Consider the following 288,358-nt stretch of genomic DNA (forward strand, 5'->3'; position numbering starts at 1 on the left):
TGTTCTTCTGGCTATGGCCTCGCCCCGTCCCACCACTGCTGACCTTACCTTCAGCCGCCTAGACTCCATGCTCTGGAATTCCCTCCCTAAGCCCCTCTGCCTCTCCACCTTTCTCTCCTCCTTGAAACCCACCTCTGACCAAGCTTTTGGTCATCTCTCCTAATATCTCTTTTTTTGGCTTGCATCCATTTTTATTTCCTTCCACCTCTGCGAAGCGGCGTGGGACATTTTTCTACATTAAAGGAGCTATGTTAATGTAAGTTGTTGTTGAGTTTTCATTTGCATTACTATTCCTTTAAGTTAGAGGTAACCATATACATTTTACATCAAATTAAGGTAGTTGGGGGATCTGATCAATTTCAAAAGTATAGCGTAAACACTATTTTCAAATTGGGTTCAAATTAAAATGTAATTGTTGCACACCTTAAAATGACAAATATATAAAAATGCAATAGTTGTTATACAGTAATTTAATATTAATACTTAAATCTGAAGAACGTAGATGTATTAGAATATAACACACAAGATTTGAATCTAACACTTCAGCCAAATTACAGCACATTAACGGCGTTTAATTGAACGTCAGCAGCATTCCCCGTTTTCTTTACAATTGTAAACAATTTTACAACACCAAGTTATAGTCCAGCAATTTTATTTTAAATTCACAAGCTTTCGGAGGCTTCCTCCTTCCTCAGGTAAATGTTCAGGAGCTTGGTGTTGTGTAAAATTGTTTACAACTCTGCAACTTGACAGTCAACAAAACCGTGTGATTGACGTACGCAATGACCAACGAAATTTCAGCTCTGCGCGTCGCGTGGCCGTTTAACCAATCAGTGGAAGGACGGGGCGGGACATCCCCTCGGGGTGTCGAGGTGGGTTTGAAGTTCAGTTAGTTTGTGGCGAGTGACGGGAAAGCGGAGTTGGTGAATCGCTAGCAATACGAACACCTCAGGTCCCACCCCCCCCCCCCCACTCCCTCCTCAGCTGCTGCAGTGGCGCATTGGAACTGTTCAGGCAAAATTTTAATAGCAGCACCGACAAAGTTTTCCTGCGGACCGAGGGAGCAGCGAGTCTGCGGCCGGAGCCTGGATTCTGTGCGATGGATTTATGGAAACAGAAGGCCGCGTCGGTGATGGCTTATTTATAAGAAAGTTTTTTTTGGGGTAGGGGGCATAAAAAGTTAGGAGTTTGTGAGTAATCATCGGCTGGAAGAGCAAGGTCTTATCCCAGGGAAGGGAAAGTAATATACAAATAACAAGGCAACGGAAAACCATCCCATCGAAAAATAACAAGTAACCATAGAAACCTTCCACTACCCTAGCAACCGTCAGCGGGACAGCTCCATCAGCGGCCGGCTCTGCTGGTTTTCATTGTGGGATACAGACTGCCAGGATGACGATGGCCAGCAACATAGCCGCTAAAATGAACCTCAGCTCTTTGAAGAGGAAGCAGATGAAAACTTTCAGTGTTCGCATTCTTACCATAGATGCTGAGATGGAGTTTAGCTGCGAGGTACTGTACTTTGCACTCACTTGTTGCAGGTTTTTATTGTCAGTTTCTGTTTTGACAGCTCCCCTCCTCCCAAAGTTAGCACGCTCTTTTGACAACCACGTTGTGAGGTTTTCTTTAGAGAAACATAAAAATAGAAAACTGAGTTTTGTAATCAAAACGTTACAAACAGAATTTTAGCTGGCTTAGACTGCATTACAGGATCCCAGCAGTATGAACAGAGAAGGAAGTTGGAGCAGTTTATATTCATTTGAACCCCAAGAATTTGTTGGAACTAAAAGGATAATAATACTCTGGGGAAAATACAATCAACTTTCCCCATAAAAATACATAAGAACGAAAATAAAAATACTTTCCCGTAAATATGTTTGGTGTTTTTTTTATCCTATCCAAGAGAAATTCCAACTTTTCAGAGCAATTCATTTAGCAGAACCCTATATCTTCTAGTGCAACACTTTTTAATTGTATTGAAACACCGGGATCAACACCATTGCTCAACACAAGAGACAGCCAAAGATGCACTATCGCGTCTTTTTCGAGTGGGAGAACCAACATAACAAGTGTCCAATATATTGGCGCAAAAAGTTGGGACTGTTGGTCCATTTTAAGTGCTTTGAAGTCAGTATTTTTTTAAAATCAGGCAATCTTATGTCTTCTATTTTTGCAATTACAGTTTTTCCTCCCGTAACATTGTAATACACATGAGAGAGTAAAATGTCGGAAAAATTGGTGCATTTTTCACAGTAGATAAGTTTATCAACTGTTCAGTATATGTCATAGCATTTTTGCAGTGATTTGTCACTATAATTTGACAGATCTTAGTTGGCTTGGCCATATAGAGGAAGCTATGAATACTTGCATACAACTGTAATGGCAAGAGAATTACAGCATTTGGAGTATTGTGGAAAATGTGACCGCTGATAAGAATTTGCATTATATAATGACAGTAACAAAATGTTCAACCAATTTCTAAAACAGCCAAGAAATGGTAATTAAAAGATTGATACTCTACATTTTATCTTTTATTTAAGGGGTACTTATTTAAAATAATTAAATCTTGAGGGGAAAAGAGACTTTTTTGGAGTGGGAAGAGAATTTGTCTAACATGAGAATTTAAAGTAGAACGCCATTCTGTGGACGGTGTTGTGGTGAATTTCCATTGCATTGTGCTAGAGAACAGTAGTTGAAGCCTTGAAAAACGTATTGGTTGATGGTCTTCAGTTTAAATTTATCAACTGAATTATGCTTTTTAGCCACCCATCTTGCAATGATGTAAACCATGAGAATAAACAAGCTGTGCTTAAACTATTTGGCCCACAAGAAAGCACAGAGCTAATTGTGTCTACTGTAAATGATAAATAAAACTAGTTTGTCAAGGCTTGAGTCTTAAAAAGGGTAGGCTTACCACAAATATGAGGTCTGAAGCATTTATTTACTTGGCAAAATCATTGGGTTCAAATAGCTTAGTAATCCTGTTTGGTGATCAAATTTATTTGTCAGTCATTTGTTTTGTTGGTGTATGTGTGTCTGAATTGACAAAGAGTAGAAAGCAAATTGTTCTGAAACTTGTATGCGGACTATAATAGTCTGCTTCATTGCTGCTGATACAAATCTTATTTCAACAGGAAAACAAAACATATACTTTAATACTTGGTGTGGAGGGTTAGAATATTATTTTTCTGTTGTACAAAAGACTTATTATTTTGAGCCAAAAATTCTAGTATTATTGCCAACTACATTGTCATCAAATATTTTATTTATTATTAAAACAATAATTTAAACCAGCAAATCTCCCATGGTGTTTTTTTTATTCGTTCATGGGATGTGGGCGTCGTTGGCAGGGCCAGCATTTATTGCCCATCCCTAATTGCCCTTGAGAAGGTGGTGGTGAGCCATCTTCTTGAACAACTGAGTGGCTTGCTAGGCCATTTCAGAGGGCGATTAAGAATCAACCACATTGCTGTGAGTCTGGAGTCACGTATAGGCCAGACCGGGTAAGGACGGCAGGTTTCTTTCCCTAAAGGACATTAGCTTATTAGTCAGGGGATATGCTGTTTTATTATAATAGGGCTGTTATGCCATGTAGGGGATAACATCAGGGCTACTGTTAACATGTGTCTGAATAAGTCAAATTCCATTTGTGGTAAATTATATTCTGAGAATTTTACTGGTGTTTTGGGGATCAAATTCCAATTATTCCATGAAAACTATAAATGAGTGGCCTTTATACGTATTTATTACCTATGTATTTAATTTTTATCCCTTACCAGTGTTAAAGCTGAGATAACACAACAAGATGTACCAGTTGGAGTTAGATATCTGGACCCCGAATTTCCACTTTGGGCGCAACTGGCAATAGGGCACAAATTGGCAGGGTTTTATTGCGAGTTGCCGCTAAAATGCATTAACATAATCACAAACGTAAAATCTTCCATGATTCAGCACAATCTGGCGGCTTAACAGAGCGTAATCATTTTTTTGCAATAAAATGTATGCATTGATGTATTTAAGAGTGGTAACCTGATGCATTTGATTAATATAGCTGAAAATGGGTTTATCACAGAAAATAAGTATTTTTAATAAGAGTGGCTAGTCCTCCACCCGTGAGCAACCTGATTTTAAATCACTGAAAATGACTTTTTAAAAAAAACTATAATGAAGCATTTACTACTTTCATTGGTGTACACTAGTCAGTTTTTTAGTAAATTAAATATATTTTGATATTTAAAAAGGTTTAAAACTTGCCTACTAGTACCTGTGCGTCTAAGAAAACTACCTTCATTTTAAGACCTCCCTCGAGTGGCTGCAGGCGTGTGCAATCAGCGGAAACTCACCATCCTCATTGTTTTGATTGGGGGGCGTGACCAGTTTTGTGGGCAGGGCCGGCGAATGTGCGATTTTTTTTGAGCCAGTGGAAAACATTGCGGAAACTCGAATTAGGCTGGATATAATTTACAACCAATGTTGATCCAAATTCCTCAATATTTTGCGCAGATTCGGCTGGATTTCACTGAAAATCTGCAATCTACTGGAAACCCAGGGCCCTGCTATTTAGTAGTACTGGGAAAGGGGAATGGGTTTAGCTGCAGTGAGCGATACTGCACTTTGGTAGAACTTGGAATAGTCCTTGACTTTGATAGGTCTCAGGGATGTTAAAGAGCATCTGTAACACTGGGTGAAGGCCCTGGGCTTTGGAAAAACTGCGGTGGTCTGCTGGGGCTTTGCAGCATTGGAGAGAAGGGGATCCTTTGGTTTGGCATCACCGTGGAGGAAAAACATGGGATTTGGCAGAATTCTGGAGGGGTAACTTGAGGTTTGACAGAACTAAGGGATGAAATATGGGGTTTGGCGCACTGGTATTTGCGAGCAGAGAAGGGGAGGGCATGGGCTTGACAGCACTGGGTCTGGCAGCAGTGGTTTAAAGAGATCTCTGCAAACGTTGCAATTTCTGTCTTTCTGTCCTTTCTTTCTGTCTTATTGCTGTCTTGAACAGACATCAGTTTGTGTTATCCCTTATAATGCATACGGTTGGAGTCTATGTTGCTGCTTTTTATCAGATTTGTTTGGTTGACGATAGGTGGACAGTAGTAGATATTAGTTTCCTGCAATTGAATAGTGTGTTTTGGACTGAGCTGATTTTATACAATGCGATTTGAACTGTAGTGAATTTGGGGTTTGCTTCAATGCAAGGAAATGCATATCCTCTATGTATATTTTTCATACAAGGCTGAGGGGAAAAAAAGAGTGCTCTGATCTTCAAAAAGGTAACAATCTGGATGACCTTTTCAAAAAAAAATTCTTACTGAGACATACATTATACTTAACCAAAGTGCTGTCAGTCTCAGTGCACCCAAAATTATTCAGACCCCTGACAACCCCCCCCACTAAGTAGCTGGAATGCCTTCCTAATGGGCTTAACCCGTATTCTGCATAATAATGGAAGAGGAGCAGCAGAGGAAAGAGGTGCCATGACAGAAGACAGCAGCTCACTTAAAATTACACCTATTGGCGGTGCTGCATTTACACTTGTTTTAAGCCCGTTTTTATGCTCTGGTATAGGCAAATGAGCTCTGCAGGAAATTTGGGCGTAAGTTCCCGTTGGCAAGATCATGCAGAAATCGGCGCAAATTTTAGTGTAATTGAGATCCAGGAAATTCGGAGCTATAAAGTTTAATTCAATGTTTCTGTTAATTAGCATGTATCTCATGCTGCAGCTACTAACAGATTTGAAGTTCTGATTTAGGATTTGCCTGTTAATGCAGTAGCAATGCTAAGAACAGCCTTTTCAAAACAAGGTAAACCAGCAAGTAAGAATTTCTTTTCTTTTCAGATCAGCCATGATCTTATTGAATGGCGGAGCAGGCTCGAGGGGCCGATTGGCCTACTCCTGCTCCAATTTCTTATGTTCTTATGTTCTTATGTTCTAATTCAAAGCACTAATAGAAGAGTTCCTTGGGGTTTGTTGGCTGGGTTGCTAGGGCTTGAGGGTCACATTTGTTCTGTGAACCTCATTTTGAACATCCTTGATATAATGGCAAATAAATTCCATGTGAAACGCTGGAAGTATATTCAATTGTGAATCCGTTGACCGCTTTAAACTCTTTTGTACTTGATTGTATAAATAATTACACCATTTTTATGGCACGAATGAATTTTCCCACATCTGTAGATTATTATTTGTGTCATTCTTCATTTTATGATGTTGTGATTGGGATATGTTGGCAAGATGCTGAATTAGCGTGGTCCAAAAACTTGAAAGCAAGCTTGCATTTGGATGAAATTGCCATATCCTGCTTGAAGACTGTAAAGGAAGTGTACAAAATCTGCTAATGCAGTTAATGCAAAAGTAGTTCTCCCTCAAAATCTGCTTTTTTAATGTTTTATCATTCTACTGATACTGGAACAATGGTATCAAGCAATTTCAATGTATCCCTGAAAAGGTGAATACTGGAAAGTATTTCATAAGTCATGCAATAATTTCAAGAAAAAAAAATGTTTGTATTTTTTAAATGAACTGATTTTATATGTGCTCTAGTAGTGTAGCAATAACTGGTGATGACATCTGTGCCGGCTGGCATAGGCTTAAGCCCCAGGGCTGCCTGTTTCTTAAGGTGCAGTTATACGGCCACTTTTATGATGATGCAACATGGTTTTGGTTATGGGTTAATGGAAAGTTGTCAGCGTGACTCTCGAATTGGATCCTGATGTGACTCTAGTATGTGTTAAAGCTGACCAGTGTGAAACCCTATTGAGAAGACTCCCACACACTCCAATGTGACGTGAAGCTGGGTTTAAAAGCTGCTCAGGGGACTGTTGGACCTTCCAGATACTTTATAAACTTACTGCATTGTCTTTTCTAATGTTTTGAGAAAGTGCACACTTTCATCAGTGCTCTCAAACATTAAATATTTATTACCTGTGAGGCAGATTATGCTTACCAGAATGTGTATTTGCTAGCATGAGCAGGCAAAGTGCAACTCACAGCCTGTTTAATAACTGTAAGGAATCTTACAACACCAGGTTATAGTCCAACAATTTTATTTTAAAATCACAAGCTTTCGGAGATTATCTCCTTCGTCAGGTGAGTGAGTGAAAGGTTCTCAAATCGCATATCTTATATTAGGCTGGGACACCATCACACCAATCAAAGGTGTCGTTGGTGTTCAGACAGGTTAGCCACGGAAAATAGTAGGTCCCAGTATGCTGAATACACATTGTGTCAAATTACACAGACAGAGAGAAAGAGATCCGAAAGGCAGAGAGAGAGAGAGAATATTAAAAACAGATAACTTTTATTTCCCCTTGCTGGTGGGGTTATGTGTAGCGTGACATGAACCCAAGATCCCGGTTGAGGCCGTCCTCATGGGTGCGGAACTTGGCTATCAATTTCTGCTCGACGATTTTGCGTTGTCGTGTGTCTCGAAGGCCGCCTTGGAGAACGCTTACCCGAAGATCGGTGGCTGAATGTCCTTGACTGCTAAAGTGTTCCCCGACTGGGAGGGAACCCTCCTGTCTGGCGATTGTTGCGCGGTGTCCGTTCATCCGTTGTCGCAGTGTCTGCATGGCCTCGCCAATGTACCATGCTCCGGGGCATACTTTCCTGCAACGTATGAGGTAGACAACGTTGGCCGAGTCACAGGAGTATGAACCATGTACCTGGTGGGTGGTGTCCTCTCGTGTGATGGTGGTATCTGTGTCGATGATCTGGCATGTCTTGCAGAGGTTGCCGTGGCAGGGTTGTGTGGTGTCGTGGACGCTGTTCTCCTGAAAGCTGGGTAATTTCCTGCGAACGATTGTCTGTTTGAGGTTGGGTGGCTGTTTGAAGGCGAGTAGTGGGGGTGTGGGGGTGGCCTTAGCGAGGTGTTCGTCGTCATCGATGACATGACATTAATAACAGTAGGTCTTGTCAGCTGCTTATTTTTCTCAGACCACTGGTGCAATATAACCTCAGCCTCGTATCTGCTTTGCATAACTGGTTCTTGGACAAACTGCTGGGTGATGCACCTCACGGGAGCAACTTGAAGGGAAAAACTGACCCTTATTTTTCTTTTCTATGAGCTTCGGTTGCCTGATTGCAAGCAGGTTTTGAAAGATGATTTTCTGGGTTTGCCTTTTTGGCCAAAGGAGGCTATGTGGAGGAGAGAGGCTTGCCAGGAGAAACTTGTCTAAAAAAAGATGATTTTAATCTTAGAAATCATTTTATATTTCATATTTTAATTGGCCTGTTCAGACCAGCAGAAAGAACTACTACAGCATTAATTGCAATATTGTGCCTGTTTTTGTTTTTCAGATCTTTGATAAAAAGATAATGTACAAAATATTGACATGTTAAAGCTTGACTAATGTTTACCACATTTGCAACACCTTGCAGACAATAGGATTGATAAGCTGTGAGGAATTACATGATTGATAGCCTTTTAGCATTCATTGTGTGTGGGTAATTTTTTTTTGAAAGATCAAATGTTCGCCTTAAGAAGCATAATGCTGAAGGCTTTTTGAGCAATAGCATAATTATCAGAATATTTAGTAAATTATAGTCCTGGTATTCCATATAAATTATGCACAGTTCTGCTCTGCCAATATATTGAATTTGAGGTTAAATTCACATTCTCAAGCAAATAACATATTGAAAATAGACATTGCAATTTGTTTGTAGTTATACTGTATATACAATTGTGATGCTAGCAGCGGCCCAATCTTCAATCACTCTTCTCCAGTGAGCTCATTGCGCTTCGCCAGCTTGATGGAAATGAGACCTGACGCCCAATATCGAGGGCGCCTCGGCCTCACCATTCATGCAGAGGGATTGTTCCAGGGGAGTTGGAATGTGCTGGAGGAATTTGTATATATTGGTGAAGGTGGGAATAAAGCACAAGACTGAGTAATCTGAGAGAGCTTTTACAAAGCAATAAACTCATCCGCCCAAAGTATCTCTTATACACTTGTGAAAATGGTAACAGTTGTGGATGACTGGGCATAAAGTTAGCGTTGCGCATCAGTTGCCTGTTATAGAAACCGCCTGATTATCATTTCCATTCTTATCAGTGGAAATTAAAATTGGGCAATTTCTATAACTGTCGACCGATCCGCAAGACTAATTTTACACATTGGCATCAATTGAAAATCTAAGCCAGTGTGTGCAATTATGAACTTGATACTGGAAATAAGGTTTGTAACATGATAAAGACATGAAAATGGATAAATCTTACAAGAAAATTATTAAGCATATCTATATAATAGTATTTTCCATGTTTGAAATGCTGCTAGCCATGTATTTTGTTGGACGCGCGGTTCTCTGCAAAGCTTGTAGCTTGATCTCATTCAGTTTCCCAGAGCTGTCGCTGTCTGTTTAAGAGTCTCAACAACATAGTAGACTACAATTCCCAACACACATCTGTGTCTAAAATAGTTTTCAAAATAGCCATTCACAGAAAGTTGCTGTTTATAAGCCCATTCTGCCCATTGATAGAAAATTACAGAGGACTAAAAGCCCCTAGGGAAACCATTTTTAGGCATAGTGGAAGTATCCAGAATTTGTTCTTTTACATAAAACATCAAAAAAAGCAATGTGTGTACTCGTCAACTTTTTCTGAGGTAACTTTGCTGAGAGGAAACAATGTAAGTTGCTATACTCAAGGAATTGTTGATTTGGCGAATACGGCATGTTACTGATGGGTCAGAGGAAACTGAAAATTGGCACTGTTGAGCTCCACCAGTGCTCACAGACCATACTGCCACAACATTCCTACACTTTAATACCCCTTTCCGCAGTCTTTCCAAACTCAGTGACCTTCTCCTTAAAACTCGCATATCCTGATACCACCCTCCCCACGCTCTCAGATCACACTACTTACATGCCCATGAGCCATCTCGATCCCTGCCACGCCCCAGAACCACAGTTACAACAGTCCCACACCGCATCCAGTACTCTCACAACTTAAGATCTCTCCCATTACTTTAAGACCACAATACTCCTTTCCATCCCCATTCCTCTAAAACCCCAGGAACCCCTCCCACTCTACCACATCCTGGCATCCCCTTCCCACTACTTGCGAATCTGACGACTCCCCCACCCAATCCTTACATACCCCCAAATTACCATCTCCATTTTTTGCCACATCCTGAACACCTCCACCTCCACCTCCCCCCACCCAGTATTTCCAAACATGACACTTTCCTCCCCGATAGATATATAATGTTTTAACTTTCCTCCATGCCTTCCCCTCATCATTCTCTCCTTTATAACTGCTGTAGCTCTCCTTCCTGCATGTCATCCTACCAGTCTTTCTCACTGACCACACTAAACTCTCTACAATCCCTAACTTCTGCTTCACCCCCTAATCTGTCACCCTGGTCATCTCTCAAGCCAAACTCCTGCTTTACCATCCACTTGGCAACATCAAACTCTCTGAAGTTTCGTTCTTTCCTCCTCCTTCAACTGCTAGTTTATACCTCCCCACCCTTCCCCACCCCCCCCAGCCAATGTAGCATCCAACTTCACATTTGTCTAATAAACTCCAACACCACCCCATCTCCTTTGAAAGCAAGCCTTCAAGCACTATGCCTCAACTTCCTGCCTTATGACACATCGCTGTCACGCACTAACCAACATAAACACCATTTTCTGCAGACAAACTGACATTCACACAAATATAAAATTCTGTATTTGTATGAACTCATCAATGTTTATTTAGCAGCAGCAGCCTAATAATTGAACTTTGTATGAACACAGTATTTACTTAACAGCAGTTAGACTTTGTTGCATTAAGAGATACAGATTTAGCTTGGGAGTCGTTAATATATTGTGCATTACATGGCATATCGCTAGGGGGATAGAATATAAAAACAGGGAGGTATTGCTGTAGTTATATAGGGTATTGGTGAGACCGCACCTGGAATACTGCATACAGTTTTGGTCTCCATACTTAAGAAAAGACATACTTGCTCTCGAGGCAGTACAAAGAAGGTTCACTCGGTTAATCCCGGGGATGAGGGGGTGGACATATGAGGAGAGGTTGAGTAGATTGGGACTCTACTCATTGGAGTTCAGAAGAATGAGAGGCGATCTTATTGAAACATATAAGATTGTGAAGGGGCTTGATCGGGTGGATGCGGTGAGGATGTTCCCAAGGTTGGGTGAAACTAGAACTAGGGGGCATAATCTTAGAATAAGGGGCTGCTCCTTCAAAACTGAGATGAGGGGAAACTTCTTCACTCAGAGGGTGGTAGGTCTGTGGAATTTGCTGCCCCAGGAAGCTGTGGAAGCTACATCATTGAATAAATTCAAAGCAGAAATAGACAGTTTCCTAGAAGTGAAGGGAATTAGTGGTTACGGGGAGCGGGCAGGAAATTGGACATGAATTTAGATTTGAGGTTAGGATCAGATCAGCCATGATCTTATTAAATGGCGGAGCAGGCTCGAAGGGCCGATTGGCCTGCTCCTGCTCCTATTTCTTATGTTTTTATATGCTCTTGCCTTTATAGAACAGTGCAAGAAAGAAAAAACGTATATATTTATATTGTGCCATATCACATCCAAAACACATCACGTTCAGTGAAGTACTTTCTGAAGTGCAATGATGTTATATGGTTAAACACTGCAGTCAACTTTTTGGAAAGTTATAAAGCCCAAACTGGCACATGCAGAAACCGACCAATTAAATCATTGAAATAATTTTGTGAAGTTGATTTGGGTTGCCAATTTGAATTTTAACCTAACTGAAAGTATAAGTAATGTTAAAACATACAAACATGTATTTTTTTTAAATTCATTCTTGGGATGTGGGCGTCGCTGGCAAGGCCAGCATTTATTGCCCATCCCTAATTGCCCTTGAGAAGGTGGTGGTGAGCCACGTTCTTGAACCGCTGCAGTCCGTGTGGTGAAGGTACTCCCACAGTGCTGTCAAGTAGGGAGTTCCAGGATTTTGACCCAATGATGATGAAGGAACAGCGATATATTTCCAAGTCGGGATGACGTGTGACTTGGAGGGGAACGGGCGGGTGGTGGTGTTCCCATGCGCCTGCTGCCCTTGTCCTTCTAGGTGGTAGAGGTTGCGGGTTTGGGAAGTGCTGTTGAAGAAGCTTTGGTGAGTTGCTGCAGTACATCTTCTAGATGGTACACACTGCAGCCACGGTGCCCAGGTGGTAGAGGGAGTGAATGTTCAAGATGATGGATGGGGTGCCAATCAAGCGGGCTGCTTTGTCCTGGATGGTGTTGAGCTTCTTGAGTGTTGGAGCTGCATTCATCCAGGCAAGTGGAGACTATTCCATCGCACTCCTGACTTGTGCCTTTGTAGATGGTGGAAAGGCTTTGGGGAGTCAGGAGGTGAGTCACTCGCTGCAGAATACCCAGCCTTTGACCTGCTCTTGTAGCCACAGTAAATATGTGGCTGGTCCAGTTAAGTTTCTGGTCAGTTTCTGACCCCCGGGATATTGATGATGGGGGTTTCGGTGATGATAGTACCGTTGAATGTCAAGGGGAGGTGGTTAGATACTCTCTTGTTGGAGATGGTCATTGTCTGACACGAATGTTACTTCCACTTATCAGCCCAAGCCTGGATGTTGTCCAGGTCTTTAAGCAGTCCGTGCCCGCATGCAGCATTATATGAGGGGTTGCGAATGGAACTGAACACAGTGTAATCATCAGCAAACATTCCCACTTCTGACCTTATGATGGAGAGAAGGTCATTGATGAAGCAGCTGAAGATGGTTGGGCCTAGGACACTGCCCTAAGGAACTCCTGCAGCGATATCCTAGGGCTGAGATGATTGTCCTCCAACAACCACTCCCATCTTCCTTTGTGCTAGGTATGACTCCAGCCAATGAAGAATCTTCCCCCTGATTCCCATTGACTTCAATTTTACCAGGACTCCTTAAGTAACACTTATAACACTGAAAAAGTTAAACAGTTCAGAATAACATGCTTACTCTCACTCAGAGACAGAAAGAAAACAAAAAAACCCCTGCATTTATATGATGCTGTATCACGTTTCTCAGGATGTCCCAAATGCTTCACATCCAATACTTCACATTCACTGAATTACTTTTGAAGTGCACTCATCTTTGTTATGGGAAAAAATATGGCAGTCAATTTGCACACAGCAATGTTCCACAAAATGCAAACGCGTTGACTGATTAGTTAATCAGTTTTTGGTGGTCTTTTAAGGGAGGAATATTGACTAGGACACCAGAAGAACTCCCTGATCTTCGAATAGTCCATGGGATTTTTATGTCCATTTTAACCAGTACATCAGGTGGACAGGACCTTTGTCTGACAACGCAGCACTTGCTCAGTACTGCACTGAAGTGTCAGACTAGATCATAAATTGAAGTACTAGCTTGGGGTTTGGTTCCATAACCTGCTGACCCGGATGAGCGTGAAACCAACAGAGCTAAGTTGACAAGTGTAATATCTGACTTGTGAGCAGTGGTTAGTATTAATGAGTAAAATTATCATAAACTTCAGATGTATAATTCACACTCCTTACTTTATGGATGGCATTTTAATACAAGACAGTGGGGGTGAAATTGGGCCATGTAGATGCGCACGCACACTTCTGACGTTAAGTTCGCCATCATGGTAAAGGGGGTTGGGTGCGTACACCTAATGACCACCGGCAGCATGTAGAGTAGGAAGATTCGAATCAGTGTGCAATGCTGATTTGAAGCAGCCGGTGAAATTTTGGAACTCCACGCTCCAGCCTTTACCTTGCACAGCTGAACAGGACTTAAACGGCATGAAGGATCCCCCCACCAGCGCTGTTTAAAGGGATTATGAAGTACTTACAAGTTAGTTGCTGGATTATTTATTCTGGCTGCTGGTGCAATTTTATGTGTTTTTGGACGTTTTCTATACTTGGATAAAGTTTTAATATTCTATATAGATTGGTTTGGCTGGCCTTGCAGTACTGTTAGTGGCATTTAAAATATACTGCTGAAAAAAGCTGCTTTCAGACATGGGTGGTCTGGTAGGGCTTCCTCTGGGAATTGAACATGCCTGGGAGAATGAAGAGGCCACGCAGAGCAGGACAAGCTGCTAGAAAAGGGAGGAAGAGGAGGAGGAAGAGGGCACTCAGCAGGAGGCCATATCAAAGGAGGGTTTTCAGGGACCAATTCTCTTACCTCAACTTCAGCGACGACCAGTGCATCAGACGTCTGCAGTTCACTAAAGAGGTCGTGACTGAAATTTGTCAACTGCTGAAGCCACAACTGCAGCCTCAGAGCATGGCAAGGACAGCATTGCCTGTGGCTGTCAAGGTAACTGTGGTGCTTAATTTTTACAGCTCTGGCTCCTTTCAGGATGCTGCTGGAGATATAAGCAACATCTAGCAGTTTGCAGTGCACTACTGTATAAGAGAGGTCACTAAGGCTCTGTACGCACTTAGAAACAGATTCATCTCATTCCCTCTTGCCAGAGACAAGCAGCAGGAGTGAGCACGAGGGTTTGCTCGCGTTGCAGGTCTCCCCGTGGTGCAGGGTGCCATTGTCTGCACGCATATTGCCATACGTGCTCCACACTTGAACTTGGCCGTATTGAACTGAAAGGGATTCCGCTCCTTCAATTTGCAGCTGGTGTGCGACCACACACAGCACATCATGCAGGTGAATGCCCGCTACCCTGGCTGCAGTCATGATTCCTTCATCCTGCGGCAGTCCTCTGTTCCACCTATATTTAAACCAGCACGGCAAGTCAAAGGCTGGCCACCGGGCGACAAGGGTTATCCCTTTATAAAATACTCGTGACTCCGGTCAGGTACTCACGCATATGTGCAAGACAGGCCTACAACGAGAGCCATACTGACACACGGAACATCAGAGAGCACACCATAGATGTCCACAAGCAACGCTTTTGCTGGCTTGGACTGTTCTGAAGGAGCCCTGCAGTACTCAGCTGAACGGGTATCAAGATTTGTTGTTATATACTGCATGCTGCACAACCTCGCCATTATGAGGGAAACGGCCCTTGCCACTGCTTATCAGGCGAGAACCTGAGGAAGAGGAAGCGACCGAGGAGGAGGAGGCACTAGGAAGTGGAGGAAGAGGCAGGGAGGCAACAAGGTAGACAAGCTCTGTCTGCCGGGGTTCTGCACGATCAGGTTATTAATGAGCGATTCCAGTAACTTCAATGACACCTCCCCATTCACCAACAGTCCCACACTCCTTACCTTTCCTCTCCCGCATGACCATCAAATAGTCCTCCTTATAATTACACATTGCTTCCTCCCTCAGCTCATCGCAGAAATAAAAACCATCACCAAATGCAAATTCAAATCCACATTTATAAATTAACACATGAAATTATGCAAACAACATGAGGCTATTCACCTTGTGCATTCCCTTAGCGCCTGTCGATCGTGTGCCTTTTCCTTTCCTAGTGCTCCTATGAGGTGCATCCCCAGTGGCTGGAGCATGGGAGGTGGAAGGCTGCTGACCTTCAATTGGAGAGAGTGCAGATGGCCCTGGAGGACAACTTTGACCAGCTTTGGGCTGAGAGGGTCCGGCTTCATGTTGCACCAGTTCAGCCTCAGCTGCAGCAGTCTGGCCTGGCTGGCTGACAGGCAACTGCAAGGGCACTGACGGAGCGGCAGGGATGGGAGCAGAAAAGGACAGCAGGGTTCATCTTCCATGGCGCCACTGCTACTCTCCCGGGGCAGCCCCTCAGCACTCCTGGTGATTTGTTGGAGAACAGATTGCTGGACTGCTGTGATGCCCCGAAAGCCCCTTTTAACAATGGTACCCACAGCCACGATGGCAGCAGTCTGAGTTCCAGTATAGCAGTCAGACCTTTGATGGCAAATGTTTATGCTTCAATGAAACTGTGGCATCGATCATCAGACGCTGCATCATGTGTGCTGATGGAGGTGACCACCCGTTCCATGTGGGAAAGGATGGGCTCTTTGCTCTGCGCAAAGCCCTGTGTCAAGTTGGAGCTGGACTCCTCCATGCTCCTTGGCATTGTGCACAGGCTTTCTGGCTATGTGTACGTCCATCAATCTTCTTCTGTAGCCTCGACTATCAAAGTCATCATCTGTCTCCTCTGCAGCAGAACTAGTGCACGACCTCGCCCTCCAGCGAGCTTGCACCTGCGGTATCTGTTCCTCCCGACCTGGCTTGTGCACACTTGTGTCCGGTGTCTCACCTCATGCAGATCCTTCCTCTACCCTTGCCTCTAAAGTACACGTAGCGTCAGTCTCTGAGCTGGTGGCTGCGAGTGTAAGATCGATTGTCGCTGTGTTTTTTTTTATTCGTTCACGGGATGTGGGCGTCGCTGGCAAGGCCGGCATTTATTGCCCATCCCTAATTGCCCTCGAGAAGGTGGTGGTGAGCCGCCTTCTTGAACCGCTGCAGTCCGTGTGGTGACGGTTCTCCCACAGTGCTGTTAGGAAGGGAGTTCCAGGATTTTGACCCAGCGACAATGAAGGAACGGCGATATATTTCCAAGTCGGGATGGTGTGTGACTTGGAGGGGAACGTGCAGGTGGTGTTGTTCCCATGCGCCTGCTGCCCTTGTCCTTCTAGGTGGTAGAGGTCGCGGGTTTGGGAGGTGCTGTCGAAGAAGCCTTGGCGAGTTGCTGCAGTGCATCCTGTGGATGGTGCACACTGCAGCCACAGTGCGCCGGTGGTGAAGGGAGTGAATGTTTAGGGTGGTGGATGGGGTGCCAATCAAGCGGGCTGCTTTATCTTGGATGGTGTCGAGCTTCTTGAGTGTTGTTGGAGCTGCACTCATCCAGGCAAGTGGAGAGTATTCCATCACACTCCTGACTTGTGCCTTGTAGATGGTGGAAAGGCTTTGGGGAGTCAGGAGGTGAGTCACTCACCGCAGAATACCCAGCCTCTGACCTGCTCTCGTAGCCACAGTATTTATATGGCTGGTCCAGTTAAGTTTCTGGTCAATGGTGACCCCCAGGATGTTGATGGTGGGGGATTCGGCAATGGTAATGCCGTTGAATGTCAAGGGGAGGTGGTTAGACTCTCTCTTGTTGGAGATGGTCATTGCCTGGCACTTATCTGGCGCGAATGTTACTTGCCACTTATCAGCCCAAGCCTGGATGTTGTCCAGGTCTTGCTGCATGCGGGCTCGGACTGCTTCATTATCTGAGGGGTTGCGAATGGAACTGAACACTGTGCAGTCATCAGCGAACATCCCCATTTCTGACCTTATGATGGAGGGAAGGTCATTGATGAAGCAGCTGAAGATGGTTGGGCCTAGGACACTGCCCTGAGGAACTCCTGCAGCAATGCCCTGGGGCTGAGATGCTTGGCCTCCAACAACCACTACCATCTTCCTTTGTGCTAGGTATGACTCCAGCCACTGGAGAGTTTTCCCCCTGATTCCCATTGACTTCAATTTTACTCGGGCTCCTTGGTGCCACACTCGGTCAAATGCTGCCTTGATGTCAAGGGCAGTCACTCTCACCTCACCTCTGGAATTCAGCTCTTTTGTCCATGTTTGGACCAAGGCTGTAATGAGGTCTGGAGCCGAGTGGTCCTGGCAGAACCCAAACTGAGCATCGGTGAGCAGGTTATTGGTGAGTAAGTGCCGCTTGATAGCACTGTCGACGACACCTTCCATCACTTTGCTGATGATTGAGAGTAGACTGATGGGGCGGTAATTGGCCGGATTGGATTTGTCCTGCTTTTTGTGGACAGGACATACCTGGGCAATTTTCCACATTGTCGGGTGGATGCCAGTGTTGTAGCTGTACTGGAACAGCTTGGCTAGAGGCGCAGCTAGTTCTGGAGCACAAGTCTTCAGCACTACAGCTGGGATGTTGTCGGGGCCCATAGCCTTTGCTGTATCCAGTGCACTCAGCCGTTTCTTGATATCACGTGGAGTGAATCGAATTGGCCGAAGACTGGCTTCCGTGATGGTGGGGATATCGGGAGGAGGCTGAGATGGATTATCCACTCGGCACTTCTGGCTGCAAACGCTTCAGCCTTGTCTTTTGCACTCACGTGCTGGACTCCGCCATCGTTGAGAATGGGAATGTTTGCAGAGCCTCCTCCTCCCGTTAGTTGTTTAATTGTCCACCACCATTCACGACTGGATGTGGCAGGACTGCAGAGCTTTGATCTGATCCGTTGGTTGTGGAATCGCTTAGCTCTGTCTATAGCATGTTGCTTCCGCTGTTTAGCATGCATGTAGTCCTGAGTTGTAGCTTCACCAGGTTGGCACCTCATTTTTAGGTACGCCTGGTGCTGCTCCTGGCATGCTCTTCTACACTCCTCATTGAACCAGGGTTGATCCCCTGGCTTGTTGGTAATGGTAGAGTGAGGAATATGCCGGGCCATGAGGTTACAGATTGTGCTGGAATACAATTCTGCTGCTGCTGATGGCCCACAGCGTCTCATGGATGCCCAGTTTTGAGCTGCTAGATCTGTTCTGAATCTATCCCATTTAGCACGGTGGTAGTGCCACACAACACGTTGGATGGTGTCCTCAGTGCGAAGACGGGATTTCATCTCCACGAGGACTGTGCGGTGGTCACTCCTACCAATACTGTCATGGATAGATGCATTTGCGACAGGTAGATTGGTGAGGACGAGGTCAAGTAAGTTTTTCCCTCGTGTTGGTTCGCTCACCACCTGCCGCAGGCCCAGTCTAGCAGCTATGTCCTTCAGGACTTGGCCAGCTCGGTCAGTAGTGGTGCTACCGAGCCACTCTTGGTGATGGACATTGAAGTCTCCCACCCAGAGTACATTTTGTGCCTTTGCTACCCTCAGTGCTTCCTCCAAGTGGTGTTCAACATGGAGGAGGACTGATTCATCAGCTGAGGGAGGACAGTAGGTGGTAATCAGCAGGAGGTTTCTGTGCCCATGTTTGACCTGATGCCATGAGATTTCATGGGGTCCAGAGTCAATGTTGAGGACTCCCAGGGCCACTCCCTCCTGACTGTATATCACTGTACCAGCACCTCTGGTGGGTCTGTCCTGCCGGTGGGACAGGACATACCCAGGGATGGTGATGGAAGAGTCTGGGACGTTGGCTGAAAGATATGATTCTGTGAGTATGGCTATGTCAGGCTGTTGCTTGACTAGTCTGTGGGACAGCTCTCCCAATTTTGGCACAAGTCCCCAGATGTTAGTAAGGAGGACCTTGCAGAGTCGACTGGGCTTGGTGTTTTGCCGTTGTCGTGTCCGGTGCCTAGTGGTCCGATGCCGGGTGGTCCGTCCGGTTTTATTCTTATTATGACTTTTCGTAGCGAGATTTTACAACTGAGTGGCTTGCTTGGCCATTTCAGAGGGCAATTAAGAATCAACCACATTGCTGTGGGTCTGGAGTCACATGTAGGCCAGACCGGGTAAGGGCGGCAGGCTTCCTTCCCTAAAGGACATTAGTGAACCAGATGGGTTTTTACGACAATCCGGTAGTTTCATGGCCATCATTACTGATACTAGTATTTTAATTCCAGATTTTTATTTAATTAATTGAATTTAATTAATTAATTGAATTTAAATTCGCCAGCTGCCGTGGAGGGATTTGAACTCATGACTCTGGATTTTAGTCCAGGCCTCTGGATTACTAGCCCAGTAACATAACCAGAATGCTACCGTACCCGGTACGTGTCTTCATCATCACTGTCTTCTATCTCTGTCTCCTGTGGACAGGTTCCAGTTCTTTGGTATCTGAAATGACAAAGAGACACGTTTTGAGTTGTGGTGGGTGGAGAGGAGAAAGTAAGAAGTCCGTGCTTACACCATCTGCAGCATGTGAGTCAGAAAAGATTGTGGGATGAGGGAGAAGTGGGAAGCGAGAAGGAGGACTAGGTATGCAGAGACCCTCATCATTGATCCCTCCAGTGCTGCTCGTGGCCATGGCCTCAGCGATGGCCCTTCCAATGGTGGCCAGCACTGTCTCTTTCATGAGAGTTAGGATGTGTATGTGTGCTTGTCCTCCTCCATTTCTTTCCTGCTGCCTACTCATGTGCCACCATCTCCTGCAAGAAAGAGAAATGTGTCAGTGAGTGTCCTGCAAGATGTTTGGGTGATGTGGCTCTCATGGTTGAATAGCTGCCAGTGCGTTTGACCTGTGAGTTATGGGTGTGTGGCTTGCCACGTGTGAGGGTGAGACGAAGCATCAGATTTAAAGGGTTGAGTACTGACTGACTGAAAGAGATTGTTGGTATGTTGGTGATGGGGGGGCGGTGTAGTGCATTGAGTGGTGGGTGAGGCAGTTGCTAGGATATGCCACTTGACAGTTGAACTCACTCACCTTGACCACTCATGTCATATCATTGAACTTCTCCCTGCACTACATCGATGTCCTTGGCGCTACGATCTTGGCATTGACCTCATCCGCTACTTCCTCCCACTGCCTCTTGAGCATATGTCTGGAGAGCCTCTTGTCCCCCTGCGGATATAGGATGCCCCTCCTTCCCTCCACCTCTTGCACCAAGATCTCTATTATATCATCAGAGAACTTTGGTGCACGCTCTCTCACAGGCGCAGCCATTCTTCAAAGTATTACAGCCCAGGAATCACTTCTCACACAACTCCCACCACTTCCTGCAGCCACAGTGTACCTCCCCTTTAAGAGGAGCAGGTTGCCTTTAAGTAGCACTAGCTATTTGCGATATTGGGGCCCCCTGCCTGTGCACGAATGTTACGTGCTGCCTGCATCCCAACGAACGGGTGCGGGTTAATCGCGGATTGCGATCCCAGCGCCCGTTTTTGGGGCTTATCCAATTTAACCCCCTATATATCAGTAAGGGTATGATAATGTAGTGGTCATGTTACTGGACTAGTAAGGGCTAGACTAATAATCCAGAGAATGTGGGCATGATTTTAGCTTGGAGCCGGGAACCCAGCACGTCCGTAGATATTTGTGTGGAGGACCTGGAAGCCAAATGAGTGCGTTGCAATCTGCAATTTCAACTCAGTTGAAGGTAAGTATTTGTCCTTCCAGGTTTCCTATGTGCCAGGCAGCCAGATTGACAGGCTGGCTGCTTGTCGGGAGGGAGAGATCGCAGGCATGGAGGAAATCGGAGGTGTGAGGGTGGCGGGAGGACATGGACGACATCGGGTGGGCCTTGGAGAAGGTTGGGGGGTCCACCATCTGGGTTGGTGGGAGGGGAGTGGCGGTAGATCGTGGGGGTCTGATCACGCCAGGTGAGCTTGTTGGGCCTGGATGAAGCACTCCTGCTCCTCCTGGCCCACAAGCAGTGCAATAAAGGCACACACCTCATGGATCCAGCCCTTCCCACCTCCTTTCACCTGACGTGAATCCGAAGCGATGAGAAACCCGAGCAGGTAAGGTTAAATTTGTTCGACAATTCTAATAGACCAAAAATTAAGTGCCTCAACTATTGCAGTGAGGTACATTGCCCCATAAGTATCGGCCCGCCGGCTTTAAGTGGGGATGGGACTTCTAGGTTTCTGTTGCGCGCATGCACGCATCCTAATGCGCATGGGTTAAACCCGGAACTGGCGCGTTGGAGCAGAGATGCAGTCCCGCTCCTAAAGTCAACTATTTTTACTGCCCACCCGTCCCCAACCCACCCGTTTTAGGGGGTTAAAATTACCCCTCATGTGTTCAAAACCATGGTTATTTGAGAAGTTGAAATCACTTTTTTAAAAATAAATTGAAATGAAAAAGCTGATATCAGTAAAAGTGACCATGAAGCTGTTGGATTGTTGCAAAAACTCGACTGGTTCAATAATGTGAAGGAAACCTGCCGTCCTTACCCAGCCTGGTCTATATGTGAATCCAGTCCCACACCCAATGTGATTGACCCTTAACAGCCCTCTGGTGGCCTAACCAGCCACTCAGCTGTATCTAACCAGGGCAATTAGAAATGGTCAATAAATGCTAGCCTTGCCAGTGATGCCCACATCCCGAGGATGAATACAAATTTGTTAGAAATGTGCCGAAAAATATGGCTTTACAATACATCAAGAGAAAAGTGGATAGTCTTTGGTATGAAGTAAAGAGCAACTGTGACTACCATATTAACCAGTAAATCAGCAGGGTTATAGACTCATTTTTTTATGCTTGGTTTCAAAATAGTTGCCATGTGTTTTTCAGTATTATAAATGGTCTTGTGAGTAATCGGCACTTATAACGCACCACTAATGTCACTAATTTTGCCTGCCAAGTAGCTGGATGTATGCTGCATCCAGGTGGATTAAGAGAACTAGGCTCCGAATGCTTGAACTTACTCCCTTTTCATTTAGAGCACATATTGACTCAAGGCACGTGTGCTTAGTGCACCTTGTGTAAGTGCAAAGAAAATAACACATTAAAATTGCAAGAAGCAACAATTTTCCTGCGAACTAGGATTACTATGCATAGAAACAGAAATTTACCTCTCGTTCTCCCCCAGTAGCTCAGTGAGTAGCTGAGCTCTATAGACCAGGATGTCCCATCTTCAATTCCAGACATATGCTATTAGCTAGTCAAAATGGCAGTAGAGTTCTATAAGTGGTCTAGCATCTCTAGGTTAAGGAAAGGAAAATCAGCCAGCACGGGTGAAAAAAAAACTTCCTAATTAATTTACAGGGTAAATGCATGAAAATTAGAAGTTAAGTACAGAGATCCTGCTGGTGATATGGGGCTACTGTGACTAACAATTGTCACTGAATTGGCATAAATGGTCTGAAATTGATTTAAATTTTAATATCTACAAAACATGCTTTGAAGTTTGAAAGTTCATTAGAACTTTTAAATTTTTTTATTGGATATTCTAAATTTTGTGCTTCATTTAATGTATGTGTCTAATAATTTAAATTGGTTTTTGTGCCAGAGGGTGTGAAATTAAGGTAGCAACAATATAGGGCAGGGCTTGCCTGTCAAAATGTTTGTCAGTACTTTATTTCTGTGGATCCCAGACAGTAGTAGTAATAGAATGGACTATTGGTTGATGCAGTTGACTGATTTGCCTTCAAAATCAGTGGCAGACCAGTGAACCAATTCTTAATTCTTTGCCTTTAGCAATATTCATTCCATTTGAATGGCTTTTCTTTTTTAAAAATCTTTGGAGGATCGAAAAATGATTTTAATTCTTCTTTTCAGGACATTAAAAGCATATTTACCAAGTAATTGATATTGAAATTAGATTTAGACACAACTAAGAATGTTCATATTTAATAAAAAAAAACACTCTTTGTCTTGTTGGTACTATGGTACGATTGAATGCTTGCAATTTGTTTTGTGCTGTATAGCTACAATATTGTGCTGTATTTATGCAGCATAGGAATCAGTTACAAGACTTTAGTACAATCACAGAGCTTAGATGACATCAAAACCCATCCTTCTATGTTTCTGCTTTATCCTTTTCAGTGTTTCCTCATTATTGAACGCTTGTCTCTTTCTCCCTATGTCAGATGCCTTTTCTGTTCTACGGTCTTATTTCCATAGTGCTATTTAAAATGTCCATCTTCCAGTTTAATTGGACTGGGTTTCTAGATCCCTACCAGATAAATGATGACTCCCAGAGACTTTTCAAGATTATACCCAGGTATATGAGAATCAGTGCTCTAAATTACTATAGTATAAATTACTATAGTATAAATCTATATGATCACTTACAATTATCTCTCCCTCCCCCGTTATGGTACTCTCTTAGGTCTGAGTTCAGCAGCTATTCACTTCTCAAATTCTTATGAGATTGCCCTTTCCTGTAGTTGAGTAAATTCACATGTTTAAAATTGCGCTGGGCCAATTTACAAATTATAAAGTCCATTACTAATGAGATAGCTATGTACCAGTGCATTCCAATATCTTTTTTTCTTGGAAGGAATTAGTTTTTTATGAATTTTCAACTAGGCAAAAACTTGTTTGTTCAAACAGCAGTTTCTGTCTTAAATCTTCATCTGTTCCATTATAAGAAATTTGGAGGGGATGGAGTTAGTGTCTACAAATCATCAGCAATAACCACAAGGTGGCAGTCATTGAAAGGAATTAAAAAGTAGACGTCCTAGGGTAAAGTTTTAAGAACTACCGTATAAAATACTACATAACAATTGTGACGCGTGGTCCCTATACTGCGTTTTGTCCAAATCCTGCTATTTCATGACAATTCCTCACTGAGGCAGCAGCATGAATCCTGCATTATCATGAGATACACTACATTATGGCTGTTCTGTCATTCATGAAAAATATATTAACAATATATTTGGTAAGCTGTTAATTTCCATGTAATTATTTTTTACATCTCAAAAATGATTCCCCTATTTTATGCTCGTGACTCATCATTCATTTAATGCGTAGGCAAAAGCAAGGCTCTGTTTTCTGGGAGCTTGTCAATCAGGTCCCCACATTCATACTTTTTTCTTTCTCTCTTGACCTCAGCCATTAATACTTTTTACACAGTTCTGAAGGTATCATGTTGGATGCAACTGACCCATTGCTTCCACAGAAATTCAATGCCCTGAAATTGTCTGGTAGCAATATTCAAATCTTGGATAGGTTTGAGCTTTATAGGAAGTGAAGAGTTGGTAGGGGAAATAGTATTTCGCACAGTAGAGGGAAATATGCTTCAGCACTGGAGAAGATGTGGAAATTCAAGTTGAAATCAGAGCAGTTAGCAAGGCCAGGAATGTCAATATATGAAGTCCTCAAAGATCTTTAAGGGTATATTGAACCCTGAAAAATTGTACCACGACTCTGAGAATGGTAACGAAGGGGCATAGGATGAAGCTCAATAGAGGAACGGTGAGCGGACAGATCGGATATAACTACTTCACACAGAGGGTGAATGTATGGAATGAACTGCCGAGGGAGGTTACTGAGGCTGATAACATCAGTCATTTTAAGAAGGAATTCGACAGACCTATATTGAGGAATATAGGTAATGAACTGTGTATTCTGTTCTTGAATTCCGGGGCTGGTCAGATGGATCAAAGTAGTCTTCCTGACTCTGTACATTCGTATGGGGTTGATTTTGATTGTGTGGTGCACATCGGGCAGGTGATGGGTGGAGCATTCGGAACACCCACCTGATAGCACCAGTGAGAGCCCAGAACCACTTTGATGGTTGGGCCTTATTTGAATGTCATAGGTGAGCTGCTCTTGCATTTACAGCATTGATTGGCAGCTCACTGGTTTTGAGGGTGGGATATCCGGCGGGCCTGATGCCTATTTAAAGTGGGCTTGCACCTCTTAAAGCAGAGGGGTCTTTTAATTTCTCACATTACTGCCACAAATTTCAAGCTTTGGGTGAGAGATGTCTCCTGCTAGGGCACCATGATTTAGTGATATGAATAAGGAACAGCAGGAGTGAGGATAGAATCCTTGCAGAACCTATGAGTTAATGGAAAACTAATCAAGTACAACACACAAGAGTGTAATTTGAGGGGAAACTAGATAACCATGAATGTAGCTTTGTTGCAAGGCCATTGAATCATAGAATCATAGAAAGGTCTATGCAGGAGAAATGCAGCTAGTCCCACTTCCATGTCCTATCCCCGTAGCCCTGCAATTTTTTTCCTTTCAAGTACTTATCCAGTTTCCTTTTGAAGGCCATGATTGAATCTGCCTCCACCACCCCCCTCAGGCAATGCTTTCCGGATCCTAACCACTCGCTGTGCAAAAAAGTTTTTTGTCATGTCACCTTTGGTTCTTTTGTCAATCACCTCAAATCTGTGTCCTCTGGTTCTTGACCCTTCCACCAATGGGAATAGTTTCTCTCTCTCTACTCTGTCTAGACCCTTCATGATTTTGAATACCTCTATCAAATCTCCTTGCAACTGTCTCTGTTCCAAGGAGAACAACCCCAGCTTCTCCAGTCTATCCACGTAACTTAAGCCCCTCATCCCTGGAATCATTCTAATAAATCTCTTCTGCACCCTCTCTAAGGTTTTCACATCTTTCCTAAAGTGCTTTGCCCAGAACTGGACACAATACTCCAGTTGTGGCGGAACCAGTGTTTTATAAAGGTTCATCGTGACTTCCATACTTTTCTACTCTATGCATCTATTTATAAAACCCAGGATCCCGTATGCTTTTCTAAGCGCTTTCTCAACCTGCCCTGCCACCTTCAACAATTTGTGCATGTATACCCCCAGATCACTCTGTTCCTGTACCCCTTTTAGAGTTGTGCCCTCTAGTTTATATTGCCTCTCCTCGTTCTTCCTATGGAAATGTATCACTTCGCATTTATCTGCGTTAAATTTCATCTTCCCCCAGCCTGTCTATATCCTCTTGAAGGCTATCACTATCCTCCTCACTGTTTACTACCCTTCCAAGTTTTGAGTCATCTGCAAATTTTGAAATTGTGCCCTGTACACCCAAGTCCAAGTCATTAATATATATCAAGAAAAGCAGTGGTCCCAGCACCGACCCCTGGGGAATACCACTGTACACCTCCCTCCAGTCTGAAAAACAACTGTTCACCACCACTCTCTGTTTCCTGTCACTTAGCCAATTCTGTATCCATGTTGCTACTGCCCCCTTTATTCCATGGGCCGCATTCTTGATGATAAGCCTACCGTGCGGCACTTTATCAAACGCCTTTTGAAAGTCCATATACACCACATCAACTGCCCTCATTTACCCTCTCTGTTACCTCATCAAAAAACTCTGTCAGGTTAGTTAAACACGATTTGCCTTTAGCAAATCCATGTTGGCTTTCCCTAATCAATCCACACTCGTCCAAGTGACTGTTACTTGGATGAATGTGGATTGTGATAACTTATTTATAAATGCCCTATACTTGATCCTGGTTAAAGCTTTGAACGTGTCCAAGGCAATAGTTGATAATTACCAAAAATGTTCAAGAGCAGAGTTCCAGAGGTACGCATCGTAGACAAAAGGTGGAATGGCCAGGCTGAAAGCCTTACTGGTAATCATGGATATGCCAGGATTTTCAACGTGAGGGATAATTTAAGCGTTAACAGCAACTTCCATAATTGTAGAAAGTACTGATGTAAAGACAACAGAATGCTAATTCAAAGGGAATATGGGATCACCCTTCTAGGGATAGAGAGAACGTAAGCAAATTTTTCAAGGAGAAAGAAAGGTCCCATATCCCTTAATACCCGTGGTTAACAAAAATCTATCAATCTCAGATTTAAAATGAACAATTGTGCTAGCATCAACTGCCGTTTGCAGGAGAGAGTTCCAAACTTCTACCACCCTTTGCATGTAGAAGTGTTTCCCAGCTTCACTCCTGAGAGTCCTGGCTCTAATTTTTAGGCTATGTCCCCTCGTCCTGGACTCCCCAAACAGTGGAAATAGTTTCTCTCTATCTACCCTTTCAGTTCCCTTTAATATCTTGACAACTTCAATCAAATCACCCCTTAATCTTCTAAATTCCAGGGAATACAACCCTAGTTTGTATAATCTCTCCTCATAATTTAACCCTTGATGTCCAGGTATCATTCTAGTAAATCTACGCTACACTCCCACCAACCCGAATACATTCTTCCTAAGGTATGGTGTCCAGAACTGACGACAGTACTCCAGGTGTGGTCGAACCACGGCTTTGTATAGCTGAAGCATAACTTCTACCCACTTGTATTCTAATCCTCTAGATATAAAGGCCAGCATTGCATTAGTCTTTTTGATTATTTTCTGTACCTGCCTATGACATTTTAATGATCCAAGTATATGGAACACTAAATCTCTTTGGACCTTCACTGTTTCGAACTTTTCACCATTTAGAAAGTACTCTGATCTATCCATTTTAGGTCTAAAGTGGATGACCTCACACTTGCCTATATTGAAATCCATTTGCCACAGTTTTTCCCATTCACTTAATCTATTAATCTCTCTCTCTAATTTTATGCTTCCATCTATAATGCTTACAATGCTGCCTATCTTTGTGTCATCGGCAAACTTGGATATGTGGCTCTCTATCCCATCATCTAAGACATTAATAAATACAGTGAATAGTTGAGGCTCCAAACTCAGATCCCTGTGGGACACCACTAGTCACATCCTGCCAATTTGAGTACCTGCCCATTATCCCTACTCTCTGTCTCCTGCCGCTCAGCCAATTTCCTAACCAGATCAATAATTTGCCCTCAATTCCATGAGCTTCAACTTTAGCTAACAGTCTCTTACGAGGCACTTTATCGAATGCCTTCTGGAAGTCCATATAAACAACATCCACAGACATTCCCCTGTCCACTACTTTAGTCACCTCTTCAAAAAATGCAATCAGGTTCATCAAGCATGACCTACCCTATACAAATCCATGCTGGCTCTCTCTGATCAGCTGAAAATTTTCCAAGGTGTTCAGTCACTCTATCCTTAATTATAGATATTATTACTTTCCCGACAACAGACAACGGCTAACTGGTCTATAATTCCCTGGTTTCCCCCTCTCACTTTTCTTAAATAGCAGAGTGACATGTGCAATTTTCCAATCTAAAGGAACGGTTCCAGAATCGAGAGAACTTTGGAAGATTATAGTTAGAATTTCTGCAATGTTCTCGCCCATTTACTTTAAAACCCTGTGATGGAAACCATCTGGTCCTTTGGTTGAACAAAATGGAGCAATGATCTGAGGTTCGTTACCAGGATTGTCACGATTAAAGTTGGAGGAGAAAAATAAACCTAAATGATCAGCTTTATGTTTCGAGGAGCTCTAACTGTACAATCAGTATGGAAAAGAGGATCCACAGAAATTACAGGAGAATATTTTGACGAGACCAGAAGTAGTAGCAGCTGAAAGAGCAGGAAAATAGCAGTTGACTCTTCAGTAAAGTTGTGTTTAGCAGCTCTGGTAGTAGACTTCTAAAAATTCTGAACAAAGATAAAGTTGGCTGGGATGCTTATGGATCCTTGTGAAAGAGATAGTGCAAGAAAGGATGCAAACTGTCAATGAAATAAATATCTTTATAATAGCCTTCATTATTAAACTGCAACCCAGATATTATGACTACTGCTCCTAGTCCTTTGCAGGTGTAGTAGTGATCATTTCCTTTTAAGAAATGTGGAGGTAACACATTATCATCCCACCTTCATCTTGAACTATTTAGTCTTTTCACCGTGACCCAGTATAATCTACTCCTGTAAAAGCTTTCCAGTGTGGAGGCAGTTTTTTTGCTGGGTACTAATAAAACACTTTATTAAAAAAAATCAACATAGCATATGAACAGATGTTTCCTGTACTGCCTGTACATTTCAAAGACCAGCCTGAGGGCAAAGATCTGCTCCATGTTACTTCTGCATCTCAAAACTTAGCTTGTAATTCCAAGGGAATTTCTTCAGTTGTCTTCTGACCTATTTCAGGATGATGGTCATCACTGATTCTGCAGTAAATTGTGTTATTTGTTGTCACTTGCTTAATTCTCTGTGTTGCTCATCAATTCCAGTCTTAAGCTTTGCAGATTGCTCCTGGCACCTCTTTTTTTGAAAGTCTGTAATATACAAGAAAATATCAGACAGAAAGGATTAAGTTTTAGGCAAGCAACAGATTACAAAATGCAAAAACATAAAAATGCTTGAATTACACAGCAGGTCATTATCACCTGTAAAGATGAAAAAACAAGTTTGTGTTTTGGGTGCAACCTTTTGTCAGAACCCAACTTCTGTGCATTTCTAACATTTTCTGTTTATTTCAGATATCCAGCATTTGCAGTTTTTGTTTCTTTCTACAGATAATGGAATACAGATGTGAGTGTGTGTGCTAGGATGTGGCCAAGAGGAATTGTGAAGCTTGAGGCAGAATTCAACAGAGACAGGAAGTATATTGCATAGCTTGGAATAGAGCAGATTGAGCTGGGGGCAGAATGGTGCAATGGAGCCAGAGCAGTCTTAAAGCAAGGGGAGGAAGCACCAATTTTGGGGCGAGCAGGAAACAAAGTTCGCAGTGTCAAGATAGAGCTTGGAGAGGAAATACAGATTTAATCAGAATTGAATGATGAAATAAGGAAAAGAGAATCTGAATTTGCATTACACAGAATCCGGATTTACAGTCAGCTATTTGACAGCTTGCTCCCAGACCCTTGCCCTGAACCTTAAGGTGGTTGCTGTGAATCTAAGGTGCACTAACTTAGTATTGTTTTCATTTTATTGAGGAAAATATATTACTGAAAAGAAAGAATTGGGGGTGTACAGAGTGAGTAATTGGGTTGTAATTTAATTTTGGAATTTGGTTGATTGTAAGATGATCACTATAATGTCAACAAAATATCTCAAATTACAAAGTTATTATTCACACCAAACCATTCTTAATTTGATTATTAACCCACTTGTACCTGTAAGAATACATGTAACTAGTATAAGACCCTGTATTTTTAATTTTCATTTTACTTTCCACATAAAAACATTTACTGCAATCTGCAGTATCTTTTGAATTCCCATTACTGCTTTCATCCACACACCACCAGCAACTTAAAAAAACATACTAAGATTTTATTGCATTTTGAAATGACAGCATCTGTTGCATAATTCTCATGTATTCTAGTCATGATATTACTGTCTTATATGAACACAACATGAACAATCTTATTGCTTCAATATTGTAAGGATCACTATCAAAAACTACTGGTACAGTAAATTGACTTGAAATGCTTGTTGAAAAATTGCTACTTATGGTTTAGCAGGGACAATGTTACACACATCACCTACCATTTGAATTGATGACCAAATCCGAAATGCAAAAGTCATTATAGTCACTCTTGACAAATATTCTAGTGAAAGGTTCCACTTTGCTTTTGAAGTAAATATTATGTTGAATGTAAAATAGTTAAAATGTTAATGTATAATATAGGAAAGCACATGCTAAGTTTCATTGCCCTTGAAATTATGCTGTAGATAATCACATATGAATGCATTCACCTGAACTTCCTCTTGCCTGATAACACATTTATTTTAATTGGGTTAATCCTGTCACAAATATCGCAAGAGAAAAAAATTCAGAAAAACATATTAAGTATTCAAATTTGATTGCCCCATGGTATATTTCAAAATGAATCTCTTTTCTATGGTAAACAAATGTTTTATTGCCAAGGGACAAGTTATAATTTTCACAACAATATCCAAGTACTATGGAGTTGAGGGGTTCATGTTTCAGATGCACTTTTTCATGTAAATGACTTTTTTTGTCAGTAGTTTGCTTTTTGTGGGCAGAAAGAGTGAGTAAAAGAGTACTGCTATATTTTTAAAAATGCAAATTATGATCACCTGTTCAGTGTCAAATCTCAACACAAGTGCAATTAAAAATCTAGTGCCGGATATTCCTGGGACTTGTCTGACAAGCCAAGGGGCATATCGCTGTACTCTGTCCAGATAGAATTATACAGCACAGAAGGAGATAATTTGGCCTATTGTGCCTGTGTCGGCTCTTTGAAAGGCAGGTCTCACTCCCCTGCGCTTTCCCCATAGCCTTCCAAAATTTTCCTTTTCAAGTATATATCCAATTCCCTTTTGAAAGTTACTATTGTATCTGCTTCCACTACTCTTTCAGGCAGTGCATTCCAGATCACAACAACGCGTTGCATAAAAAAAAATTGTCCTCATCTTCCCCCTGGTTCTTTTGCCAATTATCTTAAATCTGTGTCTCCTAGTTACTGACCACCCTGCCAGTGGAAATAGTTTCCCCTTATGTATCAAAACCCCACATAATTTTGAACACCGATATTAAATCTCCCGTTAACCTTCTCTGCTCTAAGGAGAACAATCCCAGCTTCTCTAGTCTCTCCATACAACTGAACTCCCTCATCCCTGGTACCATTCTAGTAAATAATCTCTGCACCATCTCCATGGCTTTGACATCCTTCCTAAACTGTGGTGCCAAGAATTTACATAATACTCCAACTGAAGCGTAACCAGTGATTTATAAACGTTTACCGTGACTTCCTTGGTTTGGACTCTATGGGGTCAATTTCAGGATGGCTGAGCGGGTGTGTTCGTGGCGGGGGTTCCTAAAATTGGGGAATCCCGGAGCGGGTCCAGAGCCTGGCTCCAAACCGCCCACTTCCGGGTTCCTCAATGACTCGCTTAAAGCCGGAGGGATCCCACTTCAAGCAATTATTTAGATAGTTCTGGTCGTTTGCAGACCTGATTAACATGATATTTTAGGAGGGGTGGGATTTTCATCTCAACAGAGCGTGTTTCCCATGCTGGGGGAATCACTCCCAGTTGAAACAGACATGTTGCAGCCACCAGCCAGTGGGAGCTGCAAAGGTCCATTTGACAGGTGCGGGGGAGACCCTCACTCATTGCAGGAGGCCACTCTGTCACTTTGGACAAAGTTTGGTCTGCACCACCCTCCTCCTAACACTAAAATTCACCAACTTGCAACCTCAACCTCGGTGTGCAGACACATTTACCTGCCTTGCGGACCCCCTCAAATGTACATCTTCCGGACGGGGCCGCCATAGCTGCAGTCATGACCTCATCGGAGGACGAACAGCGTCACCAGCCTTGTCGGCCACGCCGTCCATCTCAGACACGTGGAGCTCCACAACCCATTGCTGTGACACTTCTACCTGCACAGCAGGAGGGTGGGCAACCGCAGAGGGAGAGGCGTTGCAGAAGGCACTAGTCTCATCACAGGTCTACAGACTGAGGCTCAGCTTCCTGGACTTCTCTGAGGAGCAGTGCACATGGAGGCTCAGAGTCATTCGACATGTAGTCGTGGACATCTGCAGCCTCCTTGATGCCGAGCTGCTCCCGGCTGGCCTGAGCACCATCTTCTTACCTGTCGCTGTCAAAGTCACCACGGCCCTCAACTTCTTCTCCTCCAGATACTTCCAGGGTGCCACCGGGGATATCGTTGTCATCTCTCAGTTGTCTGCACAAAACAGCTCTGCAAGTACACCTGCACCCACTCTGCAGTGACCCAATGGGTGGCATCAGGTGTGGGTCTTCATGGTGATCCTCAGGAAAGGGAATTATTGCACAAACCAGACAAGATTTGCAAAGACGTGGCAGTAGTGGTGATGATAACATTTAATGTGAGTGGCAAAAGAAACAAATCTAAATGAAAAACATGACATTTCGTCATACATCCTTGTGCATCCCCTTTGTGCTCACAAAACCTTAGTCTTATGTTTACTGGAACCCCTACATGGTGCTACCCCTGTGGCTTCAGCAGAGGTAGTGGCAGGTTGCTCTTGTCCATGCCCTGACTGATGAGATGCTTTTCACAGATGCCCTCTGGGTTTCAGTACCCCATGAGGGCCCCTCCAAAGACTGCTCCACCTGCACCTGTGCAGGGGCAGACTCGACCACTGGAGAGGAGGCAGCATTGCGGGTACTGGTTGAGAGGGGGGCAACGGGTGAGATGGGGAGCGCTTTGAGTGGCATCCCCACTTCCATGTCCCTTTCGCCATCATCCCTCTCCTGGGCCAGGCCCACATCACTCTTTCTACCCTGCTAGACGACAGTTTGGAGGACTTGTGTGAAGCCTTGGAAGGCCAGTTGTAACGTATCTGTCAGCCTGTTTAAGGCGGCAGAATGTTGCTCACCCTGAATCCGAATGGCCGTTGTCAGGGCCTGAATGGACTCATTGTTGAGCCGTGCTTGAAGCTCGATGGAGACTTGCCTTCCCTCCATCGCAGACACTCCCACACTTACCCGCGTCACTATCTCAGAGATGCCTTCACGTCCCTGTGACAGTATTTCACTCATGCAGGAGTTGGACTCCTCCATCCTCTGCGTGATTGTGGAGAGTGCGCGTGGCAACTGTTCCAGTACATTGGCAATGTGCTGCTGGCCCTCGATGACTCTCCTTTTCATGGCTGGCCCTCAGGGTTCAGCATCTGGGTCCAGCCTGGAGAAGAGTGCTCCCACTGACGCGGACTCTCCACGGCTTCCCCTGCCATCAGGGTCTGCTTGTGCTCGTGTGCGTGGTGACTCGCCATGTGCAACCCCAACTAACTAAGGACAGGGAGCCACCGAGGTGTGTGTATCTGCGCTGGTGGATGGCTGGTTAGATGTGACTATGCCCCCTCAGAGACCGGCAGGTCCTCTGAGGAATCGCCCTCTGCAGTCACGGCGGTCGCAGATGGCTCTGCAAGAGAACAGAAAGCAATATTAAGCACGTGGACAGATGTTGAGGTGCTGCGGATGCCAAGTGATGTTAAGATCATTCGCTATCATGAGTGCTGAGTGTTAGATTTCTGTCACCAGCCGCTTGTGCGCTCCCAGTGTCGGTGTCCGCCACGGACAGGCACTCCAGCGTACGGCTTAATTCCAGTGCCTGCTGCTTTGCGTCGGTGAGGACCACCTGGTGTGGCGGGCCCCCTCCGGTCCTTGCCCTCTCCCGGGCATTCTGGCATCTCTTCTCCTATCAAGGCAAAACACAGAGAGGCATGATTGAGTGATGGTTGCATAGTGACCCGCTGCATGCATTGGTGTGGGTGAGGGTGACCGTGAGGGAGATGCATGGGAGGGTGCGTTTGAGACATACCCATGAGATTATATGAGGATTGGGTTGCATGGTAGTGTTCGAATGGGAACTGGGGCGGTGAGTAAGTGTAGGCAAGGTGAGGATGATGGTTGAGTGGATGTGAGGAATGATGCGAGAACGTTGTGGTGGCAGTGCAGAAGGAGTTGTGTGGTGGTGGAGGTGATGTGGAAGACGGAGTGTGGGACAATGCGTAAGGATACTCACTTTGGCTGACCTGGTTAGGTCATTAAAGCGCTTCCTGCACTGGACCCAGGTTCGGGAGATGTTACTGCTGCTGGTGACCTCCTCTGCCACCTCGAGCCAGGCCTTCTTGGTGGCAGAGGCAGACCACTTCCTCCCGTCTGCTGGGAAAAATGTTTCCCTCCTCCTCCTGACCCCATCGAGCAGCACCTGGAGTGAGGAGTCAGAGAACGTTGGAGCAGCCTTGCCTCTGGGCTGCTCCATGCTGCCAATTTGGTTCTTTGTTGCTGGAGAAGCATTGGAGGACTGCCCCTTTAAACAGGGCTCCTCCTGCTGACAGCATGTGATGTGGGTGCGCAGTGCGCCCGCTGCGGAGGTCCGCAATGGGAAACCTGGAAGCACGCGTAAGTACCTTCAATTAGGCTGCGATCGCATGCCATACCCACCGATTTCACTGGGCGCGTTACCCACCTCCCTCCTAAAATTGGGCCCTATGCCTCTACTTATAAAGCCAAGGATCACGTATGCTTTTTTAACAGACTTTTCAACTTGTCTTGTCGTCTTCAAAGATTCGTGTATGTGAACCCCCAGGTCTCTCTGTTCCTGCACCCTCTTTAAAATTGTACCATTCAGTTTATTTTGCCTCTCCTCATTCTTCCTTCAAAAATGCATCACTTCACACTTCTCTGCATTAAATTTCATGTGCCATGTGTCTGCCCATTTCACCAGTCTGTCTATGTCCTCCTCAAGCCTGCTCCCTCACTGTTCACTACATTTCCAAGTTTTGTGACATCTGCAAATTTTGAAATAATTCCACCTATACCTAAGTCCAGGTCATGAATATATATCAAAAAGAGCAGTGGTCCTAATACCGACCCCTGATGGACACCACTGTGCACTTCCATCCAGTCTGAAAAACAACCGTTCCCCACTGCGCCCTGCTTTCTGTCTCTTAGCCAATTTTGTATCCATGTTGCCACTGCCCCTATAATCTATTATGTGACACTTTATCAAACACCTTTTGAAAGTCAATTTATCGAAGAACTCAATCCAGTTTGTCAGACACAATTTGCCAGATAGTTTGTGTAGAGTATAATTTGTGCATTTACTGCTTCTTTGTTCACAAAGCAGTTAAAAGGTCCATCTGGAAATTTTGAACAGGTTGATTCAATGGATCAGTATGCTGATGTGTTTTTTTTGTTAGGTAATTTTCTTGCCAATCTAAAGAAAGAAAGAACTTGCCTTTCATGACCTCAAAACGTCCCAAAGCGCTTCAGAGTCAATGAATTACTTTTTGAAATGTAGTCACCGTTGTTATGTAGGCAAATGCAGCAGTCAGTTTGCACACAGCAAGGTTCCACAAATAGCAAGGACATGAATGACAGGTTAATTTTAGTGGTGTTGGTTGAGTGATAAATGTTAGCCAGGACGCAGGGAGAATTCCCTTGCTATATTTCAAATAGTTCTTTGAGATCTTTTATATCCATCAAAAAAGGCAGTCTAAGCCTCATTTTTAACGTCTTAGCCAAAAGTTGGCACCATCTATGCCATGGGATAATGTAACACTCTCTCGGTACTACACTGAAGTGTCAGCCTAGATATATGCTCCAGTCCTGGGAATGAGTTTGAACTCACCACTTTCTGAATCAGAGATGACTGTCCTACCACTGCAATCAGTCAATTGGCTAATTACTGGTGCATTATTTCCTGCTCTCCCAGCCAACTAAAGTATGTCCTGGACAGATCTTCAGAAAAGAAAATGATTTTCATATTTCAGTTCTTCTTGCTTGCATTGTCATGCACTGAGCACACAAAATTGATTGACTGAGCTTTGATGATATCCTGAAGGGTTCTAAAATATTTATTTGCAGCATCTATCGGGCATGTAAGATGGCTTCAGAACATTACATATTGACTGCCAGTTTCCAGTAATCAAGTTGTGTGTGACAGTGATATAAAGATTCATATTTACAAATGACCATAGTTCTCTTATCATAGTGTTATAGTATCATGGTAAGTACAGCACAGGAGGAGGTCATTTGGCCTATCGTGCCTGTGCCGGCTCTTTGAAAGAGCTATCCAATTAGTCCCATTCCCCTGCTCTTTCCCCATAGCCCTGTAAATTTTTTCCCTTCAAGTATTTATCCAATTCCCTTTTGAAAGTTACTATTGAATGTACTTCCACCACCCTTTCAGGCGGTGCATTCCAGATCATTCCAACTTGTTGCGTAAAAAAATGTTTCCTCATGTCGCCTCTGGCTCTTTTGCTGATCACCTTAAATCTGTGTCCTCGGGTTACCGACCCTTCTGCCACTGGAAACAGTTTCCCCTTATTTACTCTGTCAAAACCGTTCATGATTTTGAACATCTGTATTAAATCTCCCCTTAACCTTCTCTGTTCTAAGGAGAATAACCCCAGCTTCTTCACATAACTGAAGTCCCTCATCCCTGGCACCATTCTAGTGAATCTCACTAAGGCCTTGGCATCCTTCCTAAAGTGTGGAGCCCAGAATTGAACACAATACTCCATAAACAACATCGTGGCTTTTCTAATTTCTACGCCGTTTACTTCCTATATATTGTCTTATGTTCACAAACAATTTGTAATTTGTATCCACATGCTGCTGCAGTAAGGAATGCATGTTCTAAATTATTCATTAAGTCTCTGAACCATCCCTGAATGGTCCTAATTGGCCTCACATCTTTCACAATGAAAGTAATGTATTTTGGGATTATCTCCTCTTGTCTTTTTCAGTGCACAATCTGAGTGAATAATACAACATCTTGTTCTGTTTTGTTTTAGCTGACTGTTCAGACTGACCTGGATAGATGTTTGCATTTATGATGACTACACGCAGATGTAATGTTGCAATACTTCAGAAGCACGTTATAATTTGTACATTGAATTCTCGATTTGGCCTCAACAATATTAGTATCTTTTTATTTAGTAGACACTTAACATTTTTCCAAATACTGCTGCTTAGGAATGTGCAAGAACATTTGCTGAAACTGCTATATGGGTCAACTATTTTTAAAAAAAAATCAATACTAAGCTATTTTCCCCTGTCTGTCCCATATTTGGATATAGAATAAAACAATCTCAATGTGTGATAGAAAAGCATACAATTGATTCTGTAAGAAACTTTGAGGAGTGGGGAGAATAGGAAAAATAATGTAGCATTTTGTTACAAGCAAGCTTAAATAATTCAACTTACTACTATAAAGAAGCACTTTATTTTTTTTATTATTTCGATTTTTAACTTTTAAACTACAGCTGTTTAAAAGAATGAACAATGTCAGGCACAATTTGATAGGTTTTTATTCTACTGATAAGATTAATCTGAGGGGACATCTTCACTTAGCAATAAAATAGACATCAAAATGTTTCTATTCTGTGTTTTGTATTTAAAAGTGCAGGTGTTGAGAATACCTTTAGAACTGAGAGGTTTTTTTGGCACACACAGTTCTCATCTTGCATGATCATATTTCCAATAAACAACAATGTTAAATCAAGGGTTTTTTCTGTTACAGGCTAGAGATTTACCAATATCCACCCTTACAGTGAGCTGTAAAATTATTTTTAAAATCATGGTTCTTAATGCAGAGTGTGCCAAATAATAAGTCATGTGAATGAATGGATTAGAAAACAAAAAGAGACAAAAGACACCTCTCTTCTTCATGCCTCCCCCCACCTCACTTCTGTTCTTTAAACATTTATTATTCTTTGTTTGTACTTGCATTGTTGTACAGTTTTTAAACTGTGAAAGTGACAATACTGGTATAACACTATGACTATCAATTTATATAACCCAGAGTACCATTTTCAAAATGACAGCTTACGACCTAATATTTCTCATTATGGTTTTCTGATTGTAGTACAAATTCTACTGACATTTAGAAGTAGTGTTGATGACTTTTGAATTGAAAAAGTAATTTAAGTTATGATTTTTCTATATGTCATTTATACTTTGGATGCTGGGACTTGGAGTTGACTTAAATGAGTCGGGTCTAAACACAGCTTAAATAGGTTTGGGTAAGAGTTTAAGTAGGTCAGGTGAGTATATAAACAGGATGTTTGTCTTGATTTTCTGCACCTTCCAACTAACACTCGCTATGACTTAAGTACATATATTTAAAATGTTCTAATTTGATACTTGTCTAACCTTTTGTTACTATGTCACAAATACACACAAGTGAAAACTTAAAGAAAAGGTAAATTTTTGTGGGATAAATTGTGGGCGGCAATTAACTACATTCAGCAGTTAAGTTCTCCGTTTCAGTTATGGAAATTCTGTAAAGTCCAAGCCCAAACAACATACTCCCAGTTGCTCAAAAGCAGTACAGATTTATGTGGGAATGAAAATTTTGCAGGTTTACAAATGCAGCAAAACTTTATTTGTTTGTTGTAGCCAAGGGTGTCTACATGGTTAATAGCATCCACAGGTGAACACATTTTGAAGATTATTAGTACTTTTTTTCCAAACAATTCAGAAAGTTATTAAGGGCAAAAATATCTATAGCTATATATTCAGAATATTTATTGTAGTGTTACAAAACTACTGAATAGAGATGTCTGTGAGCAGAGATCTTTATGAAACATTCCACTTCAATGACGACGGCACCCAGCTCTACCTCGCCACCACCTCTCTTGACCCCTCCACTGTCTCTGATTTGTCACACTGCTTGTCCGAGAATCGAGAACTGGTTGAGCAAAAATTTCCTCCAACTAAATATTGGGAAAATCGAAACCATTGTCGGTCCCCGCCACAAATTCCGTTCCCTAGCCACGGACTCCATCCCTCTCCCTGGCCACTGTCCGAGGCTGCACCAGACCGTTCGCAACCTTGGTGTCCTATTTGACCCTGAGACGAGCTTCTGACCACATATTCGCTCTCTCACCAAGATTGCCTACTTCCACCTCTGTAACTTCGCCCATCTCCACCCCTGCCTCAGCTCATCTACTGCTGAAACCTTCATCCATGTCTTTGTTACCTCTAGATTCGACTATTCCAGTGCTCTCCTGGCTGGCCTCCCATCTTCCACCCTCCATAAACTTCAGCTCATCCAAAACTCTGCTGCCTGTATCCTAACTCGCATCAAGTTCCGTTCACCCATCACCCTAATGCTCGCTGACCTACGTTGGCTCCCGGTCCAGGAACGCCTCAGTTTTAAAGTTCTCATCCTTGTTTTCAAATCCCTCCGTGGCCTCGCCCCTCTCTAACTCTGTAACTTCCTCCAGCCCTACAACCCTCCTAGATCTCTGCGCTCTTCCAATTCTTGCATTTTGCGCATCCCTAATTTTAATCGCTCCACCATTGGCAGCCGTGCCTTCAGCTGCTTAGGCCCTATGCTCTGGAATCCCTCCATAAACCTCCACCTCTCTAACTCTCTCTTCACCTTCAAGACGCTCCTTAAAACCTACCTCTTTGAGCTTTTTGGTCACCTAATATCTCCTTATGTGGCTTGGTGTCAAACTTTCTTTAAAAAGCACTCCTGTGAAGCACCTTGGGACGTGTTACTAGTTAATGGTGCTATATAAATGCAAGTTGTTGTTGTTGTTGAGTACGGATCAGAATTTTATACTTTGGAGGTCGTGTGCTGAGAATGGGCCATCTATCTGGAAAGGAGTGTGATATGACCATCAGGGGACATTTTGCACAAAATGTCTGCTTGCATCAATGTTTCCTGTCAAATTATATTTAACATAGCAATGCAGATTGAAGAAACATTGATTTACAAAAATTGTGAGGTAGGGAGCCGGGTTATTTAATATATGGAAATATATTATAAATAATTTGTTGTATGTTTTTCCAAAAGGGAACTATTGATGAGGTTGCATGCTTTACAATCAGTTAAATTATTCAGTTGTTTCTGGGTTTGAATGCTCTATGTACTATTGTTTTTTAATATCAATTCTGAAAAATAAAACTAAATTTACCAAAATCATTGACGAGGAAACAATTTGGAGAATCTGATAGTATTTTAGCAGCTATTATTTTTTCCTGTAGTGTCTTGCTTTTCTGCACAGCACATAAGGTCCTGTTGAATATAAGACTGGAAATTTCTCTAAATGACGTACCTACAAAATACTACTGAAGCTTGCAAATTGTTCTCAAGTTGGTGATTTTTGGCGAACAAGATTTTCATTTTTGAAACATTAACTTTAGAGATTAGATCTGATTAGAATTAGGATTAAGCAGCACATTCAAACTAAGCAACAGCACTTATTGATTAAACTTTGACAGACTTTGCAGGCATTGTATTGGAGTGAGTAATATCTTTGTCAGCCCGCATGTAAGCATCTGATGAGGTATTTGCAGATAATCTGCGGGCATATGGATGTTTTACATCAAACTTTGACAGGTGGGGAGTGGGGTGAGGAAGAGAAAGAGGACAATATTGGCATTTCAAATGCTTCAGTGTGGCATTACATCCTGGTTAATCTGACAATTGTACTAGACTAAAGTCCTAAATTCTCTACTGCTGTGACAGCTCAGAGTTTCCAAATACAGAAAAAATATTTTGTCACTGCATCTGGGAGTTGAGTTGAGACTGCCCAAACTCATTTCACCTTTGACTGCAACAGCCAACAGAGGAAACTTTCATTTCACAAGTCTGTGGTGTTAGATCTCAGTGAAAGGGCAGAAAGCCAAACCTTGTGCACCAAATATAATGTTATATTTTGTTTCATACAGTAAGTAAACTGCTTCGCTTAGATTGCTATCATTCCGATGAAGATGTCCAAAGGTCAAAATTTCTACTTTCTCAAGTTTTCCTATATTTTAAAAATATTTTTATGGAACTCCTCTTGACTCAGAAATGGTAATTTTAATAAATGTGTTTAAAATGTAATGATATTTAATAAGTTATATTGTATTTGTCATCTTTATGATCAAACTTTAAGCCATGTATATTGCTTTGGAAATTCCTGTTTCAGTTAAAGATTTGAGATTATCTTGTGGAATTTTTAAAAATGTGAATTTTCTTCAATGTACTTTAGGTAAAATGGAAGGGTAAGGACCTTTTTGATTTGGTCTGCCGGACAATTGGACTGAGAGAATCCTGGTTTTTTGGCTTGCAGTATGCAGTGAAGGACACAGTTGCATGGCTGAAAATGGATAAAAAGGTACTCTACATAAAGATGGATATTTTAAGCATTGAAGTTACTACTTATTTTTTTTTAAAATGACAATCGTAAAGGTAAAAGAAAGTAATTTTCAAAAACTAATCTCTGGTATCTAATAGGTCTTAGATCATGATGTTTCAAAAGAAGAACCAGTCATTTTCTATTTTCTTGCCAAGTTCTATCCTGAGAATGCAGAAGAAGAGCTGGTACAAGAGATCACCCAACATTTATTTTTTCTACAGGTATTGGATAGATCTTAGTATTTCTTTTACAAGTTTAATACTGCAGTGCATTTTGGACATTTTTCTTCATCCAGCATCTCTGCGTGCTACAAGAGGATGTCCAGGTTGATAGCAAGGAGAATCAGTATAGGTGTAGACCTTTCAAGACGTTTTGATACCATGGGGCTAGAACAGAATCCATCTTGACACTTACTTTTCATCCCTGTGGGTTGCTGCATCAGCCCTTTCCTCCACTGTTAATAGAGCAATTGTTCTTTGCTGTTGTTTCCACTCAGTTTGTTGTGTTTGCGTATTTTTGGATTCTCTTTCTTTCTGCGATCAGGATTTATATTTATAACTTCAAGGATTAAACAACATAAAAACAGAATGTATGTAACAGGATAGTTAATGTCACTTGGTGTTGAAAAGTTCCGTTGATTTCTGCCGGCCTTTAAAGGGTGGCCGTTTTAAAAAAAAATCAAGACTCCCGAAGTCAGGCAAGTCTGCGAAAGGAATAAGGCAGCAAAAAGGCTGCGAGGGCAAAATAACCTCTGCACTGTCAGAAGGAGAGATAACTGAGCAATTCTATTTTCCTACATTAGGTAAAAATTCCCCCCAGGTGAACTAGTGTATATATGCTCTATATTTTTGTAATGGTATGTGAACAGAAGTTGATTTGACTGTACCGTCATGATCAGTATTCTATATATTTTATCTGCCATGGACTAAAGCAGTTTATGAACCCGAGTCATATGATGCCTCTCCTAGTGTTAACTCATTCCCCCTTCATAGTGATTAAAGGAGTACATGTGCTTAGGACATGGGAGATCCAATCCAGATCACAAATGAATTTCATTTTTATACTCTCGAGTCCCTTTACTATGTTTGCAGGTACAGGGCAGTGGTAGTGAACTTCCATAAAAAAGGAGACAACCAGACCACTTAAGGGAGTGACTAACACCACTGAACCCAAGCCGATATCAGAGGCGGATCTGAATTCACAAAAAGGGTCTTGCTTTAAATATTTTCTGGGGCACAGTGGTGCTAGGGACTCCTGTGAGCCGTCTGAACATCTTGGGTATAACAGTGTGCTAGTACTGACCGATATTTATACGTTAGTGTAACCTGTGGTGTAGCATTCCCTTGTGATCGCAACTAGATACTCATGTCCTTCGCACCTGTGCTTCTTCAGCTTCTTCAAAGGCGACCGAGAAAACACTTGGTAAGACAAGGCAAGATTTCAGTCGTTAAGCTTCTTTATTTCATAGTGCATGAACATCCAGAGCAACAGTTATGATCAGCTCTAAGCTTAAGAGTCATTTTGATCATGCTGCTTTGTACCTTCTCCAGCTCAATTGTCTGTGCTGCTTTCTGCAAAGTGGCTAAGTCATCAATTCTGATATTGTTGTATATTATTATGTTACACATATGACTCCTCCAGAAAAGAATTGATGTATCAGCTTGTGGGGAGGTAGCTTTGTGCAGTGCAGAAAGGGAAAGTCTTAACCTAGTGCCATGATGTAATTTATGTCAAAAATTCTTAAAAGTTCTAATTCATATTGATTCTCCCTGTTAACAATGACTCCTATGGTATGTGGAAGATGCTTTCATTTGAAAAATAAGGAAAATTAAAACGGAGAGTAAATTTAAAACAAAAACTCAAGGTATATAACATATTTAAAAGTTGTTTTATATTACCATGTTTATACAGTAGTGTTGAGCATGTAAAAAGTATCTTAAAGCTGTCATTTGTAAAGATTGGATTCGTTTTCTGTGATTGAATGTTGTAAAGGATCCACATGTTGAATAAACTATGGTAGCACTTTTAAGACTCCCCCCTTCCCCCCTTCATTTCCCTCTAGATTTCTGCAGTTAGTGTTCTTTATATTGGTTTATTTATTGTTATCATTCACAGCATCATAGAACCAAATTTAATTTTGAGACTGTTTCTGTTAAGTTTAATTACTGCTAATACTGTAGGGACAAAAGGTGAAATGTGATTTTATTCTTTACTTAATTTGGGAAAATCAATTCTTATCCCTATACAGTTGAAATTTTATATTTAATTTAATAGGCTCTTTGTCCTAATAATAAGCTTCAGGCATAAACTTAGCTTTATAATAAAGAAGTATCATTTATTACATACCGGGAAAATACAGACCTAGAATCAAACAATATCTACAGTCTAAACATGATAGGGAGCTAAGGAAGTGCAAGATAATTAGAATTGCTTCAACAAAAAAGAAACCTTCTGACTTCAAATTGTATACCCTTATTACAGAAAAAGGCCTATACTATGCTAACCCCTTAAAATAAAGTTTTACATATTCTTAAGGTTGGCTCAGGCGTTAAGGTCTGTTGAGGCCTTGTAGATACCTCGACGTCCACTTGTAGTGGAGTAGCATATGTTCTCTTGTGATCAGGACAGCTGCGAAAGAGGGAAACTGAAAGAAGCACCTCAGCTGCGAGCAATCTTTCTCCACATGGTTGATTTTATACCTTTTACAACTTTGGAGCAGTTGCTTGCCAGCTATAGTCTTCTTTGAATAAAGCTCAGGAATTGTTTAACACTCTCTTTGTCCATTGTCTTTGATGTTGCTCAATTGACTGGTGATCAGTCCTTCTTCTGAATCAACCATGAGGCATGGTTCAGCAGTCCTTTTGACTTCAGCAAGCCTATTTTTATTTTCTCCTCTTTATACAAAACTTTCTTTTGTTATATATATTTTTACTAGAATTCTAGAGGGTGTACAATAAGCCAAACTCTAAATAAGTTGCATGCTAAAATTATGACAATATTATTAGTTGATTTGAATTACATTGAAAATCATGACTGGCATGATAATTGGCATATTCTTAAATTTCATGTTGATCGAATCTCTTCTTTGACCCCCCAAAAAATGTACTCAAAGTAAATCTAAAAATGGTTTATCCCAAAAGATGTACTCATGATTGTATTTTTTGATTGAACAGATTCTACTTTGGAATAGGAGACTGTTGGCTCATTATTTTAATCAGCTTTCTGTAACTTGTTCCAGCGTGGAGCCTCCTCAATCATTCGATTGCCTCAGTGCAAAGTTAGAATCTAATTTGTTCATAGACAGCAGATTTTGCCAGTGGCTAAAGTTCTCACACCCAAATTTGCTTTTCACGAGCAAAACTCATTTAAAATGGCCTCAGAAGCAAACTAGAAATTGAATCCTCTGGATTGGATGTTGAGACCTTGCTAGCACATATTTGCTAGTGCTGGTAGAGATTATGGGCTCGATTTTTGGACGTCCGAGCGGGTGGGTTCGTGGCGGGGGGGGCTCCGAAAATTAGGGATTCCCGGGGCGGGTCCGGAGCCCGGCTCCAACCCTCCCACTTCCGGGTTCCCCAGTGACGCGCTTAGATGCGCGCGCAGCCCCCGCATGTGGGACTCCTGCCGGCAATTAAAGCTGGTGGGATCCCACTTAAGGCAAATAATGTGATAGTTCAGGTCGTTAGGAGCCCTGATTTGTAGGATATTTTATGAGGGGTGGGATTTTCATCCAAGCTGAGCGTGTTTCCCATACTGGGGGAAACACTCCCAGTTGAAATGGACGTGTTGCAGCCACCAGCCTGTGGCAGCTGCAAAGGCCCATTTGACAGATTGAGGGGGGCAGACCCTCACTCATTGCAGGAGGCCACTCTGTCACTTTGGACAAAGTTTGGCCTGCACCACCATCCTCCTAACAAAATTCACAAACTTGCAACCTCAACCCCGGTGTGCAGACACGTTTACCGACCTTGCGGACCCCCTCAAACGTATATCTTCCAGATGGGGGCCGCCATAACTGCAGTCATGACCTCCTCGGATGACGAACAGCATCACCAGCCTCGCTGGCCACACTGTCCACCTCAGACACGTGGAGCTCCACAACACAGTGCTGTGACACATCCACCTGCACCGCAGGAGGGAGGGCAACCGCAGAGAGAGGTGCGTCGCAGTAGGCACTACCCTCGCCACAGGGTCTACAGACAGAGGCTCAGCTTCCTGGACCTCTCTGAGCAGCAGTGCACACGGAGGCTCCGAGTCACTCGACATGTAGTCGTACACATCTGCAGCCTCCTTCATGCCGAGCTGCTCCCGGCTGGCCTGAGCACCATCTTCTTACCTGTCGCTGTCAAAGTCACCACTGCCCTCAACAACTTCTCCTCCGCATCCTTCCAGGGTGCCACCAGGGACATCGCCGGCATCTCTCAGTCGAGTGCACAAAAGAGCCCTGCAAATACACCTACACCCACTTTGCGGTGATACAATGGGTGGCATCAGTTGTGGGTCTTCTTGGTGATCCTCAGGAAAGGGCATTATTGCACAAACCAGACGTGGCAGTAGTGGTGCCAATATAATATGTAATGTGAGTTGATCAGAAATCAAATATAAGTAAAAACCATGACAAACCCTCAAAACCCTTGTGCTTCCTACTACACATATGTGATGCATGCCCTGTGGCTGCAGCACAGGTAGTGGCAGGTTGGGTAAGGGTGACCGTGAAAGAGATGCTTCAGAGGGTGAGTATGAGATAGAGTCATGAGATTGTATGAGGATTGGGTTGAGTGATAGTGGTGGGATGAGTACTGGCGAGGTGAGTAAGTGCAGGTAAGATGAGGATGAGCTTTGAGTGGGTGTGAGGAGTGATGTGACAGAGTAGTGTTGGCAGTGCAGAAGGAGATGTGGGGTGGGGGCGGTGATGTGGCGTACTGAGTGTAGGGGAATGAGTAAGTGTATTCACTTTGGCTGACCTACTTAGGTCATTGAAGCACCTCCTGCACTGTATGTAGGTGCGTGGTATGTTGGTGGTGCTGGTGACCTCCTGTGCCACCTCGAGCCAGGCCTTCGTGGTGGCAGAGGCAGTCCACTTCCTCCTGTCCACCGGGTGGAAGATCTCCCTCCTCCTCCTCACCCCATCCAGAAAGTCCTGGAGTGAGGCATCATTAAACCTGGGATCAGCCTTCCCCCTGGGCTGCTCCATGCTGTAATTTTGCCTATTTTCTGCAGCATCAGTCAGTGGAGGACTGCCCCTTTAAATAGGGCTCCTCCAGCTGACAGCATATGATGCGGGTGCGCAGTCCGCCCGCTGTGCAGCTTTCCAGCACGAAACCCGGAAGCCAAGGTAAGTGGCTTCAATTAGGCTGCGATCGCGTGGGGAACCCACCGATTTTACTGGGCGGGTTACCCACGCGCCCAGTCGACCCCCCGTTGGCAACCCGCCTCCCTCCTGATATCGAGCCCTATATCTAGATACAGACAAAAACCTCAGTTATTGTATCTCTAATCTTCTGTATATCTTATTGCTAATGGATAATTCTAGTGAAGTATTTATGATGAGCTCATAAATGAATTGTAAACAATTTTACAACACCAAGTTATAGTCCAACAATTTTTATTTGAAATCTACAAGCTTTCGGAGGCTTCCTCCTTCCTCAGGTAAACCCCAGTCCATCACCGGCATCTCCACCTCATAAATGAAGATGGGTATAACTTTACAATGTGCTGAAGAAATGAACACTCGGTTGGTAGTACAGTCCTTTGTAGAAAACTGTTCAGCGGCATCTACAATCTATAGAGAATCCATTCTATTTTTATCTGCAACTGATATCAGAAAAGAGTTTGCTTTATAAATAACCAGATTAGCAGAAATATTTTTTAAAAATGTACAGCAGAATTGTCCTGTCTCTGGTTGTTAAGCCTAAGTGGGCAGCAAATGTTAGGTAATTGCTTGCATTTATCACTTAAGTATCAGTGCATGATTTAATATTTTTTCTTATGTTAATTTATAGACGGCAGTAATCATACAAATCAAACCGTTTAACAAACAAAAATAAACCACTTACCCTTTGACAACAATGCAGATCTAGTTTCCACTGGTACCTGGTCCAAAATTCTGCTAAAATATAAGCCATGCTTTGTACAATGCATTGTCTCTCAGTTGTGAGTCCAGGAATATGCATATCTTGGGCAAGCCATGACATCCCATAGTTAATCTGGTAGGTATTTCTTTTAGCTACATCTCGGATTTTGGTCATTAGTCCCTTCTGCTCTATAACTAAAATCGTCTGCGAAATTTGTGAACAGTTGTAGTGGCACCAGGGTCAGGCAAATCTTTATTAAATCCTCTTAAGTTGTTTAATGGTTTTATTTCTCAGGCACCTGATAGAGCAGATAAGGAGAAACTATTTCCAGTGGCAGAAGAGAACACAGATTTAAGGTGATCGGCAAAAGAGCCAGAGGTGAAATTAGGAAACACTATTTTACGCAGCGAGTTGTAATGATCTGGAATGCACTGTCTGAAAGGGTGGTGGAAGCAGATTCAATAGTAACTTTCGAAAGGGAATTGGATAAATACTTGAAGGGAAAAAAAATTACAGGGCTATGGGGAAAGAGCGGGGTAATGGGACTAATTGGATAGCTCCTTCAAAAAGTTGGCACAGGCATGATGGGCTGAATGGCCTCCTCCTGTACCATACCTACTATGATACCTGCCAGCTCACCAATTGTTTTCAGGCCTAGACAAAAGGTACAACAAGTTCCTTGTTCTTCCAGAGAAGGGGCAAACGACTGGATATTTGGGGCAGGAGTCTTTATTTGTAGGAATGCTGTATACAGCCCATTATCAGGTTGTAAGATTTGGCTTCTGCCTTATCTTAATTAATAGGCCCAAGACTCTACTGTCAGCAACCAGTATTATTAAGAAATACAAGATTTAGCCCCTGCCTTTTCTTGTATTGATACATACAGTCAAAGTAAATACCGCAAGTGATACGCATCCGTATACTTGCACGTAGACAACTTGTTGGATGAACATCTGATGCCTTTAGATTGATCTCCGGTGCCTTTAGTTCAAGTTGCCTGCAGGCCACTAGAATACACTAACCTTTATGCCTCTTCTATAACGCATCTACTTTGGGCACAGATGTGATGTAGCCATAGCACCATATGCTATTCTCTTGGTTTAATAAATGGTAGAAACCAGTTTTGTCTACTTCTGCAAAACGGTTATTATGCCTCATCTTTATCTCTTATTCAGGTTACTTCATCTTGGTTTTTCAGTACTTTCCCACTATACTTCTGTACCTATGGTAACACCACCTCCCCCATACACTTAACTATCTTAAACTTATTCACTCATCTAAGAGTTTATTGTCCAAAAATTTCTCTCTCTCACTCTCTCTCTCTCCCCCTTCCCCCAGATTCCAACACATGCTCATTGGTTTAATTTTGTGCATAACCTAAGTTTGTTTAAAAGGAAATTAATTGCTTGTAAAAGAGTAACAGTAAAGCTATGGGGAAGTGCAGATAATAGAATGAATTAGGTGGCTCATGGACAAAACCACTGGCACAAACTTGATGGTTGAATGGCCTATTTCTGTGCTGTAACATTCAATTAATCTATGTATGCTAATGAAAGGATGCTTTAGAAGGAAAGAGCAGTGTTCCTACAAGAGATTAATGGCAAAATGCCTGGCTAAAATTTAAAAATTAATGGGTGACTGTAGGAAATTACTTAAATGAGCTCAACAAGATGACAGGCTTATGCTGCTCCATAATAAAAGTCTACAAAGCAAGAGCAAAGATAGGACTGTGCACTAAAAAGAAATTACTTTCATAGCTGTAAGAAAAATAACCATACTTTTCTATCTCATGAGCATGCAGCAGAGTGCATCCACTAAGTCAGAATATAGGTAAGTTATTTTTGTACATCATTATCATGTAATTTACCGTTTAAAATATAAATTATACCTAATGTAAATACGATGTATTTGGCAAAAATCTATTAAGCATCATCTTAAACACATGTTTGTAGCTGCCTGTATATATGTTTACAGGCAAATATATAGATTCGTGATTTATATGGCAGAATCTTTTTTTAAAAAAAATTCAATGACGTCCGAAGCTATATTTTCACAAATCATTTTTCATATCTACATAGATTATTAGTCCACATGTTAAACCGTATCTGGTTCCTCTGAAGAAACGATCACGGTGATATCTGTGAAATAGGATGAAGAAGAAAGGGTGGCATCGTTGGCAACATGAAACGCTATTCAATATCCAAGAAGCGTAAAGCAGCCACAAGAGCATAGCACCTCACTTACAATATACTCCACAGGACATTTTGCAAAAGGACAAGATTCCTTTTTGTTGCACCTGGGAACCATTTACCTACAGGGGTCAGCAGTTATCCTTTGAACACCTTCACCTCATGTTTTAAGACAGCAGGAGATGGGAATTCTGAGGGCACAAAACATTGAACATGCGTTTGATGCTGCCCCGACTGAATAACCAGCTGCATATGGATATTTCATCCTTGCATCATAAAATGCAGAATGGCGGGAAGAATTTAGCCAAGTAGGACAGATTTCTTAATCTGCTGACTACGCTCCTCTGCGACTTTTCACCCTTCATGCTGTCAAGGATCTTGCTGGTCAAACTTCCTTAGAGTTCTCTGACAGCCAGTCCAATTCAGTTGGAACAACCACCAGTGATACTGTGGCTGATGTGCCACTCGTCTCAGATTTTGGCTTCGTGGAGGGTCCTTTTTACTGATGGTTCCTCCTAAAGTTCCGATTCAAACAATGTTATTTTTCTGACAAGATTATCAGTACTGAAGTTAACTCTGTAGGTATTGCTTTGTTATTAATAAGTACATTTAAATAAAGTTTTTCATCACTTTGTGTCTCTGGTTCTTTATTGATTATGGGGAAAAATTGATTACCATTTCAAAATAAAATGTAAAACCTTATCGAGGCAGAATTATGAAGTGGCCCTCTCTTTTGTATGTGTACTTTTTCTGGAGTCTCTTATTAAGTGTGCCGTGCCTTTATTCTCAGTCCTTAATTCCTTAATGCATATGTGCCCAGTGTGGCTTCCTTGTACAAGTATAATTGGAAAGGTACAATTTCATTTATATAATTAAATCTACTTCCTGTCTATTGTTTTAATGCAGACGTTAAACTGTTTATTTTAAATGGGTTAAAGCCTCTGTTAAAATAGTGAACAAAAGGATTGTATTATGAAAGCATTAAGTATTTTTCTGCTAATATTGCCAACAGTAATTTCTAGTAATTGTTTCTAGATCCTAAAACTAGTTTGTGATTCTATCATAGAACAAGTTCAAGGATTACAAAGGTTCTATAAATCACAGCTCTTTTATATGTAACTGAAAAGAGAAGACTGAAGGGTGACCTGATAGAGGCCTTAAAGGTTATGGAAGGGTTTGATAGGGTAGACATAGAGAAGATGTTTCCACTTGTGGGGGAGACCAGAACTCGGAGCCATAAATATAAGATAGTCACTAATAAATCAAATAGGGAATTCAAGAGAAACTTCTTTATCCAGAGAATAGTTAAAATGTGGAACTTGCTACCACAAGGAGTGGGTGAGGCAGCTAGCATAGTAGATGCATTTAGATAAACACATGAGGGAGAAAGGAATAGAAGGATATGCTGATAGGGTTAGATGAAGTAGGGAGGGAGGAGGCTTGTGTGGAGCATAAATACTGGCATGGACCTGTTTGGCTGAATGGCCTGTTTTAGTGCTATACATTCTATGTAATTGAATTATTATGGTAGATTTCTGTCTAAGCTTTTCTTTTATGGAAGGGTAGTATTTAACCTTACTAAGGGCTTTTACTGCCTCTGCATTATATGTACAAAAAGTGGTACAAAATCTTTAGAAGGTGTATTTAGCATATCCATCCTTTAATCATTGGCCTATTTTGTAATTTAGTACAATATATGCTAATATATAATGCACACAATTAACGTATGGTATGGTATGAAATAAAGTCATTTCTTCTATCACACCCCATGTCGTCACTGCCATCTGGACGAACACAGAACCAAATCTAGAACATTCTTTGTCTGTGAGGTACATGGGGTATTTACCCACTCTGCCATTCAGCATGCTAGCAAAACTAGTTTTGATGTAGAAATAATAACTTTGTGATTAATTCCAAATACACTAAAAACATTACCTCAGACAAGATGATGCAATTCTTATCTAACGGACATGCACAGGTTGAGGAAATCTTGCCAACAAAAATAGATTAAAATTAATTGTGGTTTCCTTACTATATAATCATATCCCCAGATCTCTTCAGGTACCCTTCAAAGAACTTAGTATCGTAGATGATTAATACACAGAAAGAGGTCAATAGGCCCATCATATCTGCTAGTTGTTTGCTGGAGCAATCCAAAACTAAGCCCACTGCCTGGCTTTCTGGCTATATCCCAGTATCATCTTCTGCTTCAAATTATTAGGTGCTTTTTGCTTAAAAATACAGTGATCTCTGTCTGAACTACTTCCCAAGACAAAAGATTCATGCTCTAACAAGTCTCTGCTTGAAGGAATTTCTCCTAATCTTTCTTCACTTTTTAGGTGACTGTTTTAAATCGATGACCCCACGTCATTGACTCCCCAACCAGATGAAATAGTCTTTTCCTATTCACCCGATCAAAACCTTTTATAATTGAAATGATCTTTGTTATATCTACTTTTAACCTTCACTGCTGCATTGGAAATAGTCCCAGTATCTCAAGCCTGTCCTCATAACTACAGTTTTCATTCCCAGTATTGTCCTGGGGAATCGATATTGCTTTCTATGGCATAAATGGCCTTTCTATAATGGGAGGCCCAAAATTGAACCCAGTACTCTAAGCCTAATTGTATATTGCCATATAAAAATTTATTATTGCAACTTTGCTTTTGTATTGTATACCCCTGTTAATTAAATCCAAAATGCTATTGGCCTTTGTTATGGCTATATCTACCTGTACTTGCACTGTCAAGGAATTATGTATTTGGATCTCTTGGTCTCTCTGTTCATCCATACCCTATAGGCTCTTTGAGTGTATATTCCCATTCATTGTTTTCCTCCCAAAATGTAATACCTCCCATTTCTCACCATTAAATTCCATCTATCGTGTCTGCCCCATTCTGCTAACCTGTTTATGCCCTCTTAATCTCTTACAGTCTGCTTCATTGTTTGACAACTGCCACTTTTCTGTCCTCAGCAAATAATGACATTATGCTTCCAATGCCAAAACGCAAAGGTGGACTCGGCATTGTCCTCTGGGATAAACCACTCTCAATCCATCTCTGATTCAAGCAGCGCCATTAACCCTATCCCTTTGTTTCCAGTCTGTTAGCTAACTTTCTGTCCATGCTATTACATTTCCTCTTTTACCATATGTCTGAATTTTTGTAACAAGTCTCCTTTAAGACACGTTAGCAAATGCCGTCTGAAAATCCATATATACTACATCTACTGTACAATAGTCACTTCAAAAAGGCTCTATTACATTTATCAAACACAATTTCGCTTTAACAAATCTGTGCTGGCTGCCTTTGCTAATCCCATGTATTTCTAAATTTGATTTCAAATTATAGATTTTAGTAATTTGCCTACAACTAACATTAGATTAACTGGTTGCCCAGTTTATCTTTTTCTTCCTTCTTGAATTTCTCCCTTCAAATTAGATCGCTCAAAGCTTCTTTTCATATGAACATAAGAAATGGGAGCAGGAGTAGGCCATACAGCCCCTCGAGCCTGCTCCGCCATTCAATAAGATCATGGCTGATCTTCCACCTCAACTCCACTTTCCCGCCTTATCCCCCTATCCCTTGATTCCCTTAGTGTCCAAAAATCTATCGATCTCAGTCTTGAATATACTCAACGACTCAGCATCCACAGCCCTCTGGGCTGGACAATTCCAAAGAGTCACAACCCTCCAAGTGAAGAAATTTTTCTTCATCTCGGTCCTAAATGGCCGATCCCTTATCTTGAGTCAATGACCCCTAGTTCTAGACTCTCCAGCCAGGGGAAACAGCCTCTCAGCATCTATCCTGTAAAGCCCTCTAAGAATTTTATACGTTTCAATGAGATCACCTCTCATTCTTCTAAACTCCAGAGAATATAGGTCCGTTCTACTCAGTCTCTCCTCATTGGACAACCCTTTCATCCCAGGAATAAATCTAGTGAACCTTTGTTGCACCTCCTCTAAAGCAAGTATATTCTTTCTTAGGTAAGGAGACCAAAACGGTACACAGTACTCCAGGTGTGGTCTCACCAGAGTCCTATATAATTGCAGCAAGACCACCTTACTCTTACACTCCAACCCCCTTGAAATAAAGGCTAACCTACCATTTGCCTTCCTATTTGCTTGCTGCACCTGCATATTAAATTTCTGTGATTTTTTTTTCATTCGTGGGATGTGGGCGTCGCTGGCTAGGCCAGCATTTATTGCCATTCCCTAATTGCCCTTTAGAGGGTGGGGGTGAACTGCTGCCTTAAACCGCTGCTGTTCGTGTGGTGAAGGTACTCCCACAGTGCTGTTAGGTAGGGAGTTCCAGGATTTTGACCCAACAACGATGAAGGAATGGCAATATATTTCCAAGTCATGACTTGGAGGGGAACGTGCAAGTGGTGGTGTTCCCATATGCCTGCTGCCTTTGTCCTTCTAGGTGGTAGAGGTCGCGGGTTTGGGAGGTGCTGTCAAAGAAGCCTTGGCTAGTTGCTGCAGTGCTTCTTGTAGATGGTACACACTGCAGCCACAGTGCACCGGTAGTGGAGGGAGTGAATGTTTAAGGTGATGGATGGGGTGCCAATCAAGCGGGCTGCACAATTAATGTACAAGGACACCCAAATCCCTCTGAATACCAACATTTCTTAATTTCTCGCATTTTAAAAAATATTCTGCTTTTCTATTCTTCCTACCAAAGTGGATAATTTCATTTTCCCACATTATACTGCATCTGCCACCTTCTTGCCCACTCACTTAACCTGTCTATATCCCTTTGCAGCCTCTTTGCATCCTTCTCACAGCTTACTTTCCCACCTAGCTTTGTATCGTCAGAAAACTTGGATACGCTACACTTGGTTCCCTCATCTAAGTCATTGATATGTATTGTAAACAGCTGAGGCCCAAGCACTGATCCTTGCGACAGCCCACTAGTTACAACCTGCCAACCTGAAAATTATCCTTTTATTCCTACTCTCTGTTTTTTGTCCATTAACCAATCCTCAATCCGTGCAAGTATGTTACCCCCAATCCCATGAGCCCTAATCTTGTGTAACAAACTCTTGTGTGGCACCTTATCGAATGCCTTTTGAAAATCCATATATACTACATCCACTTGTTCTCCTTTATCTACCCTGCTAGTTACACCTTCAAAAAACTCTTAATAGATTTGTCAAACACTATTTCCCTTTCATAAAACCGTGATGACTCTACCTAATCATATTATGATTTTCTAAGTGCCCTGTTCTTAATAATAGATTCTAGCATTTTCCCTACTACTGATGTCAGGCTAACTGGCCTATGATTCCCTGTTTTTTCTCTCCCTCCTTTCTTGAATTGCGGGGTTACATTTGCTACCTTCCAATCCACGAGGACCGCTCTAGGATCTAGGGAATTCTGGAAGATCAAAACCAATGCATCCTTTATCTCTGCAGCTACCTCAGGTCCACGGGATTTGTCGGCTTTTAGTCCCATTAATTTCTCCAGTACTTTTTCTTTACTAATCTTAATTACTTTAAGTTCCTCACTCTCATTAGACTCTTGGTTCCTCGCTATTTCCGGTATGTTTTTTGTGTCTTCTACTCTGAAGACAGATTCAAAATATCTCTGCCATTTCCTTATTCCCCATTATAATTTCTCCTATCTCTGCCTCTAAGGGACCCATGTTGACATTCGCTAATTTCCTCCTTTTTACATACTTGCAGAAGCTCTTACAATCTGTTTTTATATTTCTTGCTAGTTCACTCTCATATTCAATTTTCTCCCCCTTTATCAATTTCTTGGTCATCCTTTGCTGATTTCTAAAACCCTCCCAATCCTCAGACTTACTACTCTTTTTGGCAACATAGTACGCCTCTTCTTTTAATCTAATACTAACCTTAACTTCTCTAGTTAGCCACGGTTGGATCACTTTTCCCGTGGAATTTTTATTCCTCAAGGGAATATACGTTGAGAATTATGAATTATTTCTTTAAATGTTCGCTATTGCTTATCTACCGTCATATGTTTTAATCTAATTTCCCAATCTACCTTGCCCCTCATATTTACATAATTGACCTTCTTTAAATTTAAGACCCTAGTTTTGGACTTTAGTACATCACTCTCAATGTCAATATGAAATTCTATTATATTATGATCACTCTTCCCCAGATGATCCTTCATTATAAGATTACAAACAGATTGAGTAGAATGGGCCTTTACTCTCTGGAATTTATAAGAATGAGAGGTGATCTCATTGAAACATGTAAGATTCTGCAAGGGCTTGACAGGGTAGATGCTGGGAGGTTGTTTCCCCTGGCTGGAGAGTCTAGAACTAAGGGGCATAGTCGCAGGATAAGGGGTCGGTTAGTTAGGACTGAGATGAGGAGGAATTTCTTCACTCTGAGGGTTGTGAATCTTTGAATTGTCTACCCCAGTGGGCTTCGGATGCTCAGTCGTTGAGTATATTCAAGACTGAGATCGCTAGATTTTTGGACTCTATGGGGATCGGACGGGAAAGTGGAGTTGAGGTGGAAGATCAGCCACGATCTTATTGAATGGCGGAGCTGGCTTGAGGGGCCGTATCGCTCCTATTACTTATGTTCTATGTTCTTATCACTAATTACACAGTAATAGATCTAAAATAGCCTGTTCCCTAGTTGGTTCCTCAACATATTGTTCTAGAAAACTGTCCCGGATGCATTCCATGAACTTGTCCTCCAAACTACTTTTGCAAATTTGGTTTGCCCAGTCTATATGAAGATTAAAGTCCCCCATGATTATTGCATTATCCTTGTTACATGCTCCTCTAATTTCCTGATTTATAACTACTGTTAGGGGACCTGTAAACTACTCCCATCGGTGTTTTCTGCCCCTTGTTAATTCTTGGCTCCACCCATTCTGATTCTACATCCTGATTTTCTGAGCTAAGATCCTTTCTCACAACTGTCTTTATCTCATCCTTTATTATCAGTCCTACCGACCTCCCCCTTTTCCAATTTGCCCATTTTTTCTAAAAGTCAAGTACCCTGGAATATTTAGTTCCCAACCTTGGCGACCCTGCAACCACGTCTCAGAAATGGCTACTAGATCAATCCCATTTATCTCTATTTCTGCCATTAATTCATCTATCTTGTTACGAATGCTTTGTGCATTCAAATAGAATCATAGATCTAGCTATTTCATAGCTTATTGATTTAAGATTCAGCACTATTCTTATTGTTCTTTAATACATCTTTTGTGATGTCTAGGTCTCTCAAACAACAGTGGCCAAAATTAGATATAATAGTCTAGCTGTTGTTTTGCCAATGCGTTAGATTGTTTTTTTAAAAATACATTATGGAGCTATTGTTATATGTTATTTGCTTTTGTATTTTCTCCTACCTTTCAATGTTTGTTCCCCCAAATTTTCTACCTCCCCAGATTCTTTTAGTGCTGCTACCTGCTTATACCTTACCCTTCTTACCCTAGTGTCATTCTTAACTCGCTACCTAACATTCTTCAAGACCTCCACCCCATTTGACAATATCTGTTTCTATAAGCTACTCCATCTTCCTCCCCCAATTTCTCACCCTTTGCATGATCCTTTGTAACCAGTGGAACACGTTTTAGGACTGAGAAAAGTCAGTTTACAAATTCTAGGCAAATCAGAAGTGTTATATGTATTATCTGAATAACATGGAGAAACTGCAACAGAGAGGACTTATCACATTTAACCTATTTCATTTATCAGTGCATGTCGGGAAAAAGAACAGTGAATGGAAATGTAATCTAAACAGTAAATTTCTTAATAGAGCGGAGGAACAGAGATATAGGGAACGGATAGATTTTTAAAAGCTGGATAGCTGGTGAAAAAGCCTTTAAAAGAGCAAATTGCATTCTGGGTTTTAAACATGGGTGCATTGAGTATAAGAGCAAGGAGGTGAATCTGTATAGGACATCGGTTAGCTCACATTTGGAGTACTGTCTGCAGTTTTGGGGACCTCGTAGAAAACTTACTGGAGCTGTAGAAAAGGTATATATGCAACATATATGCAAGAACATGATACTGGGAAAAGGGGATTATAGTTATGATGCAAGACTTGAAAAAAACTAGGGCTGCATTTACTGGAATAGTAAATGTTAAGGATGACCTAAAAGAAGAATTTTGAAGGTTTTGAGCGGGTAAATTGTATTAAATTATTTCCATAGGTCATTGATTCCTAAATTTAGGTTTAGCACTAAAAGCATAAAGGGGAAGCTTAGAAGATTTTTTTTCCATGCAAAGGACTATTAGAGTATGGGATATCACCATAAGTGGGCATTGAAGCTGAGTCAATCAAAACATTTAAGAGTGAATTAGATAAAGGCTGGAAGTAAAAATTTAAAGGGCATGGAGAAAGAGCATGGAAAAGGGAAATTAGATTTGACTAGATAGCATGTGGAGCTAGTTGTATACTGGTACGATGGGTTGAATGGCTGCGTTCAGTGCTAAAATTTATGAGATTTAATTTGTACATTATTTATGTATATAATGGAATTTCAGTTTATGAAAAATGCCAGCCAGAGCTCAGTGTATGATGCTAAAAGTCCTCAAGTGATGTTACTGAGTCATTACATGCACTTTAGTATCTGGTATTTAATTTCAATCTCAAAATTACCAGTTACTCCTCTGGCCTGTTTATGAACATCCTGACTTGGATGTCCTCATCTGCAAATTTACTGTTTAGAGCAGTGTGTGGAATTACAGTAAGTCAGCTGCATTTCTGTTGCAGATGATGAGTCTAGACACAAAGATCTTTGCCTCAGAACATGTTAGGACACCTCAGGGTGCCAAGCCACAGCTTAGAGGAATTTATATTTTTTAAAAAATGAAAAGTGGAGGAAACTTTAGGATAGGGTTGCTGTACAGCCTTTTCCTCAAGCATTTCTTTAATTACGGGAGAAATTAAAGAAAATAATTAGAGTCATAGAGTTATACAGCATGGATAGAGGCCCTTCGGCCCATCGTGTCCGCGCCGGCCATCAAGCCCTGTCTACTCTAATCCCATATTCCAGCATTTGGTCCGTAGCCTTGTATGCTATGGCATTTCAAGTGCTCATCCAAATGCTTCTTGAATGTTGTGAGGGTTCCTGCCTCCACAACCCTTTCATACAGGGCCTCGAAAGAGTCCTGTAGTTGCCTGTAATCTGCTTAAGATATGGATAAACAGGGAGATTTCCTTCCCTACCTACTCCTAACTTTGCTTTCAAGCAACTTCCTCCTCTTGTTTGGGAGTGACTTGCACATTATTGCTGTTGTATCATCATGTAATTCATCAGCAAACCACCCAACCTGATTCATTTTGTCACATTCAACCATTTCAGCTGCTGTAGTCAAAGTACTGGCACTATTTTTATTCTGTATCGTATATATATAGTATAAAGTTATATTTGAACTATGTGTAGTAAATATCTGTCAAAGGATTACTTCACAAATATCCATTTCTGCTGTTTTTCGCAGGTCAAGAAGTGGATTTTGGAAGAAGAAATATATTGTCCACCAGAAGCTTCTGTTCTTTTGGCTTCCTATGCTGTTCAAGCTAAGGTAAATAGGGTTTAATTTAATTAAAAATAACAATAGACAACCAAAAGGAATAGCAAATTAGAGGGGCAAAATGTTCAAAATGAGTAACAATGCATTTAGAATGTGTAAGAACATTAGAAATAGGAGCAGGAGTAGGCCATACTGCCTCTAGAGCCTACACCGCCATTCAATAAGATCATGGCTGATCTTCGACCTCAAATCCACTTTCCTGCCTGATCCACATATCCCTTGATTCCCCTAAAGTCCAAAAATCTATCTATCTCAGCCTTGAATATACTCAACGACTGACCATCCACAGCCCCCTGGGGTAGAGAATTCCAAAGATTCACAATCCTCTGAGTGAAGAAATTCCTCCTCATCTCAGTCTTAAATGGCCGGCCCTTATGATGCGACTATGTCCTCTAGTTCTAGCCTCTCCAGCCAGGGGAAACAGCCTCTCAGCATCTGTGCTGTCAAGCCCCCTCAGAATCTTACATGTTTCAGTGAGATCACCTCTCATTCTTCTAAACTCCAGAGAGTATAGGCCCATTCTACTCAACCTCTCCTCATAGGACAACCCTTTCATCCCAGGAATTAATCTAGTGGACCTCCGTTGCACCTCCTCTAAGGCAAGTATATCCTTCCTTAGATGGGGGGACCAAAACTGTACGCTGTACTCCAGATGAGTTCTCACCAAAGCCCTGAACAATTGTAGTAAGACTTCCTTACTCTTGTACTCCAACCCCATTGCAATAGAGGCCAACATGCCATTTGCTTTCCTAATTGCCTGCTGTACCTGTATGCTAACTTTTTGTGTTTCTTGTATCAGGACACCCAAGTCTGTCTGGACACCAACATTGAATAGTTTCTCACCATTTAAAAAATATTCTGTTTTTCTATTCTTCCTACCTAAGTGAATAATATCACATTTCCCCACATTATACTCCATCTGCCACCTTCTTGCCTACTCACTTTACCTATTTATATCCTTTTGCAGACTCTTTGGGGGTGATTTTAGGAGGCAATTGCAGGTGCGTTGGGAGCGGGAGTCTCCGAAAATCGCGGAAATCCCGTTTGGCTTCGGAAGCCAGCTCCAACCCGCCGACTTCTGAGTTCCCCTGAATTTCATGCAGGTTTGCCAGGGGCACCTTCACCACCACCCCCCCACCGCCAACCCGCCACCATTGTAAAATCGAGCCCTTTGTGTCCTCCTCACTGCTTACTTTCCCATCTAGCTTTGTATCATCAGCAAACTTGGATACATTACACTCAGTCCCTTCATCCAAGTCATTAATATAGATTGTAAATAGCTGAGGTCCAAGCACTGATCCTTGCGGTACCCCACTAGTTACAGCCTGCCAACTCGAAAGTGACCCGTTTATCCCTACTCTCTGTTTTCTGTCCCTTAACCAAACCTCTATCCATGCTAATATGTTACCCCCAACCCCATGAGCCCTTAACAAATGCATTTCCCTCAAGCAGTGCCAACTTTAAAAAAAATATTTAATGAATGCTAAATCTTTATAATAAAATGTGTGTGTCGTGAATGTGGTTGTTTTCTATATTGAGCCATCAATCATTTTTCTTGATTAAGTATTTAAATGTGTTTTTCCTCTTGCTAATTTTCTACCGTTGTTATTCACCAATTTTATTACACAAATCTATTCTGCTCAAATTCAATTTTCTCCCCAGTCACTAAGCAAAGTTCCACAGAGTCACATTCCACCAAAAATAATTCAACTCGATTACATTCCGGCAAAGTAAGAATTCTGTAAGATACAGCTGCATTGACAATTTCCCCCATCCATCTCGCCCTGCAATGTCCCAAGCCCCATGCTTTGCTGCTTCTTCCCGCACTCAAACTTGAGTTGCCTGCCAAAGCTCATAAACCTGCCTTCACAGGCCCTACTCAATCCATCCTTGCTCCACATATAAGCCCATTTCTGCCATGCTCCCTCCAGACATTCTCCCATGCTCAACTCCAGGCCTTCCACTATCCCTGCCTCCATGTTGCTGTTTGCTTTAGCCCCGTCTTTGTCGCTTGCTCTATTCCCTCTGTCCTGGCCTCACACGTGCCCTGGGCTGGTGCAACAGTTGGTGCACTTATAGAGTCATAGAGTCATAGAGTCATACAGCACGGATAGAGGCCCTTCGGCCCATCGTGTCCGCGCCGGCCATCAGCCCTGTCTACTCTAATCCCATATTCCAGCATTTGGTCCGTAGCCTTGTATGCTATGGCATTTCAAGTGCTCATCCAAATGCTTCTTGAATGTTGTGAGGGTTCCTGCCTCCACAACCCTTTCAGGCAGTGAGTTCCAGACTCCAACCACCCTCTGGGTGAAAAAGTTCTTTCTCAAATCCCCTCTAAACCTCCCGCCTTTTACCTTGAATCTATGTCCCCTTGTTATAGAACCCTCAACGAAGGGAAAAAGCTCCTTAGTATCCATCCTATCTGTGCCCCTCATAATTTTGTACACCTCAATCATGTCCCCCCTCAGCCTCCTCTGCTCCAAGGAAAACAAACCCAATCTTCCCAGTCTCTCTTCATAGCTGAAGCGCTCCAGCCCTGGTAACATCCTGGTGAATCTCCTCTGCACCCTCTCCAAAGCGATCACATCCTTCCTGTAGTGTGGCGACCAGAACTGCACACAGTACTCCAGCTGTGGCCTAACCAGTGTTTTATACAGCTCCATCATAACCTCCTTGCTCTTATATTCTATGCCTCGGCTAATAAAGGCAAGTATCCCATATGCCTTCTTTACCACCTTATCTACCTGTTCCGCCGCCTTCAGGGATCTGTGAACTTGCACACCAAGATCCCTCTGACCCTCTGTCTTGCCTAGGGTCCTCCCATTCATTGTGTATTCCCTTGCCTTGTTAGTCCCTCCAAAGTGCATCACCTCGCACTTTTCCGGGTTAAATTCCATTTGCCACTGTTCCGCCCATCTGACCAACCCATCTATATCGTCCTGCAGACTGAGGCTATCCTCCTCACTATTTACCACCCTACCAATCTTTGTATCATCAGCGAACTTACTGATCATACCTTTTACATTCATATCCAAGTCATTAATGTAGACCACAAACAGCAAGGGACCCAGCACCGATCCCTGTGGTACCCCACTGGCCACAGGCTTCCAGTCACAAAAACAACCTTCGACCATCACCCTCTGCCTTCTGCCACTAAGCCAGTTTTGTATCCAAAGTGCCAAGGCACCCTGGATTCCATGGGCTCGTACCTTCTTGACCAGTCTCCTGTGGGGGACTTTATCGAAGGCCTTACTGAAATCCATGTATACCACATCCACTGCGTTACCCTCATCCACACGCCTAGTCACCCCCTCAAAAAATTCAATCAAATTAGTCAGACATGATCTTCCCTTGACAAAGCCATGTTGACTATCCCTGATTAATCCTTGCTTCTCCAAGTGGAGACTAATTTTGTCCTTCAGAATTTTTTCCAATAATTTTCCTACCACTGATGTTAGGCTCACTGGCCTGTAGTTCCCCGTTTTTTCCCTACTCCCCTTCTTGAATAATGGTATTACATTAGCGGTTCTCCAGTCCTCTGGCACATCCCCTGTGGCCAGAGAGGTTCTGAATATATGTGTCAGAGCCCCCGCAATCTCCTCCTTTGCCTCACACAGTAGCCTGGGATACATTTCGTCCGGGCCTGGGGATTTATCCATTTTTAGGCCTGCTAAAACCGCCAATACCTCCTCCCGCTCGATGTTAATATGTTCGAGTATATCACAGTCCCCCTGCCGTATTTCTATGTCTACATCGTCCTTCTCCATAGTGAAAACAGATGCAAAAAATTCATTTAGAACCCCTCCTACATCTGCCGGCTCCACACACAGATTGCCATTTTTGTCCCTAATGGGCCCTATTTTTTCCCTAGTCATCCTCTTACCCTTAATATACTTATAAAACATCTTAGGATTTTCCTTTATTTTGCTCGCCAGTGTTATTTCATGGCCCCTCCTTGATCTCCTAATTTCTTTTTTAAGTATCCCCCTGCACTTTTTGTACTCCTCTAAGGCTTCCTCCGTCTTTAGCCTTTTGTATCTGCCAAAAGCCCTCCTTTTTTTCCTAATCCATTCTCGTATATCCCCTGACATCCAAGGTTCCCTGGAGTTCTTGGAACCACCCTTGACCTTTACGGGAACATGTTGCCATTGTATGGTCTCAATCTCCCTTCTGAAAGACTCCCATTGCTCCGATGCGGATTTTCCTACAAGCAGCTGATCCCAGTCCATTTTGGCCAGATCCTGCCTTATCCTATTAAAATCGGCCTTCCCCCAATTTAGAACCTTTATTTCCGGCCCCTCCCTGTCCTTTTCCCTGACCACCTTAAATCTCACCGAATTATGGTCACTGTCACCAAAGTGCTCACCTACTAGCACTTCTTCCACTTGGCCGGCCACATTCCTTAGAATTAGGTCCAGTACCGCCCCCTCTCTTGTAGGACTTTCTACATGCTGGCTCAAAAAGCTCTCCTGGATGCACGTTAAGAATTTTGTACCCTCTAAGCCTTTTACACTCTGAGTATCCCAGTTAATATTGGGGAAGTTGAAATCCCCCACTATTATTACCCTATTATTTGCACAATTTTCTGAGATTTGCCTACATATCTGTTCCTCGATCTCCCCCTGACTGTTTGGGGGCCTATAGCACACTCCCATCAAAGTGCTTGCCCCCTTTTTGTTTTTAAGCTCCACCCATATGGCCTCATTAGAGGAACCTGCTAATATATCATCCCTCCTTATGGCAGTAATTGATTCTTTAATTAATATTGCGACCCCCCCTCCTCTTATACCTCCCCCTCTGTCTCGCCTGAAGATTCTGTACCCCGGAATATTGAGCTGCCAGTCTTGCCCCTCCCTCAACCATGTCTCTGTGACAGCAACAATATCATACTCCCATGTGTTTATCAACACCTTCAGTTCATCCACCTTATTCGCAAGACTCCTTGCATTAAAATAGATGCCATCCAGCCTTGCCCTTACATATTTGCCCTGTCTTCCAAGCTGACTTGTTTTTTTCTCTATATTTGGCTGCACATCACCCCCTATTGTAGCTCCACTCTGTATCCCATCCCCCTGCCAAGTTAGTTTAAACCCCCCCCCAACAGTGCTAGCAAACCTCCCCGCAAGGATATTTGTCCCGCTCTGGTTCAGGTGCAACCCGTCCGACTTGTACAAGTCCCACCTTCCCCAGAAGCAGGCCCAGTGATCCAGGAAACTGAAACCCTCCCTCCTGCACCAACTCTTTAGCCACGCATTCATCTGTTCTATCCTCCTATTTCTATACTCACTAGCCCGTGGCACTGGGAGTAATCCAGAGATTACAACCTTTGAGGTCCTGCTCTTTAATCTGCTACCTAGCTCCCTAAATTCTTGATGCAGGACCTCATCTCCCTTCCTACCTATGTCGTTGGTCCCAATGTGGACCACGACCTCTGCCTGCTCACCCTCCCCCTTGAGAATGCCCTGTAGCCGCTCAGTGACATCCATGACCCTGGCACCAGGGAGGCAACAAACCATCCTGGAGTCACGTTTACGGCCACAGAAACGCCTGTCTGTTCCCCTTACGATAGAATCCCCTACCACTATAGCTCTTCCACTCTTTTTCCTCCCAGCCTGTGCAGCAGAGCTACCCCTGGTGCCAGGAAGTTGGCTGCTGCTGCCTTCCCCTGATAAGTCATCCCCCTCAACAATATCCAAAGCGGTATATTTGTTTGAGAGGGGGACGGCCACAGGGGACCCCTGCACTGCCTGCCTGCTCTTCTTACTCTGCCTGGTGGTCACCCAATTACTTCCTGCCTGTACAACCTTTACCTGCGGTGTGACCATCTCACTAAACGTGCTATCCACGACGTTCTCAGCATCGCGAATGCTCCTTAATGAATCTATCCGCAGCTCCAGTGCCGCAATGCGGTTTGTCAGTAGCTGCAGCTGGATACATTTCCCGCACACATGGTCGTCAGGGACACCGGAAGGGTCCCTGATTTCCCACATAGAGCAGGAAGAGCATAACACGGGGCTGGGCTGTCCTGACATGACTTACCCTTTAACTAATTAATTCAAATTAAATGAATCCCACCAATTTCACTTCAATTAAAAAGGTATACTCAAGGGCCCTTGCTGAACAGCAGTCCCCCTCTACACAACAGAGACCAGAGAATCCACAAACTCTAACCTTAGACAAATTCAGCAGGAAAATACTCACCAGCCAATCACTTACCTCTTCCTTGGTGACGTCCCACTTGGATTACTTTTTGCTTCTTATTTATCTTAGGTCCAGGAGTTAAGTCCCTGTGATGTCGCACAGTAGTGGTCTCTTGTTGCAGGTCTGCTGCTGCTTTTATTCCACAATCTCAGTCTTCTACTCTCAGGTCCACTACCGCTCTGCAGGAAAAGCAAGGCAAAGCAGCACCTCCTTCCCCCACTTCACCAAACTCCCACACTTACCGAACTCTCAGCACACTGTGTTGTCCTCACACCGTGCTGTCCGCACTGACAGGCCCCTGTATTTCTACAGTTGAGACTCAGATGAGTCAGGCCTGCCCCACCTTCAGGTACCAAATTGAATCTAGCTAACCAATTAACTTGCTACAGCAGCTCTCTGCTGAAGCCTGACAGAAACTTAGAAATTTAAACTTTTAAATTGACCTTAAACAGTTGAAGCACAGGGTGAAGACACACCAGGGTAAGGACCTTTGGTCATTAAATTCAGAAAGCTATTCTAAAAGAAAGCATTTACGATATCATTACACTTGTGACCAAAGGAATTCTTGCTTCATTATTGGGATCCTTCATCCAAACATCCTGACTTGTAAGTGCTTAATATTAATACTGGTTGTAAAATGCAGAAAAATATCCCATTCTCCTGCACTGACACCCTTTACTTTGATAAGTGCAAACATTCACCAAAAGTATAATTTAATCGCATGTAAAAGAATGAGGAAAAGTTTTATTAGGCAGTTTTAAATGACCTCAGGCATTCTAATGATTTTTTATTTAGGAATTGATTTTAGAACAGAGTGCCCTGAAATAAATAATCACTTCTCGGAAAGAACAAGTGCGAAGATCTTATTCAAAATATTAACACATTTGTGGCTTATTGTTTGATTCTTCCTATGTTCAAAAATAGGTTTATGGAACTATTTGGCATTAAAAATTACAGAACCGTTTGAATTTCACCCTTTTCAAGGCAGAAGCATGTTAATAAGCATTCAAAAATAACTCAGATGCAATTACATCGAGTTACATCGAGACTGTGGGCACAATTTTAATATGCTGGCGGGAAGAGTCCGGGGTGGTGGGGGGTGATTTGCGGGCGCGAAACCCGGAAGGGAAGTAGGCGGATTGCAATCGATCGCAACCCTAATGAGGTCAATCAAAGCCTCTTCCGGGTTTCACGGCCGGCAGCCAGTCTGATTGATAGGCTGGCTGCTGACAGGAGCTGCACATCCAAGGTGGGGGGAGGGGGAGAAAGAGAGAGAGGGAGAGACCTCATTGGCAGTTAGGATAGAGATGGGGAGGAGCAAAGATTAGAATGGAGACATCAGACATTGGGATCAGAGGGCGGACATCGGGATCAGAGGGCAGACATCGGATATCGGGATCAGAGTGGGGGGGTGGTGGGATGTCGTTTTTAAGGTATGTTTATTTAATTTGTTTGCAGTGGGAAATGTAATTTTATTTAATTTATTTAGTTTATTTTTCACTGATCTGGCATGAATGGGAAGCCGCCCAAGTAACATTAAAATCTTTTTAACTATCCAATACACAAAAAATAAACTATCTTAAGTACCTCAGTGAGATACATTTGCTCCTTTAATTATCAGCCCTCCGGATTTAAGTGGGGGCGGGACTTCCTGGTGACTGCTGTACGCACGCACATAGATTTGCCTAAGTCTCATTCAAAAATGTGTGGGTTCCAGCTGGGATGTCTGCCCGCTCCCAAAAACAGCGATTTTGATTGCCCCCTTACCCCCAACCCACCCATTTTTTCCGTTTTAAAATCTATGCCTTATAGCACAGAAACAGGCCATTCGGCCCAACTGGTCTAAGCTGGCGTTTATGCTTCACTCGTACCTTTTCCCGCCCTACTTCATCTAACCCTTCAGTATACCCTTCTATTCCTTTCTCCCTCATGTACTTATCTAGTGTCCCCTTAAATGCATCTATGCTATTTGCCTGAACTACTCTTTGTGGTAGCGCGTTCCACATTCTTACCATCTTTGGATAAAGAAGTTTCTGTTGAATTCCCTATTGGATTTATTAGCGACTATTTTGCATTTATGACCTCAAATTTTAGACTCCCCCACAAGTGGAAACATTTTCTCTGTGACTACCCTATTAAATTCTTTCATTATCTTAAAGACCTCTATCAGGTCACTTCTCAGCTTTCTCTTTTCTAGAGAAAAGAGCCTCAGCCTTTCCTGTTAAGGATATCCTTTCAGTTCTGGTATCATCCTTGTGAATCATTTTTGCACCCTCTCCAATGCCTCTAAATCCTTTCAATAATATGGAGACCAGAACTGTGCACAGTACTCCAAGTGTGGTCTAATCAAGGTTCTATACAAGTTTAACATAACTTCTCTGCTTTTCAATTCTATCCTTCTAGAAATGAACCCCAGTGCTTGGTTTGCCTTTTTTGTGACCTTATTAACCTGCGTTGTTACTTTTAGTGATTTGTGTATCTGTACCCCTAGATCCCTTTGCTCCTCTATCCCAATTAGACTTATTATCCAAGCAGTATGTGGCCTCCTTATTCTTCCTACCAAATGCACCACCTCATACTTATCGAATCCAAATCGTTAATGTAAATTGTGAACAACAGTAGTCCTAGCACCGATCCCTGTGGAACACCCCTTCCCACCTTTTGCTAGTCTGAGTAGCTACCCTTAACCCCTACTCTCTGTTTTCTGTTTTGTAGCCAACTAGCTATTCATTCTGCTGGCTGTCCTCGGACTCCACATGTTCTGACCTTAGCCATGAGTCTATAATGCGATACCTTATTGAAGGCCTTTTGAAAATCCAGATATATTACATCTACTGCTTTACCCTTTTCTACTCTTTCTTTTACTTCTTCAAAGAATTCAATAAGGTTGGTCAAGCATGACTTTCCCTTCTGAAATCCACACTGACAATTCTTTATTATATTTTCGTTCTCTAGATGTCTTTCTATTACATCTTTGAGTAAAGATTCTATTATCTTTCCTAACATCGATGTTAAGCCAACTGGTCTACAGTTTCCCAGACTTGGTCTATCTGCCTTTTTAAATATAGGAATCACATTAGCTGTCTGCCAGTCCTCTGGCACTATTCCCTTTTCTAATGAATTTTTATATATATGTAATAGTGTCTCTGCTATCTCTTCCCTAACTTCTTTTAATATTCATGGATGCAGTCCATCTGGACCAGGGGTTTTATCCTCTCTCAATTTGATTAGTTTATCACTTATTTCCTTTTCTATCTTAAATGTTTTTATATCTTTTTTGATCGCTTCTTCTAATGTCATACACAACCTGTTAGTCTCCCTGGTAAATACTGAGACAAAGTAACTAGTCAATATTTCTGCCTGCCTATTATACCTGTTTATTTATTGTGTTATCTTGGCAACATTTATTTTAGGAATAACCATCAGCGCTGGCAGCAATTAAGTTCATCTTTGCAAAGGATGAGAATAAATTGCTTTTAATTTTGTCATGCATTAAACCAAATGAATTAAACAGCTGCTGTAGGGAAACAGTATCTACGTGACTAACTTTAACTCTTAAATTGCATTGATACACTAAGTATTCTATTCACTGAGACACAGCGTGGCAACCAATGAAATGCATAAGGAAGGAAATAGAGGGGAGAAATTGCAATGCTTCTTGCACATTTCCGGGGTCCAAAACGGGTGCAATGAAGTTGAATACGGCAGCGTGACATTTCGCACCGAAAGTGCCTGCAGTGCCATATTGGTCTGTCACTCGATAGGCGTTTACGGCGCCCACCTGCAACAAGCACAGGCATCATTTAAATATGATAAGAGTGAATTAAGGCCTTTGTGAGTGCCTGAAACATCACTTCCTTAACCCACCTAGTAAATCATGGCGAGTACAATCGGTAAGCAGCTTTCACAAGCGGTATTTAAAGGGATCCTCACCTCCATCAAGATAAGTCTCTGCTGAGTCATTTTACACTGCTAGGATGCTTTTGGGCCAGGTTTTTGGCTGTTTTGGCAAGTGTTTCTCTGTTTAATACTTTTGGAGAATGGGTTTTGGAGGGCAAGAACTATTTCACAGAATTTGCTTGTTATAAATTACTGAACATGGGAATACTGCTGAACTCACCATCAAGGCTCTCAAATCAGGAAAGGGAACAACAGCAGCAAGGAAGGCAGCAAAGACCGGCACAGGCTGAAAGAAGAGGGTGAAGGAGGCAAGGGCGCATGGTGCATTTCAGCGTGCGGGTATTCAGGAACAGAATATCACAGAGGAGCGGTATGTAATGTGGCTGTGTTTTAACATGGAGACGGTCACTTACTTGTGCCATCTTTTCCAGCAAGAATTGGAGCCCAACACCAGGGCATGTACTACACTGTCTGTGGCAGTGAAGGTCACCATGGCTCTAAATCTTTATGCCTATGGCTTCTTCCAAACTGCTTCTCGTGACATCAGCAACATTAGTCAGTTTGCAGTGCGCACAGCCATCTGGCAGGTCGCTGATGCGAGGTGTCAACACTTCATTACTTTTCCCATGGGAGCTGACAAGCAGGAAGAAAGGATGATCTGGGATCTGCCCACATTGCTGGATTCCCTAAAGATGGCTTTTAGTAACAACTCATCGGAGTTGTTGCTGCAGGAAGTGTTGTCAAGGAAGGTGGGCAGTTTGGTGATGAAACACCCACCTGTAAAATTCCTGGTGCAAACTGCATGGAGTGAGAGAGTGAATTCAATCTCCCAGGTCCACTGTACCTGAGAGCAAATGAAGTGGTAAGGTAAGTGTAGGCACCTTTGTATACATATATATACTCTTACTTCCTACAAGACATAGAACAAATATAAATGTTCATCTGCTGCATCCTCAGCAATGATCTGGAAAGTAGGCACAGACCAGTGATCTCTTTTCATTCAACAGAAGTTGCGTGGCCCATTTGTAGTAGGGGACAATTAACTCATGCACGTAGCATTTTACAGATCATCGGCAAAAGAGCACTGGAGGAAAAACACCATGCAAAATGATGTGAGAAAACCTGGTAGAGAGATGAATATTGTTAGAACATGCTGCTTGACGTGCTGGGGTATTTAACATCTTCATAAATGTATCATGCTTGCAGGCTAAGGCTGCTCAAAACTGTTGGGAAAGAACCAGCACCAAGATGTGGGCCAGCTGTGCTGCCGCAGCTGTCTTAACTTTGAGGAGGTGGCCCTTGACATTTTGGCCATGAATCTACAGGGGGCATTGGTAAAGTCAAGTTTGGAGGCATGGTACTACCGTCAGCAAGTATGCTTTGTTTATTCTGATGCTTCATATGCTGACTCTTAATCCTCATAGCAGGAGCTACAGTTGCAAAGTTGCTAAGTGATGCTCTTAAAAGTCTTATGATCTTACCTGTCCTGAAACCGTTACTCTTTTTATCTTCCTTTAGTTCTTCCCAACTTGAGGCCAGATGAAGTGGTACCACTGACCCGGGCTTTCACAATATGTTGCACCAAGTACTGTATCTGCCCCACGCACCAGTAGTTAGAGAGTTTGAGGAAGAGGTACTGGGTGACTTGCAAATCAGAAGTGAGGAGAAATAAGTGGAGGAGAGGACCAAGAAAGACCTAACCAGACTATGAACCCTAACCCATTGTCAACTGTATGAACTAGGATTGGTATCCTAATGGGCTTGCCTACAAATGGGAATTAAAGCAGCAGCAAAAGGCTTTTGCAACATCCTTTTTAGTCTGCCTTAAGCAACCTGCAGCATCCAGCAGAGAAGATGCAGCAGTGCACGTTTAACATCACCCCAGTCATGCAGGAAAGATTTACTCAAATGCAGAGTATTATGGACGCATGGTATCTTCATGACCATCTTCAGGGGAGCCCCATAGTAGTGAAGAAACAACCTCAGAACAACATTCTGCCACACATGCTGCAATTGATATAATTGAGACTATGGGCCCTCAGTTATGTTGGATTTGACAGATTGGGAAATAGTTTGGAAAAAACTGTGTTGGGGGGATTTGCCCTCTTCGGAGATCCCCTACGACCTGCTCTTGTGCAGGCCACTGGTCAACCAGCTGGGGTGCACACCCCCAGGCAGCTGACAGTATGAGCTGGCTTCCTCTAAAGATGGTCCAGATCCTGTCACTACAGCCAAAGGCCTGGAAGTAGATAGTTACTGGCAGTTTCTGAGTTGTCTCTGCAAGTTGCAAGTACATTACATGACCTAGAAGTTTAATGCCATGACCATTCTAACAGTATGTCGCATTCAACTTCAGGTGCTCCTCCCACTCTGGGAGCATATTAATGCAGACTTTGGTTAAGAAATAGGATAAGCACATCTTATAGGGTCATCAAAGCAAAGCATGGGCCTATGGCTTAGATCAAATTACCAATATAAATAGCATGAAATAAGTACTGATCTTTTTATTTTTTGTTTACTTTTCCCTTCTGTCTCTCTTATTCACCCTCTCTTTTTCGCTGTCTGAAACTGTTTTTACAATGATTTTAGTGTTGTATCTTTCACCTCCTGGATTTTACATTCCAAGCCTGCAGAAACTCTTCACAGATTGCCAAAAATGCTGCCATCTGATTGATGGAGGGGAGAGAGTGATCTTCTCGCTTCTCCCACGGGTCCTAGCTTCACTGGAGGTAACGTTGGGCTCTTCTCCGCTTCCTATTAGAGGAAGTGCACCCAGTAAAGACCGTGGTGAGTTAGTGGGTTAGTATAAATGTGTGGAGCGGCGAGCACTGTTGGTTCACCACTGAGCAATTTCTGGGCCCTTTTATGTTTTTTAAAAAAATTAAAATTCTCAAAAGTGAATAATTTCAAATAGTTTCCTTTCTTTAATTTTTTGCATTTGAATGGAAGTTATTGTTTCATCTGTTTATTAAAGATACCAAGCTGTGTTACAGCACAGTAATGGAAATGACTTCTAAAATGTGATTACACTAGCAGGAATTGCTGTACAGTTCTGAAAATCTATCACCATTGGTTTTATGTAGCAATTTGAAAAATGAACTGCTGTGGCCCTGAGACACAGAAATTAATTTGTATAGCATTTCTTGCTAGATACATTTAAATTGTGTCGCAGTGAGTAGATTTTGTGTTTAAAATTAAAAAGTGATAACATTCATTTCCATCCCTGTGGAAATCTGCTCTGCTGTCCCATTCAGCTTTTGCTTTGGGGCAGCATGTTGCATTGTGTGAAATAAAGTTATTCCATTGATTAATGAGAGGTGCTACTACATAGACTTTGAAGAGAATTTTTTCAAATCTTGTAGGAATTATTCTAAAATTCCTATGAGTAAATGTTCTATTGTCAGGATATTATTGTAAAAATAAATTATTGTGTTTGCTTAGGAAAATTGCAATATATTTTAAGTAACATGTATGTAAAAAGCGGATCAATATTAATCATCGTATTTATAAACAATCTGGTTTAGTTCATCTCTTCCCTCTTCATCCCATTTAATATTTTACTTTATCAAAAATTAGCCTTCCCTTATTGTAAATATAATTTTTTGTCCTCTGTCTACTTTTTCTTCCTCTTCTGCTTTCTCTTAGGGTCCACATAACCTTCTGTGCATTCCTTTTTATGAAAAGTATATGTGCGTATGCAGGGGTGTAAGACAGTAGAAAGCAGTAATGGAGCATTTGTCCATTTGTACACCACTATGTAATGATCCCACCCTAAAATGGACTCACAGAAATTAGTGAACATCTCCTCCCCAGCTTTTTGCTTCTTAATACCTTGTTAAAGGCTTATCATGAGAAACTTGTACAGAATTATACAGGGGGAGGAAAAAAAATCATCAAGGTGGCACAGCTGAACCATTTTTTAAAAGTTGATGCTTATAGAAACACAAATGTTTTCATTTGGATTAAACCTCGAGGATATATAGTTGAAGCAGACTACAGTTCACACACGTTACTCGCCGCAGAGGCAAAACTCAATTGGCATTTCTCCTGTCTTATATCATAAGACCATAAGAGATAGGAGCAGGAGTAGGCCATTCGGCCCCTCGAGCCTGCTCCGCCATTTAATGAGATCATGGCTGATCTGATTTTTATCTCAACTCCACTTTCCCACCCTTTCCCCATATCCTTTGACTCCCTTGCTGATCAAAAATTTGTCTAACTCAGTCTTGAATGTATTCAATGACTCAGTCTCCACAGCTTTTTGGGGTAAAGAATTCCAAAGATTCACGACCCTCTGGGAGAAGAAATTCCTCCTCATTTCCATCTTAAATGGGCGACCCCTTATTCTGAGACTGTGCCCCCTGGTATTAGATTTCCCCATGCGGGGTAACATCCTCTCAGCATCTACCCTATCGAGTCCCCTCAGAATCTTGTATGTTTCAATATGATCTCCTCTCATTCTTCTAAACTCCAGTGAGTATAGACCCAACCTGTTCAATCTTTCCTCATAAGACAACCCTTCCATACCCGGAATCAACCTAGTGAACGTTCTCCGAACTGCCTCCAATGCAAGTATGTCCTCCCTTAAATAAGGGCACCAGAACTGTACGCAGTACTCCAGGTGTGGTCTCACCAGCACCCTGTACAGTTGTAGCATGACTTCCCTGCTTTTATACTCCATCCCATTAGAAATAAAGGCCAATATTCCGTTTGCCTTCCGGATTACCTGCTGCACCTGTATGTTGACTTTTTGTGTTTCATGTACGAGGACACCCAGATCCCTCTGTACTGCAGCATTTTGTAGCATTTCTCCATTCAAATAATATTTTGCTTTTTTATTTTTCCTCCCAAAGTGGATGACTTCACATTTTCCCACATTATATTCCATCTGCCAAATTTTTGCCCATTCACTTAACCTGTCAATATCCCTTTGCAGACACTTTGGGCTTGATTTTCGGACATCCGAGCGGGTGCGTTCGTGGCGGGGGGGGCTCCGAAAAATGGGGATTCCTGGGGCGGCTCCGGAGCCCGGCTCCAACCCGCCTACTTCCGGGTTCCCCAGTGACGCGCTTAGCTGCACGCGCAGCCCCCGCATGCGGGACTCCCACCAGCAATTAAAGCCGGCGGGATCCCACTTAAGGCAATTATTTTGATACTTCAGGTCGTTAGCAGACCTGATTTGTAGGATATTTTATGAGGGGTGGGATTTTCATCTAAACTGTCAGTGTTTCCCGTACTGGGGGAAACACTCCCAGTTGAAATGGACGTGTTGCAGCCACCAGCCCGTGGCAGCTGCAAAGGTCCATTTGACAGGTGGGGGGGGGGGGGGGAGACCGTCACTCATTGCAGGAGGCCACTCTGTCACTTTGGACAAAGTTTGGCCTGCACCACCCTCCTCCTAACACTAAAATTCACCAACCTGCAACCTCAACCCCGCTGTGCAAACACATTTACCTACCTTGCAGACCCTCTCAAATGCACATCTTCCGGATGGGGGCCGCCGTTGCTGCAGTCATGACCTCCTTGGAGGACGAACAGCATCACCAGCCTCGCCAGCCATGCCGTCCACCTCTGACACGTGGAGCTCCAAAACACAGTGCTGTGACGCATTCACCTGCACAGCAGGAGGGAGGGCAACCGCAGAGAGAGATGCGTCGCAGAAGGCACGACCCTCGCCACAGGGTCTACAGACCGAGGCTCAGCTTCCTGGACCCCTCTGAGGAGCAGTGCACACGGAGGCTCAGAGTCACTCAACATGTAGTCGTACACATCTGCAGCCTCCTTCATGCCGAGCTGCTCCCGGCTGGCCCGAGCACCATCTTCTTACCTGTCGCTGTCAAAGTCATCACTGCCCTCAACTTCTTCTCCTCCGGATACTTCCAGGATGCCACTGGGGATATCGTCGGCATCTCTCAGTTGTCTGCACAAAACAGCTCTGCAAATACACCTGCACCCACTCTGCAGTGACCCAACGGGTGGCATCAGGTGTGGGTCTTCATGGTGATCCTCAGGAAAGGGAATAATTGCACAAACCAGACAAGATTTGCAAAGACGTGGCAGTAGTGGTGATGATAACATTTAATGTGAGTGGCAAAAGAAACAAATCTAAATGAAAAACATGACATTTCGTCATACATCCTTGTGCATCCCCTTTGTGCTCACAAAACCGTAGTCTTATGTTTACTGGAACCCCTACATGGTGCTACCCCTGTGGCTTCAGCAGAGGTAGTGGCAGGTTGCTCTTGTCCATGCCCTGACTGATGAGATGCTTTGCACAGATGCCCTCTGGGTTTCGGTGCCCCATGAGGGCCCCTCCAAAGACTGCTCCACCTGCACCTGTGCAGGGGCAGACTCGACCACCTGGAGAGGAGGCAGCATTGCGGGTACTGGTTGAGAGGGGGGCAACGGGTGAGATGGGGAGCGCTTTGAGTGGCATCCCCACTTCCATGTCCCTTTCGCCATCATCCCTCTCCTGGGCCAGGCCCACATCACTCCTTCCACCCTGCTAGACGATTGTTTGGAGGACTTGTGTGAAGCCTTGGAAGGCCAGTTGTAATGTATCTGTCAGCCTGTTTAAGGCGGCAGAATGTTGCTCACCCTGAATCCGAATGGCCGTTGTCAGGGCCTGAATGGACTCATTGTTGAGCCGTGCTTGAAGCTCGATGGAGACTTGCCTTCCCTCCATCGCAGACACTCCCACACTTACCCGCGTCACTATCTCAGAGATGCCTTCACGTCCCTGTGACAGTATTCCACTCATGCAGGAGTTGGACTCCTCCATCCTCTGCGTGAGTGTGGAGAGTGCGCGTGGCAACTGTTCACCACCGCCCTCAACAACTTCTCCTCCGGATCCTTCCAGGGTGCCACCGGGGACATCGCTGCCATCTCTCAGTCGACTGCACAAAAGAGCCCTTCAAATACACCTGCACCCACTCTGCAGTGACACAATGGGTGGCATCAGATGTGGGTCTTCATGGTGATCCTCAGGAAAGAGCATTATTGCACAAGCCAGTCAAGAATGGCTAAGACGTGGCAGTAGTGGTGACAGTATAATATGTAATGATCAGAAATCAAATATAAGTAAAAACCATGACAAACCCTCAAACACCCTTCATGCTCACGACACGTTTGCCTTACGCTTCCTACTACACATAAGTGATGCATGCCCTGTGGGGTGAGGCTGACCGTGAAAGAGATGCATCAGAGGGTGAGTATGAGACAGAGCCATGAGATTGTATGAGGATTGGGTTGAGTGGTATTGGTGAGATGAGTACTGGCGAGGTGAGTAAGTGCAGGTAAGATGAGGATGAGCTTTGAGTGGGTGTGAGGAGTGATGTGATAGTGTAGTGTTGGCAATGCAGAAGGAGATGTGGGTTGGGGGTGGTGATGTGGTAGACGGAGTGTAGGAGAATGGGTAAGTGTACTCACTTTGGCTGACCTACTTAGGTCATTGAAGTGCCTCCTGCACTGTATGCAGGTGCGTGATATGTTGGTGGTGCTGGTGACCTCCTCTGCCATCTCGAGCCAGGCCTTCGTGGTGGCAGAGGCAGGCCACTTCCTCCCGTCTGCCAGGGAGAAGATCTCTGTCCTCCCCCTCCTCCTCACCCCATCCAGTAGGACCTGGAGTGAGGCATCATTAAACCTGGGAGCAGCCTTCCCCCTGGGCTGCTCCATGCTGTAATTTTGGTTCTTTCTGCAGCATCAGTCAGTGGAGGACTGCCCCTTTAAATAGGGCTCCTCCAGCTGACAGCCTATCATGCGGGTGCGCAGTCCGCCCGCTGCGCAGCTTTCCAGCACGAAACCCGGAATCCAAGGTAAGTGCCTTCAATTAGGCTGCGATCGCGTGTGGAGCACCCCGATTTCACTGGGCGCGCTATCATCGCAACTTGCTTTTCCACCTATCTTTGTATCATCAGCAAATTTGGCCACAAGACACTCTGTTCCTTCATCCAAGTCATTGATATATATTGTAAATAGTTGAGGCCCCAGCACTGATTCCTGCGACATCCTACTAGTTACAGATTGCCATTTTGAAAATGATCCTTTTATCCCGACTCTTTGTTTTCTTTAGTTAGCCAATCCTCTGTCCATGCCAGTATATTACCCCCAACACCATGAGCTCTTATCTTGTGCAGTAATCTTTTATGTGGCACCTTATCGAATGCCTTTTGGAAATCCAAATATACTGCATCCGTTGGTTCCACTTTATCCACCCTGCCCGTTACTCCCTCAAAGAACTCTAATAAATTTGTCAGACATGATTTCCCCTTCATAAAACCATATTGTCTCTCCTTGATTGTATTATGAGTCTCCAAATGTCCTGCTACTACTTCCTTAATAATGGATTCTAGCATTTTCCCAATGACAGATGTTAGGCTAATTGGTCTATAGTTACCTGCTTTCTGTGTCACTCCCTTCTTGAATAGGGGTGTTACGTTTGCAGTTTTCCAATCCGCTGGGACCTTTCCAGAATCTAGTGAATTCTGGAAGATTACAACCAATGCATCCACTATCTCTGTAGCCACTTCCTTTAAGACCCTTGGATGCAAGCCATCAGGTCCAGGGGACTTTTTCTCTAGTGATAGTGATTGTTTTTAGTTCCTCCCCCACCGTTGCCCCTTGATTTTCTACTATTATTGGTATGTTATTAGTGTCTTCTACTGTGAAGATAGATACAAAATATCTGTTCAATTCCTCTGCCATTTCCTTGTTTTCCATTATTATTTCCCAAGTCTCATCCTCTAAGGGACCAATGTTTAGCTACCCTCTTCTTTTTTATATACTTGTAGAAGCTTTTACTGTCAGTTTTTATATTTCTTGTTAGTTTACTCTCATAATCAGTAATCTTTGCCATGTTGTATGCTTTTTCTTTTAACCTGATACCATCCTTGACTTCCTTAGTTAGCCATGGTTGGTTCAACCTTTTTTTTGGAGTCTTTCCTCCTCACAGGGATATATTTTTGTTGCGAGTCATAAAATATCTTTTTAAATGTTTGCCACTGCTTCCACCATCATACCATCTAATCTGTTTACCCAGTCCACTTTAGCCAATTCCGCCCTCATTCCTTTATAATTGCCCTTATTTAATTTTAATACAATAGTTTCAGACCCAAGATCCTCGCTCTCAAACTGGATGTGAAATTCTATCATGTTATGATCACTGCTTCCCAAGGGATCCTTTACTTTGAGGTCATTAAATAATCCTGTTTCGTTACCCATTACCAGATCCAAAATGGCCTGTTCCCTGGTTGGTTCCCCGACGTATTGGTTTAAGAAACAGTTCCTAATGCACTCTATGAACTCCTCCTCAGGGCTATTTTTGCCAATTTGATTTGTCCAATCTATGTGAAAGTTAAAATCGCCCATGATTATTGCATCACCTTTTTTACAAGCCCCCCTTATTTCCTGATTTATATTTTGCCCTACTGTGTAGCTACTGTTCGGGGGCCTATATAACGCTCCCATGAGTGATTTCTTTCCCTTGCTATTTCTTACCTCCACCCAAATTGATTCGACATCTTGATCTTCTGAGCCAAGATCATTTCTCACTATTATACGAATTTCATCCTTTATTAACAGAGCTACCCCACCACCTTTACCTTTTTTCCTATGCTTCCGAAATGTTGAATAACCCTGAATATTTAGCTCCCAATCTTGGTCACCTTGCAACCACGTCTCTTTAATGGCCACGAGATCATACCCATTTGTTTCTATTTGTGCCGTCAATTTATCTATCTTATTACGAATGCTGCGTGCATTCAGATAAAGAACCTTTAATTTTGTCTTTTTACCATTCTTTCCTACCCCGGCCCCATTTGCTAGTGTACTCTTATGTTTGTACGCTCTGTCCCTTCCTGACACATTCTGTTTATCATTACCCCCATCACTTTCCTGTACTACTTCCTTGTCTTTTCTCTTTATCAATCTCAACTTCGTCCCTCCTGAGCCCTCCCCCCCTCTATTTAGTTTAAAGCTTTCTCAACCGCCCTAGTTATTCGGTTTGCCAGAACACTGGTCCCAGCATGGTTCAGGTGAAGCCTGTCCCAATGGAACAGCTCCCTCTTTCCCCAGTACTGGTGCCAGTGCCCCATGAATCGAAAGCCACTTCTCGCACACCAATCTTTGAGCCACGCATTCCTCTCTCTGATCTGATTTACCCTGTGCCAGTTTGCTTGTGACTCAGGTAATAATCCGGAGATTATCACCTTTGTGGTTCTACTTTTTAATTTAGTCCCTAGCTGCTCAAACTCAATCAGCGGAACCTCTTTCTTAGTCCTACCTATGTCGTTGGTACCTATGTGGATCACGACAACTGGATCCTCCCCCTCCCACTCCAAGTTTCTCTCCAGCCTAGCACCAGGTAGGCAACACAGCCTTCGGGACTCTCGCTCTTGGCTGCAGAGAACAGTGTTTATCCCTCTAACTATACTGTTGCCTACTACAACCATATTCCTTTTTACTCTCCCCACTTGAATGGCCCCCTGAACCACGGTGCCATGGTCAGTTTGCTCATCCTCCCTGCAGTCCCTGCACTCGTCCAAATCATATCCTCTATTGCAGAAGTGCATTTTTATTGTTGGTTTATTACAAATAGAAAATACAGCAATTTAAGTGCACAAGTTTCTAGTTGCATAACTGCATAGCTCATGTGCTAAAGATTTATATGGGAGAGCAGTGTGCTTCAGATTTTGTTAGCAATGTCCTGCTTGACTGGCCCAATGTGTCCCAATACCCAACATTAAGTGCATCTCTGTTGCAGCACTTTGATGTACCAATGCATTGTATGATAAAGTGGTAGGTTGTAGTTTGTTTCTATAATTCCCCAAATAATGGGTTCCTGATCTCAGTAGGCAGTTGAAGAAGATGCCATTGGAGGTAAAGTGCTTCTCCAGCACTTGCTGAACTACCTTTGGCACTGTGAATCACTTCCTGTCAGCTGGTTTGAGTTCCATTGCAGAGTCTTGAGAGAGTTGTTTACTCAGCCAGATACAGAGGGCATAAAAGGTTCGAATATGGGGATAAAATATATTCTCATTCTTTAGTACAGCTTAGATTTAGTTTCTTGAGCAAGAAAAGGCAGTTTAGCCCATCAAACTTCACCCAGAGTCCATGTATAATTCTATTATCATTGGCAGAGCTAGTGAGAGTTAGAGGGATCATAACCTCTCCCCGCCCCATTACTTTGAGGGTGGCCAAATTTGATTCTAAGTTTTAAATTCCCTACGCATTTCCGTTTTGAGTCTGACGCAAACTGCAACACAGCATTGGAGGAAGTCGTCGTGGCCGTGTTGTGCCAAGTCAGCTAAATCTGGACTTTGACCCCCTGCCCCTATTTCTGAGTTTAACAATCAGGTCATCCTACCTGCTTCTAACTCCTGCAGTATCGCCCTCTGTCCCTGGGAGAAACTATTCCTCAGCTCTCTGTCCACAACCCTTTCAAATGTCCAACTTTGTCACTCCTAGGCCTTCACCCTCTCTCAACACAGCTGCCATACTCAACATGCTTTGCAGCAAACATGCGTCTGTCTTTGATGTCCTCTTCCCCTCCCAGTCCCTCACTGTCTCCCAACCCATCATGTCCTTCGATATAATTTCTATCTCCTTGCCTTTAGCTATGAGCATTCCTGATACAAGACCTGTCTGGTTGTCCATTGCCCGATCTTGCTCGATCACCTAAAGATGTCTCCTCATCCAAATTCTTCCACTATTCCAGGATTATCCTTAAGGGGAAGAACAACCTTACACTCATCTTTTCAATGACAAACTGCCTCCTCTGACTTCACTTTTTCTCCTCCCACACACAACATGTGGAGCTTATTAATTTCTGCATTGCAAAGATTGAGCCATCTGCTCAGGTGCCTCAGCCACATCCTCCTCTGCCCCAGACTCGTTGAAAAACAACCATAAATGGGCTGTAACTACTCTCATTCATCTTACTCTAGATACTTTGTACCAGAAATATCAAAATTAAATGTTATAATGTCTGATTAGCCAGTTGTCATTTTTTCTAGTTCTAAGCTCTGCATTGGTTTGCATTTTTTATTAAACACAAGTCCTCTGTTTTAAAAAGCAAGGTTTTATAAATTAAACAGAAATTTGTTCTTTTCTCAGCATGGAAAAATTCCATATTCAGTATTAAATGTGAAAAACCTAATGCTGAAGAGGTTTAATAGTTTGAACATAGAAATAAATTTAAGAAAGTAGTCATTACAGAACTATTTTCCTTTTTTCCATGACTTCTTGATTCCAACAAGAAGACTATTTTCTGCCTGCTTCCTCTTTGAGCTGAAAGATTGCTTGGCTGGACACAACTTACCAATAGAAAATTGCTGGGCTCTCTATTTTAAATTGACAATTTTTGTTTGGGTACTAAATATGAAGATCCACGTAAGCACTGGATAATAGGGTCTTCAATTTCTTCTGCACAAAACTCCAAACTTGGTTATATATGTATATAGGACAGAGTGAATTTAATAATAATGGGCAACAATTATATAAGTCAGCAACTTTTAACACTGCTTCTTGATGCTCCCTTTTCTCCCCTTCATAGAACCACCAGAGTTTTGTTTTACTTATTATATATTAAAAATGCAGAATAGGCTGTAACAGTCCATCTCAAGATACATTGAAAATTTCTATGTCAGGCTTTGTCGGTGGGAAAACCCATTTTAACCCCAGTTGCTCTGATACAATTGGACTGTGTGGGTTGCTAGGCCACCTCACAGGGCAGTTAGCAGTCAACCACGTTGGTGTGCGACTGGAGTCACATATAGGCCAGACTGGGTAAGGACAGCAGGCTTCCTTCTGTAAAGGATATTAGTGAACCAGTTGTGTTTTTACGACAATCCAACAGCTTCATGGTCACTTTTACTGATTCCAGCTTGTTATTTTCCAGATTTTTAAAAAACTGAATTCAAATGATCAAACTGCCACGATGGGATTTGAACTCATGGGCCCCGACATTAACAGGGTGCGGGGGAGCCCCTAATCGGGCGAAGGACTCAGCAAGGCTGGGGCCGTGAAGGCCCTGACGATCTTAGCGGGAGGAAAAACTAGCGCAGCCAGGGACCCATGGGGACATCCCCGGCACTCGGAAGGGAGCATTAGCTCCGGGCCGCTATCGGGAGGGGGACTGAGGGGGATGCTGGAGATCGGGGCTGTGGGGGAAGGGTGGGGAGAGAGGGTCCAGGCAGGAATCCAGGCTGGGGTAAGCCGAAGGCTTCCTTATGAGGCCTGAGAGAAGCAGTTGTTCCTCCTGGCCCACAAGGAGTGCTAAAAGAACAGATCTTTAGCTCTTGCCTTCAGGAGTCGGCAGCTCCGCCTCGGATCAGCAGCCGACTGCTCGGAACACAAGAGTTGCTGCAACTATACTTCAGTGTTCTGTATGAATAGAAAAGGTTTGCAAACTACTTGTGCCTCTAGAATTTACCTCAAGCGAATGTCATTGCCTGAATTGTCTCTTTTATAGATAAATTCTCATCAACAGTTAATCATGATTTGATGAACTGGAGTTGCTGGTGCATGGCTTGGACTACAGGAAATCTGTGACTTGCCCATTGTTTATTGATGCAATTTCTCTCAAGTCTTTCTTATGTCCTAACACCACCAGAGTTAAGATTGTGAGACCTCTATCTTCAATGAAGTTGCCTCCAGCAATATGTTGTTGAACAAAAAGAAAATTACAGGAGTAAGGTTAATTACAAAAGATGATATCTGAATTATGTATAATTAGCACAGTTTCTTATACTGTCAGTAACAGCACGACAATTATGCATGAGCAATATGTCTTCCCTCTCCTACACTTTGCTTCATTATACAGGTAAAGTAAGAATGCTGATGGGCACTACACCATGTTAGTAGTGATCAGTATAACATAGACAGCGATTTTTATTGACCTTATCATTTCAGGTTGCAGGATCCAATATATGTCAACCAGTACCTAGGTAGAGAAATGACATTTTAGATGGGACTGTTGTTTTGATAAATAGCTCAACAAAAGGCTAAAGCTAGAAATGTTGCCGAGCATTTTTCTACTGAAGCAGCAACATGTAATGTAATATACTTTGGACCGATTTAACCCTTTGATATTCTACAGAACACTTATTGTTCTCTTATTATTGGTTCTGATCACTTTTTATGTCCAAATTAACTTCTTGGGTACCTATTTATTGTTAATGTGATGTTTCCTATTTGTGCCTTTTATTAGTATATGTTATATTTTGATTTACCAGAAACATTACTGTGATTTGTTTTCTCACTTTAGGTTAACTGCACATCTAGGGGCATGAAAAATACTTGAATGGAATCATTTGAAATAATTAATTCTAGTTACTATCTTATGTGCTACTCAGCACCACCCAGCCCAATGCAAATGCCATCGATTAAAGGTTTAGACAAAAGAGTGCATTTTCTGTGATAAGTTGTGATTTGAATTGGAATACAAATATTTTGGTGCATCAAGTAATTATCAGAATTAATAATTTGGAGGGGGGGAAATCCATTCAGATATTGGTTGTGTAGATGTCTCCTGAGCACCAGCTATTTTGTAGGAGTTGCTAATCATTTTTGATATTGGCTTTATTTTTGAAGGATAACGATAGAAACTGTACCCTGGAGAAGAAACGTGTAGGTGCTTGCAAGTGAATCTGCCACAGTCTTAGGGCAGCTAGTCAAATTTAACCCTTGAGAGGTTCGCAGTGCTTCATAGAAGAGAAAATAGCAGTGTCTGGGAGTGGAATAAGGATGTCAGAGAAGAGGCAGTACAGCACTGCTTGTAAGGGAATATGTTGGAAGATGCTATTGCCTGGTGCATTTAAGATCACTTGCACTTTTTTAAAATTCCAGTTATTGCTATATTTAGAAATATCAGTATATTTTGGTTATTTGTAAACTAAAAAGGTTTGTGAGGGAATTGAATATAATTTGTATTTCTTTTCTTAACACTATTTCACCATGTTTCCATTTTAATTAATGACTGAAAATGTTGCACGTAGGACCTGAATGTATATTGAATTTGTGACTCTGGATCTATAGTATTCTCTGGTTTTTTAATACAGTGAATTACAGGAAAATTCACCACTTTGTACAACGATCTATATAACATTAAAAGTCTTATGCATAGTACACACCATTACACACTTCCTGTAACATTTTCATGTATGGAATCACGGAATTTTACAGCACAAAAGAGGCAATTTGGCCCACTGGGCATGTGCTAGCTCACTGAATGAGCTAATTATTTAGTTCTATTCACCAGCCTTTTCCCTATACCCTTTAAAATTTTTGTTTTCCAAATATTTACCCATTTTCCCATTTCCCCAGCAATAGCAAAGGCATGAGGAATGACAGCAATGAAAAGCTAAGGAAACTATTATTAGAAGGATAGAATACTTCAAAGGCAGCTGATTTTTTTATTGTGTAAAACAACATCAACAATGTAAAGCATGAACTGCTTCAAGGTAACTAACAGGAAAAATAATGGCCCAGATTTTACTGCCAAAATAATGGCGTGTTTAATGGCACTCACCATTATTAATGTAAAGAATCTTACAACACCAGGTTATAGTCCAACAATTTTATTTGAAAATCACAAGCTTGTAATTTTCAAATAAAATTGTTGGACTATAACCTGGTGTTGTAAGATTCTTTACATTTGTCAACCCCATTTGTCAACCCCAGTCCATCACCGGCATCTCCACATCATGACCATTATTAATGTGTAAATCTTCCATCAACTTGTGATATCCCATGAATTGCGAATTTCCACAAGTTGCTGGACGATTTGCTCCGCTCTGCCGTTAGCCTCGCGAAAACGACAGCTTGCCCTCAACCTCCCTGTCAGTTTCATCAAATTGTTGCATTTGCACATTAATTGCTAATCAACCTCGCCGCAGAAAGTTAGGGCTGCTACTTGGCAGTGTAAATACCTTTTTAATGAGGAGATTTATGTTCCTGTAATGCCATTCAACCTCTCAGGCCCAGAAAGGGAACAGTTTAAACTGTGGAGTCTCATTCCTGCAGTTAGTAAATTGTTGTCAAAGATTTTTAAAATTAAAAATTAAAAAAAAAATGTTCTTTTTCTTTCTGTCTCTTTTTTCTCTTTCTCTTAATTCAATCTTTCTTTCGATTTCTTTTTCTGTACCTGATTTGACTCTAATTCACCCTATTTCCTTCTCTGTCATTCCTCTGTTTCTTTATCAATCCTTAAATCTCACTGGTTAAGGAGATAGACTGTTGGTCCCATCGTTCACCAAGGTCCCAGATGCCCCATTGCCCTCGTCACGCCGTTATCAGCTCGCACTTCCAGCAACTTATAGGGCAAAAATTGTTCGAGCTGAAGGGTAAGGGAAAAAGACTAACTAATGGGGTACGTCACGAGATGCCCCATTCCAGCAAATTCTGGGCCATTGTATACTATATGTGGACAAAACTTCTAGAATGCAGATTCGGGTTGCGTCACTTCTGAGTCCCCAGAATCCCCTGGAGGAAGCCATCCTGAACATCCTTGCCTTTAAGAGCATCTAGGGAGTAAGGGAAGGTGGTGCCACAGGCTTTCCCCTAGATCAGGGCTAGTACCATCCTGCTGTTGTTATTTCTTGTCCTCCTTTTCATTCACTGACACACAGGCATGCACATGCAATATATTGCAATACAAACTCTGTTGAAGGTGTTTCTTGGGCGTTAGCATTCTAACATTTGGCCTCTTCCTGTCATTGTATCATGAAAGAGCAGCCTGCCAGCGCTATTAGTGGTGCAGAACAAGACAGCATCTCTCAGTACCCTGCATCCTTCTCACCAACATTTCCAAGCACCAACACAACTATACACATCCCAGAGGATGCAGTTAGTGAATTAGAGGAGGTAACACCGCCTCAAGCTCACTAACTGTGCCTTATGTCAAGACAAGGCTATTTTTAAAGCATCCCAAAATACCAAATCAGATGAAAGAAGGGATCCCTGGGAGACCAGCAGGAACCAGAGCCATACTGCCCACACCTGCCATTATGTCACCAACCATATCTGGAGGCCCTGGCACAATAACAGGTAAGGAGGATCAAGTGGTGGTTGCAGAGCAGGGTCAAGATACCCACCTGATTTCCTGGTCCTCACAGGGGTATTTCGTACTGGTAGTACCAATCCCAAGAAGTGGAAAATGTACCCGTAAATAATTAGGCATCTAGGGAGAAATGTCTCATTCTAACTAATACGAAACTGGAAAAAAATTGCAGTATGTAAGGCTTGTATCCCCCCATTGTATTTTAGACTTAAATTTGTTTTTATTACAGTATGGAGATTATGATCCAAAAATACACAAACCTGGGTTCCTAGCACAAGAGGAGTTATTGCCAAAAAGGGTAAGCAAAAAAAGTACATCAGAGGAAGAATCAAGTTTGTTCTTTTAAAACAAGCCTTGTGGATAATGAAATAAAGTATCACTAGTCCATACACATTAGGAACTTAACTGTTCTAACAAACTATAATAGTCTTTAAAAAAAACATGCTGGAATTACCCTTGAGGAGATGAGGCTTCATAGATAACTTTATTACTTTGTTTGGTAAAGATTAATTTAACATAGATGTAGGATTTCAGTATTGAATAAATTACATTGGCTGTAAATGATCTCATAACCTTTTTCAGTTTCTTCAGTTAATCATTGAATTAAAACTGTTGAAGAGTACCTGGGCTAGATATTTCACTTATGATGATCCAATTATTTTCATAAATTTATGTGATGAAAAAATAGACAAAACACTTGATAGTCTTATTTTATGTGAATGAGAGATTTGAACAGTGAAAAGTAGTTATTAGCAATAACAGTAAACAAAAAAAGACTAATATTGTTTTTCTTCAACTTCTGTGTTTAGTTTTTTAATATTTTTAAACAATCTGTATAATAATTTGATCTTGCAGGTTATAAACTTGTACCAGATGACCCCTGCGATGTGGGAGGAGAGAATAACAGCGTGGTATGCAGAGCATAGGGGCCGAGCAAGGTATCAGATTGAGTTTTTATAATAGTCTTGTTGACCCATTAAGTATAAACTCTCCTAGTGGCTACTTGAATACTATTACAGTCCACCTGATTTTGGAACATACATCATTCAGGAATTGCATCCAATTTGTACAGGAGATATGCATTCTTTATACAGGAATCTAATGCCATTTATCTGGCTGCAGTTTCTTTGCATTTAAAATGATAGATAAACAAATTCTGGGTCTTCCATCATGAGCACAACTTGTCCTACTCTCAGCTGCCAGCATCTCCGATATAGCAGGCCTACAGCTTGCCTATTTAACAGTTTACTTGTGTAGGAGCTAACACTGACCTATCCTTTACATAAGGATTATCACTTACAAAGGAATTGCCAGCTTTAGATCAGTCCATTAAGTACTGAAAGTATCCCCACAATATAAGTGTTGCCAATCCATTTAAAAACATAATGAAAGAAGCACTTCTACAACTCACTAGTGAGTTCAATATGGCTATAATGTTTTCATGACATGACTACATTTGTGTACTTAATTATTTGATAATGGGGTCAGATATAATAATTACAAAATTATATCGATCAAGCAGTCTTTTTGTGCGTATACTTAAAATTGAAACATAGGAATTTATTTTTCAAACCTGGTTGTATTGGTGCAAACTCGGATTTATCCCTTTTCAGGTGAATAATTTATGATTCCTTTTCTACTTTTCCACATATACAGAAGCAATGCATAGATTAGATACATAGGGTTCAATATTAGCAGGGCGGTGGGTTCTCAGCGGGGGTTCGACTGGGCGCGTGGGTAACGCACCCGGTGAAATCGGGGTGCTCCACACGCAATTACAGGATAATTGGAGCCACTTACCTGTGCTCCTGGGTTTCCCGCTGGTAAGCTGCGCGGCGGGTGGACTGCGCATGCGCAGCAAGGTCTGCCAGCTGGAGGAGCCCTATTTAAAGGGGCAGTCATCTACTGACCGATGCTGCAGAAAATAGGAAAAATTACAGCATGGAGCAGCCCAGGGGGAAGTCTGCTCCCAGGGTTTAATGATGCCTCACTCCAGGTATCATTGGATGGGGTGAGGAGAAGGGGGAGGACAGAGATCTTCCCCCCGGCGGGCGGGAGGAAGCAGCCTGCCTCTGCCACCAAGAAGGCCTGGCTCGAGGTGGCAGAGGAGGTCACCAGCACCACCAACATATCGCCCACCTGCATACAGTGCAGGAGGCGCTTCAATCACCTAAGTAGGTCAGCCGAAGTGAGTACACTTACTCCTTCCCCTACGCTCTGTCTGCCACATCACTGCCCCCAACCCACATCTCCTTCTGCACTGCCAACACTATTCTATCACATCACCCCTCACACCCAATCAAAGCTCATCCTCATCTTACCTGCACTTACTCACCTTGCCCGTACTCATCCCACCGCTACCACTCAACCCAATCCTCATACAATCTCATGGCTCTATCTCATACTCACCCTCTGATGCATCTCTTTCACGGTCAGCCTCACTCAACCTGCCACTACCTGTGCTGCAGCCACGGGGCATGCATCACATATGTGCAGTAGGCAGCGTAAGGCAAACGTGTCGTGAGCATGAACGGTGTTTGAGGTCATGTGTTTACCTATATTTGATTTCTGATCAACTCACATAACATATTATATTGTCACCGCTACTGCCACGTCTTTGCGAATCTTGTCTGGTTTGTCCAATAATGCCCTTTCCTGAGGATCACAATGAAGACCCACAACTCATGCCACCCATTGTGTCACTGCAGAGTGGATGTAGATGTATTTGCAGGGCCCCTTTGTGCAGATGACTGAGAGACGTCGGTGATGTCCCCGGTGGCACCCTGGAAGGATGTGGAGGAGAAGTTGTTGAGGGCAGTGGTGACTTTGACAGCGACAGGTAAGAAGATAGTGCTCGGGCCAGCCGGGAGCAGCTTGGCATGAAGGAGGCTGCAGATGTCCACGGAAGCTGAGCCTCGGTCTGTAGACCCTGTGGCGAGGGTTGTGCCCTCTGCGAAGCATCTCTCTCTGTGGTTGCCCTCCCTCCTGCTGTGCAGGTGGATGTGTCACAGCACTGTGTTGTGGAGCTCCACGTGTCAGAGGTGGACGGCGTGGCCGGCGAGGCTTGTGATGCTGTTCGCCCTCCAGAAGATGTACCTTTGAGGGGTCCGCAAGGTAGGTAAATGTGTCTGGACACCGGGGTAAGTGTGCAAGTTGATGCATTTGATTGTTAGGAGGAGGGTGGTGGAGACCAAACTTTGCCCAAAGCGATAGAGTGGCCTCCTGCAATGAGTGAGGGTCTCCCCCACCCCCCGCCCCCCCCACCCCACCTGTCAAATGGACCTTTGCAGCGGCCACAGGCTGGTGGCTGCAACACGTCCATTTCAACTGGGAGTGTTTCCCCCAGTACGGGAAACAATCTCAGTTAATTGCAAAATCCAATCCCTCCTAAAATATCAGATCAGGTCTGTAAACAACCTGAGGTACCTGTTCAAGTACTTTAAGTGGCACCCCGCCGGCTTTAATTGCCGGCAGGAGTCCCACATGCGGGGGCTGCGCACGTATGTGAGCGCGTCACTGGGGAACCCGGAAATGGGGAGGGTTGGAGCCGGGCTCCGGACCCGCCCCGGGAATCCCGGATTTTCGCAGCCCCTCCACCACGAACGCACCCGATCGCGGGTGCGAAAATATAGCCCATAGAATTTCTCACTAGTTCATCTTGGCCTTCTGTGAGTAACAAGTATGCAGTAATGTTAGTGACTTGCACTTCACAGAACTTGTATTTTCTTTTTTATTTAATGTTTTCATTAATATACCCATTTTTCTTGTTATTTTTCAACTTTTAATGTTTTCCAAATCTACTTCACTTTCTTTCACTTCTTGAAAGGTCATCAACCTGAAACGTTGGGCTCGATTTTTGGACGTCTGAGCGGTTGCGTTCGTGCGGGGGGCTCCGAAAATTGGGGATTCCCGAGGCGGGTCCGGAGCCCGGCTCCAACACGCCCACTTTCTGGTTCCCCAATGACGCGCTTCGATGCGTGCGCAGCCCCCGCATGCGGGACTCCCACCAGCAATTAAAGCCGGCGGGATCCCACTTAAGGCAATTATTTTGATGCTTCAGGTCGTTAGCAGACCTGATTTGAAGGATATTTTCAGAGGGGTGGGATTTTCGTCTAAACTGGGAGTGTTTCCGGGAAACACTCCCAGTTGAAATGGACATGTTGCAGCCACCAGCCTGTGGCAGCTGCAAAGGTCCATCTGACAGGTTGGGGTGGGGGAGACCCTCACTCATTGCAGGAGTCCACTCTGTCACTTTGGACAAAGTTTGGCCTGCACCACCCTCCTAACACTAAAATTCACCAACTTGCAACATCAACCCCGGTGTGCAAACACATTTACCTACCTTGCAGGCCCTCTCAAATGTACATCTTCCAGATGGGGGCCGCCGTTGCTGCAGTCATGACCTCCTCGGAGGACGAACAGCATCACCAGCCTCGCCGGCCATGCCGTCCACCTCTGACACGTGGCGCTCCAAAACACAGTGCTGTTACGCATTCACCTGCACAGCAGGAGGGAGGGCAGCCGCAGAGGGAGATGCGTCGCAGAAAGCACGACCCTCGCCACAGGGTCTACAGACCGAGGCTCAGCTTCCTGGACCCCTCTGAGGAGCAGTGCACATGGAGGCTCAGAGTCGCTCGACATGTAGTCGTGGACATCTGCAGCCTCCTTGATGCCGAGCTGCTCCCGGCTGGCCCGAGCACCATCTTCTTACCTGTCGCTGTCAAAGTCACCACCGCCCTCAACAACTTCTCCTCCGCATCCTTCCAGGGTGCCACCGGGGACATCGCCGGCGTCTCTCAGTCGTCTGCACAAAAGAGCCCTTCAAATACACCTGCACCCACTCTGCAGTGACACAATGGGTGGCATCAGCTGTGGGTCTTCATGGTGATCCTCAGGAAAGGGCATTATTGCACAAGCCAGTCAAGAATGGCCAAGACGTGGCAGTAGTGATGACAATATAATATTTAATGTGAGTTGATCAGCAATCACATATAAGTAAAAACCATGACAGACCCTCAAACACCCTTTTGCATCCCCTTCATGCTCACGACACGTTTGCCTTACGCTTCCTACTACACATACGTGGTGCATGCCCTATGGCTGCAGCACAGGCAGTGGCAGGTGGGGTGAGGCTGACCGTGAGAGAGATGCGTCAGAGGGTGAGTATGAGATAGAGCCATTAGATTGTGTGAGGATTGGGTTGAGTGGTAGTGGTGGGATGAGTAAGTGCAGGTAAGATGAGGATGAGCTTTGAGTGGGTGTGAGGAGTGATGTGATAGAGTAGTGTTGGCAGTGCAGAAGGAGATGTGGGTTGGGGGCGGTGATGTGGCGTACGGAGTGTAGGGGAATGAGTAAGTGTACTACTTGGGTGATTGAAGTGCCTCCTGCACTGTATGCAGGTGCGTGATATGTTGGTGGCGCTGGTGACCTCCTCTGCCACCTCGAGCCAGGCCTTCGTGGTGGCAGAGGCAGGCCACTTCCTCCTGTCTGTCAGGGAGAAGATCTCTGTCCTTCCCCTCCTCCTCACCCCATCCAGTAGGACCTGGAATGAGGCATCATTAAACCTGGTAGCAGCTTTCCCCCTGGGCTGCTCCATGCTGTAATTTTGGCTCCTTTCTGCAGCATCAGTCAGTGGAGGACTGCCCCTTTAAATAGGGCTCCTCCAGCTGACAGCCTATGATGTGGGTGTGCAGTCCGCCCTCTGCGCAGCTTTCCAGTGCGAAACCCGGAATCCAAGGTAAGTGCCTTCAATTAGGCTACGATCGCGTGTGGAGCACCCCGAATTCACTGGGCGCGTTACCCACGCACCCAGTCGACCCCCCGCTGCCAACCTGCCTCCCTCCTAATATCGAGCCTGTTAACTCTGTTTCTCCCTCCACAGATGTTGCCTGCCCAGCTGAGTGTTTCCAGCATTTTCTGTTCTTATTCCTCTTTCATTCTTTCTTTTAGAGAGCATTTGCTGTTCCGCATGTTTGTGCATGGATGTTAGGTGTAGTTATTGAGGCAAAATCAGCAGAAATTATAATTATAATCTTCTATAGTTCCCTTTAGTTTGTACAAAATAATAAAATAGTAAATCCCTGAAATGCTCTAATATACTTTCATTGGTGCTTCTGATGCACAGTATAAAGCTGTGGTAACCAGTCAGGCAAATACACTTCACAGAGCCATAAATGAGCACCAATCCTAGTAGCATTGTAGTGCCTTGGATTATTAGCAACTAAGACAGTTACTATCATTGAGTGGTTGCTCCATCCTGTTACAAGGATTATTGTGAGATCAATTTAGAAATGTGTATGAAGCTGATTGTGAGCTGGGGGTGAGAGAAGAGATGGGGAAGTGAGGCATGCATCATAAAAAAAACAGTTTTTACGATGATTGCAGACAACGAAAAACAAAGAATCATCCTGACTTGCTTGAGAAGTTTTGAAGCACCCTAGAAATTGTATTGCACATCAGCAATTCAAAGATAAAATTGCCTCATGCTGTGTTTGATTTACAGATGTGCTTGCCTAGTTTTGTGATGCAAGTGTATGATATGTTTTGTCTAGGGATGAAGCAGAAATTGAATACCTGAAGATAGCACAGGATCTTGAAATGTATGGTGTAAGCTATTTTTCTATCAGAGTAAGTCTTTTCCGGTATGTTCCTTATTGTTTCTTGTTTCAAAATTTATGTTGTCATCTCTGCAGCAACCCAAATGTTTTAAAAATGAAAGAAATCTTATGTACATTTATAATTTAATTTCCTGCCCAGTTATGTTATACTTCCTCTTCTTCAACCTCCTCAATCCCCACTACACTCTGCACACTTGCATCCACATCCTCCAGTAGGATCATATAGACTCCTTCATGACTGCCAAGGGTTGCTGGTTACTTAGGTGACAGGAGGTAAAAATCCTGCAAGATGGTCAAAATATCAATTATTTTGCCTCATCCATTCTCCTGCAAGGTAGTAGCTTTGTGGTCCAGTAGATGAAACCCTTCTTCAATGTAATAAAGGCATTTAAGTGTCAAACCCCACTAACGCTTGGGCCTATAACCACAGCAGAATGGCACCAAGGTTCTCCAAATGAAGATAATTTTAGTGCGGCACAGTTCTATTAATATGTAATTGCTACCAGTAGGAAAAGGTTGAATCTAAATATTTATATGCTGTGCAACTAGAGAAATTGATTAAGCTTTACAATTTCTACAAAATGTCTTGCTATTATGTAGAATTTTCTTTATGGAATTTCTATCTAGTAACTCTAAAGAACACATTATTAAGAGTTCGGGGTACTTTTTTCTTGTACTAATGTGTTTTGCAGGTACGTAACTCACCAGTTCATGCACACAGACTTTGACATCTGAAAGACTGTGTTGATTTAACAATCACATTGCAATATAACAAATTAAATATGTGGCAGGCGTTTTTACACTTAGAGGACATATGCTTCCGAAACTGTTTTCTTTCCAGCTTGAAATGTTGATTCATTTCTATTATTATTTGAAACACATCTGACATTACTGCTGAGTATTGTATAATTATTAAATGTGCTCCCTCTGCTGAATAAATGTATGCAGCGGCTAATTTGATCTTAATGCATAAAGCTGGATTTTAGTTCATGAAAATGCAAGCACACATTTTGAATTGTACTGAAGTACTGTCTTTGAAATTAGATGGTAATCACAATTACCCCATTAAGTGGGACTAACTCAGGGGCACATTTTCCATTTAAATTTTAAATTAATATAAGCAGAGTGGAGCTTCTAAATACAAAATGAACATTTTGTATAAAGTAGAAACCATTGTACTAATGTAACAAATGAAGCAGATTATATCTATGTGATTGACTATTGTACTTAAGTTAACATTTAGTTTGACTTTAAAATTAATAATTATAATTTTTACTGAGGGAAATTTAACAATAACTGTTTTTATATAAATTTAACTAAATCTAGTCCCTCTAGCTTGCTATGAACATAATACATTTTCCAGAAATCTTTTTAAGTAAAAGAGGTTATTAAAAAAAAATGTAACTCATGAGTGCAATGTAAGTTACAATTATAGTGAAAATTCACCCGTAAATGAGGACTTAAGTCCTCAAAGATTATAATTAGATATGGCATAGACATATCAAAATAAAATATTGGCGTAGATATATCTTCAGGCGCGAAACGGCATCCTAAACCTCCAAAGCCGGAAGTGTGCCTCCCGCCAGATTGGTAAAGGCCAAAAAGCGCCATGCAGTGCCCTCACCTGAAACAGGCGTTAGTACCTTTACATATGCAAATCAGGGCCTAATGCCTGTTTGAGTCCCCTACTGCAAGATTGGTTTGCCCTGCGGCAGCCGACGCTGACTGCACTCAGGAAAATCAGGTCTATATTCGGCTTTACAGTTGGTCCTTAAGGTCCTCCCCCCGCCATGATTTCCGCTGCTACTGCCCCCTCCGATCACCACTGCTACCTCCCCCCACCCACCGCTACCTCTCAATCTGACCGTCTCCCTTCCCGACCTGAACATAGGAATATAGGAACAGGAGTAGGCCATTTAGCCCCTCGAGCCTGTTCTGCCATTCAATGAGATCATGGCTGATCTATATCCTAACTGCATTTATGCGCCTTGGCTCCATATCCCTTAATACCCTTAGCTAGCAAAAATCTATCGATCTCAGATTTAAAATTATTATTTGAACTAGCATCTACTGCTTTTTATGGGAGAGAGTTCCACACTCCTGAATGGCCTGACTCTGATTTTAAGGTTATGTCCCCTTGTCCTAGACTCCCGCACCAGCGGATAAAGTTTCTCTCTATCTACCCTATCAATTCCTTTCAAAATCCTAAAAACCTCAATGAAATCACCCCTTAGCCTTCTTCAGTCCTGGGAATAAAAGCCTAATTTATGTAATCTCTCATAATCTAACCTTTGGAGCCCTAGTTACATTTTTGTGAATCTGCGCTGCACTCCTTCCAAGGCCAATTTATCCTTTCTAAGTTGTGGTGCCCAGAGCTGCACACAGCACTCCAGATATGGTCTAACCAGGGCTTTGTATAGCTGTGGCAAAACTTCCTCCCCTTTATATTCTAGCCCTCTAGATATAAAGGTTAACATTCCAATAGCCTTTTTGATTATTTTTTGTACCTGACCACTACATTTTAGTGATCTGTGTACATGGACCTCTAAATCTCTTTGGACCTCCACTGTTCCTAGCTTTTCACCTTTTAAAAAATAGTCGGATCTAGCCTTTTTTTGGTCCAAAATGGATGACCTCACACTTACCTGCATTGAAATCCATCAGCCACAGTTTTGCCCACTCACTTAATCTATCGGTGTTTCTTTGTAATTTTATGCTCCCGTATACACTACTTACTTGTGGGACATCCTTTACAAATCCATGTTGGCTGTCTCTAATCAGCTCAAATTTCTCGAAGTGTTCAGTCACTCTGTCCTTAATTATAGATTCCAATAACTTCCCCAGAACAGATGTTAGACTAACAGGTCTATAATTTCCTGGTTTCTCTCACCTTTCTTAAATAATGGAGTTAAATTTGCAATTTTCCAATCTAAAGGGACAGTGCCTGAATGTCCCTCCTTCTCGAACTGGTGCCCTCCCCCCCCCTTTCCTGGTCCCCTTTAATCACTTACCTAAGGGCTGTTGCTGCCGTTGCAGCGGCCCGATCATCCATTCCGCTTTACCAGCTCGATGGCATTGAGGCCCAAGGCCCAATATCGGGTGTGGCTCGGGTCTCACCAAAAATGGGCTCGCCCGAATTTCTAGGCCTTTATATTTAAATGAAATCACTACACTGGTGATCTGTGTATTTACTTTTCCTGTTCCATAATACACAAAACCTTTGCGTCAACTTATGGTTGCAAAGTCTCTTTGGAAGAATCCGCTGAAGAAGCAGTGTTCATTTTAGAGTTGTGAGGATACGGGTTATCTCCATAATGTACAATGTTGGGAATTCCCAATCTGAGGTACCTAGTGCTCTCCTTATTTCCTTTAATGGAGATAAAGCTCTCCATATACCAGTGGCTATTCCATTGTCAGATGTCAAACTGTTGTCTGCCTGCCTTCACAGTCGGTGTATGGTACTGTGCAGGAGGAATCTATGGAGGTGAATAAATATTAACTTGCAAAATAGAGTGAAGAAAGCTACGATTTCTTGACAAATACTTATAGTAATTCAATTGTTAAAGCACTTAACTTCAGGCCAGGCCACAATTTAATTCCCAAGGCTGTGTGTCACTTGCCCTGGTTGGATGATTTTTGTCAGTTCTTGGTTGAACTACTAAAGAAGCACCTTAAAGCAAAATATTCTACCTCAGAAAGAGAGGAAAAGACTGATGTTATTTAGCTCATATCTCGCACTAGCAGAGCAGAGAGCATTATTGACAAAACCATGGAGGAATTCAGCATTCAAACTGTCTTCCCTTGTTTTCCCCCAGTCCTCTCTGGAAGAATGCTATGTAAGGAAAAGCAATCAGGAGAAGAACAAAATGGAAAATAACTTGCAGCTAGTTACCTTCACACCACAACAGAAGGGTCTGTGTGTTCACAGACTATAATAATGTTAACAGCTGTCAATCTGTAATAAGAAACATTTGCTATTTATGCATGCGTGAAGATCCGTTGCCTGCAGCTTGTTGGGTCACATACACTGTTTCCAAATTCTTTAACATCTTAAAAAAAATCCCTACCACCTTAACTTTTCCATTATATTTCTCCTACACAACCTGGATTATAATCTTAATAAGAAAGTCAGCAGATAGATCTAAGAAGTGAGAAAAGGCTATTCAACCTATGAAGCCCATTCTATCCATTACTGCATAATGGACCTCCCTCCTGTCCCACCAACTGTTCTTTCTTTATGGAACATTAAGCTCCTTCCCTTACCTCTCCTGGAAATAAAACAAGTAGCACTGTTAATATCTTTGGAATCTTACAACTGGCTTCTACCAGTGCAGCTCTGCAATGAACACAAGAACATTTTGAGAGCAAGTCTGGGTTTCAGGGACAAGAGGCCTCATATCCACTCTATTTCAAAATGATCCCAGCAACGATCAAAAACTTGTGTAGAGTGTCCCATTCTATTGTTGATGCATCTTTTTGCTTCTGGCACATTAATATGCCTCATTCCCACGATACAATTTTTAATGAAACATTTTTAAATTGGTTTTGGGGGGTAACTCCGACTAATCAAATTGTGTGCAGTATTGATTAATTTGTACTGACTATATATACAAGACATAAATTAATGCAGTCAATTATCTATGGAACAATCTGCAACTCCTTTTATGTAACTTTTACGATAAGGCAAAAACAAATTAGAAATAATTGATTGCATGTAGGATTTAGAATAAGGAAGGAACAGGATGAATAAAATGGAAGGCTTGCCAATCGTGGAGGATCTGATATTCAACAAATGGGTAAATATTCATTCTCTGAGTCAACATACCACCAAGACAAAATGATTAAATTGATGACTCATTTGAGTTAATTAGAGGAGTTGCCTTGAAATGTGAATTATCCTGAATAAAGTGGATAGTAGCTTCTATGTATATTTAGCAATGAATCAGAAATAGTTGCCAATCTTATCTTTAAGGAGCCCTAATCTTAATAACCTTTGATTTGATATTATGGTAATGGACAAAATTTTATTCCAATGTAGTAATAATTCTTAACATAATGGCTTAAAGCTGGTATTTAACGTATACAGATATGTGCCACCTGATGAATAATTAAATTATTCTTTCCCACTACCATTATTATTTCAATGCTATGCCTCAAAGTGGAAACAAATAATAGTGTTGGTAGGCAATAAGAATGGGAGCCTAGTGCCCCCATTATGCCTCTCTCATCATAATCATTGCTTCTGAGTTGAAGTCTGTACAGTAGAGAAATATTTTAAAAATATGGCAGCATGTAACATGGCATTGAAAGGGAACCTCCCAGTCCGCTAGCCTTTCATGAAAATTATGTGTCATGACTATTGAAATTAAAATTTATGTTTGTGTTTCTATGGTGCTGTTTTACTAATTCTAGTTAACAGTCAACAGTTAAACAAAAAGTTCAAACTTACGTAAAACAAAATCTATGTATAATGTGTAAATAGAAAGCACAAGTGTAATAAGGTAACTGTAGACTCAGTTAATATTATATATCATAAATGAAAACTTTTTAAATAAGTGGGAATATTCAAAGTTTTCTTTTATGGTGTAGTAGTATTTAATGAGAGTTGGTATGTATTCAGAAGATGTAACTCTGGAAATAGTGACTAAGATTCAATAATATAATGCCATATGGAAAAGCTCTGAGGAAAAATCTTCACTCTATTTCCTTTATACAGACATAGCTATTCTTAGTATTAGTCAATTGTATTTCCATGCTGTACATGTACAATTGATATCTCTTCCATTTTTAGAATAAGAAGGGAACAGATTTGCTGCTTGGAGTTGATGCCTTCGGCCTCCATATTTATGATCCTGAGAACAAACTGACACCTAAAATATCTTTTCCATGGAATGAAATTCGTAATATTTCCTATAGTGATAAAGAGGCAAGTTGCTGCTTTGGTGAAATTTTTAATATAGACTTGTATATCTTCCATGGCATCGCTCATGGCTAGTCTGTAGAATGCAATTTCTGATTTTTATATGGCCCGCTTTGAGGTTCTAGAATTGCCGTTCCTGCTCTGAGGCAGCGCTTTGGCTCTGACTCAGGTGCTGGCAAATTAGTTCCTGGAGTCTTAACCAAGAAGAAGCCACACTTAAACAGTAAGGAAGAAGAAAACTGACAGATTTACAAAAAAAGGAAATTGATGGACATTCATGACAGCACATGGGTCTGGATATTAACTCGGAGCCGGGAAGAGAGCAGTGGGGGGTGGACTTTCGGACGGGAAACCCAGAGGTAAGGGTTTCCCGCACATCGTGACGATTTTGACGTTAGGACATCTTTAAAATTTTTTCAACAAGCTTTGCACCAGGCAGTCAGCCAGATTGACAGGCTGGCTTACCTGCCTGTTGGGCAGGAAAGCCGCCGAGGAGAGGTCAGAGTCTTCGGGGTTTATATGGGGGGGTGGTGATCGTGGGTGGGGGGGTGTGTGGGGTGTCAGCTGATCGTGGGGTGTTTAAAAGGTAAGCTTGGTGAGCCGCAGGGAAGCACTCCTGTTCCTCCTGGCCCACAAGAAGTGCAATAAAGGCACTTACCTCATGGATCCAGCCCTTCTCACCTCCGTTTCACTGGCAAGATACACATGTACCGGGAAACCCATGTTGGAGCCGTTACATTTGAATCTTAAATCTTAAATTCAATTTAAAAACACCTACTTAACAGCTCATAATGAGGTAAGTTGCTCTCATAAGTACCCGCCCACCTGCACTAATTATGGAGCCGCCTCCGGCGAGTAGGTTACTCACACGCATCCAAACTCATTCGTTAAACCCGGAAGTTGAGGCGGGTTGCGGTTGCGCTGGAAAAATCTATTATTTTAACTTCCCACCTGCCCCCAACCCACCTGTTCTTGGGCAGTCACAGACTGCACCTAGTGCTAAGCCCAAGTATTGTGAAATGGGCTGCAGCAGGTGGACTTACACCACATGGCTTTCGTACATTCCAAAGGCAGATCGAGCCCTGACTATGGCGTTACACTGGCATTTTCGCTCAATGTGGACTGAAAACCACTTCACATTGACACAAAAGTAACAGTGTAAGTGTGCCCTTATATTTCTCTTCCCAATCTACTGCTCACTAAGTTTAACAGGGTAAATTTAACAGGCCTATGCTCCCAGCCTCAATTCTCCAATATACCCTCCCATTGAGTGAGGCCCCACATCAGTAGCATAGCTTTTTAAAATTTACACTTGTACACACAAACACACTAAAGAAGAATTGGAAAATACCATCCAGTCCATCAAGCACACAATAGCCAGAGATGCTGAGCCACCATTAACTTACAACTCGAATTACGCAATCTCATGGGAGAGGAAAAAAAAGTTTCTTAATGGATTTGTTTCCTACTTTGTTGATTTTTGCTTCTGTATTTCTTTTTCCTCCTTATCATTACTGATTACTTGGCTGCTTTTTAATCTTTGATTTTTGTTCTCTGAATTCTGTCTTTCTCACTTCAACTAAATGTTTTCTTCCTCTGCTCTTTTGCTATGTTTTTCTCTTCGGTTCTGCTAGGACTATTGTTTTTTTTTTGCTCTGTGACCTGCTCTTGTTTCCTGCATATTGGAGCTCATCACTGTAAATGCTAAGGGTGTCAGTAAGGGGCAAAACCTAACACTAAGGAGTACTGAATAGTTACATTCTGGGAAAATCAATTGTGTGTGCAGCACAGAAGTAGCATACATCAAGTGCCAATAGTGTGACTGAGGGGCATTAAGTAGTTAGTTATGGCTTGAGAAAATTGCACTGGCATGCTGCAAAAAAAACTTTAAAATATCATAAAAGAAGGGTTAAGTAAAGAATAAGAGCTTTGGATAGGGAGTAAATGCAAAGCTGAGGCAGGTAAGAGAAAGGAAGCACAGGCTAGGGATAGGAGGACTAGTGAGGACTCTTGAAGAAATATGACAGCAGGGGACAGGAGAGGTTAGGGGCAGGTTGCAGAATCAACATTCCCATGCCAGAATTTCCTAAAATGATAGGGGAAGGAGATAATTAAAAGAGGGGAAAAATGGAAAATAGTCTTGGTGTCCAAAACTACCATTACATTTTTTGAGGGACTAGCAGATCTTCTGGCTTTATAGGTAGTCAAGGGTCAAGAATACAGATGTGATATTTAGCTCCTAACCTGGCCTATCTGTTCAAGTACTCAAGGATCCAGGTAATCCTCAGCTGAATAAGAGGTCGGTAAATTGCTTCTAAATTTCAGGCTGCAAGTCAATAATGAGCTTTCCTTTTTTTAAAATATTGTGATGTCTGGAGTATGATGGTCATGCGCTAGAGTTTGATAATATACATGTATTTATGTGATGTGTTTATTGTAATAGGAATTTTTTGACAGTGCAGTTAACCATGTGTTTTTAAGAGTTTTAAGTGTTTATGATTGGCTGAAATGTCCCATTCACTAAACAGCAACCAGACAGAATGTTTCATGTTCTACAGAAAAGTCAGGCATGTTCCCAAGCCTTATTGAAGTGCCAAATATAAAACTGTTAATTATAATTATATTCTAAATCATTTAATCTAATTGTATATAAAAAATATAATAATTCACAAACGTCTCTTTTTGCAACCTTAGTTGAAGTACAAATTATTGTAGAATTTTGTCATTCATTTAAATAAATATGTTCTTTTCCAGTTTGCTATCAAACCCTTGGACAAAAAGACTGATGTTTTTAAGTTTAATTCTTCAAAATTACGAGTCAATAAGCTGGTAAGTAAGATAGGCAGTAACCCAATATCTGTTGGTATTATAATGTACAGTATTAGGTGAGAATTGAAATCTCTGTGGTATATTTCTCTGGGCTACTCTGTGCTTCCATAATTGTGGCAAACTTTATCTAATTTCCCTTCTTGGGGAGGAGTTTGCCTCACATTCAGAATGAACTGCCAATTGTTCCTGGGTTTGGTTTATATTGGAGAGGCTATGGTCAGTTTAAGTAACTCCATTCTGTGGGTATGGAAGACCCTATTCATAGTAATGGAAAATACAATGGCAAGTAATTTTCCTCTTTTGTTCAATTTTGAAAGATGAGTTATTTGGAGTTTAGTATTCTGACAATTGACTACATTTATTGTATTGAGTGATGGGAAGAAGAGGTATCATGTCAACCTATTTTTATATTATACATTATTTATCACTGTGCTGAATGTAAATTTCCATGTTGATGCTGAAAAACCCTTATGGAGCAACAACTAGAGATTTTAGAACAACAAAGATTTGATGGTAATTTTCACAATCGGAGGTAAACATTCAGAGTCTGATTTAAAATAATATTCCTCAAATACTTTAGATTTTGCAGCTTTGTATCGGAAACCATGACTTGTTCATGCGAAGGCGAAGAGTGGACTCTTTGGAGGTCCAACAAATGAAAACCCAGGCAAGAGAAGAGAAGGCTAGGAAACAGGTAGGTGATAAATTAGACTGGTTTAAAGAAAATAACCATGTGTAATATTAAAAGTCTCAGAGAAAAAACTAGAGCTCTGCAGAAGGTGGATATTCAGTTTGGTCTGGCCTGCTTGCAATTTCTGCAACATAACTGTAATCTGATCTGTCTTCTGTGACCTGTCAAGCTTGGTTTGTGTTGCCAGACATCAGCCTGATGTAGGTATAATAATACAATTTATTTACAATGTGTCATGCAACTGGAGTTGAAAATTCTTCTGTAAAGGTATTAGGTGGTGCAATTGTTTTTTTTTAACTAGTGGGATCAGAATTCAAAGCCAGTGCAAACCGATCAGATGAAAGTCTGCTTTTGCTGCTGGCTGTAAAAGTCCAATGTGAAATAAATTTGGGCATTCTTAAACCAGTTGCTAACGAGTATGGACCCCCACACAATGAATTTGGCACAAGTAGACAGAAAGTTAGCAGTCTCACACAGAGCGGCCATAAGCACGTCTAGTGTGTTAATTGGAAAGGGTTGATTGAGTTGAAGCATACTGTTGTAGCAGAGGCGAGGGACTTTTAGCTAACCCATGAGCTGTACCTGACCCAGGTACACTTGATTTTGCCAAAAGTGAATATGCGTCCCGTTCCAACCATTGACATCTTTCATTTAGATAAGAGCAAAAAAGGCCTTTAAAACTTTAGCCTGGAATTTCCTCAAAGCTGCTCCCACTCCACCGTCGTGTGTGTGGCGGAAACCCCATTTACACGCGTAAGTGTAGTTTCTGCTGCATTTCCAGTGAAGTTACAGTGGTGGAGCAGGAGCAGCTCCGAGGAAATTCCAGGCTATTGCTTTAATATGCCAGATCCAAAAAAAATCAAGCAATTTACTTTACTAATTTACTTCCTTTACTAACCTGATGCAAATGTTGGTATTTTGAATCTAAATGTTGCTTAGACTTTGTTAGCGCTGAAAATTTAAAAGCTAGTTACTGCAGCCATACTGCCTATAGTTTTGATCATCAGTATATCTCCATAGGATTGGTATGAAAATAGTTTTAGTTGGATTCTTGAGCTTTAGCTTCTGTTCATATTCGAATGCTAAGATTTAAGCAGAATGCATACATCATACAGTCACACAAAATTATTCTTCAGAATAGAGTGCGAGCTCAAAATAATATCCTCAAAGACTTTGGGGCCGATTTTTGTCTCACTGCCGCTCTCTTTTTTCAGCGGGATTGAGGAGGAAAGCGAGGTAAAAATTGCAAATAATACTTACCACCACTTCCAGCCCACTGTAATATTGGAGGGGGCCTTGAACTAGGTGGCCGGGACTCCTGCCCAGAACAGGCAGGAACCTCATTAATATATTTAAATTGGAGTCCTAGAACAAACTTAGGATGCAATGTAATTTTGGCCTTCAACTGGGTAGATTAACCAGAGCTCCTTAAAGGGATGTTGCTCCAAAAACGTTAAAGGTAAGTTTTTAAAAATGATTTTTGTGGGGCCAGGAGGAGTATGAATGCTCCTCATGTCCCCGCAAAAATTGTCCCGCCTGTTGTCGGTCCATCCGTGCTATCCCCCCCATTCCATGCCAACTCGGCTTCACAGACGAACTGCAGAATTTCTGGTCTGAAAAATGGTCATCTAGTAGTTGAAAATTGGGGTGGGGGGGTGGGGTGGAAGCACCTTGGCTGCCCCGTTGACACCCAAGGCCTGCCTGATGCAATTTTCCAGTGGGTCTATAAATGAGTGAGTAGCATGCCCGCCTGTATCAGGCATAAGGCTGCTTAAATATGCCAAACAGAGTTCTATGCCTTTTTTAGGACCCCTTTTGCAATTTTTAGGTATAAATGAGTGGAGGGAACGCTGCACACACTCCGCCCACTTGTACCAAGTGGTGAGCGGCCTAATCAGCAGTCCCTAAAAGGATTGCTGGTGGCCCCTCAAGAAAAGGTCCAGAACCTTTTTGGGATGAACTTTTGTGGCATCAGGAGGAGCAAGAGTGCTGTTCCTGGCTCCACTGGCAGCCCATTCTCTACCTCCTCTTGGATCGACTCCCTACCCCACTCCCCCACTTCCCCTCCCGGCCGGCTGGCTGGCTGAGTGTGGGATTCGGCTGATTTCGCACCCTCCCACAACTAGACGTGCTGCACTGGGGCACTCCTTTTATGCACACAGATCGTCAGTACAGTGAAATGAGGCCCGAACCTGAAAATGGTTCGTGCCTCCCAATGCCAGCTTAGCCAGGTAGCACGGCAGCTCCGCCGACTTCGCGCCCATTTCGGGCAGAATATTCTCTAGCAGCAGCTGAAAATAAAATGCTACTGGAATCATTAAAAGAGGATAGAATTATATTTATTTAAATCAAGGATAGTGTTTTTATAAGAAGATGACTTAACAAACATCATATTTTGTTTAAAGTGGATTATGCAGTGTATATAATAAATACATTGTACTTGTTGGCCTATGGAGAAGGTTGCAGAATAGGCTTTCCTTTTTTTGAATTAGAGAATAAGAAAGTTTGGAATTAGAAAAAGACCCAATTCCTTCCAACAGATCACTGTGGACTCCTTTTAGCTCTTAGCGGGTGGGGGGTGAGTAACCTAAATGAAACCTTCAGAATCTGGGAAGTTCCTTCTGATTCCTCAAGTCAATCAAGAGAAATGGTAGGATGCTCACCTAACATTACAGTTTACATTATTTAACCCTGACTAGTTGTATTGTGCATATGATATTCTTTCCCGTGGTCCCAAACAGAATTTAAATTGTAATGTTCTGCAGAGCATCTGATCATCTGTGTTTATACTTATCGCTCTAGCCTTCAATGCCATTTTTATCCAAATATGCATCCAACTCCTTTATAAAAAAATGCACCACTACACTTCGTTACACAACTATGTTGGAGTGAAATAGCTTTTACAATCTCTATCATTGTTTGAGATTTTCCAATTTTGTACTCCTGTCCACGAGACTTGCAATCACAGGTTAATCACAGTTTCAGTCACATTATCTATGCTTTTCATTATATTAAAGACCTCGATCATGTTTTCTATCAATTATCTTTTGTCTATTGAGAACAAATTCAGGTCTGTCAGACTATCCCAATAACATTGTTTGAGGACAGAAATCAACCTTATCTGAATCCCCTTCAATGTATCGAAGTTTTTTTGAAGATAGGATGGACAATATTCCAAATGTGGGCTTTCCAACAATTTGCAATTATTTTGATTCATAATAAAATGCCCTCAACAATCTCAGCACTGTAGTCCAGCATTGTTAATAAAACCTTGCACTGACTAGGTACCTTCATTGAATGGTTAAGAAACAACTTGCCTTTACATAGTGCCTCATCACATCTATGAGGTGTCCGAAAGCACTGCACATCTAATCACGTTTTAAGTGCGGTCACTACTGTTATCTAGGCAAACGCATCAACTTTTTGGTCACCGCAAGACCCCAAAAGCGCAATGAGATGAAAAAGACCATTTATGTATTTGGTGGTGTCAGTTGAGGAAGGAATATTGGTCAGAAATAAAGAGAATTCACTGCTCTTCTTCAAATAATCCCATGGGATCATAACAATTGTATCTTTGCTGATGGGCATCCATCCATTTTGTACGCAGGTTTCATGTTTCCCATAATGATGTGCATTACTTACATGTATCAATATTAAATTCCATCTGTCATTAATTTGTCTAAATCCAGCTAAATGTTTTCAGTCACTGTTACACCGCCTACCTGGGCACATAGTTTCGTGTCATCAGTAAACTTGATAGTATTATAGGAAGTGCCCTTTTATGCTCTCATATTGTTTATGAAAATTGTAAGCAGCAAAGGATTCAGAACAGTATCCTGCAGAACACCGCAGTTCACTGCCCACAGACAACATTGCCCTTTTATCAACACCCCCTGCCCTCCAATGCCAAATCAATCTTCAATTCAGTTAGTGAATCTGCCACTAATTCCATCAGCTCTTGGAACACTCTACAAGGACAAGAGGAAGATACCGAGTCGGAGGTGAGAAAGATTAAGAGGGGGACCAAACACATAATCAAATAAATGGAAAGTAAGGGAGAAAGGTAATAAATCAAAGTGTTTTAGGAGGAAACTTCCAGAGCACAGCAGCATAGTAACAGTAAGAATGCCTTTCAGTGGTGGAGTGGAGGAATCGGGATGAGCTGACACCATCAGGATGGGGAGCGTGATGGCTGATTCACCACTACATCTGAGGACGAGGAACATCACCATCCTCGCCAGGAACAGTGTGCACTTCCGCCACTTGAAGCTCCACAAGACGGTGCTGCGCCTCAGGCACCTGCACAAGAGCAGAGAGGGGAACAACAGAGAGACCGATGTTGCAGGAGGCACTACCCTCGTCAGAGGGTCTGCAGACCGAGGCTCAGCTTCCTGGACTTCTCTGAGGAGCAGTGCATACCGAGGCTGAGAGTGAGTCGCCAGGTGGTTGCAGACATCTGCAGCCTCTTTCATGCCAAGCTGCTCCCGGCGGCATCTCATTACCTGTCGCTGTTAAAGTGACAACTGCCCTCAACTTCTTCGCCTCTGGATCATTCCAGGGTGCCGCCGGTGACATCGCCGGGGCCTCTCAGTCGTCTGCCCACAAGTGCATTAGATAGGTCACCGACGGTTTGTTTCGCAGGGCCTCGCAGTACGTCAACTTCCCCATGGACGACCTCAGCCAGACGGACGGAGAGGGCAGTGGGATTCCACGTGTACAGGGTGCAATCGATTGCCCGCATATAGCAATCCGAGAACCTCCCTATGAGCAAGGACTGTTCATCAACGACAAAAAGGGGTATCACTCCATCAACGCTCAGCTCATTTGTGACCACTGCAAAAGATTTCTTCACGTGTGTGCCAGATTCCCTGGCAGCTGCCATGATTCGTTCATTCTGAGGAAATCCAACATCCTGGACCTCCTCCACGCACCAAACAGCTTTAAGAGCTGGCTCCTCGGGGACAAGGGATACCCCTGCACACCTGGCTCATGACATCTCTGAGGAACCCCATCAGTGAGCAACAACGTCGATACAACGACAGCCACATCGCCACCAGGTCTATAATTGAACATGCGATAGGACTGCTGAAGATGCGATTTTGGTGCCTCGATCGTTCTGGGGGAGCGCTTCAATACGCACCAGCGAGAGTGGTCGCATTATAGTAGTGTGTTGTGTCCTGCACACATGGCGCAACAGAGAGGGGTACCAGTTGATGAGGCCCTATGCCTTCATCCAGCATCCACATCTACAATGAACATTGAGGAGGTGTAGCATCAGCAGGAGCAGCAGCAGAAGGAGGAGGAGGAGGACGACGATGAACCTATGGGCAGAGAAGCGGCTCACCTGGCTGCTCGTGAGGCCAGGGAATCACTCGTATGTGAACGGTTCTCATAAGATCACACAGTGAGAATAGTCCAGTCCTTACACCACCTGGAAAGAGCAGCGCCCACAACAGCTTCCCCCCCCCCCACCCCAGAACAAAATAGTCCTGCAACTACACATACACTCACTGTAAAGTCATCCATTGGGTGGCATCAAATGACGCCTTTCATGATGAAGCACATGAAAGAACACTATCACAAAAGGCAGTCAAGAATGGGCAAGACGTGGCAGTAGTGGTGAGAATGATAATATTTAATGTGACTTTAATAAAAACCAAATATAAATGAAAAACATGACAGTCTGTCAGACATCCTTGTGCATACCCTTTATGATCACAAATCCTTAGCCTTTCTCTTCCTACTACTTCTACGTGGTGCATCCCCTATGGCTGCAGTAGAGGTAGTGGCTGATTGCTTATGTTCATGCCCAGACTACTTAGATGCTTTTGGCCAACGCCCCCCGGGTCACGGGCTCCACCTGCACCTGTGCGGGGGCAGACTCGGCCACCTGGAGAGGAGGCAGCATTGTGGGTGCTGGTTGAGGGGGGGTAACGGGTGAGGCGTGGGAGTGCTTTGAGTGGCATCCCCACTTCCATGTCCCCTTTCACCATCATTCCTCTCCTGGACCAGGCCCACATCACTCCTACCATCCTGCTGGAGAACAGTTTGGAGGACATGTATGATGCCTTAGAAGCCCAGTTGTAAAGTTTCTGTCTCTGTTTACGGAGGCAAAATGTTGTTCACCCTGAGTCCGAACGGTCATTGTTAGGGCCTGAATAGACTCATTTGTAAGCCATGCTTGAAGCTCAATGGAGGCTAGCCTTCTCTCCATCGTTCTATCTCTGACATTTCCACAGTTACATGCGACACTATCTCAGATAGTTCCTCACGTCCCTGAGACACTATCTCAGAGATTCCCTCCCATACCTGTGCCACCATTCCTTTACTCAGGAGTTGGACTCCTCCACCCTCTGCGCTATTGTGGAGAGTGTGTGTGGCACCTGTTCCAGTACCTCGCAAATGTGTTGCTGTCCTTTGATCATTTTCCTTTTGAAGGATGGCCCCCGGGGTCCTGCGTCCAGCTGAGCAGAGTCTGAAGAGGAACGCGCCCACCGATGCGGACTTTCCACAGCTGCCCCTGCCATCAGTGTCTGCTCATGTTCACTTGTGTGTGGTGACTCACTAGGTGCCAACCCAACTAACTGACTAATAGAACCCACCGAGGTGTGAGTATCTGCGCTGGTGGATGGCTCACTAAGATGTGATGGTGCGCCCTCAGAGGCCAGGAACTCCTCTGAGGAATCGCCCTCTGCTGTCACTGCGGTCGTTGAAAGGCCTGTAAGAGAACAAAAGGCAATATTAAGCATCATCACAGATGTGTCATGTTGCAATGAACATACTGAGTTGTTCAACGTGCCAAGCATTGTTAATATCAATTCATGTTGTGTGTGATGAATGTTAAAGTTGTGTCACCAGACGTTTGTGGGGTGCCAGTCTCCGACGGACTGGTACTCGAGGCTGCAGCTGATCTCCAGGGCCTCTTCCACCGCCTCTGTGAGGACCACTATTTGTTGTGGCCCCCTCCAGTCCTTGCCCTGGTGTGCATTTTGCGCTCTCTTCTAGAAGGGGAGAAAGTACAGATGTGTGAGTGAGTGATGGTGAAGTGGTCAGCCGATGAATGCATTGCTTTGGATGAGGCTGACCGTGAAAAATTGCATCAGAGGGTGACTATCAGACAGAGACATCACATTGGATCAGATTTGGGGTGAGTGATAGTGGTAGGGTCACAAATGGGGAGGTGAGGAAGTACTCAGGAAGTGAAGGTAGGTTGAGGATGAGCCTTAAGTGGGTGTGAGGAGTGATGTGATAGAGTAGTCTTGGCAGAGCAGAATTAGTTGGGGATGGGGGGGTGGTGATGTGCAACACGGAATGCAGGAGAATCAGTAAATGTACTCTCTATTGCTGACCTAGTTAGGTCATTGAAACGCTTCCTGCACTGGACTCAAGTGCGGGATATGTTGCTCCTGCTCCTGATCTCCTCTGCCACCTCGAGCCAGGCCTTTTTGGTGGCAGAGGCAGGGCACTTCCTCCTGTTGACCGGGTAAAATAGTTCCCTCCTCCTCCTCACCCTGGCCAGTAGCACATCAAGTGAGGCATCGCTGAATCTTGGAGCAGCTTTACCCCTGTGCTGCTCCACTGTGTCTTCTTGCTCCTTGCTCCAGCAAAATCCATTGGAGCAATGGCCCTTTAAATTTAGATGCTGCAGCTGACAGACTGTAATGGGGGTGAACAGTCCGCCCACTGCAAAGCTTTCGGACGGCAAACCCGGAAACAAAATTAATGGCCACCAATTAAATCGTGATTGCGTGGGGAACGGTAAGTTTTTATTATTCGCGTTTGCTGCGTGCCCGTTGACCCCTTTCCCCCCCCCCCCACAACTGCCATCCCGCCGCCTTATTAAAATCGTGCCCCTTGAGTCGGTGGGGAGGGAGATGGGAATTGGGGCCAGGAATCCTGGAAGTCGGGGATCTGAGAGCCGGAGTGGGGAGGGCTGGGCGTGACAGCGATCAGGTAGGTCCTTTAATAGTTGTTAATGGTGGTAAAGGCTGTTACTCATTCATTTTAATTTCTGCCAGAACTAGAATAATTCAGTGACCAGATTGTTGTTTGATATTGTGAAGTTTTTTTGCTGACAATTTTTGTGTATATTCTTTGTGGATGAATTGTGGTTATATTGCTTATATTTTTGCCTGGATCTACATTTTGTGCAAACCATGTTTAGTGATTTAATCAATCCTAAGGGTGGGGGGAGGACAGAGGAGAGCTCAGATGATGCTTCTGAAAATCAATTAATTTTGACAAAGAAATTTTTGGAATCAAATGCTGTTAATGGACAAATTGCAGTTTAAGTTAATTTTGACAGTGAACAGAAGAGATGAAGAGTAAAATATCCCAAATACTTGTTCTCATTGAAAGTACCAATTTTTAAAGATTCAAATGTTTGACTGAAAAATATGCAAACGTTCAATGTATAAAATAATTTAAAATTACTATTTAAATCTTTAGAAATTGTTTGGTCATTGTGCAACAGTTAAATTAGTAGTGTTGGTCTTCACCAAATAGAAATTACATTTGAGAAATTATAGAAGCATTACTTTAAAATAAGATTTCCAATCTAAGTGATTCAGTAAATATAACGCTTAGGCATCATGTATAAGACATGAATCATTTATGCCTATACATATACTGCATTTTATTGCAGTGCTGTCTTGCATGTTCATTTAGTTCTATTGCCCTCTAAATAATAATGATACAAAGAACACGAAAGCATTGTTATGCTAAAGTGGACTGTGTACATCTGCTCATGTTGTAAATTAAATCAATTATTCAAATTGAGATTACAGTCGTATGTACTCTACGTGTTGGTTTGTGCAGAATATAATGTAATACATAATTTTAAAATTTTGCTTATTATTCATATGTACAGCTTCCTCAGTTTTATTACTTAAATATCACTGTGATCGATTCTGTGAGAATGGGATGTTTGGGAGTGATCAGTCATAAGCTGAGTTTAGTGGTGTTTTTTCTGACTTAAGTATGATACTAATTGGACACAGCATGTATATAATAAGAAGGTGTAGACATGCTGATCTTTAGGTGATAACCTCATAGTTCTGCAAACCTACCAGCTATTCTTACAGGTTTATTCTGCCTTTATTTAAATAGTATTCAGCATTTTCTCAACCATTTCTTTAAAAGCTCTTGTTTTGTTAGTTTATGTTCCATTTTCATTTGCTATAAATGTAAGATAGTCAACATTATGAATGTCCTTTTATGTGATTGTAGCTCAACAGAAAATGATGTGATTAAACATACATTTTACTCAAGCCTAAAAATGATTTAAAAAACTAACAGAACATAATTTTTATTTTTTTCCCTTAAGAATAATAGTTATTGCTTTACTTAACTTGCCCATTATGGATCTTGATAGACTGCTTCATTAAACACTGCTCTTCCTTACCATTTGGCAGATGGAACGTCAAAGGCTTGCACGGGAGAAACAGCTCAGGGAGGTTGCAGAAAGAGCAAGGGATGAACTGGAGTGCCGATTATTACAGCTTCAGGATGAGGCACAGCTGGCAAATGAGGCTTTGGTAACCAACATTATTAGTAGAAACAAAGATGTCTTATAAAGTGATGCCAATGTCTATAAGAGCCTTAGATGTTTTGGATTCTGTGTAAGTAGCCAGCAATTAAACTGAAGATTTGTCTGTCATTAGCTGAGATCTGAGGAGACTGCAGATTTACTGGCAGAAAAAGCCCAGATTGCAGAAGAGGAGGCACAATTATTGGCCCAGAAGGCAGCAGAGGCTGAGCAAGAGATGCAAAGATTAAAAGTCGCAGCTTTAAGAACAGAGGAAGAAAAGAGACTGATGGAGCAGAAAGTGCTGGAGGCAGAGGTGTTAGCGCTTAAGATGGCTGAAGAATCTGAGAGACGGTAAACATTTCAGTCATTATATGATAGCAAAGATCTATTCAACAACAGTGCACATGGATGACTGTCAAATTCTGTAACTGCAAGATCAAACCAGAGCAGGGACCAGTACTCCTAACATGTTTACCAATCTAATTGATTTGTTTCACTGGTTGTGATGCTAGAGGCTAAATGGTTATCCCACAAAGGGAAGAAAACTGTCAGTCCTTAGTATCTCACTCTGTCGACATGAGCCTAGTCTTATGAATAATTGGAGATTTTGATAGCTATGAAGAAGGCTGCAGTGTGTTTTTTAACCTTCTAGAAAATTAGACATGCACTTAAGGAGAGTAAACCCAATATAAATATTTTCTGGTAGCCTTGTGGTTGTGTCACCCACTTCATATTTATGTGTTTGTTGGTTTGAGTCCCAGTACCACCTTTCATAGTAGGATGAATTTGGTTAGACATTGAGGTAAATTTTAACTCCCAAAAACAGGTGGGTTGGGGGCAGGTGGGGAGTAAAAATACTCGTTTTTCAGAGCGGGATGGCATCCTGGCTCCACCACGTCTTCTTCTGGGTCTAACCCAGGCAGATTTGTCTGCGTGTGGAGAGCAGACACCAGGAAGTCCTGCCCCCATTTAAAGCTGGCAGGCCGATATTTAAAAGGTCAGTGTACCTCATTGAGATACTTGAGGTACTTAATATTTTGTGTATTGGAATAATAAAATGAATTTAACCTTACCTGTTCGGGTTTCCCATCACTTCCCATTCACGTCAGGTGAAAGCAGAAAGCAGGCAGGAAGGGCCAGATCCAGGAGGTGAGTGCCTTTATTGCACTGCTTGTGGGCCCGGAGGAGCAGGAGTGCTTCCTCCAGGCCCAACAAGCTCACCTGGCCAACAGGACCTCAGCGATTGGCCGACACCGACCCCCCCCCCCCACCCATGATGGTGGGCCCCACCTACGGCTCATCACCTGACCTCCAGCGACCTCCGATCTCTTGATCAGCCCCCGACCTTCTCCCTGCACCCCCCCCCCCCAACCGATCTTCTCGCCGGTTCCCCTCTCCCCCCAATCTTCTCCCAAGCCCCCCGGCCTTGATCTTCTCCCTCCCGCCCCCGATCTTCTCCCCGGCCTATGATTCCTCCCTCCCTCCTTCTGATCCCCGGCTGCAACCTGCTGCAGCAGGCCTTTCTGGCTGACAGCCAGCTAGCTTGTCAATCAGGCTGGCTGCCGGGCGCGAAACCTGGAAGTGAAATTGATGGGCTTCATTAAGGTCGCGATCACCCACTTACCTTCTGGGTTTCATACCTGGAAATGTCCCCCGACCCCCCACCTCCCCCCCAACCACTGGCTCCCTTCCCGGCTCTCAGTTAAAATTTACACCATTGTCTCTCTAGTTTTTTTGCAAAAACATTTTCTTTTCACCAATCATATATTGGATTTGAAATTAGTCGTGAAGAAGTCTGTAGATTAGACTGCTTATGTTACTAGTTAAAGGATCATGTGAACTGTGAGGATATCTTTACACAAGATCTGTAGAGTTATTTTGATGATGCATTTTGAAAATGTGTAAATCAGAGTTTGTATATTCGGTATTTTATTATCATGTAACATTGCTAATGAAGAATTTGTTTTTATATTTATCTTGTCTTCAAATTCACTTTATGATATTTTCTGTTTTTAACTTATGCTAGATATCAGGACGGGTTCCATTTCATGGGACACTGGCACTAGTATTGGGAGAGGAAGGAGCTGTGACGCTGTGACGAGCTCCACCTGAACAGGAATGGGACCAGTGTCCTAGCGGAAAGGATAAATAGGGCTGTGGATAGGACTTTAAACTAGTAAGATGGGGGGAGGGATCTGGTGAAAATAACATAAGCCTGAAGATAAAAGAAATAGGAGATGAGAGTAAAGATCAGACCAAGGTAAAGAATAAGGGTATTATAAACGGTCAGGGAACAGATACAGTCATAGAACATAAGTATAAAGTGACTGTTAAAAATAAAGTGTGCAGAACAATTAATAAAAACAAATGAAACAAATGAAATTGCCTGTACAGCAATATACACAGCATCCAAAACAAAACAGGGGAATTGGAGACAATAATTCGTAGCGAGGAGCCAGATGTAATAGGGTAACAGAAACATGGCTTAGTAAAGAATAGGACTGGCAGTTAAATATTGCAGGATATAACATTTTTAGAAAGGATAGAGAAGGAAGAAGGATGGAGTGGGGTAGCTGTACTTAGAGATAACTTAATGTCAGTAGAAAAAAGGGACATAAGTAGCAGAATCCATATGGATTGAGACAAAGGATAAGAAGAGATCGATCATGTTAATAGGTATATTCTATAGACCACCTAATAGTGGAAGGGAATTGGAGAAAGAACTATGTAGGCAAATCTATGAAATGAGTAAAAGACATAGAATAATAATCATAGGGGATTTCAACTACCCCCAAATAAACTGGCAAAAAGAAGTAGGGAAAGGGGTAAAGGGAATGTGTTCAGGACTCCTTTCTTACCCAGTACGTAAAAAGCCCAACAAGAGAGGAATCACGACTGGATCTAGTAATGGGAAATCAACCAGAGCAGATGAGAGAAGTAAGCGTAGAGGACCATCCAGGCAATAGTGATCAAAACATAATAATGTTTATAATAATGATTGAGAAAGACATGTGTAAGACAAAGACCAAAGTAATGGATTGGAAAAAAGCTAATTTTGAGAGGAGCAGAATGGAACTAGGGAAGATAAACTGGAAAAAAATATTGATAGACATAGAGATAGAAAAGCAGTGGGAAATATTTAAAACGGTGATCAGTGGAGTTCAGGAGAAATATATTCCTCTAAAAAACAAGAACAAACTAGCCAATAATGGATGAATAAAGAGATAAGGGTAAAATTGAAACTAAAAAAAAGGCATATGCTTGACAATAAAGGAGGATGACAAAAGGGAATACGAAGAGGTTCGGAAAGAAGTCAAAAAAACAGTTAGGAAAGCAAAGAGGAAATATGAGATTAAATTATCAAGGAATATAAAAAGAAATAGTACAGAGATATAAATAACAAAAAAAAAATCAGGGTAGTGATAGGGCCACTAAGGGTTGTACAAGATAAACTCACAGGTAATGACAGTGAAATGGCAGAAATGTTGAATAGTTACTTTACCTCAGTATTTACCAGGGAGACTAACAAGGTGGGTATGACATTAGAAGAAGAGATCAAAAAAGATATAAAGACATTTAAGATAGAACGGGGGGAGATAATTGATAAACTAATCAAACTTAGAGAGGATAAAACCCCTGGTCTGGATGGATTGCATCCGCCCATATTAAAAGAAGTTAAGGAAGAGGTAGCAGAGGCACTATTACATATATATAAAAATTCATTAGAAAAGGGAATAGTACCAGAAGACAGGCAGACAGATAATGTTATTCCCATATTTAAAAAGGGAAATATAGTCTAGTTAGCTTAACATCAGAGGAAGGAAAGATAATGGAATCTTTACTCAAAGATTGTAAACAATTTTACAACACCAAGTTATAGTCCAGCGATTTTATTTTAAATTCACAAGCTTTCGGAGGCTTCCTCCTTCGTCAGGTGAACGATGTGAAAAACATCGACGAAGGAGGAAGCCTGACGAAGGAGGAAGCCTCCGAAAGCTTGTGAATTTAAAATAAAATTGCTGGACTATAACTTGGTGTTGTAAAATTGTTTACAATTGTCAACCCCAGTCCATCACCGGCATCTCCACATCATTACTCAAAGATGTAATAGGAAAATATCTAGAAACTGAAAATATAATAAAAAATAGTCAGCATGGATTTCAAATGTTAAAGTCCATGCTTGACCAACCTTATTGAATTCTTTGAAGAAGTAACAGAAAGAGTAGACAATGATAATGCAGTAAATGTAATATATTTAGATTTTCAAAAGGCCTTTGATAAGGTAGCACATAGTAGACTCATGACTAAGGTCAGAGCATATGGAGTCACGGGACAGGTGGCAGAATGGATAACAAGCTAGCTACGAAACAAAAAACAGGGAGTAAGGGTTAAGGGTAGCTACTCAGACTAGCAAAGGTGGGAAGTGGTGTTCCACAGGGATCGGTGCTGGGACCACTGTTGTTCACTATTTACTTTAATGATTTGGACTCGGGAATCGGAAGTACAATTTCAAAATTTGCAGACGACACCAAATTGGGAAGTGTAGTTAATATGAAGGAAGAATGCGGCAAAATACAGGAAGATATTAATAAACTTGTAGAATGGGTATGTAAATGGCAAATGAATTTCAATATAGGTAAGTGTGAGGTGGTGCATTTTGGAAGGAAGAATAAGGAGGCCACCTACTACTTAGATAATAAGAGTCTAAATGGGGTAGAGGAGCAAAAGATCTAGGGATGCAGATACACAAATCACTACAAGTAGCGACACAGGTTAATAAGGTCATTAAAAAAAAGCAAACCAAGCGCTGGGGTTCATTTCTAGAGGGATAGAATTGAAAAGCTGAGAAGTTATGTTAGACTTGTTTAGAACCTTGGTTAGAACGCACGTGGAGTACTGTGCGCAGTTCTGGTCTCCATATTATAAAAAGGATATAGAGGCATTGGAGAAGGTGCAAAAAAGATTCACAAGTATGATACCAGAACTGAGAGAATATACTTATCAGGAAAGGCTTAACAGGCTGGGTCTCTTTTCTCTAGAAAAGAGAAGGCTAAGGGATGACCTGATAGAGGATTTCAAGGTAACAAAAGGGTTTCATAGGGTAGACATAGAGAAAATGTTTCCACTTGTGGGGGTGTCCAAATCTAGGGGTCATAAATATAAGATAGTCACTAATAAATCCAATAGGGAATTCAGGAGAAACCTCTTTACCCAAGAGTGATAAGAATGTGGAACGTGCAACCACAAGGAGTTGTTGAGGCAAATAGCATAGATGCATTAAAGGGGAAGCTAGATAAGCACCTGAGGGAGAAAGGAATAGAAGTATATGCTGATAAGGTTAGATGAAGAGGGACGGGAAGAGGCTCGTGTGGAGCATAAACCCTGGCATTGACAATTTGGGCCAAATGGCCTGTTTCTGTGCTGTAGACTCTATGTAACTCTCTATGGTATACTGTTAAATGTCTAAAATGAAGATACATTATGTAATGTGAAGAATATCTTGTCTCAAGCTTTTTATTTTACTTTTGACACAGTGCTAAAGAGGCTGAGCAATTGAAACAAGATTTGCAGGATGCACGAGAGTCTGAACGAAAAGCCAAGCAAAAACTTATTGAGATCACCAGCAAGTCTTCATACACAGTACTGTCTTTACCATTTAATACGTAGATATGTAACTTTTAACTCCATTTGGGCAATTGTATCAGACATTTTGCATTGCTGTAAAGTGGTTTCAAATTTGCAGTGCCACAAAACAGACAGTGTAACTAAAATCAAACAGTGTCTCTGACCTAGAAGGTTATGGGTTCAAGTCCCACTCCAGAGACTTGAACACAAAATCTCGGCTGACACTTCAGTGCAGTACTGAAGGAGTGCTGCACTGTCAGAGGTGCCGTCTTTCGGATGAGATGTTAAACAAGGCCCCTCTCTGGTGGAAGTTACAGATCCTGTGGCACTATTTCGAAGAAGAGCAGGGGAGTTCTCCCCGCTGTCCTGGCCATATTTATCCCTCAACAAACATCACTGTGGGACCTTGCTGTGTACACATTGGTTGCCATGTTTCCTACACTACAACAGGGACTATATTTCAAAAGTATTTCATTGGCTGTAAAGCACTTTAGGACGTCCTGACGTCGTAATAGGCACAATATAAATGCAAGTCTTTTCTTTTTAGATGTCATTGGAACTTCACACTGGTTGTAGTATAATTACAAATTCTACAAAGCCAACTTGTTAAGCTTTAATTTTAAATATAAAAGCTTCCAGCAGTCCTCTGAACCTTAAAAAATTCACATTATAAAGCTAACATGAAAAATTCAGACTCCAGTGAGCACAGCTCTGCTTTTCCTTGATTTCAGAGCAGTGTGGAGACTTCAGGATAACTCAGTGCTGCAGGCTCACAACATTCTCAGATTAGGTACTACTTTCAAATGGTACTGCAGTATAACAACATCAGAACCCTACCAGTGCTATCTGCTTCGATAAGTTGATTCTTGCCTTATCAAACATACCACCTGTTTCATTAGTTCTGTAAATGTATTACACCATAAAACATTGAGATTTTATAAAGTACTGAACAGAATAAAAATGACTTTACTCATTTTTCACTACATTTTTATTTATAATTCTTTTGCAGCCTTTGAGTTCAAACACAACATCCATGCCAACAGAAATCCCAAGTCTTAACTTTGAGACTGACAGCTTCACGTTTGATTTCAAGGACACTGACATGAAACGGCTTTCTATGGAGATAGAAAAAGAGAAGTGAGTTTTGCTGTTTTCTTGAATGTTGGCCACAAATCCTTTAATTTGAGTTGTATGGAATGCATTAGGTACCAAACATCAGGATTTAAAAAAGAAAATGTTGTTTTAAAAAAGAAAAAGAAGGTAACTTTTTTCTTCATAGTTGGGCAACTGACCAAAATACATCAATACCAATGTGGGCAGTAAATGGAGACTTTTTAATTTTAAATAATCTTTTGGTTTTATCAAAAATTACTATTAACTGAGATTTCAGTTTTGTAAAATCAACTGAATTTATCCCGTTGAGTTAGGCGGATCATGAATTTGACAGTGAAAAAATACGAACAGCATTCTATGCTCTGAGTTGTTTATTTTTTTGTATTTGTTAAAGTCTTTTATTAGTATTTACAAGATTCAGATATGTGATTCAATCACATGGCATTTCACACACAGTATATTCCAGGGACATAAAAATGAAAAAAGCATTGAAATGGTTATGAATATATGGATGATAAAACACATTGGATAGACATTCCAGCTGTTCCCTGACAGTGGAATATGACCATTGAGATGGTTGTGCAATTGGTGATGAGATGATGAAGGTTTCCATAACTGTGTTATGTTGGAATGCGTTCTGAATTATGTGAATTGGGAACTTCTGGGATTTATAGTTCAGTGTCTTTTCCTTGACTCAGTTTGGCTCAGCTATCTAACTGACAGAGGAAAGAGTGCCCGATTGCAACTGTTGGAGGGGCCCCACATTAATTGCATTCTTTAAAGAAGGATCCAGTATATATTTTGTAGAGTTTATCTTCCTGTGGAGGACTTGTCAATTAAGTTTTTATCTGAATTTTAATGCAAAATTTGTGTTTAATATCTACTTCCTAACTGAACTTTCTAATCCCATTTTCATATCAAGAATACTGTACACTTGGATTTTCCCTCTATCATCTGCTCTTTAGGTGATCTGCAATATATTGTATATAATGCAAATATTAAACAAAACTGAAATGATTGTTTCAGTAGAAATAGGAGAGGCAAAATCTGCTCTAACAAATATGCTAGCTGGAATTAATTTGTTTATGAAAAGTTGAATTAATGCTTGATTAAATGACTGTAAATGAAGCTTTGATTACTGCTTGCACTTAAAGTATTTAAACCTAGGGGCCTCAATATCACAATGGATTAGCAAACTGTCCTTTTACTTCTAATACCTGGCTCACAGCACAAAATGAATTTGATAGTCATTGGCAATTTCCCTGAGACTAGCCATAAGGAGAACTGGCATGAGAAATGGACATGACACACTGCTGCAGTAGAAGTGCTTTTGTAAGACTGGGGTTATGGCGAATCATTGGGGCAGAACAGAGGGAGGTTTGCTCTTACGACATTGGATGCCAAAAGTAGAATAGTGTATTTTAACATTTCACCTTGATGAGGACCAAAATATTAAAAAAAGGAACCAAAAGTGTTCAAATCTTGCGATGTCTTCTGGACTATTGCTATCTAAGGTTACTAATTGAAGGTTATTCCAGTGAGTAAGGAAGCACTAGTGAAGATTAATGGTGTCTGGATTCATTCTAGCCAATTACTTCTGAAGTTCTTTGCCTAGATAAAAATCACAAAAGTAGGATGAAATGATACTTGCTTGGTACAATATTTTGATGGCTCACAAGAGAAATTCACATCATACGTACATGTTGGCAGTAATCAATCCTAGTGGGAAATGTTTTCTGCTTGGAAACAAAACAGAAATCCCCTCACCCCTATGTTCCAGGACATTTCTATGAATGCGAGTGAAGTGTAACTAGTAAAATTTTAATTCTGTGTAAAGTAAAATGCATGATATGGCCTACCACTCTTTAAAAAAAAGCCAGCAAAATTTTACTGAACCAAAACCACCATTCTTCAGTACTGCTCACTCTGAGCCCACCCCACCACATTTAAGTGGGAGTGGGTGGGCATGACCTAGATCTCTGCACCATTGTTCCCAATTAACATCCCAAGCCCGATCTCTGAGAACATCAGTACTACATTAGTGGCAGTATTGGCAGTACTGTCCCTGAATTGGATATGCTCCTGTGAAGCACCTTGGGACGGTTTTTACTACATTTAAGGCGCTGTATAAATGCAAGTTGTTGTTGTTGTTGATATAGCATTGAGGAGGCCATCTTGGTTCTGATATCTGAAGCTTTGTGTAACTTTTCTTGGACATTGATTTTTGCTGTTTGCTGCACTGGAGCTTCTCTGAAGGCTTCTCATGCCATTTATAATGAACACCAGAGAAAGCGTTTTTTTTTTGGATGGAATAAATTGATATCCCAAAGGGAATTCCTTGTTTCCTATGTTATAAGGATGAGTAAATGGAAGAGACTAGTTTGGAGGAACTTAGAGTGAGGAATCACAGAAGACATTTGTTTCCAATACATAGATACCCACTCCTTACAGTTTACAGGCCTAATAACCAAGAGAGTGTGCAGTCCAATTCTGTAGTTGGGCAGGTTTTCCACAGGTACAGGGGCAATTGACAGAACACATGTGCCATTGAAAGTTCCATTTGACAACCCCCTCAATTTCATTAACAAGAAAGACTTTAATTCAGTAATCGTCCAGAAAGTGTGTGATGCCAGTCACCTTATCCTGCATGTCAATACCTAAAAAGCAGTCATGATGCGTTTATCATGATGATCAAGGATATCTCTTTAATTATGGCTTTTCACTCCAATAAGGCATTCGCAGACAGAGGCCCATGGGACTAGAAGGATTTTAGTAGAGCAGGCCATAGGCATTTTGAAGTCTCACTTTAGGCGCCTGGATAAATCTGGTGGTGCTCTGCAATACAACCCAGAAAGAGTTTCCAGAATCAGTGTTGCTTGCTTGCTGCAATCTTATTAATATTACCATGCGGAAAGGATCAGTATTTTCTGAATCTGAAGGGGATAATGATGATTAAGAAGAAGAGTGAGAAAGCCCTCTGTACTCACATCAGGAGAGAAAGGAAAAGAAGTGGAACAAGACAGCTATCAGCCTGCAGCCAGAGAAAGAAGGCAGCAACTTATCACTGAGTGCTTTCACTAAATAAAAGTTGAGAAACTGAATTAAATATTCCCCCTTTTTCTGTTCTTCCTCCCTATCAACCCATCCAGAGCTACCTAACAAAGATGTGCATTTTCAGAGGCTTCTGTAACCTGTCTTCATACTATAGAAGTCACACTGTCACGTCATCACCCAAGTTCACTAAGTTGTAAACATACCCAGAAATGAACTCTAATGTCTGTATGGTCAAACAATTTTTACTTTCCACAACAACGGGTTCCAATAATTTCCTGCATTCTAACTGCAGCTACTTCTTACCACCATGTGACAGCCCATTGTGCCAGCTACCTTACTTGTTGAGGTGTCACTCCTCTTACTGTTCTGAGGGACTTGCTTCCATCTGTCATACTCTTGCAGTTTCAAGGGGAGCTAGTCCTAGGTCTGAAGCTTCCTCAGGGGAAGGCTTTGGAGGTGACCTTAAAGGTTTAGGCACATTGTCACTATCATGAGAAACAGCAACATCTGTTATCATTCCTTGCCGCCCACTGGTGCAGAGCACAGAATTAGATGTGCTATTGGTCATTGTCATTAGAAATAGTCACAGTTAAGTCTTGGAAGCCCTGTGAAAGTGTCTTGTTCAGATTGATCGGAGCTACCATTCTGGAAGTCTCCAGTATCCTTAGTTCCTGGTACCTTGTTGCTACAGAAATCTCCTTGACTGTCACTGTCTTCAGGGTGTCCTGCAAGTCCTGAGAGACTTCCTGTAGTGTGCTGCAGATGCTTGCAGTGAACTCTCCCCACCTCAGCATCATTTCAACCACATGCATGGAAACTGTCTCCATTGTCCACACAAAATCAATGCTCTCGAATCATTCCTTTTTTGAAGACTGCTCTCTGAGATCTGGATTGCTAGGCTCCTCAGCCAAGGGTGGTTGTGTCTCCACCCTCCATGAAGGAACAGCACTCTCACCCTTTTCCATTCCCAGGTCCTTATACACTAGTGTTCACTGCTTCACCCTGTGAAAATCCTCTGACTCACTAACTACCTCCTCCTCAGTTGGTGCCTCTAGGCTGGTGCTTAGGCAGATAAGAAGCGATGATGGAGTTGGTGATGATGAGCCAGGAGTTGGGGACCTTGATAAGCCCTGGTGGATCAATTGAACCAGCTGGCCAATTCTTTGAAGCCTTTCCCCGGGATTTCAAAAATACAGAAGCTTGTTTAACTGTGTAAACGCTTACTTGACTCCTTTAAGAAATAACGACTGAGCGCATGGCTACTGCTATACTTTGACAATCTATATAAAGCTGAAACGATCTGTGCTCCCCCTTGCCCTACCTTTACTAACCTAATCTTGGCACTTCACCTCCTATTTCCCCATTTCCCTACAGCCACCCCTATTTGCCTTTCTATGAGCCGTAAAGCTTCTCATGCGGACATGACATTTTCAAGATTGGTATTCCTCTCTAGTAACAGTTCTTTTCCTTTGCAACGAGAGAAAATGCAGAATTAAAGGAATGTGACTGACAAGGATACTCTTATTACCCAAATATCAGCATGGATATCGTTGTTACCAGGCTTGCAAGTACACGCTGTCCTTAAACACATCTCCTTCAAGACTAACAAACCCATTGTGGCAGGTAATGTGAATTCTCACAGTGGTTTGGAGTTAGCATGCTGCATTATTGTTTCCTGTCAGACAATGAAAGCAAAAGGGCGTGAAAGGTAAGCATCTATGTCATGCCTCTATTATTCCTACAGATGTGCATGGGTTCACTTGTCTAACCTTGTGAAGTCATTAAACCTCTTCCTGCACCATTTGACAGCTTGTGGGGTGCTGGATGGTACAATCACTGCCTTTGCCACTTCCTTCCATAAAGCCTGGACCAGCCTCTTATGGGGCTTCTTGTCCTCAGTCCCCAGGAGACCTTCTCTTCTGGACCTTAATTCAGCTAGAAGGACATCCACCAAAGCATCAATAAAAATGGGAGCCCTTCCTGTTACTGACTCCCTGTCCCGATTGATGATTCTTCCTCACTCATTGCTGCACTGTCAAAAAATGTGAACCCCTTTAATCAGCTGCAGCATTTTAATCACTTAATTTCTCTTCCTCCCAGTGGCGGTAAACCAGAAGGTAATGGTTTTACTACTGCCATCCTGTCCTGTATAAATAATGAGGGCCAGAGCAGGAAACTTGATCTGGTTAGCAGCAGAGTCATGTGGGTAGGCAGAAGTCCTGACCTGCCACTAACCCGCCAGTGGAAGGGGAAGCTGGCCCTGTGATTCTCTAAACTTAACACAGCTAATCTGTGGAAAAGTTGAAAACCATGACTAATTATAGCAGATTGCAGCATTTATTAGGAGCTATGCCATTGTTCTATGTATAGAAATCAGTGGAATCCTGCTTATTTCACATCGATCTATTTCATCTTTTACCACCAGTTGGCCCTTTTTAGCCTTTGATTGGTATTACTATTAAAATGAGTCCTAATTTTCAGCCATCACATCTTGTAATAAGTTGTATGAAAGCTTTCAAAACAGCAGCATAGTTTTATAAATAAGCATGTATTACTGCTGCAACGACTGTGAAAAATTATGCCTCTAATTATACTTTATATTAAAGCATGATACATTAATACTATTGTATCTCTTTTCCACCCCAGGTTTAAGAAATTGTAATCTTTTAATTTGCTTTGATGTTGACATGAAGCATAGCACGAGTTGTGTCAACACATTTTGAATGAATGTTGTGGCGCAGTTTTGGTATTGCCTGGTTTTATGTAAAACATTTTCCATGTACATATAATTTAAATACAAACAGATTAAATAAGAGATTAAAATGTATTATCATATCATGCCAAAAACTGAGATTTATCCGCAGGAAGTACACAAAAAGAAGACCATGCATATGCATATTAATATTCTCAGTCCATTACATTATGTTGTGAACATACATGTGGCAGTGGTGTCCAGTGACCATTACAAGAAGTAATTATGGTGGCCACCTAACCTTGATCACTCTGGCCGCATGATCTTGTTTCCTTGTCTCCACTGACATTGTTGCCTTCTGACAGGTCGATGGTAACATCACACATTGCTCCCGTGTTGTGTAGGATGAAACAGAAAACAAAATATTTCGAGCCTTTAAGGTTGTATTGTGATCAAGTTCTCATTTCAAAAATGCCAAACATGCACTCTATGGCTGTTCTTGTCTCATTATACTTCTTCTGTATTTGGGTTTGGGGATTTGGCACTGGAATCACGAGCAACACCTTTGGACAACAGTAATCTCTACGTCACCTGCCAAGAGGAGAACGGCATTACCACCACCTCCCCTCCCGCCCCCCTCATTAAAACAAAATACTATTACACAGATTCTGAGACAAATGGTTTAATGTTTTAGCTACTAACCAAATAGCAGTCTCCTATTATAAAATTGCTATTTAGCTTAGAATCAATAAGGATAGGAGAATCATTTTTTCCATGCTGATTAAGCTAAATATGATCTTTATAGCAGGAGCATTTACTGGTATTTGGCTGTCAGTTAAATTAGCACACACATACCCATGATTTCTTTTGCGTCACATACTCCCAGCATATTAATAGGTGGAGGCTTTTGCATTTATATAAGATATATCCACAATCTCTATATCTGCATGGATGATTCATGTTTACAGTGATATAATCGAGGACATGTAGAAAGTCAGTGATGGTAAAGAATGTCTCTGGCTCCATGTTGCTGGTGTGATATTTTGGGAGCTGATATAGGACAGTATCCTCCTGAGCAACTCAGTGATAATTTGTGAATGCAAATAGCATCTTAACTGGGACTGGAAAAGCACAGTTGGAGTAATGTGACACTCTGAATCTTCTAGTAACTCATCACAAAAGGCATATAAATCATTTGCTTACATTCTGTGAAAACCGTTCACATCAGACTAGTCAAGAAAACTGTGACACATCTGGATCCTGAAGGATTCTTCTGTTTCCACAAATAGCCATATGCCATTTTGATTGGCTCCTCTTTTCATCTTGTCTTGATATTATGTGTTGTTATTTGCTCCACTGCAGAATGGGTTAAAATCTGACCCAGAAATCAGAGACTTTAAAATCCACTTCTTTGAATGGAATTGTGTTCTGTGCTGAAATTCTGCACTGACATACAAAAGAAAATGAGCATCCTACAATTAAACACAGTGCATTCTGTGTCCAAATATGCTTGACAACACAAATGATTTTAGATTTTTTAACATTAGCTATACATATAATATATATGTGTTGTATGTTTACAGCTTGTAGAAGTAAATGTAGCTCTATGACAAACTAGCAGTTTAGATAATATGTTAGTGTGGTTCTCTGAGATTTCAGCATTATTTCAGGGCAGTACTATTACGAGGTTTTAAACATTTTCTAATAATCTTCCTTTTCTACAGAATTCCAGAAATGCATACCATGTTTCAAACAATTTATCTTGATTGAGTCTTTAAGATAGAGAGATATTCCAAAGCATTTGGATTTTATGCTTCAGACTAGTGGTTCATTATGATTCCATTTCAGATGGATGCAAATAGGAAAAATCCTATGAATTTGTCCAGACAGAACTTCAATTAATATCACAAGAGCCAGAGTGCGACCGATCTAGATCAACAGTGTCCTTGTTTTATTTTAGAATTTTGGTTATCATTGTAAGAGCTAACACTGATTAGTGAGACTATTTAAAATATATGGAAAATTGTTTTCACTTGGCTGGCTATTAATTTCATTTTATTGAATCTGGAATGTAGAAAAGGTAATACAAGTTGAAAATTGCAGGGGTACAGAATTATTGGTACTTTGAACACTATTATTTTGTGGATTAATTTGCTATCTGATGCACAGAAAGTTGAATCAGCTGTTCAGAAAAGAACCTTTTCTGTTTTCTAAATTATGAGATAAATAAGGAATTAGACTTAGATCTAGTTTCTCATAAGCTTCTTTTGTTCTTCATATATTCAATCATAAAAGAAGCTTTCAGTTGCAGAGTTACCCCAATCAATATAGCTTAACATTGACAGTAACTGGTTATATCCCTGTAACATTGTGTGAAACAATTTGCTTATTTTTAACATCTGTCAAAGCTGATGATTACATGCTTTTACCCAGAATTCTAAACAGGTACTTATTTGTGTAGTGCCAATATTAAACTACGTTATTGATTGTACCACTATCTTGTGTTCTATTTGAACACTGCCATTTTAGAACCACATAATGTTTTGTGAATGAAATGGATGCAATTCAAATAAGAATGTACACAAAATGATTATGCTTAACTACTAAAATTAGCAAGGATAATTCTAGAATGTGAACTGAGTGCCATTCTGAGAGCTTCTGCTCGATGAGAACTAACTTGAGAAAGGATTAAGTACAAAATTGGATAGTCAACGTTCACAATATATAAAGACTGACTGTTAATGTGCAGACATTTTAACCACAATGTAAATTGGAACAAGGGTGAAATAAGTAACATAAGCTCTGGGGAACAGCGAAATATGTAATTGATATCACAGTCAGGGGTCTGCATTCTCTAATGCGTGAATACATTAAACTGAGCGTTCCACTGTTCCCTTTGCATATTCTGCTTATACGAAAGGTAAGAGCATAATTGTGTTTAAAAAAAAATTATTTAAAAAATGTGATTTTATTGTAAATTATTACAAGAACAGAGAGTACTTTAATACTCCCCAGTGTGTCACTTAAGCTCCAAATGTGACTAAAATTGTGATCTTGAGAATCCCCTCAAAGGGCTAAGCCTCTTCTCCAATTACTGTTATTTTTGGTAATATTTATCTCTGTCAGCTTTCCTGTCACAGGCATGCAATAATGTTTTCTTTTCCTTGACGGTATGAAATCCTTCTACTTGTTGTCTCTTTTTCTTCTATTTGGACAGGTCCTGCTGAGTTACTCACCTCCTTCAACAGAAAAGAATGGGTGGATGAGTTGTGTCCACCAGTTTGCACAGCCAGACAATACATTTTCATTCAATTCTTACGCCCACCCATTCCTCTGTAGGGAGGCTGCTGTCCTCTATTCACCTCCCCACAACATTGTGGTCAAGATTGGGAATTCAGTGGAGCGGAAAATTAATCCTGCATCCCTCCATCTCTAATATTGTGCGCCGGTGCTCGAAATATAACATCATCTTGTGATGTAAAAAGAGTAGATGTTGGAATTGCACAGCAGGTCTGTCTGTTAGCATTGTGAAAAAAAAACAAAAATAGGTTAATCTTTTGGTGGGATCCTTTGTATTTTCGATTTTCAGCAGTCACAGATTTTCTTTTTATTTCTACAATTTTATGATGATTCAGTACTTCTTATTTCACAGCAGTTTCCTGGTGATATGAGAAACCAGCTTTAACTGCCTTCAGTGTTTTAACTTTCAACAGATTGATGTACATTAATTTGTCAAGATTTTTAAAACTAGATTATGCCTCTTTTTCCCTGCAGTAAAGACAGGATACATAGTGAAAAGCACTGAAATACCAAGATTTCTCCACTCACAAGGAATAGTGCTTACAAATTTTGAAATCGTTCTCAGTCATGGAGTAAATTTAATCTACTTTTTCCCATTATATTACATTTATCATTATTATCAAGGTATTATATACTATTAACCAAAAAAGGTCAGTTTTACACTAATATACTCCACAGCAGTTTTGACACCACAGGCTACTTTTTCTAAGGTCGACCAACATTTTACAAGATATTCCAGTTATAAAACTTTTTGAAACTGTTCACTGAGATTTTAGAATGTTAATATGATAGAAGCTTAGCTTAACTCCATGACTGCAAATCCTGAGGCTTTTTATTCAAGTTGTTAGGTTATATTGTTGATACAGTATGTGATTGTTTGCTTTTGTTTTTGTTTCATCAACACCTAGCTGTTAGATATTGAATTCTATTACTTAGAGCTGTTACTGTAAATGTTACTGTAGAATTGCTACTATACAAAGGTACCTCATCATTGAATACTGATTTCTTCTACTCGATAAACATTTTTATAGGGTTGAATACATGGAGAAGAGTAAACATCTCCAGGAACAACTGAATGAACTGAAGACTGAGATTGAAGCACTAAAGCTAAAAGAGCGGGAAACACCTCTGGATGTCATACATAATGAGAACTCGGAAACGGGCAACAACAAGTACAATACTCTGAAAAAGGTTTAATGAAATATGTTAGCCTTATACAAGCATTCACCACAGAGCTAGACCACTGAAGGCACAATTTAATTTCTTTGCCGGTATGACCTTTACAGTATACCTTTTCTAAGATTGCAGTACATCGTACAATGGCACAGTGTCATGAATGAGTTAAAATAGCATTGCCCGCATTCATAAATAATCCTTTTGAAAGCTCAGGCTTTAATAGTACTCAAAACAATCATTTAATCACTGCTGGCTTGAAGATTAAAAAGAAATTCAGCAGAAAGGTTTCTGATGTGCCCTGAATACTGAATGTGAACAGAGGGGCATCTTCTAATTGTGTTGACATGTTGCTATCACCATGGAGAAGAAGGTTAGCAAAGCAGATGTCTGTCTGAATGGCTACTTGGCTGATATTCTCTGCAGTCACAAAGTTGTCTTCATTCACATTCTTTTTTGAACAAATTAAAATTTTAATGCTGGCTGCATTTTGCACTTTGATGCTGAATGCTGCTAAAATCCTCAGAGATTTAGCTTCCATACTTTAAATTACTAGTAGGTGTGATTTCTTTTGTCAGAAGAATTTAAATATTTGGTATTGATATATGTACCAAATAATGTAAGGATTAGGAAATCCTAAATTTTAAATAAGCATTTCTTTGGTTCTCAAACATTTTAATTACTATTGTTAAAGCCTCTAACATGATTCTGCCATGCTATTTTTACTGTGGAAATGGTAAAGCTGTTCACACATGAACTTTGTCAAGTGCACAATCTACAGAACACCAATGTGGGAAGACCAGCTTATGTGACATCAAGCTTGATGAGTTGGTGATGCACTAATCATTAAAAACACTAATCATCCCTGTATTACAAAGAGAAAATACTTACAAACAGTGAATTAATTCTGACTTATCAATAGGCTGTGCTGAATATATATTTATTTTATATATCATTTAAGTTCAGATCTTCAGAGCTTAGTCAGTGAAAAGTATCCTGTAATTATCTTAGTGTATTTTCCATGGAGCCAAGCATAAATAGTCCTATGAATGTTCATTAATTGTATTGTACTATTGTAAAAGGTAAGCAGTGGTTCGAATTTGCTATAGCTTAATTCACTTTATTTTAAATTACTGGTTCTGCCATAGGTCCAAGACCTATCTGCAGTTGAGGTTGGATTTCAGATATTTTCAAGTTTATGACTAGAAGATGTTGGTCTGCATGCTTCATTAACGGAAACTTGTCCAAAAGTATTAATTTAATTTGGAACAGAGAAAAGACCTTTGAACCAGTCATTGCTAGTCTTATTTACTGTATCTCATTGCTCATGCTGACTCTTTTGTATTTCCAATCAACATCAATTTTGTACTCTCACTATCTTGCATATATCTAACTTTGACGTTACTCCAGTATTGTCTTACTACATGTCCAAACACAAGACCATTTTATATATAGTCAACTCACTAATCGAGGTGCATGTGCATTAATTTGATCGTTGATGATATTGTAAATTCAGACTGCTGCTGGTGAATTTGTTACTGCTACAATATTTTTATTATTACTCAGAAACCTAAGTGAAGGGCCAAGGCCCTTAGTGCGGGACATCACCAACGGTGAGAAAAAAGTAGGAGACAATTTGAGGTAAATTAAGATGTACAATAACATAGAATGCAAACATTGCTATTACAACAACACATTTATTTTACATTTGCTAAAGTAAAGTATTTTTCTTCAGCATACAAGTTTATCAAAAGTGTTACAGACCTATTGATGATAACCAACAGATGGATACAGGGTGATTTTACAAAATCATGCTCCTAGCAGAGAACTTTCCCTGCCAGGATTGCATATCGGGAATTTGGGCATGCACTCACCACTGTTTTCTGTCTGTTAAAATGAATTGATGGAAAGTTATGGGCACACATATTCCCAATATGTGCTCTCAGCAGTCTAGGCTCTCTACTGGGACTCTGATTTGTAAAATTATCCCTATTATGTCAGCATAACAATAAATCCTTTCAGATTTGCCGAATAAAAAGACAGTGAAAATGCATTCAACGAAGCTAAGTTTGTAGTATCTCTTTTCATGAATTTTTCAAAGGGGAGCATCCTGTATGTCTGCTCTGTGCTTTGTTTGAAAAAAAGATGCTGCTGCAATTAATCTTGAAGAATTTGTTTAGTAAATGACTGCTCTGTAATCAGTACTGAGCCTAAATATTGATTCAGAGTAGAATGACCTTTCAGAGGAGTGTAGGCCTAGAGTTGTATGCCTGGAACAGTAAATATTTATATCTCCCATGTTGACCTGAAGCTGCTTTTTTTCTTTCAAGATCATACCAAATGAGCTTTGCTATGTCATCTGCAAACCTCCTAGGTCCAATAAAATAGCAGAAATTCAAAGAATAGTAAGTAATGATAAGTCATTGGTTGATTTTGAAAATATGAAATTCATCTGAAATAGACAAATAAATAATCAAGTGGATAACTTTAACAAGAGTTTTTTGCTCCTATTTTTTTAAACCAAGCAAAGTTTGTTGGGTATTATAGCTGACAGACTTCACATTAAGCAAACCCCATAGCACGACCTTAAATATCCTGTACAAGAAACACTAGACAGTGGCTGATTGAAAAGATTCCAGGCAGCACATACTTGGCATCAACCACCAATAGATAGTATTTTATGTTTCTTACCAATTTGATAGTCAAATGCCAAGTTTTTTTCATTCATATACTGTATGGTCTAAATCAGAACCAAAAAACAAAAATAAACAAAGACAATATAGTTTAAAATTTATTCATGGTCCATGGTAACTTGTCGTGATGCTATAATTTGTGAGCCAGTTGTGTTTCTCAAGCACTCATTACTTCAGATCAGCCTTTCTTTCAGTCTCAGTTTTAAAATCTCTAACCTGGTGGCATTGCCAGTTGTGGCATCTCTGTTTACAACCTGGTTTTAATTAACTGCACAAGCAGGGTCTGTTACTAAGTCTGTTACTAATTATCCAGCTACGTGCTTTGATTTCCAGGAAAGTTGGGAAATTTGTGTGGTGATGTTCTGGTTCAGTTTTACACCTCCATTTGCATAGTCAAGAAAAAAAGAAAAATGGCTTAGTATATCACCTAGTATTTACTGAACCATACAGATCAAGAAGATTCTAGGTTCAATTCTTGGTCTGCGGCGAGATCGTTTATCTCAGCTGAGGGGTGGCATTAGGAGACGTTCACTTGGTGTCAATGGCCTTGGGTTAAAGAGTGGAAAAATCAGTCTGGGTTCATGCTTCTGATCACTTTTTAGTAACCCCTGTTGAAATGTGCCATATGTTGATGTTAGATGAGGATAGGATCAGGCTTGATGCCCAGTTTCGAACAGGCAACAAGCTTACATCTTCCACTTGCACCAGGCCATACAATGCAATAAGAGGAAATTAGAGTGGTAGCAAAGGCTCCTTCTGGAGTCGGATCACTAACTTTCAGATCAATGAGCTTTGAGGTCCTTCCACAAGAGATGAGGGTAAGAGGGACACCCTGTTTGGGATGTGGGGCAGGAGGCCATGGAAAGGAGTGTTGCAGCCTAATGGAGGGAGGTGGCATTGACTACTTGCCAGACACCAGCTCAATGTGGGGAAAAAATTTAAAGATCTCATAATGACAGACAAAAGAACAGAAGTAGCCTACAGCTTCCAAGAATGCACTCTATTACTGTATCTGTTATTTCCTCACCACTTAACCTCATTGTGCTCCATGGTGTTCAGCATTGTCTGTGGGCTCCTATACGCTCCCATCCTACACGTGAAAATGGACCTTATTCTTGAATGGCAAATCTAGAATTTTCTACTTTGACATTAACATCTGTCAGCATAGCTGCATGATCTACCTGCTCACATCTGGGTTCCATTGCATATTCAGCTGAAAAACAGATATTTTACATTGTATTTTTGTTTCAGAAGAATACAGCCAATGATATGAGGAACAGATAGGCCACAGGTGTGGGCCAGGCAACATCAGACCTCTGAACCCCTATAAAAAAGAAACATTACTTGCTGGGTAGGCCTGTAGCTGAGAGAGCCTGAGACAAAGAAGTAGGAGGGCAGGTACCAGCTGTAGGTTCATCGTGACATTCTGGAAGTCTTTCATCTCTTGCTGGAGAAGCATTTCAAATGTTCCTGCTATCAACCTCATGTTACTGCTTATTCTGAGAGAATATAGAGATCTCTGCTTCTCTCACTCATTCTAATCTTCTCCTCCTCCTCAAGATGAAACACTGCATTAAGAAGCTGAGCATGAGGAGTCTGCAACTACACCAGAACTTCAACTCAACCAGAACTTCAAGCTCTCTCTCTCTGTCTCTCTCTCTCTCTCTCGCTCCACTGAACCCTTCTGGGTTTTGCCCTATGTACCTAACTTCCCTCTCCCCTTACCCGAACAACTCAACTTCTCACAGGCCAATCCCTCAGGATCGTTACAAGTGAGTCAATGTACCTAATAAAAAAGATTGAGTAAAAGCAACAACTTAGCAAGAATTGGACACTGTAGAAATAAATTAGGAAAATCTATTCAGGAATAAAATATTCTCCTACACTGAATGGTTCTGTTACAGAAACAAGGAAGCATACTACTATTGGCTGGCTTCTTATATAAATGTAAAGTGGTAACTGGTTCAGTCTCTACTTGTTCCTCATGAAACTGCATATCCGAGTAAAACAAATCTATCTTTAAGTAAAGAGAGCTTGGTAATACATTTCATATAGGCATTGTGTTTCCACTAAACCCAGTGACTTTATTTACACAGGGCAGAGGAAGACATTAAAGCCTTTTTTTCTGTTTTGAATAGACCTATTGAACTATTATGGACAACTATATAGTGCCATGTCTTTATGTACTATTGATTTGAAAAGCCAGTTAGTGCAGTGAAAAGTAACCAGTACAATGGATCTCTCTAGACAGCTGTGCGGACTGAAAAGCACTCACTGATCAGTTCATGAATTTATATTGTGCAGTATTGACAATTGTAGTACAGAAGAATGCTAGGAGACCAGGCACTTTGAACACTAACTGGCAAGAAGAATGTGCAGCAAATGGTAAAAGATACAGTTTATGATTTGGCCCTAAGAACATTCTGAAAAGCCAAGTAATGATGCTGAACATTTTTAGTGGTTAGAATAATGTTACTTATATAGTATTAAATAGAATGAGATCTAAAATTAGCATCGAGCCACTATGATAAAAAGTGGCTGTTTTAGGTCTTTGAGTGATGCTACACTTCAGACACAGGAAGGATTGATATTCCCCTAGATACCCTGCTTTGTTTCAATGTACAATTTATCAGCATGGGGTTCAGTAGATGTGCTCACATGAGATGTACTTAGTTGCATTATATATTCCCGTAATTCTGCTTTGTCAACCAAGGAATGCAAAAAGTGACATTAATTTTTAATTCAGCTATGTCCAAGTACATTTTCTAAAAAACGTAACATTTAGAGAAAATTTCTTTGAAAGGAATGACCTTTATATTCAGCTGCTTTTTCACTTTTCACTTTCTTTGATAATGCAAATTGTCGAGTGAACTGTGCAATACAACACATCTTTGTGCAACTGTATTATGTTGATGGGAAATATGCCAACCACAGGGACTTAACTGAAGACTTGAAAATCCATTTGAAGACACTGTAGAGATCTCTGGGTAGCAGGCTAGCGGTTAATCATCTCTTTGATTAGCACCATTTCAGAATAAATCAATGTGAAACTGACATGTATAGCTAGAATTAGGTCATCATGGATCCTACAGGCAGGAATCGGTTTCCTATCTGTGATAAAAGGAAAATCATTTTACGTAATCATTTGATTGCTGAGTTTTTAGACAACATTTTACTGATTAACAAATCACACTTCCTGTATTTTGCTTCTGACAAAAAGTTGGTTTGAATTAACTAGCCTTGTAATTGATGCAGTCAGCTCCGTGTTAAGTGAATAACTTGCTGTTGCAAAATTATATTTACTGACATAGGAACTTTCTTAGAACACAAGGTCACATTGAGCTTTTCTGCAGAAACATTTGTGGTGAAATTTTAATGTAATAACAAATGGCAAACAATGAAACTCTTGATGCGTTTGGTGGAAAGTATAAAACAATTCTAGTGGGGCCATATGAAGCTTGATGTAGCATGCAATACAGATTGAAAATAGTTCAGCTTTTCAATCTTTGCAGCCTGATAAAACAATCACTGGTGAGGTAATTGTGTAATTAGACTCATTATACTTCATTAATGCAAAAGAAATATCATGACATCTCCAAGTAGACTTTTAAAGAAAAGACAGTAGCTCAAAGAGGGTCAGTCTTCTGTTTGGTATTTACCTGATAAGTATTTATGTTCATTTATATTTGAAGGCTCCAGTTGATTTCACAAGCCTGACAATAGGATATCAAAAGATTGTGTGGTTAGATTACCTTGTTTTTCTTGCCATGTTGTAACAGACGTTAAACAAGTTTTTAGTATCTGTCTTCACAGCAGAAGACGCAAAAAACATACCAGAAATAGTGGAGAACCAAGGGTTTAATAAAAGTGAGGAACTTAAAGTAATTAATAGTAGTATAGAAAAAGTACTGGAGAAATTAATGGGACTAAAAGCTGACAAATCCCCTGCACTCGATGACCTACATCCTAGGGTCCTAAAAGAGGTGGCTGCAGAGATAGTGGATGCATTGGCTGTGATCTTCCAAAATTCCCCAGATCCTAGTACGGTCCCAGTGGATTGGAAGGTAGCAAATGTAACCCTGCTATTCAAGAAAGGAGAGAGAGAAAACAGGGAACTACAGGTCAGTTAGCCTGACATCAGTCGTCGAGAAAATGCTGGAATCTATTATTAAGGACGTAGTAACGGGGCATTTAGAAAATCATAATATGATTAGGCAGAGTTAACACGGTTTTATGAAAGGGAAATCACTCAGAGGGTGGTAGGTCTGTGGAATTTGCTGCCCCAGGAAGCTGTGGAAGCTATATCATTGAATAAATTCAAAGCAGAAATAGACAGTTTCCTAGAAGTGAAGGGAATTAGGAGTTATGGGGAGCGGGCAGGAAATTGGACATGAATTTAGATTTGAGGTTAGGATCAGATCAGCCATGATCTTATTAAATGGCGGAGCAGGCTCGAAGGGCCGATTGGCCTACTCCTGCTCCTATTTCTTATGTTCTTATGTTTGACAAATCTATTAAGAGTTTTTTGAGGGTGTAACTAGCAGGGTAGATAAGGGGGAACCAGTGGATGTAGTATATTTAGATTTTCAAAAGACATTCGATAAGGTGCCACATACAAAATTGTAACACAAGCTTAGGGCTCATGGGATTGGGGTAATATATTAGCATGGATTGAGGATTGGTTACTGGACAGAAAACAGAGAGTAGGAATAAACGGTTCATTTTTGGGTTGGCAGGTTATAACTAGTGGGGTGCTGCAGGGATCGGTGCTTGGGCCTCAGCTGTTTACAATCTACATTAGTGCCTCATTAGTCACTTTGGTAGGGAAAGTAGAAAAACTGAATATTTTTTAAATGGTGAGAAACTATTAAATGTTGGTGTTCAGAGGGATTTGTGTGCCCTTGTATACGAAACACAGAAAATTAACATGCAGATACTGCAAGCAATTAGAAAGACAAATAGTATGTTGGCCTTTATTGCAAGGTGGTTGGAGTATAAGAGTAAGGAAGTCCTGCTGCAACTGTACAGGGCTTTGGTGAGATCACACCTGGAGTACTGTGTGCAGTTTTGGACTCCTTACCTAAAGAAGGATATACTTGCCTTATAGGCGGTGCAGCGAAGGTTCACTATATTGATTCCTGGGATGAGAGGGTTGTCCTATGAGGAAAGATTGAGTAGAATGGGCCTATACTCTCTGGAGTTTAGGAGAATGAGAGGTGATCTCATTGAAACCTATTAGATTCTAAGGCTTGACAGGGTAGATGCTGAGATGATGTTTCACCTGGTTAGACAGTGTAGAACTAGATACTTGAAAGGCTAGCAGTACTTAAAGTAGATAAATCACCCTGTCCAGATGGGATGCATCCTGGGGTTGCTGAGGAAAGTAAGGGTGGAAATTGCAGAGGTACTGACCATAATCTTCCAAACATCTTTGGATACGGGGGTGGTGCCTGAGGACTGGCGAATTGCAAATGTTACATCCTTGTTCAAAAAAGAGTGTAAGGATAAACCCAGCAACTATAGGCCAGTCAGTTTAACCTCAGTGGTGGGGAAACTTTTAGAAACGATAATCTGGGACAGAATTAACAGTCACTTGGACAAGTGTGGATTGATTAGGGAGAGCCAGTACGGATTTGTTAAAGGCAAATCGTGTTTAACTAACCTGCCAGAGTTTCTTGATGAGGTAACAGAGAGGGTAGTTGAGGGCAATGCAGTTGATGTGGTGTATATGGACTTTCAAATGGCGTTCGATGAAGTGCTGCATGATAGGCTTATCATCAAGATTGCGGCCCATGGAATAAAGGAGGCAGTAGCAACATGGATACAGAATTGGCTAAGTGACAGGAAACAGAGAGTAGTGTAGAACGGTTGTTTTTCAGACTGGAGGGAGGTGTACAGTGGTATTCCCCAGGGGTCGGTGCTGAGACCACTGCTTTTCTTGATATATATTAATGATTTGGACTTGGGTGTACAAGGCACAATTTTAAAATTTGCAGATGACACAAAACTTGGAAGGGTAGTAAACAGTGAGGAGGATAGTGATAGACTTCAGGAGGATATAGACAGGCTGGTGGCATGGACGGACACATGGCAGATGAAATTTAACGCAGAAAAATGTGAAGTGATACTTCTCCGCAGGAAGAACGAGGAGGCGCAATATAAACTAGAGGGCACAACTCTAAAAGGGGTGCAGCATCAGAGAGATCTGGGGGTATACGTGCACAAATTGTTGAAAGTGGCAGGGCAGGTTGAGAAAGCGGTTAAAAAAGCATACGGGATCCTGGGCTTTATAAATAGAGGCATAGAGTACAAAAGCACGGAAGTCATGGTGAACCTTTATAGAACACTGGTTCGGCCACAACTGGAGTATTGTGTCCAGTTCTAGGCACTGCACTTTAGGAAAGATGTGAAGGCCTTAGAGAGGGTGCAGAAGAGATTTACTAGAATGATTCCAGGGATGAGGGGCTTTAGTTACGTGGATAGACTGGAGAAGCTAGAGTTGTTCTCCTTGGAACAGAGACGGTTGCGAGGAGATTTGATAGAGGTTTTCAAAATCATGAAGGGTCTAGACAGAGTAGATAGAGAGAAACTGTTCCCATTGGCGGAAGGGTCAAGAACAATAGGACATAGATTTAAGGTGATTGGCAAAAGAACCAAAGGTGACATGAGGAAAAACTTTTTTACACAGCGAGTGGTTAGAATCTGGAATGCACTGCCCGAGGGGGTGGTGGAGGCAGATCCAATTATGGCTTTCAAAAGGGAACTGGATAAGTACTTGAAAGGAAAAAATTTGCAGAGCTACGGGGTTAGAGCGGGGGAGTGGGACTAGCTGGATTGCTCTAGCATAGCGTGGACTTGATGGGCCGAATGGCCTCCTTCCTTGCTGTAACCTTCCTATGATTCTATGGGGACATAGTCTCAGGATAAGGGGTCGGACATTTAGGACTGAGATGAGGAGGAATTTCTTCACTCATTGAGGGTTGTGAATATTTGGAATACTCTACGGCTGAGGGCTGTGGATGCTCAGTCATTGAGTATATTCAAGACTGAGATCGATAGATTTTTGGACTCTTCAGGGAATCAAGGGATATGGGGATCAGACGGGAAAGTGGAGTTGAGGTCGAAGATCAGCCATGATCTTATTGAATGGTGGAGCAGGCTCTAGGGTCTGTATGGCCTACTTCTGCTCCTATTTCTTATGTTCTTAAATGTCTGTGACCTGTTTGGCCCATCATTGGAGAGTGGTGTATGGTGTGGGATGACTCATGAAGAGGGAATTAGAAACTAAAAATGGAAATGAACAAAACAAAGTTCATAATATTGGTGGCTGTGAATATGGGTTGCTAGTAAAAACCATCATTCTACCATTATTCTATGTAATGTACAAATTTCTAAATCTGTGTATTCAAATTGCATTTCCCTTCCTTACAGCTTACTCTACAAAGTACTAAATCCCGTGTGGCCTTCTTTGAAGAATTGTAGTTTCAATACTATACACCTTGCTGCCGCACGTCTGCCCGGGAGTCACTGATTCAGATGTGGAAAATCATTTGGGCGTGAAGCTAATGCATGGGGATTCAAACTTGAAATGACTAAACAGAGATTTCCAGAAATGTGCTTTTTAAATTCTACTGTATTTTATTTATTTGGTTCACTTAATATCATCCATATGACATCACTATGTTACCAGTTGTGTACAAGTAACTGAGATCCTATATATGCATGCTGATCTTGTTTTTATTTGCTACTGATTTGCACTGTACAGTTTTGGGGCTTTTTGTGCTATGCAGATGAAATATAAAAACATTCATGAGCAACACAGCAAGTATAATGATGCAGCTGAAGTCTCAGTCATATTCTGTTGGGTACATCAAATCAGTAGAATACCGCATGTAAACCATTCTGCATATATATGAAATGTTATTTGCATTTGTTTTTGCCTCATGCTAGGCATGACAATTGCAGAAATTTTACAAGCTAATACAGAATTGGATTAGATGCTTCTGACTGAAATAGACTTTAAAATTAATGTTTTAGGTGAAATATGTAACATGCTTTGAAAATCTACTGAGACATGGCAGTTGATTGATAACAAAGCCATTTAAATTATCCCCTATTAATGCGACCGTTCCTTAACTCTTTGAAGACTGCAGTAGCATTTCTGTACCAAAATCAAAGAATATTCAGATGTATTTTTAGTTAATTTCATAAAGCCTATGAATTAGGAAATGTTCAACTTTAGAGCATTTGTACATAAAACCTATTTCTCTAATTTTACTGGCTCTTGTATGAAAAAGAGGTGAGCATTCTGCAAGCTAAAGAGCTTTTGTACACTCAGGTTTAATGCTTGGTGTACTATGCATTACGGAAATATTTTTGTTCTGCAGCATGAACCCCAAGTTTTCAAAGAAGTTGATTCCCATAGTGCATTTGAATTTTATTCAATCTGAACAGTAGAAAGATAAATAGGCCCAATAAGTGTAGTTAAATTGCTGAAAACTGCTTAAGATTGTAACTATGACCAAAGTCACATTGGCAAAATACTAAAAAAAAAACGACCTACTGCTCTAATACCATGTTCAATTTACAGTGGCACTGCATTGAAAGTTGTTTTCCTGAAATTGCACACACCGTATAGTGGAGGGACAATTAGATGTGGATTCGAGTCACCCTTGCACAGCATAATATCACCGAAGGGAAGATTCTTTGAAAAAAAAATTCTTTTTGTGAAATGTTAATTTCCGATAGATTGCATCTGAAACTTTGCTAAACTTTTATTAACTCTAGTATTATTTTTTTCATAAGTTGATGTTTTAAGTCCTGTTTATATGTATCTGAAGAGCAAGATTTAAAAAATCTTGATGCTATTGTTTTTATAGTCCCTTTTTGTAACAATAAACAGAGCTAGAGATTGTGAAAATGCGTTCCTACTTTATGGCGTCACATCTGCACGTACTTCAGGCAAAGTCTGAAAGGGTTTCCAGCAAATAGTGTGACTGCAGAAAATGGAAATGTGTTGTTCATTGTAAGATAAATGTAAGGAATCTTACAACACCAGGTTATAGTCCAACAGTTTTATTTGAAAATCACAAGCTTTCGGAGGCTTTCTCCTTCGTCACACTCACCTGACGAAGGAGAAAGCCTCCGAAAGCTTGTGATTTTCAAATAAAACTGTTGGACTATAACCTGGTGTTGTAAGATTCCTTACATTTGTCCACCCCAGTCCATCACCGGCATCTCCACATCATTGTAAGATAGTACAGTCTTGTGGTTAGTATGGCATGGATGAAATTATTTCTACAAAATTGTGTAATGTGTTCCATCCAGACTTCTAGTAGCCTCATGAGCGACTAAAATAATTTATTTAAGAATACTGTGCATTATATTTCAAGATCATCAGTATAGATTTTTTTTAACGAAATTCTTCTAGTGAATCTAAAATTAGTAGCATAGACACTGACTGAATTCAAGAAAAGTAGTGATAGTGAGAAAATAAATTAAATTTAGTTTTTATGTTCTTAATTTTACTTTCTGAGAATATTATTTTCTTAAGTAAGAAAATTAATTCCATTATTTTTAGACGTGCACCCAATTTACAACCCCACCACCTCCTGTCCTCAACTACAGAGCTGGAAAGGTCCTCACAGTTACCAATTTGGCTTAATTTTCCCACATCCTCTTTTTTAGTCTCGGTTAATTTATTAAATCCCAATCACTTTGCAACTGTGATATAAGACATTCAGTCACAATTTCAGCCCTAACTACACAGTATGATTTATGTCAAATAACAAGCAGAGGTTCATAATAACATCTAATTTTAACATTTTAATATTGGTTCAATGACATATATGGCAGCCATGTTCATTGTAGATTTATGAAAATGCATTTAATCTAAATGGAAAAAATTACCCATATTTTTATCAAAACACTTTTTGGGGACTTGAAATGTACAAAGAAATTTTAAATCACATTGGGCCCGATGTTAGCAGGGCTGCGGGTTCTCGGCGGGAGGGCTATCGGGCGCGTGGGTAACGCGCTCAGCGAAATCAGTCAGCTCCCCGCGCGATCGTAGCATACAATCCACTAATTGGATCCACTTACTTTGTCTTCCGGGTTCCCCACTGATGATCTGCGTGTCGGGCAGGCTGCGCATGCGCAGTAAGATCTGTCAGCTGGAGGAGCTCTATTTAAAGGGGCAGTCCTCCACTGACAGATGCTGCAACAAACAGAAAAAATTACAGCATGGAGCAGCCCAGGGGGAAGGCTGCTCCCAGTCTAATGATGCCTCACTCCAGGTATCAATAGATGGGGTGAGGAGGAGGGGGAGGACAGAGATCTTCCCCCCCCGGCGGGTGGGAGGAAGCGGCCTGCCTCTGCCACCAGGAAGGCCTGGCTCGAGGTGGCAGAGGAGGTCACCTGCACCAACATATCGCCCACCTGCATACAGTGCAGGAGGCGCTCCAATGACCTCAGTAGGTCAGCCAAAGTGAGTACACGTACACTTTCCCCTACACTCCACCTGCCACATCACCGCCCCCACCCCACATCTCCTTCAGCATTGCCAACACTACTCTGTCACATCACCCCTCATACCCACTCAAACCTCATCCTCATCTTACCTGCACCTACTCACCTCGCCTGTACTCATCCCACCACTACCACTCAACCCAATCCTCATACAATCTCATGGCTCTATCTCATACTCACCCTCTCGTGCATCTCTTTCACAGCCAGCCTCACTCAACCTGCCACTATCTGTGCTGCAGCCACAGGGCATGCATCACATATGTGCAGTAGGCAGCGTAAGGCAAACATGTCGTGAGCATGAGGGGGATGCACAAGGGTGTTTGAGGGTTTGTCATGGTTGTTACTTATATTGAATTTCTGACCAACTCACATTACATATTATATTGGCACCACTACTGCCATGTCTTCGCGAATTTTGTCTGGTTTGTGCAATAATGCCCTCTCCTGAGGATCACTATGAGGACCCACAACTGATGCCACCCATTGTGTCACTGCAGAGTGGGTGTAGGTGTATTTGCAGGGCTCTTTTGCGCAGACGACTGAGAGACGCCGGCGATGTCCCTGGTTGCACCCTGGAAGGATGTGGAGGAGAAGTTGTTGAGGGCAGTGGTGACTTTGACAGCGACAGGTAAGAAGATGGTGCTCGGGCCAGCCAGGCGCAGCTCGGCATGAAAGAGGCTGCAGATGTCCACGACTACATGTCGAGTGACTCTGAGCCTCCGTGTGCACTGCTGCTCAGAGAGGTCCAGGAGGCTGGGCCTCGGTCTGTGGACCCTGTGGCGAGGGTAGTGCCCTCTGCGACGCATCTCTCTCTGCGGTAGCCCTCCCTCCTGCTGTACAGGTGGATGTGTCACAGCACTCTGTTGTGGAGCTCCACGTGTCAGAGGTGGACGGCGTGGATGGCAAGGCTGGTGATGCTGTTCGCCCTCTGAGGAGGTCATGACTGCAGCTACGGTGGCCCCCATCCGCAAGATGTACATCTGAGGGGGTCCGCAAGGTAGGTACATGTCTCCGGACCCCGGGGTAAGTGTGCAGGTTGGTGACTTTGACTGTCAGGAGGAGGGTGGTGGAGGCCAAACTTTGTCCCAAGTGACAGAGTGGCCTCCTGCAATGGGTGAGGGTCTCCCCCCACCCCCCCCCCCCCACCCCCCACCTGTCAAATGGACCTTTGCAGCTGCCACAGGCTGATAGCTGCAACAGGTCCGTTTGAACTAGGAGTGTTTCCCCCAGTGTGGGAAACAGTCCCAGTTTGCTCTAAAATCCCAGCCTTCTGCACATAATCCCTTAATCAGGTCAGTTAATGACCTGAACAGGCAAAATAAATACCTTCAAGTGGAACCCCGCTGGCTTTAATTGCCTGCGGGATTTCCACCAGCGGGGGCTGCGCGCGCATGCCGGCGCGTCAGCGGGGAACCCGGAAGTGCGTGGGTTTGAGGCGGGCACCGGTCCCGCTCCGGGATTTCACGATTTTCGGGGCCCCCCCACCAGGAATGCACCCGATAGCGGGTGCTAAAATAGAGCCCATTATTTTCTCCAATCTGGAAAAAGGTTTGAATTTGCATTAAAATTTGCACCTCTCCCCATGGATTTATTATAACAATTATGTTCAAAACTAAACATAAAATTCAGCACCTAACCCTTCCACTAGACAAGTATTTTCATCCTTCAAGTTCTGCTTAAATTTCACTTTTATCAAATACACCAGCTCATGTATAATTGATAATCGTTAAATGAAATTTTCACAAGAAGTTACATTCCAGGTGCAAAAAAAAGATTTGTATTGATTGGCTTCACTGTAACTTCAGGAACATTGAAAAGTATATCGTTCACTGAGTTGCAGGAGGCAAAGCACACATTTCATAACTTTAATCTTGTTGTGTCTAGCTTCCTACTGCACCATAAGAAATAAAGGATTGTAAACAGTTTGGTATCAGGACCTCATTTCATCAATTTCCATGTGTGTTGTGCAGTGTCAGTTCTACTCTGCAGTTCCTGGAGATGGCTTAGGCTGGGCTGGTTATTGTCCACACTCCTAAAACAATAGGATAATAGAGGCCTTGCATGTCTGCTTACAAGATGGTGATTGTTAAGTATATCATAGAGTTCAGTGCTCTGCCAAAGCTAGTCTAGCTGATTTATTGGATAGGTTTTTTTGTATTATTATTGAATTGTTAACTTGCACTTTCATTCGCATTCTGATCCCCCACAATGTCATCAGAGATTTAAAAAAATGCAAATGTTGAAAATCTGACATAAAAACAGAATCTTCTGGAAATATGCAGATGATCCGATGGCACGTAAAGCGATCAGTTATATTTTGAGTGGAGACCCTTTATCAAAACTGGAAAGGGAAAGTAAGCAAGCTTTTTTATAGGATTAACCAAAATAATGAGAGAATGGAGAACAACTGGTAATAGTCATGGTAAGTCATGGGAGAATCCAGTAAAGCACAGTTCTCATCTAAACAAGGAAGATGCAGGCCGGTGAGGCAGGATTATCCACACCTTACCACTTATAAAGCTCAAAACAGAAGTGACAAAACTCTGACTTAATGTCAGCAGGGGAGGTGAACTTTGAACCATTCCATGAATTCACTATTGGGATAGCTCTATTGCTTTGCTGACCACATAATGCAGAGGCAAAGGGGGTGATTTTAAACCCCAAGAACGGGTGGGTTGGGGGCGGGTGGGAGTTGAAAGTAGTTGCTTTTTGGGTCGCGCCCGCAACCTGGCTTTATTTCCGGGTTTAATGTCAGTGCGTAAAAGTGCAGGCTTCCTACTGGGAATGCAAAGCCCGAAAATTTTGCGGTTGCAACCCAAAAAAACAACTATTTTCAACTCCCACCCGCCCCCAACCCGCCCGTTCTTGGGGTTTAAAATCACCCTCATGGGGTCAACCAGGTTTATCTCCAAGCTTATAAAAGCAAGGGTTGATCAGCTGAATTAGAGTGAGAATCTATTCACCTTTAGGCCGCCTGGAAAGCATCAAAAACCTCTGATGTCTGGGTAGTGTCATGGGTAGATTTTAACCTTCATGTCCACTAGCCAACAGGCGTAGGAAGTGAGAGCCTCCCACTTACTGGGATAACAACAGCAGCAAGTTGCACTGATATATATCACTCTTTAACATAGAAAAATGTTCCAAGACACTTCCCAGAGCTGTAAGGAAAATGTATGCCAAGCCAAAAAAGGAAGCAAAACAGTGATGTTCCCATAAGGCCATCTCAGTATTCTCCTAAAGGAAGATAGGTGATGAGAATTTATGATTTTCTTTTACAAATGTTGATGTTTCACTGAAAATCAATTAGTCATGTGATGTGAAGTTGAATACATTATAAACATTTGTAATATATGCTCATTGATATGACTGATCAGTTATCTCAGGCAGGTCTAAAACTGGTAAGTCTCTGGTAGTATATAAATTTACTTACGTTAATGAATTTGTGTCTGTTGTATGTAATATATTAAAAAAATCATGGGGTACAGGTAGTTTGGTTTTGTGTTTTATAACCTCATTTGAACTCCCTTTGCTAATAGCTCTTGTTTTATAACATTTATCCCATTGACCAGATTTAACTGTATTTGTATTATATGGAGCTTAGTTTTATAATTATTTGAAGTCTGCTTCAGAAAAAAGAATAAAACAAAAAAAATTGATGGGGAGGGGAACTCCAGATACTGCTGTCATCAGTACACTGACCCACAGGCAACTATTGTTACACTTTACACTTCATCTTTACATCACTTCTGACTTGTGAAAAAAAAGTACATGATCCAATTTATCTTTACAGTGTACTAGCATGTCATGGCATTCAGGTCAGGAACAGATGTCCCTTTTATCTTTCAGGAGTTAGCTTTCAGAAACTTAACCTGAGGGATTTGTCCACAACATGTGTAAGAATATGAAAGCAGATTTTTTTAAGAAACTGGTTCACACCAGGCCAAGTGTCAGAAAAGGAGTGTTAGCTGCACAAGTGTTCATGGATAACACTTTTAGATCTGCAACCAAATAAAGCAAGTTGTGAAATACCTTTAATCTCAGTGAAGATGGTGATTTTTGTTTCGTAAAACCTGGTGTAAGTTAAAACATATTCAGTTAATTTTCAACTAAATTTTCAGATGTGGCCCAATGCTTTATTTGATTGTATATTTACCACCCTCTTTTAAAGTCTCAGTTATAAGACGCTTGGCCATTGGGACTCAATTTTAAAACTTTGGTTAAATTTAATGCTCTTCTATGGGACTTTAACTGTAATTCTCACCTCATATAAAATATTTAACTCACAGGAAAGAAATAACAATGGGCCAGTTTACATGAAGTCATCATTGTCAGGTTTCTTTTTTGTAACTAATTTATTCTTATTCTGTTGATTAGATTCAATCAGCTGCTCAGCATGTTTGTATGAATTCAAAGGTAATATTCATATTAATATCAGATTTATTGAAAAATGTCAAAATAATGATTTTTTTAAAAAAAACTTTCAGCATTCATTAAAACCAGAAACTTATGCACCACAAACAAAGTGTGTTAAATAAAAAAAACAATAAAACCTGTTTGCAGGCAATTATACCCATTAACTGCCTGCCTTCACTGTGTTCAGTCCTATAAAGAGGCTTATTTGTCTCCAAGTTTCCAGTTCTGATGGAAAACTACACCCGAAACATTAACCTGTCTTTCAGATGATGACAGTTTGCTGTGTATTTCTAGCATTTTCTGTTTTTATTACAAAATATGTAACATGTAGCAACTAGAATGTACTTTTTTTTATATATTTCAAAATATACTACATTTCATAAAATTTAAAGATACATACAGTTCAATGTAAAAGGACACAATTTCAAGCAATACAGTTCAAACCAATACAATGCAGATCGTACACACTATGATCTCATTATTACAATTTAAAATACAGTGCATATCTTCTAAAACATTCTGTACAATACAAGGTAGGTTGGCCATACACGATGGCCTTTCCCCATAGAGCTTTGTGTAGGTCTCACTACACTTCAGTGCATCCTGCAGCACGTACTTCTGGACCTTGGAGTGTGCCAATCAGCAACACTCAGTCGTGGACAGCTCATTCAGCTGGAAGACCTACAGGTTTCGGGCAGACCAAAGGACCTCCTTCACCGAGTTGATGGTCGTCCAGCAGCAGTTGTATCTATTTTGGTGTGCGTCCCGAAGAACAACCCGTAGAGCACAGCATCCTGTGTTACTGAGCTGTTGGGGATGAACCGGGACAGATACCAATGCATCTCTCTCCACATCTTCTGCGTGAAGGGGCAGTCCATCAGAAGGTGGACGATTGTCTCGCCCCACCGCAGCCTCGAGGGCAGCTCGCGGCGGCTCTGAGATTCTGAGCATGTTGGAAGGACCGCACTGGGAGGGGCCTTCTCACCACCATTCAAGCTACATCCTGGTGCCTGTTAGTTCTGGTGACGAGACGTTCTGTCAAATGGCATCCACCGTCTAGTTGGGGAACTGCCCGATCGGATCCACCCTCTCCTTTCCCTCTAGGACTCTCAGAACGTTCCTTCCAACCACATCATGCGCGCATCCCAGACACCATCTTGGACATTCGGGAGGCCGCATAGCACCGAAACAACGGGCACTACATGGCCGAATTTCTAGCCCATGGTCTCTAAGGTTCATCTTCTTTCAAAGATCACATATCACCTATTGCACTCACTACACCAATAAATGGGCTAGAAATTCAGCCGTGTAGTGCCCATTGGTTTGGTGCTACGTGGCCTCCCGAATGTTCATGATGGTGTCTGGGATGCGCATGTACGCTTCTAGTGTTACATGCACAGGATGCCATCTTGGTAAAGGGTTTTGCGCATGCGCAGATAAGAACGCCGGCAACATGAAAAGTAAGGAGAATATGCATTCAATCAGTGTGCAATGCTGATTTAAATTGATAGACACCATTTTGGCACTTAATGCTCCACTCAACGCTGTCTTAACCATGACCAGCTAAACATATCTTAGAGTGTCTGGAGGACCCCCACCAGTGCTATTTAAAGGGATGATGCAGGATTTACAGGTTAGTTGGTGGATATTTGCTTTCGGCTACTGACACATTTCTACCTGTTTTTGGAGGTTCCTATACTTGAATACTAGGCCATGGGTTACATAGCCTAACATTTAGAGCCAGGACTTGCAGGAGTAAAGTTAGGAAACGCTTCTACATGCAAAGGGTGGGAGAAGTTTGGAACGCTCTTCTGCAAATGGCAGTTGATTCTAGCTCAATTGTTAATTTTAAATGTGAGAGTGATAGATTTCTGTGAACCAAAGGTATTAAGGGATATGGGGCTAAGACGGGTATGTGGAATTAGGTCACAGATCAACCATGAGCTCATTGAATGGTGGAACAGGCTCGAGGGCTAAATGGCACTGCCACTTGCTGCCTCCTGTTATGCACCACCCTCTCCTGCAAGAAAGCAAGTGTGTTGGTGAATGTTCTGGAGGATGTCTGGGTGATGTGCCTGTCATGGTTGAATAGCTGCCTGTGTGTGGCCTGAGAGTTGTGGGTGTGCGGCTTGCAACAGTGGTAATGTGTGAGGGTAAGAGGAAACATCTGATTGGAAAAGTTGAGTACTGATTGAAAGAGTTTGTTGATAGCTGGGTGATGGGGGGTCTAATGCATGGAGCAGTGGATGTGGCTAGTGGTGCAGTTGGTAGGAGATGCCAACTGACAGTTGGCCTCACTCACCTTGACCACTTGTGTCAAAGCATTGAACTTCTTCCTGCACTGCATCCATGTTCGTGGTGCTATGCACCTGGCATTGACTGTGTCCCTTACTGCCTCCCACTGCCTCTTGAGCATATGTCTGAAGGGCCTCTTGACCCCCCCCCAACCCCATGCGGATATAGGATGCCTCTCCTTCTGTCCACCTCTTGCACCAAAGCCTCTAGTGCATCAGCAGAGAACCTTGGTGCATGCTCTCTCGCAGGCCTGGTACAAACTCAGATCGGCAGATTGGAGGACGTTGGATTTAGTAGTACGCAACCTTTATTCATTGTTTTAACATAACTCATCAGCTTGTAAACATAGGGACGGCACCTACATCTGTGTTTTATGTGTGCAATGCCTGATCTCCATTCAGACTCTGTACAGACCCGTATCTTATTTTTTCCAATAAGTTTACCTTTAAGAGATGCAGCCTGCCTTTAAGAGATGTGAGCAATTCGCCAGAGATTTGGGCTCCCTCTGCTGGTGAGCAGTGTGACTGTGGTGGAATCCTTGTGTCAAGGCCTCCATATTGCGCTTTGATAAGGTGAGTGACTGGGCAGCATGATTGTCTTGTGCTGCCTGCAACCGAACCACCGGGCACGGGTTAATCGTGGACCGCGATGCCCGCGCTCGGTTCCAGGGGTTATCGAATTTAACCCCCCATGTCTTTAATTTGAAATTGAACCTCAAGCAATTATTAGCGATGAATCAGCCTTAAAAATGTTGAGAGTTACAAAATGGTGATATTTTATGGGATGGAAACTTCCAAGATTGTGTTTCACTATAGTTTTCTAATTTCTACAAGAAGTTGTTTTTGGTATTTTAGCAATTTCATGACAAACAAGATATTTTAATTCTCTTTGTTATGTGACTAATACATTCTGATCTGCTTATTCTATTAATATCAAGGCCAACACTGAATACTTTGGAAATGAGAACCCATTATTTATTTCTGTCTTTTTGATCACTCTCTTGCTTTAAGAACATAAGAAAATTCAAGGACAAGAAAAGGCCATTCAGCCCTTTGAAGCTCATCCCTCTACTGCCCTAACTCTCCCATAACAGCATCCAACTGCATTTTGAACAGCACTAGTATTTTTGCCTTTACTACCCTGTCTGACAAATAATTTCAAACATTTATCACCATTTGAGTAAAGAAGTTACTTCTAATAAATAATTTTAAAAATCACTTCCACTAATTTAAAATTGTATGGCTGATTGCATGATCGGGCTCTCCTGTGCAAGAATAGCTGGTCAGTGAGTCACAGGTCTGCTCTCCCTGATTTTCTGCCCATTTATATTAATCAGGCACTATGGGCTGCACATTGCACACAGGGAGAGCTCGGCTGTGGAATCAGCCCTTAAATGCTCTGATCCTACTCTCCTGGCTTACTGTAAAGTAATATTCAGTAAAGGCTGAGACTCCAATCCTTCCTCAAAGTTCATCGCTTTTACACTTCTGCATTAGTTTTGTAGCTCTTTTCTACACTATCCCAATACATGTCTGTGTTTTTGTGACCAAAATTGAATACAGTATTCCAAGTGATGCTTGGTCAATGCATTCTAAAGCCATAAGACCATAAGACCATAAGAGATAGGAGCAGGAATAGGCCATTTGGCCCCTCGAGCCTGCTCCACCATTTAATGAGATCATGGCTGATCTGATTTTTACCTCAACTCCACTTTCCTGCCCTTTCCCCATATCCTTTGACTCCCTTGCTGATCAAAAATTTGTCTAACTCGGCCTTGAATGTATTCAATGACTCAGTCTCCACAGCTTTTTGGGGTAAAGAATTCCAAAGATTCACGACCTTCTGGGAGAAGAAATTCCTCCTCATTTCCATCTTAAATGGGCGACCCCTTATTCTGAGACTGTGCCCCCTGGTTTTAGATTTCCCCATGAGGGGTAACATCCTCTCAGCAACTACCCTATCGAGTCCCCTCAGAATCTTGTATGTTTCAATATGATCTCCTCTCATTCTTCTAAACTCCAGTGAGTATAGACCCAACCTGTTCAATCTTTCCTCATAAGACAACCCTTCCATACCCGGAATCAACCGAGTGAACCTTCCCTGAACTGCCTCCAATGCAAGTATGTCCTTCCTTAAATAAGGGCACCAGAACTGTATGCAGTACTCCAGGTGTGGTCTCGCCAGTACCCTGTACAGTTGTAGCATGACTTCCCTGCTTTTATACTCTGTCCCCCTAGAAATAAAGACCAATATTCCGTTTGCCTTCCGGATTACCTGCTGCACCTGTATGTTGACTTTTTGTGTTTCATGTACGAGGACACCCAGATCCCTCTGCACTGCAACACTTTGTAGTATTTCTCCATTCAAATAATATTTTGCTTTTTTATTTTTCCTCCCAAAAGTGGATGACTTCACATTTTCCCACTTTATATTCCATCTACCAAATTTTTGCCCATTCGCTTAACCTATCAATATCCCTTTGCAGACACTTTGGGCTCGATTTTACCAGGCCTGCGGGTTTCCGGCGGGTTGGGTTTCGGGAGCGTGGTCAACACGCTCGGTGAAATTAGTGGGTTGCCCGCGCGATCGTAGCAGGCAACACACTAATAGGAATCAATTACTTGCTCCTCTGGGGTCCACGCTGCTGGTCTGCGCGTCGGGCGGGCTGCGCATGCGCAGTACAATCTGTCAGCTGGAGGCTCTCTAGTTAAAGGGGCAGTCCTCCACTGACAGATGCTGCAACCAATGGAACAAATTTCAGCATGGAGCAGCCCAGGGGGAAGGCTGCTCCCAGTTTAATGATGCCTCACCCCAGGTATCATCAGATGGGGTGAGGAGGAGGGCGAAGACAGAGATCTTCCACCCGGCGGGCGGGAGGAAGCGGCCAGCCTCTGCCACCAAGAAGGCCTGGCTCGAGGTGGCAGAGGGGGTCACCTGCGCAACCAACATATCGCCCACCTGCATACAGTGCAGGAGGCGCTGCAATGACCTCAGTAGGTCAGCCACAGTGAGAACACAAAGTCTATCCCCTACACTCCATCTGCCACAACACTGCCCCAACCCCACATCTCTTTCGGCACCGCCAACACTACTCTGTCACATCACCCCTCATACCCACTCAAACCCCATCCTCATCTTACCTCCACCTACTCACCTCGCCAGTACTCATCCTGCCACTAACACGCGACTCAATCCTCATACAATCTCATGGCTCCATCCCATACTCACCCTCTCGTGCATCTCCCTCACGGCCAGCCTCACTCAATCTGCCACCACCTGTGCTGCAGCCACAGGGCATGCATCACATATGTGCAGTAGGCAGCGTAAGGCAAATGTTTCGTGAGCATGAAGGGGGTGCACAAGGGTGTCGGAGGGTTTGCCATGGGTATTACCTATATTGAATTTCAGAGCAACAAACAGCACACATTATATTGACACCACCACTGCCATGTCTCCGCGAATCCTGTCTGTTGTGTCCAATAATGCCCGCTCCTGGGTATCACTATGAGGACCCACCACTGATGCCACCCATCGTGTTACTGCAGAGTAGGTGCAGGTGTATTTGCAGGGCTCTTCCGCGCAGACGACTGAGAGACATCCGAGGTGTAGCCGGCTGCACCCTGGAAGGATGCGGAGGAGAAGTTGTGGAGGGCAGTGGTGACTTTGACAGCGACAGGTAAGCAGTTGGTGCTGGGGCCAGCCAGGAGCCGCTCGGCATGAAAGAGCCTGCAGATCTCCACGACTACATGTCGAGCGAATCTGCGCCTCCGTGTGCACTGCTGCTTGGAGAGGTCCGGGGAGCTGCGCCTCGGTCTGTGGACCCTGTGGCGAGGGTAGTGCCCTCTGCGATGCGTCTCTCTCTGCGGTAGCCCTCCCTCCTGCTGTGCAGGTGGGCGTGCAACAACCCCGTGTTGGGGGGCTCCACGTCTCTGCGGCGGACGGCGTGGACTGCGAGGCTGCTGGGGCTGGTCATGCTGTTCGTCCTCCGAGGGTGTCCACGCACCACCCATCTGGCAGGTGTTGGTCTGAGGGGTTGTGCAGGGTAGGTGGGTGGTTCCTCGGACTGGGGCTGCAGTTTCGTGTCGGTCTGTCCTCTGGCTTGGCGGGGGGTGGTGGGGGGCAGGGGTTGCCCTATGTGACGCGGTGGCCTCCTGCATGGGTGAGGGCTCTCCCCCGTGGGGTGCACCTTGGCACCTGCCACAGGCTGCTGGCTGCAACACGCCTGGTTGAAGAGAGACTGTTTCCCCCAGTGTGGGAAACACGCTGCAATGCAGGTGAAATCCCACACTTCCTCTTTTGACAGCTGATTCAGCTCATTAACTGACCTCAACAAGCAAGGTAAGTACTCTCAAGTGGAACCCCGCTGGCTTTAATTGCCTGCGGGATTCCCACCAGCGGGGGCCACGCACGCAGCCCCGCACGTCATCGGGGAACCCGGAAGTGGTCGGGATTGTGGCGCGATCTGGTCACGTGACCTCATATCGAGATTTTCGGGGCCCCCCCGCTGGAAACCCGACCCTAAAATCGAGCCCTTTGTGTCCTCATCGCAACTTGCTTTTCCACCTATCTTTGTATCATCAGCAAATTTGGCCACAAGACACTCTGTTCCTTCATCCAAGTCATTGATATACATTGTAAATAGTTGAGGTCCCAGCACTGAGCCCTGCGGCACCCCACTAGTTACAGATTGCCATTTTGAAAATGACCCTTTTATCCCGACTCTTTGTTTTCTGTTAGTTAGCCAATCCTCTATCCATGCCAGTATATTACCCTCAACACCATGAGCTCTTGTGCAGTAATTTTTTATGTGGCACCTTATCGAATGCCTTTTGGAAATCCAAATATACTGCATCCATTGGTTCCCCTTTATCCAACCTGCCCGTTACTTCCTCAAAGGACTCTAATAAATTTGTCAGACACGATTTCCCCTTCATAAAACCATGTTGACTCTCCTTGATTGTATTATGAGTCTCCAAATGTCCTGCTATTACTTCCTTAATAATGGATTCTAGCATTTTCCCAATGACAGATGTTAGGCTAATTGGTCTATAGTTACCTGCTTTCTGTCTCACTCTCTTCTTGAATAGGGGTGTAACGTTTGCGGTTTTCCAATCCGCTGGGACCTTTCCAGAATCTAGTGAATTCTGGAAGATTACAACCAATGCATCCACTATCTCTGTAGCCACTTCCTTTAAGACCCTCGGATGTAAACCATGAGGTCCAGGGGACTTGTCAGCCTTTAGACCTATTAGTTTACCTAGTACCTTTTCTCTAGTGATAGTGATTGTTTTTAGTTCCTCCCTCCCCTTTGTCCCTTGATTTTCTACTATTATTGGTATGTTATTAGAGTCTTCCATTGTGAAGACAGATATAAAATATCTGTTCAATTCCTCTGCCATTTCCTTTTTTTCCATTATTATTTCCCCAGTCTCATCCTCTAAGGGACCAATGTTTACTTTAGCTACCCTCTTCCTTTTTATATACTTGTAGAAGCTTTTACTGTCAGTTTTTATATTTCTTACTAGTTTACTCTCATAATTTATTTTCTCCCTCTTTATTATTCTTTTAGTCATCCTTTGCTGGTTTTTAAAGTTTTCCCAATCTTCGGGCTTACCAGTAATCTTTGCCATGTTGTATGCTTTTTCTTTTAACCTGATACCATCCTTGACTTCCTTAGTTAGCCATGGTTGGTTCACCCTTTTTGTGGAGTCTTTTCTCCTCACAGGAATATATTTTTGTTGCAAATCATAAAATATCTTTTTAAATGTTTGCCACTGCTTATCCACCATCATACCATCTAATCTGTTTACCCAGTCCACTTTAGCCAATTCTGTCCTCATGCCTTTATAATTGCCCTTATTTAAGTTCAATACAGTCGTTTCAGACCCAAGATCCTCACTCTCAAACTGGATGTGAAATTCTATCATGTTATGATCACTGCTTCCCAAGGGATCCTTTACTTTAAGATCATTAATTAATTCTGTTTCGTTACATCAGTATAAATTTCCACAGAGTTGTATTCTACTAGTCTGGCTATATTTTTTTTATTATTCGTTCATGGGATGTGGACGGCATTGGCAAGGCCAGCATTTATTGGCCATCCCTAATTGCCCTTGAGAAGGTGGTGGTGAGCCACCTTCTTGAACCGCTGCAGTCCTTGTGGTGAAGGTTCTCCCACAGTGCTGTAAGGAAGGGAGTTCCAGGATTTTGACCCAGCGACAATGAAGGAACGGCGATATATTTCCAAGTCGGCATGGTGTGTGACTTGGAGGGGAACGTGCAGGTGATGTTGTTCCCATGTGCCTGCTGCTCTTGTCCTTCTAGGTGGTAGAGGCCGTGGGTTTGGGTGGTGCTGTCGAAGAAGCTTTGGCGAGTTGCTGCAGTGCATCCTGTGGGTGGTACACTTTGGAGCCACGGTGCACTGGTGGTGAAGGGAGTGAATGTTTAGGGTGGTGGATGGGGTGCCAATCAAGCGGGCTGCTTTGTCCTGGATGGTGTTGAGCTTCTTGAGTGTTGTTGGAGCTGCACTCATCCAGGCAAGTGGAGAGTATTCCATCACACTCCTGACTTGTGCCTTGTAGATGGTGGAAAGGCTTTGGGGAGTCACGAGGTGAGTCACTTGCCGCAGAATACCCAGCCTCTGACCTGATCTTGTAGCCACAGTATTTATGTAGCTGGTCCAGTCAAGTTTCTGGTCAATGGTGACCCCCAGGATGTTGATGGTGGGGGATTCGGCGATGGTAATGCTGTTGAATGTCAAGAGGAGGTGGTTAGACTCTCTCTTGTTGTAGATGGTCATTGCCTGGCACTTGTCTGGCGTGAATGTTACTTGCTACTTATCAGCCCAAGTCTGGATGTTGTCCAGGTCTTGCTGCATGCGGGCACGGACTGCTTCATTATCTGAGGGGCTGCGAATGGAACTGAACACTGTGCAATCATCAGCGAACATCCTCATTTCTGACGTTATGATGGAGGGAAGGTCATTGATGAAGCAGCTGAAGATGGTTGGGCCTAGGACACTGCCCTGAGGAACTCCTGCAGCAATGTCCTGGGGCTGAGATGATTGGTCTCCAACAACCACTACCATCTTCCTTTGTGCTAGGTATGACTCCAGCCACTGGAGAGTTTTCCCCCAGATACCCATTGACTTCAATTTTACTAGGGCTCCTTGGTGCCACAATCGGTCAAATGCTGCCTTGATGTCAAGGGCAGTCACCCTCACCTCACCTCTGGAATTCAGCTCTTTTGTTCATGTTTGGACCAAGGCTGTAATGAGGACTGGAGCCGAGTGGTCCTGGCGGAACCCAAACTGAGCATCGGTGAGCAGATTATTGATGAGTACATGCCACTTGATAGCACTGTCAACGACACCTTCCATCACTTTGCTGATGATTGAGAGTAGACTGATGGGGCGATAATTGGCCGGGTTGGATTTGTCCTGGGCAATTTTCCACATTGACGGGTAGATGCCAGTGTTGTAGCTGTACTGGAACAGCTTGGCTAGAGGCGCGGCTAGTTCTGGAGCACAAGTCTTCAGCACTACAGCGGGATGTTGTCAGGGCCCATAGTCTTTGCAGTATCCAGCGCACTCAGCCGTTTCTTGATATCACATGGAATGAATTGAATTGGCTGAAGACTGGCTTCTGTGATGGTGGGGATATCGGGAGGAGGCCGAGATGGATCACCCACACGGCACTTCTGGCTGAAGATGGTTGCAAACGCTTCAGCCTTGTCTTTTGCACTCACGTGCTGGACTCCGCCATCATTGAGAATGGGGATGTTTACAGAGCCTCCTCCTCCCGTTAGTTGATTAATTGTCCACCACCATTCACGACTGGATGTGGCAGGACTGCAGAGCTTTGATCTGATCCGTTGGTTGTGAAATCGCTTAGCTCTGTCTATAGCATGTTGCTTCCGCTGTTCAGCATGCGTGTAGTCCTGTGTTGTAGCTTCACCAGGTTGGCACCTCATTTTTTGGTGCGCCTGGTGCTGCTCCTGGCATGCTCTTCTACACTCCTCATTGAACCAGGGTTGATCCCCTGGCTTGTTGGTAATGGTAGAGTGAGGAATATACTGGGCCATGAGGTTACAGATACAATTCTGCTGCTGCTGAATGCCCAGAGTGCCTCATGGATGCTCAGTTTTGAGCTGCTAGATCTGTTCGGAATCTATCCCATTTAGCACGGTGATAGTGCCACACAACACGTTGGATGGTGTCCTCAGTGTGAAGACGGGACTTCGTCTCCACGAGGACTGTGCGGTGGTCACTCCTACCAATACTGTCATGGACAGATGCATCAGTGACAGGTAGATTGGTGAGGACGAGGTCAAGTAGGTTTTTCACTTGTGTTAGTGCGCTCACCACCGACGCAGGCCCAGTCTGACAGATATTTCCTTCAGGACTCGGCCAGCTCTGTCAGTCGTGGTGCTACCAAGCCATTCTTGGTGATGGACGTTGAAGTCCCCCACCCAGAGTACATTCTGTGCCCTTGCTACCCTTAGTGCTTCCTCCAAGTGGTGCTTATCATGGAGGAGGACTGATTCATCAGCTGAGGGAGGGCGGTAGGTGGTAATCAGCAGGAGATTTCCTTGCTCATGTTTGACCTGATGCCATGAGATTTCATGGGGTCCGGAATCAATGTTGAGGACTCCCAGGGCCGCTCACTCCTGACTGTATATCACTGTACCGCCACTTCTGGTGGGTCTGTCCTGCCGGTGGGACAGGACATACCCAGGGATGGTGATGGAAGAGTCTGGGACGTTGGCTGAAAGGTATGATTCTGTGAGTATAGCTATGTCAGGCTGTTGCTTAACTAGTCTGTGGGTCAGCCCTCCCAATTTTGGCACAAGTCCCCAGATGTTAGTGAGGAGGACTATGCAGGGTCAATTGGGCTTGGTTTGCCTTTGTCGTGTCCGGTGCCTAGTGGTCTGATGATGGGTGGTCCATCCGGTTTTATTCTTGTTATGACTTTTTGTAGCAAGATTGTACAACTGAATGGCTTGCTAGGCCCTTTCAGAGGGCGATTAAGAATCAACCACATTGCTGGTTATATCTCAGGTTTATATTTGCTTTTTATTGTTATACAACACTGTTCAGACATTGAAAGTTATCAGTCTACCACCACTTCCAAGTCTCTTTCAAAGTGCCTTCGTCAATTGAATACCTACGATGAACATTTTTGACTAATGTGTAAAACTTTACACTTATCAATATTAAGTTTAGTCTACTCTTTGTCTCTCTAATTGGACAGCTGATCTAAATCTTTCTGCAACTCTTTTATTGTTTATTTTGTTGTGGTCTTCTAAATTTAGAGATGTCAGCTAATTTGACATAGTACATTTACCTTAATTATCCAGATCATCATGTAGATTGGAAACAACGGGGTCCAAACACTGACCCCTGAGGAAGTCAACTCTCCCTAGTCTGACATTGTGGCTTGGAAACAGTTTCTCCTTATTTACTCTTATCAAAACCATTCATGACTTTGAACACTTCCATTAAAGCTTCTCTTAACCTTCTCTGCTCTAAGGAGAACAACCATAGCCTCTCTAGTCTCTCCACATAACTGAAGTCCCTCATCCCTGGTACCATTCTAATAAATCTGTTCTGCACCCTCTCTAGGCCTTGGCAACTTTCCTAAAATGTGGTGCCCAGAATTGAAGACAATACTCCAGCTGAAGCCTAACCAGTGTTTTATAAAGGTTTAGCATAATCCTTGCTTTTGTACTCTATGCCTCTATTAATAAACCCCAGGATCCCATATGCTTTTTTTTAACAGCATTCTCAACTTGTCCTGCCATTTTCAAAGATTTGTGTACATACACCCCCAAGCCTTTCCGTTCCTGCACCCCATTGAAAATTGAACCATTTAGTTTATATTGCCCCTCTTCATTCTTCCTACCAAAATGTATCACTTCACACTTCTCTGCATTAAATTTCACCTGCTACCTGTCTGTCCATTTCCCCAGTCTGTCTATGTCTCCTGAAGTCTGTTACTATCCTCCACATTGTTTACTACATTTCCAAGTCTTGTGTCATCTGCAAACTTTGAAATTATGCCCTGTATACCCAAGTCCAAGTCATTAATATATATCAAAAAGAGCAGTGGTCCTAGTACCAACCCCTGGGGGACACCACTGTATACTTCACTCCAGTCTGAAAAACGACCATTCACCACAACTCTCTGCTTTCTGTCCCTTAGCCAATTTCATATTGACTCTGCCACTGTTCCCCACCACCAACATTAGGCTGATTGGCCTGTAGTTGCCGGGTTTATCCCTCTCCCCCTTTTTGAACAGGGTGTAACATTTGCAATCCTCCAGTCCTCTGGCACCACTCCCATATCTAAGGAGGGAAAGTTTGCTGCCAGAGGAGCCTCTGCAATTTCCACCATACTAACCTAGGAGGCATCCCGCCTGGACTGCGTGACTTTCTATATTGAGTACTGCTAACCTTTTAAGTACCTCCTTTATCTATTTTTATCCAACCAATATCGCTATTACCTCCTTCTTTACTGCGACATTGACAGCATCCTCTTCTCTAGTGAAGACCGATGCTAAATACTCAGTACCTCAGCCATACCCTCTGCCTCCACAAGAAGATTTCCTTTTTGGTCCCTGATCGGCCCCACGCTTCCTCTGACTACCTTTTTACTATTTATATGTTTATAAAAGACTTTCGCATTCCCTTTAGTGTTAGCTGCTAATCTATCCTCACACTCTTTGCCCCTCATATTCCCTTTTTTAGATCTCCTCTGCACTTTTTGTATTCAGCTTGGTTCTCAAAATAGTTTTAAAATAAATCCTTATGCAGATGTTTACCACTGATGGAGCTTGTGTGAAAGAACATGGCAATTATCACAGATAAGTATAAGTTAGATCCATATTATGAACCTTACATTTGTCATAAGCCTTCTCTTTTGGTTTCATTTTAATCTCTATCTCTTTTGTCATCCAGGGAGCTGTAGCTTTGGATGCCCTTCCTTTCCCCCTTGTGTGAATGTATCCACTCTGTACCCGAACTGTCTCCTCTTTGAAGGCCTCCCATTGTTCAATTACTGTTTTGCCCACCAAGCTTTGATTCCAGTCCACCTTGGCCAGATCCTCTTTCAACTCACTGAAATTAACCCTCCTCCAGTTAAGTATTTTTATGCTTTATTGTTTCTTGGTCTTTTCCATAACGATTCTAAACCTGATGATATTATGATCACTGTTCCCCAAATGCTCCCCCACTGAAACATGCTCCAACTGCCCCACTTCATTCCCCAGAACTAGATCCACCACTGGTTACTTTCCTCATTGGGCTGGAAACACACTGATCAAGAAAGTTCTCTTGTACACCTCCCCCTCTTTGCCCTTTACACTGTAATTATCCCAGTCGATATTAGGATAATTGAAGTACCCCATGAGACATTAAACTGAAGCCCCGTCTGCTCTCTCAGGTGGACATAAAAGATCCCATGGCAATATTTCAAAGACGAGCAGGGGAGTTATCCCCAGTTTCCTGGCCAATATTTAACCCTCAACCACCACCTAAAACAGATTATCTGGTCATTTATCTCATTGCTGTTTGTGGGAGTTTGCTGTGCGCAAATTAGCTGCTATGTTTCCAACATTACAACAGTGACTACACTTCAAAAAGTATTTCATTGGCTGTAAAGCACTTTGGGACATCCTGAAATTGTGAAAGGCGCTATATAAATGCAAGTCTTTCTTTCTTTATAGTACTTGCATCTTTTTGTAATTTGCCTGCAAATTTGTTCTTCTATCTCCTTCCCACTATTTGGTGGCCTATAGTACACACCTCCATTGTTCCTTAATTCTAACCAAATAGATTCGGTCTTTGTCCCCTCAAATACATCATCCCTTTTCAATGCTATACTTGTTTCTTATCAAGTTATTGCCCAACAGATATTCTTCCAACTTATAACTTAGTATAGTTTCGATTATTATACCTGTTATTTAGGCTAATTGACATAGTTACCTGAATCTAATTACCAATCTTCTAAAAATGGATATTCAATTATTCCCTGCCTTCTAACCCCACTTCACCTGAAGACTACTCGTAATCTTGACTCGCTGTGTGCAATGCCAGTTTAGAATAATTTATGTATTTTTTGAACACTTGATGTTGATAGGGCGAATGGCCTCCTCTTGTGGTGTACCTACTATGATACTGAACCTACTATGAACTATGATACTGAACCTACTATGATACTGAACCTACTATGATACTGAACCTACTATGATGTGCTGGAGACAGTTCAAGGATGAGCAACAAGGATGATTCTAGGACTTAAGGCTCCAAGTTACAGACTCACGGACATGTTCTCATTAGGAGGGAAAAAAAATAGAATGCTGAGAAGAATGGCTATACATGGAGAAGAATGAAGCATGAACTTTATTTAAGTTTGACTGTGAGTACAGAACTAGGTGACATGAGTAAATAATTAACAGGACCCAAATAAGACTTGAGGTTATAAAGATTTCTTTGTCACAAAATTGTGGATATATAAAATAGATTCCCAGGTAAAGCAGCTAATGAGGTGTCAATTAATAGCTTTAGAAAAAGAACTAGATGAATATCTGATTAGGAGTTATATTGAGGATTAGAAGAATAAGTACAGATAACTTTAATTGAGCACTGTGCAGATCTTGATGGCTCTTCTGCTGTTCAGGCCATGGAAGTTAAATGCCAAGGAATGTAAGTGGCCTAGTTGTCATAATAAAGCATGTAAAGTTATGTAAAGAATTTGGGAACACTCAGCAGGTCAGGGCTGAAACATCAGCTTTTTTCTTTCTCCACAGATGCTGAGTGCTTCCAGCAATTTCTGTTTTTGATTCAGATTTCCAGCATCTGCAGTATTTGCTTTATGCAAAGAGTTTTGCTTGATTTACCTTTTGAAGGCAGGGGACAAGAACCTTTCCTCTTACGATTTTTTGGTTTGGATAGAGTCTATAAAAAAATGGTTTGGACATAATCTGAGGAAGCTATGGGCTTAATGGGGAAAGTGACCTTTTCTCCTTTCATGTGTTCTTAGGTTCCTACATTGTTTCCCCATAAGTGTTAGTGGACTATATGAAAGGGGTGAGGTGGTACTGAGAAGTTTCCAGGCTTGATGTCTGGACCTGTGTTGTGTTAGTTTATCTCAGCCTGCGCAGTAGTAGGGCATTACAATTAGCATCAGTAGTGCTTGTCCAGGACCCAATATCTGATGTCAGGTGAACACCGTTGGAAAGTGTGCATGTGTGGATGTTGGAAGAGGAGAAGTTTGGACTTGGCTTTGATGGACCCTAAAGCTAAGTAACTCACAATTTCACAATCAAGTGATGTATGGCCAATTGGGTGAGACATCTGGTGATCTACTGTAGCCAATGGAACCACAGCCTTCCATGCCACTGCTTTTAGGAGAGAAGAGAAATTGCAGGGTGAAAAACATTTTAAATTGATGCCACCTTTCTTTCCCTGATACAATTGAACCTTTCAGCTATTTTCTCTTGTCATCAGTAACCAGTGACTGGATGCTTCCCAATTTGCACAGTTATATAAACTTGAGCTCTTTGTGAATTTAGTTTCTTTGTTAAGGCCAGATCTTTCCAGTGACAATTGCACTGAAACCTATAATACAGAAACTTATGCTTGATATAGTCTGTCATTATACTTAACCTTTCTTCCATTCATCAAATATATCACTTTCATCAAATGACAATCTTAAAATTGCTATTTAAATGAAAATTAAAAACACACGGTTTATTTGCGTTTCCCATTTTAGAGGTCAACTGATTCCAATTTGGTTTACCCTTGTCCTCCCCTCTGACCTTCTGAAATAAACTGTGTTCTCAGATGTGAAAATTAAAAATGAGATCTGTCCACTTCATTTAAGATCCATTGATGGACCATGGTAATTTTTATGACATTATTTTGTATCTTCACTGTTATGCAATTTTTGTCCTAGTTTCTTCTTTTCCCACTCATTCTCTCCCTTTTCCTCTTTTCCTTTCCTGAAGGCACTGACTTATACTAGGTTGCAATTTCATATGGACCAGGAACCTTTGGGCACCTCACCCAAATGGCCATTCTACAAGTTTTTCTTCTTTATAGGCTCCCAGGATACGTAACCCTGAACTCAGCCAGCGAGCACAGGAAAGGTGATATTTTCCAACAATGCCACTCTGTGGTATCCAGTAGGATTTGCTAAAATGCTGATTTTTTTTCCTGTGCTTGGTGCCCTGACTAACACTGTGCTCTGATCAGCTACTAGAAGTTTGAGAATAAATGTCAATTTGTACCCTGGTCTCAGAGTCCATGAGGCAGCACCCTAACATACTTTTATTTTTAAGGATGGTGTCAACATCTGTTACAGAATATTTGTGTGCTGATTAGTCCACTATTAGAAACTAAAATAATAAACACATTGGCTATTATTTCATTGATCTTCTTAAAAGAATCCTCAAACTGTCAACTTGTCAACTCCATTCAGTTACAATACTTTTTAAATCAATCCATGTAGTGCTTTCTTCTTGATTCACACACAAAACACATGGGTAAGAACTTTTCTTTAAAATAACTATACATTGTGTAATGTGCTATTCTAGTTAGAGTTCCTGGAAAATCAATTGTTCATTCTATATGGCTACCAATTATAGTGCAATTTTTATTTTGTACTGGTCTGTAGCTAGCAGAGTTATATGGAATAGATATCGGAATGCTTCAGACCATGTCCGTGGAAATGCAAGCTGTGTAAAGTTAATATGCTCTGTAAAATTAATTTATTTTATGTGATTTTAAAGCCTTCTGGGTCTTTTTTATCTGATCATAAAAATGTTATTTTCCAACAGCTAGTCTCAATGGAATTGCAGATACCAGGTATTTCCGAGAGCTAAAGAGGTTCTCACAGGTGACTGAATTATGGCAGTCATTTCACAGCCATGGAAAAATCATAATTCACAAGTACCATAAATATGAGTGAGTTGTACCTCGACCATATCATTCCTGTTGCACAACTCTGTTTATTCCGTTGTTATGTGACTTCTGGTACGAGTGTGAGAGCATCTTTTATAGAATGCTGCCACTCAGCATTCAGTGTTATTTAATTCATGTTGATCACCATAAGTGAAGCAACAATCCTGTGAGTGGTGGAAGTTGCTAATTAAATTCATACAATAGAAAGTATTTAGAGAAACATTGCAGTGCCACTATAACAATGGACCTGTGGGAAGTATATTCTGAACATGCTGCCCTTGAAGAGCTGTAGCTCCAATTAAAAGGATGTGCTTATTTAATACAAGTGGCCACATGGTGGGATAAAAAATGTTGCAGCGTTTTAAAGGTTCCGAAATGATTTTGAAAATTTTTAAGCCTAGGCAAAGACTGTACAGGGGAAAGAAGTGACAGGAACGAAAGGATAGAAAATCCAACTTGGAGGCACAAAGTAGAACGTGTGCACAAGTGGCAGAGTGACATTGCTACTGAACCCATGTTTGGTAGCTGACAAAGTGGGAGCAAGGAGGGTTGTCCTGTTTAGAACAAGTTGAGGCACTATTGGCAGCTATTTTTGCAGATATCTTGGCAGGTAGGTGTGCCAATGTCTGTAGATATGGACTAGTGATTGCTGATCTCTCTGACATGCCTTCTTTAATTTTGTATCACCTCAACCATGGAATACTGCATCAAATCTGGTACATTAAATACAGAAAACTGGTGAATTGCAACCTAGTAGGGAATTGGTATATGATCTACTGTCCCAGTTCAACGTTCTCTATGACAATTAAGCACATGCTCTCCCAGTGCGCTAAACTGCTCAATGTGCCTCCATGGCTAAGTAAATCTTAACACTTAATTGGAGGAGCTCTTTTAACTCAACCTGGGTTACTTTTTATACAGTCAATCCATTTAGCCTGGCAGCAGTTCAAGAAGGCAGCTTACCACCACATTGTCAAGGGCAATTAGGGATGGGCGATAAATGCTAGCCTTGCCAGTGACGCCCACATCCCATGAACAAATTAAAAAAAACATTCTTTGTGACTGTGATCATGTTCCATTATTTCTCCTCTTCCTTCTTGACCTCTCTGTGGCATTAGACACTTTCCAATGTCGCTCCTCTGTTGTCTTGCTTTATGGGATGATCCTTGTTTGGTTCCACTCTTACCCATCCAATTGTAGCCAGAGCATCTCTAGCAATGGCTGGTAATTTTGGCCTAATAGCCCAGAAACACAGTTCTATTTGTGCTTATAAATGCATGGATGATTCAATGATGATGCGGTCAGAGATCATACCCTCTCATTCTGGGAGCACACAGTGTTGAATCAAGAGATAAGGTCCGAATGCTTGATTCGTGGGTTGCTAAATTCAGTGAGCTAGAAAATCTCTTAATATCTGGAGGTTTTGCTCACGGTGTGCATTAGTCTCATTACATCTATTAATTTAAAATTGGACCCATGTTGAAATCAACAATCTGATGAATCTTTAAATGTTTCTCAGGCATCACTGGGATTTCCTGCTCTGTTTTTTTTAGAAGCGTCCCCAAGATGCTGTTTCTGACAGCAGCTGCTTCATTAACAGCAAACACAGTGCTCAGCATAGGAATTGCATTGCATTTCATTGGCAGTGCTGGAATTGGAGGAGAAAGAGGACTTTGTGCAGAGGGAAGAAGAGACCTGCCTTCACCAAATATTTCAGAGAAATGTAAAAATAATAGAGCAGTAACAGTAGGGGACTTCAACTACCAAAATATAGGCTGGGGAAGAAACAGTGTAAAGGGCAAGGAGGGTGAAGAATTCCTAAAATGTGTACAGGAGAACTTTCTTAATGTTTCTAGCCCAACAAGGAAGGAAACAGTACTGGATCTAGTTCTGGGGAATGAAGTAGGGCAAGTGGAGTGTGTATCTGTGGGAGAACATCTGGGTAATAGTGATCATAATATAATTAGGTTTAAAGCAGTTAAAGAAAAGGATAAAGAAAAATCAAAGGTGAAAATATCCAACTGGAAGAGAGCCAATTTCAATGATTTGAGAAGGGATCTAGCACAGGTGGAGTGGAACCAAAGATTGGCCAGGAAAACAGTAAATGAGCAATGGCAGGCCTTCAAGGCGGAGTTAGTTCAGGTACAAACCAAGCATATTCCCATGAGGAGGAAAGATTGGGCATCCAAAGCTAGAGCTCCCTGAATGACAAAGGAAATAGAGGTTAAAATAAAAACAGAAAAAGGAGGATTTTGTCAAAATGTCAGGTACAGAATACAGTCGAAAACCAGGCAGAATACAGAGCGTGCAGGGGGAAATTGAAAAAGGATATAAGAAGGGCAAAGAGAGAATATGAGAAAAGATTAGCAGGTATCATAAAAGGGAACCCAAAAATCTTTTATAAACATATACAAAATAAAAGGATAGAGAAAGGAATGGTGGGGCCCATTAGGGACAAAAAAGAAAATCTTCTTATGGAGGCAGAGGGCATGACTGAGGTACTGAGTGAGTACTTTGCTTCTGTCTTCACAAAAGAAGAGGATGAAGTTAATGTCACAGTAGAGGAGGGGGGAGTAGAGATATTGGATAGGATAAAAATAGATAGAAAGGTAGTGTGAAATAAGTTGTCATCACTCAAAGCTAACAAGTCACCTGGTCCAGATGGGATGCATTCTCGGTTGCTGAGGGAAGCTAGGGTGGAGATAGCAGAAGCTCTGACCACAATCTTTCAATCCTCCTTGGATAAGCGAGTAGTGCCAGAGGACTGGAGAATTGCAAATGTTACATCACTGTTCAAAAAGGGGAAAGGGTTGAACCTGGTAACTACAGGTTAGTCAGTCTAACTTCAGTGGTGGGAAAACTACTAGAGACCATTGTCAAGGATAAAATTAATTCTCACTTGGAGAAGCATGGGTTAATAAGGGATAGCCAAATCGGATTTGTTAAAGGCAAATTGTGTCTGACTAACCTGATTGAGTTCTTTGATGAAGTAACAGAGAGGGTTGATGAAGGTACTGCAGTAGATGTATATATGGACTTTTAAAAGGTATTTGATAAAGTACCACATAACAGATTTATTTGGAAAATAGAAGCACATTGGATTAAAGGGACGGTGATAACTTGGGTACATAATTGGCTCAGAGATAGGAGGCAGAGAGTAGTGGTGAATGGATGATTTTCTGACTGGAGAGAAGTATACAGTGGGGTCCCCAGTGGTCGGCGTTAGGACCGTTGCTTTTCTTGTTGTCTATAAATGGGTATAGGGAGTACAATTTCGAAGTTTGCGGATGATACACAACTTGGCAACGTAGTAAATAGTGAACAGGATAGTAGCAGACTTCAGGAGGACATAGACAGACTGATGAAATGGGCAGACACGTGGCAGATACAATTTAATGCAGCTAAGTGTCAAGTGATGCACTTTGGGAGGAACAATATGGAGAGGCAGTATCATCTAAATGGTACTATTTTGAGGGGGATGCAAGAGTAGAGGGACCTGGGGTGCATATTCACAAATCTTTGAAGATGGCAGGGTAAGTTGATAAGTTGGTTAAGAAAGCGTATGGGATACTTGATTTTATAAATAGGGGTATTGAATACAAAAACAGGAAGTCATGCTAAACCTTTACAAATCACTAGCTAGGCCTCAACTGGAGTATTGTATACAATTCTGGGGACCACACTTTAGGAAGGATGTCAAGGCCTTGGAGAGGGTACAGAGGAGGTTTACCGGGATGATACCTGGAATGAGCGACTTCAGTTACGTGGCGAGATTGGAGAAGTTGGGATTGTTCTCCTGAGAGCAGAGAAGGTTAAGGGGAGACCTAATAGAGGTATTCAAAATTATATGGGGTTTTGATAGAACAGGTGGGGAGAAATTGTTTCCTCTGGCAAGTGGGTTGGTAACCAGAAGCCACAGGTTTAAAATAATTGGCAAAAGAATTAGAGGGGAAACGAGGAGAAATGTTTTCACACAGAGGGCTGTTAAGATCTGGAATTCACTATCTGAAAGAGTGGTGAAAGTAGATTCCATAGGAACCTCCAAAAGGCAATTGGCCATGTGTTTGAAGAGGACTAATTTGCAGGGTTATGGGGAAAAGCTGGGTGTGGGACTAAGTTGGACAGCTCTTTCAAAGAGCCAGCACAGGGATGACGGGCCGAATGGCTTCCTTCTGTGTTGTAAGATTCTATGATTCTATGAATCTAAATACATTTCAGGAGAGAGTAATTTTGAGTCTGACCTGCACATCTATCACAGGGACAACCCTGCCCATGTCTGTGAATATTACCACAGCATTAAGTTGTTACAGGACTAGATTTTTCCCACCACAAATGGCATTTGCCACATCAGTCAATCTTCAGTCCACTGATGCGTGAGACAAGTGGAAAAAACTTTGTTTGCCAGGGGAAACACTTCCATCAGTGGAAGGAGACAACAACATCAGATGACAGGCTTTCCAAAAGTGCAGGGTCACATTGGTAGTACACATGTGACCATCAGAGACCCCAGCAAAATTCCCAAGGCATACATGAATAGAAAAGCTTTTCACACCATTAGTGTGCAGCTGGTGTTAGACCATAGAAATGGAATAATACAAATAAACACGAGGTACTCTGAGAGCAGTCATGATGCTTCATTTTGTGTCAGTCAACCGTGCAACCATTATTTGAAGGAGCAGGCAGACTGGAAAATGGGTTGCTAGGAAACCAAGGATACCAACTGCAGTCTTGGCAAATGACCCCTTGAACTGACATGGATGCAGATATTATGAAATTCTTGCTTCCTCCCGCGTACAATTGGTATGTTAAAGCACTAATTCTGATGTTTGGACTAATTGGATTTATAACCTTGACAAGGTGCCCAAAATTAGCTGTGTTTGCTGTATATTGCACAATTTTGCCATTCAGATGGAGGTAACCATAAGCAAGAGGACCAGGAGGGGTAGACTGAAGCCATGGCACGGAAGGAGGAAAAGGAGGAAGAATAAATGACTGAGGGAGACATGCAGCCAGGGAGACTGGTGCACTGATAAATAATTAACACAACTTTTACTTTAACTCTCAAAATGTGCTCCTACATGAACAGCCCTACAGTCTTGAACACAGTATGGTGGCACTATGAACAACATACCCTGCCTAATCAACAATGCCTCTACTGCCATATATGTTCATCAACCTACTGCTTGTTGCACGAATGTGTCCCATCTGAAGATAAATTTCCACACCACATGCAAAGAAGGTGCAACCAGTTTATTTCCTTACTACTGTTTGTGTGTGTGCTCTTGCTGTTTGCTTGCCCTTGGTGAAATGGATGCTGTGTGGCATGTCCTGCTCAATATTGTGTTCCTTCTAAATTATCCTCAAATAAGGAGCAAAAGCTTTATTTTGGTCTGGATATTGACAGTCTTTTCTGTCCACCCCACGTATCTGAATTCAGCCATGTTTTTATTTTTATCTTAATGTCCCATGGGAGATTCACTGGCCGCAAGTTTCATTAAGAATACAATGACAACAGCTTGGCACTTGTTTATGTAGCCACAAAAATCTTAGAGACTAATAAACATGCATAAAAGTGTCATCACATAACAAATGATACATTCCACAAGTGGACTTGGCCAGATCTATAGCCTGAACATTCCAAAAGGGTCACAGAATATGGAAAACACTGAACTCATGAGCCATGCTGTAAAAGTACTAATAAAAATCATAACAGAAAGGATATGTAACACAAAGGAAAATGGAATGGCAATTAAGTGAGGAAGAGTTTGGATTTAGAAGCTTGAAAGGCACACGTGAATGAATATTTGGTTTGAGAATGATTTATGAGCAGACAATGGAAATGAAGGGAGGAATTTATCTATCTTTATAGATTATGAGGAAGCATTTGACGGGTGAAGCACAAAAGATTAACAGATGTCCTGCAAAGAGTTGGAAACGATAGAAAAGGCAATAAACTTATTGGAAAACTGGGAGTTAGAAGCAGTAACAGTAAAAGAAAGAAAGAGAAAGAATTTACATTTATATAGTGCTTTTCATGACCTCAGATGTTCCAAAATGCTTCACAGTCAATGAAGTACTTTTGAAATGTTTGATGTAGGGAAACAGGGCAGTCAATTTGTGCACAGCAAAGAGATAAATCACCATATAAACTGTTTTAGTAATGTTGGCCTGGACACCGGAGTAACTATTTCAAATAGCGCCATGGAATCTTTTATGCCCAACTAAGAGGGCAGACAGGGCCTAGGTTTAACATCTTATCTAAAAGAAGGGCACCTCCGACAGTACAGTACAGTACACTGAAGTGCCAGCCTAGATTATCTGCTCAAGTCTCTGGTGTGGGGTTTGAATCCACGAGTGTTAAGGGTGTTAATAAGTTAAAACGAACAAAGATTAGAAGAGGACTGAGATATGTTTGTGTTATATCACCCAATCTTTACAATGTGTACCAAAGATTTGTTTTGAGAGACAGTATGGACAAAATGTGGGTCCAAAATCAATGGAAAATTAATAGGAACCAAAAGTATGGCAATCATAATAATAATAATTACAGATATAAAAGAGAGATTACAAGAAATATTTGCAAAGGTAAAGTTTGGAATACAGATTGAAAATAGATGCAAAAAAGACAAGGCCAATGATAATCAGAAAGCAAGAGGGCATCCCAAAAATTGACCTTAGAGTGAACAATATGAGAATAGGCCAAGTAGATAAAATGATTTACTTGGACCGTCTAATACCATCAGATGGTCAAAGTAACAAAGAAGTTAAATGGAAGATAACAATTGCAAAATTAGTGAAGGAATTTCTGTGCAAAAATCAAATTGACAATGAGTAGATGTGTCAAGTGAAATGTAATGATATTTTCATGTATGCTTATTAGTCCGTAAGGTTTTTAACAACTGTATAAACAAGTGCTAAGCTGTTATCATGGTATTCCTTAAAATTGAACCATACAGACCACAGGGTCTCAGATTCAGTCTTCTGTTTGTGTTAAATTAACTGATCTCAGCTGAAGGGCAGCTTTAGGATGCTATAATTGGCCTCGAGACCCCAGGGATGGGGAGAAGAAAAACCTGCTAGGATTTCTTGTCGCAAGTGCTAGCTGCTGATGTCCATTGGAAACTGTGTGCAGCATTCACATTATACAGATGTGCTAATTGGACCTGAATGCTGAAATAATGAGACTGAAAGCTTTTGAATTTTGGTGCTACAGTCAAACTCTGAAGTTGTGTTGGTTAAAAATTACTATTGAAATGGTCCTTGAGGTAGCGTAAGAGAAGTGATAAGGCTATTGAGAAAAATGATAGACTGTGGGCACATTATTCAGCAATCAAGGAAAATTGCTGAGGTTGTTACTGTCTGGAAAGGTTGATGTAATAGATTGAGATACGCAAGGAATTTGTAGTTAGACAGTGTGATGGAATGAACCGGTGTACCTTCAAGGCCTGGTATAATCACCTGGCTGAGGTTAGATAGTATGGAGTACAATGATCTTGTGTAATGAGACAGGGTTAATTAGTAATCTCATAGTAAGGGCTCCTGTGGGGAAGAGTGATCATAATATGATAGAATTTCACATTGAGTTCGAATGTGACGTACTTAAGTCCGAAACTAGAGTCTTAAACTTAAACAAAGCCAATTACATAGGTATGAAGGGTGAGTTGGCTAAGGTACATTGGGAAATTAGATTAAAAGATATGACGGTAGATAAGCAATGGCGAACATTTAAAGAAATATTTCATAATTCTCAATGAATATACATTCCATTGAGAAATAAAAACTCCACGGGAAAAGTGATCCATCCATTGCTAACTAAAGAAGTTAAGAATAGATTAGATTAAAAGAAGAGGCTTATAATGTTGCCAAGAAGAGTAGTAAGCCTGAGGATTGGGAGAGTTTTAGAAACCAGCAAAGAATGATCAAAAAATTGATAAAGAGGGAGAAAATAGAATATGAGAGTAAACTAGCAAGAAATATAAAAACAGATTGTAAGAGGGAAGAGAGTAGTGAAAGGAAATGTGGGTCCCTTAGAGGCTGAGACAGGAGAAATTATAATGGGGAATAAGGAAATGGCAGAGACGTTAAACAAATATTTTGTATCTGTCTTCACAGTAGAAAACACAAAAAACATAGCAGAAATAGTGGGGAACCAAGGGTCTAATGAGAGCGAGGAACTTAAAGTAATTAATATTAGTAAAGAAAAAGTACTGGAGAAATTAATGGGAGTAAAAGCCGATAAATCCCTTGGACCTGATGACCTACATCCTGCGGTGTCCGTTCCCCCCGACCTGGCTCCTACGCACTTGTGTCTGGTGTCTCACCACGTGCAGATCCTTCCTCTATCCTCGCCTCTAAAGTAAGCGTAGTGTCAGTCTAGTGGCTGCGAGTGTAAGATCGAGTGACGGTGTGTCTGCATCATCACTGTCATCTTTCTCTGCCTCCTCTGATGGGGCCGGTTCCAGTTCTTGGGTATCTGCAATGACCAAGGGATACGGGTTGAGTTGTGGTGAGGGGAGTGGAGAAAGTAAGATGTGCGTGATCACACCATTTGCAGCACGTGAGTCAGAAAAGATTGCGGGATGAGGGAGAAGTGGGAAGCGAGAAGAAGGATTAGGTATGCAGAGACCCTCATCATCGATACCTCCAGCACCACAATGGCCAGAGCCGCAGTGACAGTCTGTCCAATGATGGACAGCACTGCCTCCTCCATGGGGGTGAGGATGAGTAGGCATGCCTGTCCTCCCCCAGTTCTTTCCTGCTGCCTGTTTTTATGTGCCACTTTCTCCTGCAAGAACAAGGGGAGTGTGTCAGTGAGAGTGCTGCAAGATGTTTGAGTGATGTGGCTGTCATGGATGAATAGCTGCTAGTGTGTGTGGCCTGTGAGTTGTGGGTGTGCGGCTTGCAAGAGTGGTACTGTGTGAGATGGGTGAGATGCAGCATCCGATTGGAAGAGTTGCGTACTGATGGAAAGAGTTTGTTGTTACGTGGGTGATGGGGGTGTAGTGCAGGAGCAGTGGTTGAGGCTAGTGGTGCAGTTGGTAGAGATGCCACTTAACATTTCAACTCACTCACCTTGATCATTCGTGTCAAATCATTGAACTTCTTCCTGCACTGCATCGATGTGCCTGGTGCGATGCTCCTGGCATTTACTTTGTGCGCGACTTCCTCCCACTGCCTGTTCAACATGTGTCTGGAGGGCCTTCTGCTCCCCTGCGGATAAAGGATGCCTCTCCGTGTGTCCACCTCTTGCACGAAGATGCCTCTAGTGCGTCGTCCGAGAACCTTGGTGCACGCTCTCTCACAAGCCCAGCCATTCTTCACTTTCCTGTAGTACAGAGTTAGTTAACAAATTAATTCCAGCTCTCCCCGCTGCCATAGTGCACCTCCCCTTTAAGAGGTGCAGGCTGCCTTTAAGTATTGCTAGTCACTCTCAATATCGGGGCCCCCTGCTAGTGCATGCGACCAATCAACAGCGCAGGTTAACCAATTTAACCCCCATTGTATTCAATTTGAATAAGATGTAACAGTGCTCTATGAAGCTAAAGTGTGATGAAATTTAGTATATGGTAAAAAGAGTTACACGGCTTTACACAAAAGATAAAATAACGTTTTCATAAAGCTCTTAATAAAAAGTTCACAATCACTGCTTGAGGATAAGTAAACAAGACTTTAGAAAAGAGTGACATTTCAACAACACACAGCTTTTTAAACATGTGCTGGAATTCCACTGGTTTGGGCTCCTATTTATTTTTCTAGTTGATCCTCATTAACTTTCCGCTGTACCCAATAAATCAATGGATTCTTTCAGGCAATTAAAAGGTCGATCGATCAAGATCTCTAACTCAAGTAACTGTTTTATTTGTTTTTTCCAACTAAAGGAGCTAGAAAAATTGGACCACCCTCCAGTGCTAATTGATAGCACGTCAACAAATAAGATACATTGACTGCCAATTAGGCTCTCTGTCACATTGGATTATTTGTGTGCAGGTAATATGAGTGTTGAGTTGAACTGTTTACTTGCAAGGAATGGATAATGAGCCAGCCCAGCTATGTCGGTAAATAAGAAAGCCCTGTTTAATTTACACAAAAAGAGCAATTGTTAATCTAGATTGAATTTGAATTAATTGAGTTCTAAGCACGGCCACGATGTGAAGGGAAGGAAAATCTCAAAACATTTTGGTTCTATATGATGGGCAGTTTTTGCCACTGTATCATCCTGTCGATCTGAAGCCAGGATCCTTCTATCTGGAACAACAGCCAATGTAATCCGGAGTGACATTTCTTCTGATCCCGCATAATTTCAAATTATATCAGGAACAGCTACATGGTCCTAAAATCTTTAATACTAAAAAATGAGAAATAATGAAAATAATAATTGAAAAATTAAGAAGAATCCACAGAATAAAATTCCATGTCCACATTGTTACTGGGAAAAAGACAATGAACTTTCTCCTGTGTGTGGCATTATAACCATAGCACTGGTCCTTGTACTTAAGGTATTTTTAATATCCTCGTGGAACTCCCAACTCCAACTATATGACACAACTGAGTCTAATAGGAGCAGACTATGTTGTTTTCTGATGCACTGTCTCACGTGCGAGCTCTGGCCCCAATGCCACTGCTGCCTGAGGTTACTACCACCGTCACTATCAAACCTCAAATGTTATCATCACCTAGGCTCTGAGTTGCTGATAATTTCTGAGACATTTATACACCGTATATGAAATCTTCCTGTTTGTTTTGTTTGTCATGCAAATTCATCATAGGACATCCACTCAGCTACCCAGACTCTGGGCTTCCCTACTTTTGCAAGTACCAATTGGCACTGTGCTGTGCATTGGTAACTAGTAAATATAACAATTGTAATATATGAGTCATAAAGCAAGGGTTGCACGAACACAGTGCTACTGTCGTGGCTTTCGATGCAAGTTATCTCTCAGCAGGGCTCTGTCCAGTCATGTTATTTCCTATTCAAGTTAGAGCATAAAAGATTCCTCACCTAATGAAAAGGCCTTTTACAAAATTTTTCCTTCATTGGCTCAGCCTGTTTATCCAGTGAGTTGCTGAGTCTTATAGACCAGGAAGGTCCCAAATTCTATTGCAGTCTGCTGTTAGCTGATCACAACTGGGGCAGTGACATTATAAATTGGTCTCAGTGCCTTTGGGTTAGAGAGGAAAATTGGAGAGGGTTGCCATTCCTGATCATTACCCCTGATGGAATTTCATGTGTGTGGATGTAAGGTGAGGACAGTATTAGGCTCAGGCACAGCTGTGACAGCCCCTGTAGTCGAGTAGTCTTCCAAGGCTCATTCAGGAATAATATCACTTGGGTGTAGCACTGAAAAGCTGCCGATGCACATGGAACTTCTGAGTTGGTGAAAATACAGTCAACAAAAACAACATGGCTCTCTGTACCATTTCCCAACAGAGCGGGTAGGCATTCTGTGCTAAGGTGTCCTGCAATTCAGTACATCCCCATACACCAGTGCTGTATATACATTCCCTTTGTCGATAAGACAGAGGAGAAAATATCTGGGGACAAACAGTCCAGCAAGTCAAGTGTTTTTTCTTTCACATGAGTCAGTTCTTCCTTGAATTCAAGGAAGAGAAGCTGTGAAAAGCAGGTACATACAGCTCCTGTTGCTCACAGCTGTCAACACTGGTCTGGTGACAGTTATAGTGGCACAGTTGCCTTGAACAATGATACGAGAGATGAAGCATTATCCTGGTACAAAGGCAAGATCTTTAGTCAATTTTAAATCATGGGATTGACCATGCAAGTTTCGTTCAATAATGTATTATATGTACAGTCCCATTTAATAAACTGGTCAGTTCTTGGAGCAGCCCAGTAGTTTATCTGATTAGAGTTTTGAGCCTAGGAATTATTGTTTGTGATATGAGAGTGATATAATATAATGGGACTGTAATGGCTTTGCATAAAGGTACTAATGATATAATGGTTAGGAAGTCTGATCTGGTAATGGATAATTATCACAGAATGATTAGTAAGTTTAAAGATAAAGGGGTCAGGGTAGTGGTCTCTGCCTTGTTACCCGTCATTACAGAGTCATCTGAAAAGAACAGCAGGATCATTGGTTTCAATGACTGGAACAATACTCAAGCTTTGCTTGACTACCTTATGGGCTAGAGAAGAATTTCCCAGAGTTTTTCCTAAATTGGCCACAGGTTTTCCTCTCTTTTTGCTTGAGATTGGATGGTTGAGGGATGGGTAAATGATGTATGTGGTTTCACAGTATCTGGACAGTGCAGACTTGATGGGCTGGGTGGTCTTTTCCTGCCTTTTTCATATGTTTACAATGTGCACACAGCAGACTTAAAGCACCTGTGGCTAGAGCAATGAACATCACATCACATCATCAGCTCCATATTAGGAGGCAGCTTTCTGAAACCAGTTAGAGTACAATAGTAACATAATCAAAAGCAATTTTGTAGAAGCCAAACACGTGTATTTGTTTCTAATCTTTTTGCCTAGATGATTCAATATAGCTGAAAACAGCTGGTTTGGAATAAGGTTCTGTTTACAAAAGCATAAAGAACATGATTAATAAAATAACATTGCAAAGAAAAACATTTACAATAAAGTAGTGATAAAAAAGAAAAGCTGCAAATCTGTCACAAATACAAAACAGATCAGTCAGCGTCTGAAAGAAAAAGGAAGTTTAATGCTTCAGGTTTAACCTTTCATTAGAACCGCTGATCAAAGGTCACATGTTACTCTTGTTGTAACAAAATGTTATTCTTGTTGTAACAAAATGTTATTCTCATAACAAAATGCTATTCTCATTGTAACAAAATGTCACTCTCATTGTAACAAAATGCTATTCTCATTGTAACAAAATGCTATTCTCATTGTAACAAAATGTTACTCTCATTGTAACAAAATGTTACTCTTGTAACAAAATGCTGTTCTCATTGTAACAAAATGTAACTCTCATTGTAACTAAATGTTACTCTTGTAACAAAATGCTGTTCTCATTGTAACAAAATGTCACTCTCATTGTAACAAAATGTCACTCTTGTAACAAAATGTAACTCTCATTGTAACAAAATGCTACTCTCATTGTCTTTATAAGATGTTCATCAACCTGCTCTGCATTTGTTACTTACAATAAAATACAGTGCTACAAGGGGAAAACAAAATACTACAATGGCAAATAGTATGACAAGTAGAATAAATGATAAACCAGCTTCTTTGCACATTTAAGAAAAAAATCTTCTTAACAGATACTGTATACCTGCTGTATATTTCCAACATTTTCTGCTCTTATTTCAGATTTCCAGTTTTTTTTATACCCAAGGCATTTATATTTTCTCTTTACAGATACTGACTGACCTGCTGCGTATTTCCAGCATCTGTTGTCATTTAGTATATTTATAGGCTTATTTCAATTCATCTTTAGTTCAAAAAGATTGTAAAATACAAAGTCCCTGTAGGAATAGGAACACTTAACTTTGAGAGACCACACAGATGGCTGAAATGGGAAATATATATAACAATAGTTGGTGCTGATCTGAGATTTGAATCAAGACAAATTGTGGGGAGAACATGAAGGGAGTTTCACCTTTTATCCACCCTCTATGCTAATCTATCCCTAATCTGTTGAAAAATGTTCTGTTCTTTAGCGCCGACATTTCATATAAACTTGAAGATAAAATTCAGTCAAAATTTAAAAATGAAAAAATGCAATTATAGTGAAACTATCTAATTAAGGATGATAATTGCAGTTCAGTGATTTAAACATTGCTTTAACTGTAAATGAGAAATCAAGCTTGTTTCTAATGATTCTCTGAAGCTTTTTCATGCCTGTGTAATTATCCAGAAAATTATTTTTAAGTAGTACTCAAAGATACTTCATAGAAGATATGCATCAAGCAAAGAGTATAGAGATTGCCGGAGTAGAGTTAAGAGAGAAATCAGGAGGGCAAAAAGGGGACATGAGATTGCTTTGGCAGATAAGGCAAAGGAGAATCCAAAGAGCTTCTACAAATACATAAAGGGCAAAAGAGTAACTAGGGAGAGAGTAGGGCCTCTTAAGGATCAACAAGGTCATCTATGTGCGGAACCACAAGAGATGGGTGAGATCCTGAATGAATATTTCACATCGGTATTTACGGTTGAGAAAGGCATGGATGTTAGGGAACTTGGGGAAATAAATAGTGATGTCTTGAGGAGTGTACATATTACAGAGAGGGAGGTGCTGGAAGTCTTAACGCGCATCAAGGTAGATAAATCTCCGGGACCTGATGAAATATATCCCAGGACGTTATGGGAGGTTAGGGAGGAAATTGCGGGTCCCCTAGCAGAGATATTTGAATCATCGACAGCTACAGGTGAGGTGCCTGAAGATTGGAGGGTAGCAAATGTTGTGCCTTTGTTTAAGAAGGGCGGCAGGGAAAAGCCTGGGAACTACAGACTGGTGAGCCTGACACCTGTAGTGGGTAAGTTGTTAGAGGGTATTCTGAGAGACAGGATCTACAGGCATTTGGAGAGGCAGGGACTGATTAGGAACAGTCAGCATGGTTTTGTGAGTGGAAAATCATGTCTCACGAATTTGATTGAGTTTTTTGAAGGGGTAACCAAGAAGATAGATGAGGGCTGTGCAGTAGACGTGGTCTACATGGACTTTAGCAAAGCCTTTGACAAGGTACCGCATGGTAGGTTGTTACATAAGGTTAAATCTCACGGGATCCAAGGTGAGGTAGCCAATTGGATACAAAATTGGATTGACGACAGAAGACAGAGGGTGGTTGTAGAGGGTTGTTTTTCAAACTGGAGGCCTGTGACCAGCGGTGTGCCTCAGGGATCGGTGCTGGGTCCGCTGTTATTTGTTATTTATATTAATGATTTGGATGAGAATTTAGGAGGCATGGTTAGTAAGTTTGCAGATGACAACAAGATTGGTGGCATTGTGGACAGTGAAGAAAGTTATCTAGGATTGCAACGGGATCTTGATAAATTGGGCCAGTGGGCCGATGAATGGCAGATGGAGTTTAATTTAGATAAATGTGAGGTGATGCATTTTGGTAGATCGAATTGGGCCAGGACCTACTCCGTTAATGGTAGGGCGTTGGGGAGAGTTATAGAACAAAGTGATCTAGGAGTACAGGTTCATAGCTCCTTGAAAGTGGAGTCACAGGTGGATAGGGTGGTGAAGAAGGCATTCAGCATGCTTGGTTTCATTGGTCAGAACACTGAATACAGGAGTTGAGATGTCTTGTTGAAGTTGTACAAGACATTAGTAAGGCCACACTTGGAATACTGTGTACAGTTCTGGTCACCCTATTATAGAAAGGATATTATTAAACTAGAAAGAGTGCAGAAAAGATTTACTAGGATGCTACCGGGACTTGATGGTTTGACTTATAGAGAGAGGTTGGATAGAGAGTAGGAGGTTTAGGGGTGATCGTATAGAAGTCTATAAAATAATGAGGGGCATAGATAAGGTAGATAGTCAAAATCTTTTCCTAAAGGTAGGGGAGTCTATAACGAGGGGGCATAGATTTAAGGTGAGAGGGGAGAGATACAAAAGGGTCCAGAGGGGCAATTTTTTCACTCAAAGGGTGGTGAGTGTCTGGAACGAGCTGCCAGAGGCAGTAGTAGAGGCGGGTACAATTTTGTCTTTTAAAAAGCATTTGGACAGTTAGGACAGTAAGATGGGTATAGAGGGATATGGGCCAAGTGCAGGCAATTGGGACTAGCTTAGTGGTATAAACTGGGCGACATGGACATGTTGGGCCAAAGGGCCTGTTTCCATGTTGTAAACTTCTATGATTCTAACCTTCCTAAATCAGAAAAGAGCTTTTATTTTCATGAGGCGAATTGAAGATAGTAAGTTGTTCCAATTAAGTGTAAGTTGGTAATGAGCCAGCGACTCAGAAACTGAAGACAATTCATTTGATAAAGGCATGGCATTGAAGAATACGTCTTTGGTATCTGCATAAAAAGACCGTGGCTATGAAACAAAAATTGGGAAGATTATTTATGTATAGCGCATAAAGAAGTAGGCCAAGGTCAGAGCTCTGAGGGACAGCAATGAATGCAGGTTGTAGGGCAGATTCATGCATCTGAAATATAGGCGGAATGTTAACATCCTCATGATGGACAGAACAGTGTCGGGGCGGAGGGGGGACAGGGTTAAATTGTTAAAAATGGGAAGCAAGACCCCAATCCGCTGCAAACACATCCACTTCTGGTTTAACTGGGTCAGGTTTGGGGTCGGCCAAGTAACCCGCTCGAGAGGTGGGTTGATAATTATAATATTTAAATGAGGCTCCGTGCCTCAGATTTTGTCAGCAATTTGGATTTAACGCCTCCAGCATGGGTTTCCTGCAGCTCGGGAAACCCAGTAGCTAAAGGGAGGTGGGAGCTGCCAGATCCAGCAGGTAAGTGCTTTTCCAGGACTCCATGTGGGCCAGGAGGAGCAGGAGTGCTTCCTCCGGCCCCTCAAGCAAACCAACCGCAATCTGCCTACCTCGCCGTGATCCAATCTCTCCCCCACACCATTATCTTCCGACGCCCCCCCATAATCTGTCTCCCTACCTGTGATCTCTCCCTGCGTGATTTCTACCCCCGCGATCTCTACCCTCCGCGATCTCTCCCCCTCGTGATCTCATCCGCCCCCATGATCTCTTCCCCCGCAATCTTTCCCCCCGCAATCTCACTCCCCCGTGATCTCTCTCCCCGTGATTTCTCCCCCACGTAATCTTTCCCTCCCCTGCTTTCTCTCCCCCCTCCGCGATCTCTCCGCTGTGCTCCGAGCCCCCCCACCGACCCCCGATCTTCTCGATTGCCTGGGACCGTCCCCACCGGTCTCCGGCTGCAGCCTTGTACAGCAGGATTTTCCACCTGTCAACCGGCCAGCCTTTAATCTGGACTGTCGGGCGAGAAACGGGGTAGAAATACTCTCATGAGGTCCTGCTGTTAAATTCGGCAGAACCTCCACGTTCCTGGCATTTCCAGGTTTCTCGGGCACTGACAGGCCCGTGCTCCCTCCCCGCCTCCCTGTAAATATCGGGGCCATAGGCTTTTGAAATGAATTGGGATTAGTGACCTCCAATATCAAGCAACAACTGCAAGAACAGTACGAATGTACTTTTGTATGTTCTGCTTAACACCATCATTTATTATCTTAAATGTTGCCTTGTTGAATTAAAATGGCCATGGGATGAGTATACCTGGTTATACCAGTAACAATTGTATTACACAAGTGTTTCTTGATAAACTATTGTTCCTGTCTCATTTACATTTTGTCACTTAGAACTATTAGCCATGGAGCATTCAACCCCGGGAGTTTCGGTAATTTATTTTGCAAACTGGAGAATCAGATGATAAATTGAGTCTGTTCTAGCTGTTCTGCACAATCACCCCACCAATTTACAAGGCTATCTTGTGAATCACCAATGAAATTTAGAACCTACAGGTTATAAAAATGCAGTAATGAGAATGCAAGAGGGAGTTGTTTGGGAAGAATGCAGTGACCCAAATTCTTTATTGCTGTTCGTCTAGAAGGGTTCTGTCAAGATAATTATTTCACTAAAAGAAACAAGACAGTTGAGCTGTTTTGCTCAAAGTGGTACAGTAAGTGGAAAACAAAAAAATGCATTGTAAATTTATGCGTCACAAGTTTACACCAGGAAATGTCTTGTGTCATTATGTTTCCCTACAAAGGCACTATATTAATGGATTTGCAGAATATCTATTCTAAGGCTTGTTGTCAGGACTTTAATCGTGTGAGGCATAATTATATTATCATGATAATTACCCAATATGTAAACAACCTCACTTTTGTGGGCTGTAAATAATAAAGTTTGCAATTCTTGTTTTGGTGAATTTGATGCAGATCATGGTGAGGGACGAAAGGTCTAAAAACACAACATTTTTTTCCTTTTGAATTATGCATCAGGAATAGTTAAGGTGAGACACAGTTTAAAGCTCCTTTAACACTTTCCTGGACAAGGCTCTTTAGTGCATTATTTGTGTGAGATCGCCCTATTTGTTGCCAGTTGTTATGGATTCATGTCCATTGAAACCACATAAACTAATTTCGTGGATGCTTAAACATCCATTAAGACTCCTATGAGTCTTACCTGGGCTTGAGCCGGGTTCTCAGCACTGAAATGAAAGTATTTAGAGCAATACGTGTTTCCCATAAATGGACTTATTTCAATCATACAGCATTCCTTATTCTTTGAGCTTCTGTTGATTATTAGTCCTCTCACTGTAGAGGTTAGTAAACATGTCAGAGTGTAAGAAACCATGGAACAAGAACTGGCCATTTGGCCTATCAAGCTTGCTTGTTCCACAAACCATGCTTGTTCCACAACCATGGCCTTTAGTCAATTTGTTTAATCTCCTAGGGAAAGATTCTACAAAGTTTCTCCTTGCCCTTCCCCAAAGATAAATCAATCAAAATTCCAGAAAACAACCTAGTCTTAAACCCTTTTTCTTTTCCACCTTTACAAACGAACATCCCTTCATCGTATACACATATTTCATGTGTTTTTTCATGTTCGCTTGTGTAGCCTCAGCTGAGTGTTCCCTTCCAACTGAGACCAATGTGTTATCAAACTCAGATGCACAGCAAAATTTTAGAGTAATTGAGGGAGAATTTAACTCACGGCCATCTGCTTTGCGCCTGAAAAACCGGCGGCCAGGAGTTGAAAATCGGGTGGCAGGGGAGCACATTGGCTGCCCCATTGACGTCCAAGGCTTGCCTAATGCTATATAAATAGGCAAGCAGCTCATCAGCCTGAAACTGTCCTAAGGCCGCTTTACAATACGAATAGGGGCCCCACATCAGTTGTAGGGCCCCAATGCAAAATTCAAGTACAAATGGGCGGGGTTTGTGCAGTTGTACCAGGTCTTGAGTGGCCTAACCAGTGGTCCTTAAAGGGATCGCTGGCGGCTGCTCAAAAAGCAGACACAAAACATCTTCAAAGTTATATTTTTGTGGAGCCGCAAGGAGCAGAAGCTGCTGGCCTGAGCGCGCCCCCTGGGCTTTGCCTACACACTGCCCCCTGCCTCCCTCAGGATTTACCTGTGGGCCAGCCCGGTGGAACGTTTGGCTTCCAAGCTCACCGCTTCCATTCAAATGAGGCCCGATGCTGAATTTGTCTCGGGCCTCAGGCCGGCACGGACTGGCACTTGGCGCAATCGCTTTGCCGACTTGCCGCTCGTTTGAGGCGAATTTGGTCGAATTTTCCCCCCTCCCACCCCCATCATTTCTTCTCAGAAATTAAAGGCAAAAATGAAAACTTGTAGCAGTTGCAAGGCTCTGGTTAAAAATGGCAAATTAAGCCATTTTTTTAAAATGTAAGTTTATCCAGGAATGAGCTGAGTAAAGCTGAACAAAGTTGCTCCATGTCTGACTACGTCAAATGAAATTGGACTAGTTTCACTTTCTGACCTGTGGAACTCGACTTCTCCCATAGCACTGGAAGTGTTTTACCTTTTTCTCATTGCTAAATGTAACTAATAAAAGAGAGAATGAGGAAAGTTAAACAAAACATATAAGGGGAGATTTTCCACTACTGGCACAACTAAAAGCTTTTTTGCCACATTTCTTGAGCAAAGTTAGCCAGAGGAGCAGTGAACCGACTGCCCCCAATTCTCTGCTATCAGCTCATTTGAATAATTATTCATAGCTGCCTGTGCAGCCTTGGCCTTGCGCAGGGAGCAAGCCTAATGGGGGAAAGTGGAAAAACTCTCCAGCAGGTCCAAATGCACTTAAGGGTTAGTAGCTGCATGTGGGAACAAATATTGTTTCAGCCTTTAACAAGCTTCAAAATGAATTTTTAGATGTTTGCCAGTCTTGATCAAGGAGAAGTGACAGGCGTGATCTGCTGCCGCTCAATTTGCGCCCCCGCCAATGTTGAATTTCATCCCCATTATTTCATATACGGTGTGAAGACGTCCATCGTAACCTGAAGCAATTGGTTAGGCTAACATGTAATTTAAAGTTTTGAAAGGGAAATATGAACTCAAAATAACGATTTAAGAAATTTTACAAAAATAAATGTTTTTGATGTTAGAATCATAGAAAGGTTACAGCACAGAAAGAGGCCAGTCAGCCCATCGAGTCTGTGCCAGCTCTATGCAAGAGCAATCCAGCTAGTCCCACTCCCCCGAATGTTACAAATATTTTATAAAAATATGCATTTTATAGATTATTTATACTGAAGGCATGTATGAACGGCTGAAATCCTGACCTCTAAGCTAATTTGATCCTGACTCCCACAATAAAACAAAGACCAAACTTTAATCTTTTCTGTTGATATTAGTATTTTATATTTATGCATGTCTTTTGAAGATATTTCATGTCCTATTGTATCTTAAATAGATTTCGGTTTGCTTTTCGGTCTCTTGCAATATTGGAAAATATATTGGATAAAACGATGAAATAGAGCATTGCTCAAGAGAAGTCAGAAGATATACTGTTTTATAAAGACCGGAATTTATATACCATGTAATGCATAACATATTATTCTGCTAAAGTGGATCTTTGTCCCTTTTAAGCCCACAAACTCTAATTATTGTGAATGCCAGATGTATCATTTTTAATATACTAGTAGATAGATTTGTATGCATGTACATGTCTATCTACTAATATAAAAAGTTACAGCTGTAACCATGGCAGCAGTCATGCCTTTTGGTTAATATTTGTGTAAAAGGCCAGGTTCTGAAGGTTTTTTTTGTGAATGATTTTGCAATACAGCATATGTAGATTGCCAAATGGCATAGCATGTCTGTAATGATATATGTTTCGAATTTGTACACAGTATTTATATGTTAGTCTTAAACCCTAAAGTTATATAATGAAGACAAATTAAATGGTACACATTTTGATCTATTCAGTGCACACAAAGAACTGTATATTACCGTTCATCTATTAATTCAAAGGGGAAATGATTCAAAATAACTGTGAAGGATAGGGAATTCTGTCACATATCAAATTATAAGAAAGTCTCTAAATTTTTAATATCCCTCTATGTTGTGTGACTTGTCACTTTAAATTTGTTTTACAATAGGCTTAGTTTTACTGGGTTGGGAGCAGAATCCAATTCCTTATGGATGGTTGGTTTCGCTATTGCAGAGGAATCTTTTACAGAGACATTGGGCTCGATTTTCAAATGGCAGCGGGGGGCGGGTCAATGGGCATGCGGAAAACCCGGATAATAAAATCTTACCGTTCCCCATGCGATTGCAAGTTAATTGGTGGCCCTTAAGTTGGCTTCCGGGTTTGCCATCTGAAGGCAGTGGGTGGACTGCGCACCCTCATGACAGGCTGTCAGCTGCAGCATCTCTATTTAAGGGGCCATTGCTCCAATGGCTTTTGCTGGATCAAAGACCAAAATGACACAATGGAGCAGCACAGGGGCAAGGCTGCTCCAATATTTAATGATCCCTCACTTCAGGTGCTACTGGCCAGGGTGAGGAGGAGGAAGAGGGAACTGTTTTACCGAGCCGATAGGAGGAAGTGCCCTGCTTCTGCCACTAAGATGGCCTGGTTCGAGGTAGCAGAGGAGGTCACCAGCAGCAGCAATATCTGCTGCACTTGGGTCCAGTGCAGGAATCATTTCAATGACCTAACTAGGTCAGCAAAAGTGAGTACACTTACTGATTCTCCTGCATTCCGTGTTGCACATCATCACCACCCCCCAAACTCATTCTGCACTGCCAAGACTACTCCATCACATCACTCCTCACACCCACTTAAGGCTCATCCTCAACTTACCTTCACTTCCTCAGCACTTCCTCACCTCCCCATTTGTGACCCCACCACCACCACTCACCCCAATCCTGATCCAATGTCATAGCTCTGTCTCATACTCACCCTCTAATGCACCTCTTTCACTGTCAGCCTCATCTAAAGCAATGCATTCATCGGTTGGCCACTTCACCATCACTCACCCACTCACATGTCTGTACTTTCTCCCCTTCTAGGAGAAGAGAGTGCAAAATGCACGCTAGAGGGTGAGGACTGGAGGGGGCCCCAACAAATAGTGGTCCTCACAGAGGCGGAGGAGAAGGCCCTGCAGATCAGCTGCACTCTCGAGTGCCTGTCCATTGGGGACGCTGAGACTGGCACTAAACAAACGTCTGGTGACACAACTTTAACATTCATTGCACACAACATGAATTGATGTTAACAATGCTTGGCATGTTAAAACCTCAGTATGCTCATCGCAACATGACACATCTGTGATGATGCTTAATATTGCCTTCTGTTCTCTTACAGGCCATTCAACAACTGCAGTGATGGCAGAGGGCGATTCCTCAGAGGAACTCCAGGCATCTGAGGGCGCACCATCACATCTTAGCGAGCCATCCACCAGCGCAGATACTCACACCTCGGTGGGTCCTAGTAGTCAGTTAGTACCTGGTGAGTCACTACACACGTGAGCATGAGCAGACACTGGTGACAGGGGCAGCTGTGGACAGTCCGCGTCGGTGGACTTACTCGTCTCCAGGCTCTGCTCACTGGACGTAGATGCTGAACCCCGGGGGCCATCCTTTAAAAAAAGAATGATCGAGGGACAGCAGCACATTTGCAAGGTACTGGAACAGGTGCCACGTGCACTCTCCACAATAGCGCAGAGGATGGAGGAGTCCAACTCCTGCATGAGTGGAATGGTGGCACAGGTACAGGAGGGAATCTCTGAGATTCTGTCACAGGGACGTGCACAAGTGTCTGAGACTGTGTCGCAGTTAAGTGCAGGAACAGGTCTGTGATGGATGGAAGGCTAGCCTCTACTGAGCTTCAAGCACGGCTGACAAATGAATCCATTCAGGCCCTGACAATGGCCGCTCGGACTCAAGGTGAACAGCATTCTGCCGCCTTAAACAGGCTGACAGATACTTTAGAAGTGGCCTTCCAAGGCATCACACATGTACTCCAAACTGTTCTCCAGCAGGGTGGTAGGAGTGATGTTCCCACATCTCACCCATTGCCCCCTTCTCAAATAGTCCTCCCCTGATGGCTGAGTCCGCTCCTGCACAGGTGCAGGGTGAGCAGACTTTGGAGGGGCACGCATGGTCTCCAAAATCCAGAGGGCATAGGCCGAAAGCATTTAAGCAGTCAGGGCATGAACATGAGCAACCTGCCACTACCTCTGCTGCAGCCACAGGGGATGCACCACGTAGAAGTAGTAGGAAGAGGAAGGCTCAGGTTTTATGATCACGAAGGGTATGCACAAAGGTGTCTGACAGACTGTCATGTTTTTCATTTATATTTGTTTTTTGTTAAAGTCACACTAAATGTTATCATTGTCACCACTACTGCCACCTCTTGCCCATTCTTGACTGGCTTTTGTGATCGGGCTCTTTCATGAGCTTCACCATGAACGGTGACACTTGATGCCACCCAGTAGGTCACTTTACAGTGGGTGTATGTATAGTTGCAGGACTGTTTTGTGCAGGGAGTGGTGGGGGTCTGGTGCTGGCGCTGCTCTTTCCAGGTGGTGTGAGGACTGGACTCTTCTCACTTTCTGATGTTCGGAGAACCGTTCGCATATCAGTGACTCCCTGGCCTCACGAGCAGCCAGGTGAGCCACTGCTCTGCCCATGGGTTCGTCCTCCTCCTCCTCCTCCTCCTCCTGCTCCTCCTCAATGGGGATGGCAGGTGTGGATGGTGGATGAGGGGATGGGGCCTCCTCAACAGGTACCCCTCTCTGTAGCGCCATGTTGTGCAGGACACAACACACTACTATAATGCGACCCACTCTCACTGGTGCGTATTGAAGCGTTCCCCCAGAACGATCGAGGCACCGAAATCGAATCTTCAGCAGTCCTCCCGCATGTTCAATTGTAGACCTGGTGGCGATGTGACTCTCATTGTATCCACGCTGTTGCTCCGTGATGGGGTTCCTCAGAGGTGTCATGAGCCGCGTGTGCAGGGGGTATCCCTTGTCCCCGAGGAGCCAGCCCTTAAGGGTGTTTGATGCGTGGAAAAGGCCTGGGTTGTTGCATTCCCTCAGAATGAAGGAATCGCGGCAGCTGCCAGGGAATCTGACGCACACATGAAGAAATTTTTTGCGGTGGTCGCAAACGAGCTAGTGTTGATAGAGTGATAACCCTTTCTGTTGATGAACAGTCCTGGCTTGTGTGGAGATGCTTGGATTGCTATATGGGTGCAATTGATTGCATCCTATACCCGTGGGAAGCCAGTCACAGAGTGGAATCCCACTGCCCTCTCTGTCTGGCTGAGGTCGTCCATGGGGAAGTTGACGTATTGCGAGGCCCTGCGAAACAAGCCGTTGGTGACCTGCCTTATGCACTTGTGTGCAGACGACTGAGAGACCCCGGCGATGTGCCCGGTTGCACCCTGCAATGATCCGGAGGCAAAGAAGTTGAGGGCAGTGGTGATTTTAACAGCGTCGGGTAATGAGATGCGGCTCTGCCCAGTCGGGAGCAGCTCGGCATGAAGGAAACTGCAGATGTCTGCAACCACCTGGCGACTCACTCGGCCTTGGTATGCACTGCTCCTCAGAGAGGTCCAGGTAGCTAAGCCTTGGTCTGTAGACCCTGTTGCGAGGGTAGTGCCTCCTGCGACGTTGCTCCCTCTGTTGTTGCCCTCTGTGCTCTTGTGCAGGTGCCTGTGGCGCAGCACTGTGTTGTGGAGCTCCAAGTGGCTGAAGTGCACGCCGTGCCTGGTGAGGATGGTGGTGTTGCTCGTCCTCGGATGTAGAGGTGAATGCAGCCATCGCGCCCCCCATCCCGATGGTGTCAGTTTGAGGGGGTCCAAAAAGTTGGTAAATATGTGTAAACAGAAGAATTCTGAGTGGAAACCAAGAATTTTCTGTCTAAACACAAAGAACCTCCAGCCAAAAGTTTGTCTGAGAGAACCGAGTGCCCTGCTGCAATAACTCACCTTTTATCCCCATCTGTCAAACAGGCATTTAAATGTCCAAATGTCTGCTGGCTGAAACACGTCTCCTACAACATGGAGTGTTTCCCACAGCACGGGAAACATGCTGAGGCTGAATGAAAATCACTCCCCTGCCTCAATCACCATGAAATAAACAACTTCAACAAGTTCAACGACATTAATAAGTGCTTTACCTATCAGCCCGCCGGCTATAATTGCTGGCGGGACTTCCGCATTCCAGAAGCATGCGCGCACACAGATGTGTCCGTGTGAGACACGGAAGTTGGTGGGTTGGAGCCGGGTTCCTCATCTGCTCGGGATTTTCCCGATTTTCCCAGCACCCAACGCACTCCCACTTTGATTTGAAAATTGAGCCCATTGCATTTTTGTATGCAAGTACATTTTGATTGCAAATTTGTTAAAAATGAGTTATGTCAAATTTGACATAAGTCAGTGAAAGGACTAGTTGATACAATTGTCTACTGTTCTGTGAAAAGTCATTGGAGTGTCCTAACCAGGTGACAAGTGGATTTGTGCCTAGAACTATTTTGAATCTGTGGACTAGGGAAACTGGGACTTTTTTTAATTAGAGCAGTGAAGTTAAAGAGGAGATTTGATAGTGTTCAAAATTATGAAGTGTTCTGATAAGGTGACTGGTGAGTCAATAACAAGAGGGCATGAATTTAAGATCACTATCAAGAACAAAGGGAGAGGTGAGGATAATTTTTTTTAATATAGAGGGTTGTTAGGACATGGATTGCCCTACTAGAAACAGTGGCAGAAGGAGAATCCGTAAAAAGGGAAATTAATAAATATTTGAAAAAGAAAAATTTAAAAGGGCATGGGGAAAGGGCATGGGAATGGGATAGACCACTGGAAATATTCTATCGATATTTACCTTACCATGACCCTTCATAATCTTGAAGACCCCCCTGAAGAGTGTAATATATACGTTTATGTGTGGTATCTCGTCTATACGTGCATGTCCTGTTTCAAAAATGTATCTTCCTATTGTCATAACGTTTGAGAAACGCTTTTAGTCAACATTTCAAGTCAACATTTATATTGGGAATTCCTCATTTAACTTTATCAATGATGAGCTGTTATGACACATACCTCCATCTAGCAACGGTATTGTAGCAGCTCCTCTGTCCATTTCCCAGAAGTTTTACGTGTTATAACCCACACTTGTCAATCTCTTGTGTCCTTTTGCAGTTAGTGTAATTTCTCAATTTTTGGAACACTTTTTTCAAGTACCACGAGCAACTCCACAGGAGGTTCACTATATATAGCTGGACAGATAGATATTTAATGTTGGCAGCAGTTACATATTGGGCTGGAAATTGCTGTGAGCGGTGAACACGTCGTCCATCGCTGTTAAGTAACTAACTCACCCACAAACTTTTTGCGCTCTTTTGGACGCCAACTTGCTTTAATTGAGAGCTGCAAGAAGTGCAGCGGTCATTCCCGGGCTTCTCTGAGCTGTGAAACAAGCCACATTCTGAGAACTTGGAACTGCAGTTCATTCATAAACCGTGCAAACTAACAACCAGGAAATGCCAGACAAAATTAGTAAATGTACCATAAAATCAAATGGAGAAAGCGAAATGAAGAGAGGATAAGATTAAAAGACTGAAATAAAAGAGACACAAAGAAAACGTAAAAAAACATTTTTAAATGTCCAAAAATTATTAAAGTCAGAAGTAATGAGATTCCACATTTTAAAAAGTTAATTTTTAGTGCCAGAGAGGTTGATTGGCAGTCATTAATACTTACCACACTGTTAAAACTTAGTTTAGACCTAAAAAAGAGCATTCCTGTTTTGTGGCGAGATTAGTTCATTTCCAGCTGGGCAGGAGATCAAGTTGGCGCTGGTCCATTAATTGCAGCCGGTGAAGTCTCTCTAACATGAAGCTTTCAGATCACCAGTAAACCCGGAAGAGCAAGTTCCGGATTTCCGCGTTTGACTGCGCATGTGCGGTTGCTGGACCTTGCTCTTCGATTTCACCACCAATAACAGTGAGCGCTGTTAGGCTCACCATTATTTTAAAAGCAGTTTCTGGCCCATTATCTTCTTTATACGGGTAGCTCAGAGGAGCTGGGCCCTAGTGAGACCCAGTATGATAGAGGCAGACCTTTGCTTCCATTTGCTAAATAGACAATACTTTGTTGGTAATTGGGAGACCTATATAGGAAGAAAGAGCTGCGTGACACTCTAGTGTGACAACTCCTTATTAATCATACTGCAAATGAACACAAGCGGTGTCAGGTATGTTCAGAGCCCCAAGTACTCCACAATTCCATATCTGTGGAAAACCTTCCAGAACTTTCATCTGCTGTTAAATTTCTCCTCTGTCATTTTTTTATCCTCAATTTATTGGAATAAACACCTGATATTCCAAAGCCAAATGATCTCAATATTTTAATCCTGATAAACTTACAGTTTGTTAATCTCCATGCATTTCACACCTTGCACAAGCAGGTGAAATCTACAAAGTGTGAAATGCATGGGGATTAATTCCATTGATCTCAGCTCCTTAATCAACTGGCTTTGCAGAAACTCTAAATCTCCAATGATGAAGTGAAATGTGTAAAGTGTGAAATGCATGGGGATTAACTCAACCGATCTCAGCTCATTCACCAGTGGCTTTGCAGAGCTCTGAGTCCTGCATTCGAAGCTACTTTTACATTGTGTGAAGCCCACAGTTCCCAAATGTTGTGGGTCTCACAGTCAGCTGCAAACCGAATGTAAAACGTAAAACAGAATGACAGCTGGTTTTGCCAATTTCGCATTTGGCTTGAAAATGACTACATGAAACTCACTGCCAGGAATCAGCAGAACTAGTGTGGGTCTCATGCCTGGTGAAGGCAGCATGAAAGCCTCTGATGCTGCTAGACAGGTGGAACGTGCAACTTATGCATTGCATGGGGATTAACCCCACGGAGCTCATTTTTTTTTAATCAGTTGGTGTTGCTGAAGCTCTAAGTTCAGGCTCTGAACACCTGATGCTCTGTTTCAAGTGCTGATATTTACAATTGAATCTTCTAGTATGGTAAACAACTCAGCTTTGAGTTTCCCCCCATTTAAGATTACAATAATATGGGGTAGAAATTGGTATACATTGTGTCCATTTTTCGGGCACAAAACTGGTGTAAAGCATATCGGTTTAGCAGTGGGAAGGCTTGTACCCAATCTGCTAAATTCGTGGGGCCCAATTTTTAGGCATACTGGGTGGATGCCTAAAACAGGTGATAGGCCGCTTGATTATGATAATTAGGGGCCTAATGCCTGTTGAGAGCCCCTTGGAGAAATTAGTTGATGATGAGAGGGGCAAACCTCCGTGGCAGCTAACTTAAAAACAAACCTTCCTGTGGAGCCAGGAGGAGCTCGCCCGACTCCATAGGCATCGCAATCAGCAACCCCCCACCGCTTCACCCCCACCCCCCCACCGCAGCCTGCTGCACGCCCCTCCCGAGATTCACCTGAGTGCTACTGCTGGTGGGATGGGCGGCACTAAATTGAATTCTCCCCTCTGGCAAAAACGACCTCAGATGAAGTTTTACCCCCATATCTCATAGTATTTTTTAGTGGGCCAACTAACCGAGCACAACCGGTTAACCTATCTGTCCATCAACAACAAGCACTGGATTCACCAGTACTTTATTCATAGTAGGGGATACAGACCCTGAAATTCCTGGGGGGGCCACACCATCGGGATAAGTGCCGATCTGCCTGTCCCATGCTGGAGACCTGGTACCAAATACCAGAATGGAGTTATTTTCATGGCTGGAATGGGAGCCTCTGCATCGTCTGCCTCAATTCGCCAGCCAGAATGTTGGAGCAGTGCCAAAGACAGAGAGGAGACTTGGCAAAGACCCAAATTAAATTCTACCCTTGGCATCTCTAGTTCCCAATGGAGCAAGGAAGCCTCTTGGGAAAGATAATCAACCCCTCTGGGATGGATTGCCTTTCCCTAGTAAAGTTTTGGGGCCTCTTAAAGCCCTCAGTGAGAGTCACACCAGCTCTTAGCTGGCATGAGTTCCCATGAGACCTATGGAGTGCGTAAATGGCAAAATTCTTGCAGTAGCTGAGAACTACCCAATGGAATGAAAATTGGATGGTTTCTATAATGCACAGGCAATCTGCTCCGCCAGATTACCACCTATGTGGTGAAGACAAAAAATTATCGCTCTGTCTCTGTCTCTCCCCCAACTGGGAGGGTTCTTAATAAAGTGAGTGTTGGCTGCTTGAAGCCAATTCCTATTGGGTATGATTGCACGGTACAAAACTGTCCACAATCTAGCTCAATTTGGTGGTTTCAGTATGAGAAATCAAAAGGGTGTCTAGGGTGGTGTTGTAGGAAAAACTCCCAGCCAGAGGCTAGGATGGCTGGTACAAAAGCTTCTTTATTCAAGCATGCAGGGGAGAACCCATGGCGTACCGAGGGTCTCTGTCCGATTAGACAATTATATCAGGCTTTATACACAACTGGTCTGTTGGCCTTACGCATGTGACCGATTTGGTTCTGCCTACACCTTGTCCATAGCCATTGTAGAGTCTTGCACGTGCTCAGGAGCAGATGTTTTCCTGTTATCATAACTGATTTAGGTTCTCACTTCTGCTTTCCTATGGAATACACCCCCACCCTTGTCTGGCCTCCAAGGTCTCCATTTATCCAATTATCATTATCTTAGTTCATTGTTCTTGTTTCATTCTGATTAAACAAATTACTATGGTTAGACCGCTGACACTATCCATTAGTCTGTTTTTGGGCAAGCTTCCCATAATGCCTTGCGTTTCCACAGCCGAGGCTTTATACATTTGAATATTATATAGCCTTACTCATTGAGCTATTCTACCCCATCTACGCACTATAAACCTCCCACTTCAGGTAGGAAATTGAAAATTTCCACTGGTGCAGTGGAGAGGAATGCACTTCTGAGATTTGGATGAAAGCATCTTGATGAGAGAAGTGTGCAGAGCAAACAGAATGACTGTGCATCCTGTTGTCCTATATCAGAGCAAGGGTGTTGTATTCTTCAGTACTGACATTCGTAATCCTGTAACAGACAAAAATTCCATCCTCCACAACAAATAACATCTATAAGTGCACTTGTGACATATTCAATGATAGCACAGTACATAAGCTACAGGCATTATAGTGAATACTTTACGCTTTATTAATAAAATGTCACCTCAGTAGATTGATGTGGAATGTTTCCATGGGTATTTAGTGCGGTAATGATACATTGATATGAAAGATGTACTATCTACAGCATGCAGATGCATTGTTTGTTTGCCCCCATCTATCACTGTCTTCCACGTTATGGAATAATGAACAAACAGCAAGAAGCAAGGGATAACTCTCATCCATCACATAATTATTGGACCTGAGCAGGTTCGTTGTCAAATAGAGTTTAAGAGATGGTTCCAGTTAAAACTGTTCTCAAACCATTTGTATTATTTAAAAAGATTCTACGTGAGATATATTTCCTTATAGTTTTGTGTGTGTGTTAGAATAAAGTTAAAATCTCTTGTTGCAGATGGGGAGTGAACAGTGTGCAGTGAACATAGTATCAGATTGAATCAGGTGAACCAATAACATAGTATAAAGGACACATATTGTCTGGACACACATTGATGGCCATGTAGATAGTGGACACCTCTATATGACATTCTGCAAACTTATTCATGTGGCATGTTTAATCACCTAGACCACAGAATGTTTTTGCTGGTTCCTTAAAGGCTTTGAATGCAGATGTCGCCTGAACCATCGATCTTGTGTGTCTAAATGCACACTTTATATTTTTATTGAGAAACCGAGGTGAAGGGCCAAGGCCGTAGAGTAAGACACCACCAAGGTTGAAAAAAGTAGGATAAACCAAAAATAGTGATTATAGGCTATCAAGCTTTGGTTTTAAAACCCTGTGCATTGCAGAAGGAAAGGAAGAAAGAGGTAAGGAGTTTCTGGGGTTTAAATCGGATAGCTCCTGAAAAAGTGCATGGGGATTGTGGTTTGCGATTAACCCGCACCCATTTGTTGCGCTGTAGGCAGTATGTTAAATTCATGCTGCCTGCTGTTTTAAATGATTGATGTATGCAGCCAGGGCTATCTGTGCTGTTCATTGGCTACACGCCTAATATCGCGAGCAGCAAGCGCTACTCAAAGGCAGCCTGCACCTCTTAAAGGGGGGTTGCATTGTGACTGCAAGAAGTAATGGAATCTGTGCTGCAATATATTGAAGAATGGCTGAACATGCGAGAGAGCAATGATCTGACACGAGTTGTCAAGGTGAGTGAGTTCAATCTTCAAATGGCATATCCTACCAACTGCACCAGTAGCCTCATCCATTGCTCAATTCACTACAACCACATCACCCACCTACCAACAATCTCTATTAATCAGTACTCAACCCTTCAGTTCATATGCTTTACCTCATCCTGACACACTGTTGTAAGCCTCAGGCCCACAACTCACAGGTGACACACACACTGGCAGCTATTCAATCATGACAGCCACATCACCCAAACATCTTGCGGGACACTCACTGACATACTTCCCTCTTTCTTGCAGGAGAAGGTGGCACGTAACAGGAGGCAGCAACAAACAACTGGAGGAGGACAGGCTCGCGTATACATTTTAACCCCCATGGAGGAGACAGTGCTGACCACCATGGGCAGGGCCATCACTGAGGCCGTGGCCACTGGTGGCATTGGATGGTTCGATGATGAGGGTCTCTGCATACCTAATCCTCCTTCTCTCTTCCCATTTCTCCCTCATCCCACAATCTTTGCTGGCTCACAAGCTGCAGATGGTGTAAGCAGCACTTTTTATTTTTTCATCCCCCCTCACCACAATCTACCCCTTGTCCCTTTTTCATTTCCCAGTCAGAGGAGGCAGAGGAAGAAGACAGTGATGATGAAGACACACCATCACTCGATCATACACTCGCAGCCACCAGTTCAGAGAATGAAACTGTGCGTACATTAGAGGCTAGGATAGAGGAAGAATCTGCAAGTGGTGAGACACTGGGCACAAGCGCGTGGGAGCCAGGGCGGGGGAAAGGATACCGCAGGTGCCAGCTTGCCAGAGGGCGAGGTCGCACACTAGTTCTGCTGTAGATGATTCAGATGATGACTTCGATGGGCTAGGCTATGGATGAAGGCTGATGGGCGTACACAACCAAATGCTTGGTGCACTGGAAAGCCTGCCAGAAAGCCTGCGTACAATGTAAATAATCATGGAGGAGTCTGGCTCCAACTTGGCACAGGACTTGGCACAGAACTTGGAGCTCACCCTTTCCAACATGGAACAGGTGGTCACCTCCATGATGCAGCGTCTGATGACCGGTGTCACAGCTTCCATCAATGGTCTGGCTGCTGCCTTGGAATCTCAGACTCTCGCTATCGTGGCTCTGGGTACCACTGTTGAAAGGGGCTTCCAGGGCCTCACAGCTCCAGCAATCTGTTTTCCAAGAGATCACCAGGAGTGATGAGGCGCCACCCCGGGAGAGTGGCAGTGGCTCCATGGAAGAGGAACCTGCTCTCCTCTCTCAGGATGACAGCATTCCTGCTCCCATCCCTGCCTCTCCCCCAGTGCCCTTGCTGTTGTCTGTCAGTCAGTCAGCCAGCCCAGACTGCTGCAGCCCAGGCCGAGAATGATGCAGTCTGAAGCCAGGCCCTCTTGGCCCAGAGCTGTTCGAGGTCATCCTCCAAGGCCATCTGCACTCTCCTCAATTGACGGTCAGTAGCCTTCCACCTCCCATGCTCCAGCCATTGGGGAAACACCTCGTAGGAGCACTAGGAAAAGTAAAAGCACATTAAAGAGAGGCACTAAGGGAATGCACGAGGGTGAATAGTCTCATTTTCTTTGCATTATTTAATGAGTGAATTTATAAATGTGGATTTGAATTTGCATTTGGTGGCAGTTTTTATTTCTGCGATGAGCTGAGGGAGGAAGCAATGTGTAATCATAAAGAGGATAATGTGATGGCCAGTGAGAGAGGAAAGGTAAGGAGTTTAGGATTCTTGGTGAATGAGGAGGTGTAGTTGAGGTTACTGGTATTGCTCATTAATAATCTGATCATGTAGAGCCCTAGCAGAAAAGGCCTGTCTACATTGTAGCCTTCCTCTTCCTCTCCCTCCACTTCCTCTTGCATTTCCTCCTTCTCCTCCTCCACTTCCTGAGATGTTGCTTATATCTCCAGCAGCAGCCTGAAAGGAGCTACAGCCATAAAAATTAAGAGCCACGGTCACCTTGACAGCCACAGGCAATGCTGTCCTTGCCCTACTCTGAGGCTGCAGTTTTGGCTGCAGTCGTTGTCAGATTTCAGCCACAACCTCTTTTGTGAACCGAATACATCTGATGCACTGATTGTCACCGAAGTTGAGGTAAGATAATTGCTCCCTGAAGACCCTCCGCGGATATGGCCTCCAGCTGAGTGCCCTGCTCGTCCTCCTCCCTCTTCTAGCAGCTTGTCCTGCTCTGCGTGGCCTCTTCATTCATCCAGTCATGTTCAATTCCCAGAGGAAGCCCTAGCAGGCCACCCAAGTCTGGAAGCAACTTTTCTCAGCACAATATTTTAAGTGTCACTAAAAGTACTGCAAGACCAGCCAGACCACTCTCTATAGAGAACTGAAACTTTAGCCAAGTATAGGAAACCTCCAAAAACACGTACAATTTCACCAGCAGCCAGAAGAAATAATTCAACAACTAACCTGTAAGTACTTCATGATCTCTTTAAATAGTGCTGGGGTGGGGGGGGGGGATCCTTCATGCCATTTAACATTATGTTCAGCGGTGTGAGGTTAAGACAAGGCATTGGGTGGAGTGTGGAGTTGCAAAATGGCAGTGGTGGCTTCAAATCAGCATTACACACTGATTCACGGCATAATCTCCCTACTCTGCATGCTGCCGGCTGTCGTTAGCCACAGGCGTACAAACCCCTTTACCAAGGTGGCAACCTGTGCACTTTCCGGACCCCATTTTCGAGTCTTAGTTGGCCACGTAGCGCCTAAAAAACGGGTGCAACACAGGCCAATTTAACCCCCTCTGAGTATTAAGACCCTGAGAAAGAATAACTGAATAAAAGATGATTCAATAGCCTAAGTTTCCTAACTGTAATGCCAACAGTAGTCCACTAAAATGAATGGGGTACCATTGGCATTATTATGTCTTAATTTCAATACAGTGAGAATGCAAGGACGAAGAAGATTGTGTCAGGCACCGTTATTGGAGACTAGAATGTTCAGGGAATATCAATAACAGGGAGCGAGACAACAAAATTGCAATGGAAACAAGTTGGAGGTTTGAGACAAGAGAAAACATGAGACAGCAAAGTTTTTCTTGTATCTTCTCCAGGAATGCAAAAAATGTGTGAGAATAATCTCCCCAGATTTGGAAGCAGTCAAATTTGATGGACTTGGGCCAAGATGATTTAATTCTTTTGAATTAGAGCCATTCTGCCTAATTTAAAAATCACTTCATACCAACAGATTGCTGCTAATGCCAAGATACAATACCAATTAAAGGTGTGTGGAGTTTTTCTACCTTTTTCCCTTTAACTGTTCATCCTCTTTTCCCTCCTAGCTGTATTTCTCTTGCTAAACACTATTCCAATACCTTTCCTAGGTGCAACCGGAGGCCAATATTGCAAAAGTAGTTGGCTGCTCTTCTGCTACCAAACGGTCATGGGACTGAGGTAGCTCTCCTCTCACAGCAGCTTCCTCCTAGGAGGGAGCTGTTGCTGGCTGCATCTTTGGAAATGCCTGGGCAGCCTGGTGTTGCCTCCACCATGCCGCTGGCGTGGTGCTCTGAGGGGATGGCCAGAGGTCTGGCATGTGCTGCTATCCTGAGAGATAGCAGCCTCACACAGGTCGATTCCAATCATTGCCATTCCACTGAGCCCCGGATCTGTGTCTTCACTGATCAGTGGGCGGGTTGGTCTAATGGCAGCCATCAAATTCTGAAAGCCCTGAGAGAGGGAAGCCTGCACCCTGGCTGCCAGGGGTCTGGAAGCCACCGTGCAAGGTGCTGTCTATTCTCTCCCCTATTGTCACCAGGGCAGCCGTCTGTGCTTCTGTAGAAGACACAAAAAGCAAAAATAGTGGGGCACCAAGGGGTAAATGAGAGTGAGGAACTTAAAACAATTAATATTACTGGAGAAAAAGTACTGGACAAACTAATGGGAATAAAAGCTGACAAATCCACTGGACCTGATGGCTTATATCCTAGGGTTCTAAAAGAGGTGACTGCAGAGATAGTGGATGCATTGGTTATGATCTTCCAAAATTCCCTAGATTCTAGAACAGTCCCAGCGGATTGGAAGGTAGCAAAAGTTACCCCGCTATTCAAGAAGGGAGGGAGAGAAAAAAACAGGAAACTACAGGCCAGTTAGCCTGACATCAGTCATTGGGAAAATGCTGGAATCCACTATTAAGGAAGTGGTAACAGGGCACTTAGAAAATCATAATATGATTAGGCAGAGTCAACGTGATTTTATGAAAGGGAAATCATATTAACAAATTTATTAGAGTTTTTTGAGGATGTAACTAGCAGGGTAGATAAAGGGGAACCAGTGGATGTAATATATTTGCATTTTCAAAAGGCATTTGATAAGGTGCCACATAAAAGGTTGTTACACAAAGTAAGGGCTCATGGGGTTGGGGGTAATATATTAGCATGGAAAGAGGATTGGCTAATGGACAGAAAACAGAGAGTAGGGATAAACGAGGCATTTTCAGGTTGGCAGGCTGTAAATAGTGGGGTACCGCATGGATCAGTGCTTGGGCCTCAGCTATTTACAATCTATATTAATGACTTAGATGAAGGGACTGAGTGTTATGTATCCAAGTTTGCTGATGATACAAAGCTAGGTGGGAAAGTAAGCTGTGAGGAGGACACAAAGAGTCTGCAAAGGAATATAGACAGATTAACATCAGTAGTGGGGAAAATGCTAGAGTCTATTATAAAAGATGTGATAACAGAACACTTGGAAGGCATTAACGGGATTGGACAAAGTCAGCATGGGTTTATGAAAGGGAAATCATGCTTAACAAATCTACTGGAGTTTTTTGAGGAGGTAACTAGTAGAATAGATAGGGGAGAACCAATGGATGTGGTGTACTTGGATTTTCAGAAGGCTTTTGATAAGGTCCCACACAAGAGGTTAGTGTGCAAAATTAAAGCACATGGGATTGGGGGGAATATATTGACATGGATTGAGAATTGGTTGACAGACAGGAAGCAGAGAGTAGGAATAAATGGGTCTCTTTCCGGGTGGCAGGCAGTGACTAGTGGGGTACCGCAGGGATCAGTGCTTGGGCCCCAGCTATTCACAATATATATCAATGATTTGGATGAGGGAACTGAATGTAACTTTTCCAATTTTGCAGATGACACAAAGCTGGGGTGGAATGTGAGCTGCGAGGGGGATGCAAAGAGGCTCCAATGTGATTTAGACAAGTTGGGTGAGTGGGCAAGAACATGGCAGATGCAGTATAATGTGGATAAATGTGAGGTTATCCACTTTGGTTGTAAAAACAGAAAGACAGATTATTATCTGAATGGTGATAGATTGGGAAAAGGGGAGGTGAAAGGAGACCTGGGTGTCCTTGTACACCAGTCGCTGAGAGCGAGCATTCAGGTGCAGCAAGCAGTTCGGAAGGCGAATGATATGTTGCTGTTCATTGCAAGAGGATTTGAGTACAGGAACAGGGATGTCTTACTGTTGTTGTACAGGGCCTTGGTGAGACCACGTCTGGAGTATTGTGTGCAGTTTTGGTCTCCTTATCTGAGGAAGGATGTCCTTGCCATGGAGGGAGTGCAACGAAGGTTTACCAGACTGATTCCTGGGATGGCAGGACTGATGTATGAGGAGAGATTTGGTCGACTAGGCCTGTATTCACTAGAGTTTAGAAGAATGAGAGGTGATCTCATCGAAACATATAAAATTCTAACAGGACTAGACAGACTAGAAGCAGGGAGGATGTTCCCGATGGATGGGGAATCCATAACCAGGGGTCACAGTCTCAGGATACGGGGTATGCCATTTAGAATTGAGATGAGGAGAAATTTCTTCACTCAGAGGGTGGTGAACCTGTGGAATTCTCTACCACAGAAGGCAGTGGAGGCCAAGTCATTAAATATATTCAAGAAGAAGATAGATATATTTCTTAATGCTAAAGGGGTCAAGGGATATGGGGAAAAAGCGGGAACAGGTTACTGAGTTGGACGATCAGCCATGATCATTTTGAATGGTGGAGCAGGCCCGAAGGGCCGAATGGCCTACTCTTGCTCCTATTTTCTGTGTTTCTATTAAGTGAGTTGGCAAGAAGGTGGCAGATAGAGTATAATGTGGGGAAATGTGAGGTTATTCACTTGGGTAGGAAGAATAGAAAAACAGAACATTTAAACTATTAAATGTTGGTGTTCAGAAAGACTTGGGTGTCCTCATACAAGAAACACAAAAGGTTAGTATGCAGGTACAGCAGGCAATTAGGAAAGCAAATGGCATGTTGGTTTTTATTGCAAGGGGGCTGGAGTACAAGAGCAAGGAAGTCTTACTACAGTTGTACAGGGCTTTAGTGAGACCACACCTGGAGTGCTGCATACAGTTTTGGTCTCCTTATCTAAGGAAGGATATACTTGCCTTGGAGGCGGTGCAACAAAGATTCATTAGATTAATTCCTGGGATGAGAGGGTTGACTTATGAAGAGAGGTTGAGTAGAATGGGCCTATACTCTCTGGAGTTTAGAAGAATGAGAAGTGATCTCATTGAAACATATAAGATTCTGAGGGGGCTTGACAGAGTAGATGCTGAGAGATTGTTTCCCCTGGCCTGAGAGTCTAGAACTAGGGGGCATAGTTGTAGGATAAGCGGTCGGCCATTTAAGACTGAGATGAGGAGGAATTTCTTCATGCAGAGGGTTGCGAATGTTTGGAATTCTCTACCCCAGAGGGCTGTGGATGCTGAGTCATTGAATATATTTAAGGCTGAGATGGATAGATTTTTGGACTCTAGGGGAATCAAGGGATATGGGGATTGGGTGGGAAGGGGGTTAAGATGGAAGATCAGCCATGATCTGATTGAATGGCGGAGCAGGCTCTAGGGGCTATATGGCCTACTCCTGCTCCTATTTCTTATGTTCTTATGTTCTGTGGAGGTGGAGGCATTGACTGATCCCTGGCTGCTTCTTAAGTGGGGGTCTGCTGCAGATTCCAATGAAGCTGCCATACACAGAGACTGAAGCCATAGGCAGTCTTCTCCTCAGCCTCCGTTGGGAAGGTAGGACATTTTTACCCACTTTCCACTCCTCTGGTCCCCTTGTGCTCTGTGTATCACCTGGTGAATCTTCTGTGGATTCCTTCCATGGAGACCAAGGTGTCTTTTTCTCCTTTGTTCAGTCTGATCCAGGAAGGTTTTGAGGTGGTTGTCACATAAATTATGAGCTCTTCTTCTGTTCCTCCTTGACATGCCCTTGTCCCTCCTGTAGCTGCCAGCACCAGATCCTGCGGTGATAGACAATCTTGAAAAGTGGGACAAAATCACAGATGAATCATGCAGTGCAGCTAGCTGACAGTGAGCTGAGTGATCCAAACACTTTCCTACTTACCTGCTGCTCTCCAATCTGTTGCTGAAACCTTGAGCCAGAATTGATTTTTTAAAGGCTGCGCTCTAATTTCCAAGCACCCCAGCACATTAATCCTGTTTTACACTGGATTTGCGCCAGTGACACCTCCAATGGATATGCAAATGAGCTGATCCACAAAATTCTGGAGGATTCAGCTATGCAGAGCATTGGCAGGAGTAACTCAAGACTCAGCTGGTGCAAATCTGGTGCAACTCAATTTCAGGGCCTCACTGTCTAGTCTCACATGTGAAGAATGGCCGCTTGGGGTGAGGTACCAGTGTATGACCAACACACTTGGAAGAAATGTTTCCTACCGAAGAGTTCATGCCTTCTGGACAGAAGGTAGGGAGAAGATTGGTAGGAAAATGAGGGTGGAAAAAGTGAGCAAGATTGGAATTCTATGCAGTATTGCAGAACATTATACTGTGTATTATACTGTAGCTAGAGTTAGACTCGGCTTGTCATTATGCTACTGTACATACTGGACTAGTAATCCAGAGTTCTGCACTAATAATCCAGAGAACGTGAGTTCAAATCAATTTGAATTCAGTTTAAAAAAAAATCTGGAACATAAAAAGCTGGTATCAGTAAAAAGTGACCTGAAGTTATCAGGTTTTTGTAAAAACCCAACAAGTTAACTAATGTCCTTTAGGGAAGGAAACATGCTGCCCTTACCCAGTCTGGTCTATATGTGACTGACTCTTTACTGCCCTCTGAGGAGCCCTAGCAAGCCACTCAGTTGCATCAAGCCCACCACCTTCTCAGGGCAACTAGGGATGGACAATAAATGCCGGCCTTGCCAGCGACTCCCACATCCTAAGAATAAATTTTTAAAAATGTAAAACCTCTTTTCTAATGAGATCTATTAGAAGAATTAAAATCTACTCTTATGAGCTTGAAGGCTACTTTATTAAGGGAAAACTAATGTCATGGCACCAATTTTGGCTACAAATGAAATCTCTGGCTCCAAGAAAACAGATGAAGCTGAATTGTTCCCATCAGTGAATACAAAACCTGTAGCCAAGCTCCTCTTCAGACACAAACCGCAGTTTTTATTTCTGTGAGTTAAATGTTTGAAGCAAAAGATTTAAATGCCATTAAATACCAGGCTAGTGGGTAATCTTGTATTAATCATCATAAATGTGGAAGCGATTGGGTGAATAGTATTAAATGAGTTATTTCTCCACTAGGAACAACATAGGAATGTAGGAACATAAGAACAGGAGTATAAACCAATGTTTATAAACAGGGGCAAAATGAAATGACCAGTTATGGTAGCACTGCACTGCAGATTACATCTGTTGGTATAAATTTTTCTAGAAATTGAAAAAAACTCATTGTAGAAATCCACAATCGAATACATATAGCACCTGCCGTACCCAAACTTATTCCCAACAGCCAATAAGGATGCACCTGAGTTGTTTCCGAAACTGAGTCTACCAGAAATTGCACGATATGGCTAAAGAATGCTTATCTTAAAAGGTAAACAATTTTACAACACCAAGTTATAGTCCAGCAATTTTATTTTAAATTCACAAGCTTTCGGAGATTTTCTCCTTCCTCAGGCAAATGTCTCCACATCATATCTTAAAAGGGCAAGTGTACATGTTAAGCATTTGTCCACGTAATATCGGCAACAGTCATTTCTAGCTCTTGCTTCCTTCTACCCAATTTGATTTATTTAGTTCTACAAAATTGATGGAATGGAACAGAGGATCAGGAGTGGGCCATTCAGCCCCTCGAGCCTGTTCAGCCATTCAATCAGATCATGGCTGATCTGTACCTCAACTCTATTTACCTGGTATTGTCCCATATATCTTGATCCCTTTACTTTTCAAATCTGTTTGGCTGGAATTGCAAGGTATACATCATTTTTTCCACCATAACATTCTCACAAGTAAACTGTCAGCCTGGATTCCCTAAAAGCTACTTTTGTTGACAAGCAATGGATCAAAGGAAATCCCTAAATTCTAAACAGTTTGTGCTGAATTTTATTTGCACTACATATGTTGATGCCAGCTCTGATTCATTGTACACTTGTGTGGCATAATTCCAAAGTACAATGATATTTGGCAGCGCAAAGTCCCATTTTACACCAGCAAATCAACAAGCAGTACTCAGTTTAAATGTGTTTTCAGCAGTAATCGTCAATAAATTAATAATCTCACTCAGCGAATAGAACAAAAATTGGCCTAAGAAATGGGAATATCATGTTTGTACAGTAGGGATGCTCTTCTTAAATTTGGAGTTAAGGGATGCTAAATTGGGCCATGTAGCGCCCGTTGCTACATGGCCTTTCTGACATCCAAGATGGCGTCTTGGATGCGCCCGCACGTTTCCAGCATGATGTGCGCCAGACGCCATCTTGGTATAGGAGTTAGCATAGGCACAGATAACGAACGCTGGAATCATGTAAAGTAGGGAGAAAATGACTTCAGTCAGTGTGCAATGCTGATTTAAAGTGATAGACACCATTTTGGCACTTAACGCTCAACTCAATGCACAGTCTTTACCCCGACCATCTGAACGTGTCTTAGAGTGCCTGGAGGGCCCCCCACCCCCGCCAGCGTTATTTAAAGTGACCATGCAGGATTTACAGGTTAGTGGCTGGATTATTGCTTCTGGCTGCCGAGGTATTTGTAACTGTTTTTGGAGGTCTCCTAGACTTCAATACTAGGATGTGGGACGTGGGGACGTAGCCTAACATTTAGAGCCAGGGGTCGTGCAGGAGTGAAGTTAGGAAATGCTTCTACACGCAAAGGGTGGGAGACGATTGGAACGCTCTTCTGCAGATGGCAATTGATGCTAGCTCACTTGTGAATTCTAAATCTGAGATTGATAGATTTCTGTGAACCAAGGGTATTAAGGGATATGGGGCTAAGGCGGGTATATGGAATTAGGTCACAGGTCCACCATGATTTCACTGAATGGCGGAACAGGCTCGAGGGGCTAAATGCCACTTGCTGCCTCCTGATATGCACCACCTTCTCTTGCAAGAAAGCGGGATGTGTGTCTGGGTGATGTGCCTATCATGGTTGAATAGCTGCCAGCGTGGCCTGTGAGTTGTGGGTAGGCGGTTTGAAACAGTGGTATTGTGTAAGGATGAGAGGAAGCATCTGGTTGGAAGAGTTGAGTACTGATGGAAAGAGTGAGTTTGTTGATATGTGGGTGATGGGGGGGTGTAGTGAATGGTGCAGTTGGTAGGAGACGCCACTTGACAGTTGACCTCACTCACCTTGACCACTCATGTCAAAGCATTGAACTTCTTGCTGCACTGCATCCATGTTCATGATGCTGTGCACCTGGCATTGACTTTGTCCCGCACTGCATTTTGAATATCTGTCTGAAGGCCTCCTGCCCCTCCCCAACCCCATGCGGATATAGGATGTCCCTCCTTCTGTCCACCTCTTGTACCAAGGTCTCTTGAGCATCAGCAGAGAACCTTGGTGCATGCACTCTCGCAGGTCTGGTAGCAACTCAGATTGGTGAGGTCTGGCGTGCAGATTGGAGGATGTGGAATTTAGTAGTGCGCAACCTTTATTCAATGTTTTAACAAAACTCATCAGTGTGTAAGCATAGAGATGGGACCTGCATTTGTGTTTTATGTGTGCGATGTCTGACCTCTGTTCAGACTCCGTGCAGACAGCAGACTGTCATTTTCAGCAAATAACAGGTACCAGCTCCCTTTAAGAGATTTCTAAGAAACATCCTCCCTTTAAGAGAGTGAGCTCCCCTGGTGGTGGAAAGTGCGAATTGCTTTGATTCCACGTGCAAGGCCTGGAATGGAACGCTGATTGCAGGTGAGTCCTCCGGTGGGCCGAAACTTGCGTCCTGCCTGCGCAGGGACCATTGGGCACGGGGTAATAGCACATCACGCTACCTGCGCCCAAAAACGGCCCCTATCCCATTTTTCCCCCAAGGTCTCTTATTGAGACAGAACAGAGGGAACGTTACTCTGTATCTGATTGTGTTATGCCAGATATAAAACTGCACAATGCCAAAAACAGTAAAGTATTTTCTTTCCCAGCACTGATGAGCACTAAAAATGATCAAAATTATGCATGCAAATGTCTTTCCAGCGCACTAAAGTTATGTCACTCCAGTAAGAAGAAATTGTCTGCACGTTGCAGGAGGGTTAAAATGTTTTTGTATTTCTTTGGTCACGGATAGGTCAAAAATAGACAGCTCAAAATGTTGCTAAGACTGCCTGGAAAGCTAATCCATTGGACATAGTGACACTGAGAGTCAAACAGTATGCCTTTGGCTATCAAGGTACGGAAAAGTGACATTTCTTTTCTTGCAGGTAGACAAAACTTTAACCCCAATCCCCATGTACCAACACCTTTCTCACAATCTCTCAGTCTATTATAATTTCTGGCTGCAATACAAAAATACATTTCCTTAGCAATAATAAGCATGGCTTGATGCAAAAATGTATAGGATAATACTCACGTTTAATTCTTTCTGCTTTGGGATGAATTAATTGTTAACTTGCAGAACCGAAAAACTGCAAAACTGTTTTGAACAGATCTTTGCATTGAGTCTGTTGTATGTGTGCATTTTATGAGAAAGTAAAAAATACATACAGGGAAAAATATATTATAGAATCTGATCTGATTCTCTGCCTCCACACATAGGTGAATAATCACACTGTAATTCTTAGAGTGCTTACCAGACACAAAACTCATTGAGGGTAAAAATATTTTGGAGAAAAATAAATCAAGGTTTTTAAATCACTGAATTAAGGCATTTGCTCAATACTACTTTCTATGCCCACTGTAGAACTGGCAGTCAGACAGACTTGCTTAGTGGTAAAGTCATTAACAAAGACAAGATATGTTTTTAGTAGTATAGCAGGGCTGGGTTGTCTATTAACTGTGAGCCGTAACTGTTATAGATCAAGACATGTATATAATAGTGGAATAAAATAAAACGTGAGAGTTATAAACTAATGATATTAAATAAAACCAATTACAATACTCCCATTAATATTGGAATTTATTAACCAAACATAGACAGACAAGTGAAATGGGCAGACACATGGCAGATGAAACTTAATGCAGAGAAGTGTGAAGTGATACATTTTGGTAGGAAGAATGAGGAGAGGCAATATAAATTAAATGGTATAATTTTAAAGGGGGTGCAAGAACAGAGAGACCTGGGGGTGCACGTACACAAATCTTTGAAGGTGGCAGAACAAGTTGAGAAGGCTTTTAAAAAAGCATATGGGACCCTGGGCTTTATTAAGAGTACAAAAGCAAGGAAGTTATGCTAAATCTTTATAAAACACAGGTTAGGCTTCAGCTGGAATATTGTGTTCAATTCTGGGCACCACTTTAGGAAGGATGTCAAAACCTTGGAGAAAGTGCAGAAGAGATTTACTAGAATGGTACCAGGGATGAGGGATGTGGAGAGACTGGAGAAGCTGGTGTTGTTCTCCTTAGAACAGAGAAGGTTGAGGGGAGATTTAATAGAGGTGTTCAAAATCATGAATAGTTTTGACAGAGTAAATAAGGAGAAACTATTTCCAGTGGCAGAAGGGTCGGTAACCAGAGGACACAGATTTAAGGTGATCGGCAAAAGAGCCAGAGGCAACATGAGGAAACATTTTTTTTATACAGCAAATTGTTATGATTTGAAATGCACTGCCTGAAAGGGTGGTGGAAGCAGATTTAATAGTAACTTTCAAAAGAGAATTAGATAAATACTTGAAGCGAAAAAAATTACAGGGCTATGGGGAAAGAGCATAGGAATGGGAATAATTGGGTAGCTCTTTCAAAGAGCTGGCACAGGCACAATGGGTCGAATGGCCTCCTCCTGTGCTGTACCTACTATGATACATTCAAGAATAATATCCCTTATTTTATTATGGGCATAAAACAGATGTAAACACTCAAAACAATTATCAACTCAATTCATATTAATTGAATTCTTCCTAACAAAAACACAGGTCCAAATCTTGATAAATAATTGATGAACTAAGTCTTAAATGCTTACAAAGTAGTTACTCAGAACTATCTACCACTTAACTTTCAGTAAAGTTGTGCCAGGAAATCTTGACAGTAACAATAAACTAATGCTCTCTTCATATATTTTTGAAGAATCACATTCACACAGCAAGTCAAAACAAAAAGGAAGAAGGACATTAACAAAATTTGACTCTTGTGCTAATGTCACTTTCACAGGGTTGGAGAACAACTGTCTCAATGTTTGCAAGATTCAGCAGCCAGCACAGCATGCCCAGTAATTGTGGTGAGCTCTGACTGCTCTGACTACTCAACACCAACAACAGCCAATCTCCGGAAGCCATCCTACAACTCATCCGCTTCATCCTGGATCACAATGTCTTCACCTTCGATAACCAGTTCTTTACCCAAACACACGGAACAGCCATGGGGACCAAATTCGCACCCCAATACGCCAACATTTTCATGCACAAGTTCGAGCAGGACTTCTTCACTGCACAAGACCTCCAACCAACACTATACACCAGATACATCGACGACATTTTCTTTCTATGGACCCACGGCAAGGAATCACTAAAGAGACTACACGATAACATCAACAAGTTCCATCCCACCATCAAGCTCACCATGGACTACTCCTCAGAATCAGTTTCTTTCTTGGACACACGAATCTCCATCAAAGACGGGCACCTCAGCACCTCACTCTACCGCAAGCCCACGGACAACCTCACGATGCTCCACTTTTCCAGCTTCCACCCTAACCACGTCAAAGAGGCCATCCCCTATGGACAGGCCCTGCGAATACACAGGGTCTGCTCAGACGAGGAGGAACGCGATGGACACCTACAGACGCTGAAAGACGCCCTAGTAAGAACGGGATATGACGCTCGACTCATCGATCGACAGTTCCGACGGGCCACAGCAAAAAATCGCATAGACCTCCTCAGGAGACTAACACGGGACGCAACCAACAGAGTACCCTTTGTCGTCCAGTACTTCCCCGGAGCGGAGAAACTACGCCATGTTCTCCGCAGCCTTCAACATGTCATCAATGAGGACAAACACCTCGCTATGGCCATCCCCACACCTCCACTACTCGCCTTTAAACAGCCACCCAACCTCAAACAGACCATCGTTCGCAGCAAACTACCTAGCTTTCAAGAGAACAGCGTCCACGACGCCACACAACCCTGCCACGGTAACCTCTGCAAGACATGCCAGATCATCGACACAGATACCACCATCACACGAGATGACACCACCCACCAGGTGCATGGTTCATACTCCTGTGACTCAGCCAACGTTGTCTACCTCATACGTTGCAGGAAAGGATGCCCCAGAGCATGGTACATTGGCGAGACCATGCAGACGCTGCGACAACGGATGAACGGACACCGCGCAACAATCGCCAAACAGGAGGGTTCCCTCCCAGTCGGGGAACACTTCAGCAGTCATGGACATTCATCCACCGACCTTCGGGTAAGCGTACTCCAAGGCGGCCTTCGAGACACACGACAACGCAAAATCGTCGAGCAGAAATTGATAGCCAAGTTCCGCACCCATGAGGACGGCCTCAACCGGGATCTTGGGTTCATGTCACGCTACACGTTACCCCACCAGCGAACAAATGTTATCTGTTTTTAATATAATGGGTCATTTGCTGGCTCTCTCTGCCTTCCGGATGTTTCTGCCTCTCTCTGTGTTTTTTTTTCTCTGTTTTTTTTTCCCTGTTTGTTTTTTTATTGAATGTGTATTCGGAGGTTCTGCAGGTAACACCTCTCTGTCTGAACACGGTGATTGCCTTGGCAACGGGCAGTTGCAGAGGCAGTCTGTAAACACCATTTATTATTGTTCAATATGTATAAATGCGTAGGCTTCAAGGAGATCTTGAAACATTTGCCTGAGGAAGGAGAAAATCTCCGAAAGCTTGTGAATTTAAAATAAAATTGCTGGACTATAACTTGGTGTTGTAAAATTGTTTACAATTGCTCTGAAAAAGGCAGTTTGACAGCACAATCACACAGTTTTCTCAGGACAAGCCTTGTCGGCTCCAGGATGGACAGCACAGGGATATAATTAACATAATGCATTAATTATCCTTCAGTGCCAGACACACTTTCTTTAATGGTTGCAGGTGAATGTAATACTGAGTCTATGTTGCCTGATGATGAATGTTTGTAGGTTAGGGTTGACAGATGGCCCTGCCTCCTCACACTACTAAGTTTTCTTTGTTAATGACTTGACAACTTTCATGAGGTATGTCTGGCTACCTGTGGAGACATCTAGTGACACTGCAGATTCCTCACCTTTTAGGACGTTATTACCTTTATTTGTCCAAGTTCCAACTTTGCAGCTGACATGAAAGATCAATTCAAAATTATATCATATAGGAAACAAGGGAGACAGTTGTTTTCAAACAAGGTTTCTAAGTTGCTCTGTATAATCAGAGGAATGTTATCTTTCATTTAAAGAGGAGGATGTGATATCCTTCCTTCTCCTCCAGTTCCAGCCATTGGGAGTCTGATGTTCGCAACTGAAGAACCATCACACTTATGCAATGTAATAATAGAAGGTCAAACCCTAACTTCTTGCCCACTCTGAGGGTGAGCGAGCTCAATCTTTTATTCTTAGTTTCTATTCTTTAAATAAAAACAGTTATGGTTGTTCAATTCTGCAAAAGCTACATCTGATAGGCAGCAAAGTCTATGTTTGGAAATGCTAAAAGGTTAAGAAGATATTAATTTTATTGGTTAAAACCATTTAATAGAGATATTGGAAGAAGCAGAAGGACCGTTGGATTTTATTGATGGCTTTCATTCGATGGGAATGATTGCTATCGATGACATCGATTCTAGACATCAGCTACATTTCCATCCATCTTGAAGAAAAGTTGGATTTAATGGACTCTAGAATGATTTGCTATAAGGTTTTTCGAGATTAATTTTATAATCAGAATGTATCAATTTATTTAAAGTATATACATAAAATAATCAATAAATTGGTGATATTGAGCAGCACATGACTGCCAAATGATGTCTTGCGTTCCTTACTCAACATTCAGCCATGGTCAGGTGATACTTCATACTAAATAGCTGCTACTAAAGCTATTACTTTTAGTAGCAGCTATTTAGTGTAACAGGAACACTAGGCAGAATAAAATAATGTGAGCAATAGTTACATGTATGTGTTGAAATCATGATGTGGAGATGCCGGTGATGGACTGGGGTTGACAATTGTAAACAATTTTACAACACCAAGTTATAGTCCAGCAATTTTATTTTAAATTCACAAGCTTTCGGAGACTTCCTCCTGACGAAGGAGGAAGCCTCCGAAAGCTTGTGAATTTAAAATAAAATTGCTGGACTATAACTTGGTGTTGTAAAATTGTTTACATGTGTTGAAATCAGTCTGCTATAAATGGTTGCTACCTAATGTAAGATTAGTTCATCCACCCTAAACTAACAAGAACATCGTTCCCATTCAATTCATTAGCAAAACATCTTACACTGAACAAATGGAAAATATCTATGGTGAACTTTCTGAACTAAATATTTGGAGGCAAAATATTTTCTAAACAAATCCATTTGGATGTTAGTGAATAGGTTCAATTTTTAAATTCAAATTGGCAGATACTTTGAGTTTTCATATTTTATTTTGAAAGTTCCTTCTGGGACGATTTTTATAACATTGAAACATGACATGAGTAGGGTGACTACTGAGTTGCTCCCTGAAGACTGCCGTGATTGTTTGTTGGGTAGGAAAGTCACAAGTTTTCACGCCTGTCTCCGAGAAACAGATTGGCGCAGGCAACAGAAAAAATTAAGGTCATTAACTGAGACTGTTGATCCAGTTAAGGGGGTCATATTGCAATCTCCGCAGATTTAAGGGGCCAGTGGGCCTGTCACCCATAGGTCAAGCTCAAACATGCTGCCATGTGATAATGCGGCCAATTATGTGCTCCTGTCGCTGTGACAGTGGGACCACAAACGGTGCGCAAGTAGCGTGTTTGGCTGATGGAAAATCCTGCCGTTTTATCTGGGGCCTGGGGATTGTGTTGGAAATTTCATCAGGGCCTTGGTTGCTTAGTATTTTTAGGTTCTGTTGACAAATTCTATGTGTGTGCATGTGAGAGAGAGAGAGAGAGATTACAGGAATTATAGTTTTCACCCTGCTCCTATAAAAATACAATATCCAGAATACACCGTGAAAACCAAGAAAAATATTTACAAATAGCAATTGGGAGGCGGGAGCAAATCATTTAAAAAAAATTCCTGCATTTTATACAGTTTAAGTTGTTACATAAAAATTCTAACCTAAAGGTACAGTTTGGGATTAGGTTTTTTTTGTGTCATTGAGAAGAACTGAGGTTTGTGCCAGGACCAAGCCCGTCAATGGAGACTGGTCAATGGGAACAATGTCCTTGAGCAGTGCTGCATTAAACAACAGCTTCAGCAACAACGACACAATCCACCTTAGGACGTAAAGGACAGATAAAATGGCCTAGAAATTAGGGCTGTTTTTTAGGTGCTAAACGGGCTCCTAAGCCTCCAAAATGGCGGGCAGGAAGTGAACGCTCATCACGAGTTGGAAATGCGCCACCCTCCATATTGGTAAAGGCCAAAAAATCGACGCGCAGCGCCCATGCCAGGAACAGGTGTTAGGCCCTTTGCATATCCCAATAGGGGGCCTAACGTCTGTTTGATGCCCCCCCTACAAGATTAGTTTCCCCTAAAGGGGCCACCTGTTCGGCCACAACCAACAAGGTAAAGTTTTAAAATATACTTACTTAAATGTGGAGCCAAGAGGAGCAGGAGTGCTCCTCCTGATCCCACATACAAAGAATGCCCCCACCCCCGCACCTGATCGTTGCTGCTACCTTACCCCCAACCCGTTCATCGCCGCTACCTTACCCCCAACCCGTTCATCGCCGCTACCTTACCCCCCCCAACCCGATCATCGCCGCTACCTTACCCCCCCAAACCCGATCATCGCCGCTACCTTACCCCCCCCCAACCCGATCATCGCCGCTACCTTACCCCCCCCAACCCGATCATCGCCGCTACCTTACCCCCCCCCCAACCCGATCATCGCCGCTACCTTACCCCCCCCCAACCCGATCATCGCCGCTACCTTACCCCCCCCAACCCGATCATCGCCGCTACCTTACCCCCAACCCGATCATCGGCGCTACCTTACCCCCCCATCTGATCGTCACCACTACCTTACCCCCCCACCCGATCATCGCCGTTACCTTACCCCCCCACCCGATCATCGCCGCTACCTTACCCCCCCCACCCGATCATCGCCGCTACCTTACCCCCCCCACCTGATCGTCACCACTACCTTACCCCCCCCACCTGATCGTCACCACTACCTTACCCCCCCCCACCCGATCATCGCCGCTACCTTACCCCCCCACCCGATCGTCACCACTACCTTACCCCCCCACCTGATCGTCGCCGCTACCTTACACCCCCCCACCTGATCATCGCCGCTACCTTACCCCCCCCACCTGATCGTCACCATTACCTTACCCCACCCCCCGATCGTCACCATTACCTTACCCCCCCCACCTGATCGTCACCGCTACCTTACCCCCCCCACCCGATCGTCGCCACTACCTTACCCCCCCCACCTGATCGTCGCCACTACCTTACCCACCCCACCCGATCATCACCACTACCTTACCCCCCCACCCGATCGTCACCGCTACCTTACCCCCCCACCTGATCGTCGCCGCTACCTTACCCCACCCACCTGATCGTCGCCGCTACCTTACCCCCCCACCTGATCATCGCTGCTACCTTACCCCCCCACCTGATCGTCACCATTACCTTAGCCCCCCACCTGATCGTCGCCGCTACCTTACCCCACCCACCTGATCGTTGCCGCTACCTTACCCCCCCACCTGATCGTCACCATTACCTTACCCCCCCACCTGATCGTCGCCGCTACCTTACCCCACCCACCTGATCGTCGCCGCTACCTTACCCCCCCACCTGATCATCGCTGCTACCTTACCCCACCCACCTGATCGTCGCCATTAGCTTACCCCCCACCTGATCGTCACCGCTACCTTACCCCACCCACCTGATCGTCCATTAGCTTACCCCCCACCTGATCGTCACCGCTACCTTACCCCCCCAACCTGATCGTCACCACTACCTTACCCTCCCCCCACCTGATCGTTGCTGCTACCTTACCCTCCCATAACCCGATCAGCAACGTTACCCTTCCACCTGGCCACCGCCGCCTCTCAACCTGACTGCCCCCCTTTCCACTCATCCCTCTTTAAGATTTAGCACCCTTGGCACAGAAATTCACGTGAAGGTGTACATAAACAGGAAATTGGGCACGGAGGTCAGCGTGCTGAATTCGCAGCCCACACAATTTTCTGTCTTGTTAATCTTAATGAATGGAAAATTGTAAATCAGTCATGCTGACCTCTTTGCTCAAATTCCAGAAGTCTATATCTGTCATGCGAAGCTTTCAACTGGAGGCATTAAAATTTTCCCCAAGAGGTTTCGGACAGGGAAGAACATTGAAAGACATTTGCATCTTAAACAAATGTTGTAAAATGATAATTAAATTGTATTACAGATAGTAAGGTTGACTTTCCATCAGCAATGGAATTTATCCTGTCAGGTTTTCCACTGTGTTCTTTGCTCCTTCTCATTTTGAGCAGGATTCTAATTAAGCATACACCCTGCATGCTAACAAGGTCCTTTTTTTTTCTACTGTTTGGGCAGAAATCCTGGCCAGCAGGACTTCTGTCTGTGAGAAGCCGACAGAAGGAAACAATTTTTAAAACAATTTTGATTGTACCTTTTTTCCCAATCTTTCCCTGGATAAATTTAAGAACTGATTTGTTTTGCAGCTGTTGAGAGTATGAAGTTAAATATTGTTTTCAGGTAATATTCCTTACATTTTCTGGATCGGATCATGCTGGGAATACTGATGCATTGAGAGAAGCCACAGATTCACTGTTGCCAGTACCACAGAGAGACTGATTACAGAAGCTCCTCTCGAGCTCTTCAGAACGAGAAGATTCTTAAAGAACATAGCACCTGCACAGCGTCCCCCACCATGTCAATGCTCAGTCCATCTAAGGGTGCACCATGGCATCAAACTGCAATGCCATTTGGCAAGTCACTTATTCCTGGGGTTGGATGCTTTGAAGCATCTCAATTACAGTATTTCATGCAGTGATTCTACAAGATGAAAGAAGGCATGATAAGGAGAGTTGCCAGACTGGCCGCACTTGCCAATATGCCACCAAGCATATTTGCAGCTCTTGGCAGTGACCATGTGCTAGTGGCTCCAAAGTCTTCAGCCCTGATATTTACGGGAAGGCGGGGAAGGAACGGGGGTGCATGTTCATGGCCTGGAAACGGGGAAATGCTGGAAAGGAGGAGGAGATCCTGCCGAATTTAATGGCAGGATCTCATTAGCATTTTTTAAATCCGTTTCCCGTCCGGCAGCTGGCCAGATTGAGAGACTGGCTGGCTGCCAGGCGGGAAATCCAGTGGTAGAAGGCCGCAGCTGGGGACCTCTGGGGATAATCCCCGGCAATCGGAGAAGATTGGGACATGGTGGGGGGGGGGGGCTCAGAGCATTGCAGCCAGGTGGGTGGGAGGGAGGGAGAGATTGCAACAGGTTTGCTTGAGGGGCCCCCAAACCTGCTGCGGTTAAACTGGAAGTAGGAGCGTTCACGGCAGTTTGGGGTCGGGTTTCACATTTTTACCAATTTAAACACCCCCCCGACCCTCTCCCATCCGTCATGGGGGGGTGGTGTTAATATTCCCCCCTTCATGTCAGCATGATGCCTGTTTCTGCTGGAAAGACATCTGCTGCCAACCTGCACCATATGATTGAGACTAATAGTGGCAGACAAAGGTACCAATGTCTCAACCAATGCTTCCACTTCTTGGGAGACGTGCTGCACTGCTGACCCTTGGGGAGGATATCCTAGAGTGGCAAACACGGCAACCCTCCCTACACCCACCTCATTCAACAGCACCTTCACTTCACCAGGCTATCAATCATGTCTATCACATGCCCAGGAACTCCATTTTCTGCCTCCATGCTTACTGTGCTAGCCACTTGATTTTGCCAATAACCTTTTCTTTGCCCCAAACAGCCTTTGGAATGACTAATAAAATTTGTGCATGTGGTCACTTTAAATGGCTGCAGCCCCTTACATTTTCTCACCAATCTTTGTTAGTGGTCCGCCCTATGATGAGCTTCCAGCGACAGGCCCAATATGGGAGCTTGCTAAAATTATTAAAAAGAAGCTGATCCCAGAAGTTCCAGAGAGGTCTGTTACTCCTACCTCCCCCTTGGTCTGCGCTTGGATCAAAAATTAACCTTGTATCTTTCAGTTCAATGTCCATAAGGTGGGAAATATTTTTAGCTCATTTCAGTAATTTGATATATTGCTGCAGCTAATTTACACTGTTGTGTTTCGGCTGCAGCAGGACTAAAACAAACATTAGAACCCACACTCCAGGTTACAGACTACCTGGGAGCAATGCCACAGGAGATTTATTAATTATTCATGAAGGAGGTCAATTCTTATCACGAAATACACTTCTTAACCAATAAGGTGCATGGGAAAGTGCAAGATAGAAAAAGGACTCTTCATATCACCCATATAATGCCCTCCAGACTTTACAGGCCAAAGAATTCCATGACAGCTTCTTTGGGTAGTGTCATTACTTTGATTTTGTATGGCTCACCAGTGGTAGTTTTGTGTGCCCATTGACTGAAAGTTAGATGATGCCTGGTTCACTTCTTGCCATGATAGAATCTCTTCCTGACCTGCAACCTTCCACGGATAGTGGACATGACATTTCCCAGCTGATTAATCTTTTTCTAGGCTTGCTTTTTTTTTACATATGTGTTTGGGAGGCAGGCTGCCCTCCTAGCTTGTATTTTTTGTATAACCAAATTCATCACTCCATTGGGGAAACTTGACTTTCTGTTTATTTCCACCCCTCATACTGGATTCCAAGTTTCCACTCAGCACATCACTTAACAACCCTCTTATAGTCGTCAAGAGGGTTGTTAAGTGATAGCCACTATTGTGATGTGATTGGTTCAAAATAGTTTGTTGAACTTAATGAATACACATGAATACCGAGAGGAAACTTAAGTGTTTCCACCTGTTTATAATTTTTGTTACATTTGATGGCAAAAGCTGAGGAATACAGAATTTTGTCTCCTTAAGGTCTTATGTAATCACAAAAAACACACTAAAGTCACAAAGTATATGTTTATAATGGTCTGTACTCCAGTGATCTAAATATGTTTTAATGCTAGAATATCACACACAGAAATAAGCTGTTTGGTTAAAGTACGATCCTATAGGAAATCATTTGTTTCACAATGAATTAGTGGACCAGAGTTTGTCATAAGCACTGTTAGGGTGCCATTACAGCACAGTTAGGTCACAGTTGGTTCATGTTAACATCCATACAGATGTAAAACTGCATTTAAGGTAAACAATAATTTTAGAGTTGAAGTCCTCAGAAAGGGCAAAGTGGTCATGTCTCCACATATCAATTTTCTGCCATGATTTTCCTGTACTTTTTTCTCCATTATATACCTTAGCACTACAACCATCATATCACTATGCATTTTGATGATAATCCAGTCTTAGACCCACTGAGCTGAACGAGTTCTTATACTTTATTATCCACTACATAAATTGGATCAGTCACCTCTTCACTGGCAATAAACTTCAGCATTTGTTGTGCATCTTGAACATTATCCAAGATAGCAGATGAGATTTACACGATCAAGCCATCATTTCTATATGCTACAGCAACAACAACAACTTGCATTTACATAGCGCCTTTAACATAGTAAAACATCTCAAGGCGCTTCACAGGATCGTCATCAGACAAATTTTGACACTGAGCCGCATAAGGAGATATTAGGACAGGTGACTAAAAACTTGGTCGAAGAGGTAGGTTTTAAGGAGCACCTCAAAGGAGGAGAGAGAGTTAAGGTCAGAGTTAGGGTGAGAAAGGCGGTGGGTTTAGGGAGGGCCTAGACGGCTAAGACGCCAATGGTGGGGCAAAGGAAATCGGGATACAAAAGAGGCCAGAATTGGAGGAACACAAAGTAATCAGGGGATTGTAGGGCTGGAGGAGGTTACAGAGGTTGGAAGGGGCGAGGCCATGGAGGGATTTGAACACTATTTTAAATGATGCTGGTCATCAACCACATCATAGACCTGGTGAGACATTGTAAGGCTCAGTTTTACAGGCAAGAAAGGTTTTGTCCCTATAACAAGCAGACTGGAGATTCTTACATAACCTATTACATGCTTGTATGAGAAGCCAATGAAGCAAATGTTAAAGACCAATCTCAATACAGCATTGCTAATAATCTTTGACACACATCAAGAACACAACTGTTAAACTGTGATGAAACATATTAACTGAGTTGCCAATTGACAACATTAAGAATCAATTTTTATTTGTGGTATATAGTATTACAATACAATTCATTTGAGACAGTTTGGATAGTTCTTTCTTCTATCAGGGAGTAATGTATAAGGTGAGGCATATCTATATAATAGTACCTCCTCAACAAAAAGAAAAGCAATTGACTTATATCAGTCAGATGTACGTGCAACAAAATCAGTCAGTTTTACCAGGTAATAGCTAAAGATTGTTAAGCAATGATTACAATTTTCAGTCAGTAGATAAGGACTGAATACATTGATATCACGTTGCTGAGAGGTCCCTCTACATATGGGCAAATTTTTCTGTTATCACAAATGGCTGGCAGTGAATTATGAGACAGTAATTCAATCAAGCAGTTCATATCGCATCATGAACCAAACAGTCAAGCGTGAGCAGTTTATTTATATCAGCAGAATCCAGAGCCTGAATTATTAGGGTAGGTTTTACTCACTTCTAGCTCATGAAACTCCATGCTGGGAGCATATATTGGCAATTTGGACAAAGCGGTCATTGGACCTATGGGATTTGCTGTCCATTTTTTCTGTGGTGCTCACTGACACCCAAATTATCGACATGCACTCCGAATGCGTAAAACTCTGCGTGGGGAGTGCAAATTCATAAAATCTCTCCCACTGTCCTAATCAGTGTGGAAAATTTAAAAAGTGGTTCACGTTATGAGACCTATGGTATAAAGTACATTCATGTTCAAATTACCTGTGGTACTTACAAATCTGATTAAAATATGACAATTAATAATTTACAATCCAGTGTTGATATAATGACAAATTTTGTGCATTTGTTAATAGATCCAAAAACAAATCAAACTGCTGTAATTATAGTCTCATTACTAAACCAGACAGGGGTATTTAGAATTAAAACAAATGTACTGATGTTCATTTTGCTTTCCTCTGGTTGTAACTAATAGCAGTAATTAATGATTCAGACTTAGAAGAGACAAGGCAGGACTCAATGAAATGAGAACCTCCCACCCACAGACACTGTCTTCACAGTTGTACCATGATATTTAAGGGTAGATGCTACAATTCAGATCTACCAGTTCAAACTTCATCATACTTTACATACAAGATCATTAAGGCACGTAAAGTTAGAAATTACTGTCGGTGTCATTAGTAGATACTGTTCATATGGAGTCATTAAACCATTTAAAATAGACAGACATGATCAGCATTCACCACCAGCATTGCTGACAGTAATTTCTACCCTATAATTCTCAAAAATCAAAGAACAGTTAATGGTTATGATAAAACTCATTTTATTACGGTGCTAGCTATTGGTGGCTATTATATAACGCTCCCGTGAAGAGCCTTGGGTCGTTTTACTATGTTAAAGGTGCTATATAAATGCAAGTTGGTGTTGTATATGATTACAGGCAAATAGATGTTCACATTGTATTGCTCTTCCAATTCTTGCCTCTTGCCCATCTCCGATTTTAATCGCTCCACCATTGGCGGCCGTGCCTTCAGCTGCCTAGGCCCTAAGCTCTGGAATTCCCTCCCTAAACCTCTTCGCCTCTCTACCTCTCTGTCCTCCTTTAAGACGCTCCTTAAAATCTCTCTCTTTAACCAAGCTTTTGGTAACCTGTCCTAATATCTCCTTATGTGGTTCAGTGTCAAATTTTGTTTGATAACGCTCCTGTGAAGAGCCTTGGGATGTTTTACTACATTAAAGGCGCTATATAAATGCAAGTTGGTGTTGAATCAATTCACATGGTATGTCAATGGGTTGCATCATGCCATGCGATGGCAGGATTAGGATCACTTTTGTAATTTTGTCCGCGGTGGCATTTTTATCTTAGACATACCAATGAGGAGTTAGTGGAGGCTAAGCACTCCCAACAAGGAGGGAGGGAAATATCACTGGGTGAATAACTCCAGGTTGTTCTTGTATATATCATAGAGGCTGCCAAAACTATTTTTGGCAGAGAACTGGAAGCAGGTTATCTGCCCTGCAATTCAACTGTGTATGACCTACTGAAACTTAAGGAAATAAGAAGAAAATGTATGCATTTTTTAAAAGCATATATAAAATGATGGTAAGACCACAATTTCCATATAACAGAAAGAAATAAAGGAAGGACGACTTGCAATTCTATAGCGCCTTTCATAGCCTCAGGACGTCCCAAAGCGACTTACAGCCAATGAAATACTTTTGACGTGTAGTCAATGTTGTAATGTAGGAAATGCAGCAGCTAATTTGCGCACAGCAAAGTCCCACAAACAGCAATAGGATAATGACCAGATAATCTTTTTTAGTGATGTTGTTTGAGGGATAAATATTGGCAAATATAAGGGTAAATTCAGCGATTCTGCACTCTGAGTGAGGAGCTGCACTTCAAAGATAAGAAAAGGCTTAAAATTATAGTTGGAGATGATTAGTGGCTGAACGTTTAACATTTCGGTTTTTACCTGATTGGATATGGCCACCCTTCAGTACCTCCCCCAGTCATTCTCCACGTGTGAGCCTGTCCAATTAGTATGGGCAAGCTATTATCCATAGGGAGGAGGGTATAACAACCACGTTCAATCCTAACCTCACCTGAAATACACACACACTTTCCAACAGGGGTCAATGGAAATGGAAAACTTGGCTGTTTTTTCCATTCCACCCAGAAGTGCTGAAGCCAACTGCAACATCCTTATTGCCATCTTGCTGAGATAAGCTAATTTAGCACAGACCAAGAGTTAAACCTGGAATCTTCTGGTCTGATGGATCAACTATATGCTGCCTTTAGCATCCAAGCCATCAGGGGAGCCTAAAAAGAACAGTGCAGCAACAGTAGTATACACATTGGAGATGTCAAAGTTTTCCTTACTGGGATGGAGAGGGGGGGAAATGAGGAAAGACACACTGAATGATTCCATCGATAAGTTTGCTGCCAATCTTAACGAGACACTTTATCCTATTCAAAAATTATACATTTTAGTAATTTACTCACAAACACAATCTGTTACCAATCATGTGTTGCATCTTAAAACATTATGGGTTAGGTTATTGGCAAAATTAGTGAATGAACTTTGTTATGACATTCTTCTGTCTGCTATTTTAACGGTGGTGATCAGCCATTTAAATATATGGGTCAGTGGAGCCATTAAAATACGAAGAGAAGAATATCATGTGAATGGGTTTAATGTCCATCTACTAATAATCTCCAATGGTAATTTCAACCTTATTTTATCTTTTCTTTTAGGGGGAGACAGTTATCCTACAGTGTTTTCCTTGCTTACCGATGTATGTTTGTGTGTTGTAGATTGGTATATGAAGAGCCACAAAATGAATGGTTTGTTCCTTTATGGAGCCATCTGACCACAAAAATAGCACCTGCAATTGGGTATTGCTACATACTCAGCTGGTGTAGGGTGTGACAAAAATGAATCTGTTGTCTCTGCTGAATTTTTAAGTTATATTTTGTATTGCTAGAATCAGTAAGGGGATTCCGATTGGATCACATAGGGTATTTCTTAAAAGAAAACACACCAGCTCAGTTCCAGATGAGGGCAATAGTAAGCTCCAGATGTCATTTGGGCAGTACTGTTGCATGAGATTCCCTTACTGGACTTACCAGTGATGTTGAACCTGTGAAAATATTTAGCAACATAGAAAATAGGAGCAGGAGTAGGCCATTCAGTATGATCATGGCTGATCCTCTATCTCAGTACCATATTCCCGCTCTCTCCCCATGCCCCTTGATGCCTTTTGTGTCTAGAAATCTATCAAGCTCCTTCTTGAATATATTCAGTGACTTGGCCTCCACAGCCTTCTGTGATAGAGAACTCCACAGGTTCACCACCCTCTGAGTGAAGAAATTTCTCCTTATCTCAGTCCTAAATGTCCTACCCCATATCCTGAGACTGTGATCCCTTTTGGGACCCCCCATCCAGGAGAAACATCCTCCCTGCATCCAGTCTGTCTAGCTCTGACAGAATTTTATATGTTTCAATGAGATTCCCTCTCATTCTTCTAAACTCCAGTGAATACAGGCCAAGTCGACCTAATCTCTCCTCATACGACAGTCCTGCCATCCCAGGGATCAGTCTGGTGAACCTTCGCTGCGCTCCCTCTACGGCAAGTATATCCTTTCTTAGGTATGGAGACCAAAACTGCACACAATACTCCAGGTGTGGTCTCACCAAGGCCCTGTATAACTGCAGTAAGACATCCTTGCTCCTGTACTCAAATCCTCTTGCAATGAAGGCCAACATACCATTTGCCTTCCTAACTGCTTGCTGCACCTGCATGTTTGCTTTCAGTGACTGGTGTACAAGGACACCCAGGTCCCTTTGTACATCAACATTCCCCAATCTATCACCATTTAAATAATACTCTGCCTTTCTTTTTTTCCTTCCAAAGTGGATAACTTCACATTTATCCACATTATACTGCATCTGCCATATATTTGTCCACTCACTCAACTTGTCTAAATCACCTTGAAGCCTCTTTGCATCCTCCTCACAACTCACGATCCCACCTAGTTTTGTGTTGTCAGCAAACTTGGAAATATTACATTTGGTTCCCTCATCCAAATCATTGTTATATATTGTGAATAGCTGGGGCCCAAGCACTGATCCCTGTGGTACCCCACTAGTCACTGCCTGCCACCCCAAAAAAGACCCATTTATTCCTACCCTCTGTTTCCTGTCTGTTAACCAATTTTCAATCCATGCCAGTACATTACCCCCATTTTATATTTAATATAAAATCCCCAAAACATGACTACCTCGGCCAGTCTGAAGCACGAGATCCCATCAAAGTTGAGGGAGCCATTCTGAGATGCATGCGCGCAGTCCTTATAATCAACGTCACGGGAATGGCTCAGGAAAGAAGATGACACATCAAAATGTCAGCCCCAAAAAGTGCAAAAAAGTGAAGAATGCAAGCCACAATATATGGGCCGGGAATTTTCTTGGAGCAGTTCCTGCTCTGATTAAGTTATAGCAGTGGAGCGGGAGCAGCTCTGAGGAAATTCCGGGCCATGGTTTCAAGTTTATAATTTTTGAGAAAGAGCTGGAGAAGCACTTTGACAAGAAATACTTTAATCCCCCTTTATATAAAGCAACTATGAATAGCACACAAAGAGCTCTGTTAAATCCCTGACGTTTTCCAAATGAGTTAAGTGCTAACAGTAGCTCTTTGCAATGTTGCATTAGGCTTCACAACTGACAGAACTACGTAACCTAGGAATAAACCTCTAACCAATTGCTCCTACACATCTACAGAAAAATGCATAATCAACTACTCTGGAAACAGACCAAAATTTAGAAAAAAAGCTATCTTTGGAATATTCTTCCTCTAGCCATCAAGCCCATCATTGCTTCTAGTACGGGAGGTGCACAATTTATGCACAGAGAGACACGAGTTCCTCTGCACATGCACAGCCCCAAATCAAAGCTTCATATATCCAATTTTCTTCAGCTTTTGTTCTGAATCAGGACTTTGCCACTTAATGTTGGAAATAAGTCCTGCGCAAGCATTCTCCAAAATTGAATGCCATTTTCACTCTTAAGCAAAGTAACTCTCTGCCAGAAATGGTCTCAACAGTAACAGTATTATGTAAAATGAACAGAAGCTCCCTTCAGAATCTTCCTTTGATGTAAGCTACATTTCCAAGCAATAGAGGATAACCAAGTATGTCCTGGCCTCAATTCAGAGTCACTTTGATTGAACCAATCTAAGTCCAACTTGGAACCTGATCAGAATCATTAAAAATGTTAACCTCTCAAGGAAATCAGTAGCAAAGTGAAAAATTGTCTCAAATCCAAGTTTCGAGACAAAACCTCATAATTTCTCCCATTGTAAAATAAATCTAAGTGCTTCTAAGTCTGAACTCAATTTAAAGCTGATCAAGCCAATCGAATTCAATTGAGCTCAGATTTCAAGACTAGAATTAATTACTTCTTAACAGCAGGTATCATAGCTTCCAGAGACTTTGTGCTAAAGTGAAACCTGATGGAGCAGGGAGGTAGTTGTTAAATGGGGGGGGGGATGAGTTGATAGGATATCAGGAAACATACAGCTGTTGTCAATGCTAGCAATCCACTTGGACGATGGTGATCAGCAGAATACCCAGAGATCAGTTTTACAGCTTCTGTAGTTCATAATATTTATTAATGACCTTGATCAAGATATTGTATGTATTTTGGCCCAGAATTTACTGTGAAAATAACGGGGAGACTAAAAGCTGGACAGAAACTTCCGGCGAGCGCACGTGCGCAGTTAAATGGGAAAATCCAGAGGTTGCAGTCCGAGATACGCTGCCCCTCCATCAGCTTCGCGAAAATGGCATCTCGTCATCTGGCTCACCATTCAAATACATTGAAAGGCATGAAGTTCCTGTACTTACCTCATAGATACTGACTAAAGGCGCCACAAAAAGATAGGGCTTGTCCATTTCAGTCTAAGCATCCTTTTAACAACTTGTTAAGTCTTAATTACTGCCAAACAACCTCTCTGGCACTGAAAATTAAATAATTTTTAAAAACTTTTTCTTTCTGTCTTTTTTTTCTCTCTCTTAATCCAATCTTTCTTTCCCTCTCTTTATTTTGCTTTCTGTACCTGATTTGACATTGAATTCACTGTTCTAACTTACACTTCCTGATTCAGACTCTGCGCTGCTCATTAACGATTCTTTTGGTAGGAAGAATAAGGGGAGGCAATATAAACTAAATGGTACAATTTTAAAGGGGGTACAGGAACCGAGAGACCTGGGGGTTCACAAACACATGTCTTTGAAGGTCGAGTTGAGACGAGTTGAGAAGGCTGTTAAAAAAGCATATGGGATCCTGGGCTTTTTTAATAGAGATATAGAATACAAAAGCAAGGAAGTTATGCTAAACCTTTGTAAAACATTGGTTAGGCCTCAGCTGGAGTATTGTGTTCAATTCTGGGTGCCACACTTTAGGAAGGATGTCAAGGCCTTAGAGAGGGTGCAGAAGAGATTTACTAGAATGGTGCCAGGAATGAGGGACTTCAGTTATATGAAGAGACAGGAGAAATTGGGGTTGTTTTCCTTAGAGCAGAGATGGTTAAGAGGAGACTTGATAGATGTGTTCAAAATTATGAAGGTTTTGATAGAGTAAATAAGGAGAAATTGTTTCCAGTGGCAGAAGGGTCAGTAACCAGAGGATACAGATTTAAGGTGATTAGCAAAAGAACCAGAGGCAACATTAAGGAAAAAATATTTTTACGCAGCGAGTTGTTACGATCTGAAATGCACTACTTGAAAGGGTGGAGGAAGCAGATTAGTAGTAACTTTCAAAAGGGAATTGGATAAATACTTGAAGGGAAAAAATTTACAGGGCTACGGGGAAAGAGCAGGGGAGTGGTACTAATTCGATAGCTCTTTCAAAGATAGCTCTTCGCACAGCACGATGGGCTGAATGGCCTCCATCTGCGCTGTATCATTCTATTATTCTATGCTTGCCTTCTTCATACAGGTCCCAGGTGCTGCCTGGTCGCTTACCTGATAGAAGCACAGCAATCAGGCCTTGCAACAGGTTTGCACTTCTCACCAGCAGGGGGAGGCCCAAATATCGCATGATTTGCTTGCGCCTCTTAAAGGCAGCCTGCACCTCTTATTTGCAAAAAATAAGATACGGGTCCGCACGGAGTCTGAATGGAGATCAGACATCATACATGTAAAATACAGATGCAGGTCCCGTCCCGATAAAGGTTGCGCACTACTAAATCCAACATCCTCTAATCTGCATGCCAGATCTCACCAATCTACCGATCTGAGTTTGTACCAGGCCTGCGAGAGTGCGTGCACCAAGATACTGTGCTAATGCACTAGAGGCCTTGGTGCAAGCGGTACAGAAGGAGGGACATCTTATATCCGCCAGGGGGCAAGAGGCCCTCCAGACATATACCCAAAAGGCAGTGGGAGGCAGCGGGGAACAAAGTCAATGCCAGGCACATAGCACCACGAACATGGATACAGTGCAGGAAGAACTTCAATGCTTTGACACGAGTGGTCAAGGTGAGTGAGGTTAACTGTGAAGTGGCATCTCCTACCAACTGCACCACTAGCCGCATCCACTGCTCTATACACCACACCACACCCCCCCATACCAACAAACTCTTTCAATCTGTACTCAACTCTTCCAATCAGATGCTTCCTCTCACCCTCACACAATACCACTGTTGCAAGCCACACACAACACAGCTCACAGGTCACACACACTGGCAGCTATTCAACCATGACAGGCACATCACCCAGACATTCTGCAGGACACTCACCAACACACTCTTGCTTTCTTGCAGGAGAAGGAGGCACATAACAGGAGGCAGTAAGTGGTAGTGGCATTTAGCCCCTCGAGCCTGTTCCGCCATCCAATTAAAATTTGGTTGATCTGTGATCTAACTCCATATACCTGCCTTAGCCCCATATCCCTTAATACCCTTGGTTCACAGAAATCTATCAATCTCAGATTTAAAATTAACAATTGAGCTAGCATCAACTGCCGTTTTCAGAAGAGCGTTCCAAACTTCTACCACCCTTTGCATGTGGAAGCGTTTCCTAACTTCACTCCAGCAAGTCCTGGCTCTAAATGTTAGGCCATGTAACCCTCGTCCTCGTATTCAAGTGTAGGAGACCCAGAAACAGGTACAAATGCATCAACAGCCAAAAGCAATAATCCATCAACTACCCTGTAAATCCTGCATGGTCCCTTTAAATAGCACTGGTGGGGATCCTCCAGACCGTCTAAGACGTGTTCAACTGGTCGTGGTTAAGACAGTGCATTAGCTGGAGCATTGAGTGTTATCTATCCCTTTAGATCAAGGTTGCACACTGATCTAACACATATTCTCTGTACTTTACATGCTGCCGGCTTTCATTATCTGCACATGTGCGAACCCCTTTACCAAGATGGCGTCTGGTGCACATCACGCTATAAACGTGCGCTGCAATCCGGACGCCATTTTGGAACTTTGCAGGGCCGTGTAGCGCCTACATAACGGGTGCTACACGGCCAAATTTCTTGCCCTCTAACTTGCAGTGACTTCCAGCGCAAAAGCTCATGGAGAGTATATGGGCAAAGGGTAAGTCTAATGAACGCAGGCGCCTTTTGTTCGTCGCTCACAGTAAATTCTGGTCCAATGTAAGTTTACAGATAGCCCTAATTCCCTCCCCCAGCATGCTCAAAGAGATAATCTAATCACAAGTTAAGTGGTCATTCCGGATATTTCAAGGTGAATGCGATTCAAAGAGATCTATAGATACCTAAAAACTGGCTAGATGAATAGCAAATGATATTTAACATTCAGAAATATAAGTTAATGCAGATTGTTATCAAATGAATGTTGTGACATTAAAGAAGATAGAACAAGAAAAGATTTGGGTGAGGCAGTTGAGCAAAAATTGATGGCACAACAACAACAACAACAACAACAACTTGCATTTATATAGCGCCTTTAATGTAGTAAAACGTCCTAAGGCGCTTTTGTTATTAAACAAAATTTGACATCGATATTAGGAAAGTGGTAGGTTTAAGGAGCATCTAAAAGGAGGAGAAAGAGGTAGAGAGGCAGAGAGGTTTAGGGAGGGATTTCCAGAGCTTAGGGTCTCGGCAGCTGAAGACACGGCCGCCAATGGTGGAACAATTAAAATCGGGGATGCGCAAGAGGCAAGAATTGAAGGAGCCTAGAGATCTCATAGGGTTGTAGGGCTGGAGGAGGTCACAGACATAGGGAGGGGCAAGGCCATGCAGCGATTTGAAAACAAGGATGAGAATGTTAAAATCGAGGCATTCCCTGACCAGGAACCAATGTAGGTCAGTGAGCACAGGGGTGAGGGGAGAATGGGACTTCATGTGAGTTAGGATAGGGGCAGTGGAGTGTTGGATGAGCTCAAGTTTATGGAGGGTGGAAGATCGGAGGCCAGCCAGGAGACCATTGGAATAGTCCAGTCTGGAGGTAACAAAGGCATGGATGAGGGTTTCAGCAACAGATGAGCTGAGGCAGGGGCAGAGACGGGTGATGTTACAAAGGTGGAAGTAGGCAGTCTTGGTGACGGAGCAGCTATGTGGTCGGAAGCTCATCTCATGGTCAAATTAGGACACCAAGGTTGCAAACGGTCTGGTTCAGCCTTAGACAGTGGCCAGTGAGAGGGATGGAGTCGGTGGCTAGACAATGGCTTCAGTCTTCCCAATATTTAGTTGGAGGAAATTTTTGCTCATTCAGTGCTGGATGTTGGACAAGCAGTGTGACAAATGAGAGGCAGTGGAGGGGTCGAGAGAGGTGGTGGTGAGATAGAGCTGGATGACGTCAGCGTACATGTGGAATCTGACGTTCTGCGTTCTGTTTTCGGACGATGTCGCCGAGGGGCAGCATGTAGATGAGAAATAGAAGGGGGCCAAGAATAGATCACTGGGGGACTCCAGAGGTGATGGTGCGGGAGCAGGAGCGGGAAGTGAAGCCATTGCAGGAGATTCTTTGGCTATGACTGAATAGATAAGAATGGAACCAGGCGAGCGCAGTCCCACCATACTTGGACGATGGAGGAGAGGCGTTGGAGGAGGCTGGTGTAGTCAACCATGTCAAAGGCTGCAAACAGGTCGAGAAGGATGAGGAAGTTATAGTTTACCTTATGTGGTATTGTCCTGTTATATAGTAGCAGTTGCATAACAAGTAGAATCTTAGAGTGCATTGAATAAGAAACTGATGGGTCATCTCCTGTATTAAAATAATGGACAATGGAATGTCATAGGAACACATTAAGAGTCTTTCTGCTAATATTGCAGGTAATGATTTCTAGTGGCTTCAGAAAGGATTCAAAGAATAATGGGCTTTAGATAATTCATCAGTGAAAAGAGGATTATGAAATAAAGAAGCAAGCTAAACATAGCTTAAATAATGATTTATTTGGACTTAAAACTGTTATGTTATGGAACAGACTGCCAGGTAGCATAACGAATGCCAACTCCGTTCAAGCATTAAGAAAGAAATGGATAGATTGCCAATTCAGTAGGGAGAAGAGATATACGTACTTGGCACTGAGCCAGCATTGATATAAATATAATCCACGTGGGGCATTTGCAGACTTAAATGGTGAGGAAAGCTGGATGGGATGAATAGTCCGTTCTTATTTTTATCATGTTATGTCATCCTTTGTGCACACCTGCCAGTGATACAATCAAGATACAGCTCAGGCTCAAAGTAAAAAATGAGTGTCTCTCTGTCGTTGAGTTATTACAACAAAAATACTGCTTTGATACTTTTTTGAAAGTGTAATTTGAGGTTATTAATCACCTGATCCTACTGAGCACTTTGGTCCTGAGCCATTAGAGACACCTTTGTTACCTGAAAATCCCACATCTTTTAATAGGAAAATAAGAGCAAAGTCAACACCCTGGAGGTTGAATGAGCGGAGGCTGAGCTACTCGATAGACCAACCTGGCTATTCATCAGATAGGATTGAAGTGTTTTCGTTGCATGACATAAAAAGGCACCACAGAAGAGTACAAAGTACAGCTTGGCAATCATATTTCTTAAAAATGACTGCTGCAAATGTTCTCTACAATATATTTTGGAACCATACTAAAAGCATATTATAGTTCATAGCAGGTTTATTGTTGAAATACATGTTTTATCTATTAGTGAGAGAGTGCCATAAGCAACGTGTTTTATCAGACAATACGATTCATCCGAAAGTATTATAAGCTTTTCACTGCTGTATTATGTTTACCTCAAACCCCTTAATATTGACTTAAATTCTGGCTGACACAGTACATATTTGAAGTTTATGTTTGTTTATTATTTTAGTCTCTGCCTAAACCAATTCTATCATTTTATGTAAAATCTGTGTTTAATTCCAGCTCAGACAAATGGGACAAAAAGTCTGTTAGGATCCTGAGTAAAATTCTTTTGGATCACCTCAAGACAGTTCTCTATGGGCATCAGACTGTATCACTAAATTGCTCTTCCAGCACACAACTGGTACAAAGAATTAAAACATAATATATAAACAAAGGCAACTATTAGAGAATGTATTGAACTGCATCTGTACTCAGGATATTGCACAGTTGCAACATTTTATTACTTATACAAAAATAATAGCAGTACTGCAGATTTACCTATATGCTTCCCAGGGCAGCACCATGTCTCAGACATTGAAAACATAACTGCCAAAGGGAAGGTGTGAGATTGAGTCCTTGGCTACCTAATTGCAAACTGGCAACAATACAATAGGGCACCACAATGTTTCCACATTGCAGGATTCTCCAAAGTCCAGGATGTTTTCAACAGTACCCAGGTAGTCATTTGAACTCTTGTGCACAATGCCATGGCCTTCATGAACTACAAAGGGTTCCTTCATCAATGTATAGGTGGTTAGTGACCAACAACACAGGATCCTGCAGGTAAATGTCCGCTTCCCATGCAACCGTCACAATGCCTTCATTTTAAGATAATCCTTTGTGTCTGGTATATTTGAAGGAGAAGGTAAACTGCAAGGATGACTGGCATACTGACGTCAATGGAAACAAAAACTGGGAGAGATGTAAAACAGGCTACCAATTCACTATCACCCATTTTACACCATCGCACAAAGTCAAAATCAACCCCATTGTGTGCTTTGTGGGCTCCAGTGCCTAAATTTATGCTCCATCTAGGTGGTCCTCTAATGTCAGGAGTTAGTTGGCTGGATATTGGGTATTAGTGGGAATCTCTTGGGATTGGCCCTTTACCTTCTTGGACTGGGTCTTGAAATGGATCTACAATTGCTTCATACACATCCACTGCAGCAGTAGTTGCCTTGTTCTCACTGCGTTCTGACACACCTATTGTCAATTGAGTGGAGGAACTGCGAGGTCCGCATGTATTATTGCTCTGAGAGACAGCTACAACAACAACTTGCATTTATATAGCACCTTTAACGTAGTAAAACGTCCCAAGGCACTTTACAGGAATGTAATAAAAGCTTGCTCAAAGAGGTAGGTTTTAAGCATCATCTTAAAGGTGGAGAGAGAGAAGGAGAGGTTTAAGGAGGGAATTACACGGATGGCTGAAGGCATAACCGCCAATGTTGGGGTGAAGAGAGTGTGGGATGCATGAGGCCAGAGTTGCAGGAACACAGAGATCATGAAGGGTTGTTGAGCTGGAGAATGTTACGGAGATAGGGAGGGGCGAGCCCATGGAGGGATTTGAACAGGAGGATGAAAATTTTAAAATTGAGTTGTTAGTGGACCAGGAACCAATGTAGATCAGCGAGCACAGGGGTGTTGGGTGAATGGCACTTGGTGCAGTTTAGGAAACAGGAAGCAGAGTTTATAGTCAAAATAGTCGAGTCTGAAGGTAACAAAAGCATGGGTGAGGGTTTCAGTAGCAAATCAGCTGAGGCAGGGGCAGAGATGGGCAATGGTATGGAGGAGGAAGTAGGCGGTCTTTGTGATGGCGAGGATATGGGGAAGCTCAGCTCAAGGTTAAATACGACGCTGAGGTTGTGAACAGTTTGGTTCAGCCTGAGACAGTGACCAGGGCGAGTGATGGAATTGGTGGCTAGGGAATGGAGTTTGTGGCAAGGGCCGAAGACAATGGCTTCAATCTTCCCAATGTTTAACGGGGATAAATTGAGGCTCACCAGGACTGGATGTTGGACAAGCAGCGTGACAACGCAAAGGCAGTGGCGAGATCGCGAAAGGTCGTGGCGAGGTAGAACTAGGTGTCGTTAGTGTACTTGTGGAACGGAACGTCATGTCTTCGGATGATGTCACCTCATCTGTGTCTACTCTAGTCATGCCCCTGATGCAGGTCACAATTTACCCACTCCCAATCAGGCCAGGAGCTGGCTATGAATATCTAACTAGGTTGACCTAAGGAAATCGCACAAGGTTGGCCGTGCAGGATTTCAATGAGCACAAAGCTCGTTGCGCTCCAGTCCAGTTTTGCCACTTCAGCACTAAGATCAGAAAATACACCATAAAGTGTACAGGAGAAAACACACATTTTATGGGATTACAAGAAGTCCTACATTAATATTAATACTACATCACATTGTGCTCATTTTGTGACTATTGCTGTTTCAATGTAGAACCTAAACACAGAAAATACATAATTCACGTACAAAATATATTACCTTTCCAGCAAATAATCTTACCATGTTGATGTTTTATTAAATGTTAACACACTGATGCACAATAGTTTTTTTTCTGATTATAAGTTAATTAAATTAATTTATAGAGCTACAAATACATGAAAACCTCTTACTTTGATCATTTGCATTAATTAATAGTCTTTTTGCTGATATGGTTTTAGATTAGATTGAATGCTGAAAACATCAAGAATCTCAGACTCGATACTTTACTCTGGGGAGGTTTGAGCATGCTTCATTACCGTCTGGTCGATATTTGCCTGCACTTTTCAAGGACTTGCACAAGATTAAGAAAATATGTGGTCAATCATGCTTGAAATATGTATGGGAAACTTTTCATCTCAGTATTCACTGTGAACCAGTTCTTTAGGAATTTTGGAGCTACATAACTTTTAATTTACAACTTAAGACTCAAATTGCTGGTGAATAGGAGCAATACCTGAAGAAGCTACCATGTACACATTGCATAGAGTGTCCATCTGTGTGAGGCCTTGAATTTGAATATCACTCTGAGTCATAAAGGGTTACCCTGATTTGGGTTACAATGTGGTGCAGCACCAGCAGCAACGAACAGATGCATGTTGGTTAAAGGTAATAATATGCAATGACTGGGGAAGGTCCATTTGCACATCAGCAATGGGAATACTACATCATAGACCTATAAAATACAGCAGCATTTATATTTGCTACGAGCAGTGGTGCTGCCATCAACTACAAAAGCTGCCCTCCCCCATGCTTCATTTATTTCCCCGTTTGCGTCAGTTATTGTTTCCAAAAGGGTAATTTAAAGGCTGCAATCACCTTTGTACTGGGGGAGAATCAGTGAAGATTGCTGGAGAAGTGTTTGCATCAGGAAGTTCCTGTTAATGCAGTTCACTCCTGAATTTAGCCATAGGGAGGACGAAATCATCATCTAAAATTCTTCGAGCTTAAACCTAAATGTCAAAAGCATTGCCTCAGACGATTATTTCAGTCGGTGGTATATTGTTGTTCCTAAAATTAATGAGACTTCAGTTTGGGATTTTTTTATGACTTTGAAATTGATTAAGTATTTCTTTTCAGCAGGTGCTGCTCTGTAACCACATTTATGTAAGAGTGGCCTGCCTGCCGATTCCAATCTTCAATTACTGCCACACTGTCATAGCATAAATCTCAATAGCACAGATTGTTAGTAAATTAATGTTCTGTGCCACCACACTTTCTCCCTTCAATTCTTCCTGGAAATGTAGCGAGCTACATTCTTGTGACAGACATGCTTGAAACATTTTGTTTATTGTACCCTGCAGCGTAACGCTGCTCTCAATCATAAAAATGTGAAAGTCATACAGATCCACTGCAGAAAGATGGCGTGCACATAATGTGCAGCAAAACATTTTATTTACACGTCCCATTTTGTTGACGTGGAATAGCTGATTTTTCTGAACAATGTGACACATGGACGGGAATGTGCAGTTAAGAGCACAGAAGACGGAAAGTAAAATAATTTTCAGCAGCCCCAGGGGTTCATTTGAATATTCCACCCCTCCCCCCCCAAGAAAAAAAAATCACAGCATTTTATGTGGAAAACTGGGCCTTTGTGACGGGTGTTTGTCGGAATGTTGCTTTTCCAGCAGCTTGAATAGCACAGTTTGGCCTATGGCTGTGTGACAGAACATTGACAGGTCTGTGCTGGGAGGAACAACTTAAGATAATCCACTACTGACAAGCATGCCCCAGGGAGCAGAATCAACAGAATGAGATAAGACTGGAGACACCCACTCATCTGCTGCCTGAAACTAGCTTAGAAAAAACACAGACTTGCAATATATTGACACCAGTCTTTTTCTGTGGAAATATTTAGTCATCATGCAACAGATTATTAGTGGTTCAATTTTTCATGGCAATTTTTTGTAATAAAAAGATTATGCTGTTAAATTTATTTTGTTTTTTTGCCTGCCCTCCTTTAAGCTATAAACTGAGAGAATAATTATAGATATATGATATATTCAGATACAATGAGAAAGCAGATTGAGATCTGACAGATGAAATACATTATTCTAATTTCCTAACTCTAAATCAATGAATGGACAATTGTTTTAATTTTTTTGAGCCATTAACTATTTGATAATGGAAGCAGCGTTTTTGCGACACATAATTAACTATTATGTAAAATTAACTTTAATTCACACATCTACACAAGATACCCAAAAGTATTTTATAAACATAGAAATAGTAAAAGGGTAGTTGAAGGAAGCGTGGGACCGATTAGGGACAAAAAAGGAGATCTTCTTGTGGAGGCAGAGGGCATGGCTGAGGCACTAAATAAATACTTCGCATCGGTCTTCACTAGAGAAGAGAATACTACCTCTTTATCAGTAAAGGAGAAGGTAGTAGTGATATTGGATAGGATAAAAATAGATAAAGAGGGGGTACTTAAAAGATTGGCAGTACTCAAAGTAGAAAAGTCACCCGGTCCAGATGGGATGCATCCTGGGTTACTGAGGGAAGTAAAGGTGAAAATTGTAGAGGCTCTCGCCACAATCTTCCAATCCTTCTTAGATATAGGGATGGTGCTGGAGGACTGGAGGATTGCAAATGTTTACCCCTGTTCAAAAAAGGGCAGAGGGATAAACCCGCCAATTACAGGCCAGTCAGCCTAACGTCAGTGGTGGGGAAACTTTTAGAGACAATAATCCGGGACAAAATAAATTGGCACTTGGAAAAGTATAGGCAAATAAATGAAAGTCAGCATGGATTTGTTAAAGGAAAATCGTGTTTGACAAACTTGATTGAGTTCTTTGGTGAAATAACGGAGAGGGTTGATGAGGGTATTTCAGTTGATGTTGTCTATATGGCCTTTCAAAATTTGATAAAGCACCACATAATAAACTTGTTAGCAAAATGAAAGTTCATGGGATTAAAGAGACCATAGCAGCATTGATACAAAATTGGCTACGGGACAGAAAGCAGAGAGTAGTGCTGAATGGTTGTTTTTCAGACTGAAGGGAAGTTTACAGTGGTGTTCCCCATGGGTCAGTATTAGGACCAATGTTCTTTTTGATATATATTAATGACCTGGACTTGGGTATAGAGGGTATAATTTCAAAGTTTGCAGATGACATGAAACTTGGAAATGTAGTAAACAATGAGGAGGATAGTAACAGACTTCAGGAGGATATAGACAGACTGGTGAAATGGGCAGACACATAGCAGATGAAATTTAATGCAGAGGAGTGTGAAGTGATGCATTTTGGTAGGAAGAATGAGGAGAGGCAACATAAACTAAATGGTACAATTTTAAAGGGGGTACAGGAACAGAGACACCTGGGGATGCACATTGACAAATCTTTGAAGGTGGCAGAACAAGTTGAGAAGACTATTAAAAAAGCATATGGGATCCTGGGCTTTATTAATAGAGGCATAGAGCAAGGAAGTTATGCTAAACCTTAATAAAACACTGGTTAGGCCTCAGGTGAAGTTTTGTGTTCAATTCTAGGCACCACACTTTAGGAAGGATGTCAAGACCTTAGTGATGGTGCAGAAGAGATTTACTAGAATGGTACAAGGGATGAGGGACTTCAGTTATGTGGAGGAGCTGGGGTTGTTTTCCTTATTACAGTGAAAGTTAAGGGGAGATTTGATAGAGGTGTTCAAAATCATAAACGGTTTTGACAGAGTAAATAAGGAGAAACTGTTTCCAGTGGCAGAAGGGTCGGTAACCAGAGGACACAGATTTAAGGTGATCAACAAAAGAGCCAGAGGCGACATGAGGAAACATTTTTTTACACAGCGAGTTGTAATGATCTGGAATGCACTGCCTGAAAGGGTGGTGGAAGCAGATTCAGTAGTAACTTTCAGAAGTGAATTGGATAAATACTTGAAGGGAAAAAATTTACAGGGCTATGGGGAAAGAACAGGGGAACAAGACTAATTGGATAGCTCTTTCAAAGAGCCGGCACAGGCACAAAGGGCCGAATCACTTCCTCCAATGCTGTACCTACTATGATACTATTTGCAGTTTCTTCACATTACATTGCAAATTATATCATAGTTCTGCAGAGCTCTCTAACTGCTTTATAATATTCAGTGTTCAAAATGATTCTATGTTTATACATGCTATTTGAGAGAAAATGTGTATATAATTTGAAGGTTTCTTCTAGCAGCTAAGTGGTAACAATGCAGGTTGAGACTCCCAAACTCGTTACACTTCGGACTGTTACAACCAGCAAAGAGAGAGTACACTTTCACCCCATTACTTTGGATTGGATTCAAAACCATAGGGGGAATTTTAACTCCTGGAGGGTCGGCCAGTGGACCAAGAGACCCGCCTGGGAGGTGGAGCAGGAGGCCCACTCCATTTTAACAGCCGGACCTCGTTTAAATGGAGTCAGCGGGCTGCCCGCCCCAAACGGGTGTCCAGAGGCGGCTCACTGGGTTTGGGTTGCCGCAATGCTGGGCGGCTTAGAGACTGCTTGGCCGGAAGCAAGGTAAATCATCGGGGGAGGTGTGTTGGGAGGGTTTCGGGAATGTGGAAGAGGCGGAGCCCGGGGCGGCAGTGACCCAAACTATTTTTGTGGGGTTTGAATGGAGCAGTCCTTCTCTCCCTGGCCCCACAACAATACGCTTTTTACTCACCTTGGAAGGCTTCCACTTCTAGTCAGGGAGCTTCTACTGAGTGGAGCATCCACATTGGATGCTCTGCCCAGTAAGCTATGGCTTTGAGGTCATATCCACATTATAGAACACCAATCAGTATAAACTCATGAGTATGCTTCAGCCGCCCGGTTTTAACAGAGCCTTGGGGCAGAAAACAAGCAGATTTTAACGCCTGTACCGCCTGGTTTCCATCGGGTGTCAAAATCCCCACTCATGTCTCAAAGAAGAAAGAACAATATTACAACGTGTTTGTCCACAGTTGGAATCGCTTTTAATTGTGCCAATTCTTGCAAAACTTTTTCTTTATTTTAGTGGTATTATTGGAAAAATTCCAGCAGCGAAAGCCATTAGCAATAACATTCCTCAGTGCCTCATGAATTCAGTGTCAAGTCAGAGCAAGCCCGTGTCTTAGTGGTAGCATTCCCGCCTCTGAGTCAGAGGGTGCAGGGTTCAAACCTGCTCCACACAGTTCCGGCGAGTGGAGACCGGAGCTATAGCTCTGAATTCTGGGTTGACAGCCAGCAGGATACACACACCCAGTGGATATGGGTGGCCATCCCTCATTGTGTAGGTTGTGGGAGCCCATAAAACCCTCCCGCTGTATAGGACTAACCACCTATCGGCTGGTATAAAGATGGCTATGGACATGGAAGGAGCGTTCATGTCGTGACCTGTCAGACTGTTAATCAGCCTGAAAATCCTTCCACTTCTTCACACTTTTTTCTAAGGGAAGAGTGTGGAGATATGAAAACAACAACAGTGTTGTGTCACTATAATCTTAAATCTGGTATTAGTAAACACAAGCAAGCCAATTTTAAAAAGTGATTCACAAACTGCAATATCTTTATTAATAAAAGTTACTTTATGCACTAGAATTTGTTTTTTAATGTGTAACAGAGACAGCATTTTCACTCCGGATTTGCATCCATAAGCCATTGGATTGGGACTGTCCAAACTCATTACACGTAGGAGTTTTAGAGCCAACAGAGAGAGAGGGGAGACTTTCACCCCATCATACTAAAGTGTATTAGAGCTCAGAGTTCAATTTTAACTCCCCTTGCCTGGGGGATGTTAAAATGGAGATGGGGACTCCTTTCCCGCCCCGATCTGGCTGACTGCAATTTTACATTGCAGGTGGCAAGGACATCATTCCCAAGCTGATGGGGTCCTCTTTAAATATGCAGATCAGGCACTGATGACATCATCAGGGCCCAATCTGCTATTTTAAGTTGAGGCCTGAGTGGGGGAGTAGTGATGGCTTCCCTGCCAAGAACAGGAGCCAGGGCTAGAAGAGGCCCAGCAAGGTAAGTTTTTTAAAAAAATGTAGTTTCCATTTGCTCAGGAGCACTCCTAATGGCAGCCTCCGTTCGCACCGCCCTGCCCCTTTCGGGAAGAAGGCCTCAAACAGGTGCTAAGCCCACTATTTTCATATGTAAAGGACCTAAAGCCTGTTTCAGGTGCGGACCCTGGACGCCTATACTGAAGCCTTTAACAATATGGCAGGGAGTGCTCTTCTGGCGTGGAATGTGGGCACGGTTACTACCCGCCATATTGGATGCTTAGGCGCCTGTTTTACGCCTGTAAAATGGGCACGGAATCAATAAATGTCTAGGCCAATAATTGCATTCCCTCTAGCTATAGTCCACTCTCTACAACACTTTTAAATGAGCTGGTTTGAGTTGATTTCTTAATCATTGCATTCACGTAATTTAAAACAATTCTAAATGAGCTAATTTGAATTGATTTCTCAATCATTACATTCACGAAATGGCTCCAGACTTTCTTTTTGAAAACCATAATAAAGAATTACATAATACACACATTTAATGCTTTATTAATGAGACTCACAGAAGGACCGCTAAAAATTAATTTCTTATTGTATCCTGATACAGACACATTGTCAGTAAGCCTGGTGGGTATGATAATGCCTGTGAATGAGGACACCCATTTTGTCTGAGTCCTAATTTATGCATCATGCATGATTGTATATGTGTTTCACAGAACGAATGCAGGATTTCCTGACTTTTTTTAAACATTAGAGTAGACTTTCTAGACCCCACCATAGAGGAGCCAGCAGCAGTGAGCAAAATGTTCACCAAATACTACAAAGTCCAACCTCGCACTATTGTGCAAGGTCAGACAATTTAAATAATTAATGTGAGCCCCTAGACTTGCTGTGCTTGCAGGCAAGAGCTTGCTATTGGAACAGGACTGCAGCCACTGATGGCTACATCTCAGATTTAAAGGGATGTGGCCATTTAAAAGTAAATATTGTTTGAGCCTTTATAAAGGCTGCAAATTGATTTTAGATATTTGTCAGCCTTTGCAAAGATTATGGCCTCGATTTTAACTCCCCTCCCACCCCCCCGCCCCCGACCCGGTGGAAACAGCTAAAATGAGGGTAGTCTTTCCCCCCTCTGACTTCCTGCCATTTCCCGATATTGACCTGCTCCTTTAAGCAGGCAAGAAGGACACACGGAGGAAACAGCGGGTTCCTGTTTAAATATGCAGATCGGGGCCGGGTGATGTAAGGTGTCAATCATATTATACCTCTCATTTTTCAGGAATATCAGGAATTAGTTGTGCAATGAAAGCGACAATTTGGTAGCTTGGATGTTTCAATTTAAACCAAGTTACTTATTTTCAGATATTTCATATGCATGTGATTTACTAAAAGCTTCTCACTTGACCACCATAATAGTAACAGCAAAAACTTGAATCTATATAGCACTTTTATTGTGGAAAAAAAATTCCATCCTGCTTCACAGAAACATAATCAATAAAATGGATGCTGAGCTAAAGAAGGAGATTTTAGGAGGGGTGACTAAAAGCTTGGTCAAAGAGGTGGGTGCTAAAGAGAGTCTTGAAGGAGGAGAAAGAATGGAGAAATAGAGGTGTTTAGGGAGGGAATTATAGAGCACGGAGGTGATGCTACAGAAGTGGGAGCAGCCGGTCTTGTGATGGAGCGGTCACAGGATCGGAAGCTCAGTTCTGGGTCAAATAGGATGCCATAAGGCAATGTTAATTTGTGGAAGAAATGAGAGACCAAGACATAGAAAAAGGGTATGAATCTAATTCAATCTCTCATTTTGGCAGATATTGAAGTAGACACACCTGAAGCAACATTTTCAACAAATGTTCTTTGCATGGATGGTAACCCATGTTCATGTTTTATATTTTAGTAACAATCTGATCTAGAAGATGTTTGAACCTCTGTCATCAGGAAATGCCTTTAGCTTTAAATTGGACATTAAATTGCAGAACATTATGTGACAGTCTTAGTGCCTAAAGCTGTCAGAGAAAAACACAGGTGATGACATTGCAATAAAACAATAATCAGCAGCAGTACGAAAAATAAAACAAATGTTTTCCGAGTTCAACCTTCTTCCTCAAAAATGGGTTTCCGTGGATCATTAACAATGTGAGAACTACATAATTCATTGCACTAAAATAAAAATTTATCAAGATTACATATTTTTAAAATTTGATACAATACCAAGGCTATTGGATATGATTGATAGAGTTCTAATTGGGATAGAGAACAGATAGGTGATAAAAGGATTAGTCAACAGCCAAGTGCTGTAATCAGCTGGATGTCCCCTATTGCAGAGTGACATCTACTCAATCACACAACTTGGCCATCAGGATAAATCATTTTAACATTTATTTTAGTTGACATTTTTATTCTGCTAACAGTTTTGAGTTTGTTCTTTGAATATTGCCTTTTTGTTAGAATCATAGAACCATAGAAAATTTACGGCGCAGAAGGAGGCCACACAGCCCATCATGTCCGCGCCAGCCTAATCCCACTTTCCAGCACTTGGTCCATAGCCTTGTAGGTCATGGCACTTCAGGTGCATATCCAGGTACTTTTTAAATGAGTTGAGGGTTTCTGCCTCTACCACCATTTCAGGCAGTGAGTTCCAGACCTCCGCCACCCTCTGGGTGAAAATTTTTTTCCTCAGCTCCCATCACTTTAAATCTATGTCCCCTGGTTATTGACCTCTCTGCTAAGGGAAATAGGTCCTTCCTATCCACTCTATCTGGGCCCCTCATAATTTTGTACACCTCAACTAAATCTCCCCTCAGCCTCCTCTGTTCCAAAGAGAACAACCTATCCAATCTTTCCTCATAGCTAAAATTCTCCAGTCCTGGCAACATCCCCATAAATCTCCTCTGTACCCTCTCTTGTACAATTACATCCTTCCTGTAATGTGGTGACCGGAACTGTATACAGTACTCAAGCTGTGGCCTAACCAGTGTTTTATACAGTTCCAGCATAACATCCCTGCTCTTATATTCTATTCCACGGCTAATAAAAGAAAGTATTCCATATGCCTTATTAATCACCTTAACTACCTATCCTGCTACCTTCAGGGATCTGTGGACATGCACTCCAAGGTCCCTCACTTCCTCTACACCTTTCAGTATCCTCCCATTTATTGTGTACTCCCTTGCCTTGTTTGCCCTCCCCAAATACATTACCTCACACTTCTCTGGATTGAATTCCATTTGTCACTTTTCTGCCCACCTGACCAGTCCATTGATATTTCCCTGCAGTCCACAGCTTTCCTCCTCACTATCAACCACACGGCCAATTTTTGTTTCATCTGCAACCTTCTTAATCATGCCCCCTATATTTAAGTCCAAATCATTAATATATATCACAAAAAGCAAGGGACCTAGTACTGAGCCCTGTGGAACACGAATGGAAACATCCTTCCAGTCACGGAAACACCAGTCGACCATTATCCTTTGCTTCCTACCACTGAGCCAATTTTGGATCCAACTTGCCATTCTCCCTTGGATCCCATTAGCTTGTACTTTTTTGACCAGTCTGCAACGTGATACCTTATCAAAAGCCTTGCTAAAATCCATGTAGACTACATCAAATGCACTACCCTCATCGACCCTCCTTGTTACCTCCTCAAAAAATTCAACCAAGTTAGTCAGACACGACCTTCCCTTAACAAATCCATGCTCACTGTCCTTGATTATTCTGTGCTTTTCTAAGTGACGGTTTATCCTGTCCCTCAGAATTGATTCTAATAATTTGCCTATCACCGAGGTTAGACTGACTGGCCTGTGATTACTCGGTCTATTCCTCGCTCCCTTTTTAAACAATGGTACAACATTAGCAGTCCTCCAATCCTCCGGCACCACACCTGTATCCAGTGAGGATTGGAAAATGATGGTCAGAGCCTCCGCTCTTTCCTCCCTTGCTTCTTTTAACAGCCTGGGATTCATTTCATCCGGGCCTGGTGATTTATCTACTTTCAACTCTTGCTCTGACTCTTTCTGATATTAGTTTGAAATTTAGAATTAATTTATAGCATTTTGTTTTGATATTGTCCAGAATTTCTTTTTTAAACTGAAATATCTAAATCAGGAGCTAATAACTTTCAGCCAGACAATCCAAACCTGAAGAAACCCTAAGGGATTCTCTGATCACAGTCACTCTGAGTTAATCTTGTAGTTCAAGAAGTGGCCAAACTCACAGATTGTACAAAATTATGAGGGGCCTAGATAGAGTGGATAGGAAGGACCTATTTCCCTTAGCAGTGTGGTCAATAACCAGGGTGCATAGATTTAAAGTAATTGGTAGAAGGATTAGAGGGGAGCTGAGGAAAAATGTTTTCACCCAGAGGGTAGTGGGGGTCTGGAACTCTCTGCCTGAAATGGTGATAGAGGCAGAAGCCCTCAACTCATTTAAAAAGTACTTGGATGTGTACCTGAAGTGCCGTGACCTACAAGGCTACGGACCATGTGCTGGAAAGTGGGATCAGGCTGGGCGGCTCATTTTCGGCCAGCACGGACACAATGGGCCAAATGGCCTCCTTCTGTGCCGTAAATTGTCTATGATTCTATGAATGTCTAACCATGTCAAGCATTCCTATACTTCCCTTTCCACAGTCAAATCATCTTATTTCTTAAGCATTATCCAAGAAAATTCAGCACGACACGCTCCCTGAGCTACTGGTGCATACAAGCCTGCCACATGGACAGCCCAAGTCTACTTTTTTTTTATTGGACTTTGAAAATTGGAGCTTACTTATCTGAAAGGACCTCTGAGAGTCAGGAAGAGGGTAGTTTTATCTCTGCTAGACCTAGCTTGGGGAACAAAATACTGATACATTTGGTGAGAAAGATGTGGCTCACTAGATTGGTTCACTAGATTGATTCCTGGGATGAGAGGGTTGTCCGATGAGGAGACATTGGGCTCGATTTTACCAGGCCTGCGGGTTTCCGGCGGATTGGGTTTCGGGAGCGTGGTCAACACGCTCGGCGAAATTAGTGGGTTGCCCGCGCGATCGTAGCAGGCAACACACTAATAGGAATCAATTACCTGCTCCTCCGGGGTCCACGCTGCTGGTCTGCGCGTCGGGCGGGCTGCGCATGCGCAGTACGATCTGTCAGCTGGAGGCTCTCTAGTTAAAGAGGCAGTCCTCCACTGACAGATGCTGCAACCAATGGAACAAATTGCAGCATGGAGCAGCCCAGGGGGAAGGCTGCTCCCAGTTTAATGATGCCTCACCCCAGGTATCATCAGATGGGGTGAGGAGGAGGGGGAGGACACAGATCTTCCCCCCAGCGGGCGGGAGGAAGCGGCCTGCCTCTGCCACCAAGAAGGCCTGGCTCGAGGTGGCAGAGGGGGTCACCTGCACCACCAACATATCGCCCACCTGCATACAGTGCAGGAGGCGCTGCAATGACCGCAGTAGGTCAGCCACAGATAGAATACGAAGTCTTTCCCCTACACTCCGTCTGCCACAACACTGCCCCCACCCCACATCTCCTTCGGCACTGCCAACACTACTTTGTCACATCACCCTTCATACCCACTCAAACCCCATCCTCATCTTACCTCCACCTACTCACCTCGCCAGTACTCATTCTGCCACTAACATGCAACCCAATCCTCATACAATCTCATTGCTCCATCCCATACTCACCCTCTCGTGCATCTCCCTCACGGCCAGCCTCACTCAACCTGCCACCACCTGTGCTGCAGCCACAGGGCATGCATCACATATGTGCAGTAGGCAGCGTAAGGCAAACGTGTCGTGAGCATGAAGGGGGTGCACAAGTGTATCTGAGGGTTTGTCCTGGGTGTTACCTATATTGAATTTCAGAGCAACAAACAGCACACATTATATTGACACCACCACTGCCATGTCTCCGCGAATCCTGTCCGTTGTGTCCAATAATGCCCGCTCCTGGGTATCACTATGAGGACCCACCACTGATGCCACCCATCGTGTTACTGCAGAGTAGGTGCACGTGTATTTGCAGGGCTCTTCCGCGCAGACGACTGAGAGACATCGGCGGTGTAGCCGGCTGCACCCTGGAAGGATGCGGAGGAGATGTTGTGGAGGGCAGTGGTGACTTTGACAGCGACAGGTAAGCAGTTGGTGCTGGGGCCAGCCAGGAGCAGCTCGGCATGAAAGAGCCTGCAGATCTCCACGACTACATGTCGAGCGAATCTGCGCCTCCCTGTGCACTGCTGCTCGGAGAGGTCCGAGGAGCTGCGCCTCGGTCTGTGGACCATGTGGCGAGGGTAGTGCCCTCTGCAATGCGTCTCTCCCTGCGGTAGCCCTCCCTCCTGCTGTGCAGGTGGGTGTGCAACAACACCGTGTTGGGGGGCTCCACGTCTCTGTGGCGGACGGCGTGGACTGCGAGGCTGCTGGGGCTGGTCATGCTGTTCGTCCTCCGAGGGTGTCCACGCACCACCCATCTGGCAGGTGTTGGTCTGAGGGGTTGTGCAGGGTAGGTGGGTGGTTCCTCGGACTGGGGCTGCGGTTTCGTGTCGGTCTGTCCTCTGGCTTGGCAGGGGGTGGTGGAGGGCAGGGGTTGCCCTATGTGACGCGGTGGCCTCCTGCGTGGGTGAGGGCTCTCCCCCGTGGAGTGCACCTTGGCACCTGCCACAGGCTGCTGAATGCAACACGCCTGGTTGGAGAGAGACTGTTTCCCCCAGTGTGTGAAACTCACTGCCTTGAACCTAAAATCCCACACTTCCTCTTTTGACAGCTGCTTCAGCTCATTAAATGACCTCAACAAGCAAGGTAAGTACACTCAAGTGGAACCCCGCTGGCTTTAATTGCCTGCGGGATTCCCACCAGCGGGGCTTGCGCGCGCAGCCCCGCACGTCAGCGCGGTACCCGGAAGTGGCCGGGATTTCGGCGCGACGTGACCGGATATCGGGATTTTCGGGGCCCCCCCGCTGGAAACCCGACGCGAAAATCGAGCCCATTGAGTCGAATGGGCGGAACACCACGGGAGAGGCTGACAAGAAGATGTAAAGAGCGGCGGCAGCAGAATTGACAACACGGAGTAGGCTGAAATCAAAAGCAAAAAACAAAAAAAAATCAAGGAGTGACAGGACAGCAGGTAAGAGATTGATTGGTGAGTATAACTTTTCTTTTGCTCTCTAAGCTAGGGCAGTGGTTTAAACTAAGAGCTGGGAAACTATAACTATTACTTTATTAAATTATTAACCTAAACTAGATAAAGCAATTAGTTAATAAAAATAAAAGTATCGAGTGAACAAAAACTTTAAATAATTAAATATATAAAACAAGGTTAGATAGGGATGGCAGGGCAGGTGGTGTGTCGTACCTGCAGTATGCGGGAGTTTGCGGAGAGCAGTGAGATCCCGAGCAACCACATCTGAGGTAAGTGTCTGCAGCTCAAGGAACTTTGGCTCGGAGTTCTTGAGCTGGAGTCCGAGCCGTAGACACTTTGATTTAGGTTGGGTAGTACTTTAGATGTGGTCTGTGGTCAGGGACAGGGGGATGTGACTGCGAGTCAGGCAGGTATGGGGACCCAAGATGCAGTGATGGAGGAGCCTCAGCCTTTGACCTTGTCCAACAGGTACGAGGTACTTGCTACCTGTACGGATGAGAACGAAGATTGCAGGAAGGATGGACAATTTGACCCCGGCACTGTGGTACAGGAGGCCATTCAAGTGGGGGGAGTAGAAAGGAATGTGGTGGTGGTAGGGGATAGTATAGTCAGGGGGATAGACACTGTTCTCACCATTCGCAGCCGTGACCGGGAGTCCCAAAGGCCGTGTTGCCTGCCTGGTGCCAGGGTTAAGGACATCTCCTTGTGGCTAGAGAAGAACTTAGAGCATGAGGGGGAGGATCCAGTTGTTGTGGTCCACGTAGGAGCCAATGACATAGAACTAGGAATGAGATCCTGCTGAGGGAGTTTGAGGAGTTAGGGTCAAAATTAATAAGCAGAACCTCAAAGGTAGTAATCTCTGGATTACTACTTGAGCCACGTGCAAATTGGCATAGGGTCAAACAGATCGAAGAGTTAAATGCGTGACTTAATGAGTGACATGGGAGACAGGGGTTTCGATACATGGGGCATTGGCACCAGTACTGGGGAAAGAGGGAGCTGTTCTATTGGGACGGGCTCCACTTAAACCGGGATGGGACCGGTGTCCTGGTGGTAGATAGGGCTTTAAACTAAAAAGCTGGGGGGGAGGGTTCAGGTAAGGGTAAATTTATAAATCTGAAGAGAAAAGTCAAGGCCAGAGAGCAATGTAGCGATTTGGGTAAAGATAAGCAGAGTAGGTCATGAAGGGACAGAGAGTTTAACGGTTCATCAGTGAATAAGGTCAAATCAGGGAAAATAGTAAAAAGCTAAAATTAAAGGTGCTTTATCTCAATGCATGAAGCATTCGTAACAAGATAGATGAATAAAAGGCACAAATAGAGATAAATGGGTTTGATCTAGTAGCCATTACTGAGACGTGGTTGCAGGGTGACCAAGGTTGGGAACTAAATGTTTCAGGGTACTTGACTTTTCGAAAAGACAGACAAAATAGAAAAGGAGGGGAGGAGAGGGGGGCGGGGGGTAGCCCTGATAATAAAGGATGACATAAAGACAGTAGTGAGAAAGGACCTTGGCTTGGAAGATCAGGAAGGAGAATCAGTATGGATGGAGATAAGAAATAACAAGTGCAGAAAACACTGGTGGGAGTAGTTTATAGGCCCCCTAACAGTAGCTATACTGTTGGACAGAGTATTAATCAAGAAATAAGAGGAGCTTGTAATAAAGGTAAAGCAATAATCATGGGGGACTTTAATCTTCATATGGACTGGGCAAATCAAATTGGCAAAAGTAGTTTGGACGACAAGTTCATGGAATGCATTCAAGACAGTTTCCTAGAACAATACATCATGGAACCAACTAGGGAGCAGGCTATTTTAGATCTTGTGTTGTGTAATGAGACAGGGTTAATTAGTAATCTCATAGTAAAGCATCCTCAGGGGAAGAGTGATCATAATATGATAGAATTTCACATTGAGTTCGAGAGTGACGTACTTAAGTCTGAAACTAGAGTCTTAAACTTAAACAAAGCCAATTACATAGGTATGAAGGGCTAAGGTAGATTGGGAAATTAGATTAAAAGATATGACGGTAGATAAGCAATGGTGAACATTTAAAGAAATATTTCATAATTCTCAATGAATATACATTCCATTGAGAACTAAAAACTCCACGGGAAAAGTGATCCATCCGTGGCTAGCTAAAGACGTTAAGGATAGTATTAGATTAAAAGAAGAGGCGTGTAATGTTGCCAAGTAGAGTAGTAAATCTGAGGATTGGGAGAGTTTTAGAAACCAGCAAAGGATGACTAAAAAATTGATAAAGAGGGAGAAAATAGAATATGAGAGTAAACTAGCAAGAAACATAAAAACAGGTTGTAAAAGGTTGTAAAAGGGAAGAGAGTAGTGAAAGTAAACGTGGGTCCCTTAGAGGCTGAGACAGGAGAAATTTTAATGGGGAATAAGGAAATGGCAGAGATGTTAAACAAATATTTTGTATCTATCTTCACAGTAGAAGACACAAAAAAAATACCAGAATAGTGGGGAACCAAGGGTCTAATGAGAGTAAGGAACTTAAAGTAATTAATATTAGTAAAGAATATATACTGGAGAAATTAATGGGACTAAAAGCTGACAAATCCCCTGCACCCGATGACCTATATCCTAGGGTTCTAAAAGAGGTGGCTGCAGAGATAGTGGATGCATTGGCTGTGATCTTCCAAAATTCCCCAGATTCTAGAACGATCCCAGTGGATTGGAAAATAGCAAATGAAACCCCGCTATTCAAGAAAGGAGGGAGAGAGAAAACAATAAACTACAGGCCAGTTAGCCTGGCGTCATTTGTCGGGAAAATGCTGGAATCTATTATTAAGGACGTGGTAACGGGGCACTTAGGAAATAATATGATTAGGCAGAGTCAACACAGTTTTATGAAAGGGAAAACATGTTTGACAAATCTATTTGAGTTTGTTGAGGCTGTAACTAGCAGGATAGATAAAGGGGAACCAGTGGATATGGTATATTTGGATTTTCAAAAGGCATTCAATAAGGTGCCACACAAAAGGTTGTTACATAAGGGCTCATGGGGTTGGGGGTAATATATTAGCATGGATAGAGGATTGGTTAACGTACAGAAAACAGAGTAGGAATAAACGGGTCATTCTCAAGTTGGCAGGCTGTAACTAGTGGGGTGCCGCAAGGATCAGTGCTTTTTACAATCAAGGATCAGAGCTATTTACAGTCTATATTAATGACTGAGATGAAGGGACTGAGTGTAATATATCCAAGTTTGCTGACGATACAAAGCTAAGTGGGAAAGTAAGCTGTGAGGAGGACACAAAGCGTCTGCAAAAGGATACAGACAGATTAAGTGAATGGGCAAGAAAGTGGCAGATGGAGTATAATGTGGGGAAACGTGAGGTTATTCACTTTGGAAGGAAGAATAGAAAAACAGAATATTTTTAAATGATGAGAAACTACTAAATGTTGGTGTTCAGAGATATTTTGTTGTCTTCGTACAAGAAACACAAAAAGTTAGCGTGCAGGTACAGCAAGCAATTACGAATACAAATGGCATGTTGGCCTTTATTGCAAGAGGGTATGAGTACAAAAGTAAGGAAGTCTTACTACAGTTGTACAGGGTTTTGGTGAAACCACACCTGGAGTACTGTGTACAGTTTTGGTCTCCTTACCGAAGGAAGGATATACTTGCCTTAGAGGCGATGCAACGAAGGTTCACAAGATTAATTTCTGGGATGAGAGGGTTGTCCTATGAGGACAGATTGAATAGAATGGACCTATACTCTCTGGAGTTTATAAGAATGAGAGGTGATCTCATTTAAACATATAAGATTCTGAGAGGGCTTGACAGGGTAGATGTTGAGAGGCTGCTTCCCCTGGCTGGTGAGTCTAGAACTAAAGGTTATAGTCGCAAGATAAAGGGTCAGCCATTTAGGACTGAGATGAGGAAAAATATCTTCACTCAGAGGGTTGTGAATCTTTGGAATTCTCTACCTCAGAGGACTGTGGATGCTCAGTCATTAATATATTCAAGACTGAGATCGATGGATGTTTGGACACTAAGGGAATCAAGGAATATGGGGATAGGGCAGGAAAGTGGGGTTGAGGTAGAGCATCAGCCATATTCTTATTGAATGGTGCAGCAGACTTGAGGGGCCGTATGGCCTACTCCTGCTCCTATTTCTTACATTCTTATGTTCACACTTCCCCTCTTATATTATCTACTTCAAAATGCTACCCTTCCCAGCACACAAGTTCCTTTCTTCATCTTTGTTTTTCTTTATTCTAGTGGATCATTTTTCTTACCAGGCAAGTGTTCCTTCTTTCAGACATTGGATGAATAATTCGTATGCAGTACAATATTATGATGTTTTGTTCCATAATGATAAAATGCAATGGACATGATCTTATTACAATAAAATCAGATTTTACTCCCCATCTACTAAAGTGACTAATTAGGATATGATCACATTTGGATTGCAATCATTCTAAAGTGTAATTGCCTATTAGCTTACGGTGGATGGCAACATTGGATTATAAGAAAAGATGGTAGCTAACCTAATATTATAGGGCTAATTTCTTCATAACTATTTTGCTGACAATGGCTAACCCTTTGGTCAGACCTTCCTGGTCTTGGAAAACCCTCAATGAATGTACAAAGATAAAAAGGTGACAGTCTCATTCTTGATTAAACCTTGTTGATCTTAAAAGGAACCTGATAAGCAAGGTTCAATGAGAATGTGAAGCTGTTTAATGGCAAATAATACACTAAGTGCACATTTTAAAAAATGAATATTAGTATAGTTTTCGTAAAAGATCTAATTGGCCATGTTACCAGATGTTAATTTTTTTTTATTTTGTTGAGCTGAAAATGGGATGTTCTTACTCTGTTCTGACTCTTTTAGTCTTCAGTAGTAATTAGGAAGGTGAAGAAGAGGAGCATTAAACCATGTTCATATCATATTTCAGGGAGCTGTCCAACAGTGGTTCTGATCGTTAAAAGAAGTACCGCATAGCTATGGTACATGCAAGCTGTTAGCTGAAGTTACATGAAGACTGCAAACCATTTACTGAAGATTTACCTAGAGGCCATAAGAAGCACATTGCAAAAAAAAAAGCACTGTTTCCATATAACAGTTAAACTGCTACCAAATGAAAAAAACATAGCTCCAAAATTCTGTGTCTGTGTCAGTAATTATGCCATGTTTGAGGTGGACAGGTGAGGCCGAGGGAGAAACTGGTCTTCTTGCACACATCTTCAGTGCAGACGTCAGTGAAAGAGGGGGAACTATTAGCATGATATCATCCTCCCAAATTCCTGCTGGCTCTGGCTCAGTTGCCCCCAAAATAATGTACACCTGCATGAAGCAGGCGTATATGCTTTATCAGGACCTGATCCTGGCGGAAGTGGTGCCCAGAGCAATTTGAAAGATCGGTTGCCCTGTGGTAATCGATCACAGAGCAATTGGTTGCTGTCAGGAAACTGGACTATTTGGAAGCAAATAACTTCTTTCAGGATTTCGGTAATCTCCAGCTACCACATCCTGCTTTCCAGCACTGCAGCAAGGCTCAGCATTTTTTATATTAACATTGTTCAAGATATAGGTCAGATCTTTCCAAGGCTCCGCGGCACTGGCTGGGTCTCGTATGCAGCTGGTGGCTTATCAGAAATTTGCAGATACATTGCCTGTGATTTTCCATCCATTAATGTCAATGGATGGAAAGTCACAGGTAAAGTATCCATGATTTTCCATTAAATTGCTTGATGCACGTGAGGCCCAGCCAATGGCACAGGGCCTCTTAAAGTTCCGCCCATAAACTTAAACAAAAAGAGCACTAGTGTTATCTGTTATTTTACTATATAAACTGAAAAGGCGAGCATTGCAAAGCACATAACGTAATTGTCTAAGCAGAACATTGTTGATATGCCACATTCAACTGAACCCAGCTAAGGCTGCAATACTCTAACTTTGAACTAAATTATGCTATGTTAAATTGAGCGCAGTCAATGTAGTATTATAATTCCTAAGGAAATTATTCTACTATTTGTGATGATTAAGTTCACAATCATCTTATCCTTGACTACATAATAAAATGGTAATAGTAAGGGGACATCAACAGGGGGAAGGGGAAGAGGGCTAGAAAGAGCCAAAAGGGAAGGGAACCAGGAGCAGGCAAACGGGGGAAAAAGGGCAGGAGAGGGCTAAAGGGAAGAAGGGCAGGAGAGGGTAAAAGAGGAGAAGGGGCAGGAGAGGATAAAAGCACACTTGAACAAAAAGATTGTTAAAAGCAAGGAAGAAGATGACAAGGCAGAGGTTCTGAGAGAGGGAATTCCAATGGGTGAGGGTAAGATGGCCAAAGGAGTGAGTGTTGTTGGAGGACTGGAGGGTGCACCACGGGACACAGAGCAGGAGAAGATCATGGAGATAGGGAGGATTGAGGCCATCGAGAGATTTCAAGAGGATTTTTAAAAATTCGTTCATGGGATGAGGGCGTCGCTGGCAAGGCCAGCATTTATTGTCCATCCCTAATTGCCCTTGAGAAGGTGATGGTGAGCCGCCTTCTTGAACCGCTGCAGTCCGTGTGGTGACGGTTCTTCCACAGTGCTGTTAGGAGTTCCAGGATTTTGACTCAGCGATAATGAAGGAACAGTGATATATTTCCAAGTCGGGATGGTGTGTGATTTGGAGGGGAACGTGCAGGTGGTGTTGTTCCCATGTGCCTGCTGTCCTTGTTCTTCTAGGTGGTAGAGGTCGCGGGTTTGGGAGGTGCTGTCAAAGAAACCTTGGCAAGTTGCTGCAGTGCATCCTGTGGATGGTACACACTGCCGCCACGGTGCGTTGGTGGTGAAGGGAGTGAATGTTTAGGGTGGTGGATGGGGTGCCAATCAAGCGGGCTTCTTTGTCCTGGATGGTGTCGAGCTTCTTGAGTGTTGTAGGAGGTGCACTCATCCAGGCAAGTGGAGAGTATTCCATCACACTCCTGACTTGTGCCTTGTAGATGGTGGAAGGCTTTGCGGAGTCAGGAGGAGAGTCACTCGCCGCAGAATACCCAGCCTCTGACCTGCTCTTGTAGCCACAGTATTTATGTGGCTGGTCCAGTTAAGTTTCTGGTCAATTGTGACCCCCAGCATGTTGATGGTAGGGGATTCAGCGATGGTATTACCATTGAATGTCAAGGGGAGGTGGTTAGACTCTCTCTTGTTGGAGATGGTCATTGCCTGGCACTTGTCTGGCGTGAATGTTACTTGCCACTTATCAGCCCAAGCCTGCATGTTGTCCAGGTCTTGCTGCATGTGGTCACAGACTGCTTCATTATCTGAGGGGTTGTGAATGGAACTGAACACTGTGCAATCATCAGCAAACATCCCCATTTCTGACCTTATGATGGAGGGAAGGTCATTGATGAAGCAGCTGAAGATGGTTGGACCTAGGACACTGCCCTGAGGAACTCGTGCAGCAATGTCCTGGGGCTGAGATGATTGGCCTCCAACAACCACTACCATCTTCCTTTGTGCTAGGTATGATTCCAGCCAATGGAGAATTTTCCCCCTGATTCCCATTGACTTCAATTTTACTAGGGCTCCTTGGTGCCACACTCGGTCAAATGCTGCCTTGATGTCAAGGGCATTCACTCTCACCTCACCTCTGGAATTCAGCTCTTTTGTCCATGTTTAGACCAAGACTGTAATGAGGTCTGGAGCCGAGTGATCCTGGCGGAACTCAAACTGAACATTGGTGAGCAGGTTATTGGTGATTAAGTGCTGCTTGGTAGCACTGTCGACGACACTTTCCAGGCTGATGATTGAGAGTAGACTGATGGAGCAGTAATTGGCCAGATTAGATTTGTCCTGCTTTTTGTGGACAGGACATACCTGGGCATTTTTCCACATTGTCAGGTAGATGCCAGTGTTGTAGCTGTACTGGAATAGCTTGGCTCGAGGCGCGGCTAGTTCTGGAGCACAAATCTTCATCACTATAGCTGAGATGTTGTCGGGGCCCATAGCTTTTGCTGTATCCAGTGCACTCAGCCGTGTCTTGATATTACGTGGAGTGAATCGAATTGGCTGAAGACTGTATAATGGGATGATGAGAAAACACATAAAAAACATTTTTGCAAATATATGACAGCAAAGTAAGAGCATGTTTTGAGAGTGAAAAAGACTCTCCAGTACACGAAAGGTTAATAATTTTCTCACATTTAATTTTTAAATATTAAAATCCATCACTGTCCATGCACTGCCTTCCTGTTATTTTCTCTGTTATGTCTGTTGCCTGTAGAGTCATTCAGTCGGTCTTTGCCTGAATACATATAATCAGCAATCACAATTTTAACAGAATAACTGATTGTAAGTTGTTTGCTGCATGATTTAAGATAGCTTCCGACATTAATTTATGCAAATTACAAGTGTTTAGATTACTAAGCGGACTAATGGAAGCAGTGTTTTCAACTTCCTCCTTAGCGTACCACAGGAAATACATAATTTCATATTTAATGGACACAAATGAGTCTTTTAGCACTTTAAGGTGTTTTCCTTAACGCACATCTATTGTTCCTGCCCAAGTAAAATTACTTGATGGAGAGAAATTGCAACAAGTACAACCATGTACAAACTGTGAGGTACTGAGCTATGCATACCAGAAGGTCACAGGTCCAATTGCTTGTCTGCGCTAAGTTAGCTCATCAGGGTAATATGTTAATTATACAGCTGTATTTTCTCCTGTAGTTTTAGTTGTAACTCAAGATTCAATGGATTATCTGTCACCACATATTTTTTCTGAGCTGTTTTTTCTTAAATAAAACTCTCAATGTTTTCTCATAATTCTACTCCTATGTAAAGTGACATTTTTTCAGGAAAATAGTTGTCAAGTAATTGCTGTGTATTCAAATTAAAAATTAAATAAAATGCAATACAGACATCCCTCTTGTCAAATATGCTTGTCATGAAACCAATATTTAAAAACAGCATATTAACAAACTGCTAATGAGAAAATCAGAAACCGATCAGTTAATTACAGCAGTTACATTTTCTGAGGAGTAGAATATTTGGACTAGCCAATAGCAATCAGCATTTCTGCAGATTCCAAATGAAATTCCTTCAGAAATATTCTGGAATTCTTTCTTAGCTGAATTAGTATGGCCTTAGCTCTCATAATGGCCCAAAAATTCTCCTGATGGATAAGTGCACTGCATGGTGGGATACTGAGCTATGTATACCAGAAGGGCACAGGTTTCAATTGCTGGTCTGCACTAAATTAGCTCATCTCAGCCAGAGATGCAGGTCTTGGCAAAGAGAGGAGATATAAATAAAAAATGAGCCAGAGTTCCCTTTCCTGATGGTTATCCAGTGACCCTGACTAGAAAATTTGTAGATGTGGATGTTGGACGAGGCTCAGCAATATATCACCTAACAGTTTGCTGACGTTCACTGTCTCACAGATAGAGAATGATCATTCTGCTGAGGTACTGGAGGGGTTGCCAAAAGTTATGGGGCTTTACCCCCAGAAAGTCATGGCCTTCAAGAGAGGGGTGGATAAAAATGATCAGAAAGGACCCATAACATCCTCTAATCCTAACAGAAATATTCAACAGTTACTTCTGTGCTACAAATGGACAACTGCATTTTTAATTTTTGTTTTAGGCTCTGCTCATAGGTAGGCTCTAAGGGGTAGAAATTGGTTTGCACCAGTTTCCAGGCACCAAATGCGCGGAGGGCTCGTGCCTGCACCCGAAGACGGAGACGCGGGGATCGCAAGAAATTGGCCCTCGCTCCTCATTATAATAATAGCCGCAAACTGCGGGCACCCACAAACAGCTTTGCCACTCCAGGCTTTCCCAATTTCCACAGATAAGTCCGGGTTTGGGGAAAGCAAATGGGAAGGGTCTGCAGTTTTGCTGTGGAGCCAGGAGGAGAAGAAGTACTCCTCATCACATCAAGGTAAATAGAAACTAAAAAGAAAACTACCTTCTTTTTCTGCAACCTTCAGCGGTCCCATTAAGGGCCGCCAGTTAGCCGCTTTAGAATTGGAAAAACTAGTCGGCGCATGAACGGTGTATGCTCTGCCTAGTTTTACCTGAATATTGCAGAAGGGTCCTGAAACAGGCTGCAGGACCATTCTTTACAATAGTTAAATTGGTCCAACGTTGCTTTTAGGCTAGTTGCTAGACACCAAATGTATCAATTTGATTGTTGTATTGCTTGATCTACTTCTGATCTCTTGATTTGGTGAACTGGGAGTTTAGCACTCAGCACTGTGTTGCAAACAAAGATTTCTGGTTCTACAAAAGACCTATCTTAGCAAAAGGATGCCAGTCCAACTATATACAGCTACAGTCATCAGTGACGTATTGATCTCATGAGAGAAACCAGGCTACCCTTTGTCACAGGTTTTATTCATTCTAGCTTTAAGCCCCTGGGATCCTGTTTCAAGTTGCACAAAGGCAACATTGCAGTGCAAGTTGGAAATAGGAACCAATAGATACACTGTTATGTTTTTGACAGCATCTCATTCTTAGCCGGCCTGCCTTAAACCAATCCTATCTCTTGGATTTGACTGAGATATTTAGATGCTTCTTTCAGCTTTTGACTGTGCCAAATAAAACACATGTCTCTGTTCAAAGAAATAAAAAATGTACTTTGTATTGAAAAAATACAATGAACAGGGGTAACATCACTGTGTTAATACAACCATTAAGGATAATGCAAGCTGTATCTAACGTTCAAGATAAATTCAAATCTGGGTCAACTGGGTAGAGTGTCTGTCCTTATAAGACTAAAATGAAAGAGGTAATCTGAATTATTCAAAGATTTGGAATATGTATTAACTAATTATACTTAGATTGTTATAAACATGTGCTAACACTACTCCTCAACCTTTGCCCTGGAATTTTATCGTGCATGTGTACAAATCTGCTCAGTCTGTGCACGTCAACGCTGACAATTTGGCATTGCGTAATTTGTTGGCGTTCGCATATGTGTGGAGTCCACAAATTCAGGCATGCATAAATCAGCAAAGTTGTGTGAAACGGCGGGGGGAGGCTGTGGTGGAGGTTGGAGAACACTTGAGTTGAGTTTGTGCTGGCTTGGTAGCAGACAGGGTGAACCATTTCTTTGTGTTTTGTCCTAAAGATATCAGGGAAAGAAGTGATTGGTAATGGGTAAAGCCTGATAGCACTCTGGTTCCAACCTTAACCATTCATGATCCTCTGAGATATGAATCTTTTTTTTTAACTACTCTTTACCCGCCCATTCTCTGGACCCTACAAGACTAGTCCAGAGACATTTCCACAGTGCTATTCCTTGATTAAAAGCAAAATACTGCGGATGCTGGAAATCTGAAATAAAAACAGAAAATGCTGGAGAAGCTCAGCAAGTCAGGCAGCATCTGTGGAGAAAGCAACAGAGTTACGTTTCAGGTCGAAGACCTCTCGTCAGAATTGGAAGATGTCTTCGACCTGAAACATTAACTCTGTTCCTATTCCTAGATTAGGTTGATAGGGGGCACACATTAGCAACGCAAGAAGGAATTCTTGGCAATTCTTGCAATACTTGGTAGTATTCCCTCTCTGAATAACCAAGGCATGCAAATTCATCCCTAAGTGAAAGGTGAAATGTAGATACTGATCAAGAGTGAGAGTCAGGCTCCTTACTTAGTTTCTAATGGTTCACCATAGCTATCTTCAAAATTGTTTTGCAAGGTTACTCGATAAGTGAGCGAGCCATCAATCGTACATTTTTCATCAGAGATTCTGCTATATCAGAAAATCCTATAATGAGAATGCATTGTGGAGATGTTTTGCATAGTTTATTGAAGGGGACCTCAAATAGTGCTGGTTATATCAAAAGGGGATAAATTTTCAGAGACTGTCCACTGCATTTCATGCAGCAAGCACACGTTGGAAAATGCATTTCTCGCAAGAGTGCCAACCTCAACAAAGAGAGTGGAAGAAGAGTATCAGTTTAACTGGATTTGAAGGAGAGAAGAGTGCCAGGCTGAACTGTGGGGAGACAGGGGAACGATTGCCTGTATGACCTGGGAGGGTTAGTAGAGAAGACAGTGGGACAGATTTTAACTTTCAGCGGGTGGTAAACTCGGCTTTGCAGATCGGCTTCGATGGAAAGGAAAATTGGGCGGGGTGTGTAACAATTGGGCGGGGTGTGTAACAATTGGGTGGGGTGTGTAACGGGCGCTGATCTGCAACGCGAGATTCCCCCCGCTGGCGAAGGTTAAAATCTACTGTTTCTGTGGAGGGTTGGGTGGATTTTAGTTGACATCAGCTAACTCAGCACAGAGCAGGGATCAAAACTATTATTTTTTTCCTTCCCTAAGCCGGGGACACTGAAGCTGTTGTGGCATTTTGGTTTATATTAGCTAACAGACCAGGGATTGAACCTGGGACCTTCTTCATCATTTCATGAAGAGATTTACCCACTTAACCTTTGGGAGGGCTCAACAGTAATTATTTTAATTAAATTACTATAATAGCATTGAAAATGAAGGTCCATAGTCTTACCACATCTTTCTTTCAACACAATTATACTGTTTTCTTTTCTGTACCGACTCAGAATATATAGTTGGAATGCAAATGATTTTAGAAATGGATAAGAGATTGTTGATTTTTACTGAATCTTGATTTTCTTTACACTACTGTCATTTTTAGTTATCCACCATGATGGTAGCTATGTTCTAATATGTTTCTGTGATGGAAAGGTTTAAAGGAGTGGTCTCTTTGTACATGAACATTACAATACCAGAGGGGAAAAATCGAAGCGAGATTGCTCCTAAAGAGCCACTAGACTGTTATTAGACAAGAGAAAAAAGCTTCATCAAAAGAAGGAAATGGGAAGTAAACAATCCAGTGAGTCAGAGGTCTCAGCCAAAGGAATCCCTCACGGTAATGATTGACAAAGTAGGACAAATGCACGGATGAGTTAAGGGAAAAGATGCTATTTGAAATTTATGCAGCAATTACTGGAAATAAGTAAGCTGAATGCAGAGAGGAGAATAGATAAAATTCTGATTTTGTAGAATGTGTGCTGAGGCCTGAGACGTTGGGGGGAGGGGTGAAATTGATCTTGGGGCAGTCGCACCAAATGAGCGCTCGCGAATTGGTGGCCCGTTTTACCCCCCACCCCAGCTCAATTGTCTTTTCTATTGACTTCAATGGAAAAGAAAATCGAATGGGGTGTAAAATGAGCCGTCGATTCGCTAACGCCCATTTTGCACTACTGCCCCAGATCAATTTCACCCACAGCCACTCATTTTGTGATGTGCTACACCGTGGATATATGAAGGTCTTGAATAAGAAAGGGAAAATGAAAGGGCAGTGAAGTGGCAGGATTTTGATTCCCATAATAGGGCAGGCAAGAATGTGACAAGAATGCCAATGTGGAAGGGACCTTTTTTGTACTGTTGTTTGCACCACAAGATGGAGAAGAGAAGCAACAGAACAGGGTCCAACATTCTCCAAAGGAGCATATCGGATCCGAGGATGTCCATGATCAAGATAATTGGTGATGATAATTTACATTTTAGGATTTTAGTCGCCATTGGTAGAAAAATTGTTTAATATATTTCTACTATTATGCTTGCATTCACTAACAATGACATTTCACAACAGTAAAAATAACATTACACAAATGAAAATATTGCTGATTCTTACAATATGTCTACATGAACGAGGAAAGTAGCCATATGATAATTAAATCTTATGATTTATAATCCATATTTATTATTAAAGTTGCTATGTCCTGTCACAGTTCATTGAAAAGTCTTATGTAACCCTTTTCCTGTGGCACCTGTCGCCAATGCTGGCTTAGTAGGACTTTCCAATGTTATGTGACAGTTTGTGACATCCATGACGCCTTCCCACTATTGTAGCTGCTCCTCTAACTGTTGAAGTTCCATGTCTAGCCATCAGGTGGCACTGTAGAGTCACTTTTCTCAGCTGTCTCTACACCATTTTGATTTTTAAAAACTGCTCAGCTAAGTCAATATTTCACATGATTTCGATATTTTAATTCTGGTTTTCAGTTTATCTGTTCAATATTTACTTTCCAGCTATACTTTACAGGTTCCTATTTTACCCTCTCCACCACTGCTCTGCAAAAGTAATGAGAATCCTGCTCTGGGTCCCACTCTGGCTCTCTCCTTCACTATCCTAGTGAGATTTGCATTGGCAGCCCTGCTCTACCACCCCCACTTGCGTCTCTGTTCTACCTTCTGTTCACCTCTGTTCCCTGGTCCACAGCCTATTCGAGGGCCCTTCTACTTGGTAGTGCTCTGTCTATGCTGTTGGTGCTCCAGTACTTTATAGTGTGTTGTGCTACATCAACTTCTGGCCTGAGTTGATAGACCACTTCTCTCCATTCCCTTGTGTTTCTATTTATTTTTCTTAGGATGTGGATGATGCTGGCAAGCCAATATTTATTGCCCACCCCTAGTTCCTCTGAGGCCATTAACAATCAACCATATGGTGTGGGATTGAAGTAAGCTAGGCTGGGTAGGAGTGGCAGGTTGCCTATCCTGAAGGACCATTAGTAAACCAGTTGAGTTTTTACAACAGTCTGGCAGCTTTCATGATAATTTTTCTGGTGTCAGCCCAAAAATTACCTGATTTTGCAATTAAATTTCCCAAATTGCCATGATCGGATTGGAATTCACCACCACTAGGTTTCTAGTCCAATACCATAACTATCTTCTACCTTTCCCTCACTGGCCCAACTCCAGAAGCTGCTTCTCCCCATTGCCTAGCACTACATCTTGTGGCCCAAGTCCAGCGGTCACTTCTCCCCGCATTTTTTGGCTATTCAGGCCTCACCTCCCACTGAAAACTTTTTATTATGTCAATTAGCGTTTTCTGATGCTCTCTGCCTGTTCAGATTCACGCCGTTAAAGGTTAGAACTTGCTCTGTTTTTCATTTACTCTCACCGCCTGCACAGTGCTGCCCAGATTCAGTAGTAAAGCTTAACAGGCTCAGAATAGCATATCAGCAGGTAAGAGGGAATATTTTAAGGACTGCTGGGGAGAGTGGTGTTAGTAAATGAGGGCAAAACAGAAGTTAGGGAGTCAATTGGAGGGGGAGATATTGGCAACTCAGAAGAGAATGTTTGGACTGTTGAGCGATATTCATCAGGGCAGCGAGAGCGCTTTGCTGCACAAAAAAGGAAATCTTCTTGTGGAGGCAGAGGGCATGGCTGAGGTACGAAATGAATACTTCGCATCCGTCTTCACTAGAGAAGAGGAGGCTGCCATTGCAGCAGTAAAGGAGGAGGTAGTAGCAATATTGGATAGGATAAAAATAGATAAAGAGGAGGTATTCAAAAGATTGGCAATACTTAAAGTAGAAAAGTCACTGGTCCAGGTGGAATGCATCCTAGGTTACTGAGGGAAGTAAGGATGGAAATTGCCGAGGCTCTGGTCACAATCTTCTAATCTTCCTTAGATATGGGGATGGTGCCAGAGGACTGGCGAATTACAAATGTTACACCTCTGTTCAAAAAATGGCAGAGGGATTAACCCAGCAATTACAGGTCAGTCAGCCTAACATCGATGGTGGGGAAATTTTAGGGACAATAATCCGGGACAAAATTAATTGGCACTTGAAAAGTATGGGCTAATAAATGAAAGTCAGTGTGGATTTGTTAAAGGAAAATCGTGTTTGACTAACTTGATTGAGTTCTTTGATGAAGTAACGGAAAGGGTAGATGAGGGTATTGCGGTTGATGTGTATATGGACTTTCAAAAGGCATTTGATAAAGTACCACATAATAGACTTGTTAGCAAAATTAAAACCCATGGGATAAAAGGGACAGTGGCAGTGTGAATACAAAATTGGCTAAGGGACAGAAAACAGAGAGTAGTGGTGAACGGTTGTTTTTCAGACTGCAGGAAAGTATACAGTGATGTTCCCCAGGGGTCAGTATTAGGACCACTGCTCTTTTTGATAAATATTAATGACCTGAACTTGGGTATAGAGGGTATAATTTCAAAGTTTGCAGATGACCCGAAACTCGGAAATGCAGTAAACAATGTAGAGGATAGTAACAGAATTCAGGAGGACATAGACAGTCTGGTGAAATGGGCAGACACATGGCAGATTAAATTTAATGCAGAGAAGTGTGAAGTGATATATTTTGGTAGGAAGAATGAGGAGAGACAATATAAACTAAATGGTACAATTTTAAAGGGGGTACAGGAACTGAGAAACCTGGGGGTGTACATACACAAATCTTTGAAGGTGGAGTTGAGACGAGTTGAGAAGGCTGTTAAAAAAGCATATGGGTTCCTGGGCTTTATTAATAGAGATATCGAATACAAAAGCAAGGAAGTTATACTAAACCTTTATAAAACATTGGTTAGGCCTCAGGTGAAGTTTTGTGTTCAATTCTGGGCACCACACTTTAGGAAGGGTGTCAAGGCCTTAGAGAGGGTGCAGAAGAGATTTCTTAGAATGGTACCAGGGATGAGGGACTTCAGTAATGTGGAGAGATTGGAGAAGCTGGGGTTAGAGCAGAGAAGGGCAAGGGGAGATTTGAGAGAAGTGTTTGAAATCATGATGGATTTTGACAGAGTAAATAAGGAGAAACTATTTCCAGTGGCAGAAGGGTCAGAAACCAGAAGACACAGATTTTAGGTGATCGGCAAAAGAGCCAGAGGCAGCATGAGGAAACATTTTTTTTACACAGCGAGTTGTAATGATCTGGAATGGCACAGCCTGAAAGGGTGGTGGAAGCAGATTCAATAGCAACTTTCAAAAGGGTATTAGATAAATACACGAGGGGAAAAAATTTACAGGGCTATGGGGAAAGAGCAGAGGAATGGGACTAATTGGATAGCTCTTCAAAGAGCCGGCACAAGCACAATGGGCTGAATGGCCACCTCCTGTGCTGAACCTACTATGAGACTATGATACCTCACGTGTTCAGATTCACTCCATTGCATTTGGGAGCCATACCCTTTTTCAGCCTGCTTCCTGCTACCCAGCTTCAGCAATAAAGCTGACTAGACTGAGTGAAGCATATCAGCAGATAGGAAGGGTCATGTTACGGGCTGGTGGTAAAGAGGATGTTAGTGAGTGAGGGGGAGACAGATGTCAGGGAGAGAGTGGAAGACAGATGTTAGGGAGAAAGGAGTAGAGGGACATATTGCAAGCTTACAAGAGAATACTAAGTCAGGAAAAACCAACAGGGGTCAACAGCTAATTCCCTCCTATCCTCCTCCCCCAGCCCCAATCCCATCTTGTAGTAACAAAGAATTAAAATAAAACTGATATATAAATAATCACACCTGCAGCTCAAATATTATTTAAAAAACATATATTCCTGGCCCACCCTGGCACCTTCATAATTAATTTGACAATATTTGCACATGTTGTTTCACTAATACATTTTGCCCAACTATATTTTGTTTGTTCCTTTTATATATTTCATTAATAAATTTAAAGGACCTCTAGTCCTTTTGTTGAATTAATAAATGTTCAGGCATCTGTATTTTATTTTTTCCTTTTATTCAAAAATTTATAGGCATTGTCTTCAAATAAATAGCCGCTACTTTTATTTGATTAATAAACTCATGCTGCATTTATTGCCCAACCCCATTACCATCAAATTACCATTATATTTATTTCATGTAAATTTCTTTCACCAAACCCATGCCATTAAATAACTAGTCCTATTTAATTCATACATTTCAGCTGAAACATCCATTTCAGTACATGCCCACTATTTTTATTTAATCAATCAATTGTCAGGCTTTCCTCAATTCCTCCAATTTTCTAAAACGATGGGAAAGCCACTGGTAATCTTAAAAATCTCTCACCGCATCAACACTGAATCTTCTCGTAATTGCAAAAAACAAAGAAAAGTGGATAAATTGTAGATAAAAGGATATCAATCTACACAGATTCCAAGATACAGATCAGAAGAGAAAGGCGCATTCGTTGGAAAATTGAAACACACATACACAGAATTTTCAGACTCCTGAGAGTTAGCAATCAGCTTACTGGGGTTTTCATAGGAACCTATTCAAAAAACAATTCTAGTTTCCTTTGCAAGCTCTCCGAAGAAATGTAAAATGGCAATTTCTTATATGGTAGTAGATAAATTGTTCTCATGCAGAATCCAGGTCATCATTTTTAATAGATACAGGTACAGATCCAGTCACAAAAAATAACCAATCTGTAGGAAGCCTTAGATTTGGTCCACAAACAAATATACTTCTGGATGAACAGACAGCTGACAACATGGAGGAAATGTTAAGAGTGACACTTATCATCAGCAAAGGCGACGGAGGCTGCAAATTCAATCAAAGCTTTGAAACATTTATTTTTTGGATTGACAGTCATCAAAATAGATTACATTTATAAACCAAAATGAATGATTATTACCGCTAATAAGTGATCTGTGAGCAGTGAACCTATACCCTGCTTTCTGCTATGGGAAGACAGAATACATGCTATATAAACAAGTTTTAAACTGCTAACTGGAGAGGAAATTATCTGTTTTCTTTCCAATAATAACAATTAAAACCGAAGAAAGATTCCTTTTTCACATTTAGACAGTAATCACAATCAGTATGCACGACGAAGGCCATTTAGCAATCCAGAAAAATCTAAAGTCTACTCACAGTATGCAATTGTCTCTTTAATTAGTCCAAGGTTATAGCCTTTGGTCACCTGTCCTAATATCTCATGTGGCTCATTGTCAAATTTTGTTTGATAATCGCTCCTGTGATGCGCTTTGGGACGTTTTACTACATTAAAGGCACTATATAAATGCAAGTTGTTGTTCTATACAAATCCCTTTCAGTTGATTCATTACAAGGCTGAAGAGCTCAAGTTTCTCCAGTCATTCTTCATTGTTCAACCCTCTGATATTAGGAAGGAAAGAACGTGCATTTACATCCAAGGACATCCCAAAGTTATTTTGAAGTGTAGTCCCTGTTATGTAGGCATAAGTTGGCTAAACTTGTATGTTACCTAGTTCCCTCCAGCAAACAAACAGCAGTTAATTTTTTTTTTTTGGGGTGACTTTGATTGAGGGATAAATGTAGGCCGACACCTGGAGGACACCCCTGATCTTCTTCAAATAGTACCATTGGATCTTTTCCATGCACTTGAACAGGTAGATGGTGCCTTGGATTAATGTTGCATCAGAAGATCCGACAATGCATCACTTCTTCAGTAGTGTACCGAAGTGTCAACCTAGATTATGTGCTCAAGTCACTGGAGTGGGTCTTGTATAATTTTGGTATGACATCCTCTTACCTACACTCTACTGAGTTAGCAATATAGTACAGCATTATATTTGTTTAGTTGATTGCTGTTCCATAGTGGTTGGACATGCCAAGTCTATTAAAATCCTTAAATCTCTTCTAACTTCAACAGTGATGTGGAGATGCCGGTGATGGACTGGGGTTGACAATTGTAAACAATTTTACAACACCAAGTTATAGTCCAACAATTTTATTTTTAATCCCACAAGCTTTCGGAAAGCCCCCGAAAGCTTGTGGGATTAAAAATAAAATTGTTGGACTATAACTTGGTGTTGTAAAATTGTTTACAAACTTCAACAGTAGCTAGTTAAATACCATTCATACAGCAAGTATGCTGCCCATTTTGTCTTTCAATGTGAATTACATCACATCAATCCATGTTGAATTTATGGATAGATGTAATGTAATCCATTTACAGAATTTATCTGGCTCCTTTTGTAAGTCTTTGTCTGTTTCACCAGACTAAGCAACCCACCACTCCCAATTTGACGTTGCATTAAATTCTGAATCCAAGTGATTGATGTAAATCAGGGTCTTAACACAGATCCCTAGAGCATTTCAATCAGTCCTTTGCCCCCATCCCAATATCACTCCCATAAGTACTCTCTACTTCCTTTCCATCAGCCCATCTCCAACTTTTACCTCAAATTCCCACTGCTTTAAGATTGTGTAGTATCCTTTCATGAGGTACTGTCAAAGGCTTTCTGGAAGTGTAAGTTCACTATATCATTGTTTCACAGTTCATTGGGGATGCCACTTCCTCAATAAGTCTGAGGTTGGTTAGGCAGGATCTTCCTCTAATGAATGTATATTAGATTGAATGTTGCACTAGTAGACATGCAAGAGCCTTTATACATCCACTATTATCTTTGCTTCTCTATAGACATATATTTCATTGAAAAAATATTGTCACTCGGGATAAGTGTTATGTAGTTTGTAGGAACTCAATTTACGAATGTCATTCAAATGGAAACAGATTAGTAATTTGCTGATCATAGTATCATAGTAGGTACAGCACAGAAGGAGACCATTCGGACCTTCCTGCCTGTGCTGGCTCTTTGAAAGAGCTATCCAATTAGTCCCATTCCCCTGCTCTTTCCCCATAGCCCTGTAACTATTTTCCCTTCAGGTATTTATCCAATTCCCTTATGAAAGTTCTTATTGAATCTGCTTCCATCACCCTTTCGGGCAGTGCATTCCACATCGTCACAACTCGCTGCGTTAAAAAAAATGTTTCCTCATGTCGTCTCTGGCTCTTTTGCCAATCACCTTAAATCTGTGTCCTCTGGTTACCGACCCTTCAACCACTGAAAACAGTTTCTCCTTATTTACACTATCAAAACTGTTTATGATTTTGAACACCTTTTTTTATTCGTTCATGGGATGTGGGCGTCACTGGCAAGGCCAGCATTTGTTGCTCATCCCTAATTGCCCTTGAGAAGGTGGTGGTGAGCCGCCTTCTTGAACCACTGCAGTCCGTGTGGTGAAGGTTCTTCCACAGTGCTGTTAGGAAGGGAGTTCCAGGATTTTGACCCAGCAATGATGAAGGAACGGTGATATATTTCCAAGTCGGGATGGTGTGTGACTTGGAGGGGAACGTGCAGGTGGTGTTGTTCCCATGTGCCTGCTGCTCTTGTCCTTCTAGGTGGTAGAGGTCACGGGTTTGGGAGGTGCTGTCAAAGAAGCCTTGGCGAGTTGCTGCAGTGCATCCTGTTAATGGCACACACTGCAGCCACGGTGCGCTGGTGGTGAAGGGAGTGAATGTTTAGGGTGGTGGATGGGATGCCAATCAAGCGGGTTGCTTTGTCCTGGATGGTGTCGAGCTTCTTGAGTGTTGTTGGAACTGCACTCATCCAGGCAAGTGGAGAGTATTCCATCACACTCCTGACTTGTGCCTTGTAGATGGTGGAAAGGTTTTGGAGAGTCAGGAGGTGAGTCACTCACCGCAGAATACCCAGCCTCTGACCTGCTCTTGTAGCCACAGTATTTATGTGGCTGGTCCAGTTAAGTTTCTGGTCAATAGTGACCCCCAGGATGTTGATGGTGGGGGATTCGGCGATGGTATTGCCTTTGAATGTCAAGGAGAGGTGGTTAGACCCTCTCTTGTTGGAGCTGGTCATTGCCTGGCATTTGTCTGGCGCGAATGATACTTGCCACTTATCAGCCCAAGCCTGGATGTTGTCCAGGTCTTGCTGCATGCGGGCATGGACTGTTTCATTATCTGAGGGGTTGCGAATGGAGCTGAACACTGTGCAATCATCAGCGAACATCCCCATTTCTGACTTTATGATGGAGGGAAGGTCATTAATGAAGCAACTGAAGATGGTTGGGCCTAGGACACTGCACTGAGGACCTCTATCAAATCTCCCCTTAATCTTCTCTGTTCTAAGGAAAACAACCCCAGCTTCTCCAATCTCGCCACATAACTGAAATCCCTCATTCCTGGTACCATTCTAGTAAATCTCTTTTGCACCCTCTCTAAGGCCTTGACATCCTAACCAAAGTGGGGTACCCAGAATTGAATACAATACTTCAGCTGCTACCTAACCAGTGTTTTATAAAGATTTAGCATAACTTCCTTGCTTTTGTACTCTATGCCTCTATTAATAAAGCCCAGGATCCCATATGCTTTTTTAAAAGCCTTCTCAACTCGTCCTGCCACCTTCAAAGATTTGTGTGCATACACCCCCAAATCTCTCTGTTGCTGCACTCCCTTTAAAATTGTACCATTTCGTTTATACTGTCTCTCCTCATTCTTCCTCCCAAAATGAGTCACTTCACACTTCTCTGCGTTAAATTACTCTCTATCCCCAAGTCCAGGTCATTACTATGTATCAAAAAGAGCAGTGATCCCAATACTGACTCCTGGGGAAAACCAGCGTATACTTTCCTCCAGTCTCAAAAACAACTACTTATCCACATATTTCTAACATATCACATTTAACTGTTCCAAGTCATACCACAAAGTCTGTAATAATTGGAACACACAATAGTATGCTCACATCATGTATTGTGATACCCAATTAGCCGGCTCCTTGGAGTCGATTTTTAAAAATTTGTTTTAGGTTTGCATTGATTTATTACTAGTTCTGCATAATAAATTTTTAGTAAAGCATTTAAAAAGTAACTAATCTTCTCTGGCACATTATTGTTTTGTGGCATATATTTTTAGGACATTAAACGAGTTCCTAACCCATCTTTGAAAAAATGTTTCAGTACATATTCCCTTCATGTTGCTGCACTGCACAAACTATGCATCCTAGCGCTTGCAACAAGTAATTATAGGATTTACATTTATGAATGTGACTCAGCCATCACAAGGCTTTCAAAATAAAACAGAAAAAAAATGAGCATATCAAACCTTTGCTAGAAGCCACCAAACAAAACAATAACCATCTCTTGGGTCAATCAAGTTGCCATTAACTTATGCAGCCGTACCAATACAAAGTGATTGAGTGTTTATATTCAGAAAGCTCATTTCACTCTCTTGTAGCTATTAAGTATATGAAGTTTTATTTATTTCAGGTATGCTCAGTGAGAGCGAAAATGTACAAGTTACTTTATGAGGAGCATGAGGTGGGGGAGGGAGGGGTGGTGGATGTCTTTGTAACATTGTAGTTTGATTGCCCAGGATATAATTATATGTTTATATGTCATACAGTACCATCTGACTGGAACCCTCAGTGCTACTATGTATCTGGAATAATGAGCTACCAAGGCTGCATAACATTATGGAAATGTGTGACTTTGTGGTAAAATAAGAATTTATATCATGTGGCTAGATACAAAGGAGCAGAAATGCACATTCAGGAAGGTCCTGTTTAAACTGACATACTGACAGACCAAGAATCATATCAATGTGGGCTTTACAGAAACATTGTCTGCCAATGCTTTTTGTTGGATTTTGATTTCTTTGACAGTAAGAGAAACATAAATAGGTCAGTAGCTCTAAAAGAATACAGGAATAAACAAAAGATATAGATGTTTTCAGAAATTCAGAATTGGTTCCATTTTTCATATCATAGAATCATGGAATGGTTACAGCACAGAAGGAGGCCATTCGGCCCATCGAGCCCGTGCTGGATCTTTGTAAGAGCAATCCAGTTAGTCCCATTTACCTGCTCTTTCCCCATAGCCCTGTAAATTTTTTCCCTTCAAGTATTTACCCAATTCCTTTTTGAAAGCTACGACTGAATCTGCTTCCACCACCCTTTCAGGGAGCGCATTCCAGATCATAACTACTCGCTGCATAAAAAAGTTTTTCCTCATGTCACCTTTGGTTCTTTTGCCAATCACCTTAAATCTGTGAACTCTGGTTCCCGACCCTTCTGCCAATGGGAACAGTTTATCTTTATTTAAACCCTTCGTGATTTTGAACACTTTTATCAAATCTCCTCTCAACGTTCTCTGCTCTAAGGAGAACAACCCCAGCTTCTCCAGTCCATCCGTGTAACTGAAGTCCCTCATTCCTGGAACCATTCTAGTAAATCTTTTCTGCACCCTCTCTAAGGCCTTCACATCCTTCCTAAAGTGCGGTGCCCAGAATTGGACACAATACTCCAGTTGTGGCCGAACCAGTGTTTTATAAAGGTTTATGATAACTTCCTTGCTTTTGTACCCTATGCCTCTATTTATAAAGCCCAGGATCCCGTATGCTTTTTTTTAACCACTTTCTCAACCTGTCCTGCCACCTTCAAAGATTTGTGCACATATACCCCAGGTCCCATTGTTCATGCACCCCCTTTAGAATTGTACCATTTAGTTTATATTGCCTGTCCTCATTCTTCCTGCCAAAATGTATCACTTCGCACTTCTCTGCGTTAAATTTCATCTGCCATGTGTCCGCCCATTCCACCAGCCTGCCTATGTCCCCTTGAAGTCTATTACTATCCTCCTTACTGTTTACTACACGTCCAAGTTTTGTGTCATCTGCAAATTTTGAAATTGTGCCCTGTACACTCAAGTCCAAGTCATTAATATATATAAAAAAAACAGTGATCCTAGTACCGATCCCTGGGGAACACCACTGTACACCTTCCTCCAGTTTGAAAAACAACTGTTCACCTACTACTCTCTGTTTCCTGTCATTTAGTCAATTTCATATCCATGCTACCACTGCCCCTTTTATTCCATGGGCTTCAATTTTGCTGACAAGCCTATTATGTGACACTTTACCAAATGCCTTTTGAAGGTCCATATACATTACATCAATCGCATTGCCCTCATCAACCCTCTCTGTTACCTCATCAAAAAACTCAATCAACTCAATCAAGTTAGTTGAACACTATTTGCCTTTAGCAAATCCATGCTGGCTTTCCTTTATCAATCCACACTTAATTCATATTCTAATCAAGAAAGTTCTCCTGAACACACTTCAGAAAGCCCTCCCCCTCTTTGCCCTTTACACTATTACTATCCCAATCTATATTTCCCTGCAAATTTGCTCCTCTATATCCTTCCCATTATTTGGTGGCTGATAGAATACAGCCAGTAGTGTACTGGCACCTCTATTGTTCCTTAATTCTAACCAAACTGATTCTGTTCTTGACCCCTCAGGGGCATCCTCTCTCTCCAGCACTGCAATATTCTCCTTGATCAATACTGTCACCACAGCCTCCCACCCCCACCACCTCCTTTTTTTCCTTCCCTATCTTTGAACACCTTGTATGCAGGAATATTAAGCACCAAATCCTGCCCTTTTTTGAGCCAGGTCTCTGTTATCGCCACAACATCATATTCCCATGTGGCTATTTGTGCCTGCAGCTCACCAACCTTATTCACCACACTTCGTGCGTTTACACACATGCACTCTAAACCTATCTTAGACCTTATCGCATTCTCTCTTAGTCTGATCCCACCTAATACTGTACTATTTCTTACTGTAATGCTATCTGTCTCTCCCAATCCTTTATGCACCTTGTTTCTACTTTCTAATGCTACATCCTGGTGCCCATCGCCTTGTCAAATTAATTTAAACCCCCCCAACACCACTAGTGAACTTCCCCGTGAGGACATTGGTCCCAGCTCTGTTGAGGTGCAACCTGTCCATCTTGAACAGATCCCTCCTGGCCCGGAACTGGTCCCAATGCCCCAAGAATCTGAAGCCCTCCCTCCTGCACCATCTCTGTGATGTCCTCTACCCTGGCACCAGGGAGGCAACACACCATGCGGGACTCACGTCGGCGGTCACAAAAATACCTGTCTGTCCCCCTGACTATCGAATCCCCTATGACTACTGCATTTCTACACTTCACTGTACCCCACTTTGCAGTCCTTTGCCCCAGGGTGCCATGCTCAGGACTGCACTCCTTCGAGGTGCCGTTACCCTCACTGGTATGAATACAGGTTTGAGAGTGCCACACACCCAGAAGATTCCCGCACCGCCTGCCTCTTCCTAACCTTTCGGATGGCCACCCAGTTGCTATCCTGAACTCTCTGTGGCTGCGGGGTGACCACCTCCTGGAACGTACGATCCAGGAAACCTTAAGCCTCTTCTATGCTCTGCAGTGACTCCAGCTGCCCCTCAAGCTCAGAAACCCTCAGTTTGAGCTTGAGCATAAAAGGCATTTCCTGCACATATGGCCCTCAGGGTCACATCATCCTGAAGTTTCCACATGGCACAGGAATTGTAGGCAATGGGTCTCAGATACCTGTCCATTATATTTAGAAACATTTTATTTCTAAACTCCCTTTAGATACTCTATTATTAATTTACATACAGTTTACTTACCACAATTAATCTACCCTTTTATTCTAGGTCTCTCAGAGCTCCTCCTCTCTGTTCACTGTGATGTCAATCTCTCTGTTCTTACTGAATGGGGCTTCTCCCCTGTTGTTCAGCGTCGCTTCTTTCGACTAAATTATCTATTTATTTATAGATAATTACTTTTTAGACAGTTTTGGTTTTTTCGCTTTTAAAAAAAAATTTAGCACCTCCTTTCCCCTCTACACCTAATTCCCATTCTCACCAAATTCTCAAGTGCCCACTCGGTTCATATTTTAAATGTGCTATCCTTAACTTTTTTGTTCGACAAGTAATATAAAGTGGGGCTATTCATGTCAAAATATTCCTACATCCTCATTTAAAAAAATACACCAAAATAGAGGTAATGTTAACCCCCTTACTACTTGCCTTAAAACACAGTAAACAAACTGTGTATTTTTATTGCTTACAATGGAAGTTATTGGCCTATTAACCTGCAGTTTACTTAGCAATAAGTATCAAAACGTTCCTAATTACAGAGTTTTCAAATTAAATCACAATCTGCAGAAACTGTACTGTTCAGGTATAGGGTCCAGGTTCGTAAACTCCTAAATCTCCTAAGCTGAGGACACCTCTGAAAAACAGTCATGAGATTGTTTGGCTTATCAATCTGTGCAACTGGTCTTGCAATATTAGTAAACTTTAACAACTTTACTGAATTTAATGATCAAGTTGTAATATATTCATCTAAAATTCCCAGTGGCTCAGGTAGGTGCCAGTCTAATGTATTAATTCACAAGTATCTGGGGTGCTTAAGGAGATTGCACACCAACATATGGACTTGTTCCATTCACAGACGTGTCAGCAGCTCCATATGTTACAATGTTACTCTTCTTAAGCAGCTTGAATACTGAAGGAAAGAATACCTGAATTAATACAGTGTCAGAGTCACAAATGTTCTGGTGTCAAGGGAGATTTAAATGAATATGAGGATAACGATGCTGTCGATCATTACACTCAACAACTCAATAGAAAAAGAAGCTAATTTGTACTTAGTAGTGCCTGAGGATTGCATCTTACACTGAACCCTAATTGGCAGTACAACACAAATTAATTATAAAAAGCAAAAATACATGAGCAATTTATAAATGATAACTTAATGATGTAAAACTACTTAAAAAGACATAAGAAAAATAAACAGTTACTGTACACAGTATACATCTGCCAAAGTGTTGCTAAGAACAATCACTGTAACAGGGAACCCCCAGCTTCTGTCGCGACACTACAGACTTCCTACAAAAACTCAGTACCCACGGACCAGTTGAACCAGGAACACTTCTCACCACGATGGACGTCTCGGCACTCTACACCAGTATCCCCCACGATGACGGCATCGCTGCGACAGCATCAATACTCAACACCAACAACAGCCAATCTCCGGACGCCATCCTACAACTCATCCGCTTCATCCTGGATCACAATGTCTTCACCTTCAATGACCAGTTCTTTACCCAAACACACAGAACAGCCATGGGGACCAAATTCGCACCCCAATACGCCAACATTTTCATGCACAAGTTCGAGCAGGACTTCTTCACTGCACAAGACCTCCAACCAACACTATACACCAGATACATCGACGACATTTTCTTTCTATGGACCCACGGCGAAGAATCACTGAAGAGACTACACGATAACATCAACAAGTTCCATCCCACCATCAAGCTCACCATGGACTACTCCTCAGAATCAGTTTCTTTCTTGGACACACGAATCTCCATCAAAGACGGGCACCTCAGCACCTCACTCTACCGCAAGCCCACGGACAACCTCACGATGCTCCACTTTTCCAGCTTCCACCCTAACTACGTCAAAGAGGCCATCCCCTATGGACAGGCCCTGCGAATACACAGGGTCTGCTCAGACGAGGAGGAACGCGATGGACACCTACAGACGCTGAAAGACGCCCTAGTAAGAACGGGATATGACGCTCGACTCATCGATCGACAGTTCCGACGGGCCACAGCAAAAAATCGCATAGACCTCCTCAGGAGACTAACACGGGACGCAACCAACAGAGTACCCTTTGTCGTCCAGTACTTCCCCGGAGCGGAGAAACTACGCCATGTTCTCCGCAGCCTTCAACATGTCATCAATGACGACGAACACCTCGCTATGGCCATCCCCACACCTCCACTACTCGCCTTTAAACAGCCACCCAACCTCAAACAGACCATCGTTCGCAGCAAATTACCTAGCTTTCAAGAGAACAGCGTCCACGACACCACACAACCCTGCCGCGGTAACCTCTGCAAGACATGCCAGATCATCGACACAGATACCACCATCACACGAGAGGACACCACCCACCAGGTGCATGGTTCATACTCCTGTGACTCGCCCAACGTTGTCTACCTCATACGTTGCAGGAAAGGATGCCCCAGAGCATGGTACATTGGCGAGACCATGCAGACACTGCGACAACGGATGAACGGACACCGCGCAACAATCGCCAAACAGGAGGGTTCCCTCCCAGTCGGGGAACACTTCAGCAGTCAAGGACATTCAGCCACCGACCTTCAGGTAAGCATACTCCAAGGCGGCCTTCGAGACACACGACAACGCAAAATCGTCGAGCAGAAATTGATTGCCAAGTTCCGCACCCATGAGGACGGCCTCAACCGGGATCTTGGGTTCATGTCACGCTACACGTTACCCCACCAGCGAACAAATGTTATCTGTTTTTAATATAACGGGTCAGTTGCTGTCTTTTCTATGTTTCTACCTCTCTATCTCTGTTTTTTTTTGTTTGTTGTTTTTTTTGGTGATTTGTATATTCTGTGAGACCTGGCAGGTAACACCTGTCTGTCTGCACACTGATTGCCTTGGCAACGGGCAGTTGAAAAAACTGTCTGTTATCACCAAGCATTGTTCTGTGAATTATAAATGCGACTTCATTTCGAGGATTTCATTTCCACATCGTTCACCTGAGGAAGGAGGTAGCCTCCGAAAGCTTGTGAATTTAAAATAAAATTGCTGGACTATAACTTGGTGTTGTAAAATTGTTTACAATTGTAACAATAAAGGCAGCAGCACCAGTAATCTCGCCTCAGCACTCACTCCTTGTGGCAACAAAAAGGAATAAGGCCAAATATTTGAGGTTTATTGAGTCTGGTTTTAATTTCCCAGTGCTAGATACAGTATAACTTCATTATAATGAACCCTGCTTATAACAAACCACCGTTTTAACGATCCCAACATCAGGACCAGATATTTTCAATGGAGAATCAGGCCGACTATAATGAACACTTAAGCTGGATGTGCCCTAACTGATCTGGATACAACGGTGGAGTTCAAGTTGAGGCAAATTGAAAAGATAACCTATTGTAATGCGAATCCTGCACAATGTACAGTGTGTACGAGTACATTAACTGGGTGGCAATTTTAAGATTTAAAATCATTTTTTAATGCGAATCCTAAGTATGGTGCTCATCCAAAGCGAGACGGCCAGCAGGCTGATCTCCTCGCAGTGGAATCGGTCGGCCTGCTTCCATTTAGAGCATGTCATGAATTTGAGTACGGAGATTCCACGGGTGAGTTGAGTCTGTTGCCTGGCCTCAGACCGGCCCATCTTTAATTGTTTGAATGATTTAAAAAAAAAATTTCAACCATCTATTAGCTACAAAACACGCCACTGCCAGGTCACCAGCGCCATTATTTTTAAGTTTAAATGTTTGTAGCATGAAAAATGGCGGAAATCCAAAAGAATTGCAATCGCCATTGTTTTCAGCTGGGGGGGGTGGTGGGAGGGTGTAGAGCTAAGAAAATTGGCTTCCAACTGTTATCGAAGTGGGGTAACGGCAGAGCAGTGCAAAAGTCACAGGAAAACTTGGAGCGATGGCGTAAGTCGCTTACTCCATAATTTCTTCTTTCTTTTGCGCCGTTTGAGGGTCCCGACGACGTAGATGTACCATTATAATAGCGCAAGTCTCCAAGAAACTCTGGCCCATTATTTTAGTGCTTCAAGACAGAGTGCAACACATTGATAGGATTTAGGTTTGGCATTACAATTCCTCACATGGTGAGGTTCTGATCTCAGCTGAGCCATTAAGGAAGGTCACCAAGCAGAGGCCTATTGCTTTACCACAGGGTAGAAGGAAAAATCGGAGAGTCAGGCAACCCAGCTCACTTTTGCACATTGCCTATTAGACAGCTCAAGAGTAGCTTTGACAAAAGCCCAGATGTCTTCATTCCCTATTGTGGCTGGATGTAAAGGGACAAAACTAGACAAAAGTACTGGCACACTCCATTAATGAGCTATTAATTTAATTGTCCATTTAAAGAAATTGCAATTCTATAGCCCTTTGTTACATCTCTCAGAAGCTTCTCAAAGTGCTTCACACAATGAAATATTTTAAAATACAGTGACTATTGCCATGTACGTAAATGTGGCAACCATTTTGATCATAGCAAGATCCCACAGATAGAAATGCAATGAGTGGCCAATCTGTTTGTTTTTTTGATGGTATTTGTTGAGGGAGGATTATCGTTTATCTCTTTACATAGTGTCATGGAACCTCTAGCATCCATTTTAACCACCAGAACAGGCGAACAGGGTGTTGGCTTAACATTTCAGCCAAATAATGATACCTCTGAAAATTCAGCACTTCCTCAGTACAAAAATGTCAACCTAAATTATGTGCTCAAACCCCCGTATGGGACTTCATCACACAATCTTCTGATTCAGTGCTGAGTGCGTTACCAACTGAGCCAAGCTGGCACATAAGTCCTACCACAAGAGAAAGGAATGAATTATTCATAGAATCATAGAAAGTTACAGCACAGAAGGAGGCCATTTGGCCCGTCGTGTCCGTGCCGGCCGAAAAAGAGCTATACAGCTTAATCCCTCTTTCCAGAACTTGGTCCATAGCCCTGTAGGTTATGGAACTTCAAGTGCACGTCCAAGTACTTTTTAAATGAGTTGGGGGTTTCTGCCTCTGCCACCCTTTCAGGCAGTGAGTTCCAGACCCCCACCATCATCTGGGTGAAAAAATTTTTCCTCAGCTCCCCTCTAATCCTTCTACCAATTACTTTAAATCTATGCCCCCTGGTCACTGACCCCTCTGCTAAGGGAAATAGGTCCTCCCTATCCACTCTATCTAGTCCTGTCATAATTTTATATAACTCAATTAAATCTCCCCTCAGCCTCCTTTGTTCCAAAGAAAACAACCCCAGCTTATCCAATCTTATCTCACAGCTAAAATTCTCCAGCCCTGGCAACATCCTCGTAAATCTCCTCTGTACCCTCTCTAGTGCAATTACATCTTTCCTATAATGTGGTGACCAGAAATGTACGCATTACTCAAGCTGTAGCCTAACCAATGTTTTATACAGTTCTAGCATAACTTCCCTGCTCTTATATTCTATGATGTGGAGATGCCGGTGATGGACTGGGGTGGACAAATGTAAGGAATCTTACAACACCAGGTTATAGTCCAACAGTTTTATTTGAAAATCACAAGCTTTCGGAGGCTTTCTCCTTCGTCAGGTGAGTGTGGGATTCCATGGAAGCTACCGCATATATAGTCAGAGAACAATGCCTGGTGATTACAGATAATCTTTCCAACTGCCCGTTGCCAAGGTGGGGTTACGTGTTCCCCTCATACGTTGCAGGAAAGGATGCCCCGGAGCATGGTACATTGGCGAGACCATGCAGACACTGCGACAATGGATGAACGGACACCGTGCAACGTTCGCCAGACAGGAGGGTTCGCTCCCAGTCGGGGAACACTTCAGCAGTCAAGGACATTCAACCACCGATCTTCGGGTAAGCGTTCTCCAAGGCGGCCTTCAAGACACACGACGCAAAATCGTCGAGCAGAAATTGATAACCAAGTTCCGCACCCATGAGGAAGGCCTCAACCGGGATCTTGGGTTCATGTCACGCTACACGTAACCCCACCAGCGAAAAAAGAGTTATCTGTTTTTAATACAACTGATCATTCTCTCTCTTTCTCTTCCTTTTGGATGTTTTTCTCTCTCTCTCTCTCTGTCTTTGGGTTCTGACCGTTTGTATATTCAGTAGTCCTGTATGTAATGTCTCTCTGTCTGAACACTATTCGACTCCTTTGATTGCCTTGACAACGGGCAGTTGGAAAGATTATCTGTAATCACCAGGCATTGTTCTCTGACTATATATGCGGTACCTTCCATGGAATCCCACGCTCACCTGACGAAGGAGAAAGCCTCCGAAAGCTTGTGATTTTCAAATAAAACTGTTGGACTATAACCTGGTGTTGTAAGATTCCTTACACTTAAATTCTATGCCTCGGCTAATAAAGGAAAGTATTCCGTATACCTTTTTAACCATCTTATCTACCTGTCCTGTTACCTTCAGGGATCTGTGGACATGCACTCCAAGTTCCCTCTGTTCCTCTACACCTCTCAGTATCCTCCCATTTATTGTGTACTCCCTTGCCTTGTTTGCCCTCCCCAAATACATTACCTCACACTTCTCTGGATTGAATTCCATTTGTCACTTTTCTGCCCACCTGACCAGTCCATTGATATCTTCCTGCAGTCTACAGCTTTCCTCCTCACTATCAACCACATGACCAATTTTTGTATCATCTGCAAACTTTTTGATCAAGCCTCCCACATTCAAGTCCAAATCATTAATATATATAACAAAAAGCAAGGGACCTAATACTGAGCCTTACGGAGCCCCACTGGAAACAGCCGTTCAGTCGCAAAAACACCCGTCAACCATTACCCTTTGCTTCCTTCCACTGAGCCAATTTTGGATCCAACTTGCCATTCTCCCTTGGATCCCATCGGCTTTTACTTTTTTGACCAGTCTGCCATGTGGGACCTTGTCAAAAGCCTTGCTAAAATCCATGTACACGACATCAAATGCGTTATCCTCATCGACCCTCCTTGTTACCTCCTCAAAAAATTAAATCAAGTTAATCAGACACGACCTTCCCTTAACAAATCCATGCTGACTGTCCTTGATTAACCCGTGCCTTTCTAAATGACGATTTATGCTGTCCCTCAGAATTGATTCCAATAATTTGCCCACCACCGAGGTTAGACTGACTGGCCTGTAATTACTCAGTCTATCTTTTTCTCCCTGTTTAAACAACAGTACAACGTTAGCAGTCCTCCAACCTCCGGCACTATGCCTGTAGCCAGGGAGGATTTGAAAATGATGGTTAGAGCCTCTGTTATTTCCCCTCTTGCTTCTCTTAACAGTCTGGGATACATTTCATCCGGGTCTGACGATTTAACTACTTTCAAAGACGCTAAACCCTTTAATACTTCCTCTCTCACTATATTTATCCCATCCAATATTTCACACTCCTCCTCCTTAACTACAATTATTATTATATTACTCTCAACTGGCAAACAAAATAAGGTAAGCCTGCTCTTGGGGAAAGTCTCATCAGGCTGAGAATGCTTCACTGTCCTACACTCAGGCTGCTGCTTTCACAGGAAACCTTTTGCTTATATTGTGAAGGACATATTTATTAAATAGCTTCCACATTACAGTAACATGCCAGATGGCAGACAGAGGAAAACAGACAACACAACCTGTTCGCAAACATTAAAGAGTCAAAATCATATTGTGCCTTGTATGTAAGTAAAGTCTGCCATGCACATTTCAAAAAGCAATAAAAAGCACATCTTACTCTACGTGCCATATGTCTTATTCCTATAAATCTGCAATGTCTATTTTCTTAAATTATAATATAAAATACTTGAAATGTACAGCAGGCCATCGGAACTCCCACCTGAAACATTAATCTATCTTTCAAATGCTGACTGACTTATTGTGCATTTTTATTTCAGATTTCCAGCCTTTGTAGTTGTTATTTTATGCGATCTGCTCATTCTTTGCAAGGTCCTGAACACACTCTCTCTTCTCCCTGCTTGAGTCCCTTTAATCCAGTTTCTGGCCAATCCACAGCATTAAGACTGCCTTGGTTAAAGTCACTAATGACACCTTGGCCCTGAAATTCCACAACTCTGGTGGGAGGCTGGTGGAATGGCTCAAATGGCCATTTCCAGCAGTTACACCGTTTTTCTTGGGGATTCTGCTGATCTCCCACCAGAATCAGTTAGGAAACTGGGAGAACCATCGCCGAATTTCAGGACCCTTGTGTTACTGCCATTATGGCTTACTGTCCTTCCTTAACCTCTTCATTGGCTTTGATGCTGTTGGCCACTCCATTTTTCTCCATGGTCCAAGACTCATGGTTACACTCCTACCTAACCCAGTGTAATATTACATAGAATTACATAGAATGTACAGCACAGAAACAGGCCATTCGGCCCAACTAGCCATGCTGATGTTTATGCTCCACATGAGCCTCCTCCATCCCCTCTTCATCTAACCCTATCAGCATAATCTTCTATTCCTTTCCCTCTGATGTGTTTATCTGGCTTCCCTTTATGTGCATCCATGCCATTTGCCTCAATTATTCCCGTGTGGTAGCAATTTCAACATTTTAACCACTCCCTGGGTAAAGAAGTTTCTCCTGAATTCCCTTTTAGAATATATTAGTGACTATCTTATATTTATGACCCTTAGTTTTGGACTCCCCCATAAGTGAAAATATCTTCTCTACCTCTGAGAGGTATAACCTCTCATTTTTGGTTTCATCCTTGTAAATCTTTTTTGCACCTTCTCTAGTACCTCTATCTTTTTATAATATGGAGACCAGAACAGTGCACAGCACTCTAAGTGTGGTCTAACCAAGGTTCTTTACAGGTTGAACATAACTTCTCTGCTTTTCAATTTGATCCCTCTAGAAATGAACCCTAGTACTTTGCTTTTTTAATGGTCATATTAACCTGTGTTGCTACTTCTAGTGATTTGTGTATCTGTACCATCTGGATCCCTTTGCTCCTCTACCCGGTTTAGACTCTTGTTTTCCAAGCAGTATGTGGCCTCCTTATTCTTCCTACCCAAATGCACCACCTCACACTTATCTATATTGAAATTAATTTGCCAATTACACGCACATTCTGCAAGTTTATTAATGTCTTCTTGTGATATGTCGCAGTATTCCTCAGTATTGACTATACCTCCCAATTTGGTGTCGTCTGCAAATTTTGAGATTGTACTTCCGATTCCCAAGTCCAAATCATTTATGTAAAATGTGAACAACAGTGGTCCCAGCACCGATCCCTGTGAAACACCACTTCTCACCTTTTGCCAGTCTAAGTAGCTACCCTTAACCCCTACTCTCCGTATTCTGTTTTGTAGCCAGCTTGCTATCCATTCTGCTACTTTTCTCCTGATTCCACATGCTCTGATCTTAGTCATGAGTGTACTATGCGGTACCTTATCAGAGGTCTTTTGAAAATCAAAATAGATCACATCTACTGCATTACCCTTGTCTATTCTTTCTGTTACTTATTCAAGGAGTTCAATAAGGTTGGACAAGCATGACCTTCCCTTTTGAAATCCGTGCTGATTATTCTTTACTATATCCACTCAGAGGGTTGTGAATCTTCCGAATTCTCTACCCCAGAGGGCTTTGGATGGTCAGTCCTTGAATATATTCAAGGCTGAGATCAATAGATTTTTGGACTTTAGGGGAATCAAGGGCTATGGGGATCAGGCGGGAAAGTGGAGTTGAGGTCGAAGATCAGCCATGATCTTATTGAATGGCGGAGCAGGCTCGAGGGGCCGTACGGCCTATTCCTGCTCCTATTTCTTATGTTCTTATATTAGATTTTCATCATGCATTAGTGGCTGGTGTTTAGTGCATCATCTTCAGAACTGGAGCCAAAGAATAGGTGGAGATGCTACAATGTTTTAATGTTTACTGCTCAGTAACACACAATATGGTATTATCCTCCTAGTTAAAACAAACCAATTTAATCTTTTGATCAAAGACACTGGGGTAGAAATTCGTCTTGGGCGATATCAAATCGGCCGCCCGTTATACTCCCGGCCCGTTATGCTCCCCCCCGCCCGTTATACTCCAACCCCCCCCCCCGCCCGTTATACTCCACCCCCCCCCCCGCCCGTTATACTCCCCCCTCCACCCCCCCCGCCCGTTATACTCCCTGCCCGTTATACTCCCCCCGCCCGTTATACTCCCCCCACCTGTTATACTCCCCCCCCGCCCGTTATACTCCCGGCCTGTTATACTCCCCCCCCCCCCGCCCGTTATACTCCCCCCCCCCCCCCCCTCCCGTTATACTCCCAGCCCATTATACTGCCCCCCCCCCACCTCCCCCCGCCCGTTATGCTCCCCCCCGCCCGTTATGCTCCCGGCCCGTTATACTCCCCCCCGCCCGTTAGGCTCCCCTCGCCCGCTATACTCCCCCCACCCGTTATACTCCCCCCACCCGTTATACTCCCCCCACCCGTTATACTCCCCCCACCCGTTATACTCCCCCGCCCGTTATGCTCCCCCCGCCCATTATACTCCCCCCGCCCATTATACTCCCCCTGCCCATTATATTCCCCCCCACCCATTATGCTCCCCCCGCCCGTAATGCTCCCCCCCCCCGCCCGTTATGCTCCCCCCCGCCCGTTATGCTCCCCCCCGCCCGTTATGCTCCCCCCCGCCCGTTATGCTCCCCCCCCCGCCCGTTATGCTCCCCCCCGCCCGTTATGCTCCCCCCCGCCCGTTATGCTCCCCCCCGCCCGTTATGCTCCCCCCCGCCCGTTATGCTCCCCCCCCCGCCCGTTATGCTCCCCCCCCCGCCCGTTATGCTCCCCCCCGCCCATTATAATCCTCCCGCCCGATATACAGTCCCATTACTTTCAAAAGAACCGAACATCAAGCAGGGAGTGTAACAGGTGGCCGATGCAATATCGTCTGTTTAGCACTACGGTCCGAGGCAGATTTCTACCCCACAATCTGATCTTTATGGAAATGAAACCAGTAATTCAAACTTTGCTGCAGTTAGATAATATTTTTCATGACGACTGTTTTTTTTGCATGTTAGAATGCATAGATCACAATTGGATATTGCTGAATGCTCCCTTCGTTCAAAATCCAGAAGCTACCCATAGCAGTGTGCTGGCAGTTTGAACACAGAATCAATGGTCTAGAAATTGCTCAGAGTGGTGAACCAACAGTGCTCGCTGTTCCATAGATTTATACTAACCCACTAACTTACCGTGGTCTTTACTGGGTGCACTTCCTCTAATAGGAAGCGGAGAAGAGCCCAGCGTTAGCTCCAGCGAAGCTAGGACCCGTGGGAGAAGTGAAAGGACCGATCTATCTCTCCCCTCCATCTATCGGATTGCAGCATTTTTGACAAGCCGCAAAGAGCTTCTGCAGGCTTAGAATGTTAAATGCAGGAAGTGAAAGGTACAACACTAAAATCATTATACAAACAGTTGTAGACAGCGAAAAAAGAAAGGGTAACAAATAATCAAATTAAATAACAGAGACAGAAGGGATAAGTTAAAAAAAATTGTTTCTAATTTTTTAATTTAATTTTTTTTAATGACCAAAAACTATTAAAATAAGGAGCAATGAGACTACACATTTTTAAAAGTTAATTTTTAGTTGTTTGGCAGTCATTAAGACTTACTATTAAAACTTAGTTTATACCTGGTATTTTTAAGTGCACCTGTTTTGTGGCAATATTACTTACTTTCCAGCTGGGCAGATGAGCAATTTGAGTGCTGTTGAGCTCACTGTGCTTTTCTAAGCAATTTCTGGACCAATGATGCTTTTGGAGACTGTTTCACTTAAATAAATACTCAATTTTCTAATTTACAAACCTCTTCTATACTTGTGTTTGGCTTTGATTGTAGCCCAAGAAAAATTCCCTGTGGATGTCATGGCATCTATGTCAGAGTATAACAGCATAATATAGAGTACTAATGAGGGAGGGATGGTGTCACATCAGAACCACCCAGATGGATCATTCTGGCAGTGGAAAAATTCATAAGGCTTCAAAAATATATAACAGTCTGGATGCTGAAAGGTCACAACAGAATGGAATCATAGCCTAGAATGACTGCTGATGATGTTAGAGGGTAGACACCTAATGGTGGAATTAAGTGGTCTCTCTTTGTACCCCCCTCAGTGGTCTCTCTTTGTACCCCCCTCAGTGGTCTCTCTTTGTACCCCCCTCAGTGGTCTCTCTTTGTACCCCCCTCAGTGGTCTCTCTTTGTACCCCCCTCAGTGGTCTCTCTTTGTACCCCCCTCAGCGGTCTCTCTTTGTACCCCCCTCAGTAGTCTCCCTTTGTACCCCCATCAGCATTTTTGGCAAGTCTCCATGTCCCAGCTTGTACCCAAAGTATTTTCAGGTTGAAGCAGTCCTACCAGTCCACAAATCACCCTCTTCTTTCAGATCACAGACATACCCAGTATTGGTCCCAGCCCATGCCAGTCTCCAAGAATGTTGCCAGGGCTTGAAAATTGCAGCTGCAAGAAGAGATTGGATAGGCTGGGGTTGTTTTCCTTGAAGCAGAGGAGGCTGAGGGGAGACTTGATTGAGGTGTACAAAACAGGAAGTACCTGTTTCCCCTAGTGGAGAGTTCAAGAACTAGAGGACATAGATTTATGCTGATTGGCGGAAGGATTAGAGGGGACATGAGGAAAAACTTTTTTACCCAGAAGGTGGTGGGTGTATGGAATTCGCTGCCCGAATTGGTGGTAGAGGCAAGGACCCTCAACTCTTTTAAAAAGTACCTGGACCTGCACCTAAAGTGCTGTAAGCTGCAGGGCTATGGACCGGGTGTTGGAAGGTGGGATTAGAATGGGCACCTGGTTGTTCTTCGAGCCGGTGCGGACACGATGGGCCGAATGGCCCCCTTCTGTGCTGTATCTTTCCTATGGTTCTTTGATTCTTCTATGCCCCAGAATGATTCCAAATCCCAGCCACTCTGCTGTTGGGTGGGGATGTTTAAGGCACACTAGAGGGATGGCAAGAGCATGGAGACTTGCTGCAGCCACCACAGGTCAAATGATATATAACTTAATGCTTAAAATGGCATGTGGGAGTTAGACAATCCATAAATCTTAGAGTTTGGGTAATCTTAGAACTTCTCATCTTATATTCTTGTGTTTGATCAGGTAACTTAGATTCTGTAATTATGTAAATTGTCTTAACTTGTAATTCATTAGTATGGCATAGCTGTATAATCTTCCCAGACATTCTACACAGTGAATATCTGACATTAACAGTTGACCTACATGAGTCTCACTCCACAAAGTCAGTGGTGTTGGATTAGTAGTAAACACACATTAGAGACTCTCGTCCACATAAATGAGCTTGAGCACAGAGATGAGTGTGGGAATTGCTAACAGAGTGAGGAATTTGGTGAGTGTGGGAATTAGGTGCAGAGGGGGAAGGAGGTGCTAAGTGATTTAAACCAAGTATGAACTAATCTACCAACTTTTAAAACTTAAATTTAAAAAAATACATAAAATAATAAAAGACTAAGTAATTGCTAATTATTTCAAAACCAAGCTAAATCAATTTACTAAATATAATCTAGATCGCAAGTGATATCTATTAGTCCTAGAAATAAACTACTAATAAATAAATAAATAAGAACTAGAAATGGCAGTACAGGCTGTGTGTCGGGACTGTAATATGTGGGAGTTTGTGGACAGCAAGACTGTCCCGGATTGCCATATCTGCAGTAAGTGTCTCTGGCTTGAGACATTCCAGCTCAGAGTACTTGAGCTGGAGTGCGAGTTAGAGACACAGTGGCATATAAGTGAGGGGGATGTTTGTCAGCAAAGTAGTGAGAACCTAGGAGAGGTAGAGAAGGAGGTCCCGCAGACACTGGTTCTATCCAACAGGTATGAGGTACTTGATACTGTGAGGCTAAGGATGAAGGCGGCAGGGAGGATGCCCAGAATGCTAACCATGGCACGGTGGAGCATGACGCAGTCCAAAGGGGAGGAGGATCAGAATAGAAAGGTTGTAGTCATAGGGGATTCTATAATCGAGGGATAGATAGCATCCTCTGCAGTCGCAACCAAGAGTCTAGGAGGGTTTGTTGCCTACCTGGTGCATGGGTAAAGGACAGCTCGGAGCAACTGGAGAGGAACTTGGAAAGAAAGGGGAAGAATCCAGTTGTTGTGGTCCATGTCGGCACCAATGAAATAAGGAAGAACAAGGAGGAGGTCCTGCTAAGGGACTATCAGAAGCTAGGAACTAAATTAAAAAGCAGGACCTCATGAGTGGTAATCTCAGGATTACTACCCGAGCCATGTGCTAATTGGCATAGGGATAGGCTGATCAGATAGGTGAATGCGTGGCTGAAAGAGTGGTGTGGGAAGGAGGGGTCCCATTTAATGGTACTCTGGCACCAATACTGGGACAGGAAGGAACTGTACCGCTCAGTCAGGCTCCACCTGAACCAGAGTGGGACCAAAGTCCTAGTGGAAAGGATACATAGAGCGGTGGATAAGGCTTTTAACCAGCAAGATGGGGGTGGGGGTGGGGGGGGGGGGGTGGAGGGAGGGATCTGGTAGCAATAATAAAAGCCTAAAGATAAAAGAAACAATAGATGAGAGTAAAGATCAGACCAGGGTAAAGCATGAAGATAACAAACAGTCAAGGGACAAACACAGTTATAAAACAGAAGTATTAAAGGACTGTTAAAAATAAAGTAAAAGCAATAACTATTAAAGATGAATTAAACTGCCTGTACAGCAATGTACACAGCGTCCAAAATAAAATGGGGGAACTGGAGGCAATCATCCTTAGCGAGGAACCAGATGTAGTAGGAATAATTGAAACATGGCTATATAAAGAACAGGACTGGCAACAAAATATGGCAGATTATAAAAGAATCAGAAAGGATAGGGAAGGAAGAAGGGGGGAGTAGCTGTACTAATTAGAGATAACATAATGGCAGTAGAAAAAAGGGACATAACTAACAGAAGGATAGACACAGAATCCATATGGATAGGGGTATACTACAGACCATCTAATAGTGGAAAGGAGATGGAGGAAGAAATATATAAGCAAATATATGAAATGAGAAAAGGACATAGAATAATAATCATGGGAGATTTTAGCGACCCCCAAATAAACTGGCAAGAAGAGGTAGGTAAAGGGGTACAGGGAATGGAGTTTTTACAGTGTGTACAGGACTCCTTTCTTACCCAGTATGTAAAAAGCCCAACAAGAGAGGAATCACTACTGGATCTAATAATGGGAAATGAACCAGAAAAGATAAGAGAAGTAAGCATAGGGGAACATCTATGCAATAGCAATCACAACATAATAAGGTTTAAGATAAAGATTGAGAAGGATGTAAGTAAGACCAAAGTAATAAATTGGAAAAAAGTTGATTTTAAGGGGATGAGAATGGAACTGGAATAAACAAACTGGAAAAATGTAATGACAAACAAAGAAATAGAACAGCAGTATAACATTTAAAATGGTTATTAATAGAGTCCAGGAGAAATATATTCCACTAAAAAGCAAGAACAAACTAGCCAGTAATGACACACTATGGATGAATAAAGAAATAAGGGCAAAATTGAAACTAAAAAAAGGCATACACTAAGTACATAGACGACAAAGAGAGGATGGCAAAAGAGAATATGAAAATGTTAGGAAATAAGTCAAAAAACAATTAAGAAGGCAAAGAGAAACTACAAAATTAAATTATCAAGGAATATAAAAAAATAGTTAAGTATTCTGCAGACACATAAATAACAAACGAAAAATCAGGATAGGGATCAGACCATTAAGGGATACACACGATAAACTCACAGGTAATGACAGCGAAATGGTAGAACTATTAAATCGTTACTTTGCCTCAGTATTTACCAAGGAAACTAACACGGTGGGCATGATATTAGAAGAAGAGATCAAAAAAGATATAAAGACATTTAAGATCGAAAGGGGAGAGATAATTGATAAACTAATCAAAATTAGTGAGGATAAAACCCTTGGTCCGGATTGATTTCATCCGTGCATGTTAAAAGAGGATAGGGAAGAGTTAGCAGAGGCACTATTAAACACTTATATAAAAATTCATTAGAAAAGGGAATAGGACTGGCGGACAGCTAATGTGATTCCTATATTTAAAAAGGGAGATAGAACAAGTCCAGGGAACTAAAGACCAATTAGCTTAACATCGGTGGTAGGAAAGATAATGGAATCCTTTCTCAAAGATGTAATAGAAAAACATCTAGAAAAGGAAAATATAACAAAGAATAGTCAGCACGGATTTCAAAAGGGAAAGTCATGCTTGACCAACCTTATTGAATTCTTTGAAGAAATAACAGAAAGAGTAGACAAGGCTAATGCAGTAGAAGTAATATTGTTGGATTTTTCAAAA

At 42.5% G+C, this 288,358-nt stretch overlaps 2 protein-coding genes across 6 annotated transcripts; both read left to right on the forward strand.

Moving 5' to 3' along the window:
- The first annotated feature begins 863 nt into the window (after nucleotides 1-863).
- Nucleotides 864-140,748, forward strand: nf2a (NF2, moesin-ezrin-radixin like (MERLIN) tumor suppressor a). Of its 5 annotated transcripts, XR_010967201.1 has the most exons (17): nucleotides 864-1,512; nucleotides 41,493-41,618; nucleotides 41,738-41,860; nucleotides 59,343-59,426; nucleotides 86,822-86,890; nucleotides 87,448-87,530; nucleotides 93,144-93,219; nucleotides 99,001-99,135; nucleotides 101,884-101,958; nucleotides 102,539-102,652; nucleotides 112,063-112,185; nucleotides 112,312-112,529; nucleotides 117,713-117,818; nucleotides 118,813-118,940; nucleotides 128,994-129,153; nucleotides 130,702-130,776; nucleotides 139,260-139,348. XR_010967201.1 is itself a non-coding variant. In XM_068005728.1 (16 exons), exons 1-16 carry the CDS (start codon nucleotides 1,393-1,395, stop codon nucleotides 139,308-139,310), a joined length of 1,791 nt encoding a protein of 596 aa, XP_067861829.1. In that variant the 5' UTR covers nucleotides 864-1,392; the 3' UTR covers nucleotides 139,311-140,748. The 5 variants fall into 5 exon arrangements, 4 of the variants coding, with proteins under 4 accessions (XP_067861829.1, XP_067861830.1, XP_067861831.1 ...); XM_068005728.1 differs by lacking the exon at nucleotides 130,702-130,776 and having other exon boundaries at nucleotides 139,260-140,748; XM_068005729.1 differs by lacking the exon at nucleotides 139,260-139,348 and having other exon boundaries at nucleotides 130,702-131,193.
- Nucleotides 140,749-189,589: 48,841 nt separating this feature from the next.
- On the forward strand, nucleotides 189,590-210,434 carry LOC137342372 (uncharacterized). The gene is made up of 2 exons (XM_068006302.1): nucleotides 189,590-189,625; nucleotides 208,731-210,434. Exon 2 carries the CDS (start codon nucleotides 208,938-208,940, stop codon nucleotides 210,153-210,155), a length of 1,218 nt encoding a protein of 405 aa, XP_067862403.1. The 5' UTR covers nucleotides 189,590-189,625; nucleotides 208,731-208,937; the 3' UTR covers nucleotides 210,156-210,434.
- The last annotated feature ends 77,924 nt before the right edge of the window (nucleotides 210,435-288,358 follow it).

Source organism: Heptranchias perlo, chromosome 25, assembly GCF_035084215.1.
Source record: "Heptranchias perlo isolate sHepPer1 chromosome 25, sHepPer1.hap1, whole genome shotgun sequence".
Taxonomy (NCBI): domain Eukaryota; kingdom Metazoa; phylum Chordata; class Chondrichthyes; order Hexanchiformes; family Hexanchidae; genus Heptranchias; species Heptranchias perlo.

Bases quoted from the DNA above. Each gene is read 5' to 3' on its own strand.
- nf2a (XM_068005728.1), top strand. From the start codon at position 1,393: ATGACGATGGCCAGCAACATAGCCGCTAAAATGAACCTCAGCTCTTTG. The intron at 93,220-99,000 runs GTAAGTCTTTTC...TTCCATTTTTAG, and splicing joins TAAGCTATTTTTCTATCAGA to AATAAGAAGGGAACAGATTT. The intron at 112,186-112,311 runs GTAACCAACATT...GTCTGTCATTAG, and splicing joins AGCTGGCAAATGAGGCTTTG to CTGAGATCTGAGGAGACTGC.
- LOC137342372 (XM_068006302.1), top strand. From the start codon at position 208,938: ATGGGGACCAAATTCGCACCCCAATACGCCAACATTTTCATGCACAAG.